The sequence below is a fragment of the Anas acuta genome, chromosome 3 (genome assembly GCF_963932015.1).
Source record: "Anas acuta chromosome 3, bAnaAcu1.1, whole genome shotgun sequence".
NCBI classification, from domain to species: domain Eukaryota; kingdom Metazoa; phylum Chordata; class Aves; order Anseriformes; family Anatidae; genus Anas; species Anas acuta.
In genome coordinates, this window is record NC_088981.1 from 36,118,438 (window position 1) to 36,366,779 (window position 248,342).

The following is a 248,342-nucleotide window of genomic DNA, read 5'->3' on the forward strand; positions in this document are numbered from 1 at the left end:
TTTTTTTTTTTTTTTTTTGGGAAACCAGGAAGAACTGGTGGAGCTTTTCCCAGACTTTAGAGCGTTATTCTCTTGTTTCAAGCACTGGGATTTTGCATGCGTTAATCGACGGTAACCCACGTAAAAATATCATGCTGATAGGATATTTACTTTGCAAACATTCCGCCTGCTGCCCCTCTCTCCTTTCCTCTTTTTCAAGTGGTGACTTACTTGAAGAGCCATGCACACACGAAGAAGCATCACCCCTGCCAGCCTTGGATGCCAGTCCCTTGCCTGCCCCGTGTGTGCCAGCAACCTGACCACACTTTCTGGGCAAAAAGCAGCAATCTCCTCACTTCCTGGAGGTAAAAGAGGACTCAGCCTAGACTGTAAAGTGTGGAAATGGAAAAAATCAGTGAGCTTTTAACATGACAAATTGTTGTTTTTCTAGCTGAAAAGAAAAAAAAAAAAAAAAGCTGCCGCGTTTGATTCTGAGTGACACTGATCGATTTGGCACCAGCAGCTTCTCCGCTGGAGACATGAGTGACTTCTCTTTAAGCAAGCATCAGAGTTATCTAGGCTGGCATTACAGTTCATCACACTTCTTGCTTTCTCTAGGCAAAGTTGAAGGAAAAATTTGCATTTTCATTGCACATGCCATCAAAGATCTCAAGGTACATGACTTATCCTAGCCCACACAAGACACGTGTATGGGAGTTGGGGTCAGAAATCCTGACTCTCTCTCCTTTTCTCTAGCCAGCACGTCTCATCCCCCAAGGTTAGCTCTGACTGCTGCCATCAGGGACGTGCTATGCTGTCACTGTCGTGCCATACATACCAGTTTTAGACTCCCTGTTTTTCACCCATAGCTATGGAAAACTGTCTGCAGAAGAGCCTGTTAGAAAGGAAGTTGGAGATTGCTGGAGTCTATTCTCATCCACAGTGTCTATATTTATGCAGCCCTTGTCACAGCAGAGCAGAGAAAATGTCACTGGAACAGTTTTATTTTTGCCAGCAGGCAAGAGGTTTAAAAAGAGGCAGTATAACCTCTATTTGATGATGTGTTTGTACAAATGTTTAACTTGCTATTTCATTTAAAAATCTTCCTTAATGTTGATTTATATTCCTGGCAGTGAAGTCAGGAGGTTGGCAATCCCAATCCACTTTCAGTCTGCGCCCTGACTGCAATAGCGCAGATCGGAGCGAAGTCTTACAGCGCTCACATTTCAGCATCCTGACTGTTTGCAAGTTCTCAACTCTGATATTCACGGGCAGATTATGTAACTACTAGATTTATATGTTCGAAGGCCAAATGGAAAAGATCGAAGTGTATCATTAAGAGGAAGTATTTGGAAATAATTGAGCTGAAACGAGGAATAGGAAATCAATTGAGTGCTTGATATGAGTGACACCCTTTACCTTGAGGTGCTGTCTCGCTCCCATCTCCTGTAGGGCCTGGCACTTGTTTTCAGTACTTGAAGGGAACTTAAAAAAGGATGGAGTGACTCTTTGATAGATAATGGCATATAATATATAGGATTAGGTGGGCTTTGGGGTCCCTTCCAACTCATATCGTTGTGATCCTGTGATTGTCAAGCCATAGGACATGAAGTGAGCTGCACCCGCTCAGTCCTGCTTTCCACCTGAGCGCGTCAGGCTGCCGTTTTATCGCCCCAATCACTAATAACATTCAGGGACTCATTAACGAGCTGCCTCATTAACGGCTCGCCTAATTGCTGAGGGGCGGAGACGCCACGGCTCTGCCGTGAGCTCCGGAGGCGTGAGGAGCAGAACCCCCCGACCCCCTCAGCGCACCTCAGGCGCCCTCACCGACCCCCCCCCCCTCCAGCGCCGCCTCAGGCGCGCGCCCCGACCGTTAGTGGCCGTTAGTGGCCGTTAGGGGCCGTTACCGCCCCGCCCCTCCCCGCCCCTCAGGAGGCGGTGCCGGCGGCCGGGGCTCGGCGTGGCGGCGGCGCCATGTTCCTCACGGTGGCGGCTCGTGAGTGCGGCGGGGCGGGAGCGGCCGGGAGGGGCCGGGAGGGGCCGGGAGGGGCCGGGCGGGGCGGGGAGCGGCGGCGGGGCCGTGCCGGGCGGGGTCACGTCCCGTGTGTGAGCCGCGGTCGCAGCGTGAGGTGCCCGGCCCGGCCCCGCGGCGGGACTACAACTCGCAGCAGGCACCGCGCGGCTCCCGGCGTGCCGTGGGGCGGGCTGAGGGGCCGGCCTGAGGGGCGGGAGGGCTGCGGGGGGCCGCGGTGGCAGCGCGTCCCTCGTTGTATAAAGCGCCATAAAAATAAATAAAATAATCACTGTTTATTTTTTTTCTTCTCTTCTTCATGCTGAAAACGAGCAGTGGCCAAGAGCAAATCAAAGTAAGTGCTGTGTTCCCGACCCGCCTGGGTTCTGCTGGCGCCCCGTGGCCGGGGGGTGCCCGGTCCCGGCCCCGTGTGGGGACCCGCGGCGGGGCGGAGCTGCAGCCCCCGGGGCTGGCCGCGCCCCTGCTGCTGGCCTCACACGCGCGGCTTTTCACACAGGTGGGTGCGGTGGTGTACAAAAAGCACCTGTGTTATAAAATGGCAGCACAGGTAAGCGTTGTCCTATCTACTGACACTCACTGTGCAGGGGAAGCACGCCCTGGTGCGTTACGCTGTAACGAGAGGCCATAAAGCACCCACTGAGTCTTCCTCTTGTTTACCTTTGGTGCTTTTCCAGCCGGGAAGGGCCAGCTGAGGTACCACGGGGACCTTCATGCTGTTTGCAGGCTGGCCTCAGGGCAGGTGCTCTGAGCCTTTCTCACAGACAGGGCACAGGAGGCTTCCCGATCGGAGCACGTTGCATGATGGAGCAGGAGGGGGGCACTCGGTACTCTGGGCGCCTCGGTTTGCTCTTTAGTTCAGCTCAGGGGAGATGTTAGTATCCTGGCATTCCGTGAAGCTGCATTCTGTGCAACTTGATAATATTTGGTACCACGCAACCTTGGACACTGACTTTTGGTACCTTTCCGGAATTTTTTAAGAATCAGCCCCCAAAATATCCAGTATCATGCACTTGCTGGGTCTGCAGAGATTGTTCTGTTACAGGATTTGCACAATTGTCAGGGTTTGAAACTGAGGGCTCGCTTTCCAAGCACGTGTGTGACAGGGAAGGGAGCAGGTCGACATCTTAGCTTTCTGCTGAAGCAAACACAGCAAAGCAGGACTTTTGCTTGAGGTGAAAAATGGTATTGCTAATATAGTAAGAATATAGAATATAGCTAATATCATTGCTATCCTTTTTCCTTTCCTTTTTTTTCCTGCTTTTCCTTTCTCTGTTCTTTGTGTAGTCTTGTGTATACCTCGGGAATATTTCATCTCCTTGCATTATTTATCCTTATGTGCTTCCCCCCGTTTTTATCGCTGTGTCCTGAGAGCTTTCCACAGCTCTCCCCTGCCTGAGCTCCCGGCTGCAGCTCTCCATCGGGCAGCAGGTTCAGCGAACGAGTTGTGTTGTTCAGAAAGGGCCTGGCCTGGTATGTGGTGTGGAGAATTCCAGTATGCCTGGTCATACTGATACCGCCAATTCCCCCCAAAAGGGGAAACTGCACAGAGGCTTTGGGGAAGTGGCTGAGGTGCAGGGGAAGGAGGCCGTGCGGTGCTGGTGCCACACATCACACCTGCGGTAGTGTGCAGGAGGGCAGTCAGCGGGGTGATCCCTCGACGATGCTCGATCATTTGGCGGAGGGAAGCTGGTCGTTGATTCCCTGTTAATGTGTACATCCCAGTAAATGACACTGCAAAGCTGAAAAGGGAGAGCTCTGGAAAGGACACGGGGCAGAGCTGTGCCAGTGAGGGAGGACGGGGCCTTGCCAAGGGGAGGTGTGACCGAACTGGAAGCAGGCAGATCTGGAAAGGGAGCTGAGTGCCCAGGTGCGGAGATGTAGCCAAACTTTTATCAGTGGGAGAGAAAGACCTCATTTACAGATGGTTAACGGCCTTGACCTTTCCTTTGAAATGCAGAAGGTGCCCTGGGTTTCTGGGAAGTCCTGCAGGCCTTGGAATAGCTGCAGGGTGAGGGGCACGGGGCCACTGCCAGCCTGCTCCATGTGCCCGCTGTCACCCGGTGGGGAGGGGGTTCCCGTCCTGTGCCTGCACAGGGACGGAGGGCACGAGGAGCTCTGCTTCTCCTTTCTGCCTGCCTCCTGTTCCATTCCATTGCTCCGGTTCCTCTCTGCATGTGGAAGTGATAGCCTGAGATATGGCACTGTCTGAGCCTAGCTACCATCATCCTTCCTTTCATTCCATCATCGTTTAAGCTGCAGTGACACAACTGTGTGTTGATTTTTTTTCTTCCTTTTTTTGTCTTCCCCCTTACTCCTCCACTCTGTTTTGTGGAGGAGCTACTTCTCTCTGGGCTTGTGTACTACTTTAGAGTTATTTACTCCAGTTTGATGCTGGAATTTATGGTTGATAGCAGGCTCTTTTTGTGTCTTACATTAATTTTAGCATATTATTTTAAAGGTCCAATCCAGAACATCGGTGAAATTGAAATGAATTACCTGATGTGACAAATTGCTTATGCTTGTCCACTTGGCAGTGCCCCGGCAGACACGTGGGGGCACAGACGTGTTGTGTACTGATGCAGACGCCTCCCTTGTGACTTCAGGTACATTCTGGTGAGGATGAAGAGCGCAGCAGAGACCGGCTACTGCTTCAACATCAGGAGGCTGCGGCTGCAGGACAAACTGGTCCTGCTGAGATACGATCCCATCGGTAAGGGGCTGGGGGAGAAGTCAGCCCGCTCTGTGTAAGCCGCTCTGGTTGTCTGGGGTAAAAGCTTGACAGTAACAGGCTTTTTCCCATCTGAGCAGAATATGGCATAACACATCTGATCCTTCGATGACTGTACAGTTGCTGTTCTTCGTGACATTCCACTGGGAAGTAAACGTTACCCTCATTTTACAGATTGTGGCACTGAAACAAAGTAAGGACTTGCCCAACACATCAGAGTCTTTGATGACAGCCATGCCACATGTCAGTGGCAAAGCGAAGTGACACAGGAGTTCTTTCATTCTGCTTCTTTGTGTGGTTTGCTAGACTGCTACCTCCAACAAGCAGGCATGAAGCGTGCCTCAATAGAAATGTTCTGTTCAGCTGCCACGGGTTCTCCAGACAATAAATTTTGCCCATCGCTTGCAAAATGGACTTTTTCTTTTAAAGAAAGAAGCACTTTCCCTCCTCCCTGAATGATGCCACTCTCTAGATAATGGTTTGTGGGTTCTTTTGTGTTGCTCTGGTCCTTGCAAGTTTTCTCCATTTAAGAATCTGATCTGGTGGTGAGTTACAGCACTTGACAAGATGCCTTTTGCTCACAAAGCTTTTTGAAAGGTGACAGAGGTCATGTTTTTGTGGAAGGAGGCAGTCTGCAGCTAAAATTAAAAGATTATTTTGGGGAAACTCAGTAACTGAACCAGACCAGGCTAGAAATTGGGGGAGCTGATGCAAAAAAAAAAGAATTACTTAAAGCTAGCATGAAAAGATGTATTGAGCAGCTCTGAGTATATGACGTAATACATGACCAGGAGCTATGTGGTGCAGGCTTTTGTTGTTGTTAGTTAATTAACCTTTTCATACTCAGATCTAACAGACCAGGAGCTTTATGTCAAGTGAGAGAAACTACTGGGGAAACTGTGTGCACTCATCAAAGTACTGCTGCTGAGAGAGGCCGTGGCCTTCCTTCTGAACTTCATATACAGGGGAAGCAGAGATCCCCAGGATTGTTCCCTGAATAAGAAAATGTTAAATTAGTGTTGCCTTTACTGCACGAGAACACTGTGCAAAATGTACCTCCAGGAGCTTCGCAACTTGCAGGAAATGTGAAGACTGGAGAGCTCAGGCTACGCGGTGCTTCTGTTGCAGAACATGTAGTAGATTGTTGAAGCAAGAAATTGGAAGTAATTAAGAAAAAAAGCTCTGATCTTTGTAGCCTATACTAGAACACAAGTGAGAAATTGATGTGAGAAAGTGCTGCATGTGTGAAGGGAAGTAAATTTGAGTCTAGATACCACCTCACATCAGGAATATGTTAGGAAGCATTTTCACTTGGCATGCATTTTCACCTTCTGTTTTGTACTTTTCGAAAACCTGGGCCCTCCACAGAATGAGTTTGGTGAAGTAGTGGCAGCAGTGCCCAAGTTTCACTACCTCCTAACTGCAACAGCAGAATGTGTTACTAAGTTGGAGGATTTCTTAAAGCGAAACTTTGATGTGGAAGGAGCGATTTAGTTACTGTGTGGATGGCCCTCGCAGCACTTTCAAAGGAATGAACATTGAAGTTGGATCGGAGCGGCGGTGCTCTCAGGTGGCCCTGCAAAACTCTGGCCGGATTCTTTCAGTAACGCGTCCACTGTGCTTAGCCTGTGGCCGAGCTGACTTTGCTAACATCTGCATCAGGTGTTGGAGGCAGGCCCTGTTGCACTTTCCAGTCGATCTGAGAGACTGCCTAGATCCAGCCTGTCGTCTGTAGTTGTTTGGGCTCTGGAGCTGGAGAGTAGTAGAAAGCCGTAAGAACCTATTTTCATCCCTCCATCAAACAGCTGTGACTCAGAATAGTCACACACAGCAGCTGGGGAATGTTTTCAGCCACTTAAATCCTGACGGTTATTTTCACAGAGGTAAAAGGGACCTCTTAGGAGCTAAAAATTACATGTGGTAAAGTGAAAGCACTGCTCAACTCCTTCAGGAGCTGGTTAGCAGCAGCGCTGCGCCAGCCGTGCTCGCTCCACGGTCATTTCAGCAGCGAAGCCAGCCAGGAGAAAGGGATGTAGGCTTGTTGAATTGGGTCTTAACACTTCAGGGTTCTTAATAGATTTTTTTTTTTTCTTTCTTCTCTATAGCTAAACAACGTGTCCTCTTCACGGAGAAGAGAAAAATCCGCTCTATCTAAACAGTGACTGCGCTTGATTTATGCATGAGGAGAGGATGGTTCGGGGGGAGAACCGGGTGAATGCTGATTCAGAAATCCTGCAGCATGGGCTGAAAAGAGAGGAAATGAACTGGGATCACCGTCTCCTGTGATTTGAAGGCCATTGTGAATAAAACAATGTAGAGAGAGAAAATTCTTCATGTCTGGACATAGATCATCACAGTAACATTTATTTATCTTTTGAGTTATTTTTACAGTGCTCAATTAAAAAAAATTAAATAGCAAATCCCATTGTCTGTGTTTTCCATTGTGAAAGAGGCTGTAATCTTCAAAGGAACCATTGTTTTATAAGGCAATAAAAATTAACATTTTCCACAGCAGGAATTCAATGGCAGGATCGCAAGTTTTTCTAACCTACCGGCCGCAGATTCAACAGTAGTGACCACGACGTGGTGTCATTCCTTGGAGGGGCAGCGCCGCGCCAGCTCCTTCCTGGGCCAGGAAGGAGAGGTGGGAAGCTGGTGGAACAAGATGTGCTGGCGGATAAGCCGGGAGCAGGGCTAATAGGGCTGCTTCAGGCCAGGTAAGCAGGCCAGGTTTTGAACTGGGTTTTTACTGAACATGGAGAAAGTTGGTTGCCAAATCTCTGAGATAACCACCCTGCCCCATATTTACAACCGTAGGGCAGGAGCTAACAGGACTCCTCTAATAAGCAAAGAGACTTCCCTGCTCTTTCCAGTCAGTGGAGGGGAACAGCTGTGCAGTTGGGAGAATAATGCAGTCTGGGCTAAGATAAAATCAGTACATCGAGCTAGACAATATCAATCAGAAAAGGTCCTGAGGCAAGTCCTTCCTGTAAGGATACGAAGATTGTGTCCCCGCTGCCTGGACGCTCACCGAGGCAATGCAGTTACACTTCCTGACCATTTCCTCCATGGGTAGCTTGGGATAGTAAGCCAGGTAGAAGGCGAGTGCTCCCACAAAACTGTCTCCAGCTCCCTAGAATAAAACAACAAACAAGTTAAAGCCTCCTCGCGCGGAGGAGCAATTCAGATGTGTTTACTGGAAAGACAAAAGTTGTAGCGCTGATTGCCAGGAGTCAGGAAATTGTTTGGGAGTAGAGTTCAATTCACTTTTCCATGCCTCGGAAACGCTGCAGTTTTAAACTAGTGCCGTAATACTGTCTTTGTGCCCCACTGTTCAATCAAGGTACCCAAAATACAGCTTAAAAAGAAAGGCAAGTGTGCTACAACTCGGCTAACGTGCTGCTACAAACACTGCTTTTGAAACTTCCTGTTGTTGGAATGTCGATTTTGATTTCTCAACCTGAAGGTTTCATTAAAGCTATTTTTCTCTCATTTAACTTCTGTTTTTCATAAAGGGCAGTGGTAGAAGGGGCAGAGAAAAGGGGAAAAATAAGCCATGTGGCTTGTGGTGTCTGTAAATCCCTAGTCACAGAATGAAACATTTTGATGCCTCCAGACCTTAGCTGTTTCTCATTAAGAAGGTCCTGCTAATGAAGGTCTACGCTGTGTCTGTCAAGTAAGCTACTCGTACTCCTGGGGTGAGCTTTGCCACCTGCGCAGCATTTGACTACAGGGGCTGCAGGACAGTGCTGCTCAGCTTGGGCTCTGGCAGCTCTTGAGCCTCCGGTCCCCAGATCTTGTCTCCAGTGAGAGCTGCCCCGAGCTGTGCTCTGACCAGCAGGGAATGACAACTGTTTGCCTCTCGAATGTTTTTTAACAATACCTCCTGTTTTACGATGCTCAGGGCTCTATTACACACTGAACAACTGGCAAAATGAATCACTTTTAACTTGACTGGCATGTTTCATTCTGCTTAAGTGTCCCTTCCTGCTCCTTCCCTAAAGCTGGCTTGATTTCTGAGGCCAATTCTCGGTGGTATGGTGAAGCTCGTTCTCAGGTCCTTTTTTAAATCATACTTTTCTATCAGGAAAAGTGTTACGCTGTGCACACATCTGAGAAGCTGCATATGGACTAGCTCTGCTAAGGGCTTTGCTTCTGTAGTTGTAATAAACACTTCTGAGGATACAACAGGCCCCAAGAGTCACGGGGCAAGAGCAAAGGGCCTGGAAAAATGCAGTTAAGTGAGCCGAGCAAAACTTCTAACTGGAAATTATGGAGAGGAAGTAATTTTCCAATTTGGAGTTCTAGTGGTTCTCACTGCTACACTCATGCGCACCATGATATCAGCTGTATGTAATATCTTTCCTGACAACACAAAACATAAAACCCACCACCCTTTCCACAGAAATCTGCTATGAGCAGCTGATGGGGCAGAGCATGGCCATGAAGGAGCCCCGATGAAGTGGGTGAGTGTGGCTATGCGTTGCCCCCTTGCTGCTCCAGCCAGGGAACTCCCTGTTTAACTCTCCAGGCCTGAATTTTGGATGCTGTCTGCTCGCCTCGACAAACTAAGTCAGTAAGCGAGGCTCCCGTGGCAGCAGCTGTTCCAACGCCCCGTGCGGCTGGGCAGAGCTGGGGCAGGCTTTTATCGAGGTCTCCTGCGCCTTTGTCTCTCCCCTGCTTCCCAGAGCGCTCCCACAATGGCAGGTGGAGCAGCGACAGGTGCCTGCTGGTTAAGCATTGCCAGCAGCTTTTGTCTGATGCATGACACAAAAATCTTTGGCCCATCTCGGAGTTTACAATCTAATCGGCGCGCGATTAATTATTAAAGTTACTTTGGCACTGCTGTCACAGACACAAGTCGAGTTTCAGCAAGCAGCCCTGTTACACCGCGGGGCTGGCAGGAAGGGCTCGGCGCTTTTACACGAAATGCTCTTCACACAGTTGATTACTGGGCAGCGCAAGCGGCCAAATATGATTTTAATGAGGAATGCTTTGAATGTCTGGTGTCAGATGGCACAACCCACACGTGGCGGCAGCACGGGATGGAATCCTGTCTTTTTGATCACCTTTGTTAACGGAGATAACTGAGCACCACCCCAAGCTCAGCTATGGAGCAACGAAGAACTAACAGCACGTAGGCATGCCTTAGTTTGGGTGACAGCAAGAGGGATCCCAGGTTCCCCTGGCCAAGTCGCAGTGGCCGTGAGGTGGTACTGACTGACTGCAACGATGGGGAAGGGGACGAGCAGCAGGCTGCCCCGCAGAACGGAAAAAGGCGTCCTTGTATTTTACTTTTTTTCCCAAGAGAAAAGATTATGGGATGATTGGAGAGCATACAAAAGGATTTGATAAAAGTAAATTTTGGCTGAAATCCTTACTTTCCATAGGCAGACCGAAGCAGTATCTCTAAAGCTCAGCTACTACAGACCCCAGGGACATCATAAATTCAGCTGTTAGTAAGTCAGCATCTTCGGTGGGGGGTGGTTTCAGCAGAGGAGCTCCTACTCCGAGAACAGCGGCATGTATCAGACCGATTACGTAGGAACCCTGTCCAGCCGTGCCTCTGGTCTGTGCCGACAGGACTGATCAAACACGATGTGGAGAGCTACAGCAGCACTGATTCAGCTGCACTAAGAACTATTTTTGGCCTACAGAAATAGACCGTCCCTCCTGGTAGGGTGGATTAAGCTACGTGGAGTTCGGTGGATTCAGAAAAGGTCAACACAGAGCAGGCGGAACTGGCTTGGAGTAACATCAAGATTAGCTTGCTTAACTCCGGATTAGCAAATACTGGGTTTATACTTAGCTGTTCCAAAACCTGCTGCAAGAAAAAATTACAACGTACTCTGCAAGAATAACGATTTTGAAAGTGAGCAGGAAGACGCATTTATCCTGCCCACTGACAAGCTACAAACACAGGATCCGTAATATTTGACATTCTTCAGCATTTGTCTTCCAGGAATCCTAATACATTGCAGACTTCGAGATAATCCCCATATCCTTGAGTGCCTGGAGACAATTCATTCCGTAATTATAAAAATATAACTTGCTTAACCTTTCTGTAAAGCAAGAGATGCCAGTTCGTGTGAAATAAAGTAAAGAACTAGATCAGAAAAAAGTTGGTCTGATATGGTGTACCCAGTTCTAAAATGCAAATCTTACGGTCTTGACTAAGTTTTATGGTTTTGCAGCAGTTTTTAAAACCTATTTATATGCTGAGCCACTAGTCTGGAAGGTCCTTGTTTTCCTGTGTGTCTGGAAAAGGGCATTTTTGTTTATTACAATCCAGCACTGACTGAGATTCTGTGACTCTAGAGAAGAGAAAACCCACGAAAACACTTCTATTTATACCTTAGCTTTTGTTAGCCTGGATTTGTCAGAAGCTGGTTCACAACTTTAGTATAACTATTTTTATACGATGCTACCCTGAAAAGCTTTTTATGGAAAGTGCTTTGTAAGTGGAAGCTATATTGTTCACCAGTCTTTCCAGCAAGTCAAGTGTTTTTCAGGCAGTCATGCCCAGCATAATAGGATGCATTTCACTTGTACAATACGATGACTTGTTCACCAGAAACATTTGGAGGCCAAGAGGCAAAAGCTCCGGCTCAGTCTTGCTGCAGTTGCGCTGCCTTTTTCCAGGGCAACCTCTTGCTCACCCTTTGCCCTCCCAGCCTGTCCTCCTGGGGAAGAGCAGTGGCAGCGCTGCAGGAATTGGAGCAGGGGCTGGCTCCTGAAGCCTTGACCTTGTTACCGAACCTCAGAAAACTTCCCTCGGGCGATTCTTGCAGGAGTCGCAGTCCGTGTGCTCTGTATGCTAAATGGATTCATTCAATTTAAGACGCCGTGAGCCCGTACCGCCTGTAACTACAAACTCTTCATTTAGTGCGTAAATCAAAACAGCAATCCAAGAGCTGTCAAAAACTGCATTCTAACGCAGGATCAACTTCACTTCTTGCAATGATGTTTACAGTCTCCTAGGAGCTTTCACGGCAGCGCACAAACAAATGCAGCCTGCGGATTACACTGACTTAGTGCAGCCCAAATACACGGCCATACTCTGAAGGCCTTGGAGAATTCCTCTTTTATTTCTGTCAGTCCACAACGCTGCGGCACTGGATGATGCCGAGGGTGACACCCTCTGTGTCACGTCTGCTCAGGCCTCCTTGTTGCCTGCCCTGGTCCCAAACTAGAAGTTACTCCACGTAACAGAGAAATACCCGTCCGCAAAGACATCTCCTCGGGAGCAGGGAAAGCCTCTGTCTCCACACAGGAATCAAGGGGCTGGGCTTGGATGGTTACTTGTAGGAGCAGGGAAGTGCTTCCAGCCTTTGGGATACGTTCAGATGCTCTTGTGCCAAGGGGGTCTATGTGTCAGCAGAGAGAGAATTTCAGATGAAATGCTCAGAGAGCAAAACACCCCTTGGTAATGGTGACTGAATCATTTATACGGCATTTTGGGAGGGTCTCTATGATTTCCTTCTCCCTAAAACACTCTAAGTGTATCCCTTATGTGATGGAGAACTGTCTATTTCCAGAAATAGTACTGGCTGCTTTTTGATTTTTTCATTTATTTGCCTGTGCAATACTATTTTGTTTGACCTGGGGGGAGGAGGCTTAGTATTTTTTCCCCGCTTTTTGCTTATGTTTCACTGGAGTGATATTCTGGCAGCTTGAATTAAGACAGTCTTTATATTAAGCTAACTGCACAGGCTTGAAATTAAAGTCATTTGACTATGGTCAAACAATCTCCCAAGCTTGAGGCCTAATAAGGGTGACTCCTCCTGTGGTGTCTGGGGTGCTGGGACCCACACGGAAGGGTTCCTGTCTTTGTAGGGAGCCCCACAGATGCTGGTGGGGTTCTGTCCAGCCGTGCTCACAGGGCCAGACCCCGAGTCCCGAACTTCTTAAGCCAGAAATTACGGAGAGCTTATCCACTAGCACAGTTATTCCTGCATCTGTGCATGGAGTTTTGAGCTAGAACAAAGAGATAAGAAGTCCTTAGAATGGTGCTACTGCCTTTTGTAATAAAAAGAAAAAAACACAAATGAGCTTGAAACACACCGCAGGGCCCAGCTTGTTAGGTCTAACCTCGGCTTCTGCAGCCTTGTCAGGAAGCCGAGCTCCAAGACGCTGCCTGAAGCCAAAGGAGCACGCAGAGAGCGAATCCCTGGCAGTGGAGCTGGCCTGGTGCTGTCTTCTTGCCCTCTGCCTTTCCTTGCTGGATTCCCACAGCACAGCCAGGCCAGAGCAAAGGAGAAAGAGGTTAGAAACACTCCTGTCAGCAGCAGCGTGCTCTTGGATCAGCTCGAGCCAACTGTGAAACCTCACCCTGGGTCAACACGAAGCAATTCATTAACTCAGCCGCGTATCCAAGGCCCGGTGTAGTGCTCTGGCTCCTCGGCCACGCGGGGAAAGCCGCCTGCTCTGCTCCCCCCCGCGCCCTGGGGCTCAGGCTGGAGGAGTGAGGACTGATCGCATTTCCTTTCTGTACCTCTTCCAGCCTGTTCTGGGAAGCCGTGGGAAGGAGCAGTCCCTGCCTTTTTGCATCAACATTGCCGTGTGCTAGCACGGGCTCTTTGCAGGCCTCGAGAGCGTCGAGGTAACCCAACGGCACCCACTGCAGGCTCTCAGTTGGGACACATCAAAACCGAAGCACACCACACAAAGCCTCGCATCAGCCGTCAGGAATTTTTACCCACTTCCTGACAGATTTCCTGATGGTTCATTAACAGTGATTAATCGGCCTGACCGTTAACCCCCTGCATTCCTGAGAGATTAATCTCCATGCAAGGCCTCCTGCACACATTTTCTTCCCTTTTTGAACCATCCTACTCCATTTAGTTATTTGCTGCTTCTAAAAAGATCAGAGGCAAACATTACAGATGCATGAATTCCCCTGGAAAGTTATCTGGTTTGTGGTGAAGGCTGGAAATAAACCACCCAACATTCACAACTCTGCAATTTTTATATGCCACCTAAAAAGCACAGCTGAAAGGAGAGATCTGGTAGCATCAGACAGTCCCACTCGGCATGTTCAAAGCCCCTGTACGGCAGCTGCTTTGGAGGTAGGTAATGCTACTGTTATTTCACATGATGGGAAACGAACCGAAGTCAAGAACAAGAATTTTAGGGACACCCACTTGGACACATCTGTGGGCTGAACTCGGAGGTCCTCATCAGCATGGACTGTAAGAGGAGCCCCACAATCAACCCATCCTTTGAGAATGAGGCACAGCCTGGGAACCCCAAAAATGAGGCACCCAAAACCAGTAAGTGGACCAAAGTTCTGCTGGGCTCTCAGTCAGGACTGGAGCAGAGCAGCTCCTGCCTTGCTGCTTACAGCAAAAGCACTGCAAGGTGCCTGCGAGGTGCCGGCTTTCTCTTAGTGAACACCGATGAAACCTGGGGGAGAGGACGGGAGAGCTGCCTTGTGCCAGGGAATTGTATTCTGGCATGTCACTCAGCACCGGGGAAGAAAGCTAATCTGTGTCACAAGCCAGCTCCAGGAAGCCAACAGAGTATTCACCCACAGGGAGCACTCTGCTTTCTGAATCATCAAAACAATTCAGTGTGCTGATGCTCATACAAACTCCTTTCAGCTCCAGATAGCATTCATGGGAGGTGACAAAGTTCTTCGTTCCACGAGGCAGTAAGAGCACCGAACCGGGATCCTCAGCTCTGCCCTGACAGCAGTGGCTCCGTGTTGCTGACCCTGTGAGGTTCCCACCAACCCGGCAGTTCACTACCACTCGGACTCCTGCGCACCACAGTGTTTCGGATATTTTGGCAAGGACCCTTTCTAACCAGGATACACTTCTGTGTAGGGTTCCAGTTTAAGCTTCAGTTAGCTCTTGCCATGGTGCCTGCTTCTTTCTTGGTCTCACAGCTGAGCTATGATCTGTGACCTCCTTTCACTTGAACTGGAAGTTTGCACCTAACAGAGAAACTCAAAAACAGCAAAGGAAACCCTCCACGAATGATGTTTTTTTTTTTTTTTCCTTTTTCTCAAGTACATATAGGAAGCTTCTGACATATAAAACACAGCGCTGCGAAACTCTCCTTACACGTCAGCTCAATCCAAGTCTCCCCAGTGGCACTCTCGCAAAGAGCAGCACACACAGCAAGATGTGTCAACAACAGGGACGCACGCAGGCGCTGCTGCTGACGGGAAGGAGACGGGCTTTCGGCTGAACCTGCTGCAGGAGCTGTCGGTACCTTTCCCGAAGTTAGAGCTCAGCACTCAATACAGCAGCTCCTCGGGACGCAGGTCAATTCGTAGCTCTCCAACTGGTTTGTCAAGCCTCGGCAACGCGCGGCTGCTCTCCTGCTCACATCACTGCCTCGAGAAGCGCTTCCCTCCCTTCATTATCCACACCACGCTCATGCCAGCTTGTAATTTCTGCCCAACAAAGCTCACGCTTAGCTGTTAATTCACCAATTCCAGTTAATGAGCACCTGGAACCAGAGCCCAAGCCCTGCCCAGAGCACATCACATCGCTCTGATAGCACGCTGCACAGACTGGCGGTGGGTTTCCCCACCGAGCTCCCCAGCTCGGAGAGAACCGGCCACATTGCCACCAGCTGTGTCACCCGGTGTCACATCAGGGGCTGGCGGGCCCCACAACCTAACAGCCGGGTCAGACGGGGGAAATCTCCTTGCTGGGCATTTCGCTAGCCACATGAGTGTTTTTTTTTCTTTCTCTCCAACTGAGGGAAAATGCCAAAAGTCCTGTAGTGATCCCATGTAATCTGACGAGATGCACTCAGAATGACACAACTGCCATCTCGCCTGGAATTGATCAAAAAAACATTCTTTTTTTGCACGAAAGCTCCATATGCTCGAGTGCCTCTTTCAAAACCACAGTATCTAGCCTTTGTTGGCTGGCCACTGCTCCCGCCTACCTCTGAACTACATATCCTGGAAAAAAAAAAACAAACCCAAAACTTCAGGAGGTTTTTTGTCTGAGCTCACTCTCGCATTGTCCCCTTGCCAGCTCCCCACATTCTTTTTCCTACCGAGTTTGCCTGAGCTTTTTGATGAGCTCTCTAGTTGCATCTCCCCTCTGGAAGTTCAGCAGGATGTGCCCCACAAGCCAGAGCTGCTGCTCTGCTCCCTGCTACCCACTCTGCTGTCCTGCATGTGCGGGGCACGGGGGCAGAAAACGGGGCTCCCTGCTCACTCATGGCCTTCAGCAGTAGGTTCCCTGTAAAGGAACCTCTGCTGGGTCTTTCCTGTAACACGTGGGTCTTTCCAACAAACGTACTGCCCCCTTAATGGGTTCAGCAACAAACTCTTAGATACCAGGAACGAGGCACACACTTCCAGAGACTTTCCTTACCTTTTCCCTGTGTTTCTGTATCTGTTTCTACTTTCAAAATAATAGAAATAACCCGCCTTGGAGCCCTTTTGGCTGGTGACAAATGTTGCTGCCAGAATTTGGGAATCTGCTTTTCTACAGCGGAGTTGTTCTAGAGCAGCTGATTTTGTATCTAGATGTCTATCTACACACAAGAAAACTCAAAACAAAACCCTGAGGGCAGTGACAAAATCATTACGGCCAACTGAAAACTGTCCATTAAACACATTACCGTAGGTTACTGCCATCAGCCACCAAAACTTATGTTTTTAGCTTCCTTTCATTTGCCTAGCTGAAGCTCTACCATGCATTCTGGCCCCGGGACAGGGTACAAAGGATTGATTCCCTTACCCTTGATAAGAAACAAACCCGGCATTTTCTGTGGTTAGAGTTTGCAAAAGCAAGAAGCCCGATTTCCCCATTATTCTCATTTCTCTGTTCTTGTTCTTTTGAAAACCTAATTATGCAATATCACTAATCCAACGCAAACCTTTATGGTTTATGGAGTGACCAAAATTACTTTCAAGAGAAAAAAAAAAACAACTGTTGGGGGAAATCAGGTCTTAGGTCGGTATGAACATTGCTGCAATTGGCATTTCTGGGTAACTAAGTAGGCCGGGGGCTCTGGAGGCAGGTTTGCCTTCCCTCTCATGACAGTCAGAGCCAACGTGGACAAACTGCGAAGATGAGGAGTTGATGTCCTACAACCAGGATAATATCTGGTTGTGCAGCTCTAAAGAAGACAAGGAGGCATGCGACATTTGTAGACTAACCGTAAATGCAAGAGGTAAAAACCGATGAGTCGTTATGCCAAGAATATGCTGCACTATTACACAGTGGTTCACATTTTCAACTTCCTACGGCACAGGCCAGAAAAAGATACTTGGGAAGGTGACGCTCTGGATGTGCCAGAAGCGCCAGCTTCCAGCAGCTATTTTTAACTGCAGGAATTTAATTAGAAAGGATGGCTGCACACGGTTGGTCTTCCTTCCTCTCCATTCTTTGTGCAGATCAGATAGCCCGGTGTGTGCCATTACAATGGACAATGTCTCGTGTGCTGGTGTTGACGGCACAGTGTCTGTGCTGAGCACAGGGTGAACTGCATGGCCAGGACTGAATTTTCCTGAGAACATCCTTTTGGTGGAGACCCAGTCTTGGCTTCACCATGAAGACAAGGAGAGGAGAGCAAATCAAGAAAAGGGATGAAGGGATGTGGCGCGTTCTGCTGCGATGTTTTTGACTTGTCTTACAAGCCATAGCTAGCCCGAGAGAAGCAGCAGCAGATTTCCTAATCAGTTCTCAACCCGTATAAATTATACCACTGCTTCGTTTATGAAAGCAGCCCAGAAGTGAGATGGCACAAAGACAGCTTCAAGACATTTTGGAATTCAGCTCCCTCAGCCCTCATCAGAATGTAATCTCGGGCCCAAAGTTCTGATGCTGTATGCTTCCTGCCTTCCGGCCCCCACAACAAATGTTTGGGTTGGTGCACAACTGCTGCCAGTATCCCTACTTTTTCTTTTCCAGACTCTCCAGTGGGTTAACCTCCATACTGGAGGATTTCTCAATATGACAGCAGTGGAGCCAGAGCACCTGTCCAGAGTATTTTGCCACAACCCCCTTCAGCCTCTTCAAGAAGCATCCGATGCAAAGCAGCTAGCATGCACTTTCTCATTTATGTGCACATCCACGATGACATCCAGTTCTAGTAACGAGACAGATGATATCCTGACAACATTTTTTTTCTCCAGGGCTGATTTCCTTTGAAGAGAAGCACAGACAAGAAGTTACGGTTTTATCAAGGGAAGCAGGGTCGCATGCCACGGCCCGGCCAGTCCCTATGTGCTTTTGTTCCCCATCTACAAAACCGAGGTAAGAATAGTACTTGACCTTGTGCTGCGAGTACAGAAGTAGCAAACAATGTCAGGTGCTTAGCAACTTCATGTAGATGTGCACATGCATACTGAACACATCTGTAGGACCCAGTGGGACAATATGTGATGACCTGCTACTGATGGTGTGTTCCTTGGCAGCAAAACCAAGTAATTTTTGGTATCACTACAGTAACTGAGACAGAAATTCAGTTTTACTATGGGGTTTTTGTTGCCTGGCACCCTGCAATCTTAGAAAACTAAATATTGGTTTTAATCTTCTTTTCTAGTCTACATCTTCATTAAGTATCCCCTTGTAATTTAAAGCAATTTGTGGCAAATGCTAATACTGCTTTGGGCCCACTTCTCCCTGTCAGCTGTATCTCTGTTAAATTATGCATTTCCATCTGGAAGGAAAACCATACAGGACTGTAGGCTCTCCTCCACTTAGAGTCAGGAATGGAGAGGGATTTAATTAGATGCTCCGTGGTTGAGAAGAGGACTAGAGCAAAGCCTGGGTGGTCTGTGGAATCTTCCACTGGAAAACAAGGCTGCAAATTGCTCGGTACAAGCCTGCTTCTGTTTGCTCATTTTGTTTACATTGTTTGTACTTACAGATTAAAATAGACAGTTACTAGGCAGATAAACAGGGTTTCCTCCCATGACAATGCTGTGTAGATGTTTGGTGAGCAGCGTGGGACAATATATGTTGGTGCTTCATTTTGGGCTATGGCATCCCAACTCCTTACGTAACTTGAAGCAGAACGATTTTTAGCCAGTGCTCCAAAGCACCTAATTGCTAATGTTTCCAGTCCCATCCTTCCCATCTGTAAAATGGGGATAATAAAGCCTTCTTCTCTCACTGGGAAAGAGAGAGCATCCAGCTTGCAAAAGGAATAGCTCTCCACCTCTTATTTGGCAGCCAAGGCCGATGGACCCAACACGTGCAGTTCCTCTTGTCACTGGACACCTATACACACTTAGGCCACCGACCAAGTCTTCAAAAGCTGAAGTGTGCTTAGAAGGCCTGAATCAGAAGCAGAAAATTGTGATGAGCCAAGCAACTCTCATCTACACTTAACTGTGAGTCAACTCAAATGTAGTGATTTCAGTCATGTGCCCTTTCACAGTTCAGCTGAACTTCAGAACATAATAGATGCAGCTTTAAATAGATTTACAGTGCAGATTGCTGATTTGAGTGTCTGGCAGATTAATTTATTCCTCATGGTTTTTCTGTTCCAAAATTCAATGGATTCCATATTTGTAAACGAGGGAATGCAGAGGACTAAGTCAGAAAGTGGGCTATGACTGGAACCAGGCTTATTTATTAACCTATTTTGGTTGCACGTTAAAGAAAGGAAGCTATTATGCTGTTGGTTTGTGGGATGCTAATGGGCACTCTGGGCATAATTACCCTGTGTTGGTGCGTGAATAAAACCCCACTGATAGATAAGTTTTTCACCCGAAAGTAACTTTTTCCTTGAAAAGGGAAGATAAAGAAAAAGAAAGAAAGAGAAAGACAAAGGAAAATGAAGAAGGAAAAGATGAAAAAGGAAAAAAGAATGAGAAGAAAAAGAAAAAGAAAAAGAAAAAGAAAAAGAAAAAGAAAAAGAAAAAGAAAAAGAAAAAGAAAAAGAAAAAGAAAAAGAAAAAGAAAAAGAAAAAGAAAAAGAAAAAGAAAAAGAAAAAGAAAAAGAAAAAGAAAAAGAAAAAGAAAAAAGGAAGAAGAAAAAGAAAAAAGGAAGAAGAAAAAGAAAAAAAAGAAGAAAGAAGAAAAAGAAAAGAGAATAAAAAAGAAGAAAGAAAAAAAGACCTTGCCCTTTATGGTCACTTTACTCCTTCATACCACATCTTTGGGTAGGAAGAGGTTAAACACCCAACAACATTTTTCTCTTCTTAGCAAGTTGCAGAACTGTACATCAGACACATTGTCTGCCAAATGCTTCATTTACTACCAGCTGCATTTTTACTTTGTTGAGAGATAGCTGAAATAAAATCACTGTTCTTTGTGCAAACGGCATGCTAAATAATGTATGGCTACAAGATTATTAAATAGCAAAGGCATTTGATAATATTAGAGTCAACCACAAGTCCCACTTCTGCTGATGCACAGAATTTTGAGTAATTAGTCATTGCACGGAGTGTTGTATTTATATCCCCTTGAGCCTCAGACGTTAGGCCACAAAGTCAGGAGACAAAGAATTGCTGTTATTGGGAGGACTGTTTTGGATTTATTTATATTCTAAGGCTTTATTTCAGTGTCCACTTCACTCCTCTGGCTCAGGCTTCCTCCAAACCAGAAGATACAGCTAAGTCAGAGAATTTTAGTGTAAACCATATTTTTACAGACAAGACCTCGCAACTTCAAGCAAAAGAACTTCAATGAGCTTGCAAAGCCTCCAAAGAAGCACAAGTGGCCTGAGGTTAAATGACAAGCCTGGGAAAAAGGCCTCCTAGGTTCTGTCCTGATCTCTAACAGACTCCTCATGGTTTACATGCAATGCATTAATAGCAGCTCCAATTTATGGATAGATAAATTGGGATACAAAGAAGACAAGTAACTCTTCCAAGGATTTACAGCAAGTCTTTGGCAGAGCCCTGCAACTCTTACTCAGTCCTTTGTTCAAATCGCTAAACCACACTGCCTTCTTTAGACCACAATTACTGCACAGGCCTGAATACTGTGACATATCTAAAATTATATAGCTGTACGCTTATATGAGGCTCTTTTAAAATAAAGATTGTATAACATCTTCAGAGTTCAACACAAAGCTGCTCAGTGAGCACTCTGCTGCTCAAAGACAGCCTTTTTAATCCTCTCGCATCATAAAAGAGCCAGATCTAATTCATTGTAATAAGAAATCAGAGGGAAACTTAATAGCATTTGAACATAAAACATCTGATGACAAATTCACGTTGTAGCAATGAGTCCTCCTTTTGGAGAACTGACATGAAAAAATAATCGTAGCATTTACGATTATGACAAACAACGTGTATCATCCAGCTCTGAGAATGCTGTACAGAGAAGGGCTGTACAGGATGAATTATACACCCGTGTCAAATTTCAGGCACAACTGAGTAGATTAAACTGTGAATTTTATCACGTCTCATAAATGTGCTCTCTGTTTATAAGCATGTCACCTCAACCTGGATCTCCTCAGCTTTTTGCAGTAGGTTGTGCACCCTCTGTACCTGAAAGGCATGGCCAGACAGGGAAGATGCTGGTAGTACAAGAAATTTCAAGGTTGTGCTTAGAAACACTGAGAAGTTAAACATCCCAAGTTCTTGACGAGATTTAAGAGACAGCATGGACTTGCTGTGATTGCCAGGGCACCACTGTGAAAAGTGATTCCAAATTTTCATCTAAATATTGTGCGCACAAGCGTCTCCATCTGCCTGTACAGAGAATACATCTGTGCCGAAGCCAGATCCGCAGATTCCTTATCTTTGGATTGTAAGCATGCAAATGCAGGACTTTTGTGCACACACCTGCATGTGCAGACCTAGAGGCTGAGCAGAAGCCGATGAAGAGATCTTAAGCAGAGCAACTGCACTGTGTTTATAAAGACAGGATGGGACGGAAATTACGAAGTCACCCCAACTGATATAAGCCCGTATGGATGTTATTAAGCTTCTTGATCCAAACTGGGATCTGGAGCAAACCAAGGGTTACAAAAAGAAACCCTGGAGTGCTTCCCTCCTCAGAGTGACCTCAGGGCTGCAACCTGGAAATGCGGACTGTCAGCGGGCAGCTCTGCAGTCCAAGAACACCCCATTTCCAGTAATGCCTCGCACAGGAGAGATCCATCCTGTGCCAACCCTGAGGATTGAAGCATGAATCCTAGACGGGAGGCCCACCTTCACCTTCAGGGAGCAATCAGACAGAAAAGCAAAGCCGTGAGCCCCTGGGTGCTGCCCCAGAGAGAGCAGCCTCTGGCCACGGGCTGCCTTACCTCCTGAGGAGGCCCGGCATGGCCGACCCCCTGCAGCCCACAGGCCGAGTGCTTGGGGCTCCAAGACATCCCAACGGCCTTCCCCAGTCCCACCTGCATGTGCCAGGCTCGAGCTGGGCCTCTGCTCCTCCAGGGAGCATGGCAAGCTGGCAGCACCTCGGGGGCTCGGCTCTGTCCCCAGCCACCACCTGAAGAGCCGGGCTCGGCAAGATCCCATCGTGCTGTTTCGCTAAGATGGAAGGGAACTAATCTCAGTGCTGGCCGAATGCCAGCTTGGGGTAATTACATTCTTCTGACAAATTTTTCTTGGCAGTTTCAATGGAATATAATTAGTAAATGTAAATAGATGTAAATAGTGCTGTAAATTACACTTTGCGTGATTGTCAGGAGCAGAGGGGGCTCACAGGGGCGAAGGGGCAGGAGGAGCAGAGCAGCGCTCCCCAGCAGGGCACTGCCGGGACACGCTGCTGAGGGTTACGGGAGCAGCAGATGTCCCGATGCAGGTTCATCGTGTGCTTCATCACACAGATCATCCGCTTCACCTCAAGTACCGCTCCGACCTGGCGGTGTTTGGTCATGTCCCACAGCTGTGCCTGCATGCAGCTGCCACGCTCCACCTCAGCTGTGCTCGTGCTCCGGCAGCAAGCCGCTGGGTGCCCGGTGTTACTGATTTCCATGACATGCTTATCAAATTTGTGAATGGTTTGTAAAACCTGCTGCTACCAACTGAAGAAGAAGCGTCATATAAGTGGAATTACATAATGCTCTTTCACGGCTATTTTAATGCAGCTTCATGTACCTAATTTCACATAAAGTAGAAATAGCTTCTACCAAAAATACATGCATATTTTTAACTTCATGTAGTCAAGTAGATTTTAGAGCAACTATATAAAGTAATGAAAATAGATTCTAATGTATGCTTTCGGTTTCTTATATTATCTATATATTATTACATGTTATGTGTCAAGTCTCTTACATATTTAATCTGTTTCAAATACAAATTGATATTGCTAATGGGCTTAATCAAGTATTTCTTTCATACAGAAAATTTGAGGATAATTTTTCAATAATTCACTTATTTTTATTTTTCTTCAAAATTTGCAAATATAAATAGCTAGCAGAAGCCAGTAAAATGAAGGGAAAGTTTATTTTCCTAACAAAAGCTTGTTGCACTATTGAGCTATAACAGGAGAAACAGATGTTTCAGCTTTACAATACCATGTCTTGCAAAACTTCCTTCTAAACGACTATTCGTGCTCTACATGTTTTGGACTGTGCATGGAGAGCTCTGCTAACAGTCCTGGGAAGCATTGCATACATTAGTAAAGCCCACATTAAGATAATTAGTGCTAAAAAAAATCAACAAGACCTTTTTTTTTTTTTCTTTTATAGTATTGATTTAGTGTGGGTGAGAAATGCCAGATTTTCGATCTCGAAGATTCATGTTCCACCACAGAGCGGGAGATGGAGCCAGCTTTTCCCAGTGTTCTGCCAATAAACTCTTGGATTAACCATCTCACAGGCTAGAAGAAATATTCGAGCTCTACGGTCTATTGATGCTTAGTCTCTTTGACAAACCTATGAACATAGAAATAGGAGGCACACTACCTGCAACAATAAACCCAAATTCTTTATCTTTGGGGCTGTACCTACCTAAATATTTTCTCACAAAAGAAAAAAATTCAAAATTTCTGTTGACAAATTGATCAGGACTGAAAATAAGCTGCAAAGATTACTCTGTCAGTGGCAGTATCTATGGTAAACTTTCTACAGTAGAATAGGCCTTTGTGGTTCATTCTGTATCTTATATATATATATATATATATATATATATATATATCCTCTAAATTGCAAACTCCGCTTTAGTGCATACTGTTTTCATAAGGGCTCTGTAACCTTTTGCAAATCCTATGATGGGTTTTGTACATCATTTAACTCCTCGTCTGACAGTAACTTTACCTTCTGCAAATCCAAGCAATGACAATATGGATACGGACATAGAATCAGATGTGATTCGATTATGGCTGCTTAAAAAATTACTGCCTGATCCCTCAAGATGCTGAAGGCAGAGCTGTTTAAGGTAGCAAATTTTGTTTTGGGCTAAATGGTAGGCTAAGAGCATGTGCATGACCAGCTGACTACTCTTTAGATGGGTATTTATTTGCTACCTTACAGCTCGAGCTTATTCCCCTGGGAAAGGATCCACTGCAGACATGCGTATGAGAAGAGCAATGTGTCCTACTCAAATGTTTAGTATTTATTTCGGTTGTAGAGCTATCCAGGTTAGTGGAGGATGACATTATTTTGTTTGGTATTCAGAAGGGCTGCTTTAAAAGCACTTGCTTTCAGGCGAAGTGATAATCAGTCTAAGCAGTGTAAGACTTTTATAATGGAAGGCCAACACATCTTTTTTCATTCAGTCTGCAAGAGTAAACTGAGCACAGCTGTTTTACTGAAAACAACCCACTGGTATTTAAGTAGATTAGCAAAATTAACTGTGAAAATCTTCTGCTATATGAAAGCCAATAACCTGTTGGCCACAAGGAGGCAGGGCAAGGATTCAGTAAACTCAAAGAAATTGCTTTTACTTTAAAAAAAAGAGACAGAGAGAGAGAAAAAAATAAAAAAATAAAAAAAAAAAAAGAGGAGCATTAAATTAGTTCAGTCATGAAACTCTGAACTGCTAGGCAAGATAAAAAGCACTTTTCAGCCACAGTGTGTGGTTTCAGTATTGCTGTTTTAATCCAACAGCAGCAAATATCTTAAGATATCAAACAATAGTTGATCTGGCAGTAATTTTCTGCTTCTTTTGAAGAATCAGATCACACATGCTTTTTCTTCATCACTTCTGTGTGATGTACACTAAAAAGGGAGACTCATACACTGTGCTCTGACAGGGTGGATTTACCAACTCTGAGCAAGAAGCCATACGGCCAAGTTTGTAAGGTGTTGCTCCCAAGCCAATAAATCCTAAAGCCTTTCACTCTCTTGGCACGTCTATTTCTGGGCCAAAAGCAGACAGAGGCGGGTAGCTGTTTGTAGTCCCCTACAAAGTAAATGCCTTATGCGCCGTACAGTACGGTGATGCCTCCCTTAACCAGAGCTTTAGTTCATTCCAAAATCAGCACTAACTTCTAAAAGACGAAGGGGCAAAGGAGAAGAGTAAAGCCACAGTATGCCTGTTGCAGAGTTAATTTGAAAAGGATTAAATAAATTTAACAGTGAAACAAAGCCTTCCACAGTATCAACACATCACAGTCCAGATCTATCAGTGACTTCCTGTTTCAGAAGAGACTTTACTCCTAGCTCTGCCACTGCGCCACCAAGATAGGTGGTTTCAGTCCCCTGTACCTCTTGCCTCTGTTTCCTCATCTTTTAAGCTGTTGCTTTCCTCCTTTGCAAAGCAGTATGAGGTCCATGGATAAAAAAACATGCTACAAGAACTAGTTATTATTAATGCAATTCAGATATGGAATGCACCAGATGGTAAAATCTCCAGGATTTTAATGAACTATTGTAACAGAACATATGTAATATGACGTTATTGTAACAGGCATTTAAATGTATAGTTAGTACATACAACGTGACCTGCTCTGCTCTCAGTAACTCCACTGGAATTATTTTGGATTTATGTCAGATAATACTAGGAACACAAAATAGCCCCATATGTGCAATGTGGTAAGGTTTTCAGAGCAATACAATCTTAACTATTGCCTGTCCTGTTCTTCCTTTTTGCTGGGGATACCCTAATGGCAAAAATAAAATGTCTCTGAGCAAGTATTCCTCACCTACCACCATAAAACAGTTAAGTCGTGAAGCAGCAAGAACTGTTTGGTTTTATACTATATTCTGTAAAAATCATGTCTTTGAAGCACCTTATGCTAGATTGGTAAGTAATTCATGCTTGTGTCAGAAGAGCCAAACATTCGGTTTCAGGCTGCGAGGGCAGGAATATCTCCTTTCTCCCACAGCACTGGAGTTCTGGACATCATGAATTATATGACTGGGTAAAGGTGAAAAAACAGGACTGCAGTTCAAGCCACTGGCATCACACATTACAGTCAGAGACAGGTACTGACTTCAGTAAAGAGGAACATGGAGATACTATCAGTATGTATAATAATTCTAGCACATCTACAATACAGACTATAAAATTCAAGTGAACTGACATTTAATATATGAGAGGCTGGAAGCAAGATATCAATTTCACATCATAAATTAGCCTTTGTACTAGTGCCCAAAGATTTGGCTGATTACTCATTGCTTTCCCTTAGTGCTTAAGCAGTCTTTTCCAAAGCAAGACAGTTAAACCACAAAAACGTACCGTAGTGTCCACAGCTCTGACCTTCCCAGCAGGAACGTGCTTTGGAATGGGTTCTTCTACTGATATCATCACGCAGCCTTCTGCTCCAAGAGTAACAACTACAAGCTTACACCCTCTTTCTAACAGCATGCGTCCCACCTTTCCAGCATCTTCAAGGTTGCCAACTGGGATGCCCGTTAAAATTTCTGCCTGGAAAATAACCCACGCAAACGAAAATCATAATGTGACAGCATTCATTTTTGGACAACAGTTGCATCTGAAAACAGCATTTAATATCATTTAAAAAATGTGTATTATGGGATGATCATGAAACTACTTCCTACGCTGATATTCAGCTATGTCATGCTCCTGGTTTGAAATCAGCGTGTACTTCAGGCACAGCAGAATAACAGAGAGCAGCCTAGGCAGAGACACAGGAGGCATGGGTTCTGTTCCAGCTTCTACGACTTGCTTGGCATGCTACCTTGAATAAATCACATTTCTCCCACATGCCTCAGTTTCTTCATCTGTGAAATGGACACCATGACATAGCCTTAGCAAAAGCATTTTGCTGTCTAATGTGAAAAATGCTACATGGCAACTCAGTCACTATTCTTGGGGGATATTTGTCACTAAATAAGAAACCTTTTTTTTAAATTCTCAGGGCTCAGCTAGTGAGAAATCACTAGGGAAAGTCTCTTTAAGGAAAAAAACAAAATTGCTCAACTTTGACCACTGTGTTTAGTTTAATATGTATTTTTAGATAAGAATACCTAAAAGTTATCTGAAGTTCTCTTTTGGCAAATGCCCATTCCAAGATTATCATATATTTGTGTTATGGACATGTCCATAGGCCTCTGTCAGGGCTGAGACTCTTTTGTGTTGGCTCTGTACAAACACAGATAAACTCTTTGTCTAACAGATGGTGACCTTAAGTCAACTTCTCCCACTTGGCTCTTAAAATCAATCTCTTCTAGTTCCACCCAACTAAGAGCAAAATTTCCCAAAAATTTGCAGTGAAGTCTCCAGAATAAAACATCCTTTTCTTCACCTCGTACATTTTCTCGATGGCATCCCATTTTCCAATGTCATGCACTACTTCTTTTGGCAGAGGGTGAAGGGAGGAGGACAAGGATGGAACAGGAAGAAAGGAAGAAAAAATACAGCGAGTTTTATCTGAAACAGCCTAGCAGGCAGTACTCCTCCTGCCTACTAGAGTATGCCTTCAATTTTAAGTAAACTGGCACATTATATATTGCTGTCTTTCCTAAATCTTATCCTGCTTGCTTGAGAAGAGGAAAGTCCTACTTTATCTTGCACTACAAGACTGCTGGTTCCTGAGAAAGGGAGTCTGAAGTGTTTTCAGATAATCGCCTATTAACTGGGCAAAACTTCCACAGTCTTGGGCCTTATTTTCAGCGAACAACTTTGGAAACTTTTTACCAGCTCTGTGTCCTGACCTTGCTGCGTGGACAGCTCAGCTTCCCGGGAAGCAGCTGCTGGCATATTTCAAACCACCTTGCTCTGCGTTGCAGAAGCTTGAAATCGGTGCACATATTTCTTGCCCAAACGGACTAGAAACCGTGGAGGTTGAACAACTGCCCCCTGATGTACGGGGCCATGCCTGTCATGTAAGGAGAGGCCGGGCAGACAGCTGGGGACAGGAACTACTACAGCCATCCCAAGCAAGCCGCCCCCAGTTGTGAGTCAGAGGCCTCACAGCTTGCCACTGTCATTTCCTGTGTTTCAGCCTGACCCAGAACAGAGAAGCCACCCTTAGGCTCTGAAGGGCCAGCGTATGCCAGTACGCGGCTTAGGCTTTATATTATCATGAACAGAGTGCTTACTGGTTTTAATTTTCAAACTTAGAGGATCGAGGCCCGCAGTCCCTACTGAGACAAGCACACAGGCCTTTTCGGGAGCTGTCGGTCTGATAGCTCCGAGGCAGAACGCGCTGTGGCGGGACTTGGTGGGTAAACTCATGCTGCAGGGTCAAGGTGTGGTAACACGTAGGCACGATCTAAAACTACTTCTTTTAAACCACACTGAGCCCAGGCAAGAATACAGTAAGCTTTAGATTATGAGTAGGGAACTAAACGTACCCCATTTTCTCCTTGGCATGTCACCACACTGCTCAAATTCTCTTGCAGTAGGAACTGTTTTGGCAAATTAAATTTATTTCAGTTTTTAAAAGGGTATAAAAGTATTTTCACATAAGAGAATTTGTTTCAAATAACATCTCACCCAATTTTTTAAATAAATCTTCCTGCAAGGTTTGCAAGGAAACAGTACACTAATAGTGACTTTGGAAGGACTAGATAATAAATAGTATTAATATATGTATACTCTATTCTGATACCTAAGTGTCTAAAACATCTGTGTCTTTTTTTGAATTTTAAGATCTCTGGAGCAAGAACTGTGTGTTCCTGTATTCATAACACCTAGCACAAGAATAAAAAGGCATTAACAAAGTGCACACACAAATCCTTGAATGAAAATGGCCAAATGAATTTCTAATGTACTTCATGATGGGCAGTAATTCCAAACTTTCTACACAGGGTGCAAAGTCTTCAGGAAAAAAAAAAAGTGAATTTGGTCATGGAAAAGAAATAGTCAATCTCATTTGGGTTTACTTAGCTGGTATTTACACTTCTCTACGCTCGTGAGCAAGATAAATGAAGTACTTGAATATAATATTCTCCCTAATGAAACACACATTCTGTCTGCTTAGTAGCAATGTTGTACCCTCTTTGTGACAGCAGTATCCCAAGCCAACAGGATTTTTTGGCTGTGTAGTGAAAGGGTTGTTTTGGGGCTGACACGTGAAAGGTTTTGCAGAAATCTTTCTGTCTTTATCCTGTTTATACCAATAAACAAATTTATTTTGAACCAGACAGAGTCTGTATAAAAGTAGATCATCAACTGCTTGAAACCATTATCATCTAACTCATCTACGGCAGGATGGTAAAACTCAAAAACACTGGAACAAGCTGGAAGAACCATAAAAGCAGCAGAAGCCAGACAGATTCTGTGCCAATAATTAGAGATTGCGGTAAATGTCAACTGATGTTAAATACTGTGGTGAGCTTTTAAGTTCCTCCCTTCAGTAGAATCTTATTTAAAAAACAAACAAACTGTGGTACAATTGAAGGAAATAACTAATAGTTATGTAAAGAAAAAATTAAATAACAATACTAAAAGCTCAGTGTGGACATTTGCCATAGTACTGTACAAAAGAACAGCAAATTAAGAAATTTATTTTTTCTGTAGCTAGTCTCACAAAACTCCTCAGTTAAATGGCCCTAAAAGCAAGAGGACATTCCACAAACCTGCTGTCAGAAAAAAAAACTTTGACAGTTATTACATAGTTAATCTACAGAGAGTTTTCTTAATTTTGTTTACACAAGTAGAAGAAAAATTTAACCGAAGCCTTTACATTTAACTGTTACAAAGGTTCTTGGCCATGCTCCTCATTATTCTTCGTTAACTCTCCTTGTCTCTTCGGGCTGTGGAGTCTAGTCACAGTAAGCTGACACAAACCAGCCCTGCTACAGAAAAAAATGGTGCTGCTTTCCTTTCCACTCCTGTCCACACGGCTCATTCTCTTCTGCCAGCACAGCTATTTGTGTGGCCAGGAAATAAAGTGGATTGCAAGGCAGGACTGTGTTAAAATTAACCCCGAAGTAAAATAAGATAAAATAAAACAATCGACTCCTTTCAACGGCAGCACTAGTTTACACTGGTTAAAAGTGATAATGAAACTATGATATGAACCTCTGCCAAGTGTTCCTAACAGTGGTGCATTGGGGGCCACCTGTGGCTTACGCAGCCGCTTTCAGGGAGAAGTGCTGGATCTTCCACTTGGCATTCGTGAGACCAAATCTTTAGCACAGCCTAGTTTTGGGATCCCTGGCAGAAGTAAGATACTGACATACTACAGCAAATCCAGTGGGAGGCCAGCAAGCCAGTCGGGGGCCAGCACACAGGACATATGAGAAGAGGGTGGGAGACGTGGGTCTGTTCAGCCTCAAGAACCTCCAGCGAAGGGGAGGGCTAATTGCTGGCTACAACTACTTAATGGGTGGATAGAGAGAAGAGGAAGCCACCCTTCTTGAAGCTGCAAAGGGATAAGACTGCACACAAGTGGCACAAGTGGGAAATTCCAATATTAGGAAAAACTTCTTCACCAGCAGGGTGATGCAGTACTAGAGCAGGTGCCCAGAATGGGTCATAGGTTCCCCATCCTTGGTGATTCAAAACTTGACTGGACAAAGCTCTGCTTCACCAGCGTGCTGAACTAGACATCTCCAGATGTCTGTTCTGACCTCCTGTGATCCTCAACACATATAAAGCGTTGAGATGGCAAGAAATGTTAATCCTCTGGGGTGCAATCCATCTTTTTCTTTAGTGTCCACATGGCACCTAGCACAATACAACTTTGCAAACATTGCCAGGTACTACTGCAACAGAAACAATAAATAAGAATAGGGAAACCGCCACTTTTTAAAGCTTACTCATCTAAAACTACATACAACAATTTAAAATATTTTTAATTTTTAGTATTTAAACACAGTAAGCCAGTTGGCTTCAAGCTTGGCTTGTACCTTAAGAGATTTCTTTGAGAATGCCAGAACAAGAACTTGATCTCATTTATTCTAACACATGAAGAGTCCCAACTAAGTAGTGAGACAGATTTGGTGTGTAAGCAGGATCAGGCCACAAGCCAAGCTAATTCCAGTTGTTTCAAATTATAATTTTTTTACATACATACATGCCAGAAAACTTATGCTAGAATAATTAAAAACTGATTGAAATGAATTGGCTTGAAGCTATTCCCTCCCCTCCCAAAAGTAACATCTTTCATTTTACACTAAATATGGGAGATTTCATAGTTTCCAGAAACTGATAAAATAGGGTTTAGAACAAAGTTGGAATTCAAATTAAAATATACTGTGAATTACTAGCAACTTCTGTGTAATGAAGAAATAATAGCTTTCCTTTACTTAAAACAGAAAAGGCAAACACATGAAATGTTCTGGAATAGTTTAATTTTAAAGGACCTATTCTTGTTTTGACTAGTAGAGGTATCAATGATTATTTTCTTAATAAATATTATCCCTATTATTAACCTCTCTATATTAGTTAGTAGTATTTTAAATGTCCTAAGCTGATACATTTTTATAAGCTTGATATTATCTGGCCCTTGTAGAAGTCAGTGCTGCCTACTGATTTTGGATATACTAACAAGAATTCCCATTATTAGTATTTCTTCCAGAAATTATTTAACCTCAACTAATAGACAATAGCACTTAAAAAGAAACAATAGGATCCTATTATTCTTTTGTATTATTTTTACGTATCTTGCAGCTTCATTTAACAAAATTTGCAATGAATTTATATTTAGATGTACTGCTTTCTACCATCAAAACACCAAAGTATTCTGTTAGCATTTAATTAAATCTTTGCTAGGGCTTTTTTATTTAGATCAGAAGTCAGATACCCATTTTACATTAGGAAGAAAACAGTTCCCAGTGTTGCATTCAAAATAGCTCGGCACACTAAATCATTTGCTGCAACCATTTAGGAGTTTTCCTTCTCCTGAAGGGCTCTTTCGTATTCTTTGAACGGAGAAGCAGCTGTTCTTCAAAACATTTAGGACCAAATTCAAATTGCTGACATGCAATATATTTTGGTTCCTAACCTGCAGGGCTATGTAATTGCACGCACACACTAAAAAAGAAAAACAACACATGAACTGTATTGACATTGTGGTTGTGCCTAGAGCCATACTACAGCAAGGAAGCACACAAATACATGGGAAAAAAAATGGTAAGTACTCTGAAGAGCTCGTCTTGTGCAGGGTTGTCTCTTTTTCAACATTTATAGATGACTGAGAAGAACAACCATTGGTTTTCACTTAGATGACATTGGATACATTTATTTTTCATTAGAAGAATTAAGGGAATGGAGAACTAGCACATTCCTGCACAAACCTCAGGGATTAGGCTGTGCTGCATCTGGGAATTAACAAACTAGTCTCAACAAGCTTGATCTTTCTGGGAAAAGATAAAACTGAACTACAGGCTAAGCAAAGAAAGAACTGATAACCTTGCAAGATTTGTTCTGAGTTTTTGTGTTCATGAACCACATAAAAAGAAAGCAGTGTCAGACATAAAAAAAAATATTATTGCAACAAGCAAGAGTGAAAAGAACAGCTTGTGAAGAGCCTCCTAGACAAACTAATGGTAGATAATTCACTGATAGTATAATTTTGTTTGCTTCTCTCTAGCACATAAATCCATAAGAACAAGCTGTGCTGTTATACCAGATACTGCATGGGATTTCATTAAATCCTAAAGCATTTAATGAAGAACAAAGTGTGATGCATTTGATACTTACATGTTTAGGACCTGAAATCCCATGATTGTCTGAAAGTATAGCTGGCATTTTTAAACTTTTATTCTGTGACAAAAGAATCGCAAATTAAAGCTGCTGACCTATGTGGAAGTAGACAACAGAAATTTCTGACTCAGTAATAATTCAGCTAATCACAAGGACTATCCCCTTTTACTCATCTTCAGCAACACAAACACTCCACACAGTCTATGAAATGTCTGAAGCTGAATGGCTAGCTTTCTGTTCTGCAGCTAACATAATCTTCTGTTACAAACATATCATTCACATGATATCCACAAAGTACAGGGCTTAATCATTTAAAGGTATTTCTTGATGAACAAGAAAGATAGGGGCATTTAGATAAAAATATGTGATAAATACCTGTAAATTTAAGCGCATAAGAAAGCCATACCAAGCAACAATAAGAATCTGTATAAATTTAATCTTCTCTTAGCATGTATGTCTGTGTTATAAAGTAATGTTTTAAAAACAGCTGACCGGAATAGCTCTAAAGAATTCATCTTTAAACCTGAGAAAATTAAGAGCTATTTATAGGGCTTACTAAAGATGAAGTAGAAATAAGCTATTTGTTTTCTGATAGTACCTAAAAATACCAAATTAAAAAAGGGCATCCAAAAGGGGTAAGGCTCAAACATAACTAGGGCTTTGGCTAGAAGGAAGTTACTTGAGACTTAGAGAGGGACAATGGAGCTGGAACCAATGATTGCAGGAGAGCAGCTGTAAGCAGTATATTTGATAAATTTGGCCACAGAGAATTGAAACCAAACGAAACCAAAAACAAATGCCAAATCTACAAAATAAGAAGGGCCACAGTAGGTCAGAGCAAAGGTCTATCTTATCCAATTCCTCTTTTCTGACTGTGACTGCTAGCAGATACTGAAGGAAAGAAGAAAAGAAAGGTATAACGATCTTTTCCCAGTACATGTTCTGGACCATTAAATTATTAGTTACTTCTTGATTTAAGAAGATGAAGGAAATGCAGATGTAATTGGCTGAATGGATAAAATTAATGTATTTTGAAAGAAAAATCAACATTTTTTTAAGATTTGTGGGATTAACTTATTGCTTTTAAATGCCATGTAGAGATGTGACTAGTAACCTTTATTTGGGTATGTAAACATTTATCTCTATATAAAACTTCTCAAGTGCATACATTACAGTGATTTGAAATTAAAGAAAGTCATGAAAGAAAACAGAAAACAGATGGCACATGAATATATAACAATTACTAAAAGAAAAAAATCAATCTTGTGACATAAGAAAAACAAATGCTTCATTTTTCCTCTTTTCTCAGCAAAAAGAAAGGAAAAATGGCAATAGTTCATCCCTGAACATCAATTCAATAATAAATCAGACATGGAGAGGATGAAGTCAAACATAATTGATTATTAAAAGTCATGGTAATGTAATTGATTTCATTGTAAAATCTGAAAAGGTTACTGTTAAAAGTAAAGGTAAATGTGCAATTATGTGCAATTCTGTGTTCTCAGAATATGTTGTAGAAGTCCCACAGCCGGTCTGTGCTCCTGTGATATGGCTGGCAAGAATTTCCATAGGTGTACCATTTCCATAAATTCAGAAGAGATAAGCCTCCTCAAAAGTAGAGAGCATATTTCTGTACCTGCCCGTGCACAAAGTGATCCTAGACATCTTCAAATGGTAATTACTTTTTAAAAGAAAATAGCAGAAAAGAATGCAAACTGTACCCCCAACTCTGCAGGTGGGTACAAAGGTGGATGAGTGAGCAGGGATCTATTATAATTATACACCTGTATTTCTTGTTCTCCAAATAGAAGTAATTTTCTTTTCTCCATGTGGTGGTAATAATACACACTGGCTCCAGCAAGCTAAACTTCTCAAAGAATGTCTCTTTCAAGACTGTCCTCTAGCAATAACAAAGGGAAAACTTTAACATGTGTGTTGCAAAGAGCAATGAGAGAAAAGTCAGGAATAGACGAGTAATGAAAAACAAAGTTTTGTTTCTAACATATGGGGGTAAGTTTTCTCAGGGAAAAAAAAAGAAAAAAAAAGTAACTAGTGACATTATGAAAAAAGCAAACAACGAATGACATTTACTAAATCGGTGGGAGAGTATGGGTGTTCTCAGCCCCACATGTGTGCCATAGCACCATTTAGCCAATGCAGGGGCATAGTCCAGGCATAAGTGTTTTCTGAAAGCTTGAAGAAAACACCATATGGGTGTCCTGAAAAAGAATAAATACTTTGCCTTATCATTCTCACCATCACATATAATTGAATTCCGATGGCTGTTCGCGTCTAAGCCACAACTGCTATTGCTGCCAGTTATACTGGAAACTTTGCTTTCCAGAGACCTGAGACCACAGCATCTCCCACCTTGTAGGAAAACAGCTATTCTGCTAATTCCTGAACGCTCTGGGGTATGTGAAATTGGAGACACGTACTGAACTGTTCCAGAATAAAAATCAGATGTCAATTTGGGTTACTTAAGCGCTTAAATGCTACAAGACTCATGAACTGAGGACTTCTGATATAGTTTGAAATGAGTTCTAATGGAAACTTCAAAAGAGGGTAACTGAGCCTTGACAGACATTGTCATCAGACAAAAAACCTACCAACCAAACAAACAAAAAAACAGAAAAAAAAAAACAGAGAAAACAGGGCCACACTTTTCTCTTAGCTCTGTACCCTCCTCCTCACCCACAGGTATCATGCTCATTGCAGAAATCATGTTTGCTGGAGATAACTTGAAATATGATCAGGGCATGGCTTCTATCTACAATGTTGCTTCTCACACATTCCTGTTTATATAAAGAGAGAGTGAGAGGAAGGAACACAGCATGCATAATGCTAATAAATAGGAAATTCAAACGAAGGCCTTATGAGCAGCGCTTAATTTGTCTCTTGTGACAAAAATAATTTGCTTTGGGAGAAATAACACACTTGAATTAGAGAAGAGAGGGAAAGGAGGGAAAAAAGAGAAGAGAAAACATTCAGTTGAAGGGCCAGAGAAACAGATTCTCTGCAAACAAATCTGACAGAAAGAGGCATACGAAGCTGCTATTTACCATCAAGTGCAGCATGCGTGCATCACCTCCTGGCAAGCGAGTTTCAAACTGTCAGAACACTGTGGCTAGCGCGTTCCTGCTAATCATATCAAGGGACTGCAGAACAAGGACAAGGATCTATTTTAATATTTACCACTCAGTCCTAGCGTTTTAGAAGTGTCCTTTTATGGGTTTGTTTTACTCATCTGCTTGTAAGGAAGGCCAGATACAACTTTCCCGCTGGAAATGATTAATTTAATTTTGAGTGCAATCTAAAGGAATACTCCTCTTTGCTCGCTATGTCAGGGATTAAACTTGTCACCTCTGGAAGGTCTATGGGAGAGGAGCACGGCTTAGTTTTTCTGCTCCCTATGCCTGAGAACAGAATCCCTCTGAAATTTTACTGCTTAAAACTCCTTCTTTAGTGCAACGTATCATCATTACCTCAGTTTCATTGCAGCAGAAGACGTCAGAATGAGTATAGAATTGTGGATCTAGGTCAGCAAGGGCTGGAGCTGGATTAAATAAAGTCTTTACTGAAAAAAAAAAAAGAAAGAAAAGAAAAAGGTCTAAATTTCTAGTATTTTAGATTCATTAGCCATCACCTGGAACATCAATGTGGCTAGTATCTTCCAAGATCGCATTTGCAGCCCCCAGAGTTTAGTATTAAACACAAATGTCTCTCATTTTCTGTCTTCCCTTTATAGACTGCTAAACGTTTTGTTTATTATATTAAAATTCCTATCTAATTAATGTGCAATCACCTGACACGACGTGAACATGACAGAAGAATAACAGGAAAAATAAGCAAGACATTATTAATTAAAAAAATACCAAGGAAAAAAAATCTTAAGTATATACAATTTGTTTAACTAATGATACTTCTTGCAAAATTTTAATAAGTATTACAGGAATGGATTTAGTTCTAGAACTTTTTCTGTGTTGTTATCTGCATTCTGTACATGAAGAAACAGGGGTATAGAGTAATGAAGGACATGTCCAGACAAGGATTTAAACACGCTTTTTAATGTGTTACCTAACTTGTTCAAACTGCCACACTGTAAAACTCTAGTGTAGACACGGTGCTGTATATTTTTAATGTTACCTGGCAGAGCTAAACCTTAACTTAAGACGTAGTAGAATAAGTTAGTTAACTAACTTGAAACTGTAGCCTAAGGCCCTGTGCAACAGGAGGAAAGGTTTGTCATGAGGACAGAGTATAAGTGACTTACTCACTGTTCACACAGGAAGTCTGCAGATTTGGTTTCTCATTTTGCCAATTGTATGATTAATATTTCTGTGTCTTAACCACAAGCCCATCGTTTTCATATAAAGCATACTCTCTTACTTTAGAAATACTCCTTTATAGTAAGTGTTCAAATCTTCCAATTTGGATTCCTAAATTTTCAGCCCTAAATGCCTCTTTAGAACTAAGTTATAGCACCAAGTAGTAGTTATAGTTTCAGACACCCTGAATACTTCCCAATCCCACTTAACTCCCTAAAGAGAAAGATGTTCAGAGGCTTCTGACAGCTCTGTACCAAGAAGTTTAAAGGATAACATTTTTGATTAACACTCTGAAAGTTTTAGCCTGCGACTGTACAACTATATCATGCCTCTCTACCTGTCTTGTTAAAAAGAGTCTTATTAAAGCAACAAATGCATTTATTCAGAAGTCAGAAAATGCCAGAATTAGGATTTCCAGTAAAATCTTAATTTGGCTCTCTTATATTATTACAATACAGTATGTATTATAATAAACTCTTTAATTATATGATCACATACCACTGAAAAACAGCATGTGATCACATAATTAAAGACTGCAACATAATACATATGCAGAAAGGAGACACATTAAGGTTTAACTCTTGCATTTCCTATTTTCTGAATTGCAACCCTAATAAAGTTTGTTGGTTTTTTTTTTGGAACATAAATATTTAAGGTATACTTTCCTGGGTAAACAAACAAACGAAAGAACCAGCGCACACTGAAAAACAAAATCAGTTCTCTGGCATCATACTGACATATACGTGGGTCATGAACAGCACTGGCAATGCTCCAGCTTGGGCTTTAAGTAATGCAGACTCATCATGAACAGGGTGAAATACGTTGCTATTATTTCACTCCCGTATTTAATATCTGCTGAGCAGGAGGGAGATGGAGGAACCCCAAGATTGTCCTTCAATCTGTGAAGAAGAGTAGGGCTTGTGAACAGGGTAATCTGCTTGGTCCCACTTAGGAACACCAAATTATTTTCTGCCCAATTTCTTTTTTGTCATTTGCCAGGATCCATTCTCCTCACCTATTTTCCATTCTTTATGTACCCTTGCATAAGCACTATGCAATAGTAACCTTTTTCACTCAATCTTCATCATCCTGTCTCAATCTCCATATTCCTGTCTCTATTCAGCGAATCCTATTCATTGATCTTCTGTGGTTCCCCTTTCAGTTTCTCTTGTTTCTTCCCCTGCCATCCCAAAACATCAAGCAAATTCCTCTTGTGCTTCCCTTGTCTGAAATTTACTCTTCCTCCACACCATTCCAGCCCAGTTTTGTCTCTTCTGCATTCAAACCAAGCAAGCTTCTGCTCTGCATGTCCTTGGCCTACAAGCAATCTGTACGAGTATAAAAGAAGTCAGTTGCTTGAAACCAGAGTCAGGAACTACACTGAAAGTCATGCTATCCAAGTGGGCAACTCCCTGTGTGGACAGACTCTCAGGGGAAGCTAGCTGGGAAGCTCTAAATATTTTCTCAAATCTTTGTTACGTGAAAAGTAGCAGATAACCCAGGTAGCACATGACCCAGGCAGATTTCCATACTGTTGTGGAGGCTTATCTTTAAAAGAAATCTCCCTTGGTATCAAGTCTCAAGTAAGTTTTAAAGTAGCCAGTATACACATTTTAAAAGTGTGTAGAGTGGGAGGCATTTTTCCATGGCCTGGTTTCTGCAACCACTATGCTTTGGCAGAAATTTTACAAATAATTTAACCACAGAAAAACAGCTGGTATGAAAAACTGCAACCCAACATTAAAAAGTTGAAGCACATGAAAAATAGATCCTTTACTTGCAAGTGACATGCAGCCTTACTAGCTGAGGCTGCTTCCAGCCCTGGTTATGATACATTTCCATTTTTCCCTTCAATATTAACAGGCTGGAGTTATTAGGCATCTTTTCTAGAGTCTGGCTTTACAGAAACTGAAAACTGCTTTGCAGACTTTGATATACAGTAACATTTTGCCCATCTATGAAATGTCCCTCCTCCTGGAAGCAACCACAGCTTCACAGCATGCAGCCCTTTTTTTAAAAAAAAGAATTTTCCAGTCAGATTTCCACTACAGTTTATACCCACTTAATATAATTCACAACCCTTTCTTCCTTCTTTGCTTTTCTTCCCCTCAGGACTGTCACAAGATCTTTATTAATAATCAGCGCCACAATAAGAGGATGTCAGGAGACGAGATGTCTCCATCTCTAGCTTACAGACCCAGGTGATGTTCACTGAATAAAAGCAAAGGGGTTTTGCTTGTGCATCCACATTCTTTCTCCATCTTCTTGTTTATTTCTTTCAGTAAGGACGAAGAAAAACAAGCAAAAAAAAAACTTGAAACAGTGGTTTGAGGCATCTGGGTATGCATCTGTTGAACAAAAATAGTCTAGTGCACATCCTAACATCCAGTACTGCATTATACATGAGCGGATTGTGGGCTAAAAGAAGGGAAATTGCACTAACAATTTACAGTTGGCTAAGGATAGATCTTTACAGTGCTACAAACTCAGCTGTTTACTTAAATCTGACTGCACATGACATGTGAACATGTGTAGCCTGTTGCTTTAAAGCAGAAGCAACTAAAACTCTCCTGACATGAGAGCTGCACAATGATAGCAGGCTGACAGCACAGAACTATAGCTGGCCCATACTTACTACAAAGCCTCCTCAATATGCTGTGCTCTCTGCAGCTGCTAAATGCTTGCATGCCTCTTCTGTGTATCAGGTTTGGATTTCTTGTCACAGGCTGGCATTTTGCCGTAAGAGGATGACAAAAAAGTGAAGCAACTGTACCAAAACTATGCACGGAGTTAGAAGTAGACAAAGTAAGTCATGGGTATTGACTCATGACTCAACTATATTCCATTAGTCACTAGGTAAAGAATGCTTTTATCCCTTTTCATAAAAATGTAATGAAAAAAACATAACGAGCTTCATTTCCCCCTCCACATACATATTTTAAGCATCTCAGGTGCTAGCTACTCAGTTAACTGAAGTTTTTAATTTTTATTTAGATTTGCATGAATCCAGTTTTGACATTTCAAACAGAAGGCAAAATATTTTTCCCTATGTACACAGTTCTGTTTGTAAAGCTTAGGACTATCACCACTTACAGAGCAGCTCGCTCTCAGCCCTGCATCTAACATAACTGCTTAAATCAGCATAAACTACATGAAAACGATGCATAAAGTCCTGCTACACCTCATGTCTTCACTAGTGCATGAACACTAGCGATCACAACAGGTGCACAACAGTGGACCAGCAGAGGACAGTCGAACCAACAAGCCCAAGGTGCTAGGATCTGCTGGAGCAAGCCTGGGCCCAGCTGCAAGGAACCAGTTAGTTCTGACCCCAGCTCCATCCCCGACCTGCTGCACAACTGACCATGCTATGAGCTGTCCCCTCCCAGTCTTATCTTCTGGATAGATGAGAACAATGTATTTTTAAACTCATACGGATGCCTCACTTGCATAATTATTTACTTAGCGTTGTTCAAATACTGTGGTAATTGTGCTCGAGTAACTGAAAGCATTACAGGCACTTAAACAAGTAAAACATCACGTCGGGAGTGAAACCCCATCCTGTTCAAGCAAAATCCAGCTTTCATACAGACATATGCTGCACTGAAGGAACAAGGGCCTACATTTAAAAGTAAGCACACTAACAATTACTGATAATTATTTCAGAGACGATGACCTTGTGTCTACTCAATGGCAGCACGCCTTGTCACACCACAAATTTTGGTTAAAGAGAAAAAGCTTTCTTTTTTTTTTTTTTTTTAACTTTAAGGATGTTAAGTTCTACTTAAGGATGTTAACTTCTACACAGAAAAACACAGTCATAACTACTGCTAAACTGCAAGAACAAGGGTATAAGTCTGTTTTTGAGGTCATTTCATTACTTTATTGTATATGCAACTTAACTGACTTGCATTCATTACGCTTGTTCTGTAATAAGACCAATCAGGCCCATAGTTCCTGACCTAATGAAATCACGGTGTCTTTAGTCACAGCATGAAAAGAAGAGAAAAGGCAGTACCAGACATCTACGGGGAGATTATAAGGGTAGGGGTTAATTTGCCATTTAAGGTAAACATAGCAGAATTTTAAAACTGAATTCAGTTTTCATTAGCATAGCATGAATTTATTGGTTATTGTTTCATTTCTAAATACAACTAGTATGACAGAAACCAGAACAGGCCACGGGATTTTAATTTAGTAAGCATGATAAAGAATATTTTTCATGTAACACAAATGAGGGACACTGAATAGCTTATGTTAAATTACCTCCACTGGCACGTGCCATTTTCAGTGCTTCAAGAGAAACAGCAGGGGATATTTCTAGCTGGCAGACAACCACTTTGGCTTTACAGATGACATCGGAAGCTCTCTTCAGGTCTTCAGAATTTAAAAGCAGATTGGCTCCTGGGACTATGACAATAACATTCTGCCCTAAAAAAAATAAAAATTTGTGTTTTTACATTAAGTTTTTGCGATATATTATGAAAAACAATTCATCGCTTTTCTACAATATGTTGAGATGATGATTTCCATTTGCTTTCCACAGAAATAAAAAATAAAAATCAATACTTCTGGCATTTTCAAATATCCAATGATTTCAGAAGATAATAAAAAAGATCCAAGGATTAACAATCGCAACACTACACAACAAAAGCAGTATATATATTTCCTCAGGAAAAGTCATGTATGGACTTTTCCCCACTCTTAGTTTGAACCCATGAACCCTATGAAAGCACTATGCTAGTTACAGTGGAGATACGGGACACACACTAAGGCTGATAACTTGTATTTTCCAAAAATTTTAGCTTCCCTTCAGCTGGAAACAAAGAATATTTTCACATCAAAATTATGCATGTCCTTAAATTTCAGAGGGGAAAGGCTTGCTTAATTTACCTGCAACACTCCCAGTTAGGGCCCCTAACCATAACCAAACAAAACCAAACCAAACCAAAAACAGGAAAGAAAGAAAGAAACAAACAAACAAAAACTAGAAAGCTAAACCTAATGACTATGAGTAAAGAAAACTTTACCAGAAGTGATAAAAAAGGTTGGTGACAGACTTGTCTGAACTCAAAACTGGACAGCTGAACATTGTGAGCAAAGCTGTATGTGGCCAAGCGTGGCAGTATCTCAAAGCACTTCTAAGATCCCATACAGCCTCGTAGTTTGCTTTACAGTTAGGTGAGGAGGTTCATTTACGTAGGTTCCAAATAGGTTTTTTGTTTTTCTTCAGACATGCAAGTTGTCTTCTTTTATTGCAGTTTCTTTGTTTCTTTTTTTAATCTCTGTTACAACACCTAGAGACCTTCAGGCATGGGTGCCTTCAAATTAAAATTTATTATTAATCACTCAGGTATTAAATTCAATAAGTCAGTTGTTCCTTGATTTACAGGCTCAGCCCGCCCCCGCTGAAGATTCCTTTAAGGACTGCCAATCATTAAAGGCTACCAATTCTGTAATGAACTGAATTACTCTGTAAATAAATATTTATGTTTTTAAATACATTATTTTTCTTGAATAGGACTTCAAAGTCCTTTGAATACGAAACGTGCAAAGCTCGTCTCCCTAAAAGTGTTCTGAAAAGAAAGCAGGACAATGGAAAGAATAATATAATGATCTCAGAGGGAGGGGCCCGAGCTTTCCAAAGCAATTCTGCTGTCAATGGTTTGGTACAGAACAGCTGCATTCGAAAAGCAAAACCTCAGCATTTAAAGCCAACGCCCTGCTTTTCAACAGACAATGATGGGCATCTTGAATTAAAAAAAAAAAAAAAAAGGAAGAAAAAAAATCTTCTGCAACAAGTAAATGCTATCAAAGATATCTGAATCCTGCTGGGGAAACGTTCAAAGGCAAATTGCACCTATTTTGCCAAGCATATATGCTGAAAGCTTCTAGGGTACAGCAGTACAAACAGTAAAACACAGGAAACCAGTGGAACAAAAATATATTTAATTTCTGCCTGGACTCTGTGCTACCTAGAATCTCAGACTTTATCTACATGTCTCTCTGCATTATCTTGCTGAACTATTTAGCTGTACTGACATGTATATTATTATTAGACTTTAGAGCTAATGGCCTCGGGCGATAAGGAAGGCTGTTTGCTTAAACCTATATGTGCAAATTCAAGGTAGTCCATGCTGCTCTGGATCACAGTCAGGAGCTTTTCTTTGTAACAACAAAAGGTCAGAGACTTACAGTCTGCTTCCAAGCACACCCTACCTGCCAGAGAAGTGCGGTACCTACTGCGGTGTAACAGCCCGGACTGGCTCAACTCAAGCTGTAGGGAAAAAGCCCCGTTCTGTTCTTAGCTCAATGCACCACGCTGGCTGCGAATGGCAACAGTCCCCAGAAATTTAGACGAGCGCGCACGAAAGCAGAATCTGGACCCATGCGCTAGCGACTCAACCCAGGAGGCTGTATCAGCAGCACCCATTTTGTCGAAAGCAATTATTTCTTGCCAGGGAAATCAGATGGGAAATCAGCACCAGGGACAACAGAGTTAAAGACAGATGGCAAAGAGGGGAGGGATTCATCTTGTCCAACATTAACTAATTTCTGAAGATTTCCAAAAAATTCTACATTCCAGAAAATTCCAAGAAAGCTAATTTCTAAGGAGTAGAGTTTTCTGGCTGCCTTCAACAAGACGGAAGGACGAGTATTTTCATAGGTATCTTAGATATCTGTTTGAGGAGGACACAAACTGTTGTCTGGAAACACCTGTGTGTGCCTCTGTTAACTGCAGACGAAGGCTTCAGCCATACACCTAACTCTGAAGTGAGGTAAATGTTGCCCACATGGAAAATGAGGAAAATATATTGACCGTGTTACAGTTAATTCTAAAATGCCTTGACTTAGACTAAAGGTTCTCTGTTTTGATGGGAGCATCTATAGAATTGTAAGTTTTGCAGATGTCAGCTAAAATATTAAGGGCCGCGTTCACAGCTGCTGTAAGCCAGAATAGCTACAAAAAGCCAACAAACTTATGCAAGCTTACACCAGATGGGGATTGGGTCCAACCAATGCTTTCAACAGCATGAATGCTGTCTATGTAAATACCATTCTCGGCTGGGCTTCTAAACCTGCTGCTGTCACTTCTTAGAGGGATGGATAACTCAAGCTACATTTTTCTTACAAGGATCATTTTACATATGCCACCAGATGAGAACTGGCAGTGGTAAAATCAAAAGCAAACCAGTAAACCCCACAGTGCGATAATCCTCACTTTATTTTTCAAAGCAGGACGAAGAGCCTGTAAGCCACCAGTAGTGCTTAGAGTTCACCATAGTCTCAAACAATACGAGTACAACAATAGCTATAGAGCTTCTGCATAATAATTCATAGGGGAAAAAAAAGATGATATTGGTGACCAGAAAAGAATGCTACAAGGAAACCATTTGCTGCCAAATCACACAGTTCATGAATACGAGGGCAAGTTTTGGGTGTGTCATAGTACAATAATTTCTATGCAATTACTTGGTAGATGCATTGAATAGTCTTGTACACAACGCATTCACGTTCGTGATGAATGCCCACACATAGAAATTCTATAAAAATTCAGGTGATATTTCTTCATAACCTTGAAGGTTCAAAACAAAGATCACCTCTTTGGAAAGTATAATTCAATCAAGCTGGAATATATATTCTAAGTTTGCCGTGTTTATTTAGCCTTATCTAAACACATATTTTGAATGTTTTTATACTACTAGTGCTTTGGTATTGAAAGTACACTTACAGAAAAATGCCTATTTACTGTTCATGAATGATTAATAACTTTATCGTCAAGTCAGCATAATGCCTATCTCAAGTACGGGTTATCTTGCAGTGTTCTGTGTAGGTGAGCTTTAGTTCTAACTTGCAGTAATCAAGAGCACTTTAATCATGACCTGCCAATCTCTGTTGTCCCTCCGCTGAATTTTTGCAATGAATATGCAAGTTGTCAGACTGGTTCAAACTACTGGCCCAGTCAGGCCAGCTTAATGGCACCGTCAGCAGTCAGTACCAGATATGGACAAAGCTGCAATAAACTTTAGAGGGAATTATGTTAAAAAAAAAAATCCATAAAGAGGTTTTGTTCCTCTCTGTGTGTGTACACAGAAGCACAACGCACATCATCATTTTATAGAGATCTAACCATGCTGTAACACCAGTAGCAGAAGGTGTGGTAAGTGGCCGAGGCAGTGGAAAGAAGGCAGGCTGAAAGAGGAAGCCCAAGCTGGGGTTCAAAGTGGTGTACCAGGTTCCAGAAAAGAAATTCTGCACAAATTTTTGAGACCTGTCCAGGCGGAACCTTTGCAGCATCTCTGGGTTGTACATTTACCAGCACAGCACTGTGGACTTGTTAACTATCTCCCCACCATTCTGCACTAAAGCAGGGATTTAACTTTTTTTTTTTTTTACTGAAACTACACTTTGTCTCAGAATATCATGCAATTTTGAGAATATCAAATGCACCTGATAATTTCAATTTTTTATTACTTTGCCAGTTAAAATAATAGTAGAGTTACACCTGTGTAATTCAGTAACCAGTAAAACTCTTCCCAGAAATTCAGCAGCAGTACCAGCTAGACAGCCACAGATAATAAAAGGGGAACTTCAGAGCCTCTTCTGACTTTGCTCTCCATAGCTTTCTTGTCCTCTGCCTTCCCTCATTCATTGTGGTATGCTCCTTCTACTTGAGGATCTCCCCCATCTCTGCCCATGATATTACTGAGTTGACTGGAGCTGGTATTTTTCCCAAGTATCAGTAAGATGAAGTGCAGGTTAGGTGCATGAAAACAGAGCAATTAAAACTTCACAATGTAAAGAGATACCAATTTTATTTGTTGTTATTTGTGCCTCATTATCTTAACACAAACCAACACGCACACACCCCTTTCAAATGCTTCTCTTTTAGGTATAATTTGAACTAGCAGAAACTGCTTTACACCAGTATCTGCACTGAATGCTGTGGTGTTTCAGCTATGCCAGCACAACTACTGTGGTAAAACATGCATGTGTGGACAAGCCCTTTGAAAAGTGCTGTAAAACCTGTTTAGGTCAAATCAGCCAGGTTTCTACAAGAAAAAAAAAAAAAAGGTGTCTCTTGCAACAGCAAAGCACATAACTACTGCTATTTTATTACAATTTAGTCAATTCAGGCGCCAGATGGTTTTAGATAGAAGTAACAACCAGAACCATTACCAATTCTGTGCATCTGTTTGCTTTACAGCATAGTTCTGACCAGGTTTGCTCTTCTACTAGATTTTAAATTAAATCTGAGGCCAGTGGTAACTTAATTTAGGATTTTTTCAGCTTCTGAAAGAAACAGACTGCATGACATTATGCATTATTTTGTTCACTATGTGAATCACAGGACTATCGGAGGCCACTCACGCTGACACTAACAGGTAAGGTTAACCTAATGGTACCGAAAATTCAGTTTCCCTTTCCTAATGGTTACAAAGGTTTTATATCAACCAGATGGTTTTGTTCCTTATCCTTCAGAAATGCATTTTAGCAGGTCATCCTCTGCTTGTTCAGATTTGAACCACGGTTACCTTATTTGGCCATGCATATGAATTAGGAAGTAATAAGACTGTTTCTTATTCAACTATTCTGGACAGCAAATCTAGTGCCAAACATGTCTACATATACATGTACAAAGCAGTGAGGCCTGGCAACGTGTTCTCCTGGATTCTCACTGTCTTTCCCATTTATGATGGTCACAGTAGTGACCATATGCAGCACAAGAAAGAACATCTTAAGAGCTGGTATGGTAATTTACCTGCTGACCCAAAGGAAGAGAAGGAAGGTATCGAGTTTATTTGGTGTATTACAGCTACTTTATTTTTGAAGTGAAGCTGTCATGCATTTGATTAATCTAATTTAGAGAAAATTAAACTCACATCTCCAACTAATTTGCTTAATTTTCCTGAATGTTCCTGTGTAGACTTGCTTTTAGTCACAGTTCCTTCCCAGGTTTGCTCCTGGAGTGAACAATCATGTTTCCTTTCCCATCTTGAGCTGTAGCCCAATGTACCATCAACTTACATAGGAATTTGTGAAATTGATGTGTCAGCTAAGTTGCGGTAACTATTCAAATGAAGGTTGTTAGCTGCACCAAAAGTGAACTAATTCAATCACACTTCATCTGTTATGTATGCATAAACATTATTGTTCCTAAGCACTAAAATTTTGATCTGGACACAAGTGCTTCTTCTAAGAGCTTGCTTGAAGAAAAGATAAACAGAAAGTTTTCAGAAGATAATTTAGCTATCTTGAAGATGAACATGAAACAAACTAACTCTTGTTTTCTTCTTACCCTGCAACATAGGAGTAAAGGCACAGGCGAAGGAAAAATAACACAGAAAAAAACCAAATATGCCATCTCATTGTGTATTCATCATTGCAGATGCAACCTAGGATCAAGCACTGTTGTAATATTACATAAACAATGTAAATATTTCTACTTAGACTAAGGACAATTACATTTCCTGATTCAAGGCGTAATGACTCACGCAGGAGGCAAACCCATTCCTCACAGTAAAAGTGCAAAGTAAGTTGTGGTGGAAAAGGAGGGCTTTAACCTTCTGATATGCTGTGGGCTGGCCAGTGTGAAACTGGATAGATCAGCTGGCTGGCTGAATCCTGGCTTTACATTGCTAGTCTAAGGGTCTGATTTTGCTGCCTTTAGGCACCTCATTCTACAAAGTTGCCTGCAATAAAACCAAATGCAACAAAATATGAATAAGATCATGAAAAAGACAAAAGATGTAGGAAAGTATTTCTATAGTTAACAGTGACGTGGGAAAGGTTGTTGCTGTTTTGTTGTTTTTATGGCTGTAGAGGCAAAACCAAGCAGACAATTTAGAGTAGAAATAATGTACCTTCGCTGTTGACAATTATTGAAGCAGTTCCAGTAGCAGCTTCTGTAGTCTGACCTACAAATGCTTAGAAAGGGAAAAGTTAGAGCATGCATTAGTTCAATACATTACTTTCAACCAATAGCATGTGATTCAATTTAATTGAATTAAATCTGAAATGAACCCATAACCTCCAGCAATTTAAAAATGCTAATTACTCTTTCATGTGCAACAATGCCAGAGAAGCTAACAACAACAAAAAGTGTTAATTTACACCCACAAAACAGAAATGCGAGTCCAACATTCTTTAATTTGGCTACATCTCTGCTTTAGAGAAAGCATGTTATTTATACAGCTTTCTCAGGCACTCTCTACTCCTACATGGAAGTATTTCTTTTATCCAATAAAACAATAGAGTCAAGGCTGGAGAAACCTAAAATATTAACATAACACAGCATTTAATTCTCTGGAGATTTGCATTTCAGGAGAAGTATTAACATGCATCATGAAGGCAGTGGTGAGGCTATATGTTTCCTCGTGGGATTATTATTCAGACAACTAGAAGTGAGGCTGGCAGCACTGTCTATTTTAAAGATTGTTCAATATTTACTAGTATAAGAACCTGTTTTCAGCTGTCAGATAATTTGTCAAATATTAACCAGTGATCCAAAGCTTTCTACAACAGTGGGTTTATTCAGATATAAAGCAGTAAAAAACTGTCAGAAAAGTTCAGTTTTCTTCTCCCAAGTACTGTATCTGAGAAAAAAAAACTACTATTTTATTTGAGGTGAATACTAGTGACCTTTTGTTTAGAGCATTTTAGAGTGTGGACTTGAGGCTGGCCAAGGGTTGGCTTCTTTCTCAAGATATGCTCTTCGTGGAATATTTAAAAAACAATTCAAATTCGAACAAGGATTAAAAGAAAACAACATCATGCTTATGCAGATTTACTCAAGTATTGCAGTTACTTGCCCTGAAGGTTCCCTTCTCTAGCTCAGGGTTACAAGGATCAGAGCAGAACTTTCCTTGCAATTATAGCTTCTTTTCACTGTGACCTAGGTTTGTACACTGGAATTGAAAGCAGAAAATTTGTGTCTTTTGTGCTGTCAATATTCTTCATGCAGCAAATATGCAGCGTGAGCAGTAAGCTACCCAATTCAAATGTAGGGGAGGAGCTAGAGTTGGAGAGGGAGGGAGTAACATCAGGAAAGGTCTAAACGGTCTGTGTAGCACTGGTGGGAGCTGATAGGTTGTGCAGACAGAAAGACTGGGAAAGGGGACAGTTATGGAACAGACTGGGATTGGAAAGAAAAGGGATCAGGTGGTATGTTAAGAAACAGAAGAGCAACATAAATGAAGAAGCCATACAACAAGGATCCAGGACATGAAGTGGACAAAAGCGGCACTATGGCAAGGATTTTCAGCCAGTACCCAGTATCCTGATGGAAAATAACAGGGAGAGGTTAGACAAGGATTAAACGGGGATGAAAAGTCAGGGACAGACATATGACAGTCCTATGTGAGAACGTCTGTGTGCACTGAATCACCCTTGCCTCCAAATCTTGGAATGCAAGCTGAGATCCCAGACCAGCCTCACCAGCAGAACATCCTTTCATCCTCCAGGGCTGATCACCAATGGAGATGCCAATCCAACAATTCTGAGATATTTCTAACTCAACCAGCAGAAGTCTTTACTTCAGACCAACCCTTCAGTTGATCTATGTAGGTATGAATGAAGTACAATACAAGACATTTCTGAAGATTTTTCCTTCACTTCCCTTTTTCTGCACAAAGACTATTTACAAATTTAGGTTAAGATTGCAAGATCAATCATTTAAACCAGGAAATATGAGATTTAAGGTTGTCTGCGGAATATACATTTTCATTAAGTGCTATGCATCATAATAACTTTACTTAATGATCAAAGACTTTATTCACGAGGTAGGCCCGTTTTAGAGAGATTTAGAGCAGACACTAACAGACACTAGTTTTTACGGTATCCTTGCCTGGTTGCTTGTCTAAGTTAGAAGACAGGTAATGAATAAACCTCTCTATATATTTGTGAAATATTTAGATGCTATACTGACAAGCATAATAAAAAGCCCACAAAATACTAGTGATTCTCTCTTTAAAGCAGGATTTGAATAATGCAGCAAATGAAATTTGTGGCTGCACTTAAAACAGAAAACTTGAACAGAACATTGAATTGCCACTTAGTGATTTTATCTGTCCACTCTGTCCACACTGACAGAAACAAGGGGCTTGCAAGCAAAAGATCACGTAGCTAAGCAGCACACAATAATCCATTTTCACAAGAGAAAGAATTAGGGTTACAAAGGTGCAAATATGATAGAATATTGTGAATGCTTAACTCTTCTTTTTCCTGAAAGCCTTTTAACATTGACTTCTGTGTATATGTGTATAAACAAACATCAGCTGCATTCTGTAGAATGTTTGGACATCATTTTAAAAAACTGAGCAGGGATGAAATGTATGGAGTTGACAAATGCGTTTCCACTTTACCCTTCCTCTCCCAACATGAAATAAAGGATAATCAGACTGGATTATCAGACTGGATTTTATCAGTTTCTCACCAGGCATTATCATCATCAGTGCCAACCTAAACACACACATAACAGCAAGTTATCTTCAAGTGACTTACACTGATGTAATCATCTGAGATTTAGAGGTAATAACATTAGATGTTACTTTTAGTGGTACAGCAATCTTTAGAAGTCCCTGCATTCTAACCCATATTCATTCATTCCTCCCATTTATGTCAAAACAATTATTTGTAGTTTTGATTTTGACTACAGACACATCCAATAAAGCAATAAAATAAGAAGTCCTCCACTACCAATGTTTAAAGCTTAGAAATAATTCAAAAGGCTTATTTAAAGTAAAATTTTACCTGTAGAAACACCATTCTTCTTCAAATTTTCAACGTAATCATTGCCAAAGGAATCATTCCCAACCTACACAAAAGATAAATGGACAGGTTTTATCTACAGAAAGGTGAGATCGTCTTTAGGCAGCAGAATGCTCTAATGCAATTTGAATACAACACTTTCTATTTTGCAGCACTTTGCTTTATTTTTTGGAACACAGTTCTGCAGATCTCCCCACCTCTGTTACGCACTGCCTCCACCCATATCCCTATATTCAAGTTTCATTCGCATGCAACCACTATGTTCCCCTGAAACCGAAGCTTTCTGGGGACTGTAAAATCTGGAAGTATGCGGAATCTTGTACTCCTGGGCCACACTAGTCAATTTTAAACTGAAAGGAACCTAAGTGTTCCTCTTAACTGCAGTTCATGTTTTGAATTTTCTACCTCAAAGTTTTCTTGGTGGAAAAACATCAGTGGCTGTGCTCTAGAAAGTGACTATAAACACAGCATTGCTGATTTCTATAATTTCTCAGTACTAAATGTACTGTTTATGAATTCAACATGTTTTTGTTTGTTTTATCCAGCGACACCAGACCCAGTTGAGTTACAGAGTCAAGTTATGCTCTATTGTTTTTCTAACAGCAAGTTAAAAAGCTTGTAATTTCAGTTCCACTAATCCTTTTAGCTGAACAGAATTCTGCTTGCTGTTTATTCAGGGTAATAAACATTTGGGGTTGTTTCATTACACAAGCTGAAAAAAGAAGGTGAGGTGTATGGAGAGAGAGGAAAAAAAAAAAAAAAAAGGTCTAACTTAACACCCAAATAGCATTTAGTATATAAAGCCAACACAGTTTTTAGTTCACCAGCCTTAGCCTTCAGCATTCACAGTTTGTGCTCCCACTTCCAAGAGCAAGTTGTCCATCTGATCAGTATCAACGACTGACCAATGCTATAGGAAGCATATTTGCAAGAGAAAAAAAGTCATCTTTCAGATAAGAAGCCAGATCAAGATCCTGGTCATGGTCTAGACAGCAAAGGAATTGCATGATAAATAATGACCTGTCTTCTCATAAAACAACACTAATAGCTAACGTTGTATTTGAGTTGCTAGGAAGTACAAAGCAGCTGCCTCTAAAGCCTGCTTAGAAATCTGTCTGTTTATGAGTTCAGTCTTATGGAAAGCTCTGAGAAGACCTGAGTACTAGCTAGTGACCACACAAATCAAACCCTACAAAATTCCACAAACCCTACAAACTTGTAAAACAGAAAGTGTCACAGATAGATGATCCTTCCCCCCCCCCCCCCACTTACTCTATTGCATATCCATGTTTTGAAACATATTTCCATTTCCTACAACCTCTATATGGGATTTTTATAAAGCATTATTAGGGATGGTCCCAGTCTTTTACCAAAGGAGGACAGCAATGTAGGTTAAAACAGTCTATCCAGATGGAACATTCCTCTAATAAATGGAGGGGGAAAAAAACAACATAAACATTTTCTTTGGTCACTGTGCTATTCATTGTTTGCATATTAGAATATGTCTGTATTTCTGACTACTCCCAGTTTGCCAGACAGGGCGGGTTGTCAGAAGCTGCATCTTCGGACTGCTTTTGTCTGGCTGACTGCAGCCATCTGCAATTTAAACCTGAATTGTGCTCACCTTTGCAGCCTGACAGATGTGCTGTTGGAATGCGTTCCACCTGATGGTATCATCTTCTCCCTCCCTATCTGCTACCAAGCTTCTGCACCAAAGCTCAGGATTTGCTCAGTTATTTCAGAAATGAAGTATTTCGTAACTGTTTCCCAGAAGCTCAACTGAAAAGTGCTTCCTTCAGCTCTGGGTCCTATATAATTAACAGACAGACACCCCTTATTGTTCAACTGTTCTAATAACTGAGAACAGACACGGCACTTCTGCTCACAGCAAGGGATCTCAGTGCTGGAGGAAGGCCCTTGGAGGGGTCTCCAGGGAGGCCCTTTTCCTCTGGAAACTTTTCTCCATGTTAGCTCATCAGCACCCGACCCAGTTAATCCTAGTGCCTTTGAAGGGTTTATCTTTCCATTCAGGCTTTACCCTCAAGGAAGGCAGAGTATTGGGCATCAGACTCATTTTAGATTAAAGGCATATTTACTGACCATGTCAAATTACTTAACACTGTTTTAAATATTTTCTGCTTTTGCTCAGACCCTCCTAGATGGACTATTGATGAACAGAAAACTAAACGCCTTAGTCTGCTGACCACAGAACATTACACGTGCTGAAGTAGCATTTCTTTTTTCTTGATTTCTTAGCAGTTTGTATAAGCATGAGGGTCACATGGTTTGCACATTAGAAAAGTCGAATTACATCAATATTTTTCAACCTGGCGTTTCCTTGCTTACCATCATGTTTTCCATATGCAGTTAGGAAAGCTGACTGGTATGGTAACAGCTAAAATTCTAGCAGCTTAAGAGAATCAAACTCATCTGCACCTGAAAATTAATTACAACAAAAACATGTACCTCTTAACAATTTTTTCATCTATTCTATATACATGTTTTCTGAGAGTTTACTCTTTCTCTTGTTTTGAGAATTAAACAGGTACTAAACACAAAAGGAAGACTAATACAAAAGGAAAAATCAATTGGAGATAGCCATTACACTCTGGGCTGTGTCTTAGATACGTCTAAGTTCTTACAATTAAGTGAGGTTTCGGGTTTACAGCACTTTGTCTTAAATTTGGCTTACAGATCATCTAAAGACAGGAGGAGACAACACAGCATCATAGTCCAGCACTTCCTATTTCTGAGTAGGAATCAAATGCAGCCAGGGATTAAGTAGAATTTAGTATATGCATTTATCAGGCTGGTCCAATGTCCAGTGAGAATCATCCCAAATTGTTTGTCAGAAGAAAAACGGGACATTTTTCAGTACATGCAATGTCAACCTTCTTCCACGCTCTTTATCTAGGATACTTAGCAGATTTTTTGGTAATTGCCACTACAATGGGGAGTTTGGACCCCCCTCAAAACCTCTGTGCTTTTTCAGCACTGCAACAGGTTCTTGTCTGAACACGAATGACGCATTTTTTCTCTTAGATCCTTTAGTTCCCTGACTGCAACCTTGCACACTTCTCAGAATCACTGTCTTTCTTGTCTTTTGAAGTGGCATCTATTCCACCAATATGGTGTTTTACTGTACTGAGCAAACTGAGTGAGGGAGTTTAAGACCAATACTGTGATAGATATTGATAACCCAGAGTAACAGCAGTCACTTCATTGGCTTCCAGGCAGGAAATCGAATAGCGTTTGCATTTCCACTAGCCAAACCCAGTATTTGGATTTTAATTAAAATCTACAGCATTCTGTGGCATCTCTGGTTATACCTACAAGTCATCCTAAAACTCCCTTTCTCAAACCATCAACGGATAGTCACTGTCTCTCTTTTATGCTTTAAAGCTCTCAGGTATGAGAAACGTCTTTTCCTTGACCTGAGATGCTTATGTCTCCTCTTGTTGATTAGATCCTCTGTCTAAATTACAGCCCTTGTAGGAGGATGCCACACTCCAGTGGAATGTCCCTCTGGTACTGATACTGATTCCATTCCCACAACTTTAGACTGCAGAAGCAATTGCTTCGTGTTGGGAATTATGACCAAAACATAAACATGTACTGAAAACAGAGTGCATGTGAAAGGCAACCTGGCTTTAAGAACCACCACATACTTAAGATGACTTCTTAAAGTAAAAATTGAATTGTAACATCACATTATTACCTGACTCTTCTCAGTTATATTCAGCAAATGACTTTATACGGTGTCCTATTTTGCTGTGCAGATAAAAGACTGTACCGCTCTGAGATGAGCCTGTTTTGCCAGGCTATTAACTGCATTTTTAATTTAAAAAGTAAATATTAACTTCTAAATAAAAAATAAAAAAGGCTAAAGTTTATATGAGAAATCTGTCCTTCTCTACTAAGTCTTTTCTCCCATAAATGCACAATGAGAAAGAAAGAAAGAAAGAAAGAAAGAAAGAAAGAAAGAAAGAAAGAAAGAAAGAAAGAAAGAAAGAAAGAAAGAAAGAAAGAAAAGAGAGAAGAGAGAAGAAGAGAGAAAGAGAGAAAGAGAGAAGAAAGAGAGAAAGAGAGAAAGAGAGAAAGAGAAGAGAAAGAGGAGAAAGGAGAGAAAGATGAGAAGAGAGAAGAGAGAGAGAGAGAGAGAGAAGAGAGAAAGAGAAAGAAAGAAGAAGAAGAAAGAAAGAAAAGAAAGAAAGAAAGAAAGAAAGAAAGAAGAAAGAAAGAAAGAAAGAAGAAAGAAAGAGACAACTATGTTTTTCTGAAATAGCATAAATACGATTTTGGAAAGTAACTGGAAATTATACTGACTGCTAAATTTTATTAGGAATGCAAATGGTTCCAGAAACATGTATTCACTGAGATAGCTTAGACCATTAAAAAATAAAACAAAATTCACACTTTCAGTAGAAAAAAAAACGTTTAACATTTATCAGGAAATGTTAGCAGAGAATTCATTGCCAATTCATCTTGTATTTGAATCTGATCATTTTTGAATGCAAAGATGATCAAATTTATACTCAGTATTACAGAAGCATAAACATCCCCAGTATACATTTTTTAAAAAGAAAAAACAAAACAAACAAACAAACAAAAAAACAACACTGTAGAACAGCAACTAGTGACAATGACCCACAGAAATGCCTGAAGTTATAATTTAGATAGATAGGTACCATTCTTTAGCTTAAATATTGGAATGGAAACCAGTAAGAAAGGCTTCCTTGATGTCTCCAGTATTCCTCAAAAAAATCCCTGGCAGACAATGATCCAAGAAATTTAGCATCTTCCCCCAGCTATAGCAATAACAAAGTGTGTCCAGTCGATCTAAATTTTCATCTGGTTAGTAGTGGATAGACAGTAACGCTACAGAGAGAGAAAATTTGGTATTAACCTTAGTGATGATCACTCAAAACTGATAGCATTTAGTGGCAAAAATCAAAGAAAAGCCCTGTAAATATATAGCATCTGTCAGGCTGGATCAGCCTGATGGTCTGTAAGCCAGTCTTGAGAACCATTGTACATCAAAAGTTTCAGAGGAGTGAGCAAAAAATTCCCATAGCATGCAAAGGTGGTAGCTTGTATATCAATACCCCATCCTAATCGCAAGTAATTAGACAACGATTTAATTCTTGAAGCACGATATTTTATATTTCTTCCTGAATTTGTTACTAGCTCATCAATATTCGATTTTCATAATCAGCTACAAAGTAAACTGCTGGTTGACTACAGTGCCTAGCACCCGAACGTCATCACTGAAGCCCTGATAGTTGTAATGCTGGGGAGCATAAAGAGGAGGGGCTAGCACTCAAATTTTGAATATCTCAAATTCTCCCCAACTCTCTTTTCCATGGTGTATCTATCAATCTCAGTTTTGCAGTCTTTCTTTCTGTGCAATTTCTGCCAGATCTCTAGCCAACTACTCTTTGGTTCTGGCAGCGCTTTCAGAACAGCCTCCTGGTCACATTTCATGCTGAAATTTACAGCTGAAATAAGGAGAAGAAAGGGGAATTAGAGCAGTATTAAAAAGAAAAGAAAAGAAAACAAAACAAAAAAAAGTAACAAACCAAAACACCATTTCTGTAAGATACCTAAAGGTTGACTGGAGTTTGCACGAACATTTAGTTCAGCTGTAACCCAAGAGCAAGCCAGTGCTTACCTTGCAGATCAGCGAGGTCTTGGCCCCGAGTCGAGCAGACTGGACGCATTGATTGGCTCCTTTCCCACCAAAACCAATGAAAAACTTCTGTCCGAGGACAGTTTCTCCAGTTTTTGGCAATCGCGTGGTAAGGCTGTTCCAATTTAAAGCAATATTTACATGCGTTAACGACCGAAAATAGCAAGCATCTTCAAAGTAAGAGTTACATTCTTACAATCCTAAAGGCTCCGACAGGCCGTCAATAAAAATTAAAAAAGACTAGAAAAAAGACTAGAAAGACCCTTCAGGGTCTCTATTCTACAAACCACCAGTTTAAGTTTATCCCTTGCATGCCACCCCGTCAAGCTTCTCGTTTATTACTCAGGAGAGGGATTGCATTTCTGTTGTCAGTGTTTCATGTTTCTACAGGAAAAGAAGCTCTTGAGCCCTGCCTGGGATTCCCCAGCGCTAACACAATACAGATAAATAATAAATCTATAGGTCTCGCTGTTCACGTTGTTTTTCTGTAACATTCAGCGCAACTTTACATATTGTTCATTTAATTTCATTACAGCTAATTATACCTTCTTGAACCACCCGAAGTAATTTTTCACTTTGTTGGTGTTTACAGCCCTGAAAATCGTAGATCATTATCAAAACCTTCCTCCCCTCTGCTGCCACTCAGGCCACTGTACATATTCAACATTTCTTGTTTTTAGATCGAACTTTGCAACTTCTTACCATTTTGGTGGTTTTTGAACTCGCTCCAATTGCATTTACATTTTTCCGGGGACGGGTGCCCCGAACCAGATGCACTAATACAAGTGGAGACCCACCAGGGGTGTATTCAAGCCAGTCTGGTTTCATTCCCGTTTTGGAAAACAAAACAAAACAGAACAGAACTGTAATTTTGTTAACGCTACCAGATGTTTTGCTATCTCCAGCAGAAGCTGAAAGAAAGACAAGACACCACGAACCTACGGGGAAGAAGTTCTCTGAATGCAAAAGGCAAGCTCACTTTTGCCACTTCTATTAAAAATACGTAACTCAAAGCTGTGTTTGCAACACATGGATTCCCCAAGTTTCTGCCTCTTCAAGCCATACGCTCCAGGGACAAGGTCTAAAACCAGAATTCTTTCTACCTCTTAAGCTACAAATAAATAAGTTCATGGCACATGGAGAGAACTGAACCCATTTGGTGCAATGACGGGGAGCCCAGCAGGGCTCCCAAGTACAGCTAGTGGCACTCATTTCATTTCCAGAGATGCAGAGCCAGGTAACAGTCTGCTAGTAAATATTAAAGCCTTTTTAAATGAAAATGTAACAGCCTTTTAAAAGTAGACGTGTAAGTGCCTTGTATAGGTGGAAAGGGCTGCTAAGTTAAAACATTTTGCCCACAGCAGCATCTGGCAGCTTGTTTACAACAGTCAGCAACTAAGGTGTCAGGGAAGGAGGTGTAATGAGGGCGGCTAAGTAATGTTTACTAATAGCACCATCTATAATTTAGCGCTGTTTTCATCAGCTCGTGTGCCATCGGAAGCCAAAATAGCGGTGGTTGGGGACCAGAGAAGGAAGGAGGGCCACAAAACTCGGAGGGGGAAGCTCCTGTGCAGTCAGTGCCAGGCCATCGCGTGTGTGCTTCCAGAATCGTGTGCCAGTCAGCCAAGGAGAGGTGTTTCCCTCAGCCTTGGTAAGAAACAGTAAGAGCAGCTCTTGTATAATTCGTTTTATCCACAGATCTTGCTACACTTTAAAAAGCAGAACATTGTTATTCCTGTTTTGTGGGTGTGAAATTTAGGCAAGTCATTTTGCCTTTTTTTTTGCCTCGGGTCAGCCAAGAAGCCAGTGGCAAACCCAAAAATAGAGATCAGCTCAATCCACGAGCACACGCTGTCTTCTCATTTAAATTCTACAGTAAGTCGAATGGTATCAAGTCTCAATTCATCTTCCTTCCTTAGGGTGTTTTAGGAGATTACAGCTTATTCTAAATAGAATTTGTTTCCACAAAAAGCCAATATATTTTTAGACGAAGATTAACAATTGTGACATCCCAGCAGGCATCTGCTAATAGTGCTGCTCTGAGTTCATATGCATTTTCCAGAAGCATGTTCAGCCATACATATTCTTGTTTTAACAGTGGCTAGACCACGACTTGATTCTTCTCTCAGTTATGTTGGCATCGACACGCAACTCCAACGAAGGCAACGTAATTACACTGGTGAAAAAACAGGCTTGGTGAGATGAGGATCCGGGCCTCGGTGTTTCAAGTAGGACAGCAAAACAACAGCCTGTGGGAATCCAACAGCTTGCCGAAGACAGGAAGGTCACCTTTTTTATTGTTTTGATGAAAAGGTACAAGGCAAAGGGCAAAGGATCAAGTTGGAACAGCGATTTGTAATTAGCCTGTTTTAAAAATAGGCTAACAGACTAGGCACGAACACGCAGCAAGCTCCTGTAGCTCCCTGTAAACAAAAAACCCCACCTCACTGCATTTCTGGCGTGATCGCCCATCCTTCAGAGCAATTCTCCTCTCCAGAAGCCTGTTTTGTATCTTCCATATTAAACAAATTCAAAGCCCTGATCTCTATATATAGCCTGGAGGTTTCACTTTCACTGACACAGGTATTCAAGTTTCTTTCTTCCTGCGCCCCCCCCAATGTTGTTCTCTTGTCATTTAATTCTGCAACTGCACTAACTTTCGATTCACATCAGACAATTTTAATGAGCATTTCAGGCTTCTGTTATGAGCAGGCAATGATGAGTAATCTGTATGATTAAGGAACCCTATAAATTCTTGGCTTATTGATGGTACCACAAAGAATACTCATAATGGCCTAAAAATGATGAAACAGCTAATGTTACTCCAAAACCAGGCTAAATAAGTTAATTAGAAAAACTGTCACGCTGGTTTTCAGAATTGTTACATAAAATGTTTTGTAAAGCTATTTACAACTTCGACATAATTTGAAAACGCTGACCTGAAAAACTAAATTTAAGTTACTAGCCAACAGCCTGCTCTCAGCTCGTGTGACAAATCCTGCTCAGCTTTGAGAGGCTGAGTGGCACGAAGAATATCGATCTCCTCTCTTAGCAGTAACCAGAAAGTAAACCTGAAATCCCCTGACACGTACTCGATGGGACATGAAATAACTGAATAATGTTTTGGAAGTTGTGCACGGTGCTACTGAATCGTATTTACAGAGGAACTTTAGGCTGGAACATCCTGAAAGGCTTAAGACATTACAAATAAAGGAATATAGTCAACAACATTTCAAGAGCTTTTACAAAATGGTATCTAAATGTAGGAAGCACATGGCAACGCTACCCACAGGTTTTCATGGGAAATGAAGGATCTTACATCCAGTCATGCTTCAGGGGGTTGGGGTAAATAAAAGCACCCAAGTAAGAATTCTGCCACTGCAATAACTTCAACCCTTTGTCCAGTGTGTGCCACGAGTGCTCTTAAAGGCTAGAGCAGGTTAGCACATGTATTTTTAGACAGATGTCCCTTAAGGAGGGCAGCACTAGAAAAAGAACAGAGCCCTTTAGTACCTTGTTGAAGCACTGAATCAGAGGTGAAAGTGCAACTCACTGAGTCATTAACGCCACTTTCCATGGTATTCTGGGTTTTCTTGAACAGTTCCCATCTATGCAGTGACTAGATTGTCATCAGAGAAAGAGTCTGAGGGAAGGAGGAAGGGAAAGGGAAAGATGTACAGGAGCAGCATTTGCATAAACTAATCCTGAAATTAATCGTGGTTTGCTTCCGATTCCTGACACCTCACCGGTGTCTGTTCAGTGTTTTCAACACATGAAAGTACCACAAAGATGCATTTTTACCACCAGCCTAAGCTGCTGCAAAACCAGGCTGCTACAGTAGCATTTTCCCAATGTGTATCTTCCAGTGCCCTTTTTGCTCAGGGAGCTTACTAATGCAAAATCTGTGGTTTTGCCCCCAGGTCATTTTAATTAGGATCAGCAAACTGAATGAATCTGGTGTAGAGCAGGCAGGGTGGGCTGGGACAGAGGAGGAGGTGAGTGAGGTGCTACCTAACGAGCTAGATGCTACCTAACGAGGGTTTGTGTGACGAGTACGGTATGCTCAGCTCAGCAGGTATGTTGGAGAAGAGCAGAAAGCATCAGTGTGTTCCTGAGAAACGACGTGGTTTTGGTGTGCATGAGAACAGAAAATAAGTGAAAAAAAAACAAAAAACACTACATTGGCATTTCTCTTTAGAAAAAATAGGAAAAGGAAAACAATGCTCTCATCAGGCAATTCAGAGGGGAAGAGAATTTGTATGTCAGATGGGCTGTCACGTTATCTAAGATGATTGTCATGTGCATAGCAGCAAAAGAAAAATTCAAACTTTATTTTTCTCCTGAAGAAAGGTGAAGATAATCCAGGGTATCAAAATAGTAGCATAAATGCTGCATGTAAAAGTATCGTAATAAAACAGAACACAGTGCAGAAGGCCTAGAATTTAGCATTGATTCTGTTCTCTTTGAATCCCTGAAAAAAACTGGCTCCTTCTCCCCTCCTGGGAATTCCCTGAAATGGGGAAAATCCCTGTGAGATTAGAGTAGGTGTAACTAGCCTCTGTCTAGTACATACAGTTTGCTGGGCTTTCATGATCCTCTGAGCTGACAAATACAAAGGAAAGAACAGTTCTTGCCTCTAACTAGGAATATTAGTACATCGTTGTGGTGAAAAAGCCTCTGACCTCTTTTGGATCTGGCTTAATATTTTGGTTTAGCCTTGGTCTCTTTTGTCTCGCATAATTTTTAAAGATTTGAACATGTTCTATGGGAAAGTATCCGTAACGCTGAAACAAAAAGACCACAGTTCTTTTCAAAATCTGATGGTCTTGACTTGGTCGTGCTTTTATCCCTTTTAATAATCCACTAAAACTTCTTATTAGAAGGTAGAATCTTTTCAGGATTTATGAAGAGACTACCTCAGGAACTTAGTTAACTACAGCTTGATTCAACTACGGGGCTATCAGGTTCTAGGTTCTTAGCCTCACTTCAAATCTCTAATGATTGAAAAATCATTAGGAGACAATTAGAAATAATAGGAAATATTCTACGTATTCTTCCCACCATTTCCCTGAACGTGACAAGTCAGGACTTGAACGTGACAAGTCAGACAAGAACTTAACAAAAGGAAACTTTTCAGACACTTTGTATTATTGCTTATCATTTCCTGTATGTATGATGGTCTGGTACCTGCTCTAGCACACAATAATGAAGAGTGGAAAAACAGTGGAAAAATACCACCTAAACTGTTACCTGGCAAAATAATTGAGGGTTAAAGAACAATCCCTTCACAGGACAGTGCTGATGGACCGTGGCAGTGTGAGTTGCAAAAACGTTACCCCATCGTCCAGCTGAGGGTTTTTTAAAAACTTCTTTGATTTTTCACAACTCCAGTCTGTCTCTGCAGTGCAAACAAGTGAATGATGAATTGGTGCAGAGCAGCAGGAATCTCTTCAATCATGGAAAAGAGGTATTTTATCAAACACATATTTATATATATTTTAATATATAACCTGCAGAATGAGAACAGATGTCCATGGCTCTTCAATAAGAACTTCGATGAATATTTCTGCTGACCCACTGCACAGAAGGAAATTTTATCCCACTAGATCTTAAAAGATGTAACGAAGAAGGCACCCAGATGAATATCCTGAAGCATTTGCGGTAGCACACGGTGGTGCACGTCACTGAAATGGTATCACCAAGAGATCAAAATTCCTAAATTATGTTAGGAGTATGAAAACTTCAGCACAAAAGAATTATTTATTGGACTAACTGCCAAAAGTAAAAAGTTTTCTCATGGAACAATTAGCTTTTCCTCACATCTCTAGCAGTTAGCTTTTTGGGAAAAGGTGGGCACACTGATGCTTCCGTAATCTGTGGAATGTGTGATTCTGAACTTGAAGCTCTGAAGAGATTCAAAACCCCAAACCAAGCAGGAATGTATCTTCAGATATTTAAGTTCAACAAACATTCCATCATTCATACCAAACATCTGTTTTGTGTTTAGGAAAGATTGTGGAAATTTTCAAAATTACTACTCGCTAACTTTGTTTCCCTCCCACGTTGTTCTTCATTGATGTCTCTCGATTACATTATTTTTGGAACTGCAGTTACATAATTATTTTCAAGGCAATGTGATGGTGATGTTAGAATAGGCTGTCTGAAACATACTGTACTCACCCAGGACTGAAGAAGGCTGCCTACGGTTCCTACGCTGAGCAGAACATCGTATAATGATGAAATACCAGGCTTAAAGCAGAAAAAAAAAAAAAAAAAAACACACAACACAAAACAAAATAACCTTTGCAACCCAAGCAAAGGGCGATCTTTACGTGCCCAAGGATGGGTTTAGATATATGGATACCCCGGATATACGTACAGACAGGGGGACGGCAGGCTGGAGAGCAGCCTGTTTCACTCATGCAGAATAAAGATTGCCTGCTGACCCCCTTACAAATCCAGTCCTCTGTCTTTTCTAGGTAAAAATAAAAACCCTTCCCTGCTCCCCGCTGCCCTCCCCATTATGTATCGGCATTTTGTGCACAAGCATGTTGTGCTTTAGGAGCTACAATATTAAAAGCAACATCATGGATGTGTTTTCACTACACAGTCATCAAGACACAGAACAGCACAGCCCAAATGCTATTCATTTTCTCCAGTAAGAAGTTGCTCTAAAAGCTTGTACCCAAGAGAATAATTTTGACAAATAAGAAGTTTTTCATCAATTTTCTAAGTACAGTGCCTCCCACAGAATCCAGATGGGTCACAAATGAAAAGCATAAACAAAAGAATACTTAGCTTACATGTGCTGACCCAATTTGTCACAGATAAAAAAGGCAATCCATATAGGTAAAAGGAATATGCCAAATTCTCATGCTTTCACTAGACAAGTTTTTACTTTGAAACTAGCTTACCCTTGATTTACCAATAAGCTGTACCTGAAATTCTATCTAACTATAAAGGCATCTCCTACAGCCTTGGATTACAATAACATGAAGGTTGTGGGGTAAATATGAGAATCTGCAGTGTGAAGGGAGTGCTGGGGCTTTGCTGTCAGTGCTTACTTCAGCCAGGGCACGCAGGCACCTCCTCTGCCTAACTGCCTTCACCTTTTGTCCCATTTAAGTTCCCTTGAGAAAGACAGATGTCTAAATATCAGACGGATGCCAATCTGCATACCCCTGGCTTGTTACACCTGCCAGCAGACAACTCTCACGTCTCCAGTAACGCCCAGAATTTCATGAGCAATGGGGAATGAAAACTGAAGGAATATCTGCTCCTTTTCACTGCCTCGATGTGGAGCACTAATGAGCTCCAGCAGCTGCTTTTCCCCAACAGGTCATTTTCTCCTTCTGCCTGGCCAAAAAAAATAATAAAAAAAAAAAAAAAGATTGAATAATACTAGCAGGATATTCCCAATGAATAATACTAACGGGATCAAGCAATCAGAAGGAAGAAGGTACATTCACTCTCCTCACAGATAAGAACTTGGAAAAAGTCTATCTTTCCACCCAAGTACTGAACTTGATCTCTTTTCTTTTCATTTCCATCCTTTGTTTTCAGCCCTGGCCAATGCATCTTTTGCTTTCTTTCTGCTGTGTATACTATAAAGTTTTATGCATTTTATATAAACAGGGACCTGAGAGAGGATAGAAGTACAGAAAGTGATGGATAGAGTAAATTAGCAAAAGGGAGTTATGATTCTTTGGAAGCAATGTTATTTTTGGAAAGATGAGAGGCAGGAAAAGAGCAGTATGAAAAACAAGTGCACGGTAAGAACATGATGCAGAAAGATAAGAACAAGAGGTGGAGGCAAATAAGAGGAAATCATACAGGGTTCAGGGATGACATGCTATTGATCTACTACAGGGGAAAAAAGGGAGAAAAACGGACTAAAGTCAGAAATGGAAAGCAGAAATAATGAAACCCATAAGGGAGCACACAACTGATACATTCGGGAACATTACCACCTTCTTATTTTATAATTAGTTGTCACAAAGATCAACGTGTTCTCTAAAGCTGCACCTACTTAGGCAACACAGTGGTGAAAAATCTTCCTGCTTTTTCTCCAGGCTCCAGGTGGATGTTACTGGGCTGGGAAGGAACCAGGGATGGCAGCATCAGATAACTTACCGGAGCCTGATATAGGGGCTAACAACCGGAGCCTTATAAAAGAAGCAAACAAAACCTTACTAGCAAACTCCTACGGAAAGAACAGCTCAGACAGCTCCTAGAGGCAACAGCATATATATGCCTGCCCAGAGTGGTTTTACACAAATTTGTTACCAACGACTCCGTACGATTTTTCTTGCAGCTTTTGATTTGTGCCAGCAGCTCTTTAGCGTCAGGAGTACTAAAATTTACCCAAAGACATTTATGTCTCAAACTGCATCTAGGAAAACAGCTATTTGCATTAAGAGAACAGCCAGCAAGTAATTCGTTAACAAGACAGAAGAGAAGTATTAATCATATCATTCTGTGGCTCATTAAGGGGGGAGAAAATACAATAGCCTCAGTGCTGGGTGTTAAAATGCAATACATAACAATTGTATTTATTGTGGCAAACATTTTCAAAGGAGTTTCTTTAGAAAATCTCCCCTTTGACTGCAGTAATTCTTGTATGGCAAACAGCTCCAGACTGAAAAGGCAAGAGATGCATTATTTTTAATAGTCAAAAAGACGATTTCCAGTAAGGGCGTGGAAAATCCCCAAAACAATAAAAACCTGTGCAACTTATATGGTAAAAGAGCAGGGCAAGAAATTAGAGATACACTAACAACCTAATAGCCCATCTGTGTCATGAGAGTACAGCAGAAGCCCAAGGAACACCCTCAAGTACTGAGAACACCAACATCCAGTGCATTGCTGGTTTACATTTAATTATTTGCAGCTGCACAGCATCCAGGGACTCTACCAAAAGCAGAAGACCACAGAGCTATGCTGTCTGTGAAGGAGGCTGTTATAATGGGAAGCAACGGCCACGTGCTATTTGCACAGTGCTGAGACAAAATTCCTGTAGCAGAAATTAAAACAGACCCTTCACTCCTGGTGCTGATATTGGACAAGTGGCAAAAAAGCTTTTATCCCAGCAACCTCTTTCCCTGATTGAAAGGTTATTACTTTCTGGCTTTCATTGTCTTCATACAGAGGGATCACTCTGGGTTCTCCAGAGGCAGGTGGAGCCTCAGCACGAATGCAGAAGGATGGGGAAGCTGGATGCTGGGGCTGCTGTACCACCACCTCACTATATGCCCAGTAAATACGTGCCAGGTCCGCTGTGGCACTTCAGGCTCCAAAAAAACTGCATACAATAATTCTCTCTCTCTTTCCTTCTCTCTTTATTCCATTCCAGCCTGGCATCGCCTGGTTCTGTCTCCATGATCTGCAGGGGGAAAGGGAGCTTTTTTGTACCGTAGCATCTAACGTGGTAATAATTTCAGGAAGAACTTTTTCACATCCTGGATGTTCAGAGAAAATGGACACCAGCAAATGTTGGATGCAATTAGGGCAAAGCATTTTGAGATTTTCTCGTAACGCTCTGCCCCAGCTTATTTAAGCAGGTATTTTATGAGAGTTCAATTCTATTATGTGGGAAAGCGGGCAGGACAAAATGCGCTCAGGAGAAGTAGGCTTCTGTAATTAAAGTACACAACCAAAGAAACGGCTACCGATTTTGCCTCACGTTGCAATACCCCGACTGATGACCTCCTTTCTCTGTGAACTCTTATCTAATCTCTTTTCCCTCTCTCTTCGCACTTGTTTAGGAAATTCTACCTCCTTGGCTTCAGAATCCCTAAGTATTTGAAGGGACAAAGCCAGTAGTGCTGTGAACCCACCACTTTCAGCTTGCAGCAGGAGCCACTGCTCCAGCACTGGACTCATTTGAAATGAATGAATTTTATTTTGCCATCGCGGTGGTGCAACCAGCCTCTGCTGTCACCAAACCACGAGCAAGCACGCACACACACTGAGGAAGGCTCAACAAAGAGATTCAGCTACCGATAGCCGGCAAATAGGGCACGCATTAAAGAGATGAGAAGGCCGATAGGCACATTGTTCTACTTTTGTGGGTAGCGTCTAATAGTTTACTGACCTCCAAGGGGGAAAAATGCCAGTCACATGAGACTGGGAATTGGCGGCGCTGTGAGCGAAGCCAAGAAGTGGCTCTGAATAACATAAACCAAGGAGGAGTGCCAGAGTGTTTCAGACAAGTGCTCTTTGCGTGGCGAGAGAACACAAGATGGAGTAGCTGATTTTCTTCTCCCACTTGGAAAATACACCCCCAAAAACTTATCACCTGCTAGGATCAAAATGTTTCTGGATTCATTTACTCCATTACCCAAGTGAACTCTCTAGAGAATTAAGCAATAGTTTCCTTGCCTCATATGGACTAAACCTAAAAGCTTGGTAAACATTAGCTTTATCTCACAAACCATAATTTTTAATTGCTAACACACATAGGAAGGGCATAATCCTCCGCTGATGATATCATAGTCTACTGCCATGGAAATGACTGCAGTACCATAAACACAGGTTTAAGATGACCTCACTTTAGTAGGAAAGAGGGAAATTTCAGAGGAATGTGAATGGCATTGGGAATAAACACCCAGAGATACTGTGCAGTGAAAACACTCTCTTACTAGCTGGGTAAGTACAGAAGAGGAAGATGACAGCGAGGAGGGCAGCGTGGGAGCTCTCCTGTCCAAGCACCATACTGCTGCCTCTGGATTTTTGAGCACAGAGCCCTCTGAACTCGTGTCAGGGTTCCTCTCCATCAACCCACTGCAGACAGGAGTGAAATCCCTGCCCTGACAGGCTTACAGGGTAACCACATGAGTGTGAACAAAGCATGGCTCTGGGAACGCAGGGCAGGATCACAGAACAACACTGGAGCTGGAACGCTTCCTAGAATGAGTAAGTGCCTCAGAAGTGGGAGGAAGAGAACCATACAGTCTCTTGAAGCACACAAAATAACATGAAGTCAGACGCAAATTCAGAAGCACAATCTCAGGGTGGCAAGTGCTAAGCATTTTGGCAGCAGCTCAGGAAAATCCATATATTTAACCTTCAGCTCTGAAGTAACCAGAGAGGCGTCAAACAACTGCTGGATTGGAAGCTGCAACCTGGGGGTGAGCTCCGTGTCGCCGTGAGCTGGGAATGCTGAGGACCCTGCAGGACCCTGAGCTGGGATGAGAAAGGAGCTTGAGCTGGGAACAGGGAGTGGAGAAATGTAGAAGGCGATAATGATCTCACTTAAGGAGAACCTTTCATCTTGAAGGATCTCAAAGCAATTTACAAACTTAACCAGACCAGACACTGCAGCTGGTAGGAGCAGAAGCAGACATCTGGGAACTCATTCATGGGAAGGAGGAGGTAACAGAGGCCTTGCTGGGTGCTGGATCTTCCAAAACGCTGTTGCTGGGAGAAGATAGCAGGGCTAGAGCAGAGCTTTTCCCCACACCTTGCCAAGCAGCCCTGTGAGAAAGCTGCAGAAAGCAAGCAGGCAGCCAGGGCTGGCAGAAAGAGAAGCAGAAAAACAGGGGCCCTCTGGATAGCTGGGGAGCTGTCACCGTTAGCCTTGCAGCTTCCCTGCCTGGTTTCTCAGCCCCAGCTCCACAGCTTCTTCACGCCTCCTGCAGCAAAACCTCATGTCTCGCCTGCCATTTCTGCCCGTTCAAAACCTTTTTCCTACCCCTCTGCAAAGGCAACTCCACCCAATCTTGCTCCCCAAACTCCAAAATGTTTTCCAAATGAGCAGGAGGACAAGTAATGGGAAGAAATGACTTCAGCTACAGCATTTATGTCGTGCAGGCCTGACTGCAGTAGCACAAGGGGTGTTCTTTAGCTCAGAGGCACCAGCAGATACATACTATTAAAACTGAACTAGGTAAGTCTAAAACACGAGAGTCTCATTGGTGGCTGCTGATACAGGGTCGCTTTCGGAGGGAAAGGCAGCACCCACCTGCAGCACGCAGGAGATTGGTGCTCGAAATGCTGAGGCCAAATAAAAGGAGGGAGGTTGCACTTCCATGGAATCCAGAAAGCGACACTTCAGTGCCACTTAAGTTAAAAGACATTGTGTGATCAGCTTAACAGCTCAATTTCCCAAGGCTTTTAAAACTCCACGTTTCCATTTAAGAAGGGAAAAAAAAAAAAAAAAGTTTTCCTGGAAAAGAGCCAAAGACAAGTGTCGAGCAGGTGTTCTAACACGACCGGCCCTCCTCAGCCAGCATCCTCTGCTACACAAACAGCCTTTTCTTTCAGAAAGTGCCAGCTCTGCTCAGTGGTGCTCTGTCTCTTCCTTGTGGTTCATAAACTTGGCTGCCAACGCGGCTCTTCTAACGGGTTAAAAACAGCCCTCGGTGGCCTTAGCCCAGATATCTCGTGTTAATTTGAGTGAAATCCACCCAGACTTTTTCCTCCCCACCCTTCTTCACCTCTTTAATATTTTGTTATTGTTTTGGAAGAAGCACTTTGCTGGAACCTTTCCATGTCTGTGCCGTGTTACCCAATACTTTTAGCAGAGTAAAACATTAAGCTGTGTTGCACCCTAGAATAAACTGATCACTTAGATTTTAGGGGGCAATTTAGTTAATGTCACACTACAATTTACTGAAAAGCCTCTTCTGACACGAATGAGCTTAGGATCGATCGGGCCCTGCATCAGATGAGCAACGTCTGAGCCATTCCTGGTATTCAAACCTGCACATGATTAGAACAGTTTTCTTCCTGAAGTCCATTATTAAGGATTTCATCAACTTGATTTTTACCACATTTTTCTTTTCAGACCCCAAGATACAGCTTTCATTCTGCCAGGGAAGAGAAGGCAAAGGGGAGCTGCCCCAAAGCACACTTTAGCTCCTCTAAAAGCAGGGCAGAACACCAAAGCAGAGAGCCTGAGCATCCTGCATGTGCTGTACAGGCAAACTTTGCTAGGTCAGAGAAGAAGAGGAGGGAATGAAGGCGCTGAAATCAAGCCCAGATTTTTCACTATTACATAAACCAAACAATTCACAGATGACACATTCTCTCATGCCTTGATGCCTTTCTCTGGATCCAAAAGATTAATTTCCTCAACTGGACTAAGCTTGTATTCCTTCACAGTTGTGCTTTCCCATGCTGCTGGCAACGGCAGATTGACTAGAATGAGGAGTGGCTGCTGCAGGGGAAGCATTACAGATAAAAACAAAAACACAAACGAAATGGATTTGAAGGATTCTAGAACACTTTTCTCTGCTGCTAGGAGAAGCAGAAGAGCAGAGAAAAAAATATATATAAAAAAAAAAACAAACATGAAAGCAAGAATAAAAACATTAAAATGTGGTGACTGTGCATGCCTGAGAAATGGTGGAAATGAGAACATGTGTGAAAGACCTGGAAACAAAGCAAAGGAGAAAATGAAGGCACACGTGAGACTTTGCCTGCTACCTCGAAAGAAACATATGAAAATTCCTTTTCGCATTCCCACAGAAGCCTGAAATCATTGTCCCAGATACTGCATTGCAAGGAAGAAAATATGTAAGAACTTAGGATGAGGGATTTCCAAGGAGCCAGTGAGTCCTTTACTTCAGCACTTGGCTGACAGTAGCCACCACTAGAGGCTTAAGATGCAGGATCTCCCCGCGGAGGTACCTTTGCCACTGTGCACAAGCAGAGATCGGGCTCTTAGGGAAGATGACTCGACACAGCCGTTGGCTGCTCCGGGATGTTAATAATTCTGGCTGCATTTGTCACTACTGGCCAGTCTGGCAACAAGCTACTTTGCAGCCTGGTGCTTTCTCTGCCATCTCTTGCTTCTCTCACTGAGCACCTTCAGTCACTCTGTGCTTTTTGTAGAAGTTATTAAGGGCAGTGGTCACAACAGGGGGCTGGAAGCCAAAACTTTTAATTCCCTAGAGGCAAGAAAGCAATCTGAGAGGAGGGAAGAGGTCCACCAAAAACTAAGATTTCAAATCTTGAACATCCTAACAAGCATAGTTTTCCAGTATTCGGGCTGTGGTCTCATTCTCTTGAATTCAAGTGAAAAACTGTTGCTGTTGTGACTGTCCAAGGCCTTTTTTTTCCATCTTACATTTTGTTCTTTGCTTCTGCTGTTTTCAATTGCCATGCCAAAGTTTCTCCTGTTTATTCTAATTGTTTTAGTGTGTCTGACTCTCATTGGTTTATATGTTTAGTCTTGTCCTGATTTAATATGAATTAAAATGCCACTGCCACGACCAGTCTGCAAACATGAGTCAGAAGAGAAACTATTTCAATAATACTATGGCCGGCACCCGCCTGGTTTGATATCTTGATCCTATAGAATAATGCGGGTTTTGTTGTCTACTACTATTGCCTGGTATTGCCAATGAAGTGTTGATTGTGATTGTGACCACAAGTATGTTTTGTTCCTGGTCCTATTAAGCCAAAAGAGTGTGGTTTACTGCATGTATGTACGTGAGGCTGTTTTGATTATACAAAGTTCACTTTAGAAAACCCACACTCTGCCACTGCAGCGCTACAGGACAATGAGAGAAGAATTTCCAATGAGAACAGTATTTTAAAAGCAAACCGCTGGGCCCCTTCCCTGTAAAAGGACGTTAAGGCACACTACCCTTTCTTCTGAATTTGATTATTTCTCAAAATGACAAGCGAATGCTGTCTTCAGCAGAAGGTCCCCTTTCTTTCCCTTCTCGTTCATTATGTAAGGCGTAGCAAATTTCAAATTGCACATTCCCGTGGCACCCAGACATTACGCTTCTTCAAATCATCGGTTTACTGCGCTGAGTAAAAACATTCGACGGTAACTTCTTGTGCTCGGTCAGTCTGGCTGCCACATGGCCGCTGGCAGCTTCGGGCTGATCTTTCGGATTGTCGGTACCTTGCCCCTGAAGACCTGGGGATATTCATCAGTTAACGCCTGCCACCCTTAGGTTCTGGCTCTCCAGAATTAGGGCGAAGTCAGTGTTCTGGAGAGCCAGCGTTGCACCCCAGCAGCTCGAGTTGTAACACAGCATTTAAGCTCTGGCAACGCGCTTATCTTCTAGGAAAAACAGGCTTCAGTGCTGAGCAGTGAATAAGCCCATCAAACGCAACGTGGTCAGAAATGTGCCTGACCTCCTTCACACCACTCTCCCTCCTAATGAGGTTTACTCACTCTCTTCCAGCAGATGACAGACGGGCAGTTAACACACTCGCCTCGCTCTCCACATCTTCTCCTAGCTAAAACCTCGGCATAAATAACAAATTCATGAAAATCTGGTGCTCTTTTGTCCCCCCTGAAACGAACCCTAGCTTTAAACCTAGAATATGCAACCTCCCTACACTGCAGGCATACAAACAGGAAAGAAAAACACTCCTTGTATCAATCCTAATCTGGCAGTTTTTTAAGAAAGCTTGCTTATCATTCCCTGTTTCACTCCTTTGCTCCCATTTAGAGGCATCCCTGCCCACAGCTTAACGCTTTCAGGTCATTTTACCAAGATTTTTGTAACACTGGATACATCCAAACTCTGTCTACATGGGTACCAAATGGAGATTTCAGTCTGACTGAACACTTGCCAGCTAAATTTAAACCCATTCCTTTCCCAAGTTTATGAAGTGCCTGAAATCCTGTGCTCGTAACCGGGAATGAGGCTGGCCGTTCTTTCCCAGTTGAATCAAATTAGCTTATCACTAATAAAAAGCCCTTCGCTGCTCCTTAAGTAGAGGCTAATGCTGGTGAGTCAGATACATTCTTGTGATAGCATTTGTTCAGTTTAAGAAACTCTCAGCTGACTGAAGAGTGAAAGAGCTTTTTTTTTTTTTTTCAAGCACTTAATCTCAGTGTTACAGCATCTATGGCTACAACCCACGGTTTAATCTCTAGTTACAGTACAGCCAGTTAATGAGCCTTCAGATAAGTGCCTGCATTTCCATCACAGCAAACTTGAAGCTAAAAAAAAACCACACGGGAGCTTTCCATTTGTTGGCCTTGTTTGTTTTGTTTTGTTTAACTGTCAAGAAAAAACTCAGGCGCACGGTTGTCAGTAGTGCTTAAAGCTGTAGGCAATTTTTGAAGTCTTTTTCCATATTTTAGAGAGAAAGGAAAAGGAATTTCTTGAGAGTAGAGCACCATGCCTTGTGTTTCAACGTAACGTCACAAGCATCTGATCACTCACACACACGTAACGTCAAGATCAGTTCTCCAATATCTTTCTCTGACTTACAACACAACTATTCCTCTTGGAAAACCGCCAGTGCGTGCTGCAGATTACATAAAGCATTACATCTTTCTGACATAGGTTCTATGATTTTTAAAGTGTTTTTACAGTGCACGTCTATGACTACATTGCACTTACTCCCCAGCATAACCTTCTGATCATGTCTTCTACACTTTCTTGACCCACAGCCTTTGATTGTCTGCTGATTCACATTGAGGAATTGATTTATTTTTTTTTTTTTTACTGCAGAATTCCCAGCAGAGCAAGCTGATGCAGCCCAGACACATACAATTTTAAATCCTATGTTAACCAAGTCTGCGTACGTAGTTTGAAACCAGATGTGTTTAATGTAGTGCAAATAAAGAACTGGTTTGCAAGTTTACTGGGGCTGACAAGGTCAGGCCGTTTAGCATTTGCACCATTGCCAAGTCTCACAGTTCTGTTTGAATTCTTCCGATATTCGGTATTCATTATGAAACCCAGGCTGCTCGAACCAAAACTTTATTTTTTACAAAGTTTCTAAACCTTACCTATGAGCTAAAAAAGAATAAGGAGGAGGCACTTGGGCCTCGTTGTCAGAGCAAAATGCCCAGAGGATGTATCAAAAGGCACGAAGATGTTTCTTGAAATAAATAAATAAATGAATGAATAAATAAATAAATAAATCGGTTCAAAAAGCAGAGGTGCTTGGTTTCCTGAGGGCTCACTTCTGCTTCTTGCTCTGAATGGCTGCGAGCAGCTCGGCGGCCTTTCTTTCTCGCTGTCCCATGAAACGAAGCCTGTAAATAATCAACTTCTGACCTGCTTTTTTTTTTGTTTTGTTTGTTTGTTTGTTTGTTTGTTGTTTTTCACGGGAAGTTTCTTTTCCGACACGAAGCCTCCTTCCTCACTTTCCTGGCGGCCCCAGGCTCTTGGAGCCGAGCTTCGGTTACCTCCACAAACCGCTTCGGCCTGGCGAGCTGGGCTGGGGGCCCGCCTCCCGCCTCCCGCCTCCCTCCCTCCCGCCTCAGAGCCCCCCGGCCGCGCAGCACCGAGGCCGGGCGCCCCCTTCTCCCCCAACCCGATCCCGCGGCGCGTCCCTGCGGCGGGTACTGACCTGACGAGGTCGGTGACGCAGGATCCCACCACCACCACCACGGGGGCAGCCATGGGGCCGGGCCCTGCCCCTTGCCCCTTGCCCCTGTCCCCAAGGCCTCAGCAGGCCGCGCCGCGCTTCCCCCGTCACCATAGCAACGCCGGGGGGGCCTTCCCCCAGCGGGGCTGCCCTGCGCGAACGCCTGCTGGCGGCGGGCAAAACCCAGCCCGGCAGCGCGGCGGCGGCTCGGCGGCGAGGCCCCCTCCGGCCCGGTTGCGGGGGGCGGGTGGCGGTGGCGGCGGCGGGGGCGCGCACGCCGGGCGGCGGGGCGGGCGCGGGGGCGCGCACGCCGGGCGCGGCCGTTGCTAAGGGGCCGTAGGTAATGGCGGGGCCGGGGGGGGGAGCGGGCGGCCCGCAGCGCCTCCAGCAGCCCCCGGGGAAGCGAAGGGGGGTGGACCCGGCACCGGCATCGGGCTCGTGTCCGTGTCGTGCCCCTCCGGGGGGTAAAAGCCCCCAGGGGGCGGTGGGGAGGCTGAGAGGGGCGCCCCCGGCCTGCTGTGAGGCGAGGCAGGGCAGGGCAGGGCAGGCCGCAGGGCTTCACCCGCAGCGGGATGGGGCTGCCCCGTGCCGGGTTGCGGGAGGGGAGCAGCCTGGAGGGATTTAACTTATTTATTTATTTAATGTTTTATTTTTATCTTTCTAGGTTTGTTTGGTGTCTACGCTCGCCCCCATAGCGCTGGGGGGGGGGGGAGGGAATGGTGTGCGTGGGGGCTGAGCCTTGCAGGAGTTTGGAGTGGTGTTGTGGGGTGTAAAGCCCGCTGTTTGCTCAATAAACGCGTGAGGTGAACGCCGAGCGAGCCTGTGAGTGTTGGGTGTTAACGGGCTCCTTACATAGGACATATTACAGATCTGGAGAAACGGTGCAATAAAGCCAGGAGCTGTGACACTGGCAGCTTGTTTTGATGGTATCTGCAAGTTTTGTTAATGGGAAGATAAAGAACCTCATCCCGTAATTCATTCTGGAAGGTGTCTCTTTTCCACACGTTTCTCTTCGTGTCATGGCCTTACCCTCATAACATCCACAGTTCCCTCAAAACGTGTCACATAAGCAGAACCACCTGTGAGACCTTTGTGCATAAAACGCTAGGAAGATAGCTTGTCTTTCAGCACGCTTTTCATGGCCTCCAAAACCTTCAGCAGTCCAGCTGGCCCCTCTGCCTGAAGTTACTCTCCCTACACTAGAGCTGATGGAACAAAACGTGCCCAGTTTTAGCCAGCCTTGCACAAAATCTAGCGTTTTAGTTTAAGCTCATTACCTGTTTGAGCTAAGCTGTTGGACTTTGCATTGAAATAGGTCAAGTCTGGGCTTGTGTTCTCAGCTTCCCTAGGTAAGGATAAAGGTGAGTAGGCAGTCATTTGGGGCAGAGGAATAACAACCATGAAGTAATGTCTTGAATTGCCATAGATGTTTGCCAGGCAAGCTTCAGTTTTTACCCATTGTCAGGGTAAATAATGTATGTGAAGAGAGCTAGTTGTACATTAGTACGTGGATGTTCACTCTTCAGCTTCTTTAGCTGCCATAAAATGTAAAATACAGCGTATTAAAGGCAATTATTATTTTTAGGAAATTCTTGTTATTTTTGTGCTGAAAGAGCCTGGCCTTTGCTTTATTCAGAATTCCTCTTTGTTGAGCGTTCATTCATACTTCAGTGTGAATGGCTTTCATAAGAACAAAACGCGTAACTCAAATGTTTACTGTTGCTGCCAGTTAAAAGGAATGATCAGTTTGCAAAAAAATATCCACTAGTTACCAACTAATGCTTGTAAATGGAGCATTAGAAACAACAGAGAAGTATTGTGAGTACAGCACTCCATATGCAGTGTTATTTATGAATGCAGATGAGTAATTAAGAGGTTGTCAAATCATAGAATAGAATCACGGAATAGTTTGGGGTGGAAGAGACCTTAAAGGTCATCTAGTTCCAACTCCCTGCTATGGGCATGGGTGCCACCCACTAGTGGGTCATGTCTCTAATTTTGTAAAGAAGTAAATACAGTCTGGAGGGCTGTTTTTCAATTGAATGGGTTTAAAAAAAATCCATTAACAGTCAGAGTCTGAGTATCGGGTCTTCTGCTCAACTTCTCACTGTCATTGTGACATTACACTCAGTTGTTTGTGGTTATGGTTGTATTTTTGTAAAACTGCAAAGTTCAGTTAATTTTCAGATGGACCTGTGTGCCCAGGAACTTGATCAAGTGTATTAAATTTGCATTTTGATAGGTTGCTTACCCTTTTCTTCTTCAACTTTGCCTGCCACAGTCTGTTGTAGTCCACAGTGTCTAGCCTTTTTGCATGGGACTGGATTAAATTACCAGTGTGCTCAGTGTCTGCATTTCATCTAAAAAGCAGCAGGTTCTTAAAGTGTGGTTAGTGGCCCAAGTGATTTAGCACAAGGCCATGCACTTGCAAGCGCCTCTGAAAAAGCTGTGCTTAAAATTCGTATATATGGGTCTCTTGATGAGTTTTGTGCCTGAGGATGCCTTCCAGAGCGTGGTGATATCACTGAAAGAAAGGTAGTGCAAGCCTTTGAAGGAAACCTGAAATGCTGTAAGTAGCAACCTAGTGGAGTACTGTAGAATTAATACTGATTATGGTTCTACTCATCGTAGTTGTATTCGATGTTACAAATGAGAATATGGAGAGAGCGTGAAGCCCTTGGTCCCATAGCAATCAGTAACTTTTTTTCTCCCTTATTCCTATACAGCTCAAGACAAGAGGAAAGAGGAACACCCTAAAATGTCACCTGAGGTTGCCTTGAACAGAATTTCTCCGGCTCTTTCACCCTTCATTTCCAGTGTGGTCAGAAATGGGAAAGTGGGCTTGGATGCTACTAATTGTTTACGCATTACAGACTTGAAATCTGGGTAAGTGTTTGAGTTCCCTATCCAAAAAGAACATCCAACCCCTAATAACAGTTCAGATGTCTTTTCAGGACTCATTTTTATTAGGTCAACAAGTATTTAAACACTTCCAATATATCTGGAAGTAACATACTATCTGGATTGTTTTTTTTTTCTCATTACCATTTTATATTTTGTGGAATTTAATTTGTCATATTGTTGGCAATAATAATCTTGTTAAGACACTTCCATCACTGCCACTTGATAGTGCTGGTTTTCAGCAGCAAGATAGTTATAAACACTTTTTCCTTTTGTTTATCACTTGCTTACTCAATCTTTTCTGTAAATTAAAATCTCAAAGATAAATTTTTATGACCTTACCACAGTCATGAATATGGTAAATAAGAAAACAACAACAACAAAAAAACACCTTTATCTGACCTTCATTGAGATCAGTACGTCAAGTGGCTGTAGGGTTTGAAATAGGCCAAGCTACTATTTTTAGCTTTAATTCTAGAAGGATGCATGGTAGGTCTCAGAAGATGATGAAGCTTGGGGCCCACATGTGGGAAGGGACTCTGATGTGTAACCTCTGTGAGTAATACATGGGGAAGTGATATGTTAAACGTAGACTTTACTTTGGATGTTGTGCAGAGAGGGGAGACTCTCGAGGTGGCTGGTAATTGTTCAGATGAGAGGTATCAGAAATTGCTTTATTCTTCCAGAGCTGGGCATCTAACCACATCACTGACTGAGGTACTTCCTTGAGACTGGAGTACAAAGCCTGAACTTATTTCAGCTTTGTAAGGTATCTAAATCACCACTTGGATGCAAGCTAGCCGTTTGTGTATCACTTTGAATGATAGCTTAGTCCAATAGATCTTGAGAACCACCGTAAATCACTATTGTTTAGAATTTAGTTCTAGTGAAACAGCTTAATGCACTTCTGTAGTCTGCCTTGTTAGGGTTCCATGGGCAGTCTGGGAGGTGCTTTTCCAGTAGCTCCAATGCCTTTTCAGGAAGGTCTGAGTTCTATGGTTGGTTTGAAAAGAATCATTCCCTCTTCTTGAGCGTGCTGTGACAGAGTGCAGGTTTGCTTGGAGGTCTAAGAAGCTCTGACTTCTTGTGTTGTCTGGTTTGGCATTTAGGCTCGCAAATTATGCAAGGCAGACTGAGCAGTTTTGCGTCCGCAGCTCTTGCTTCACACTCGGCCTTGCTTTCTCTTGAACTGATCTCAGAAGGCTGAGATGGGAGCTATCTTACATTGCTCCTATTGAATCTGTGAAAAAGGAATACAAAAAAAAAACAAACAAAACTAGAGAGAAAGCACGGCTGTAATCTGGTAATGAAGGCATCAGCTTGTCATGACATAGATAAGGGTTTTGCTCAGCACCCACTGACTGCTTATGTTGCCTTTAAAATAATAGATAAAAATAAAGCAGTGTTTTCTAGCTAACTTTTCAGAGGTTTTTACTAAGTGTCTGAAGTTTTCAGCCAGTGATCTTACTGAGGTGATCTTGAGTTTGCTTTGCTAACTGTTGAACGTTTTCCAAGGGTTTATTCTTTAACTTAAACTAAAAACCTGCCCCCAGCTATGCCTGTCAGCCAAACCCAGTAATTCAAATTCTATAGTAACTGTATTGAAATGGAATGTAGAGCACAAATACAGCCCCTGAGATAGATTTGTCCTACATCTTGTTTAAAGGCATGGGCTCTGCTATATGCAAGTGCTAGAAATATTTTTTTTCTTTTTCTGGAACACAGAAATACACCTCATTTTTACATTGAAGTTTCTGTATAGCTTGATGTTGCTAAGAGCTGAAGTTAGCATAACCAAGATTTTACATTTATGTGAGAATATTTTTAAGGTGTTATTTCTTGTGCAACTAAGTTTATCTAAGCTGCTATTCTGAAGCATGGTTCATTACCAAACAACTCACTGAAATTTCTTTTAAATGTAAAATTCCACGTATGTGCAGTTTTAGGTCAGGTCTTTATTTGTCGCAAAGAAATTATGACTTATTTGTAGTAGAATGTTCTGAATTTATGTATCACTGTGGAAGTTCCGTGTGATTTATTCCTTAATGATGTCACTTAGCATGTGAGCAGTATAAAATTACTTAAAGAATGTAACACGGGTGCATCACAGAATTGGAGAAGTCCCATGCATAACTCAATATCGACTTCAGTGGTCTTTAACCTTTGGTGTAGGAGCCCTGGAAATCCACAGACCTTCTGAGATGCTCAAGATTAATAACAAAACCCACAAACTCACCCAAGTTGAGAGATTTAAATTTGCTTCTAAGGGAGAATTTTGTAGGTCTCTGAGTGTCTGAAGATTGAAAATCATTAGTCTACTCTATTCCCCTATCCTGTCTTAATGCAATTATTCAAACTCCTGTGTACTTCTACTTTAAGCTTATTTGGAAAAAGAAAAATGACAATTTTGAGGAAGTAGGAGGCAGAGATAAAGGTAGGTAATAATGGCATGAAGAAACAGAAGTGTAAGAATGTAGAGGTTGGACAGAGAGAAATGAGGAGAGTGGTTATGTTAGGGTAATGGGGTGAGGTTCAGAATCATAACTGCATTACTCCCTTCAGTTTCAGTGGGGCTGAATCAGGCTTTGCACTTAAAAAGTGGAACTGGATGGTGAGAAGAGGCACTAGATAAAATGTCTGAAATTAAATAAAAAACAATTATTGATTTCAAGTGAATGTGATGGTTTGTAAGTACTGTCTGTGTGTAAACTTTTCCTTGGAATAGTGGCTATGTTTATTGACGTATGAAAGGAACATCTCCCCACAGGCTAGCTTAACCTTATCACAAAATGTGCAGATATTTTATGATTTAACTCTTGGGTTGTGTGGAAGATTAAAAACAATTGACATAACCTTAAGATGATAAAATCTCTGAGGTAGTCATCTTAACAGCTTTTAACATTGAAAACAAAGATTTCTGGAAGCTTCTGGGTGCATTGATACTGATGAGAAAGTTGAGGCAAGGAACTGCTTCACTGCCATGTACCACACTGTTACTCTGATAGCAAAATAGGGGTTAATGTGGTACTCTGCTTCCCTGACCAACCAGGGCTTCACAAAGTGTAGTGAAATATACAGACCCATCCATTCTCATTCTCATACAGATCATTCATTCTCATTCTGAAGTTTTAGAAACTGGCACTGTGCTTCACAAGAATAATGGCAACAATTGCAACTGGCACTCTGGTTCACAACAATGGCAACATATTGAATACAGTAGCATCTCCAGCCCCTTGCCTATTCAGTGCTCTGTTTCCTTCATTCTCAACTCAAAAGTGGAAGGAATTGCCCTTTCCTTGGTGCAAGATTGCATTCCAAGCTCACAGCCTATCACGTCATTTGATTTTTGTAAGTGGCAAAAATTATATATAAAGTCTTTAATTATTTGAAGAGCCAATCTATGTGCCAGATGCTTTTAGTAAGGAACTTTGCGCTTGTTCTAACTTATTGCTAAGACTGACTTGTGTGTTATAAATTGTATTAAAGAGCTGATGTTAGATTAAAAGCATGAATTATGATATGATAATTTGCTTTGCTTGGAGTGTGTGGGACAGAAATAGATCATAGTAAGGAAATCCTATTGTTTTGCAGTCTTTGGGTATGTAAATAATTTATAATAACATGTTACGGTTCCGTAATGTCTGTGTATTTTACAAACTCGTTAGACAGTACTAGTCTCATCAGACACACATATTTACATCTATGAGTAGGGCCTTCAGGATCGAGTTCTGTTCACATGGATTACATGGCCACTGCTGGTGCACGGTGAGTAAAGAAATAAGAGTACACCTTAATTGGGCTCAGCAAAATGGCATGCCAGGAAAGAGACTTTTTATTACTGTTTCCATTGAAAAGTTAGGTGGTGCATAGTTACCTGAAGTAGAATTTTATCAAGTCTGCAGGGTTATTATCTTTTTTCTTGTCAAAAGGGCTCCACGGTGAACAGAAATAGAAGCTTAGTGTTAGATCACATGTGAAATACAGCACCTTTAGCAGCATTGATTCTGATGATAAGAAAACCCTGGCAGGCATCTCTGTTGCGTTAATAAAAGACATTCTTTGAGATGTCAGAATGGATCAAAGCATTTGACTCTTGCATAGGATATTACCTTGTTCTAGACCCAAAGAAAATATTGCTGCCAATTGAGTCAATGCCATAGACTGCATCGTTCAGTTAATCTCCAATGGTGTCTCCTTGAAACCCATCTTAATTAGATATTAAAATCTGCACATAACCAGCTGGATTATGGCTACGGCATTTTTCTTTGCGTTTATACATACATACATTAATCATGGGAAAGAGGTTGAATAGGGAAAAGTGGTTATTAAGTAATTCAGAAATAGAAGACATTTTCCTATCTAAAGGCTGTTTAATTATTGTATAATGTAGAATCCTATTATTTAAGATGCAGCTGCTTTTCCTATGGCTTGTTACAGTGGTGCAAGACATATCTGTGGTGGTTGCCTCTGAGAACTTTTTTTCCATACAGCTGTTTGAGAGCCCGTGATAGAACCTTGAATTACACTGCAAGCCTATTTTTACTCAACAAACTTTATTTTTTTAATTACTTGATGTGTTGTGCCAGGTGGAATTTCAAAATGAATGTAATGATTTACAATTCTAGATGTTAAGATTCTATTTTTGTAGATATCTACTCATAACAAAGTTGTAATTTGTGTACTTGTTTGGTTATACTTAATTCTTCCATATTTGTGATTAAAGTAGTTGTGGAATTTTTATGTAACTGGCTTGTAGTAAGTCATCTTGGTACTTTGTTCCTGACATCGGTCTGACTGTCCATTGATCTCTGCCTCTTTTCCTGATACTGAGCTATGTTTACAAATAGTTACATTCTCGAAAGAAATCTACATGAGGAGGGGTCAAAAACAGTGTTGTACTACCTGGCATAGATTTTAATGTGCACATTCACTGTCAAGCGTAATATAAGGTATTTTTAACTTTATTGCCCCGCTTTCCAGCAATGATTTGCCTTTTTGTGTTATCAAGTAGACTGCAATATGCTTTGGTATTTCCCTTTCTTTTTGGCATTTCCCTTTTCAACGTATTTCATAAAATACTCATGTAAAATGCATATTTAATGCTATTTTTAAGTTGTGAAATACTATTACAGTACTGTAGCAGTTACTTAAAGCTTTCACTTTATCATTTGCCTTTGATTAATTTAAACTGAAAGTTTCTACTTCCATTAATTAAAGAAAATTCTTAGTCAATCATTCCCATGTATATCTAAAGGTAGGTTTTTTCATGTGCATTCTGTTTGCTTACAAAGTTTAACAAGTCTGACTCTTTTGAATGCAATTACCCTGAAAAGTTTTTTAAATAATTATGTTGTGAGTAAAATGTATACTTGAAGGGATTTGGTGACTTGACAGCACAAGTGGTGGGCCCATGCAAACAATGTGCAGTTCAACAAGGCCAAGTGCAAGGTCCTGCACCTGGGTCAGGGCAATCCCAAACCTGAACACAGGCTGGGTAATGAGTGAGTGAGAGCAGCCCTGAGGAGAAAGACCTGGGGATGCTGGTTGATGTTGGTTCCTGGCTCAACACAAGCAATGTGGGCTTGCAGCCCAGAAAGCCAGCCGTGTCCTGGGCTGCATTAGAAGCAGTGTGGCCAGCAGGGTGAGGGAGGGGATTCTCCCCCTCTGCTCTTCTGAGACCCCACCTGGAGCCCTGAGTGCAGCCCTGGGGCCTTGCGTTCAGCACAAGAAAGACATGGACGTTTTGAAGCAAGTCCAGAGGAGGACCATCAGGGTGTTAAACAGCTGGAGCATCTCTCCTATGAAGACAGGAGTCTTCATAGAGTTGGAGTTCTTCAACCTGGAGATGGGAAAGCTCCAGGGACATGTTATAGCAGCCTTCCAGTGCCTAAAGGGGGCCTGCGGAAAAGCTGGGGAGGGACTCCAGGGTGATAGGACAAGGGGTAACAGTTTTCAAGTGGAAGAGGGTATGTTTAGATATTTGGAAGAAATTCTTCACTCAGAGGGTGGTGAGGCACTGACACAGGTTGTCCAGAGAAGCTGTTGATTCCCAGTTCCTGGAGGTGTTCAAGGCCAGGCTGGATGGGGCTTTGGGCAGCCTAGTCTGGTGGGAGGTGTCCCTGCCCATGGCAGGGGGTTGGAATTAGCTGATCTTTGGGGTCCCTTCCAACCCAAACCATTCTGTGATTCTGGGGAATGTATGGTCTTTATGTTCTTTACTGCTATATTGGGTAAATCAAACTTTTTTACAGAGTAGGTTGTTTCATCACAGCTTCTTATAACAAGTGTCTTTATTCACTACAAGGAATCTGATTACTGGTAGTTTGTACTACTATCAGTTTTGGTTTTCAAGTGAAATTGAGCAGGCTGAAGCCTGTTCTATTGTTCTGATGGGACAATACGAGAGGGTTGGGAATTTTTCTGTGCTGGGCCAAAAAGAGGTACTGTTTACAGGACTGCTCTCTTCTGCATTTGTTTCTGGATGTTGAGAGAACAAAAATAAATGTCTTAATTTAATTTTCAGTGTTTCATATACAATTTCTAATGTTTTTGCAAATATTCTCCAAAAATATTAGCATCCTTAATATCAATTTTAAACAAGGTGCTTGGAAGTTGTTCACAGGAAATAAAATAAGTGCTTGTCAGTTTCAGTGTTATGAGTAAGTACATGATTTTAAAAAGTAAAGATAGTATTAGTTAATTGTGCAACTTGGACTTGAGACATATTTTTTTCAGATTTGTTCAGTTCAAATTCTGCACGGTATGTCTTTGCTGGTATTAGGCTGGGACAATGAGTGACTTCCTCTTGTGTGACCTAGCAGAAACTGAATATAGTTTCTACCAGTTTTGTGCTTTGGTAACAAAGAGAAGAAACTCTTTGGTATGGGTGCCAACTGTTTCTTTTATAATTTGTTTAAAGAGAGCTTGATGTGTTTTAATACTAATGTATGTGCCAAATACATTTGGAAAGAAGTACCTTAGCAATTTATTTAAATATGTGTTATGACCATCTGTACCTTGGTAACTCATGGAACACTTTTTGAAAGCCAGGGCTCTTGTTTACATGCTGTAAATCTGTCCAGGTCTTCCTCCTTTAGTTCTTTCAGTTCAAGTAACTGGTCAGCACTGGATTTGCAAGATGGTGTAATATCTTAAGTTCAACTGGAAATAGAATAACCACACCAATGCAGTGTTATGCCTAAGGTATTTTACACTGCTTCTTGAGACATGTAGCTTGGGCACTTACTTGGCATTGCTTTGCACAGTGTAGACATACCTTGAAGCAACTATTACCTAACTGGAAGTAAACATCTGAAAAGAATACTTAGAGTTACTAATATTAAGTGAAAAGAGTTTCTTTTGCTCATGAAATTGATATATTTATTGAAGGTACTGATTTCAGTCTTGAGATAAAGGTCAATTTCCGCAGTAATCCATAGAAAAGAAAAAATGATAACAAGGAATTATATTTTTTTGTCTTTCCTGAGAGAAAGGAATTGATATGAATTCACATGGAAATATACATCACAGTTTTTCATCTTCCTAATATGTGGTACAGAAGTGAAAGAAGAAAACTAGACCACTAGGATTGGGTGTTCTTATTACTGCAAAATAAAAGAATCCCAATGAAATTTAACTAACTAAAGGATATCATAGAATTCTATTATGGAAAAGATGCAAAAAAAAAAAAAAAGTATATTTCCCTAAAAAGAAAAAAATGTGTTCAAGGTACCAAAGTTCCAAGTACAAAGTACTTGTTGCTCTATTGTGGATGGTCACTTCTTTGTTCAATGGAAAATAGGCTTTCAGCTGTCTTCAGTTCTGCAATATTTCATATTAATATTAGGTCCTCTAGATGCATTTTAAAGTTGCCCCATTGAATGTATATGCAGCTGAAAGCTATGGAGTTACAAATTTCAAAATGTGGTGGTCCTTGCTTAGCTTAAGTTTCACATCCAAAGAACTGAATTTTTGGCTGCTGCATTAACGTAATTTCTTCTCAGAGTTTTTATAAAATCAGCAAACGACGTAATTAGAGATCTGTGACTAGGAAGCTGTTACAATATGCAGTTGGATGTGAACTTTGAAAGACAAAGTGAAAAGAAAGGATATAGGATCACTGAACCCCTCCAAGTAATGTCTGGTTAGTTAAAGGGGGAAATAAATATACATGGACTATGCTCTTAGTCCTTGTGCTTAGTATTTTCCAGTATTTTCCAATTCTTTTTTCTTAAGTCATTTATGGCTACTACAGGCAGTATTGGGAGCAATACTAATTGACTTAATAAAACATAGGTTTATAATAGCTTGGCTTTTGAGACATGCTGTATGAATATGCTTTCTGTGAACACTGAAAAGATATGAAACTCCAGGTGGTAGACTGTAATTTCATACTTGGCAAAGAATTGTTTTCTTTGAGTAATATAAAATAAAAACATACCTTGTATGATTTTTTTCTTTCTTCAGAAACCGAATTCACATTACTGCGCAGTAGAACATGAGAGATGATTAAGTTCTAGTTCATTAAAAAGTAACACATAATTAAATGGCACTTGTGGAAATACGAAACAAGAGTTTGAGTTTGACAGGAGGGAAAGAAGATAAAGTAAATCCAAAGGGTGCATCTTCTGTCATGCTCTCCTCTAAAACTTTGCTTATGAATTCCAAGAATTTGGGATACACTGGTCGTAAAGTACAATAACGTAGTGCCTTTTCTTTGCCTGAACTTTTAGCAGAGGGGTAGTTTATGATGCTGTGAATTTGCTAGTTTATTTATCAAAATGAGTCCACTGGAGTATGCATTACAAGTTTATCCCATTGCAATTCGTTAGTTTCTGTTAGTTTTCCAGTTGCTTGTTCATTTCATTTTCCCTTTTCTGGTGTCTACCATTTTTTTGGGTGAGTGTGTGCACCGTGTGTAGTTTTTAAGGGGAGTTGCAATCAATTACAAGAGTAGAAAAGATCCTGCTTACAAAAATAATGAGTTTGATTGTAATAGATGTTTTCTAAAGCACATTTTGTTGGCGGCTTTCCTTTGTCGCTTGTTAATTATTTTTCTCAATTTGTATCAGAATTGGCTCCCAACAATAGAGAGCTCCAACCCTAAACTTTGGGGATTTTATGAATGCAGACTTTTGAGATAGTTTGCTCTTCAGAGCTTTTCTTGCAAGTAGACTTGCAAGTATATTAAATTTGGTGCTGGTTAGCAACTCTGTCTTCGTTATTCTTTTTGGCACTGGCCATTTCCAACCTGTACTGTGAGTGGGGAAAAAAAATGTACTAAAAGCAGCTTTCCTAGGCAAAATGAACAGGAACTTGTGGTACTAACCGAATCACAGTCTTGGGCTTTGTGCATGCTTTCATTTACATAGAAGTTCCCTGAAATTATATCAAAATGTATATAGGTGTGCATGCTCATCTCCCCCCTCTGCAGTTTCCCTGTAGAGGCTAGGCTGAATGTCTTCTGGCAGAGGCAGCAGTACTTTGGGAGATTGTGGGACAGCTACTGCAAGATCGTGGCAGATGTGAAAGGTTTCAAGTTCTAGAAACAGGCCCAAAGCTTTCCCTGCCTGCAACATCTGTTTTGGCAAAGACCCCATTCACATTAAGCAAATCTGCATCTACTGCAAAGATACAGCTGCTATAATTTGTTTTATTAATGACAGTAGTCATTAGATGCCTTTGTCTATTGTTTTTAGTGAAAACAGGTTGCTGGCAGCTGAATTAATTTTAAATAGCTCTTTGAACTTTACTCTTTATAAAAGGTGAATATGCCCATGGGTGCAGTGGGAAGGTGAGGGGTGGTTTTCCTAGGCTATCTGTTCTGCCTCATATCCCACTCCTTTCTGAAAGTCCCAATTAAGGTTCAATGCACACAAGAAAACATTCCTATGTATCTATAGGAAAATCAGCACTTATAGCAGGTGGAGGTCTTGTTGGGAATATGTTTGGTGTATCTGGTGACACGTTGGACTTTCCCAACTATGAATTGAAATGCTATTGCAATTATGGGGCATCACCCATGCTAACGGTACTGAAAATCAACATCATCATCATCTATTTTGCAATACCAAGAGTAGACCTCTTGTATAGCTTAATTTTTATACTACATTTGAGCAAACCAGTTAGGGTACAAATGAGTCTTGTGAAAACAGTGGCTCTAAATCCTAAAAAGTTGTTCGGAATAATTGATTTGGGTTCATGATTTCCATATTTTAAAGAAAATATACATGTAAGTAGCAATCACTGTAAATGTGGCTGGGTCTTTATATTTCTCAGAAGCGGTGTTATACAGTTTTACCATTTAAATGGAAGTTCCTTTCTGACATGTTATGTAGTATGTATGCCTGTATAAAAAAAGGGGAACTGAAGGTGAGCATTAGTTGATTAGAATATCTCCCCCATTTCAAATTTTGCCCAATTGACAGGATTTTTGTTAGATCTGTTCTTCTTCAGCAGCAGCTGCTCAGTGTTACTCTTGTGTATCTGTAGAACTCTTTAAAGGTTTGTACCCTGTGTGTGATAGGGAGTTGGACTGTGATAGGGGTTTTTCCCATTCATGTCAGCTTTCTAAATTGTGATTTCCACCAATTTTCTGTTTTCCGATCCCTTTAAAAAATAAAACTAAAACTGTCACCTGCTGCTGGCCTTCCTTTCACTCTCCTTCCTACTTGTAATTATTCGTAATGGTTCTGTAGATGACTTACCCATCTGTTGTGAGTTCTGCAATTAATTCTTAATTAAATGGGATGAAATATTATGTCTTCAAGGAAGGAACACTGGAGCAGATCCCCATCTACAGAGATGGGAAGAAGGAATCTAAAGGCTTCTACGAAGGCTGTTCCACAGAAGCTTAACATTGATTTATTATTTTTTTTCTTGGCAAATGCTGGAATACAAGCTTTTGGTGGACTTCTGACTTTGCCTATGGAGAGAAAAAAAAAGAAATAAAACAACCAACACTTTCTTCTTTCCCCCTTTACTAGGGGGACACACGTGGTCAAGCTCCAGAGTTCCTTTGCTGCTATTTAAATCATGGCAGTTCACCTGTTACCAGGGGCACTCATGCTTTATTGCTCAGAAATTTCTATCCATGGCAGCTAGCTTGTATGCCAGGGTGCTGGGGTTTCTGCTCAGGCTACTGGCTGGCTACTGAAGGTGGTTGCTTCTTGATAACTGTAGCCAGAAAGAGTCTTGTGAGTAAGTTGACCTCCTTTTTCCCTAACAATGTCTTTCTATGCCATATACAGGAGCTATTTGAAACTTACATTAGGTGTGTTGGAGCTGGGAATGGTTAGGAGTACAGCCAGTGGCCAAAACTGTCTTTGCCTTGTTGCTCCCAATTTGTGTGTTTTAGCAGTGTTTGCCACCTCTACTGCTGTGTGAAGCCTTGGCTTTCAAATCCATAGCCCAGTGAACAACGAATGCTGTCCTTTATCTAAACAAATACTGATCCTCAAGAACAGCAGCTGTAACAACCTGAGCATTGTGACATTAAAGGAGATTTTGCATCTCTGGCTATTCAGGTTAGGCAGCCTCAATATCAAGTTCCTGAAGTCATAGTGGCTCAGATTCTTAGTCTAATTTTCTTTGCTGTTGCACAGTGAAATTCATTGATGATTTATCTTCAGGTGGTAACGACATAAAAGCTTCTGTATGATTGGAAAACAAAGACTTGAATCACTAAACACATCGCATACCTTTCTAATCAAGAAGTTTGATAGTCATCAAATCTGGCATGAATATTGACTCATACACTTCTATCACCAGTTTAAAAAAAAAAGATTTTATTTCTTTGATAGAGCTGTTGTACTTCTGTTGATGATTTTGAACGTTTGCTGTGGATTACATGATTCTAAGCAGCAGGGTTTCAGGATTGATTTTAAAAGCGAGCTTCAGACTGGAATATAATATTTAGGGATAAAAGGAGTGTTTTTTTTTTTATTTTTTTTGATAGAATAACCAGTCATCTCCAGACTTTAAGGATTAAGGTGGTAAGTAGTTGAGCTTTTGTTTCGTTGTGATGTGGTATAGAACTTATTTTTGGGTAAGGTTTTACTAGGGCCCAGGTAAGGTACGATAAAACTGCTCATCTTGGGAACGCTTTCAGGTGATGGTTGTAGGTGACTAGTCGATAGGAGAGTCCCACTGAAATCTGGGGATATAGGAGTCTTCCTTATTGTGGCTTCAATCTTGTAAAACATTAAAGTAGCCCAGAAAGACGGGGAATAACCTTTATTTATATTTAACAAAACAGATTATAAATAGTTAATTACTGATATACTGGTGTAAGAGAATCTTGTTGTTAAGCTCAACCAGAACTGCCTTTCTAGATGCTTTTGAAATACTCTGGGAAGAAGACATTCATATCACTGCTCTGAGCATCAGAACATTAATTACTGCTCTGCTTCAAGGCTTTCCTATGTAAAGCATTAAGTACTTAGATGAAGGTATGCAAATCAGTGTAATGTTTTCCATGAATAGGTAGCACGTCTATTCATCATGAGATGAAGTCAGCTTCTGAAATTCATTTTCAACACCAGATATTGTTGTTCTATCAATTTCCTCTGAAGATGGGACAACAACAAAGACCTTGTCATATCATTCTTCTTCAGCGTCACTTTTGGGGAGGCCATATTAAGTAAAAGGATCATCGAATGTGAAATTTTACATTTTGGAGAGGATAGAGGCTGAGCTTCTGGGTCAGGTAACGTGTGAGGTTCTGCGCATTAAGGAAGTTCAGGCAAGAGGAGATGCCCATATCCATGGCATTATTTCTGACTCTCGGTAAAGATATGGCCACAGACAGGCTGCTAGTTGTACCAAAATTTTGATTTGCCTGAAGAGTTATGTTCTTTTACTGTTTATACTACAAAGTAACTGCCTCTTTCCAAATGGATGTATGTAAGTTTTTATGCTTGGTTGCTCAGACTGTTGCAATTTTTGAAGTCTCTTTCATAGCCTAGTCCAAGAGTGTAATTTGTCTGAAACAAAACAAAACAAAACCACACACACACAAAAAAACAACAAACAACAAAACAAACAAACAAAAAAAACACATCACCAACAACAACAAAAATAAAATAAAACCATCAAACACCTGAATACTGTCATTTTTCATCACTTCTGGACCTGTAAAATTTAAAACATCTCTAGTGTATTATAATCTAGGAAAAATTCTTAGTATTGCTTGTAGGGATGTTTACCATTAAATCAAGCTTATTTTATTTTAATTTTAAAGAACGCTGTACTTAAGTATTTCTAAATGGCCCATTGTGCTGAAAGAAAGGATTGTAGAATATTTGCAGGATCCGATTTTTTTTTCAGCTGAAAAGCTAATAACAATGTTATTTTGGAAAAAATAACTGTGGCCTGTGATACTGTGAAACAAACTGCCATGAAATATTAAGTGATGTTGCAGATATAGTTTGGAACTTGTAAATGATTTATTTTGTATGCTTCCTAGAATTGGCCTTATGTGATGTGAGCCTTAGGAATGACTTGAAAGTAGATAATAACTCTCATACTTAGAGCTGTTAGATTCATCCACAGGCATTAAAACACTCGAACAGTGGGCATTCCTTTATTGCTGTTCTCACCTGCTAATAAAATGCATCTTTGAAAAAATGTGGTTCCCTTACTCCTGTTGTGTTGGGTCTCCGGTCTTGTATGTTCTTAAACAGAAGCTAATTTTACTCCCAGTGAGGGCAATGATACTTTTTGTTCTGGCTAAGCCCTATTTAGACGTAATTCAAAAAGTATTAGTGTAGAGCATGAAATCAAAATATTTTTCAGCTCTGGTCCTGTCATCCGGCGTGCTGCATTCCCTTTCACATTGGCATCATTTGCAGGTTTAAAAAACATCTCTTTTCCATTGTCAGAGCTTTTCAATGACATGCTCAATAGTGTTCTGCAAGAAGAACCCCCCCCACCAGTGCGTTTTGCATGGAGCAAGATGCGAACTAATCTCTCATGAAACTTGCCTTTCAGCCAGATCTGTACACTTCTGATAGTTGTATCTGAATCATGTTTCTGTAGATTGTTTAGCACAGTGCGCTCACAAGATGTTGCAAAAACCTTCCTAGGGTGAAGATAGGACATCTATCTGTTGCTTCTCTTCGCAAGGACAGTTATCTCGTGTCTGTGATGATACTGAAATAGCACAGTGTATTCTTGCCGAACCAATCCAGGCTGCGAGTTACCCGTGTTAGATTCAAGGTGCACACAAGTGAATTGCTGATGTTCTGTCTATTTTTATAGAAATACAAGTGAAATTAATTATCTGTAGTTTTGTGGCTTCCTCTTTGATGAAGCTATGTGTGAGCACAAATTTGATTAAATTGTCAATGTAGCTTACTGAATACAAACAATCCGAAGGCACTGCACGTAGTTTCCCTAGCTTGGAAGCTGAAAGAGAGAAGAGACTGTACCGGCGGTGTCTGCTGGAAATGGCACGTCGAGTGTATTAGTGCAAATGAGCAATACCTTGTTTGTCCTCCTGCTGCTTCTGCACTAAGGCAGGTACAGCTGCAGGAGTTACTGCGTTGTGTCTGCAGTGTAGGATCTGATTTTTTTCTGTGCTTTCTGACATACTCCTTTCTTTTTGCTTTGGCTGTGTGTGTGGCCCAGTAAACACATCGTTTGGTTCACGATGTCAGTGGTTTGTATTACAGCTCTGCCAGTGATCTGATACTTGAGCTTAGGGAAGTTGTTTTACCTTTGTCTAACTTCTTTTCACAGTTTATTTTGTCTAGTAGGCCTCTCTTTCATTGTGAGCTTTATGTGGCTTTTAACAAGTGTCGCTCTTGTGCTGGGGCTACAAACAATTCTCAGTGTTATTAGACCAGCAAGGAGACTGCTGGATAAGCAGGATGTCTGGGTATGGAAAGCAACGGACTGCTAAGGGCTTCCAGCAGTTATGCTACAGGAGCCTGTCCTGTGCCCAGTGGCCTCCAGTGGTGAGAGCTCCAGGGACCATTGCCATTCCTGCCAGTGAAACAATTCATGTCATCGTTTTTCTCAGTAAAGCTGGAATTTTTGATTTTGGTACGTGACTTGTAAGGTATGCAATAGTCATCTCTAGCCTAGACCCTAAACAGAGCAGTCACTCTTCTGCTGGTAAAATGCTCACACATCACCATGGGACCCAACAGTCATTGCAGTATTCAGGTACACAGGAGTTATCAGCTCTGTTATCACCTCTGTGCCTGGTTGTCAGAGCCAACCAGATTCTGCAACATGCTTACCTGGAGGCTTCCTGTGAGACTTTGCAGGATAGAAAAACTAAAGGTTAAAATAGGTAAAGATGACTGAATTGTTGATGTGTTAAAAGTAAGATTTATCCGGGATGGCAGGATAGGGAGCATGCAACCATGTTAACTGTGGTATGTGTAAAGACTTGTCAACTGCAAAACGGTATACAATGTAGAAAATTTGATGGCTTTGATCAGTGGATGTTCTAATAACATTCTGAAAACAGCATTTTTATGTGTGTTTTGTGTTAAAATGGGAAAGAGGACTGGTGGCACAGATCCTAAACTTTCTTATGATGTTATGAGTAATGCTGTTCAGGAGTGAATGGGCCTTCTGCATCCTTCCTACCTTCTATTTCTTCCCAGATTGTAAGGATGTGGATTTTTAGTCTTCACAAAATCGTTACTTCGTCAGTCATTGGTTTGCTGCAGAGTAATGTTAGCATCTGCTGCAATCTGTAACAGCTTAAAACATTCTTTTGTTATCTTCATTTTAGCTGTACATCCTTGACTCCTGGACCTAGCTGTGATCGGTTTAAGCTGCATATCCCTTATGCTGGAGAAACACTCAAATGTAAGTTTAAAACTACTGTTATTGCATCTTGGCCTTTCTTTCAGCAATGTCTTCTCTTTCAAATTTTACCATGTCTGTAACTAATTTTATGAATTTTGAGAAGATTTGTTTTTTTTTAAAGCTTCATCTCTAAGAAAACAAAATGTAACTGTAAGAATATCTTTTTAAGATAAGTTTACAGCCTTCCTTAATATAGTAACGAAGTTGAAAACATGAATCCCAAAAGTCAGAAGCCTCAAGCTCCTCCCAAATTTTTCTAATAAATGTTGTGACTAAGACAATACAGTGGCCATTTATAGTCTCACTCGTGTATGTTTGGTGTTCTTTCTTTCTTTCTTTTATAAGAATTCCCTAGTAAGATACAGCAAAAGACAGTCTGGTGTTTTATTAGGTTATCTCTAAATAGTAACTGCTATGTTTTACCAGATTAGAGAAATGTCACTCACCTTTTTGATTTAGTGTTGTGTTTAAATCTGCCTTACTCTTGGAGGGGCTGCTTGTGCTGGCTTATTTGCTCAATCTTCAATTAGTCTGTGTTTTGGTTCAAAGGATTAGAATAATATTTGCTTTATGTGTTTTGGGGTTTTTGTTGTTTTAGAAGATAGAAAATTATATTCTGAATACCCGAGTTGTTGATAATCTGCATATGGAAAATGGTGAAGTTGTGCTGTTTGTGTCTAAAAACTGGAATAGGAGGGGATGAAGAATTTCAGATAAAGTAAATTGTGAAGCTTGGTATGTTTAGATTTAGGACAGCATTGGTGAAACCATATCTGGAGTACTGGAGTCCAGTTCTGGTCTCCTCAGTACCAGAAAGGCATGGGCATATTGGAGTAAGTCCAGCAAAAGACCATGAAGACAATAGAGGGACTGCTGCATCTGTTCTACCAGGAGAGCTGGAGCTGCTTTGTCTCCAGAAGAGAAGGCTTAGGGCAGATATTATCAATGGGTATAAGTACCTGATTGTGGGGAGTGGAGTGAGGAGGCAGAACCAGACTCTTCTGTGACCATTGAAAGGACCAGAGGAAATGGTCACAAGGTGAAATACAGAAGGTCCCATCCAAATATGAGGAAAAAGTTTACTTGTGAGTGTAGTTCAACAGTAAAAGTGGAGCTGAGAGCTTGTGTAGCTTGTATGTCTCCGTCCTTGGAGGTACTCGCAACCCAACTGGACGTGACCCTTAGCAACCTGCTGTAGTTGACCAATGTCTGAGCAGAGGGGATTGAACTACACAGCCTCCAGAGGCGTCTGCTACCCTCAGGTATCCTGTGAGTCTGTGAAAAGCTGCTCTCTGGAGGAGTAAGTACTTAACGTAAACAGAAATGTTAAACATATAAAACTCTTACTGCTTTGATAAAATCCATTTAGCCTGCATCATACACATGCTATAGCTCCCTAAGACATTTTAAATATTAAGGATGTTGTATTTCTTCTGTGGTAGTTTTTCTTCCCATTACACAGTGCACTAGAAATAAACCCTTCTGCTTTATGAATGGAAATCGATGCAGTTAAACTTCTTATCATTACAACTACGTTAAAGCTTCCAGTTGTCACCCATAAGTAAAGTTGTCCTTCTCGGAAGTTGATCTGGAAATTTGTGCGTATGTTTGTGAGATAGATGATAGATGAGGTAGGTTCCTTTATTGGTCTACTATGAATATGTTTTCTGCTCTAAAAGTACAAAGTTCTGGCTCAAGAGATCTAATTCTTTTCCAAAAGAGAAAAATGGCATATTAAGCCCTAGCTAGCAATTATTACAAAAAAAAAAAAAAAGGGTGGGGTATGAAACATGGGGGATGACACTGTTTTAATAAGTACAGGCCATATTATTTGAAGCTACTACTGTAGTAAGTGGAATTTTTGTCTCTATTTTAAACTTAAAAATAATTTGAATGGCAGACTGAATCTGTTCCATCTTGATGCATACAACGTTTAGTAAATTCTACTTGAGACTTGCTTCATGGCTACAATCAAGATGCAGTGAAGCTTTATTGCATGACGTTGCTATAGAGAATGCTACCGCATTTTCTATGAGACTAGTAACCCTCTAATTTATCATTTTACCTGTTATTATATTCTGAGAGCTTCAAGTCTCTACTTGCTTTTAAGTAGTGGCTAGAATTTGATTTCTAAGAGAAAATGAGCAGATTAAAATGCACATAGGCAAGGACGTGCTGGCGCACTCTTCATTGGGTTAGAAACTGGCTGGATAGCTGGGCCCAAAGAGTCGTGGTGAATGGAGTCAAGTCCAGTTGGAGGCCAGTCACTAGTGGTGTCCCCCAGGGCTCGGTGCTGGGGCCGGTCCTCTTTAATATCTTCATCAATGATCTGGACGAGGGCATTGAGTGCACCCTCAGTAAGTTTGCAGATGACATCAAGTTAGGTGCGTGTGTCGATCTGCTCGAGGGTAGGAAGGCTCTGCAGGAGGATCTGGATAGGCTGCACCGATGGGCTGAGGTCAACTGCATGAAGTTCAACAAGGCCAAGTGCTGGGTCCTGCACCTGGGGCGCAATAACCCCAAGCAGAGCTACAGGCTGGGAGACGAGTGGTTGGAGAGCTGCCTGTCAGAGAAGGACCTGGGAGTGATGGTGGACAGTCGGCTGAATATGAGCCAGCAGTGTGCTCAGGTGGCCAAGAAGGCCAACGGCATCCTGGCTTGTATCAGAAACAGTGTGACCAGCAGGGCTAGGGAGGTGATCGTCCCCCTGTACTCGGCTCTGGTGAGGCCGCACCTCAAGTACTGTGTTCAGTTTTGGGCCCCTCGCTACAAGAAGGACATCAAGGTGCTTCAGCGGGTCCAAAGAAGGGCGACGAAGCTGGTGAGGGGCCTGGAGAGCAAGTCCTACGAGGAGCAGCTGAAGGAGCTGGGCTTGTTCAGCCTGGAGAAGAGGAGGCTCAGGGGCGACCTTATCGCTTTCTACAGATACCTTAAAGGAGGCTGTAGCGAGGTGGGGGATGGCCTGTTCTCCCACGTGCCTGGTGACAGGACGAGGGGCAATGGGCTAAAGTTGCGCCAGGGGAGTTTTAGGTTAGATGTTAGGAAGAACTTCTTTACTGAAAGGGTTGTTAGGCACTGGAGCAGGCTGCCCAGGGAGGTGGTGGAGTCACCATCCCTGGAAGTCTTCAAAAGACGTTTAGATGTAGAACTTAGGGATATGGTTTAGTGGGGACCATATGGAATACGGGGACTGTTAGCGTTAGGTCAGAGGTTGGACTCGATGATTTTGAGGTCTCTTCCAACCTAGAAATTCTGTGATTCTGTGACATGGGCATACAGATGATACCAATATACCTAATGACTATATTGCAGTTACAGTGTTTGGAAATATGATTATGGATTATACATTAAACTTTGGTATTTAGAAATCCTCTTTTCTCACAGTTCTTGTATTTTGAACAACACATAAGCAATTAAATAAAACAACCGTAATGCTAGTGGTCTTCACCTTCCCAAAAAAATAAAAAGCACAATTTTACCATGCTACATATTTCACCATTTTGGCCAGCTGAATGTAGAAAGAGGCATAAACAAGTGTCTCTCTTTCACAGGTACCTAATAATAGCAATGAATTCGATGGATAATGATTCTCCTCATTTCAGCCTTACAGGTTTGAAAATGCTGTGCGTCATTTGGTCTCATAGCACGTGGAGTAAACTGATGCCAGCAGGTTCAAGAAAGCTTTTAAGAATTGTGTGTTCAGATCTCTAGTGATGGCAGGGGAAGACTGCCATGGTGTGTAACCAAAGATTTGTAGATACTTTGTTGTAGGCTGTTGCTAGATACCTTATCTTTTAAGGGCAGAATATTTCTGCAAAGGAAAGTTGCGAAATCTGCTAGAATAAAAAGATTGGCTGAAAATGTTCAGAAGCTTCAGTGTATGGCCTTCATTATGCAGTGCCAAATACAGGCTGAAGTGTGTAGTTCCTTTGTGGTTTGTCTTGCATCCTCTTTGCAACAGATCAGATCTTTGCATATCATCAATCATAACCGCTGCCACTGTACAAGTACCCAAGTATTAATCCCAGCGTGTTGAAAACTGTTGGTACGCTGCTTTAGGGAAGTGTAATTGCACAGTCACAGGCCTGTTTTCCAGAAGGCCAGGCAGTTCACTGTTGGTTTTTTTGTTTGTTTTTTTTTGAAAAAGGGGAAAGTGCACATGCAGGCAATGCAGTGGCTGACTACCTGTAGTATAAAACAATTGTTTTTTTGAGCTTTAGTAACGTCAAATATCCAGTAACTTAAGGTGCCTTGCTGGCAATTAATATAGTTTCTTGAGATCCACAGAATCCTCGAATATCCAGAGTTGGAAGGGACCCATGAGGGTAATTGAGTTGAACTCCTGACTCTACATAGAGCATCAGTTAGCTAAGTAGTCATTTTGTTTTCAGATATCATGTTCACTTCACTTGTGCATTTATTCTGAGTTTCTGGAATGTTATTACCAGTTACTTAGCTCCAGTGAGGAATAAGAGCTTGGGGTTATCCACAGTTTTATTTATGCTTGATAAAATGTTACGTCAGTGTTGGAGATAAATTAGGTTATTAAATTAGTCTTCCATCACACTTCAAAAATTTTCAAATTATGTTTTCAGAGATACCTTACTGAAGAAAATTGTGTTTTTATGGCCAGGATGGTTGAAAAATTGAGCTGTTTCTTGGTAGATTTCAGACAGCAATGTTAGTATTTTAATGAAGCCATCCAGGACTCAGTGCTGCTGCATTAAACTCATTGCTTTCTTTATATTTGATTTTTTTTTTAAAGTTCTTGGTAAGAATTTAAATTCTAAGAAGACTAAGTGTCCATGATACTCTGTAATGAGTGTAAGGCGTAGTAATGTTGGATCTGTGTTCCAGGGACAAAATTTAGAGTAAGTGGTATCCTAGTATGTCCTTTATTGCAAACTGAATATCTGCTGAGTAAAGTTTGGTATTTCTGGAGAAGTACGTGCATATTTTGATGTGAAGTGTTCTGTACTTCTTAGACATAGTGGTCTTCCTTGCTGAAAAATCAAGGCAGATGTCATTGCTTATCCTGAGAAGTTCTGCTGGATTATAAGCTCTCATAGTCTTTAAATAATATTTGTAATTCATCATTAAGAATTAGTTGCTCGGTCACTGCAGTTTTGTTCCAATGAACCCTGGAATCTCTTGCTTTTGGTTTTAATTTTGCACTCAAGATTTTGCTGCTTCTTGCTGCTAAGAGAACCTGACCCTTTCCCCCCCCCCCCTCCTCTTGTGTTCTTCACATCTTCTTTTTCAGGCACTGATGCCTCCCTCTCTCTCTGTCCTTGAGTGCTGTCATCTGGAATTTAACGGTGATTAAACAATGTGTTGCCCTTGTGATGCTACTGTTTTCTGTGGCCTCTTGAACTGTAGTATTTTTGTCTTCTGTCTGATTTTCACTGTTTTTGTGAATAGACTGCAGCTCAGGGTTCTGCTGCTACCACTTTGTTAGGTTTCCTTCATCCTGAAGAATGTTTCTTTTGTCTCATTTGAAGCTTAGCTTTTCTTTTTATGTTCTTGTTTCTTCTTTTTTGCTCCTGATTTCTTTTTCTTAGCTTCTTACGAATTTTAGTAATAATCCTTATAGTGAAAAATCACTGTCTTGCTGCCTCACTAGCTGGTCTAGCATATTCCCCGGAATGCGCTTTGTAGAATGTCAATTGGTTTTCTTCCTTTGATGGCAGTATCTCAGTAAGTTTATCTAGTCTTCCTGTGGCTTTCAGCTTTAAGGAAGTAATAAGAAGAACAGAAAATAAAAAAAATATAGAGGAGTACCCGACCTTGTTGCCCTTCTAAATGCTGCTTTGCTAATTTTATTTGCTAAACACTTGTTTATTGTGCCAGCAAACAGTTGGAAAAATGATTTTGCAAGTAATCTTAAGAGTTAAGATTTGCATAACCAGGTTGCTGCAGTGTGTATGTCAGCCTTCTCTGCAGCACTGGGTCGGTAGCTCAGGTTGTGGTTTAGTTGAGGCTCTTACAGGAAGAACTTTTTTATACTAATAAAATACTTAGGTTGTACTTAGGTGCTATCATTATTTACATGGTGAGTGTCTTTTTGTTGGGTCATCCCAGGTACCAGAGATTCTCCCTGGCAATGTGTTTTCTAAAGAATTGTTGAGTCTTAATTTATGTGGTAAGGGTAATGAATATTCTTTCTTTGGGAACCTGCTAATGAATGTCAAATGAGTGTTACTAGTGGGAAACATCAAGAGATAATCTAGTGTTTTTTTATAGTTATTTCCTCTTAGACTACAAAGCTTTAAATACTTTATACTTTTAAATAATCACTTTCATGTCTAGCACTATTACTCTTATTGACACTTCTTGTGTTTTGGACTTCCCTTGAGAGTGTAATGGGCAGAACTTTATTTGCAGGTAAAAGTCTTAAATAGTATATTTCTTCATCAAAAGAAATGACCTCACGTTATATACCTACAAGTGTGGCATTAGGGAGGCTTATGGCTCAGGCTAGACCCCCATATTTGTGTTGTGGGAGTGCCTTTCTCCTTTGCTGTCTTCTCTTTTCTACTCCTGTTTGGGCTCCAGTTACTGATGATCCTGCAGTCTGTTTGCTTCCAGGTATTTTTGGCCTTCATTTTCCCTTTCCCTTTTTTCAGCTACCTGGTGTCTGTTACAACTCCGGTGTTGCCTGTCTTTAATTTCTACCAACAAGTCCAGTGTTGCCTGTCTTTAATTTCTACCAGTGTCCTATCTCTTCTTGTATTATCTGTTGCTCTCTTTTGTCCTCTTCACTTCTAGTACTAACCTTTTTGGGAAGCCAGTTGCCCAGCTACCTAGCTGCGAGTAGCTCAGATTGTTTGTAGAACGAGCTGCTTTCTTGTTCAGCCTTGGATCCAGCTCATTTACTTCATTTTTGCAGATTTGCCCACCTTCAGCCCTTTATGACATCCCTTTATGTCTCTCTCTGTACACTGGCTTAAACTTTTTTCCCTTCCTTATAGCTGTATTTGTCAGTTGAAATTAAAGAAATAAAAATACCCACAACCCTTTGCCATCCACCACCTCCCTAAGAAACAAACAACCATCCTGCAAGTCCTTCCTGTGTCTTTTTTCTTACAACGCCTCGATTGAAGAAGTGGGACTTGATTCAGTTGCCTAACTAGAGGTGTCTAATGCTCTCCGAAGTACCTGAGAGTATCTTGCCTGGCCTTTTCAGCCGCTGACCCACAGGGCACTGATCTCATTAAAAAAAACCACCTTATATCTGCCATAGATGTCTCAGACACCCTAAGGCATCTCAAATGGCCCTAAGCAACACGGTTAGACAGATGAACCAGGCTGCTTGGCAGCTTTGCACATGGTGGAATAGCAGTACAGAGAAGAAAGGTGTTTTTTTTAATATACAAATATATATTTTTTAAATTGTTTTTGTTTTAAGAAATGCTGTTGAGACTTTAATGCTGATTCCTGTGCCCTTTTTCAGCTGGTGTGTTGATTCACACTAAAAAGTCAGAAATTAAGCTTAAGAGCATCACAATTCCTTGCTATCAGACATCTCTAAATTTCCAGAATAGTTCTGACTTCTTGCTTAAAAAAAGAAAAACTAAGAAATTTAAGGTATGTGTTGTTTACTGTAGTAGGGTTGTATTATATGGCCAGATGATCAGCAGTCCCACAGTATTCCCAGACACCACTTGAGGGTAGCTGCCCTCCCATTTGGGCCGAACTCCTTATTCAACAGATCATTTTCAGAGGAGCTTCTGGGGTATAATCATCTTACTCTACTTGGCAGTGAATGGCTTGGCAGCAGCAACACCACAGCAAAAAAAGAGTTGTTCCTATTTCTTCTTCCAGTAGTAGTTCTGTGTTTACTCGAGTTGAATTGTCATTTCAGGAGCTATTTGTCTTTGTCACAAAATTAATCATTGGTTTTATGGGTAGTGTATTACTATATTTGACTTAAAGCCTGTAGAACAAAAACCTTTAGGGTAAAATCCAGTAACAAGTCAGCAGATCTCTTCATTTAGATCCTTTCATACCGCTGACTATCTTGGTCACAGATCATAGTGAATAACCGATTCCTTTTCTACCTGTAAAAACAGTTGCCAAGGGCTGCTTTAGGTAAGAATTTGTAGAAGCGATGGATCAGTGTTTCTGTGCAGAATCTGTGTGGCCACTGAAGGAGATAGATTAGCATTCTGCATACATGAGTAATGTCGTTCTACTTACAGTCTTCTTAATATTCAACAAGGACAGTTTCTTTATTTTCCCCAAACTGATTCTCCACGTAGGATTGGTCTCTTGCTTCAACGCTGTTCCCTGTGAATGCATTTTGTGATCGAATTACACTTGGATTTTTTTCATTTTTTAAATATCAAAAGGATTGATATCCAACATCCAAATTATATCCAAATTGGTCTTATTCCAGGCTGCAGTGGGGATGCATTCATTCTACATATTTAGAGCTCACTTAGCTTTTTCTGACCCCAAGAATTTCTGAAGAATGTAGGTATCCCTTCAGAAGTAAAGTCTGTGGATTTCTAGGTCAATAGCTGGTATGTTACTTCCTAATTTTTGCCTTCTTTAGGTAAAGAGAGATGTAAAAGCTGTGGTAGTAGCAGTGTGGCATCTTTCTGTACTGCTAAATTTACAGCACAGTTTTAAAAAAAAGAAGCAGAAAAGGTAAAGTTATCAGGAAAGGAAAAACTGCATATAGGATAGGCCAGTGGAAAGCAACTGTAAGCATCTAAGAAACTTCTGAGTTTCTAACCCTTTTGTTAGACTTGTGTGTTTTGGCTGAACAGATGAGAAAAGAACTCCATGCGTGTGTTAAAAGAAAATGATAGATTTAAGTATTAATATTTCTATCTTTTTGTCTGTTGGGAGTACATTAACTTTTCCTTTGAAATCCTGTGAAGTAAAATATTTCAAAATTTAATGCTATTTGCCTGAGGAGAGAATATGAAGAATAGTGGATAGTGAGAAGTGGATTTGGGATAGCGAGAAGCAAAAGGATGTATAAAACACCCTTTTTCTTCTAATTTATCTTAAACTTCATGGCTTTAACTTTACTGAATTAATTTTAAATTCTGTAGTACTATTTAATTGGAAATATAATTCCATTGAAGTAATCATTGGCTAGCGTATCTATAAAACTGAGATAACTGGTCTGAGTGGGAAGGTTTTGCCGCATAGTTCTTAAACTGGAATGGACGTGGTCACTGACGTCCTGAAATGCTACACGTTTGCCTTCTGTCAAGGGAATAACAGCAAATAGAGTTGAAACTTCAGAGGAAATACATTCTCAGGAGCTGGGGGTGCAAGGAGAGGGGTATTTGTTTCATTTAGACAAGATGGGGAGAGAATGCAGGGCTATTTTGATTTTTAGTATTTATGGTTTCAAAAATAAAATGGTAGCCATCCTCAAACTCTGAGCACAAACATGTTGCAAATGGCTCTGTTGGTTGAAAATGTATGTTCTTACCCCAGAGCAATTATATAAGATGGTAAGCCACAGGTAATGTCGTGTAAGTATTAAATAAAGGAGTTGTTTAGAAATGTTTCTACTAGGCCAGGACAAACTGGGAGATGGCGATTCAAAACACTAAACACGTTACATTTTGCAGTCTCACTGTAGAGACTGGTGTGAACGTTTATGTGAAGTAAAACCATATTTGCTGTTGAGTTGGCCATTGTGATTGCTTAAATACCTCTTACTTGACTATAAAGATGCGTGATATTTTTATTTATGTGTGATAGCCTAGCCAAGCAAGCTGATAGCTGCAGAATTCTTTTATTTAACAAGAGCAGAACTCAGATATAGGATTTATACTGAATACACAAAATATATGTATATTTATACTGAATATACAAAATTTTTAAACTAAAATATCTGCACAGGTGGTCACTCATCTGCTGATACAGGGTGATATGCCACTAATTCTCAATGGAAGAGGGGGTGCGACAGAAGAAGGTAGCCAAGAGCAGCTATGAACATACGAGAGAGGTAGTAGACACGTTTGGCCAGTTACAACCATGACGTGCCTGACCTCGGTGCTGGTTCTTGCTGTGGCCATGCATCACACCTCAGGGGGGTCACAGAGGGTGCCCTCCCCAGCTGCTGGACCTGCTCCCACAGCAGGAGTCACTGCACACAGTATGCAGCTGTCCCGAACCACCAATTGTGTAAATCCACCACCACCACATCAAACTGTTAGCGCAAGCTTTCAGCGAGTGTCATACCTGAGCACTGATGTGGCGGAAGCTATTATGAGTTCTCTTCATTGCTGGAGAACTGAAAGCACGGGCGGAAAAAAGAGCTTGTACCTGCTTGAACCTTCACATTACACCACCTGCCATAGCTTCCTTGGGGTTCACCTGTCCTTTGGAGCTTGCAGAGGTGAATGCAGTGTGTGCCTAGTCTCACTACTCTGAGCTGAGTCCCGGAGCCACCTTATGATGTAAGGTTCCTTAATACTTTTTCACTAATCAAATATGGAGGTATTACATAAAAATAGGGAGTTATTTTGGTCCTTTTCTTATTCTAAGCAGCTTTTTGTAATATTTATATACTTGGAGTGCAGCTCCTGGTGAGCTGAGTGGTAGCTATGTGCACTTGGTTCCCTCAACTCTTGTAAAGGAAACATCCAGAGAACAAAAACCATACAACTAGCAACTGAATACCAAAAGTTTCTGTTAAATGAATTACTTAGCATCAGGTTGAAAACATATGTACAATCCTTTCCTTCAGAGTGGCACTGGGCTACCTAAGTCACAGGCCAGGCTTTTTCTTTGTGCCATATTCTGAGTTGCTTGTAACAAAGCTCTTCGTCTGTGAGGGTTAAGGAGAATGTATTGAGGTGCTGTCTCCTTCAACTTACAGCCCCAGGAATTGTCTGCTGTCTATGTGGAAACTGATAGGGTGGCTGTAAGGAGCTCTATATGATTCTTTCAGTTGTAGTAAGTACAAAGAAAAGGACTGAGTTGTGGTGGTGTAGGAAAATTCAGTCTAGTGACCAGTAACTTTACTGAATTCTTCATTGCTGTTTTACAGTTTAGGCAGTGTAGTAATTATTTTCTTTCAATCTAGGTGTGTTTCCTGTTACAAATTTATGTAGCTTCCTCTAGGATTGGTGTCTATTTTGTTCTTATTTTAAATACGAGTGATTTTATGTTGACTGTATGCTTGTGAAAGGCAGGTGGGAGTGCAGACAGGAGAAACCCACGCCATGCTCTGAGTCCCATGATTAGTGAGTTTGTGGTTTCGGAATGATGCAGTGGAGCATACCTAGCCCAGACTGACTATTGGCTTCTTGGTCATGAGCCCTCACCCTCCGCAAATTAATCTTTATAGCATCCTCGCTTCCAGCTAGAGCCAAGATGGATGTTAACAGAATATTGGCAATTAAAGCTGTCACATTGAGGGTCTTGAGATGGTGACATTACTGAGCAGGCAATGTGGCTGTGTCAGACTTGTTAATTCAATGCTTTTCTCCACTTCTGTATTTATATTTGTTAGAAAAAAAAAAAGTGGCTGTAATTACTCTGAACAGAATCTTTATAAGGCTTACCACAATGAGTGATTTTACCTTTCTGTATAGATTTTGAACAAGTTACTACATAGTAGGTATTGACTTCCTCCTTTTAATGCCTGCTCTTTGTGATACATCACCGCTCTGCTTTATGCAAAAGCTCACAGTTTTTCATTCATGTGTTCTTAAAGAGGAAAGAGTGATTCAGAGGTAGAGAAGTGATGCTAGATATAGCTTTTCTTGAATCGTGGGTGGTATCTTTTTTAGCACACATGAAAGTGACCTCTTCTTGACCTATCTAAACTCTGAAGTATGTTTACTAGTGAAATAATTCAACTGAATTTTTTTTTTTTGAACTATCATCGGTAGTTAATTATGTGTCTTGTGACACCAGCATGATGAGAACTCGGTGCTAAGCTGTGATGAAGTTTTTTTTAATTTTTTTGTTAATTTTAGCCTCTCAGGTTAAATGCACAATACTACATTATTCTTGGCCAGAATTTGGGTAATTGGAATGACCTCTGTTGAACTGCTTGTTTTTCTTCCGCAAAGCTGGGGATGGAGACAAAAAGAGGGAGTAAGTGCTACTAAACTGTAAAAGCTCCAGGATTTTCAAAATCCTAATCTCAGTAGTTTACATCTGAGTTTTACTCAATATGCAAAACAGAGCAATCTAAATATGGTACCTTTAAGAAAAGTTTTAACTCAGTGTTTTGATCAATAGTCCTTTGAATTGCCATTTGAAATATGAAGCAATTATGTATTTCGTGTTACAGTGCTCGCAGAGGAGGAAGAAGCAGTGCTTCAGGAATTTGACTTTATCCCCCAAAACATCTGATACTTGTCTTGCATGTAATCTTTTTGTAAAAATTGCAGGGATGTGTACCTGAAATGTCATTATCAAATTTTACATAGAATGTGTGTCCCATATGTGATATTTTATTTATAAGCACGTACATACGGGTGCAAATGGTGTTTTCATTTACTGCTTTTCAGGGGATATAATTTTCAATGCTCACTATCCTGACCTGCCTCCGGATTTTATCTTTGGAGAGGATGCTGAATTTTTGCCAGATCCTTCAGCCTTGCATGTAAGTACTTCACTATTTGAGAACTTTATACCCTGCAACGAGACTTGTAGAATAGCTTCAGCAACAGGAATTTGCTAGTAATGCAGAATAAAGAAAAAAAAAACTTTTATCTCCTTGTCATGTGAATATAAACAAGTTGACTTCTAATGTGATTTAAAGATGAATGCACAAATGTGTTTTTTTTATTTTAAAGTATTTTAATCAAGATGATTACCTTTACAAAAACTTCAGTTTCTTTTAAACAATATCTATTTAATATCTGACCATCTTAAAAGATCTTGTAGCAAAGAAGACTGAACATCAATTGTGTCTTTTAAAAGCATTTAGTTGCAGAAAAAGTAGCATAATGTAGTACAGTAACGTTGATTCTGTTTTTCCATGAGGAATGGTAAAACCAGCATGTATGTTGTTGGAAGCACTGGGGCAGTTATCCATTGAGCTATCTGCTCATATGGATTCAGTAGGGCTACCATAAATACAAAGAAATGCACTTAAAGGTGGGAGGGTCAAAAATTAACTTAATTAGAAAATATTTTTATGCAATCGTACTACTATGGAAGAAAACACATGGCAGCCTGAAGCCAAATACACTGTTCACTATTCATATGTGCTGTTCACTGCCAGTCCAAACTGGTAAACCAGTGTTTAAAGAAGCTAGCATTGGTTATACACCTAAAGTGCTTCTCCCACTCAGAAGTTACTAGTAGTAACTAACGGCTTGTTTTGAGGTATTTTTGACACAGGTGTTTTTTTATTTACTCTCATTTTTATAAGGTGAATGTCTTATTTCCCTTCTCCCCTGATCAATTTCTTGTGACGCTTGAAAAATCCTTTGGGAACGAGCCTGGTGCTGCTGAATAACTGTCTAATTAGGCTCATTTTTAGGACAGGTGTTACTTCATATGACAATTCTAGAACTGTTTTCACAGTCTTGAATTTACCAGTTCTACTCTTTCTCCTTTTTCCAATTTTATTGTTTCACAAAGTTAAAACTTTGGAGAAACTGCTGCTACTATGAATATCCGGTTGTTGTTAAGGAAAGAGGAGCACTTTTTAATGGATAACAAATAGCAGAAGAGATACTAAATGTGTAGAGAGAATTTGGGGCATCTTGCAGAAATACTGTTCAGGTGGAGAAGCTTGCCAGGTGCGATATGGTGCCGTGTTTCTTATGTGAAGAGAAGCCACTAGTACTGGTGATCCATTGGCAGACCCATAAGGATAAAAACATCCTTAGTTTTCTTTCTTTCTTATGTTGTTCATGAAGTCTGTTTTTTGGGAGCTTTGCTTTTCTTCTGCTCAAGTACAGAACAAACTTCTCACCCTTTTTTGTTTGAAAGCAGCTTGAAGACCCATTTACTCTGTGATGCGTAATAAGATATTTACTAGCCTATATTAAAATTAAAAACAAAGCAAAAGAAAAGAAAGGGGCAACCCAACAGCATTTCTTTGGTCATTATGCCTTGCTATAGTATTCACTATGTTAATGTAACCTTTTTTGATAAGGTCCTTGGTCATTCCGCTCCAGTCTGTCCTGATGTTATCAGAACAAGTTATCTCCACTTCGCAGCTATGGTGTATCTTTTGCTTTTGCATTTGCCTTTTTATGTTCATTGTGGTTTGCAGACTTGTTTTCTCCAGAATATTACATTAACAGTAACCCATTTATTGTGCTCAGTATTTTAATGACTTCCCTTTTTCCACATATCTCAGAGCTGTTCAACGAAGATGATTTTAACTGAATTTGAAGATATTAGCAGATTTTTTAATGTGTTAACATACCTTTCTACTAACTATAAGTAAAAATAGATTAGCATGTTGCATGTAATTCTGCACTCCTAATCTTGAGCAATCTACAAGTACTTTTGACGCACCAGTTCCTGGTAATCAAAACAGAATCTACAATCCACAACGCACATAGATGGTGTTAAATGAGGACCAAGTCCAGGGAGTCTCTAAGTGAAAAGTACGTGCAGCGGGGTGTGTGGGAATTCTGACGTGGGGCCTTCCTGCGCTGCTCTCGTCTGCCTGAATGTCTTGTTTGTCAAGCAGAAGTCATCACATGTTGTTCCACGGCTTGAGTCAGGCCTTATGTTCAACTTGAAACGAGAACCAGGTGCTCTAGATTCTTCAAGCTTGTGTGGCTCTCATATATGCTGTCAGGAGACTTCCCCACTGAAACGTGAATGGCTGTACTGCAGATCACATCAGTCCCCCGTGTGGTTTCCATGCCCGTAGGCAGACCTTCAGGTTACATTTTCATCTAAATGCCATAACAGGTGTGTGTTCAGTTAAGCAGCTGTTAGACAGCTACACCAAGATTCCAGAAGTATGGCGTTTTGAAAAGCAGATGCTCTACGTGAGGACTTCGTGTTGTTTTTTTCAAAGAATACCTGAATAGGTGGGCTTGTGTTCTAGTAATGAGGTAATACATTGAGCACTCTTTTCTTTATATGCAGAGCTAATCAACTCTTTTGTTGAAATAGTATTACAGTTACAGAAGTCAAAATGCTTGCTGAAACTCTGCTTTGCTTCTCTGTCTCCAATAAATATTAAAATCACTTCACTGTGAATCTCAGGCTGAGTCTCAGTTCAGCACTGCAAAATCTGTGCTTCATTGTGTGCCTTCCAGAAGTAGTTACTCAGCTGGTCAGAGGGCATGGTTTCTGTGTATTTTGATCTTCTAGAATGATGTAGAGGTCAGTGTTACACTTTAGAAGGGCAACTTCCTTTTATTTTAGTTTGTCATACTGTTTTAATTACAGCAAGAGCTAAATTATTTAGGTTAGTGATGCTACGCACACTTGAGGCATTATTAAAAATAAGCTTTTACTTTTCATTTTTATTAAAAATATCCTCAGCTATAGTATGCACTTGATACTTCTGTGTATAGTATGCATAAATAAAATCAGCTTCTCAGAATGTAAATAGAAAAGTTCTTCCCTGCTCTAGTGTTTATTCATTTTGGATGACAAGTATTAGAAATGTATTTTAAAAACAACCTATGATTCACTCTGTTCTGATTAAAAATTCAGTTGGCACAAAACAAGATTAGTGATTGTGTACGGATGAGATTAATTTGGAGCTCATTACAATGACGCCAGTTTGAGTAACAAGAATTGTTTGTTATGTTAGCCCAGTTGATTGTTAATGTGAGCCAGTTAATAACTGAAGTGCTTATGCAAAATGTTAACCCCATTTTTCCAGTGATTTTGAAGTATATTCTGTTTGGCAAAGAGGAGACAGGGCAGTAGATGCAAGCTAGCAGTTAGTTTAAGGATTTGTTTTTTTAGCATCCTACATCAGGTCTCCAGCTGGTCACCCCAGAAAGGTTCTGCCCACCCATTGCTATTGAAAAGGCTTCATTAGCCTTAGTGGGGATGGAGGCAAGAGGACATTAATGTTTCCTGAAGCCCTGTAAGTGCCAAATGTGTCCTTATGGGCTAGTGTATGTGGGAATACTTATGCTGCGTTCACGTGGGAGGAGGGCGTTGCCATCACAGCACTCCAGAAAATGGGCCACTGCTGCTCTCAGCCCAGTAGCTAGCATTGCAAATAGTTTCCCCTCGTCTAATTGTTAATAGTGGGTACAGATTTCACTCGTTGTACAGTTGATTCAGCTAATTGTGCTACTTGAGTGCATTAGCTGTCATGCTATGTATCTTGTACAGAGCAATGTTTATTTTAAGTTCTTGCGTTTGGATTTATTAGGCTCCGTGGTATTTATCATACGGCCGTATGACGACTGTCAGGAAAGCTGTATTGCTTCTCTGGCTGTGCTCAAAATCGTAATCGTTGTTACTGCCTTCTTGTTGAGCTAACTTTTAATAGGTAGTGAAGTGATTCCTTTAAATATCTCCCCCTTTTGTAGCTGCTCTTCATTCACCATCAGGTGCATAAGACAGATGTTGGACAGCATCAATTGTTCCTATGCTCAGTGGCTAAAAAAAAAAAACACAAAACAACTTGTATTAGCTAATGACTTTTGAACTATTTTGTTCTAAAAGGCCTGGCTGTTTGTGTTGTTAGCAAAGGTGCAGATGCTTGTTACCTTAGTATGAAAGCCCCTACATAAGGGCAAAGGGGTATGATGGTTTTCAGAATATGACTTTAAAGGTGGGGTTGGGAGAGTTCTTTGATTTGTCTGGGAAATGTGTGGGTGAGTTCGAGCTGCTTTAGCATTGCCATCCCTTCTGCTTGTTGTATTGGGGATGTCAGCAGAGGATTCCGTTCTTGGACCACTAACCTACTGCTCTTGCACTGAAAGCCTTAAGTTACTCTGGTTTTAATTGATCACAGGGAGTTTAAGTGAGATGGAATGCAGGACTGGGTTCTGGATTTGCGTTGAAGCTTTCTTCTTATTTAGAAATTCTTTTCTATTCACTTTTTTTGTTTACTTTTCATACTTCATACATCAAGATGTGTTTTGATTATTTATAATCCAGTGCTATTTACTGTTGATTTTCCTACAGCAAATAAGAATTCTAAAACATGTTTATTCCTTCCCTTCTTGTACACATTTTATACCATCAGAAGAGTACTTTTGTTCAGGAACTCTCCCAGCATCACAACCTTTTTGCTGGTGATGGTATTATTGTTGGTATTTATGGCATATATTTTAGCCTTTTTTTTTTTTTTTTTTTTTTCATGGTAAGAAGGAACTATGCCAGTACAGCATTCCTGTATAGGCCAGACCTGGAAGACCCTTATTTTGAATGTATTTCAGTCTAGTTTTGGTGCCTGAGCTCCATGCAGTTCCCCCAGAGAATCTTAATTTGTTTCCTTGACCCAACTAGAGAGGTGTATCATAAACCAGGCATAGGTTTTCTGCCTCTTACTTGCTGTAGTTGTACTGGGTGATTTAAAAATGAGAAATCCTCCAGGAGGATCGTACTGGGAAAGCTGGTGGACTCCTTGGGAAGCTGAGGTGAGGTCAACAAAGAATTCAAGAGAGATGACAGCAAACATGTTTTCCCTGCTGCTTTTCCCACTCCTCTTCCTGCAAGGTCTTTTTATGTTGGTAAATTATTCCTTTTTCTCTCCTTGGTTTAGTCTTTGAATTTATTTGCTAGCCTTTTCCTTTTGTTCCTTCGTTCTGTCCAAAATTGGTAATATTTATGAGTCTAAAAGGACTTAGATACCTTATAATTCTCTGTCCTATTCTACTCATGTAGAATTATTGTGTGCATTCACCTCACTTTCTTTTCCTTGATCATACAGTTCTATAGGCCAGAAGCTTGGACCAGAATAGCAAGATGCTTTAATCTTAAAGGCTGAAACAGATATTGAGGCTTATGTTTCTTTCAATTTGTCTGTTTAGTTTAGACTTGAGCCCAGAGCATTGGACTCTTGAGTTTCTGGATCTCATCTTGAATTTGTTTTAATTTACAGAGGCTCATTTCTTTGGTGGGTGATACAGCTAAATATGGTTATGTACTTATATGTGTGTATATATAATACATCTGCTTTGCAGAAAATAAAGACCTTGCTATTGGTAAGGGTAATACAATAAATCCTAGTTAATCTCAGTGATTTTCAGATTGTTGTTAGTTTAAACCAAAAATACAAGGTTGGATATCCCAAGCTGGTTGTATGAAAACAAAATCTTTTTTTTTTTTTTTTTTTGGAAGTTTGCAAAAAATAATAGTTTTTGTATTGATAATTCTTCTATCAACCATCCAACTGATAAAATCAATAGAGTTACAACTTTTTTTTTGCTTCACTTAATTGAAATGTAATTGTACTTGCCTTGAACAATGTTGTAATAAAATTTGGAAAACAAAGCCAGTATTAGAGAAGTTGGCAAAAATTAAAGGATTCTGGCCCTGGTGTGTAATGTTACTGGCACAGTACACTCCACTTTCTCACAAGAACTCCAGAATATAAGAAATGGCTTGGCTTGAAGGCAACAGCTTGTTAGTTTTCTAGAAACACATCTTCAGGGTTTTATTTTTTTCAAAGGAAGAAGAAAAAAATCATATCTAGGCCAGTCTTCCTGAATTGAGTGTACATTTAAATTCAACGTGATGTGCCTATTGAATTCAAATTGTTGAGCCATGTTTCATTTTTCGGTAGAGACAGTCAGTCATTGCTTATGAATATGCAAGCGGAACAGACTTTCAAATTAACTGATTACAGAAGGTCAGTGCGAAAGAAGTATTCTCTGATAATGCTGGTTTAGATTTGATTAAGTTCTAGGCTGTGAATTTTGTTAAAACTCATTTATTTTTTTTATTTTATTATTTTTTTTACCCATGGGAATAGTTAAGACCCTGCAGGTTCTTTCGTTCACAAGATACCGCTGAGACAAAGAAATGTCTTCGCACACAAGGCTATTTTCAAAGGAGCTATTATTTCCCTATGTGGAGGAAGATTGAAATGATATTTTGCTTACTTTTTGCTGGTCTAAGTTTCAGCTTGTATTTGTTTCAAAACCTCTCTGTTTTACTCATTCTTTACATGCTTGCATGCCTGTGTTTCCTCCCTACCTTCCATCTCAGTTCCTCGCTCTTTTTATCTGCTCTTTTTTTTTTTTTTTTTTAAGATAACTACAGAAATCTATTTGCAATGAAGTTAATGTCATGTTAATTTTTATTTGTGGTGTTAGTGTTGTTATCATTTTACGTGAATTTTGCCATATATACCTGTCTTTCCAGGGATGCAGCTTTACTTGCATGATGGAACCAAATGAGTGGGGTTTTGTGTTATGCTTTTCAGGAAGAGAGCACTCATTTGTGTTAATCTGTCCAATATAATAGAGGAAAAAAAAAATAATTTCCAGTGTCTTATTTACGCAATGGTGTTTTTTTCAGGGACTGTACTTTCAATGCTCTCTAAGCTCTGTTGTAGTACAAATATGGAAGTAAAATGCAAATGCTTCACGTTGTCTTCGCCAGTGAGATCCACAGTATGATATATTGATTTTAATTTATGGGATTTGGGGAGGGGATGGGGGGTGGAATGGTTAGAAGGAACAGCTCTGTATATACCACCCACAAATAAAAGCTCAAGGGGTGTTAGTGGACCATACCAAAAATGTTAGCTGTAAAGTTTCTGCCTACCTGCTGTAGCTAAAATTAGTGGTTTTCACAGGAAAGGAAGAGCCCAAGAACTGATAAGAGTGAAAAACTTGCTATTTTAAAAGGGCCTCTTGAGGTGAAGCTTGAATTTTGTGACAGTGGGCTGCTCTCTGGTGCACTCAGGGTCTGACAGCTTGGGCCCGTTCATGCTACTGTCCATGCATGATGAGTAGATCTTTAGGTAAAAGACGTGCGTGCGTGTGTCTTGTTTTGAAACTATTTTTTTCTTAATGCTTTGTTCTTTTACTTGCTGTGCTGGTTAGACACGTCCACCTCTGGTAACAGACTCCCAAGGGGGACAAAGGCTGTTGCTGACTTGGGTTAACTGATGATGAGCAGACTGGAGTCCCTATCCCAGGATCTGCATTGTTGAGGGAATTAAGAAATTGCTTCTCAGAGCAGGTAAAGGCCCAGTCTGGGAGAGCTCCACCGGGAGATCTGGAAAGGAACAGATTTTGCTGTAATCCCTCCCGTAGCAAAATAGGATGAGAAATGTCTTGCATGCCAAGTCTTCAGAAGATTAATTAGACAGTATTGTACTCTCTCTCCTGTGATGGTAGGCAGTAGTAGCTTCTGAGTGTCTGATTATCTTGTAGGAGTGCTCTGTGGCAGAAGCAGACTTTCAGGAAGAGTACACAACTTCAAAATGCTCTTCTGGGCTCAGTGTCACAGTTCCTACATCTCTAGAGCAGCCTTCCACAGCAAGGCATAGGAGTAATTTGTAGTAACCTTTGGAAGTTGTGTTCTTTCCTATTTCTGGTGAGTGGTACTTGAGAGGAAGCGATGCATTTATTCTCAGTGAATTCTGAAGAGTGTTCTGTTTGTCAAATTTTCCAAGTGTTATTTTAGAATTGCATTGGGTATGTAATCATTAATCAAGAATCACAGTCTGTCCAGCAGAAGATAAGATGGAAAATCATTTGGGTATATCAAAGGTAAGGTACTTCATGAAAAGCAGAATTAAATTCTAAATATTCTATTCATATGTTGTTCACTTGCGGTGTACCTTCATGCTAATTCAAGGCCTTCAGATATTTGAGATTTTGGCGAAGCATCTACAGGCTAGTATAATCTGTGCGTCCAGTTTGTACAGCCTCTCACTAAAAAAAAAGACCATCCAAGTGTTGCTTTATGCAAACTTTTTATCTGTTGCACATAACAGCAAGTTGAGCACACCAGGTCTGTAATTTCTTCAGTGGTATTTACCATGACAGAAGTGCTCCTGAGTTGAACTGTTTTCATGCAATGTTAAGTCTTTGATGTTTGCTTATGCCCAAAAATGATCATTTCAAGTATATCACTCCAGAAAGTTGTACCAGTGGTGCTTTGCGGGAGGGGGATAAGAAGAACCTGTGAAAATAGGATGACAAGTAGATGGCATGTAGGTTTACAGTGATTGATTTGAAACTGCAGCCTGTAGGATGTTTAAGTGCTGGCTGCTAAGAAACTGAAGCCTTTAAAGTTGTTATAACACTCCAGCCCTGCGAATACTGTGAAAAATATCTGTTGATAGAAAGATGTGAGCATATGGCAGATAATTATCCTGTGCCTTTTTCTGTGAGCAATTTCCCCGTGGTGGCCCATGAAGACTGTAGCAGAGCAGGAACTGAAACCAGATAGCCCAGTTTGTAGGCTAATACTGTAACCACTGGACCTATATCTCCTCTGTAATTACGTGGAGTGTAAGCACTGATATCAGCGTGATCTTTCTCATTTCAGGTAAAAACTTACCACGGGTATTGCTTTTAGGCCACCATGGGATACAAGTTGCGTGTGTGTGTGGTGTGCAGAGATATAAACAAAATGCAAATCTGTACTTACATTATTCTTTATGGTAATTCTAGATGGAAGATGCTATAGAAATGCGTTACCGCTGTTATGGGCCTGGGAGGTTTTGTTTACTGACATTTTCTTGTGAAACTTAATTTCTTGCTTAGAAATATAAAAGTACACCAACTTAAAATAAGATCTTGCTGTTGTTTCCTGTAGTATAGCCAGGAAAAACAGTTACAATCTGTCTTCTTTAAAATCACATTCCTGGAAGAAATTCTGGCAACCTGGATATTTAAACACATTTCAAAGAAAAACAACTTCAGATCGATTAGAAATTATCGTATTTTCTGATAGTGTAGAATTATAGTTTGCTGCAGACATTGCCTGAAGTTATGAAATAAGCAATAACTTGTGACAGTGGCTGTGAAATAGCGGCTTACTGAAAGTAGGCGCTTCAGATTTTGAAGAAAAGGGGGAAAGGGTAATCACTGACACTGAGTAGTTTGCATAGGTTCTTGATTAGCTTTTTGAAAGGACACAGGAAGGACTGCAAAGCACAAAACGTTCCAAAACAAAACTTAAATGGGGTTACTTTGCCAGAAGTTGAACATTGTGGCTACCTTGGAAAGCTAAATGTTGCATGGCTTTCCTAGAAGGGCTGAGAAGCTACTCTGTTTGTTTTTTTTTTTTTTTTTTTTTTATTTTATTTTATTTCACTTGTCTTACCTCTAAGAAGATCTCATTAAAAGTGATATTGTCTGGCTGCAAATTTTGTCTCTTTTTGAAATCCAGTTGGTATCCCTGTTATTTATTCAAATGAATTGCTGTTGAAATGGCTTAGATTGCATTCTCTGTGGGTGGCCTTATAATATCTTAACTCTGCCTCTTTATGTACATTTAAAGCAAATTGATTTTTCTCAACACTTTGGTCTTGCCTCGTGGTCCAAAAACCTCTTCCTATCAAACTGCTGGCTTATAATGCAGTCAGCTTCTGTCAGTAGACAGGATTGAGAGCAAGGGAATTTGAAGGTGGACTTTTGGTCCCCCAACAACATCTGTAGGGTTTTCTTCTTAGTGAAATTCATGCTCTTCAGTGAGCTTGTTTAATATTTGGCAATCTTCAGAACAGATCTTCTGCATCACTTTGGACTTTGCTAATGTAGACATAGTTCAATGGTCTGCTGGTCTCTGTATAGTAACGGATGCTGTATTTTCATTTACATTGCCATGCAGCACATGTGAGGTTGAGTAGTGGATGTAGTGTACACGTAGTGGATGTACATGCTATTAGTAATTACTCTGAGGTCTAAATAACTAATTTCTTGAAAGACCTCAGCCTTGCAAGTTGTAGTCTTGCAGGCTGAAAGCCCATTAGAAGGTTGAAGTTGAGATTTAAAGTGTGGTGTTGTTCCTAGCTGTAGTGAAAATTATGGATAGAAGTGTGAGTGGTGCCTAGACAGAAGAGAATTGTTTAATTGCACCTCATCCAGGGGCTCAGAAGAGAGGCAAATACTTGCACGATATGGTTAAAAAAAAAAAAAAAGGTACTAATACTAAAAATGGTTGTAACCACTCTGAGATGTGCATCTATGAGTGGGCATGGGCATGAACACTGAACTAGTGGTGGATGCACTGTGTGAGTTGATTCATGGCTGTATATTGTTTTACTGGCTAACTTTTGAGTAAGTTGGAGTTTTCACTGCAGGGTTCATTTAAAAATATCTCTTGGCAAACAGAACAAGGAACTGGATCCAAGTCTGGATTTCTTTATTTTAAATGCATTACTGATTGTTCTGTAAAATTTGATTAACTCTCTGGAAAGTCTGCAGAAATCTCATTTCAAATTAGAAAAGATTTATTGAGTGAAATATATAATTTAGAATACTGTCAATAATCCAGTCAGCATGCTCAATTCTTTGATAAAAAATTGATTTGTATTGCTATTTTATAGCAACGTCAGTTTAAAAATGTTTCTCTTTCCAGTATATGTGAGATTTTGGTAAAATGATATGAACATACACATTTTGTCAGAGACAAAATTAAAGGTCCTGGTGAGCAAAACAGAAAGTATAGATAAAAACCATAGAAAATAATATGTCTTCTGCTGTGTACATATTTGCTGGTTATTTATTTAATTGGGTTTTTCATACCTGATAGGCTTTAGCAGTCTGGCTGTAGAAAATGAGGTTGTGTGTGTTTCTGTATTTCCAGGATTTTTCTGAAGCAGCAATGACTAAAACTCTCATAATTTTGAATTTGCATTCAGAGCATAGTTCTTATGCAATTCTTTGTGGCAAAACTTGGAGCCGTGGAACACAGAAACACTGGAAGCTCACTTTGTTCTTCTCATGCGTTAAGTATTTTAAAATATTGTTTCTTATGAAAACTGTTTGCCATGGTTGGAAAACAGGCTTAAGGCAAACGATCAGGCAGAATGAAGGAAACGCTGCTTCTTTTTTTCATCTTCTCTGAAGCCTTTAGTTTAAGGTTTTGCTTAAACAACTTCCAAATGCTACTATAAAATACTATATTGCTAAATAAAATGTTATTTAGAACATCCTTTTATCTCTAAAGAAAAGGGCCAGTTTACCATTGCAGGGACACTGCTCTCAATGACTTCAGTGACAAATCTTTGTATGTTCTCATGATAATCCTGATGTTGAAGCTGTAGTGATTAGGATACTCTACAAGGGATCAGCTTGATAAACATCAAATTCTGCTTCAGTTACATTTCTACATCATATGTTATAGGTGGTTGCTTACTTTCTTTGATTTCAAAAACAAAAAGATTAAAGAAGGCACTGTTTGAAGCTGTGAAAGAACAATATAGCATGTGTTTTTGCCATGCTGTTGAAATTGGGTAACAGTGAAATGGTTAAAGTCTTTTCAGATGAAGAAGCAGTGCTTAGGGCAAATAACACTTAAAGATATTTAAAAAGATTTCACATATAAGCATGTCATTGTATGCTGAGGAGTTTTTGTTTAAAAATCATAAATCTAGGTCTTCTGAAAGGAACAGTACTTCTGAAAAGTTAACAAACAGACTAGAAACGTTGTGGCCAATTGCCAGGTAGCAAGTACTACAATGATATAACTATACAGTTAAAAAATAACATATATTTAAAGCAGAATCTTTGTTACAGTAAATTTGTGTAGACACAGTATTTACTCTTGCATCAGTGAGAATGCATTGGAATTGCTGCACGTATGAGGTGAGTAGTTAGGTTTTTCTCCAGGCAACCTGTATTTATATCCAGTTTGTACTTGGACTCTTCAGTTGCTGAATGGAAAGGATTTAGTAAAGATCCTAGAGTCAAATCGTTCATTTTAATTCCTGTAGCTGTAAAGCAGTACAACATAAACACTGTTTTTAATGCGGCGTTCTTGAACTCTTTAAAGAGAGCAATGCTGCAGCTCCACGCTGGACAAATGACAATGGATTTCCTCTTGCTCTTTTTTTGGTCTGTAGTGTAATGTTATTTAAAAAACAAAAGGTACAGTCGCATTTAGGTCAGTTATTAAAATATTGTTGGTCATTTCCTTTGACAGAACATTTCTATTGTGTTATAGCAGTGTCATTAGGAGGAAAGGTTATTCCCACTTGTCTGGCTGATATCAATACATACTGGCATATTACATCCTCTGGCTTTCTGGAAATGCTTTATTTGAGCAGGAGCTTGGGAACAGGAAATTTAAGGTTATACACAGTCTGGTTTCAGACTGCATGATACAAAAATGTGTTTCCTAGAAGACGCTGTCTACCTGACAGATTTTCTCTAGTGTTTTGTAGAATTGGATAAGCTTAAACAGATTCCAGTCAGGAGTAAAGGTTTATCAGCTGCAGATGGAAGATGTGATAGAGCAAGGCTTCTGGTCATTTGTTAGTACGGACATGGGAAGCTTACACAAACCTCGTTACTATCTCACCCATTCACCAGTTACTGTAGAAGATACTACACCTTTTCAGGTCTATGGCAGTATTAATATTCCCATTTTATAGATGCTCTTACCATCTACAAGGAAGAAGACAGTGTGCTTTTACAAATTGGACTTGTGAACATTACAAATTGCATGCTGAAAATGAAACTTACGTTGATAACAACATAGCATATGACATCAGAGGAAAACAAATATTAAGTTGTGGAAAGATAAAGGAAGAGAAAGTATTTTCATCATGCACATATACTGAAGTCTGTACAACACCATTGCAAAGGGTTATGGTATGAATTGTGATAAGAAAAAATGTAAGCTTTTGGAAAGGAAATAACCACATCAGGAGCTATTAGGGTACGGGTATTTTTCATTGTAGACCTGAAGGTGCATGGTGGAAAGTAGGAGAAGATAAAATTTGTGCATAACTCTTCTTTTTCAAGTCAGAACTATGCAGTTATATTTTGATAACATCCTCTGTTTCAGTTGATGAGCTTTTTGTAAACCACTACACAGAATCACAAAATAGCAGAGGCTGGGAGGAACCAACTTGGGCAGGAGCAGATAAAGCAGGTTGTCCAGGAGTGTATCCAGTTGGGTTTTGAGTATATGCAAGGATAGAAACTCAATGACCTCTCTGGGCAGCCTGTGCCATGCAAATTATGAATAGCTTTTAAATTTTAGGGGACACATTTTTATCTGGTCTCTTCCCTTTATTTAACCTAGGTTAGGAAACATGTATATCTTTTTATACAAAGCAGTCTTATGATAAATACTTGAAAATACAGAAATATTTTCTGCCCTTGTGGTAGAAAATGCTACATACCAAAGCATTATTTCTACTGAGGATTTTTTAAAAGGAATGTTTTTTTTTTTTTTTTTTTTTTTTTATCATTGCTGAAGAATGTATATTATGCATATAATTTGTATCTGAAATGTCTCCTATTTTCAAAAGTAACCATGTGTGTGTTTGGATACTGATACATAATGTTACTTGAAAATACTATATTTTATCTGAACACAGTTGTAAAATAGACATCTTTACCATCTCTAAACATCTTCATGTTGGTTGTACAATCCATGCAATTTAAAGTCCCATTGCAACTAGTTTGTTGTCACATGTCTGATCTACTGAAATAAAGAATAATTTTGCTTGTGCTCACAGCTGACAAAAAGCTGCATCACTCTTAACATGTCCTGAGATTACATCAAGACCTGTTGAGAGCCTAGGTATAAAGCACAGGGGCTTTGCTGCAGTCTGGAGTTGTCTTTTGTGTTTGTTTTTTTTTCCATCAGAACTGTCTTATCTTTTATCAGTATGGAGTACAGGATGAGCTCTCATTTGCCATTAACAGAGACCCATTCTAGGTCAATTAGAAGTAGGTGTGCAACACTCATTACATTAGCTATGTCTTGTAACACAAAACCTTCACAACTAAAACTTGTTTTGCATAGAAGACTAGTCAAAGTTGATGTTAGAGTAGTTACACTGAGAGATTGCTACTGAAAAAGTCACTTTCAATTGTATTAACACTTTTTTTTTTTCCTGTTACCTGTGTTTCTTGATATTTGTTTAACTGGCAATAAAAACTTCTGCCAGGCAGATGGAAGAGACTTCTGTATGGATAGTGTTTGTAGGAAGGGAATGAAACAAGGTAGTAAAGACACAGTCAAGGTGAAGTAAACACAAGGTTGAGTTCATTTGCTGTGCCACTGTAAAAATACGGTATCAACTATTTGAATAATTAGTTTCCATAGTTGGCATCAACTTTCAGGAAAGAATGGCATAGTGATTTCAGGCAATTTATGCCTGGTACAAACCCAGTTACCTGTTCTAGGGTAGGTCCCTATATGGATCCTCACTTCGTATTAAGGCTTGCATTTGCTGCTTGACCTGTTTTCCTTCCAAAGCATGTTAAAACAGTAATAAATGCAAAGGTTATAGCTTTGTCACCAAGCTTCCACATGCATACTTGCCTCTGGTATCAGTATGGAAGGGAGAGTGTTGATCTTGTTATTGCTGGAAATGAATACAGTCTCTTTTCTTTTATAATTCAACAGAATTTAGCTTCTTGGAATCCTTCAAATCCTGAATGCCTCCTGCTTGTTGTGAAAGAGCTCGTGCAGCAGTATCACCAATTTCAGTGCAGCCGATTGCGTGAGAGCTCGCGTCTCATGTTTGAATATCAGACTTTACTGGAAGAGCCCCAGTATGGAGAAAACATGGAAATCTATGCTGGCAAAAAGAATAACTGGGTAAGAGTGTTGCTACTAAAATGCTTTTAGTGATCTTGTTTTAATAAATAACAGCCTTATTTATTTTAATAAATAACAGCCTTGGAAAACCAAGTTTGTGTCCATCTCCTTGCTATATGTTTCCAGTGAATAAATCTTGTTTCACTCCAGCTTACTCTCAGTGCTCTGTGTTTTGTCCATTGCTGTCATTCCCCTACCTTGCTTGAACCAGGTTTTCAGGTGAGCAACAGTTTTTCAAGGTGATCTCTTAGTTCATCTGATTTATAGACAAAATGATAAATTCCTGAAAAGCCTGTGCAGCATTTACAGGGTACAATACAATGCTACATGGAAGGCTTACCTCTGTGAAGATTTGAGAGGCAGAGTAGCTGCATGGGTAGGACACCCTGCTTAGAGGTAGGACATATTAGAGCCTGGTTACATGTTAAGGTTGAGCTGATTTAGTAGGTAGCTGCAGTTGTCTGTATTTCTCTGGGACTTGTCTAAGCTGAGATACGTTGTTCCAGGAACCTAAAGAGATGGGAAAAAAAAAAAAAACTGATTTCCTGCAGAAGGACGGGAGGAGGTAATACGGGCAAGAGCAGTGACTTTGTAGTGCCATGTCTTCACATGACAATCAGACATTAAACGAGCTTATCTGCTTCCTGAAACTGCATCCTTTGCCTGGGCGATGTGCCATGCTACGTAGAAATATTCCATGTATACCATCTCAGCCTTCTAAACTGAGGCTATTGGCAGTGTAAGCATGTTGGTTAGTGTGTGATTTGATTTTTTTTTAAACTGATCTCTCTGGCATGGAGCAAACTTTGTAAAAATCAGTTTTTCCCACTGGTAATGTATTTATCATGGAGTTTTTGGAGTAAGGTGTATCAGGAAATATATAACTGTGTTTATGCTGAACATGTACTCTTCTTACTTGCAGCAACACTATAGTCTCAACGTATAATTCAGAAACAATATCTTCCAAAATAGATGTCATCTGAAATTCGAATTCTCAATGCCTTTTTTCAGGGCCTAGAATTCAGCTTTATCACTTTAATTGCTTTTAAGTTACAGGTGGCATGAAGATGTTTACAGCTGACAGTACTTATTTTTTTTTCTTTTGTCTCAAAATAAGCCATCTAAGCTTCTTTTTATTTTAAGCAGAGTAAAATTTTGTTTGAGAGAATTTCATATCTTTATAAATCAGTATATTTGTTCTTAAATGTTTGTGATGCCAGCTATAGAGAATAACAACTCACCACATCTGTAAATATCAAACTGCTTTACTGAAGTGCAGAAGGCTTTCTGTACCTACTCAGATTTTATCTAACTTTTGGCAGCTGCCAAAATTGTGCTTGGAACTGTAGAAAACTACTTTTTTTTTCCTTTTTTTATGGAAAAGTCATATCTACTTAAGCCTTTGGATTTTTTTTATCAGTCCTTGTTGAATGAGTAAAGTTTTTTTTTGGTTTGTTTGAAATGTTATCTTAACAAAAAATACTTCAATCAAATCTTGAAGACATTTTGAGGCAAATCCTGGTAATCATTGCAGAGCTATGTGAGGTTTCTGTAGAGTCTGCTTTGTTTCCAAAGTATATTCTCTATTAAGATGACCTTCTGGGGTCTAATCTGGAGATTCTGTGAACACGGTACTTACATGACAGAGGCTTGTTTACAAATATCTAAAACACAAAACTATGACATTAACCTGTGCTTCTCCTTTCTGTCCTTTACAACTGTCTTCTCTTGTTAAGTCTTGACAATCAGTGCAATAGCAGCGTTTCTCTGAAAATCAAGAGGAACTGCATATTTCCTCCTCTTTCTGGAACTCATTGAACCTCATGTTGCTGTTGTCTCTAAAGAATAGGTAGTGGCTCAACAGACTTGTGAAATAATCACTTGTGAATGAACTTTGCACAGTGTTATGAAAACATATCTTAAGTACATGAGTTAATACATGAATAAAAGACATTGAAGAAAAGGCCTGAGTTCAGTGCTGTGTCCCAAAATGGAACAAATCTGCTTGTGTACCTTTATACTAGTATCTCCAAGAACTATGACAAAGAGAAAGAGTTATTTAGTGAAGTAGCTCCATTTTGACAGAGTACCCGCTGATACAGATGCCCATTAACTACCTGCATCTAATCTCTCAGTTCTGTGGCCAGAAGTTACATCTGATTCTACCTGAAATGTCAGGTCAGCTGCTGGCTGGATTTGGGTAGTTGAGCGACGTGGGCAGGGACTGCACTCTGTGGGTCCTGGACCTCTTTGGCAGTAGTACATTGCAAAATAATCTTAATTGAATGATATAAAAAAATCTAGCCTGCAAGTTCTTACCTTCTTCCACATCTCAGAGCAGCTGATATTTTGATCAGAGGCCATTTATACGTCCGGTGGCCATAAACAGACCATTTGAGCTGCTATTTTACTAGAAATCATTTTCTGGATTTTGTGGCCAGTGATGTATGACGTCTTTTCTTTGAAAGTTAAGCCCAGACAAGAAGCATTATCTGTAATATCTGTTTAAATCTGATTAAAAAGCAAGTGCCCTAGCTGTCATCAAAGCAGTCTGTGTTGCATACACAAAAAGTCAGTGATTGCTTCTTCAGGTTGCTGCTGCCTTTTTTGGAAAGGATACTTCCATTATTTCAAATACGTTGCAGGTTTTTGCCTGCCACAAGGTTGTAGCTATATATACAGTAAAGATGACCCTGTATAAATCTACTGCAGTATTTACATTCACACTTCTAATGAGAATTGCATTATATATTATGTATGTACGCATGTTTAAATTTGTTTACCGCACATTTCTTGTAACAAGATTTTTCTTGTTGATTTCTCTGGCAATGCGAAGTGTTTAAAATACTAAGATGAAATGCACCAACAAATAACTATGTAACTAAGTAGCATGTATATGCCAAAATAGGGCGGCATTAAAGTGAAAAAGCAAACTTGTCTCAAGATTTTGTGCTCAATTGCAAAAAAGTTGTGTTTAATGCTTTTGGTGCTGCTAATTCAGTGTGACAAAAATAGCTGCTTTATGGCTATTTTATTGAATTACAAAATAGGGATGACAAAAAATTAATACGGAGGAAATCAGACAAGCATTTGTTTTTCAAAAAGAGCCAACTTCATTGCTTCATAACCAGGTGGACAAAGTCTGGCTTTAAGGAAGTGTATGAAACAGAAAGGAAATCCTTTCCATTTCCTTTGCATACACTTTATGCGTAAAATTCAGCAGAGTGTAGGGGACGCTTGGCAAATTTTCAATAAACTGTTTTCTAAGTGTTAAGAATTGCATATTTCTGAAAAGAAATCACGGAGAGCATTCTAGCTCAGTTCTTTGTGTCTTCAGAAAAAAAAAAAAACACAGATGCTTTGATACATCTTTACCTTACCCAACTCAAAGTTTATTCTGTTATGTATACCTGCAGTGTTTGGGAAAATGCATGTATTTTGACTGTTCGTACAACTTTGTCAAGTTTTTAACTTCGCTTTCAGATCGTTTGCAGGTCTCACCGATCCTTTGTCCACAAATGAATACAGACAAGATAGAACTGTATTTAGGGCCTAACAAAGTATAGTCTAATTTTTGTCATTCGCATTGTTGCACTCTAGCTACTTGTTGCTGTAGGCTTCATGGCAGTGATGTTTTATGGTTTTAAAGTGTTTCATCATATAATACCTGTGGAATCTGTAAATTATTTCTTTTCATCTTCAGTAATTCCATTGAGAAATGTTCTTTTAATTCAGCCCTTCTGTTTGGTATGAGCCCTAACACATTTTTTGGTTAATATTTCATCCTTAGTGCATTCAATTTATGATTCTGTTTTAGACACTGGCTCTCATTAGCTTTATGCTTTTTCCGCAGACTGGTGAATTCTCAGCTCGCTTCCTCTTGAAGTTGCCTGTAGATTTCAGCAATATTCCTACATACCTTCTCAAGGTAAAATGAATGTCGAAGTTGACAGTGTCTGTTGAGAGAGAATGAATTATTGAAATGTTCTTAGTAACTATTTTTACTTTCCTGCCCTCTTCTCCAAGAGTTTGCCGGTGTACCATGTCTAAACCTGATTAGATGCTGATTTGGAAATGTGGTATTGGATATACTGTTGTTTTAATGCCACTTTACTGGATAGTAAACATACACTTGTCATGCTAAAGGGCCTTGTAGAAGATTGCATGGAATACCTGTGTTCTGCGGCTTTTTTTCAACAAACAGTCAAATTGCACCAGTAGTCTTGACAGCATAAGCAGAAAAACAAACTTAAGTGTACCAGTTCTTAACAGGGAATGAAAGCAAATGCTCCTGACAAAAACTAAAGGTTTTGATGATAACTTCATTATTTTTAAAATAAACACTACATTGACCAGACACTTTACATAATTTTCGCAAGGATGTAGGAGAGTAGAGTATTGGCATAAGTTGGAAAAAAGTATTTCTGTCTTTGCTGGGAATGAAAAAACCTGAGAAACTACCAACATGGAATAATTTGAAATGAGTTGTTTTCACAGCAGGTGGGCAGTCACTCTTTCAGTCAGTTACTGTGGAAGCCCACCGCAAGGCCAATGTTACTATATTGAGAGTACACAGTGAAAGATGTGTCTAACATTAACGTCAGAATAAAGTGCCAGAACTCTTACTGCAGACAAGATTTGAGTCAGCTGATGCTACCAACACCCATCTTCCCTTTCAACTACGTCTGACTGCTTACTCAGCTTTTTACTTCTAAATATTTGTTAAGGAGAGCAGCTACTTAATGTTTAGCAACTAATGTGTTGAGATGAAAATGTCAGTGTAGATCCAATGACCTCCTCCTCATCTTTTTGTTACAAGTCTTTTGTTACTGTTAGGTCACAACTGCAAGTGTGAATCCTGAGTGTTTCTCCAAATAGAGTCTCAAGCTAAGAATCTTGAAAATAAAGGCAGGCACAACTATTCTATAACTGAAATTTTTGATTGCAATCTGAGCTCAGGATCCTGTGATCTAACTTGTATAGACTGCTCACTGTGTGAGTAATGACCTGTTCCTGCCTTTCTCAAAAGCCTCCAGATATTTTCAGTCTGTTGCAGCATCTGTCTTTCATCAGGGACTTCTCTACTCACTTGATGGGGCAAAGTCAGAGGTAAGAGGGTTGGCCATGGGCTTTTCAGGAATGGTGGCACTTAGGAGGAGGATGCAGCAACGGTTCACCTGGACTGCAGCGTTTTTGGGATAGGTTTCTGAAAGACACTGTGGAAAAAAGGAGGCTGTGTAGGGCTATCATGAACTATGCCTGTTCCTTATCATCATGTTCCTTCCTGAGGTCCAGGGTGCTGTATTTTCCAGGAACAGTTTTTAAATTGGTGAAGAATTTTAGGGTGTGCATAGCCAGTATATTCCGTAGCTTCAGTCATAGGGCTGTCTGTCACCTTTGTTCAGCCTCTAAGGAAATTGCAAGACTTGGGATGGAAAGGTGGTGTATGATTTATTTAAGTAACTGTCATCATGTAGAAATCCTGTGATAGAAACAGTTGCTACTTGTGTTTCTTACAGTAACAATTTAATGCATGTCAGTACACTGTTTCTTACTATGATCCCCTATCATGTTCGCTAACCATCTTCCACCTGCTCTAAGCAAGGATGATATCCTGTGGGTAGATAGCAGCGCTCCACCACTGCTTCCTAGAGCATTATTCACCCTGAGTGCTGAATGATTCACTAGTCTGAAGGAGAATGTGTTTATTTGCATGCGTATGTAGATTGTTTGATGTGAGGAGGCATGCACAGAAGGACGCAGAATCAAAGTTTCCCAGTCTGCCTTTATTTTAACATTTCTAAAATCTTAATGTCTTAAGTGTTGCAGTTTTAAAATTAACGTTTGGGTTTCTTTTTATGTAATACCCTAGATTTTTTTAAATGGCAGGTCCTTTTTGATGGACAGTGTACTGGCGAAATCCCTAGATTTCTTACACAGACTTCTGATATGCAAACTAACAGGTTAACTGTCTGTGGTAGGAGGCTGATGTTTAGTCTGGATGAACAGCCACAGGAGAAGAAATACAGTTTTATTCCAGCAGTGTTTGTTGACAACAAAGAATGGTTTGACTCAGGCTCCAGCATGGACTGTGACAGAGTACACTGTAGCAGCCATGGATCTTTTGCCCCTGTTGCCTTTAGCTCCTTATATTCTGACATTATTAGCTGTATCAATGTCATCTCATGTGGCAACAATATAAATGCAGATAGAGATTGTGGTTGAGACAATTATGCTCCAACTATTCCAAATTTACAAAGGCATTTAAAAAAAAATTTTTAAGCTATCTGCATGTATTTTTTTTTGATAATACTTTTGACGTAACTAGATCTGATTTTTTGTAATAAAATAGGAATTTATTTGCAATCATATCTGCCAGTTATGTTGGCTTCAATGCTGCTTGCTGAATTATGGCACATGATGGAGCATCCATTAATGTGGAGGAAGTAATTGTCAATATATTATCCTGAAAGGTGGAAGAGCAGTCAGTAACTGAAGGCTGTTACTGTATTAATGTTAGAAGTGCAGAACTGAATGCTGTGCTTGAATTATGTTCCAGTCTGTAGCCAGTCTCATAATGTGCAGTAGCTTCTCTGTAATGATTTACAAAGTTCAGACCTGTGTTATACTTCCCCTGTCATGCGATTTTTTTTGATGTTTAATTAATACTCCCTGGATTAAAATCTGGTGAAATACTTAAAGACCATCATTCTTGCCTCATTGATCGTTCATAGCACCCCAATGGTTTGTAATATTGATCTGATTTTTTTATTTATTTCATTAGGTAGTCACATTAGAAATAAAACTGTAAGGCTTTGTATAATAAGATAATATTCGAGTTAGCGATTGTAAGCTGTGCGAATGTTCAGTAGTGTTACAGAATCTTTGAACCTGATAATACACTCATTCATTAGATCTTGCTCTGTCCATTTTGTACTGATGTTGTTGAGAATATTTTCCTTATGATGAATAAAAACTGAAGGCGTAACACAAGTTGGGCTGTTACGTACTAGAAAAGCTGATTTACCGGGTTATTTAAAGGCATTTGCTGCATTAAATCTAAAATTCACTTCAAGTGTGCATATGTTTTAAGGAAAGTAGCTGAGTATATGAAAAAGTACAAAAATGATTAAAAGAGCAGTGCAGAGTGCACAGTCTCTAGCTTTGAATTCTTAAATTCTGCTTAGTGTTCTTCAGATTTAATTTATTAGGAAGCAAAACGCTGGTTGTAGTGATGACTGCAGCAGATCAATCTTTTCATAAGTTTCTGTGGTGCATTCCTTCTTATTTGAAAGAAAATGTATCATGCTTTATTTTTCATGCTGCACAACTGATGAGAAAGAAATATTGGTTTACAGTGAAAACATACATCTAGGAAAAGACACCCTTCTGTATCTTTTTCAGTTTACAAAATTATGCTTTCATACAAGGTTTTGAGTTGAACCTTTTGTTTCAACTTTTACTTCTCTTATGCAAATCTGTTTGACATAAGTGAAACTTTTAAGCATTAAACAACTGCAGAATCAAGTTGGTGGCTCCGACTATTGCAAGGTTTGTTACCAGTTAATCTTTCCTTAAGGTTCTCTTACTTGAGAAGAAACTGGCTTTGGTTCAGGAAAATATTTGCATCTGTATCTGTTTACTAGTATACTTTCCCTTTTGTTTTTTTTTTTTTAAGTTGGATTTTTAATCAGCACATTCATTTTGGCTTAAGTTCCTTTCTGTTCTCTGCACAATTTTTCATTTTGAGACAACACTGATAAATGGAAGTCTTTACTGTATGTACAATTTCTGAAAGTCAGTTGGTACTGCACATCTGTCTCTTTACAGGTAACACATATGCCAGAGTAATAATGAAGGTAATAGCTTTAGCATCTAAAATACCTCATCCAACTTTATTTTAATTCTTTGTAGTTTTAATCAGAGGGACTTGTGTTATCATGAGTTATCAACGATAACTCATTAAACATCTCCATCTGAGTAATTTGCAAATTGTGCTGGATTATGTGCCTGTAGCATAATTGCACAGAGTGAATGGACTTTAGAGCACGTTGCCATTTACACTGTTGAAAACAAGACACGTAGATATTTTTTATTCACTTTTTTTTTTAGGTTTTGGTTAAATAGTAAGTAGCCTAATTGCCACCTCCTTCCTATATGAAACTTTTAATGTATTGATTTTCTATCTTTACGTACCTGCTTCTTGTGCCCTGGTGAATAGTTAATATCTGGACCAATTGTGCTTTTCGAGTGTAAAGGAAATACACAAAGCAGACAATTTTTTTTTAGAAGGCTTTTTTTTAATCTTAGACTTTTTTTCTAAAGAGATTTTTGTGATGACCAGTGTATTCGACGCATATCTTTCAGAACTGAAACAAATAATAAACATTGTCTAGACACATTGCCAGGGGCAAAACAGTTGTTTGTTAAGACTGTCAATGGAAAAGGTTTATCCTGAAGTTCAAATTGAAAGATAAGAGCACATATTTGTGTTTTTCCTTATTGTGATTTCATCATTTGGAAGTCTGTTAAAGACTTCAGGACAACTTCTGTTTACGAAGTAGACCAAATTCCAGGTACAGTGAAAAGACCATATTGCTTGTGTATGTTTGAGAAATCAACTGTAGCAAAGGACAAACAGAAGTATAGCATGAAGGGTCAGAGGAGACTTTTTCAGGCCAGTTTCTTTACTGTTGCAAGTTAGTTGAAAGTTAGCAGTTTTGATTCAATTGACATCCTTCAAGGTTTGTGTTAAATTGCTGCAAATACCAAAATACAAATACATTTCTTTTTTAAAAAAAAAAATACCTCTGCTAATTAACTCAAATTTTTTAACTAAATATTCTGGAAAAGTATATTAGCCTGTACTGAAAACTTCCTCCTGATTTTAAACTTAATTTTGTTGCTAGCTGGCTTATTAAAACTTAATGTTTAGCGTCCTAAAGTCACAGAGTCAATGGCAAGAAGAAATTAGAGACCAGAACCTGACCTCACCGTTTTACACTACCCTGTTTTTATACTGTGCTGAGCAGCTGCTTCTCAAAATAGCATTGAATATTATGCAGTAAATAACCATTAATATATCTTCCCATACAGTGCGTATGTCTTTTGTATTGGATAGAGTGATGGACCTGTATGTCTTTTGAAACTTGTCGTGCCTGTGGTGTCAGCTGTCATTTTACCTCTTTTACAAATAAGGAACTGACAGTTGATAAGACTCGTAGGTAATTCTGAAGTAGTACATAGCTACAGTTCACAATACTTTGACCATGCTTTCCATGGGGATCTTCTAAGCTAGTACCTAGATTACTATTAATCTTTTACTACTAAAGACTTTGTGACAGAGGCATGAAGTTAACTTCCTGAATTGCATTCTTAGTCTTAGGACATATGTAAGCACTCTGAGCAAATACTTTAAATTATACAAGTAGATGTCAGTATGATATTCAGTAAATTACTTATTGTACCAGCATTAAATTACTTACAGAATATTGAAACGTCAAAGATTGTTTGGATTTCTTCTGTTAATAGTTTAAAGGCAAACTTTATAGCATGCAATTATAATGAGCCATTGAGATTTTAGATTAGAAATAGGTCTGTGCAAGTTAGTACTGGCAGCATATGAAACAGAACATTTTGTAGTAGCTGAAGCCAGTAAATCGTACAATCTTGAGGCCATGAAAATAAATGTAACCCGTGTGTGGAAGGCATCTATCAAGAAGAGATATCATTGATACTTGTCTCTAAGAATCCTTCATTGTAGCCTGCACCCCAAAATCTGCAGTTTTGCTGTTCATTTTTTTCATCAAGACATGCTTAATGGAATACCATCAACGAAGTGCTTTTCCTCCATATTCTGGCCAGCATCAGAGTTATCGTCCTGTTGCCAGAAGCAAGCAAACTCCAAACAGGGGAGCTTAAATAGTATGTGAAGTCAAATATATATATATATTTAAAGTTATACATGTCTTGGAGTGTTTCTGACTCAAAACAGTCATAAACTGCCAGAAAGAGAATGACTTTTTGGCGATAAAATATTTTTAAGTGTGTTTTTTCATAGTAGCTTAAAAATATCAAATGTGTTAGTTGTAAAGCTTTTGTTTTTCTTCTTATAGTTATTGGGAAGTTTGTGTTCACTGTAGGTAAAACTGTAAGATCTTACCTATTCCACTGTATAGAAGCATTATTTTTCTTTGCTACTCTTATTACTGCAGCCTAATTACTAACCTTGCAGAGTTTTGCAGAATAATTCTGCCCTCTTGGCTTTGCCACGAAATCTACAGATTCTGGACTATTTCTAGCACTGGAAGGTTAAAAGTAAAATGTTACTGCTATAATTCAGTGAAGCTCCAAAATATTTACAGAAACTACAATTTAATTAGTCATCCTTTAATGAATTTATTCTAATATCTTTTGCACACAAATCAAGGGAAGCAAAACCCTATAAAAGTATATTTTATAATCAGAACAGGTTATATTTGATTTTTATAAACTGATCAGTTCCCTTTGTTCTCACTAAATCTTACTACTACTAAGTTTTTCACAACAATGTGATTTGTTTGTAGTAAGCAGTTACTAAAACCACATAAAACGTGTTAGAGTCAGGAGCACCTTAAGCTCCATATGTTGGAAGCCAAAAGCAATTTTTTAAAAATCTTTTTCTGTAATTTATTGGCAGATTTTGCTAATAGGATCTGTCAACTGGAACAGCTCATTCTGCACAGCTGATGATTTTTATAGGTTATGATCTTAATGTGAATCACAATCTCCAATCAACTGTATTTCTGATGACAGTTATATTTAAACATTTTATTTTTATAATGCAGTAGTAAAGGCGAGGGCTACAATATCTATTGTTACATTAAGTCTTATGATGTTCATATACATTTCTGTTTTTTTTCCTACTGTAATAAAACTATTAATTTGTTATTTTGAGATGAGTAGAAACAGTTTTTTGCGTTTTTTTTTTTTTTTTTTTAAGTTTACAAAAAAAAGAGCTTCTGAAGTTGAAAAGCCTTTTTTGCATATGGTGGGAAATTTTGTAGATACGTTATGTTGCGTGACTTGGTTCAGGTTTACTGCCTTGTTAGGGCTTGTAATTTATACTATTGCTTGACATTAGCATTATATGTATTGCATAGGAAGAATGGAATTCAATAGCCATAAAAATAATTGCAGGTTATTACATAATGGTGGTGCTTGTTTCATCTGTCATGGTCCACCCATACTATGTAAAACAAGCCCTATACACTGTTCTGAAACTGGATAGAGGATTTTGAATTAATAATTTTTTCTTCAGTTCCCAGTTGCTGCTGATTCTTTAAAGGAAAAATATTTAATAAGTTGTAGAATATAGGATATGAGCATAGCAATGTTTTTTGAAGACATTAACTGGCAAATCACATTTGCAAATATAGAAGTACATACAGCACGATGGTAGGGTGTTAATGTTATTTCAGTGTTGAGCCCACAGCCTCTTTCTACTAGTAGGTGTCTTCCTTAAGCTTCAGATCAGAGCTTACATCCTACAGAAGCTCATGTTTTGAGTTTTTAAAGTCAATTTTACATACAAATGTTATTTACTGCTATAGTGTTTTTTCTTCTGGCTCAGGTTACTGAAGTATGTCTGTCTTCTTAAGAAAGAATAGTGCTAACATGAATATATGCATGTATGATGATTTCATATGATGCTTAGTCATTCTTGTTTTGGCCTCCGTAATTTGCACTGGTTAACTTCTTTCCAAAAAATACACCCAACTACTGTGATGACTCTCAGTCTACGTTTTTGTTGTTGTTTAATATGTATTAGAAAAATAGCTGTAGCACACTGTATTACACTACTCGCTTTTATTTGGTTTTATAGGTTTAAAGGCTTAAGCCAAAAATATGAAGGCTTGACTGTTGAATCAGTTACTCTCAGCAGTAAACATTCTGAGGTTGGATGATCCATCACATACATTTCTGTTTAATTGATTATAATATCATGAAGCATAAGGTAAAAAAAAATCCATCATGTTGTTCTCCATGTTACCAGAAGAATGTACAGCATATTCTCCACTAATTGCTAATGAATAATGTGCTTTATGTCACTCTCAAGCTTTGCATTTCTGCAGTAACTTCTGTTTAAGAACGTTGTTGCTTCTTTATGTAAGATACACTTTGATATTTTCTGGTTTAGAGGGAGACTTTTGATGGGGAAAGCTAAAGGAAAGACTTCCTTGTCCAGCAGCTTCTCAGTGAGACAGTGAAAGAAAGATAAATAAAGCTCAGACCTGTTGACTCTCTATTTCTTTGTTTCAATAATTTAAGTTTTCATGCTAGAACTTGTATGTCTTTTATGTGCTGGGACCTGTAATCATTGCAAGCAGCCTGTCCATGGGAGAGATGGGGCAGTGGGGAGGAGGATTAATTTGGCATTATTGTAGGCAATTAGGTGCACTGCATAGGTATTAACAGTTACCATGACATCAAAGTTCAGGCAAAAAGATGTACATGAATTAAATGTTGGTTTTCAGTTACATAACGCACTGCATGGAGTGCACATATATTTAAATATACCCACGTAATATAGTTAGGAAGTACTTCTGCTAAAGGAAAATGAATGAAGTTAAACTAACCATAATCCTTCAGCTCACCTTTCTTTTCGATTATTTCTCATGTAAGCTTTGGTAATACACAACTTGTTTATGGATTTGGAGATAGCAGCTATCCAATGTTTTACTGTAACATCTTTTTTGGGTCTAGGAAAACGTTAGACGAATGTGACTGATGTCTTGACTAAAACTGATGACTGACTGATGGTATGTAAATAATCAGCTCCTCATTTGCAAGAACCCTAAGGACAATGTGTTGGTTAACAAAGAATAAACACACTTGTTCCAAATTATTATTTTCATTGTTTAGCATTTATAGTGTGTCCTAGATAAAATCATTAATTCTATCTCATTTCACTTAGACTCATTACTTTTTGAAAGTAATAAATGTTACTTGATTTTCATCTTAATATTGTAAAATGATTAGATGAGCTCTTCAAATGGAGGCCAAATTACAAAGATTACCATTTTGCCACACACATAGAAGTATTGTCTCTTAATCTACATATGCTAGAATAAAATAGCAACTGAACATATAAATGACTATTTTATGTATTGTAACAGTAATGGTGACATATGGGGGGAAAAACACTATTTTTTAGACAGGACTTGAAGCACAGAGGAACAAAACGTACCCAAATTTACCACAGGATCCTGAGCTGTGAATAGAGACCTTGTCCAAGGCCTTAGCTGGAATGGTGTCCTTCTTCTCCCCTCTCTTGTCATAAACCTAGCAATTCATCACAATTCAAACAAGCAGTCATTCAGGTCCTTTGCATTTGTCCACACTTTTCTTGAAGAAAACAAACTAATGCTGTCAGCAAGGAGAATTGTATGACTTGAGAGTTGTCTGCAGTTTTTCCTCATAGGCCATTTTACTACTGATAAGGTTGTTTTTTTTTAAATTCTCTCTCCTTAAAATTCTTTCGGGAGCTTGAGTGTCTTAAGTTCTTGTTGATTTTAGTTATCATGGACACCTGTTGTCATTGGACAATAACTTAAAAGATATGATATTGACTCTTTCACCTTTACCATTGCAAAACTGTACAGTGCGTTTTCTCTTTCTACCAAATTATATAATTGAAGCAACACCAAAAAGTCTTGGCATTAAAAAACTAGGGCTCAACATTCTAGCTATTGGCCTAAGCAATAAAAAGCATTCAGTTTCAATTTCTAAAGGGGATGAGATGCTCGCTCCCTGTGTGCCACTGGCCTGAGTGACACTGAACAATTACATCTTCTTAGGCTCTTGTTAAGGTTGCACTCAATTTCATCAAGCTCCGTGTCTCTTACGACGCTTAGAACTGCCACAATACCTTCCTTCTGAACTTCAGAAAGCACAGCAGTGTTCTGCATTCCAGAAAAAACACAAAAATGTTTTACTGATTAAAAAAATGAAACAAATGACAGAGCGTGTGTTGACAGTATGTGAAATTTGACTTGCTGTCTGATAGTCCTCTCTGAGCCAGAAGTAACTAAGATAAAATTTTAATTTGATCTTCTTTACAGTCTTCATCTTTGCTTACAAATAGAACGCTTGCTTTCTAGGCAGAATATAGCTTCGTGTGTGTCCATTCTGGTTTTATGCATATCATGTATTTTGACAGTGTATGTAAAATGCAATTGAAAAGGTGGTAATGTTTAGACCTCGTTCTGTGTAATTAACCTCAACTTCACAAGAGCTAATGAACAGAATATCTGTTTATCTTGCATTAAATAATTGTTTCTAGAATGTAACTTAAGCTGCTTTTGCAAGTTTTAATTTTTGCATTTAAAATATGAAACCACTGTTGAAACATTTCAAGACTGGGAAATAAGTAGATGGATACTGGGTAATAAAAAGAAGGCTCATTTAGAACAGGCAGTGTGCTTGGAAGAGAGATGAACGACCAGGATTTTTGCAACTTGTTTGGTAGGCTGAAAGAGCTATGGTGCTAATAACGTGAGACTCTAAAACTGCATGTTTTATGGGCTCTCAAAAACAAAAGAAATGTCGGAGCACAATTACCAGAGGGAATCTTCTGGTTGCAATAGCAAATGTTCCATGAGAAGCTGTGCAACTGAACGTGTAATAAACAAGGCTGGCATTTCAGGATCGTGTTCTTGCAGCATTGGTTTTACCGTACGGCAGCAACCTAAGACATTCTTTTTCTTATTTACCACATGTTGCCAGTCCCTTCTTGAAAAGATGTGTGATCAAACTGCAGCCCAGTTTATAGGCCTTGAGGCAATGATAGTATCAGATTTGGGAGACTATACCTGTTAAAGCAATGTGGAGGCATATATTATCATATGACTCATGGAAGGCAGTATTGCAGTCTGCAGAGTTATTTTTCCTTGGCTACTTTATTTATAAAACTTCTGAAAGTAGTTAAATAGCCCTTGCCTAGAAAAATGTTACATGAGCAATACAAAAATGTTGAGTGAGGTAACTGTGTATTAAACAATGTATTAATAAAATCCTTTATTACTGAATAAAAAAAAAAGAGGAATAAAACTACAAGCTAATACAACAGAAAAGAACTGAGAATCATTAGAAGCCTAGTAAGAAAACAGATGCATGTAAGACTGAAAAATGGCAGCCTTGTAGGTTTGAAGAACCCTAATATAATCAGTCTCATAGGTTTGAAGGGTTAGCATAAATAGGATTTTAAAATAACAATTTTGCTTCATAGTTCAGCGAGACAAAAGGTGAGTGTGTGCTTAGTAGGACTACGCTTACAGAGCAGGGTGATGTGTACAGTTTCCTGACAAACACAGATGTATGTTTTAAGTAAAATGTCCTGGTTTGTGAGCAGTAGAAACAGAGAAGCTCCATTTCATACGGGTTTAATCCCTCATCTCCTTTGGTTCTCCCGTGTTCCTCATGTAGCCATCTGACATGTGAGATAAGAGTTTTAGCTGGTTGGCCCCCCAGTTGCCAACATTCACGGCAAGCTGCACTTAGCTGTCTCTGTATTTGTCCAGGTAAGCACTTGTCTGTGTTCTCTACCTGACTGCTGATCTTCTTATAGCCTCTCTGAACTTTATTTAGCTTTGAAAACGGGATGGGGAAAGGTGGTGGAGAAGGTGATTGGAGGTGCATCTGAAAATGTGGTCATATATGCTGGATCTGAAACCAAATGAAATATTTTTTCTTTAAAAAAAAAAAAAAAGAGCAAACAACAAACAAACAACAACAAACTTTCCAGTATGCGTAGATTGGAATAAAAATCTTGCTGACATTGGAAAGTTTTTCATCATCTCAGAAATGTTGCTGGAGTGGGATGATTGCCTAAGCAGAATATTTACTTGATTAGCACTGAGCAAATTGGTTGAATTTGTTTGTAAACCCCTTTGTGCAACCTTCTCTTCTATCAGCTTTGTTTAAATCACTTCAAGAACGCCCATCCAAGGGCACACTTAAAAACATATCTCGAGTCAGGCAATAGGAGCAAGAACAACTGTGGTAGGTCAAGGCATAGTAAGTACCTTTTCTTCTTCCTTCAGAGTTGTTCATCACTGTTATTGCGATGGCAGTGGCTCTCCCTTCACATAAGCAAAGAGAATCCAAAGTGTTTTCAGCATGAAGAGAGCTTAACAGCTCATTTTGGTATGGAAAAGATACCGGGTGGACAGAAAAAGCGAGAGTCTGAATTTGTAAAGCAAGATGAGTAATCTGTGTTATCGTTTTAAGGCATAATTTTGGAAGGTACTATCAATTAAAATATTTACAGCTACACAAAATACATTAGGGTGCTTTCTGAATCACAGAAAGTGGTAACAAATTTTATCTGTTCGTATTCTAATTTTAAAGTCTTTGAAAAATGCAGTGAGATTCTTACTGTGGTTAAAATTGTGGCGGTTTAGTGCATGTAAACTTTAAAAAACACTAGTTTGAAACTTTCACAATATTGTCTATGCATATTTACGTATTTCTCCTGTGCATGTATGCATTCAGATCATTACAAAACTATCACATGGAGAATAATTTATCTGAAAATGCTCATTTTATTATTTCTGAGGTTTTTTTTTTTAAGAATGTTCACTTTTGATGTGACCGTTAGTTGCAAACCAGCTTCTAAGATGCTGAAAGCTCTGTAAATGTAGAGCAAATCATTTATCAGTGCTGACTGAGAAAGGAATGTTTCAAAACCTCAGCAGCATCCTGTTAAGTAACCATCTGCAAATATATTAATTCCATGATTTTAATGGACTCCTTCCCTGATTAATCAATGACCTTATTCTCTTAAGCATGACTGTCAGGACTTGTCTTCCTAACAAATCTCTTAAGCCTGGAGCATGTAAGGCTTCGTCCCCATCTTCAAACTGTGTTAAGTCAAGAAAACGTTGTGGTAATGTGGGCATCACTTGTCCAAGAACATTAAGAACCTTGGTCAGGATCTTTTTAACCATAAAAGGCTGTGTGTTATGCTTTCTTGTTTTGTATAAGTTGGAAGGGAGTGGAAAAAAATACAGAAGGAATTTTTATTACTGGGAACTATTTCCCTCCAAACAGTACACGAAGGAATAGCATGCCTGAAAAAAGATGTTGTTGGCAGGGGGAAGCGGTAGTGTGAACTACATGTTGTTGCTGATGAATGTTAGCCATAGGTGAAGAACATATTTAAAGTTCAAGTTTGGCCAACTGCAGAAACATGATTTTAAAAAAAAAAAAAAAAAGTTAATTTTTAGACAGTTACTTGTTTTTATCTGTTTGTGTTAATCTTTCTGTGACCACCATGATTTTTTTGTTTTGTTTCCCCATACCTGGAGGTTGCTACCAATTGTAAGTGGTTAGCAGCTTATCTGTAAAGTGGAAAGAGTAAAGGTACGTAGCGTTGCACTGGGTGTTTCCTGGAATCTGCAGATGGAGAGAGGAGTTTTTCAGGGTGCTTCCAATGATGGTGGTGGACAGAGGTAATTGTAAATTTTAAGTTGTTTAAAAAAATAATCCTGGATATTGATATTATTTAGGGTGGGAAAATAATACATTTTTGTTTTGAGAAATAATGAAATTGTTTTAAAAAAAAAAGTTTAAAAATGTATAATCACTTCTACAGTCTTTAAATTTTGTTTACTTCATTTACAGTGCCTTTCCTTTCTAATTTTATCAACATTAACAAAATTCTCAAGCTTATCCTTAAGGGATCAAAAGCATTGTGAATACAAAAGAAAGACTGCTCCCTTCTGTTTCCATGGGTGATATGGCTGGTTGGTATGGTATACATATATCACACGTCATTAACCATAAGGACTTAGATGTTCGTGAGACCCTCTGCAGAAGCCCAAAGACTATTAGTATTTTTAAGGCCTCTACTGCAGGGTGAGTGTCAGTGTCTTCTCTTCCCGTATCTCAAGGGGATGAAGCTACTGCAGCTCAATGTGAAGCACTGAGAAGCACAAAATTTATATTCTGCTTTGATTTCCACAGGGAATTAGAAGGGGGTTCAGGATGCTGTACACAGGACAAATAACATAATCTCTGATTTTCATGTACATGCTTCTAGAAAATCAAAAAACTGGCAAAATGTGTGACATACAATTGCATATTAATGTAATGTTTTGTTTCTTTATTGCATTTTTAAAATTTCTTCCCAGAACACGTTATTGGTTGTATAATCATTTCAGTTATTTGGAGGTATTTGCGTGCTTATTTAGACAACTTTCCAGTAAGTGTGTTTGTAATATGTGCTTGTAATTTAAGAGCAGTGAAAGAATTCAGAAGAGTGCTTGTCGTCTTTACAAGAGTAAAGCTTTCTTATTTCAGCTGTATTTTACTACCATTTGTAGAAATGTGCTTTGTAGAAAGTTACTGTGGTCTGAATAGGAGAATTAATATGTAGATTTTGAGCAATAAAATGTCTACAAAGCAATGTGCTTATAAATAAGTACAAAATAAGGCGTGTATATTGCCACGTAACTTTTTGGAATGATGATATGGCTTCATTGGATATACCTCCACAGTTTTTCTTGCACAAATACAGAGAATAGTAGTAATCAGACATTTGCATTATTTATTTTTTTTTCAGTAATGATAATCAGGTCACCTGCATTTGGAAATAAGGAGGGAGGCCCTGCTCATCTGTGATTCAAAAGTTATCTGATTTTTGGCTTTAAAATGACATTTTGTCTGGAGTGTCAAGCAAGTGTCTACATTATGGTTGGTGGGTTTTCCTTCTTGTTTTGCAAAGGAATATTCATTACGCTTCATGCTGTGGGAAAGGACTAGCTAGTAGATTAATTTCCCTGTGTTTGTGTTAGAAAAAAGAAGAGGTTTCTGGTTCTGGAAAGTGATCAAGGCAAGAAGTATTATGACTCCTGTTATGAAACCAGTTGCAAGCAATTTTTTAAAACCAAATATTTCAGATGCCTTTCTAGAAAAACTGTTCTAATGGCCCAGTTTGTGGAGGCTTGGCCAGTCAAGAGATGACTGAGTTCTTTATTCTCTGAGAGCTGTGTTCTGCTCTCATTGAAGTCAATAGGAACATGATCAGAGAACTATATTCATAAACATAGATTTTCAAACCATCTGAAATACGAAGGGTAATTATATGGCATTATATATAAAGGCTTCTTTGTGTTATATGCTTGTTCTGTGTTTCAGAGGGATAAATATATACAAAAATTGAGGGTGTGTCAAAGCAGCAAAACTGGTTCAGACAGGTAAAAGCATTTGAAGTGGTGTCTTTTTCACCATTAATAGTTTTCAGTTTGTCTCAATATTGCTGCATCAATATTATGAATCCTATTTTCAGGGTTATATTACTCCTGTGAAAGTATCAGGCTGAAATATCAGCGAAAGCTGGCTCATACTGGGAATGCCTCTGCAACTTGTAATTTTGTTTGGGGGGAGTGTTTTTGGGAACCAGTTGCTGGTAGTTCAAGGGAATATAGTATTAATGTGCTCTCGCTTTTCGGCAGCGATTCAGAACTTTGCACTTAGGATCAAACAGCTGAAAAATACTGACTTAAGCACGACAACACTGCTGTCACTGATGAGATACATTAATATCCACTTTTTGAAGTAGGAATATTGATTAATGAAATTTTGCTCGAGTGACAGAACAGAAATAGATGTTGGTCGTAGTGACCTTGAACCCATGGAGTATCAGATACAATTATTGCTTTATCTGCTAATTTTTGTTGTGGCTGTCGACCTAAATTTAGTACATTACTTATTAATAGGTGAGTACAGGCTGTTCTGTGTGCTAGTCTTTGTCCATTTGAGTATTTGTTTATCATGGTTGAACTTTCCACAATTTAAAGAGCTGTCATTCAGTAGATGTTTTTAAATCTTTAAGTAACATTCTTTGATGCCGCAGTGTTGGAGGGAGGGAGAAATTGAGCAGTTTTAATCATTTCAGCCAAACTAAAAAGACTCAAAAGAATTGTTTCAAGCATTACGTTTGTTTTTAGCATAGGGATACCTTTAAAATACTGTTTTAACCCATTTTAAGCACCGTTTGAATTGCTACCATTAAATTGTGTATGTGTGAATTTAAACTTATAAGCATTTTGCATGATAAGGACTCTGCAAATGCTTTTATGCTGCTTTACTTAAACAAACAACAACAAAAAAAAACCCACAACATTTAATGTCAGTCTGATATGTCAAAATGAAGCAGAAGATAGGGGAAATTATACCATCATTCCACATGAGCAATGGCATGCATCAAATTCACATAGCACTAAAATTAAGTAGACTTTCAGTGGTCAGATTTGTCTGTCTTTTCTTGGCCTTGTTGGCAAGTAAGCACTCAGGCCTTGAGATGGAAATGGCAGGGTAAGCTGCTGTGGTGTCAGCTTGATAGAATCAAACCCGAATGTAGGAATGGCCCCAGTTTTTTGTCTTCCTCTAGCTGCCCTGTGTATAATCCAGCACTCCTCAAAAGAAATTTTGAAGAAATGTTGTGATGCCAGCTATCCAGTACATGAGCAGTGATATTGTCTGTGTGAGCTGCCAGTTACCATCGTGTAGATTTCTGATAGCTTCAGCATCAGCTCTGGCAAGGCTGCAAAACGTTGTGATTTCTTCTGCATTCACCAAAGTTTTTCAGCACAGAACTCAAAACCTTTGACCACATAATCATTAGGTTTCCAGGTGCTGAAATACGAAAAATACCTAACATTGTGGGTTTTTGTTTGTTTGTTGTTTTTTCTTTGTTTGTTTTAAATGTTAGGGCTTGATATAAAATACATACATATTTCTAGATGGACAGAAGTTTTTGCTGTGCTTCAAAATGTATGAAGTGGCATCATTGATAACACATGAAATTGAAGAGCTGCATTTTATTGTCAATAGTCAATAGCAAGGGATTTTGTCAAGGTTGGGAAGTATTACTGAACTTCTTTGTCAGAGTAATATTCCGTCTCAATTCTACAGGTGAGGATTCTAACATCCTAAGTCTGTTTAGCTAAATCCAACCTCATTAACTGGGAATTAATGTAAAGGTACAATGAGGAACTGCCATAGGCTTCTAAAAAGACATTTGAGTCCAGCCTTGTGAACAGACACCAGGTACCCATATTGCATGAGGTTGCTCTACTTACTGGAGCTAGGTTTGTGCCAGCATGTCTATGAAGCCCAGGTTTTTCATTTTATTGCTTAAGTTCCCTAAAGAATTACAGCCAAGAAAAAGGATCTCCTATTAGACTTTGCATTATTACTACGTAAAATTATTACTGTGTGGGATTATTTTACAGTGTATATAGTAATACAGTAATTATCACTATGTAAGAGTAAAGAACAGTGTTCAGGTGACTGGTAAGGTGTGTATTTCTCAAAGAGTAAACCTTTCTTTATCTGAAAAAAATTGATCATGAGCATCACAGAATGTGCCAAAAATCTTTGTAAGAGCCTCTCTTAGTAGTCAGTGCATTATGTCACTTATCTCCCAAGTCACAAATTTAAGCTGTGGTCCCATTCATTGTCCTGGTAATGCATATTAGAAATAAATTTCTGTAGCATGAAGTCTCAAGAATATATTGCTTTTTATCAGTCTGTCTCAAAATCTAATCTGATACATTATCAGTGATCTTCAAAGGAAACATATTTCTATGTTCCAACCAATTAGTCCACCAGTGTGTTTTCTATGATGAAATTAGCAGGTGAGGATGTATGAACATTTATAGAAAAGTCTTTTCACAGCAACATTGTGAAAGTGAACAGTTTCTCAGAATCAAAGAAAGAATTTTGTTCTTCATGTTAGCAGATGCTGCACTGAAATATTTTTTATTTGAACCAAACAGGTATTTTTTTCTCTGAAAATTATTTAAAGCGGAACATTTTGCTGCAGCCTGGTAGTGTACATTCTAAGGGGGTAGGTGTTCACCAGCATAACTAAGCCATGGAAGATGGTTTTCAGTAGCAGCATCATAGTTTTCTTCAGCAAGCAGTAAGAGAAGACCTCACTTGCTTTGTTCAAGAAATTAAAAACGATTGAACAAATATTATAGCCTCATGAAAATTAGCAATGTCTATGCCCACTCTTATCTTTCTTCTGTATCTCCTTCCCCTAATTGCTCCCGTTTTTGTGTTTTCAAAGGCAATTAAAAATCAAGGAACGATATTATCTGAATTCTGAATTCTATTCCCATCCTCCCCACATGATGACTGCAGTGTTTACAGACTTTGAGCCCTTACAGTTCAGACTTACCTCCTGTTCTGTTTTTAACCTTTCTGTAAATCAAGGCAACATTTTGTCTTAAACTGTTTTCGCTGTATCTCGGAAACTGAACGAATGACTTTTTCTGTGGAGCTATACAAACAACACTCATTTCACCATCTGTCTTAAATCTCCACTTTCTAAGCTTACTGAACCTTAGGAACAACTTACCGTGGACTTGCTGCATGTACCCCTCATAGTCATCTCAGCCATCTATCCGCCTGTACAACGACATGCAGATTTTCATCTTTCCTTCTCAGGAATGGCTTTTCAATTGGAGGCAGCAGCTTCTAGAAGCAGCAGAGGACTGCTAATGGATACTCTGTACGCCTTTCTGCGAAGGAACTCTTCATAAATTATCACATCAAAAGTTTACCTTCAGTGTTTCAGAATTTCAGATAACTTAATTTGTTTATTTAGCTGTAATTTTAGCTCAGTATCCGAAGGAAATGAGACATAAGTGATTTTATTGAGTGTCTGTTATGATCTCCCCTTTTCTCCAATAAGCTTTAATCCACTGGCTGACCAATTCTGGAAGAGATACAGTGTTAAATAATCAAGCTTTTATGGAAAGAGATATGAAAAATAGCACCTCCACTTAACAGCAAACAAAAACCAGTTGTTTCATGTACTTGGTTTGGTTGCATAGCTGCTTTTGCCAGTTGCATGCATCTTCAGCACAGTCAAGAAAAAGTGAAAGTCAGTAATTCTCTCGCCCAATGAAAGTGTGTCATTGAGAGCATTAGAAAGAAGTGGGATTACTCTATAGCTTGGTTAGAGAACAAAGAACACACAAGAAGGAAAACAGACTTTTTGTTCTGCTACTGCGGACCAAATTGTCTGCAAGTCTAAAAAAGAGAACAAAAAAAACTGAAGTCCTTGGGTGTATACGTTGAACACATCATAATGGAATTAAGCAATGCTTCAAAATCTAGGCAGTTTGTGGTTTACAAAAAGATAGTCTTTGAAGCTATTTTACTAGAGAGAATCTTCATTTTTGGATTTCATCAGCAGATACACTGATTTGAAGTTTAATATAATAACTTTCACCCACCAAAAGATAGCTCCATCATGGGGCTTTTTGCAAAGGCTTTTTAAGGAGGGTTTCTCTTCATGTGACACTGTGCTATTGTCCAGCCTTCCACAGAAGATGTAAACCTTGACAGAGAGGCATTATGGTCAGAAATAGGACAGGTCTGTTCATCTTCCATCAGTTGTTGGTGGTTAGAAATCATCTAGACTGGATCTTTTATGTACAGTGATTAAAATCTTAGAGGTAAAGTGGCTGTATGTGTAATTCACAATATATTCAACAGTATGCATCCTATTTTTTTTCTAAAACTGAATCTTGACTGATACAAACTTGTAGTAATAGGTCATGGGTATGGCTCCATCCAGTATGATGTTAGGGAAAAAACCCAAGGTGCGTGTTGTCACAGTAGGTGTTAACAGGGAGGATTTGCTCAAGAGCATCAAATATGTACGCACTGACATTGCGTATATTCATTAGGAGTATATCAGAAAGTATTAGCTACTACAGAAATGTGTATTTCTTACATCGTTAATGAAATGTTTCTTTTGTCTAACTAACGAGATGCTTTGTGAAACACTGTCACCTGGCTAAGAGTTCAGGGAATCAAGGTACACATCCTTCTGCTATCTAGCGGACTGCTGCAGCGTATCTAACATTTGAAGTAAAAATTCACTATTTAGCCAAGGCTTTAAACACTGAATCCTGATTTAAAACCATACCTTGTACTGAAGCTTGTTGGTCCTGGTGCTGTCCATAAGACTTGAGTATGTGGTTAAGTGGTTTCTTGAAGTAATTTTCATGACTTTACTTATATATCTTTGGAACAGTTTTAAAATTCTTCCTTTCTGCCAAGAATGAGAATCTCCCTCGTATTTTTCTTTCAGTTCCTTGTTGATTCATTTCCATGTCCTAGACCTTCTTGGCAGAATGTTCTCAAATCCATCCTCCTTTCATTTTTAGTCCTCCAACTTGCAGATTTATCTTTAAAAGATCTAAAATTCACAACAATACATAACTGCATTGAACTGTTTAAATTCATTACTACTGTCATCCTAGCACCAAATCTTCTACTCTGCTAAATAACCTAAAGCAGTTCTTCATAAATATTGTTATCCCAGAGAAACCCTTTGTGTGTGCGAAACAGTTAGGATTTGGGTGGTACAGTACCACAGATATATTAGTGTGTTCCAGAGTGAAACTGGCTATGGTATAGAATGGTCTTCAAGTAGCTCCTTTTGTTGTTCTAGGACAACTTGTTGTGAGATCTACAGAAATTAGTTAATTACAATCCAAAGCAAATAAACATAAGGGAAAGAAAAAAAAAAAAGGATGTTTAGTTTTGTCTCTGGACTTTCCCCAGGTATCTTTGTACATCTGCCTTCCAGATAGTAAAGACTTCTAAAAGGGACTGCTCCTCTTTTAACAATAGACCATCAAACATGTGGTCACCACAAAACCAGTTATTATAGTGCAACTAATAATTATAGTAATCTTGTGAAGATTAAAGTTTTAATGTAAAGCATCTTGGAAGCCAATTTCATAGATAGGAAAATACCTGCAGAGTGTATTTCTTGATTTGGGAACACTCTATCCTTGATCAATGGAGTGGGGGTTGATCTTCTCTCAGAATGAATTAAATAAAAGTATTGGGGGTAGGAAAATAGATACAAATCTGTAGATGTTGAATAGTCCTACTGGAAAAGGATATGTTTGATATTTATTAAAAACAGACAGACAACCATTTACCATAAGCACATATATTTGGATACAGGGTAGTTTTAAGACAGGCTGGTGTCAAGTGCAGTTCTTCTGAGTTAGAAACCAAGACAGATGTGTTTAAAACATTAGCTTATATATCAGCCTGGAAGAGACTCAAGCAGTGGAAACATCTGATGCCAGAAAGATCAGATATGCCATGACAACTAATAAAGAAATAAAACACATTACAACTTGTTTCAGTTAGCTTGGAATAGTGATGAATTGAGTGTGAAGGAGGAGAGAAGGGAATGATATAATTTCTTCAGAGAAGAGAAGGAAAATATTGAAACCTTCTTTTCATGTCTGTGCCACCGATAAAATTGGGAGAGTGTTGGTGCCCAGCTGAAAAGCCATTTCAGAAGTACATGTACAACTGTTGGAAAACTGGAAGAGCCTAGAAGTTTTGATATTGGTTGTCTTAAGGAGACAACATAGGGGCTAAAAACATGTGCTCTCAAAGAGTCTGGGGACCTATCAAGAGAACTGGAGGTTTGATCTAGATAGAGTTTTGCACAAAGTCTAAGTAGAGCAAAGAGCAGTTTCTGCTGTGGATCAGTCAATCAAACGCTCTGCTCTTTGGAGAGGAAGTTTTGTTATGGGTCTCAAGTTTTGTGGTTAGTAGGAAGTTCTTGTTCATGACATGAATAACTGTCTGGGCTGCAAGGTCAGAGTTGGTGAGATTTTATTGCAGGTCCTAAAGGAAGCAGCAAAAAAAAAAAAAAAAGGAGAGGCTCGCATCTCCAGCTCATGTTGAGCTTCTTGTCATCCAGCACCCCCAGATCCTTCTCGTTGGAGCTGTTCCTAATCCATTCTCTTCCCAGCCTGTATTTGTGCTAGGGATTGCCCTGACCCAAGTGCAGGACCTTGCACTTTGCCTCGTGGAACTATGAGGTTCGCACAGGCCCAGTGTTTGAGTGCAACCATCCAGCCAATTCCTTATCCACTGAAGTGGACCATCTGTCAGATCCACGTCTCTCCAATTTACAGAGAAGTGTGGGATAATTTATTGTTTTCAGTGGTGCTAGGATTAAAATGAAATGCATCTAATCTAGAAGCCTAGGTAAATATTGAGTAACCATAAATTTATAACAGATTTTGAAGTACATTGTGAAAATGATCATTTGTCCTTGATTTTACAGATACCAGTAAAAATGCAGATAGATACATTTTTGAAGAAATCAGATTTATTATAATTGTCATTCAAACATGAGTTGTTACGTTGCTAATGAACTGCACATAACAGAAACATATGTCCATTGCTTTGCTAGCAGAACTGCTGTAGTTTAATCCCATGGCTACATAGTCTGCGGCACCGTGAGGCTAATACAAAGGAAGGTCAGTTGTCTGCACAGCAGTAAAGGAAAAGTAAAGTACTAAATGGTGTTGGTTTTTGGTATCAATGTCTAGCAGTTCCTTTTATTTGGATGACATGAACAATATTCACATACTCCATGGGCAGCTCCTAAAATTTTTGTTGATGTACACAACCTATTTCTGTTAAGTATTTACAGTTTTACTTAGCAAGTTTTCATATTCAATAACATTTTGCAAAAATGGACCTTGCTTTAGGACTGTTCCTCGGATTCTGTATGTGATGTTTCATTGCATGCTTTTTCATCTATGACTTTACAAAGAATGAAATCCTCCTGTTAGAATTTAAACAGTAAAAATGTATTGCTGCTATTAGTCGTATTGTTGAATATTCGTTTTTAATTAGCATGGGCTTTTATACAGCTTTATCTCATGGCCAAAATGTGAACTATGTTTTATGGCTAAAGTGTTTTTTCACAACCTTTTCATTTGCAACTAGATGTGTTGTCTAACTTAAAATATCATCAACCCTGCTCATTCCCTAGTATTTTTCTCGATTTACAGAGAAGCAGAGATTTATGTATTGGAAGGCAGCACAGGTTTGGGAAGTGTGTGTGTGCCCCACGTGGTTTTCCTTTTTGCAACTGCCCTAGAGTTGCAGCATGTAGAATTAAAAGAGCAGGTCAACATTTCAACTGTTCTTAATGTGCAGAGAATAGCAGATAGCATGGGCTTCTAACATACTTGCACTCCAGAAATAAAAGATGATAAATATTTTATTTCTAGATAAACACTATAAAATTAAAAAAAAAAACAAAAAACAAAAAACAATTGTATGCTTGAGATACTAAAACAGTAGAAGCAATTCTAAAAAAGCAGGTTGCTGATGGTAAAAAGATTAATTAGAAGAATTGACCTGAATTTGGCAGTTGTAGAGAAATCCCAGAATGCACGTGACTTAAATCTCCCCTTTCTCTTGATCCTTAAAATGCTGTTGGCTACAGTTTTGTCACTGATAAAAACAACTGTTCTGTCAGTAGCTGCCGAGTAGGAAAGGCTCAATGGTTTCAGACTTGCAGCTTGCTAATGTACATAGAAATTTAAATATTGCTATTTAACATCGTGGTTTTAGAGTTTTGTTTTTTTTGTTTGTTTGTTTGTTTTGTTTTTGTTTTTTTTTACTGTGACATCTTAATTATTGGCTCTTTTTTTTTTTCTGGCATGTCCTTCTGCTAGCAAAGAATTTTTCTTATTCAATTTTATTTTTAAAGTAACAAATCTGCGCTGTTATTAAGCTATTTTTTAAACTCCACTTTTTTTTCCCCCGAGGAAATGTCATAATGTATCCCACTATAGGTATACATCCACCACACAAACTAAGGACTACATTGTTTTGAAACTGATGCCAGGAGGGGAACTGAGGTTTGTGAAGAAGTGAGTAGAGCAGTTACAGTGATTTGTTACTCCACTGTGTTTGTAACAGTGGGGTGGGAAATTACCCAACAAATCTTAGTTTTTTGAGATTGAACAGCAAACGTGCATGAATTTTGGAAACTTCTGTGAAGTGTTCAGGCTTTAATTTCTTAAACTCTCTGCTCAAAACTACAAAAGGAAAACAAAAGTATTGAATCCTCTCTTCTATAGGACAGGGTAAAAAAAAAAACTTCCAGTTCAAACCATTGTCATGATCCAGCTCTTCTTTTTGTATGGCCATGTCATCCTCCTTACTGAAGAACATGAAGCTCAGATTTATGGTCAGAAAGCTGAATATCTGACTGAGAACAGGGGTGTTCTGTTCTGTTGATTTCCACACCTTGGGATGTTGTGCTCTGCATGGTGGTGACATTGGTGGGATCCTGTACTACCTGCTTACAAAGGTAGCAATGTATAAAAGCTGTGAACGTAGAACAGAATGTGACATTATATATATAACAGAATAATTCTGTAATTTTTTCCTCACATTATTTAACAATTTACAAACCATTTTTTACTAAGACAGTTTTTATTGCTCATTCAAGCATCCTGCTTATCACCTATAACAGGATCTACCTTCACACAAATGCAAGGAAAAAAGCTGTGTTTCTCTTCTATACTGAATAAACTTTTTTTTTTTTTTTTTACAGTAACTAGTCCTTACAAGATGCTGTTCATGACATCCGTACACTTACACCCTTGTGTGCATGATTACACCGTACACATTGTTTGCTGGAATGATGAATGCGAATCGGGCTCAAGGGAACAGGATGCTCCAACTTGCACTTTTTTTTTGTACAAAGCAGAATATGCCCCCCAACCAACCTTACCCCACTCTTTTCAGATCCTGTAGGCGTGTGAGTAATATGGGGACAAAGCGATAATAGATTTCTCATGAAAAGAAATACAATATTGTACACTTGAAATAAGAATGCATAATAAATAGCTTGCAAATTAAAAGTGCTATGGACTTTAATATGAAACATTCCTGTTCTTGTCAGGAAACAATAGTCCAAACAACTCCTAGCAGTTAATATTTTTAATATTTGCACCTTTTCTTAAAAGGAAATATTTCATATTTTTAAATCAGGTCAGCATTACTAGGCTGCAGCAGTGAAAGAGTATTGAGCATGTGTAACTTTGCTTGCTTTTACCTTGCACTTTGATTATTCACTTTTTCATCTGTGAAATCTTCTTGGTACTTCCTGGTTCACTGAAGATATGTCTCAGAATATGGCTTTACACTGGCATTTTTGTTGTGACCCATGTAATCTATAGTATTTCTGATTCTACAGAGCAAAAATCACTGAACCAGGAACATATAAGAATATGTGGAGATCAAGAAAAAGCTTTTATTAAAAGGAATTGATTTTAAAAACAAAAAGTCTAAAAGTCTTATTCTGACCTTGAACCGCAACATGGTTCCAGAAATGCCATTCTTCCCCCATGATTAGAGCGTTTGAATCTTCTTTCAATCATGGGCCCTGTGCAGGGCCATTAATGTGTTTGTTTTGTTAATTTACATAGAGAAAACATGAATGTTCATGTCTAGAAAGGCTGTACTGAAAAATTTGAAAGTTGTCTTGACAGGAAGATTATTTCAAAAAATATTAATGATCTGTTTGCACTCTAGTTAAGTACACGGGCATTTATTAGCAGATCTTGTTTTCCACTGGGACCTGAGATGACTGCTTTTTGGCCTCTGCAGGGACATGACTATTTTTAAAGAGGTGGGAAATCAGTAGTATGGGGGACAAGAATGTGAATGTTGCTTGCTGAATAACTTGGAGTCCAGTCGTCTCAAAAACTGAGCCGGAGATTCGAATCCTAGTGAAGGATTTGAATTCCAAGTTGTACGTGTCCCCAGATATTTATCTCTGAAAGCAAACTTAAAAACACAGGGCTTATGGTAAAAAATGGGTCCTTGCTGCATATTGAGGAAACAGCCAGATAGCTTTGGGAGATTTATAAAGAAAAAAAACACATGGCGGTGACCTGCTATAAGTCATCTAAATGAGCAGTGTTTTGTGTATTCTTTTTGTTGCTATTTGCTTGCTTCTTAAGAGCGTTGAAAGTGTATTTTTCACATTTAGAAATCTTGTAAATGTACTTTACTTTTAACTAATGTTGTTCCAAGTATTTCAGCCTAACTCTATGTATGTGTAATACATCTTGTTTCTTCGCCTTTGAACGTGAGGGTAGTTTAAAGGTGTGTGTAGATTTTCATTTTTGGTTCCTAATACAGTTCTTCCATGGTATTCAAAGTGTGAAAAGGGGATTGCAATGCAGAGATAGGTGTGAAATAAATGTTTTGTAGTGTCTGATTTTAGCAAGGAAATGCCTTGACATGTGGCCAGGTAGTACAGAAAGTCCCTGAACCCTGACAGTCCTGGAATTAGTTGTATCACTACATAAATCCGAACTCTTCAATATTGATCATTTCAGATGAACGATTTAATAGATAACATCTAAAACAGTAATGAAAATGAGTCCTCCATACAATGCAAACACATACACAAACATGTATGGCGTATGTAATACATATGACTGAACTTAGCACTTGCACAAAATCAGCATGTCTGTCACTAACATGCAGTGCCCAAAGGAACAAAGTAGAGTTTCTTTTCCTCTTTCTTGCTGTCTTCTTTTCCTGTCTTGCTACCTTGCTATCCTCTAATGATTCCTGATTCAGGATACAGATGTTATTAGTGCAAGTATTAATTTTAATACTACTTGTCCTCTGTTTGATGCTTACCCAGGACTTTCTAACTAAACATGGCTTTTTAAGGCATTCAAGGGCATGTTTACCAGACATAAAACCTTTTGTAAAAAAAATGTCAGTAACTATTTACAACAAGTTTTAAACAGTTATTTTTCTAGGATATGTGCTTATAAGGACACATTTACATTTTCAGTCTTGTGCCTTCAGCCAGATTCTCACACTGTGGCTCAGGTTGTGCTGTTCTTTATTCTGCCAGTAGCACCACTGATGCCAGCAAAGCAGCTTATTGGTATGTTTATTGGTAGAAGAAATAACATCTTCATTTCAGAGAACCATTTTTGTGCTGCTCTTGGTTTTAAAAGGAAAAGTTTTTTGTCAAGATGTGGCAACATTAGCTTGGTCTGAGTGGCTGCCACTGCTGCTCACCAATTAAGAGGAGGCAGGGTGACCTCTATAAAAAGTGAGCTTTGGAATCTCTGAGCACTTTGTGCAGCCCATTATTAGCTGGTGATGGCAGAGATGCATCATTGCTTTGCTTTAGGTCTTAGGAAAGATACGGTTCTGTTTGTATCTGTATCCTGCCTATAAAACTTCATCAGAGTCATAGGGAGATCTTCTGGGATAAGGTACTTTTTTAATGATAATACTCTATTGTTTTATTGGAACTTGGCCAATATGTTTATAAATTCGGTTAGAAGTAAACAAAACAAAAATTAGAAGGTTAGGCGCCCTTCTATAATGATGGATAGATTGAAGTCCTAGCAAACAAAAGCAGTGATTCATGAATGTAGGAAAAGTCACGTCCCAGTAATCTAGATTCCTAGTATTGTTTCTCCCCATTTTGTTACTTTTATTCTAATTCATTCTAATTGCATGGACATTCCTAGCTGTGTAAATGTTGTTGGTTTTAATCTTACTTTAAAATGAATGTGATATCTGATATTAGAGCTGATAGAGCTAATGTGTTTGTAGTTACATTTCAGTGAATGAACTGAAATTTAACTATTACTTTAAACTTTTTAAACTATTACTTTTTACTGAAATTTAACTATAAACTGAAATTTTAACTGGCATCTTGCGTCTCTCCTAAAATGAAAAAGTATCCACTACTCAAGTGTCATTAAAACATAGGTAATAAATGTAATTCAGTCAATATAAAATGATTCTCCCATGTAGTTTGTGTTTCTTGTTTATAAAATGAATATTTAGCAACTTTTTAGCTCTCTTGAAATCAGTGGTATTTACACATCAGAAAGGACACCCCAATATTGTTGTTAGACTGTGCCACAATTTTTATTTATTCTGTTTGAATCTAGCCCTTACCAAAGTATATTTTTGACCTTTAAAGGCATCCATGTTATTTTTGACATTGTTTTTCAGACCTAAGCGAACAGTTACTACTGCAATGGAAGTGTCACCACAACTTCTTGTGCTGTCAAAACAACTTAACTTTAATTCACTTAAACAGCATGAATCTTGAAAGTTGTGAATTTTAATGGTCAAGAATGTTATTCTATTTAACCTTTTGTTTTTTCTTAAGCCTTTCCTAACAGTGTTCTTTACCAAACTCTGACAGTCATTCATATGGCGAGTAGTGGTAAATTTCCATGACCATAATAAAAGAAAATGGTATAGGCAAAACACACCTCAAATTCTTGTCTTAGAGGAGTACAATATACTTTTATATAAAAGTCTGAACACAAACAAAAAACCACCAGCAAAAACAAACAAACAAACAAAACAAAATATTTGGGATGTTACTCACACTTTAAGAAAAATCTTTTTATTTACATGTTGTTATTGATGCCCAGTGGTATACTTAGAGGTATTGCTCAGTGTTCAAAAGATCTTTATTTGATTTCATTTTAATGAAAAAAATCCAGTAAAAAATATCTAATGTGTTAGAAATATCTCTTGAGATTCTGCAGTGTTTTTCATAGACTATGATTTTCATGTAACTTTTAAAACAGGAATTACTCTGGCTTTAAACATGTTCTTTGCCTGAGTTAGGCAAATGTTTTGTTGTATTACCTTGGGAGAGGGACTGTTTTTGGAACATTTCAATACAGTGGACAGTGCATGCAAGGTGACTGCCTTTGTTTTCATTAAAGATCCTATTTAAAGAATCAGCACTCCTTGATCAGACCTGGTGGATTTCCTGGAAGACAGGAGAAAGAATTTCCTGGAATAATTACATATTTTCCCTAGAGTGAAGCAGATTTCTTAAGTCTCATTTGCCACTTCACATTCCTTTGCCTACTTTTCCCCTAGCATGTTTTATTTTTTTAAAAAACAATAAATACATAAAAAGGTTTGGAGAACATGTAACTACTTGTATCAAGGCTGGCTAATGAAGTTACGACGCATTAAGGGTACAAGTTGCTTGTGGTTTGTTTGATAGTTGTTTTTTATCATATCACATGCTGTCATTTGGAGGGAAAAGGCCAAACTTTGCGAAGTAGTGTGATGCAAGTAGCCCGTTGGTACTAATAAAGCAAATAGCATTATGTGTTCTTCTCTGATGCAATTCGTATTTCAATTTCAAAGACAAATTCTGTTGTTCACTTCTCAGTTGTTAGTAATTATGGTTCCAATGTAAGCATGTGCCATGCAAAATCACATGGGTTAAGATAAATTACCTTTGTGATATCTTTCTATTCTCATGTATTTCTCCTCTTGAGACCCCTTCTCCAGAAGGGATCCTAGTATATAAATTGCATGCTCTTTGATGCTGTCTGACGTGGTAGGGTTGAGAGGTGCCACAAAGTTGAGACTTCAGCTTGTCATAAGCTGGCTGCAGATGTTAGGATCAATAGCTCCACACTCCTCCACCTTTTCATTCATAGCCTCCACCTTCCTCCAGCTCCATCACATCACACAAGTTGTAAATTGAGTGCATTCCTTGCTTATATTATTTTAAGAGATCCCATCCTCTCCCCATCGGCTGGAGGTTTCCGTCCCCTCGGTTAGAGTCATACCACAGGGATGATTATTCAGCGTTTGTCAGAGCTGAGAGGTCAGAAACCTCCAGGAAGAGGTTGCAATCGTGAGCTGGGGCTGGGAACCTCCTGAAGCAGATTTGGCCTGACCCATACAGTTTGGATTTTAGCTAGCTTATCTGTTCCTGGAGGCTTCTGCAATATCAGCCATCTGTGTGGCCCCTCTTTACCTCAGGGAACATGCGGTGGGCTGGGCACTTTGTGTGCTTTTCATTACCTTGCTTTTATCCTCAGACCAATTACCATTTGTGCTCAAGGTACAAATTTAGCAGCCCTACCAGAAGCCCTGCTCTCTTCTCTCATTTCTCAACAGCCTTTGGGCCAGAAATGGCTTGTCCTTCCCAAAGCCAGTCAATACTCTCTTCCTGCACATTCTTTCCCATTCTTTCTACCAAATTCTCAGTTTTTTTCTTTTCCTCATTCGTACTTCAGAGTTGATCTGGTCACACCATGCTCCTAGTTGCTCCTAATCCTAGGTTTATACACCAGCCCACTGCATACTCTTGTCCCCCAGGGTCATGCCCCATAGCTCTCGAGTCTTCCACTTGCATTGAAAAATAAGTCCCAAGGCTGTGAATTGTCCTTGTCCATCAAGAGCAAGTTGTCCTTCCCCTGGGAGAGCTGCTGCAGATGCAGCCTCCAACCGCTTCGCGTTGCAGTTTGGTGCAGGCAAGCACACTTCCGTGCCACAAATAAAAATACCTCTGCTTGAAAGAATGCCCTAATAAAAGGTTGCAAGGTGATTTTTTCTGCTGATAACTAAAAAAAGGTAATAACTGATTTTCCAGAATCTGCATCTTTAAGGAAAAGGAACTCTAATGTACAAGTTGGTTAGACTCCAGGCACAAGAGGAAATGGGTTATAGCAGTTGTGACTGTGCGGAGCAGATGTTTTGGTTGGACTGGCTATCAAGCATCTGACTCATAATAAATTGTCAGTTCCAGTAAATTCCCAGTTTTCAATTACAGTAGGTAGGATATGAGAAAACAATGCCATTTAGATGTTGTACTTGGTGTTTTTGATAATAATTTTCATACACGACTCATATGAACTTTATGAAAAGATGAAGGATTTTGCAGAGGGAGCAGCTGTAAACAAAGAAGCCTGCTTTTGAATGTGAACTCATTTTGATATGAATGAAAGTGGTTCTTTAGACCGTGCTGGCACAATTAGAAGTAGGATTTAAAAGTTTTATTTTCAAGTCTTTTGATACCTGAAGTCTTTTCCTCAAGTTTCTGGAAGAAAAAAAAACTAAAGTTCTTATAACTTCTGTTTTCATTTGCCCTGTATCTGTATTTTCACGTGGCCTTTTGTCCTGCAGTGCCAACATATATGTTTAATGAACATTTCACCTGCACTGGCTGAGTAGAGAAAGGGTAAATTAGAATGAAATACCATGATTTTTCTCTTTACATTTGTCTTTGTTAAAAGTGCTATTTATTGTTGTAAGTTGTTGCTAACAGTTCTCTGCAATAGCCAAAAAAAAAATATATATATATATATATTTTAAATTTTTTTAAAAATACGAGTTGAAAGTCTTTTTTTATTGTTATTATTTGATCCCTTACCCACAGTGCTTTACTACTATTTTGCAGTTACTTTTGCAGGAACTTTTAGGCAAAAAGATCAACCCACACCATGCAAATATTGTGTAAACATAGGAAAACGCAGTTCTTGGGGTAGAAGAGTATTTATTTTTGGTGTCAAACGGTGCATCAGGTTTTTTTCCTCTTTGATTTGAATAGGTCTCTTCTGAAATAAGGAAAAGATTATTTTGGAATACCTAGTAAAACGGGATAACAAGATGGCAGAAAGACACCATGAAAATCGCTGTTGAATCTTTCATATTGTAGTGGGCTAGATTTTTTTTTACTGGTAATCATGGGACTGTTGTGGAAAATCTAATAGGTGTGCAATTATCACATGCTTAGCTAATGATCTCAGATATATTTTTTAACAACATTCAATTTTTAAACCTCAAAATTCCTGTGGCCCAGGATGTATGCTGCATTCTGTGAAAGTTCGATTTAATAATACCTTCTGTAAAGTCTTGTGTGGAAAAAGATGTATGAGTAGGAACTGGTACTGTAACATGGCAGTTCTTGTGTTGACTACTAGTTTTTATATGACATTGCCATTCTTCATTTTTACAAAATCATTTTTTCTTTAAAAATGTAAAATTTAGTTGTTTTGATAAAAAAATCTTTTAACAGTAACTGTTGTGGGTTAAATGCAACTTATGAGAATGAATAGAGCTACTTTAATATTAAAAACACATTGTGACGTGAGTTCAACAGCCCCTTTTTTTGTAAAAGGGATTAGTCTTGAAGAAGCAACTGAATGTCACTATTTCTTTTGAAGCTAACTGAAAAATAAAACGGGCAATCTTGCTTTGCTGCTTTATTGAAACGTTGCCTGTTTCTTGAGAGAAATCAGCATGCAGAGATGGGAAAGGGGAGACTCTGCCTGGCTGGAATTTGATGATGTGTGAAAACAGCCTTTGCCTTTGGACTCTTTGGTGTGAGGGAAGGATATCAGCCCCTGTTCTGGGGCAATGTCATTGCCTACTGATACAAAGATGCATCATCTCGCCTAGCATTAGCAGGTTTGTAGAGATGACCAGAAGAGATATCGCTGAAGGAGTTAAGCTGTGACTGGCACAGACAACATCAAAAAGGCCTATTAATTTAAAAGGCTTTCCATAGTTTATCTGTGGGACATGTGTTTTCAATTTACTTCTGTAAATGGCAGTTGTAACAGACGTACTAAGGTTGAATGCAGTTCTACCGAGCAGATCCTTGCATAAATAAAAGGAACAAAGTCTTAAAGTGATAATCTCTATAGTAGCAAATACAAAGGGATTTCATCGTAAATCTGTGGCCATCTCAGAAACCAGGTTGAGCAACTTCATGGTGTTACTGCATTGCATCCTTTTAAAACCTATAGAAACACTTACTGGTTTTGTGTCACCTTTTTTTTTAAGCTACAATTTTAACTTTTCAGGTTTGTGGTCCAAAAATATACATTGACTTGAAAAGTGGCACTTATAGAAGAATGCTAATTTCTTTATTTAGATGGGACAGTAGCTATATGAATGTAGTGCAGTGCTGTGCTGGCAACAGTAGTTTTATTTTGTGTATTGCTTTTGTAAATGAAAAATAGTACACCTCAATTTATTGCTCATAATGCACACATTAGCTTGTTGCAGCTTAACACGCAAAAATGTCATGTTTATTTATGTATCTTTTATTTTTCTGGAATGAGTCTCCATATTAGAGTAGCCATTAGTGAGTGCAGGAATACAGTGTAATAATGGTGTATAGGGTAATGGATGCTGTAGTGGTGTTCACCTGATCTTTTTTGTTTCCTCATTTTGATTCTCTTTGATCAGGAGGCACCTGAGTGGTATTCTAGAAACTGGTCGTATGCATGATAGTAAAGTGGGTATGCACATCAACTTAAGCGTTAACACTAAATGCAAGATTAAGTACGTTTGGGTTTGTCCATATAGTTTGGCAGAAGCATGTAGGTTCTCTTCTGTAAAAACATAAAAACAAGGTATTTGAAAAAACAAACAAACAAACACATAGAAACAAAGGAATGTGGTCTTGACAGAGCTGTATGCATACACAGGTGAATGTAGTATGCATATTTGTCATCCCTTGAAGAATGCCCCTTATAGTAAAATATTTTTAATCATTAGCATTGCTGTTTAATATGTCTTAATAGTTCTTTTCATTTGATTGACAATTAGCAAATTAATCAGAAAAAGGCCAATTAATGCCATAGCCAGCTTCAGGAGTGAAAGCTGTTCCTTATTGAAAAAAATTCCTTAACGATGAAAATGCATGAAACACCAGGGAAATGACTAGGGAGGAGTTGCACTGTTTGGGTGGTGGTGGTTTCACTTTCTGAAAAAACCCTTCTCATCTGCCGGGGTTCTTCTGCTGTAGGCTGCTGGAAGCACAACGCTGAAAGGAGCAATGTAGGCCGCGAGGTCCCGTCCATTGCTTGTGCAGGCATCGCATCGCGTAGTCCCATCCATAACCTGATCATGCCTCAAGAGGAATGCAGTTAATTCTTGTCCTCACTACTCATGTGGAGCGTTACCCTGCAACTCCAGTTTAAAAGCATGTTTTCCTTCCCAGCCTAAGTGCGCCTGTGACCATTTTATAGGAATACACTCTTCCTTCAGCTGTCAGAAGTGAGCAGCACACCAAGGCAGAATTTAAGAAAACACTGTCAGCTCTGTCTCATTTTTCATGCAAGACAATTAGGCTTTTTTAAGACCCATTCTTCCCTGCAGCTTATCACTAAGTTTCTTGGCATGTTGTGTTCTGCACGTAACAGCTAAGACGCAGCTAGTCTCTCTGGACGTTAACAGTTTCGGTCCTGCCAAAGCTTCAAATGGCACGAGATCATCTTCCTGAAACCACTCAGCAGCTGCTTTTTTCCCCCAGATAGGGCAGGGTCTCCGAACAATGTTTAAGTGGTTTGCATGTTCCTTCCTCCCAGCTGTGTGTGTGACAGACCAGACCAGGGCACTCTGCACCACCGTGATCCTGCTCCGAGTGCAGATCTGTTGAGTTATCTGTTTCCTCTCATAGTTTTCCAGAACGGATAAAAACAAATGCATCTTGGCAAGTCTCTGTGTGCATATGCACAAACGTGTTAAAGGACTTTTGTTTCTGAGCGGCAAGTGGCACAGTATTTACTACCTGTTGTAAGTGAAGGCAATGGTACTGCCAACTCATGGCCCTAACCAGAGGTCAGGAGCTCAAATGCAGTTGTGTTGAGCAGAAATTCACTTGTTTGTACTGTCTGTGACTCATGAATCAGAGAAATGTCAGGTCTTAACAAGACTTCTTTTTACGGTAGTTTTTACGGTGTGCGTAGCCTTCTGAAAGTAATGCAGGGATCTAATTTGTGGGAAACTCAGGGACGATGACTTTTAGATATAAATTTCAAAAAACTTCTTTGTCTACAACAGAAATAGGAGTTGAGTACAGCAGAAATTTTGTACCATATACTTTGAAAAATAACAAATACAAAATCTGTGGTTGTAATTCAATGCTACTATAATGTAAAAAAATAAATCCTTGGCATTTATGTCTGTTGTTAGCATTTAACTGAGAATTGTTAAAAATGAAGTCTGCATCTTTACTGAAATATGTATTTCAGCCAAAGAGGAGCTACATTAGTATACACTTGCTAACACACTAATTGTATTTTGATGCCTGAAATTAAGCACTACAGAATGTCTTCAAAGTACTAATACATGAAGAATATTAATTTTCACCCTATTTTTTGGTGGTCACTGTTTAGATTCCCCACTTAAGCATCTCTTAAATTGGTATTTGACATTTTTAGTTTTTGTCTGCAAGTTTGTAAGTACTTAGTTTTTAATGTGTCGCTTTATTATTTTTAATGTACAGGATGTGAATGAAGATCCTGGAGAAGATGTTGCACTTCTCTCTGTTAGCTTTGAGGATGCAGAAGCTACTCAGGTTTTTCCTAAACTGTATCTCTCCCCACGTATTGAACAGTAAGTGAAACAGTTTGTTCTGGAGTGTTCTTTCAACTTCATCTTTGAACCCTTCATGTTTTTCTTCATTTATGTAAAAAATGTTGGCTAGGTGATAAGGTCATATTGCTTTAAATTGCTTAAAGTCATAATGATTACTGCAAGCGTGTGTGTGGTGGAGGAATGACAGATCTTCTCTCTGTTAGTTCTGTATCTGTGGCTGGATCACGTATGGATGAAGAAACGTCATCATTGGCCACATGTAGTACCATATTAATCCATGAAAAGTATGTTGTGTTTTCCTGCAGCAGTGTATTTTTAAGTGTGTCCTACATTACAGCACACAGATACCTTTTTTTTTTTTTTATTGTGGGGCAATATTTACTTATTTTTTCTTTTGGCGATGGTGTGTACATACGCGTATAGGTAAGTTCTCTGTATATACATAGCACTTCTAAATACAGAGTTGTAGAAGCTAAAGAGCTTTATTAACTGTGTTTTAGGAATTTGCAGCTTTACTAACTTTATTTTTTCCAGAGAAATATCTAAATACCTTAATTTTAAGGTTGTTGGACAATGCAGTTGGCAAACATGATTGCTGAGGAGCTCCTGAAAAGGAAGGGCGAGGATCAGAAATCAGTCTGTTTTCATTAAACTGCTTTTCTCTTGTTTTTGGAAGTAAGAATGTCTTAATGCTCGTCCTTCTCTTTAGTATTTCAGTTTCATAGTGTCTGCTTCAAAAAAAGTAACAATATTAGGCTTTTCAACTATTCAGTAGTCAAGCTAATCTAGCACTGTTTCAGTGATGCTTTGTTTTTCTGGTCGGTACCACAATGACTTTCTTTTGAACTGGTCATAACACTTCTGGGTAGGGAGCAGATAGGAAATGCTGTCTGCCACAGTTTAGTACAAGTTAGTGATAAACTTGGTGTGTGTGAAGGGACATGGTATCTTGACATTTTACTCAACAGAGTATTGGTCTGGATAAGCTGGTGGATGCAGTTTAAAAAACAAAGATCAAGATTTGATTAAGATAAAAACAGAAGACTTCCCTGATTTTTTATTTAAGAAAATGCAGGTTGCACACACACATGCAAACGTACACACACATGAATAATGTATTTAGCAGCTTTTAGTTTTTCATAGTTTATCAGTTCACTTTTATCAACATTAGTCGAAGGCATAATTCTAGTCAAACGTGTAATTATCCGTCCGTGTTCCCAAGGAATCTTCTGCTCAGCTACTGTTAAAAGCAAATGGGCTGTCATTAGTTTCCATTGTATTTTTAGCTGTAGTCACATGTTGACTCTTAAGTGTATTGCAGGCCACCCAGGTATATGTAGATGACCCATGTGCTAATGAATGCATTGCTGATTCTCTCATTTTTCAAGTGTCTTTAGAAAGATGTTAACCTCTTGAGTAGCAAAGCAGAGTAGCAATACAAAAGGCACACTTTGCTTTCCTAAAAATATTGCATTTTCTTTCAGTGCCATAAAAAATACTTGATTTTAAACATGTGATGTACAGCAATAAAACATAAGGGTATTTGGATGGTGTTAGTGCATACCTGACATGTCTGATGACATAGTATCTGCTTTGTCTTTTATAGCTTATGTAGTCATTTTAAAATCATACCAATAAAACCTAAGTTCCATGACATACCTCTTCACGTTATCTCTTTATCAACCTTGAGATACTTCACTTAGAAAGCATAGCTCTACCTACCTCAGTCTGTCCTTGTGGATTTGTAAAGTATTCATCGTGGTATCTAGATACCCATAGTACCCAAGAATTGAGAGGGAGAGAGATGGATTGCTTATGGTTCGGGTTCACTGTGTTACTTTTTGGAGTAACCTAACACAGAGTTAACTTAGGTTTTTGTTGTTTAATGGCATAATGTCTCTTGTTTTCAATGCAAGTTGGTTTACTCGGTTGTGAGCTGCTGCACCTTCCTTTACTCTTCTGGCTACGTTTTGTGCCATGAGAAAATGTATAGGTATGTTTTCAGTGTTTGCTTGATTGAGCTATAATAACAAAGATGTATTTGTCTTTTGTTCTTTCCCAAAACCAATCTCTGTTCTGTTTAGCAGAGGCTGACAGTCTAGATATTTAACTTTCCAGTGTTTGGGAACTAAAGCAACAATGCGTACTTCTTTATACTTTTTGCCAAAAGTACAAAAAGCCTCAACAAGCCCTGAGGATTAGTTTTAATGACTTGAGGCCATGACATGTTACATTTGAATTGTGTTCTGCTTATAAAAGTTCTTTCCTGCTGCTAACAATAATTGCATCTACAAGCGCCATGTAAGCAAGTTACTGGTGTATTTTTTTTATGCAGCAGATTTTGAGGTGGAGTAAGTAGTAGTTGACAGTTGTCTACATAACATTCCCAAGCGTTCAATAAGGCAGGAAAAAAATAAAATTCCCACAATTATTTTGTTAATAATGACTGTCTTCACCTTATGAAGAACAAGCAATCAGGAATGGCTTTGTCATGATGTATGAAAAAGGCATTTTCAGATATAAACGCTTTGTCTTTGGAAAGAAATAAGAGTAAAGGGTCTGTTTGTGTAATGTGAGTTATCTCCAGCTTTCCCAAGAGCTTTCGTTGCTTTTGTGTTCTGCCATATAAACATGTGTTCCCACATAGCATTTTTTAAAAATGATACTTACCCACAGATCTTGTCAGCGAATTTGAGTCCTAGCAATGTGAATATAGTATTTTTGCTTTGAAGTGCTATTGTGAAGTACATTTGATCTATTTTTAGGTGGATGGTAAATATAATACTGGTAAGACTGACTGTTCTTTGTCATAGACTCTCAAAGAGATCTGCTAAATCAGGGAAATTCAGGGAAATGCCCATTTTTTTATGGTTTGGGGCTAAGATGCTAGGCTTAGAAAAGGTCATCTATTAGTAAGAGGTAGCAATGCAGTGAAAAAGTATTGTTGCATTTTTGGGTCCTTATCAGTGTTCAGTTGACTTCTGTGATGCAGTGTGTGTCTGTAAGAGAATAAAGTCCGGATCTTACAGTTAAAAACAAACAAAAGAACCACCTCAAAACCAGCTCTGAGGGATGGGAAGCATGTTGGCTTATAAAAATCTCAACGATAGCTGATCATAACTGTGCACAGTTTAATTCTTTCATTAAAACTTTTAAATTCAAAACCATTCTTTTAGTTACCAGTTGTTTAAAACACATTGACAGCAATTTCTTGTTAATGATTCCAAATTAAGGGAAGATTTACAGAATCTTTCATTTTATAATTTTCTTTAAGAATTCTTACTCTTTATTTGCACTGTATCAGCAAACAGGTACAGTGCCAGTAACAGTTGCTTTTAATTTCATAAATCAGATTAAGTTAAAATGGAACGAGGGGTATTTATGATACATTTTGTTAAATCCTCCCAGCACAACTGTACCATCATAAAAACAAGTTTCTGCACACTTCTGGAGGAAATGGTGAGCTGGGAAACCCCACAGACGGGCCACCCAACTTGAGAGGATGGTGCTTGTCAGCATCCCCGAGTGTGTGTCCCCAGCCAGTCCTCCTCCTCCTCCCTCCTCAGGGAGCAGAAGTGCTCGCAGGATGCTGTTCATCCCCAGCTCTCGGCTGCTGTGCTTTGGGAAGAAGGTTGGAGCTGAGCGGTGTCAATACCAGAGGCCCCTCACATGCCTCCTCTTGACCACTCTTCCTCCTGCTAGGTAGGCACAGGAGTATGCCGAGGCTTCCTCTGCACCATGAGAAACTGCTGGGCTATTTGCACGTTTTGCCTCTGCCATACTTCTATACATTTGTCATAAAGTCTCTAAACCTCTCAGTAGAAAGCATCTGGCTTGTTCAAAATCATTTTTCTCTCTGAAAGCATACTAGAGACTCATATGGGAAGGAAATTTATGATTAAAAATAAAAAATCTGTCATATCTTTGTTTTCCATTTGCTAAAAGTCACCAGACTCTAAATCAAAGGAATCATTGAGAGATCAAACAGCTAATTTCTATATTAATGCTTAAAATGTTTGTCAGTGTACTGCACATTAAAGGGGATTGCAGGGGTTCTTATTTGATAAAAATCAAATTTATTGATTTTTATGTCTTTTTTTCTTTGTGTTATGTCTTTTTTCTTCATGATTAGTCCGTATTTAAAAAACTAAAATAAAAATGGGTTTGTCTGGGTTCACATTTTAAGAAAAAAAGAAAGCAGAGTAGAAGCAGTGTTGCTCAGTGAATTCTGTGTTCCCTGGATTCACAGAAATAATCCCGTAATAAACACTGTTGTCCTGGAGGGCTTTTCTCTGATAAATACATGGACGTGAATATGCTAAGAAAACCAGCTGTCAGGAGAACTTGTTTTGCTTTAATGGATCAGGCTCCATGCTTTAGGGGCTGAAATGGTCATTTTTTACTAGTCTGGGAGCCGTGCCAGAGGCTTCTTCGTGACTGAGGCTGGAATTCAAAGTTCGGTGACTGCGCTTAACCTTCTCATACGGACAGGGAAAAATAACAAGAACCTAGTCTGAACTCTTCGACTTTGAACATTTCTGCCTGTTTTTCCCTGATGAAAAAAAAAAAAATGAAGAGAAAATTAAGCATGTGCATTTGCTTTAAAGTGTTTCCCAGCTCTTAGCTCTCCTTTCTACTGTGGATGCTGGGGGATGGAGGAGGAAGGGCATGCGGTGGGCTCCACTTACGGTGCTGCCCAAGGCTGCCCCTCGCTGCGTTGGAGATGCAGGGCTACTGCAAAGGGCTTCTCCTCTAACGCCAGCGTGCCTTGCCTTACTATGGGTGAGTGCACGTCGCTGGCTGAAGCCTACTGTTTTAAAACATGTAGGAACTCACAGTCTCTAAATGATTGGTTTTGTCATTTTTATCTGTCTGTAGAAGACAGAAGCGAGATCTTCTGTTTGGCATGTTAAAATGTTTGCTCATCCAAGTTCATGATTTCTATAGAATTGGTAGCAGACAGCCAAGGCAGTCAGCTCATGACTTCTTCAAATCCCAGAGTATCTTTGCAAATAGAGGAGGCCAGAACGACTGTTGCCTTTGCAGGGCTTCATCTTACATTAAGCCTAGCTTTGTTGTGCCTCTCCATGTAACAGCTGACCAGCGAGACAGTAAGATCTCCTGCCGGCTACTGTGCCATCATCCAAATCTTCTTTAACTGTAGCCAGTACAGCAACTTGATTTCCAGCCTAGCTCTGCTTTGCACCTCCTCCTGTGTCCTAAAAATCCTTCTGTTTTGCTGCAGCCTCCCCTTGATGGCCCGTTGACATTTCAGAAGAGATCAGGGTAGACTGGGATTGACAGTCAAAACAGATTGAGTTGTACTTCTGTCCCAGGTGTTCAGCTGTACCAGCTGACAAAGAACAATTAGTGAAAATAACTGTAGAAGAATTAAGATTTTGTTTCCATCATCTAAATGGCACTTTAATACTGGATATGTTAATGCTGTTCTTAAATGTTTCAGATAGTGAGATTTTTGAGATGGTTTTCTTTCAGTTAGAGACTGAGCAATTAGACCTAATCATTGAAGTATGAAATACTTGAGGCAGTTCTGTGGATTGATTTTGTTGCTAGGTAATGAAGTACCCAGTTTCTTTGAATAAGAGATACTGGGCGGTTTGGGGTCTGTTGTATGCTGTACGACAAGCCAGTGCTCAGTATTGTCAGAGCAAGGCTTTGGAGATGGATGTTAGGAAGAGGATTCAGTTCTGTGCTGTGAGGAAGATTCAAAGAAATATTTCATTGATGTGTTTGAAGTTATAGGTTGACTTTTTTTATTTTTTTTTCAGCAGTATGAAACAGGGCTCCTGTATTAATATACTAATATATGATGTAGTATTGTACTAATACTACACTACTAGTTTGTTTGTATGATAACTGCAAAATTGCAGGTCCCCTGATGTGGCTCAGATTATGCAGACTTTCACAGGTTTTTCTCATTCTAGGGGTTTGGTTAGGTTTCTCTCAGAATGTCAACCTTTATGCATAAGGCTCTGTAACCTGACAGGTGTGTATCTGTGCGTTTTTCCATGATATATTAATTATCTTAAAGAAATAAATTGTAAAGCAGAAAAATATGTATAAAAAATTAAGAATTTTTAAAAGAAAACAGAACTATGTTTTTAAGACATCTCCCATCTCCCTTTTTCTACGTTCTTCTGTCTAGAGTGGAACGTTCTACAGAAATTTCAATGAACACACTTGTTTTCTTTGGATACAAAACCTTTCCACTAAGGTGTTGCCTTTTTTTTTCTTTTTTTTTTTTTTTTTTCACCAGTATACATGTAGTTTCTTTCAGGATACTCTAATTAAACCTACAGTTCTATTTCATGTTACATTGTCATATGCTATAACATATTTCATTGGAATAATCCCTGTTAAGACAGGCATTTCTAAGTACTGTTATAAAACTCTATTCTTCTAAAATATCCTCCTCAGCATTTTTACTGTGGGATCGCTGCAGCTAGGTGTTTTTATCTCCTACTAAGAGTGATAATGAAGGGGAGAAAAAAGAACAAAGTAATTTTTCTTTTGGGCATCACACAGTATTATTCATAAAGGTGTTCCTGGTTCTTTACTGTTGCCCATATCTTTAGACTTGTATCTTTGTACAGTGAGATTGTCAGAAGCACTTCTAATTAGTCAAGACTAATTTCAGTGATGACACTGAAAATTACTGCTGTCTCAGTTACTAGCTAGGCCAGTATTTTGGAGGTTTGAAATCTTAACCTGTATTTAAAATTGAAATAATTTTGTAAATTATTTTCTAGGTGTTGTTTAGATTGTGTGGTCTTTACTTTGATACTGAAATTCATTTTAGTTTTACAAAGGCACTTATTTTTCTCTTGAAACATCAAATGCTTTTGGCTGTGATTCTGTGGCTTTTCTATTGCCTACATTGGTCTTCTGTTTTGGGGGGTATTTCATTGCCATTCTCACATCCTTGGTGCCTTTTCTTAAGTGTCTTTCTTAGATATTTCCCCAGCCCATTAGAGCATGCATAGCAGAATTCATCGTTTCCTGAAATGTTTTTATAGGAGAAAGGAAGCCTGCTGAGCAGAATGTATCCATGGTAGTACTAAAATGTCTGAAACAGGTGGCAGGATTTTTTTTTCTTACCTACACATTAATAGGAACATTTTGTTTGTTATTTTATGTATGGCCTTTTGTTCTAAAGAACTGTGCAGGCCAATTCTGGGGGCAGCATGAATGCCCTGAAATCATTTTTGTAAAATTAGTTAGGCTGACCAGAGAACTTTGAAAGAAGTGTCATTTCTTTTTACCCTATGGCTTGTGAATATGGCAGTAGCAGAGCAAACAGGAGGGTCTTTTAACTGGAGTTAAATGTTACACTAGATAGTACTTTACTAGGTGTTTCTTTATAAAGTGATGAAAAAAACAGCTCCTACAAGATTTGTGAAATTTGTATGTAGGGAAACTTAACTTTGAGTTTGTTTATTTAGGACTAAGTTATAGCGTATGATTGTAAAATACGTCCTTTAAAAAAAAAAAAAAAGAAAAAGAAAAAAAAATGAAATAAGGAATTGCAGGGAAATAATGAAGCAGTGAAGTTTCTCTGTTAAGTGTGCTTAATTCCACAAACTGTCTCTTTGGAATTAAATAACTCTCCTTTTAGAAGTTGAAGCTACTGACTGCATCAGATTTAAAAATTATCTGACACGTCAGAGACTCTTGCCAATTTATCCTTAAATGTCATCACATGAGCAGGTCATGGAGGATCTTTCTTGAAGATCAAAGTTGAGCTTTTGTTTTTCAACTGTATCAGTTCAAGCTGCATATTAATGACCAAACCTGAGAAACGGGCTACAATAAGTTAATTACAATTTTTCTTGGCAGCAAATACTATTGAGTACAGAAAGGTACATTTACTCTACAGTTTCCTGGACTCAAGTTTCCTCAAGTATTTTTTAAACCTGCTATTGTTGCCATGTGTGTATTTCTCCCAGTTCTTGATGTAAATCAAAACCCACTGCTACAGAATGTGACATTATCTCCTAACAGAATACTCTTTATTGAAGCGGGATTTTTGCATATTGGGGATATGTGGCTTGCTTTCTGAATATGGTGACTAAGTCATTTGTGTTCAGAGAACTTCACTGTAATTGCAATCTGCACATTTATAGTGTTCTATCTTCAGACTCTTCCTATTCTATTATTTGAAACAGTTAACAAAAAGTTAGCTACTTTTAGTGCTTCCTTCCAGATGCTAATGTTCAGTAAGGACAAACTTACGAACACTTGGAACTGAAGAGTTAAGGGTTTTCAGACATAAACTTCTAAAACACGTGAAGCATAGAATTAAGATATGTAAAGCACATCAGTTTTGATTGCCACTGTTGTCTTTTTCTTTCCCCAAATTGTGGAGAGCTGGCAGGAGCCACTGGAGATCGCATTCCAGCTGCTGCCATTTCAGTGGGTAACTTGGTGGCACGGGAAGTGTGGATCAAGGAGCACAGAGAGGAAGGAAACTGGGAAAGGAGGAACACCAGTGGTGAAGGGATCTCAGCCTCAGGTCCTCCTTGTCCTGTGATCAAAAAAAAAAAAAAAAAAAGGAAATACATCCTTCAAGATTACCTCAAGGCCTCGTTTCAGTGCCAAGTGGTTTTGGGCCATGGCAGTTGGCAGTATGGGAGTGCGATGTGAGACTTTACCTGGCAATTAAATAGCTAATGTGTCTCCAGTTAGCTAGAGTGTCTAGTTAATAATGCATATAATGTATACTATACGTTACAACGGAGGTCATTACCGTTGTACTTTTAAGAGCAAAAGTGAGATAGGTAATGTAAATTGCTGTCACCCAGAAAATCAATAGAGGAGGCAGTAACAGAATCCATGTCTCTTGTTTCATAGTCCACAGCTTCCTGTACTGGACCCTGGTTGGTCTATCTAATCCTATCCGATAAGCTTGGCTTGGTTGAAAATGCATATTCCAGTATGTGTGGCTAGGAAGGAGAGCATTTATGAACCTCTGAGAAGCCATTTTCACAATCTTCATCTTCCCTGTTCTTTTCTCTTCCCTCAGACACCATTTTTCCATGCAATTAGCATCTCATGTGTCATGCTTCCTCCTTTCCCTGCGCATTCTCTTAGGTTCTGCTCCAGCCTAATGCCAGAATCCAACCATCCCCATCCAGCTTTTTGTCTGTAAACTTCTCCACCCCCCAGCAGCACTAAGTACCACCTCTGTTTTCATTGCTTTCCACGTCTCTATCTTGTGCCAATAATCAATGGCATTTTGAGCTTAAGGTCTGCTTTAAATGAGTTTTAATATCTTCTTAATTATCTGTTGTAGGAAGATGCCATTTCCACAAAATAAATTGTGGTTGATTTTTACAACGTGACTGCTGGGTTCCTGGGGGTTTCCTTTTCCCAGGTTGTTGTCAAGAATGTGATTCATTCTATTGCTGATTACATTTAAGGCATGTTAGACATGCTATATCCTTCTCTCTCTCTCTCTTTATAGATATATAGGATATATATATACACATGTATATCCTACTGCTCCTCCTTGTAACTACAGGAGTTACTCCACTCATGTGAGTGTTAGCAGAAGCTCTCTGATTGCTTTCTGCACTTGTACATTGGACCTGCATGGAAAGTATGTATAAAAAGCATGTTCCTGCCTGTGAAACTTTGTGTTGAATAATCTTTTCCTATATATAACAGATCCTCCTTCAGAAATATTGAGAACCTTTTTCCTAAGAGCTTTCCTTTGGGGAATCCCCCTATCAAGTAACAAGACTTCATTGAGTGAGAAACCCAACACCAGCATCCTAAACTTCAGCTTTCTTTAAATAAGAGTTCAGATTTCAGGCAACTCAGAATAGTTGTCCTTTAAATGGAGTAGAGTTTCTGTATTTAGTAGGTTCACTTTCTAAAAAAACATGTAAGCTGATTTTTATAGAAGGCAGAGATGGCAAAAAAGAAATAACTGGTGCAGAGCAGGGCTTCATGCGATGAGTCCTGTATGTTTTATCTTTCCTTTCTCTACAGCCAGCACTTCTTGGGCACCAGCTGGACCTAATTCATCTGCAATGTGGAAGAAACACAGAGAGGTAGTTAGAGGTGGCCTGTGGGCCACCTTACATCCAAGGAGTTGTATACTCCTTGTATGTGTAGAGAAGTGTTCTTTAGCAATTGAGGAGAAAAATACTACGTTCTTGTACACGTAGTCCTCTTCTGTACCAAAAAATAGTATAGCCACTCTCTGCTTGTTTTCACTGTATATCAGAAACTTCTCTGGCTATCTCTGAGTTGTCACAGGCTACAGCTAAACTGTGGGGCCCACCCTGGTCAAATAAAAGCTGGTGTCAGGGCAAGACCTGGATGTTCGACATGCCACATCCCACCCTGATTTCCACTGCAAGAAGCCCGGAGCCTTTGGAGGGGGAGAAACTTGGGTACTCCACCAGGCCTTTGATCTGGATGGTGAGAGTCAAACCTCTGGTGTAGGCTGCAAGGCACACCTTCCTTGCGTGTTTGTTTGTGTATGTGGTGGTGGTGTTGTTGGGAGGTTGGTGCAGTCATTGAAATGTCTGCCTAATTCTGGAAAATACCCGTAAATGCTTCTTTAAAGGCAATCATCAACCATGTTGTGGAGTAACAGTGTTTTGAAACCCTTCCATTTCAGTGGGTTTTTTAAACCACTTCAGCCTTTCATTACTTTGGCAATTTGTGTAGCCAGTGTGTTAATGGAAAAAGTCTGGAATATTTTATGTATAGCTTGGAGAACATACATGTGTGTCAACAAAGAATATCGGAGGATTTGTGTCGCAGATCTCATGTGTGGTATTTGATATGTGTATGCAGTATGTGTCAAACTTCCTACAGAGAAAGCCAAATTAAATTTTGGCAGGAATTGAAACTTGAGTATATGAAAATGTAGTTTCTCTTTTTTGTTGGATATTAAAGCTAAGTTCTTGGAGCTGGTTTCTGGTCAGGGGCCACTGATAGTACATGAGGGGGAAACTTCAGCCGTTTAACAGTTTAAGTGAACAAGACTCTGTTAGTACCAAAGTTGGATACACCATACGACTGTGGAAAAACCTGTACAAATAGAGCGAAACAATTCTGCTTGCAGATATTTGCTGTTGAAGCCAATAAAAGGGCTGTGCTCTTCTGTGTGGTTTAGTGATGTCAAGCTCTGCTTGCTGGAGGCAGCTGTGCTACTGCAATGCTTTTCTGACCTTAAATAGCCTATATGCTGGGTAATGCAAGCATACAAATATAAATACGGGGCACATAAGGACATAAGGAGGCCAGAAAAGCCATCTAGGCCCCTTCCCTTCTCTGAATTAGTCAGTGTCTTCCTCGGTATTATTCTCTTCTGGGATTTGTCCAAGATATTTACAAAACCGTTTATACTAATTGTTCCCTTGTGTTGCCTCAGTACTGTTTATTCCATATGTTAAGTACTGCGTGCAAAGCAATTCGGCTTTTTAGTGGGGCTGCTGTTCTCTTTCCTTTCCTTGCTTTGTTTTTGCATTTGATAATAACCCAAACAGCTGCGCAACATTTGTCTGTCTTGGAAGGTTGCTTACCTCAGTAGCAACCCACTGCTCTTCAGCCTTTCTAGAGAAAGTAGCGCTTGCTGTGATATTTTGTGGAGGTAATTCCTTTAGGCCGTGTTTTTGGTTGGCTTCCCAGATATTTTTTGTTTTTCTTGTGCTCCATAGTGGTTAGATGGCATGTACATGTAATTACATAGCGATCCTGTTAATTTGTTCCACTGCTCAAAGATCGTCTGTACTCCTCTTGGAGTTGTAATGAAGATTTTAACTTGATTCCCGACCACCTCCAATCCTTTTGTTTTCAGTTCACGCTCTGTTTTCATTCACATACCTACTATTGAAGTTTCTCTTGCTGCTGTTTTTTTTTGTTATTATTATTTTTTTTTAATTCTTTAAGTTCTGTCTCCATATTCTGGTTTCTGTTCTGGCCGTTTGTTTTTAACTCTACCCAGATCTCTGAAAATGTTTTTTATTATTATTTTTTTTAAGAAGTAAACCTCTGTAGTTTTGCACGTCGGGTAGCAGTTTTTCCTGCTGTTGACAGAGAAACTGCGAGGAGAGTTGAGTGATGAAGGTACCTCAGGACAAAGGAAGCCTTATCTAAAGTTTAGGCACTCTTTGATCAATGAGAACCTAACAGCCCTTTTAATGGTCTGATACGTAGAATCAGAGCACGGTCACAACAGTAACGTTGCGTTGTCTCAGACTGCAGTGCCTTTGTTCTCTGTTTGTTTGAAAGCAGTAACATTATTTTATAACACTTTAAAATGTTTATTTTCCTCTTTTTTTTTTTTTTTGAACGTTATTTCTCTTTAAAATGAACTCTGAATCATTGAGCCCAGCTTCCTGCTTGGCATGGGACTCTTGCCAGCACTAGGTCAGGTTTTGAATAGCCGGGCCTTTGTCTAGCCGAGTCCCGAGCGCTTCCCACAGAGGAGATCCCACAGCCTCGCTGAGGAGCCTTCTCTGCTGTGCCTGCCCTCCACAGGGGAGATGTTCCTCCAGAAACCCAGTCTCAGCATCCCAAGGCTTCAGCTGGCCCAGTCCTTAACACCGTACAGGTCCCTCTGGTTTGGAGCTGGCCGGGTCTGTGGTCACAGTGCCATGTGGTATCATAACACGGCCATTTACTGCGATGTTGTCATGCGACGACCTTTCTTCCCTTCACCCATGAGCTACCGTTCATCCATTCTGACTCAGATCAGCAGCTGAAGCTCTTTTAACATCACTTCCTTTTCCCATAAATTCTAGCTTCTCGAGTTAGTCACGTCTTGCTTCTCCAGCCACATGGAAGGGTCACATTTAAGGACATCTTGCTGACTGGGGGTTGTGGTGAGCTGGTATAAAGTTAAATTAAGTTCCCATCTCACTGCTGACACAATGAAGAGTGTTGGCATGAGGAACTGGCTGAACTCTGGCAAGTGTCACCAATGCATGGTCCTTTGAGACCAGCTGCTGCTTGACATAATTCAGAGTGATATAGGGCACTATGGGGCCAAAAATTAAATAATTTGGGTCAATATTGTGGGTATTGTTATGTCTTGCCATAGCAAGGCATGCAATACAGGAAAATCTGTTTTACTTCATCTTTTTTTTTTTTTTAACACTGTATACTAAAGGCTTATAATATCTTCTCAGTACACAACTACTGATTTGTATTTTCGTTTCTAAAATTTCATGTACTATAGTAAAAATAAAAGTAAAAAAAAATACGACCACTAGTAACGAACAGTGAAGGACTGTGGCAATGTAACTTGCATTGCTGAGTATTTTCTATGTAGGACAGAACAAACTTAAAATGGTAGAAAAAAGGGTAGAATTACCTTGGGTTTGTTCATTATACTAGTGCTTTGAAAGTCTATCGTTCTATTTTTGTTCATCTCCCAACCTGTTCAGCATATTTCATTTAATAGTTTAATGGTAGCGTCTAGATGCAACCACCCATGTTACATCAGACTGCGTGCAACTGGAATGTTGTTTACTTTTCACCAAGGCAACGCCCTGTTTTTTGTTAATTAATATCTAACAAGGTCCTCCAGCTGACTCCCTTTAAAGTCAAGAATGTAGGGGTGTTCAGAATTTATAGGCACACTGTGCTAAGGCCTTGTAGGAACAGTGCGTTTTGTGCAAGTGGCCCATTAAAGGAGATGCTTTGGGGGTTGGTTGTTTTGTGTTGTGTTTTTTTTTTTTTTCTTTTTGGTATGTATGTGTTTTCTTATATTCTTCTTCAGCTACCTTGGACAAGTTACGTTTGTACTGAATGTGCATGGTCATTTAATACTGGGAGCCGTGAAATGATTTTCTTGATCAACAGAATGAACTTGAGAAGACTTGTGGGAAAGTCTCCTACAACAGTAACCTGTTGCTGTTCTTTCGGGAGTAAAGGAGAACTTGCATGTTTAAAGCGGTCAAATCCTTAGCTGTGGCTAGTGAGTGTTGAAACTGTAAATATTTTTTCATTTTTTTTGACGAGACATCCCTCAAATGTCTCAATTACAACTATACCGCCAGGGATTTTTTGTTAGATCTTTACATGTTTTGTCCAAGCTTGACTTGAAATGATTCAAGTAATACAATATACACCATTGTCTTAGTGCTGTTCCACTCATAAAAATGGTTTGCAGCCCTTTATTGTCTTTTGATCTGAGTATCTATATAATCTTTCTCATAAATTGTAATGAATTTTTGTTTTGGTACCTCTCTGAGACTACTTATTACCACATACTGTCATATGAATGTATTCATATGAATATACTAATGTGTGAATATATTCATGTATTTCAGAAAGATTGCATTACTGGGAAACTAGAACCAAATAGAGAGTCCCTTTGATAATCTTAGTCTGTGACAGATAAATGTGGCTAGGCTGAGAAGTGTGGTCTTTCTTTCATGATCAAATTTTATACCTAAGATGTCTTCCTGCTTATTGATCCTCATTAATCAGTGCCCTGCATTAGCTATGTAGGCTGTCTTGAGGCTATGCTCATTTATGTGCAGTGACATGTGATACAGGTTCCTCTAGCATCTCCACTGTTGTCATTCAAGCAGTGTGCTCTAAAGAGAATGAAATAAAATATTCAATACAAGCAGAAGTACATTTCTTTCCACCATGAAAAATATATTCATAATAGTTGGGTATATCTTGAGGCCTTGACCCCTGCCAGAATATCTCAGTAACATAAAGATAAATAGATACTGCAATTGGCAAACTGATTATAATTGTATGTTAAGGCAAGCAGAATAGTCTTTTAATTTAATTCAATCTTTAAAAACCTGTAAAAATACTTGATTCTATTTTAAGAACCAATCATAGGTAAATAGTGTTCCATCCAAACCATGTCAATTACTGGTGATTATGTTTGTTTTTTTGTAGATTTTTTAAAGTTCCTTTGTTGTAGGAGGACATCTTGGCAAAGCTTCACATGTGGTTAACTGATTGCTGAGCCACAAGTAAATAATACTGTACGGTTAAGCATTTCTTCCTGCATCACCAATTTCTGTTCTCTTGGGCAACAGGAGTTCAAATCTGGGCAAAGATGACAGGCATAAACCTGTCTGATTGGATTAATAACATAGAAACTGTTGCTAGCCTCCGAAGGAATATTTTAAAGTTGGTCTTGTGGTAAGTTTCTCAACACAGATTTGGATTTTATTAGACCAGCAGATAGATAGGTGAATAACATTTGAATCCTAAAGGACAAAAGGAGAATCTGTTTCCCGTTTTCAGGCTTAGCAGAAAGGAAATCTGCTAAAGGAGGTGAGAATGGGTATCTGGAAACCTGATAGGCAGTAGTGATTCAGAGGTGGCTTCCACTATGCTGAGTTTGGGGGAATTCTTTTTAAACACTGTCATTTTTGCTTGTGTGGCATTTCCAGTCTCCCTAAATGTCTTTTTTTTTTTTTTTTTTTTTTTTGAAATAAGAATTAATTAGTTTGAGGAAGCATACATTTTCCAATTACTGTGCTCTCACCTGTGAGAGCATAGAACTGATAAGTTGATAAAGGTTTTTTGATACATTTCTTTAATCTTAAAATTGATGTTCATACGGAAAGTTATAAGTTTGTTGTGTGTTGCTAGGAGAAACGACCTCAAATTGTCCCCTTGTCATAACTTTGCAAAAAGCTTAAGTAGCATCTTTATGGTAGTAGCATCTGTATTTTGGGTTGTACCATTAAATTGAACACATGGGAAAATCTGTAACCTAAATTTACTTTTCTGTGCCTTTGTAGTTGTGTTGAAATGATAATAATAGCTAATATTTGAGAGGGCAAAGTTACATTCCAGGAGCTCATAGAGAGCAAATACCGAGCATTTGGGAAAGGCAGTTTGGGAAAGAAAAAAAAAAAATGTTCAAAGCTTTTGTTTATTTGTTCTTCTTATATCTACAAAAATGGCATGAATTTGTCTTCAGTTCTCTTCTGAGTGCTGAAGTAGACCTTTGTAGGTTCAACTGATAAATTTTCTTATGCAACTTGAGACCTAAATTCTCAGGAAAGAAAAAAGGCAAACATCTTTCGGAAATGAATTTGATCCTTTGGAATTACTCCAGTGTGTGGAAAGCTTGATGTTGGACCTGCTAATGAGACTTTGACCTCTATTAGGATACCAGTACCCCAGACTGATTCTTGAAATGTCACAACTTGTAGCTATTTCAAATGCTGGTTTATGTTGAAGGTATAAAGGTATCAAAAAGAGTTGTTAAAATATAGTACATACGTGAATTACCTGTTGGAGGAGAAACATCTGTTGAATTATGTAGATCTTGATAACTTTTGAAAGAAAAAAAAAAGCAATACAAAGTTATTTGTCTGTTTACAAAATTAAAAGGGAAATTGAAAATTAAGAAAAATACCATGATTTATATTTTATGAGCATATTTTTAGTATTCATGTCCTCTCGTAATTTCTCCAGTGTATCCAGCAACCTTTTCTTTCCCTCCTTGCCCCTCCTCTGTCTTCCACCCTTTCACACTCCAAATTCTCATAGCTGTTGTTCTGAAGATGCTTTTGTGATTGTCTTCTCTGTCACTTTGTTCAAGCAGCATACTTCCCTCTTTTTGACAGACCTTGTCCAGAATTCTCTTCCTAATTCTTTTAATTAGTAGACTTTTTTTTTTAATACAGAGCTCTTTTTTTTTTTTTTTTTTTTTTTCCAGCTAGAACCTTTGCTCTTTTATTCCCCCTCTCCTCCTTCCTTTGGCGTTGTCTGTCTTTCATCACCCTCTTTAACAGAGATTTACATGGAAGGAAAGACGAATATGCCTGATACTGAAGATGAGTCAATAAAATCGATTAATTCTGAGGATTCCCTGACGGACAGATGACACGGTACTAGATTTTGAAGGCAAAGTATGGAATTTTAAACAAAATATTTTATTTTTTAAGTTTGGGATCTTGAAATGTCTACCCTGACTTTTGTTCTTGATAAATAATAGTTTGCTGTCAGCCATTCTCCAGACTTGGCTTGCTTTCACATTTTCTGCATTTTATTTCTTCTTGCAAAGTTAGAAAAATCATACCATGTATTGGACATAAATTCTAACCTTACCCAGCATTTGGCTAGATGAGCTGCAATTAGTTATTTTTAGTCCTGACCAAGTTCGTCTGCATAAATGTTCTTCAGGTTGACACTAATTAGACACTGAATAAGTACATGGTTCCTTGAAGGGAAGACAGCTTTTCCAAGTATTGACCACTGCCTTAGATAGGTCTCCTTCCAAAGTAGATCTCCAAAGAATAGGAAATTTGGAACAGGTGTTGCATAAACCAAAAGAGAACAAGTTTGACATGTAAAGACCTGGGCGACGTTTTTTTTCCCCCACAACTAATACATTGAATTTGAAGTAGGTACTAAATTTGTGCATTTCACTCCTTCTTATGTATTATCAAGTTGAAAGATGAGAATTAGATGTTCCCTCCAAACAATTTTATCTTTAATGCTCTGAAAATATTGAAAATATTAATGATTCTTGAATCTTATGGATACTCTAAATCAGTTAACAGTTCCATGTCACAGGTTTGGCAGATTTTAATATAATGTTATGAGTTAGTTACAAGGAATATTCTAGATATTAGTATGCAGTACTTGAAAAGTTTGATGTGCATAACCATGACCTTCAGTCTTTTCAGTAATAACTATTGCAATCATTGATTGCTACCAAAAGCTACTCTGTCAGGTCAGTCAGAATGGCGATGCAAATCATTCATCACTTCCTTTATGTTTGAGAAGTGTGTCTTTGCTTGTGTGTCTCAGGTGCCTCAAACAGGCTAAACAATTTTTTTGGAAGCCTGCTTCTCAGAAAAGAATGAAATAGTCCGATTCTTCTTAGCTACTTTCTGCTTGTGTTCCTTGAACCTTTCAGAATTGGATTTCATGGTAATTGCAAATGTAAGGTGTCATGGGTGGTGAATCCTCTTGCTTCTCACTTAAGCAACTCTAGAATATCATCAACCTTCAGGTGTTGTCTTTATTGTAAATTTATAATGCCTTTTTTTTTTTTTTACATTTTTTTTTGTATGAGGTTGTTTGTACTTAAATATGCAGCCTATATTCTTCCACGGTAGGAAATTTCTGGTGACTTGCTGTTGGAGCTTTTGCTCTCTCTTACAAGACAGTATCAGTTGGCTAACTTTTTACAGTGCTCAGGTTGGTAGCAAATTAGTAAGATAGAGAAGGCTGGGAAACTGATAGATTGTTTTTTATCCAATTTTAATGTAGCAAATAATTTGAATGGAAAATGGGAAGTGAGGTCATAGTCTTTAATTTCTAGTGTCCAGTTCTTCTGTCTGTTAGTCTTTTCCATGCTGTAATTCTGACAAGTCTTCTTTGAATGTCCAGTGAAATAGCCAAGGAGTGACTTTGACTCTAGCTACTGAATTTATCTCCCATGCTTGGAGAGGATTCCTTGAGTTTTTATCCTGAGTTTGGATGGCTCATATTGGACGTGTTACTGTTACTGCTTGCCTTATCAAAAATTGTCCCATAGACTGTGGGTTTCAATATTGAAGGGTGCTAACTTAAAATGCCTTGAGTACCAACTCAGGTTTGCGTTATAACTCTCCCAAAGAACGAACAGAAGAGAAGAATGTTACCTCAAGTGAAAGGTTTGTATTTGTTTCCCTCCCTCTCCCCACACCTTCCAAAAATGTTAAGCAGAGCTAGCTGTATCTCTGATCACCCACAGCTCTGCTACATACTGCGGTGGTTTGAAAGCAAACTGTGTAACTAGAGTCAAGCAGCAGCACTGGCTAATTACAAAACATATTCACATAAGAGGCTTCAACAGCAGTGTTTGTAATTGGTCTTCTCATCACAACTCTGGCATTACCTGTAGGTTGGCATTCGCTACAGTACGACTGTATCCCTAAATAACCACTGTCTTTCGGGGGTATAATCAGCTTGCCCTCCCCTCCCCTGCTCTGAGAGCCAGCTGTACCTGTGCAGAGCGATACCGTTATGCAGTGAGCAAGTGGCCTTGCCAGACTGGGGAGCAGCTTCAAACAGCCTGTAGGGTTGCACGGGATCTGGCTGTTGCAGTCTTTGGGCCAAGCGCGTCCTTATTTGACTCCACCTACTCTGAGAAGCTTTGACGTACTCTGTTTCCCAAAGTAAATAGTGTTTTGGGTTTGGTTGTTTTGTTTGTACTGTTTCATCCCTACAAAGGAATGAATAGAGCCATTTTGTAACCTTGATTCTCAGCTTACTTCCTTCACTCTCCTTAAACACCTCTCTCCCTCATCACGGTAACTTTTAGTGTTTCAAATTCTCTTTCAAACATGCACATGCCACCCAAATCACGGTGGTATGTGAAATGTAATGTTAGGCAACTGTTGATATTGTTAGAGGGATTGTATTTTAAGCTGGGGTGGGGATGCTAGCACAGTACATTTTGCAGAGCTGTGCATTTTTTTAAAACATCATCATGATCCCTGGCATATCACTTGTACTTGCAGAAGAGGGCAGGGTCCTGCACCTTCAGATCGGGTGCTTTTTCAGGTGTTCCACCCAGCCTGAGTTCATGTCAGACAAGTCAGGTCATTATTTCACTGCTATTGAGGTATTCAAGGGAGGAGTTTTATTTATTTCACTATTTCATTCTTTTTACCAAATCTAAGGCAATAACATCTTTGAAGATATAATACCTTTCAATTTGCTGTTCACAAAATTAGTTAATTTACAACTTTCTGTGGGGGAACAGAAGAGAACTGCTTTTGCCCTTTTTTCGACGATTAATTCAGGTTACGCTTCCATTGCATTTTTAAGGAAACCTCAGTTAAATTATTAGTATCTGTTTTAATCATATAATAATCATACTGTGACAATCATTTTATCTTTTTGTTTATATAGATATATGTTTATGATTAAAATTTATCAGCGTAAATTACTTTGCAGTAGCATCCTAATATCGATATGGTACCCAAATAGAAGAACACATGCACGTGCTGAACTCTCAACCCAGTGAGTTGCAAGTGAAGATAATAGCAAACTTTATAAAAACAGGGCTATTATGTACAATATTTTGTCATAATCATTTTCCAGCCCTCAGCCATTTGTGGCTCCGGGACTTTGATATGTATTCAGTAATCCTGAATGAATTTTTCTTCCATGGTCTCATCCACTCCACCCTTTGAACATACTGCAGCAGGGAATTCCACAGCCCCACTGCCTCTTGTGTGAAGATCTTAGAATCGTAGAGTCATCTAATCTGGAAAAGACCTTTAAGATCAAGCCCAACCATTAACCTGGCACTGCTAAATCTACCACTAAACCATGTACCTAAGCACCACATCTGTATCAGCCACTTCCCTGGGCAGCCTGTTCCAGTGCTTCACAACCCTTTTAGTGAATAATTTTTTTTCATATCCCACCTAAACCTCCCCTGGCACATCTTAAGACCATGTCCTCTTGTCCTTGTTTGTTGCTTGCGAGTAGAGACTAACCCCTACCCTGCTACAGCCTCTTCTGAGGTGTTTTTAGCGAGTGATAAGCTCTCCCCTGAGCCTCCCTTTCTCTAGGCTAAGCAACTCCAGCTATCTCAGCTGCTCCTCTTAAGACTTGTTCTCTAGACCCTTCACCAGCTTCGTTGCTCTTCTTTGGACGCACTCCAGCACCTCGATGTCTTTGAAGGGAGGGTCTGAAAAGTGAACACTGTATTCTTCCTCCTTTTGGTTTTGAACCTAGCTCCTATTAGCATGATTTAGTGCTGAGCCTTTCCACTTGTGCTGCAAGAGATGCAACTAGCCAATGTTTACATTCTCCCCATCACTCATAACCTTATAGTTCTCGTCCTGCTCCTGTGTTTGTTTTCTGTTTTCCGGACTGAGGAGTCCTACTCTAAGCTACTCTTTACCTGAAAGCCATTCCATATCTTTGTTAATTGTTTTCTTCTCTGAAACTTTTCGGGTGGCTATATATATTTTTTTTGTAGAGGGGAGTCTGAAACTCATAGCACTGTGTAGGTGTGGACAAAACACAGCTTAATGAAGGCCATAATCTGGCTCTTCCTTTTGTTTTCTGTTTCCCCATAATTCCCAACTTTTTTTTTTTTCTTTTGTCTTTTTATGTGGTGCTGAGGTGACATTTTAATTGAATTGTCAGTCCCAAGATCAACTGAATGTTCAGCTTGGAGTCCATCATTTTATGTTTCCAGTTAGGATTGTTCTGTGCATCACTTCATGTTCTTCTGTGTTAAATCTCATATTTCTTGCTATCACCTGATCATTCTGCTTCAAAGTCTTTTTATTACTCTTCATGGTTGGAACTTGTTTTCAGTACCCTAAATAGCATATCACCTGATAGCTCACCTGTTTACCAGGTCATTTATGAATGTTTTTGAACAACAGAAGTCACTGCTGAGTTCTCCAGCTGGCTTAACACCACCATCCGAGCATGTTATTCTCTCAGACTTCAGAGTGACTCTTTCAAAGAGCTGCAGTATATTTCTGAGACAGGTTACCCCTTCCTGAGAAAATAAATACAGCTTTTATATACTGTATGTGTCCATATACACTGGGTGGAGGGTTTTGAAATGGGGATGTTAGTCATTTGCCCAAAATTTAGGGAGGCCCTCACAGGAGTAAAGCACTTCTGAGGACTTTGCTGGGAGGATACGGTGTGTGTGGTGGCAGATCATGCAGCCAGTCCTTGATAGGCTTCTCAGACACCAGAAAAATACAGTACGATCCCTGTCCTGTTTTGTGTAAGCCTTCCCACCCTGGCACTCCAGTATCACCAGTAGGTAAAGTAAGTACCAAGACCTGGGTCCAAAAGGAGACATTTTGATGGAAGTGAATGTTAGAGAACTGTTCCTGTTTTTCCACTTGTCAGGGCTATGGTTTATGGGTCAGGCTGTGTGAGCACTGAGATCTTACCAGAGTCTTGTGATTTCTGTTCTTACTAAGGAGCTATTTGTCAGCCTCTGTTTTCTTCATGCATTGGCTTGTAGTGGCATGTTTTGGTCTCGTCTTCCATCATATATTTGGCATTTTTGTGGCCAACTCCTTTAACATGGTTTCTCTGAGTGGAAGACCTTACCTCTGCTGTGCTTGAAAACTGTAGTGGAAATCCCCACGCAGGTGGCTCTCAGGATAATGTTTGTTAATGTCAAATTTCCAGTGATTTTTCCTTGTGGTACCCATCATCATTGCAACAGGGAACACAGTGCTGGAGATGACCAGCACTGGACCGACCAGGCTTTTGAGCCTCCCTGTGAAAAATTCAAATAAGATTTTTTATTATTATTATTTTTTTTAAGGCAAAAAAAACACAAACCAAGCAAAAAAAAAAAAAGTTGTAGAACTACTCTCAGGACTATTCAGTAGACTCATCAAAGTGGAAGCAGTTTAAACCTAAGTAAGTGTGAACAACAGCATTTGTGTTTTGTAGGAGAGTTTTTGTCCTGTAACAGATAACTATCCTTGCGTAACAGGCAATTGTTTTACAGTAGATAGGTAGCAAATTGAATAATGAGTAGCTTTTACTAGAAAATCTTGCTGGACAGAAATTTCCTAGAGCAGATCCTTTTTTCCTTTTTTTTTTTCCTTCCCTCTTCAGTGTAGAACTACAGAAAAATCTGCTCAGAGTTTTCTGAAGAGTCATGTGCAAGAAGCAAGAACAGCGAGGACATGTGCCAATCTTTATTTCTTTGTATGATGTTTTTTATATTGCATTGGGTTTGCGTTTTTCATAAGGAGAGCTGGTTGTTTGGCAAAACAGGACCCTTCCGCGAGACACACATTTTGTATTTGTTTTTCTAAGTTCAAACTGGATGAGATGGGCAAAGTACAAAAACCTGTTCTAATTTAAGAAACGGTGTTAAAACTTCCGTATTTTCCGCTGTACACAACGGACATGGGCAAGTTCCACACCACCTTCTGGTATTTGGGCCATTCTTGTCCCTGTGTTGAATCATTTGCTTTCTTTTCCCACCCGCTGAGCAAGATTAATAAACTTACTGTGAAACTACACATAATTCCTGAAGCTTTTTCTCCATTGCAAGCTCCCAGCTCAAAAAAAAAAAAAAAAAAAAAAAAAGAAAAAAAAAGGAGCAGAGGTGGCTGATGGACACTTATAAATTTTACAATGTGAGTCCTGCCCAAGAAGTGATGAATAAATACACAATGTGTCCCAAACTGTACTAAAAGACTAATAGATTCCTGCTTTGAATCTTTGGAAAAAAAAGGTCATATCTCTAAACTTAGACTAAAAAGAGTTTGTGAAATATTTTCAGCGCTATTAAGCAACTCCTGCTTTCCAGTAAAGCTGGAAGCTGGGACAACTCAGAACCTTTGAAATTTGCTGCAGTTGGAAATTGCCTCATCTTTTCCATTATAAATATTTTTCTTTTGTTTCTTTTATTTAGAAATTTTTTTGAGGTTTTCCATATGTGATAACTGCTTAAAACGAGTACTGGTTTTGACATATTTGTCTCACTGGTGGAAATTTCCCTTCATCAGAGGTATCAATGTGTTTTTTCTGTGCCTGTGCTCTGGCATCCCAGGTTTAATGAACATGTTGCGAAACGTTTCTTTGAGTATGCACCTGTGTACTCTCATGGTAAAGAAAGTAGATTATTAGTATTATATTAGTAGTCCTGAGGCTGTGGTTAAGAAGGCATTTGTTGAAGCTCTCGCAACAGTGGCTTTGACAAATGATTTACCTAATGGGATGAAGTTATTTATGGTGTTTTGTTTTTTTTATTCAGGAAGCATCTGATGAAAAACTGTTTGTCTATCTGAATTGCTTGTGCAATGTGAGTTTAACCAGTTGTTGGGTTTTGTTTGTTTGTTTTTTAAGTTTTCAGGTTACTTAGTGTTGAGGGTTGGGGTTTTTAGGGGGAAACGCTGTAGTTTTCTGCCCAGACTGAGGGTGAAAGCTTGGCTCCAGTCCAATTGGCAAGGAATGCCAAGGGCTTCCATGGAACTGTAATTCCTCCCTAGATACTTGATGTGGTGGGAAGCTGTGGTAGTTTTTTAATCTGACTTCCTAGGAAAATTAGTTCTCTTTCCTGTAAATTAGTATGATCCATGTTGTCTGTGCACACGGGTAGGTTTCTGTTATTTCTGCCCTACAGTCTGCTCTTGAGCCTGTTGGCTAATTTCAGAAGAATGTAGTAGGAGGATAGAAGGCTTGAAAATACAAAGTTCCTGTAATTTCTTAAATATAACCAGTTAGAAGAGGCAGATTCTGTTACTGCCACCTAAAGGAAAGGCTGAAGCTCCTGTATAACTATTTTATGAATAGAGAATCAACATAGTTGAAATAAATCATGAATATTCTAATCCCAGGAAGTGCTTCAGTCGGAATTCATGCCTTGTTAAACATCAGAAAAAACCTCTCTTCAGACAAGATTTGTGTCCTTAATGTTTTCTCTGATGTCTTACAAGGCATGAACACCATTTGAAGCTTTTCCTTTGGCAAAGACATTTAGAACATCTTTCCTGTGTGGTTTTTCTGATGTTTAATAAAGAGTGAACTCATACTGTGTGTTAACACAGCTCAGTTAAAAAATCAATCTTATGCAGTACAGTAGTCCATTGGAAACCAAACTTGGTTAGTTGTGTTGTCCATTACTTTGTTTTTTATGCTGCTTATGTTATTATTTAGGTAAATATTGACAAGTAGGTATTCAGGAATAAATGAAATATAGGGACTACATCCTTGGAATATTACAGATATTATTTAGACACATAAAACTCGTGCATTTTAAGGCAGTAATTCATCAACCTTTCAAAAGTTATTTCCATATGTTGTTATGACATTAATATTCATAACACTGTTATACCACATGTGCAGAAGAGGATGAATTTATTACTGATGTGGGAGATAAAGCTTTGAATTTCCTAATTCTTCTGACTTTTTGGAAACAACATATTTGATTTACTGTTACGTACTTTGTATATGAATGCGTGTATGAGGTTCATATGGTTGCAGATGATTATATTGGTGAAGGTGATATCCCTTACTTTCATTGAATTCAAATAGACGTTCAGATAAGGACTTTTGCATTCAAGGTTATAATAACTGGAAGTCTGTATGTAGTGCAAGCTGTCAAATACACACATGCCAAGTGGCCAAGTTTGAACTGCCATATTTAAAGAAAAAGAACAAAATAAGAGCAATTCCTGGATTTACTGTCCTTCCTGAGGACAGATTTTTTTTTTTCCATGCAAGGAAATAATATAACACATACAGTGGTTCCCAATCTTGTTGTTCTAAGCAAATTTTTATTTTAAGTCTAGGTGGATAAGAATCTGCCTGAGTAGGAGAAGATCAAACTGATCTTTTTTTGTTTGTTCAATCCTATGGCTGATTCTTAATCTGAAGTGAAATTGGTCACGTATAATTTACTGGGACTGTATCTTCACTGTGAGCTCAGTGAGAGATGGGAACTGTGAAAGTGGGAGATCGTTAAAATCATGCTCTGGTACAAATGTAACCTCTGCAGTTTTTAAGGAAATTGAAAATCCACCAGCAGCCAAAGGAACACTAACTATAGTAGTAGTCATGAAAGGCAAGACCTACAGGCATTTGGAAGAAGAAGCCAAATGAACAGAGGCTATTTACAGGAAGGTTTAGATTTAATTTCGGAACTGTATTTTGTTGTTCTTGTAGAGTCGGTTTATGTTCCTTTTTACTCTAGCTTTGCAGCAGACCTAAAATCTTCATGAGCTAACGCATTCATTATAATTCACTTAAAAACATCCAATGATGGCCTGTATGTTGAAGACAGGAAGCAGGAGAATAAGCAAAGAGCCTATGGTTTCTGAGAACTTCAGTCTTCACAACAAAATAGTAACCTCAGCATGTAGAAGCCCCAAATCAGCTATTCCTGCCCCAGACCTAGAAGACAAACTAGAATTTTAAAATACTATTTATAGGTTTAAATAGTACTGAAGGTTTCATTTTTGACATTCTTTAGTCAATTCAAAAATAACTTGAGTGACAAATCTTCATAGTAAAAAAAAATAATCCTTGCAAAATTGTCTACGTTCAAAATCACAAGCCTCTGTAATTACAGATAAATGGTGTACACAGTGTGCAGTGGCTTCTTTACATTTTTTAAAGTGAGAAAACAGGTAACCTACCATGGCAACTCGAATCTAAGGGATTTTGTTGACAATGTGTTAGGAGGAAAAATTCTGGGTGAGCTGAAATGACTCACTAGTAAAGCTTACCTTCAAAGATGCTGAGGACCTGCTTGTGATATTCTGGTCATACTCAACTTCTAAAGTAGGTGTGAGTTCTACTTTTATTAACATAAAGTATTAATTCCCTGACATGGGGACTCTGCAAGTCCAAGACCTCTATGTATATATCTTACTCTGCAAAGACTGATAAACAGTGGTTGAGGCTGTTCTCTTCATTTACTCTAGAAACCATTGACAGAATTGGAATAAAACAGAATTTGTAGTTTCCATTGCAGTGTATTTAGTGACTTGATATTAAAGTGGAAGACCATAAACTTCAAGCATGCACATGTGAAAAAGAGATGTAGAAAAGAAGAGGTACTAATTTTAATTAGTACATGATAAATTGCAATAAATATGTTATCATAATTTTTTTGTGGTGATTTATCAAATGGCATTAATACAACTTTGAAAGAGTTCTTCCTGAAAGCTGAGGTTGCCAGTTATGCCATTCAGTGACAGGTAAGGAGATGGTGAGCAAAATCAAGCTGTTTGGTGGCATATCTTCTTTCTTACATTAAAGACTTTAAAGAAATAAAACTTTAAAAAAACTTTGGAGAAATAAAAATACAGGATATAGAAACACATGCATGTATAACACAGAAGACTCCAATGCTGGAGTATATTTATTACTGGATATGTATTTACTGGATATTTATTACTGGTAAAAACTGCCAAATGCAGTTAAGAATATAAGTACTCTCAGCCAAAACTTGGAATATTTTCACTTTGGGCATAAATTTTCTTTTGTAAGATGCTGATAGGTAAAATTAGATTAAGTAATAAGGTAAACATTCTGTTGTTTAGCCATGCAAGATAATTATAACAGCTTCCTAATCTTGGGCACTTACAGAACAGTGTTCACAGCCACTCTGCTTATGACTGAATAAATAATGTTTAGTTGCATATATTGCGTAATGGGGGAAAAGTCGCTAAATTGTTGAAGTCATTTAAATGAAGGGAGAATTATGTTAAGGTTCACTTAACTCTAGTCAATTAAAAGCTAATATTTAGGAGATCGTTGCATACAATAAAGTTTTTAAAATGTATATGTATTCCTTTATAAAATAATTTGTTTATAGAAAAAAGACAGCACATACAAATACTGGCAAGACATCATAGTCCCCATCAGATTGAGTGAGTTTTTATCAGGCTATGATCTAGAAGTCTCAGTACAATAATATTAACATTACATTGTTAGGTGTCAAAATGTTGGTGTAAATAAAATGTGAGGATAATGGAATATGTTATATAATTCATTTTGATAAATAAATCTTTAGTAGCAAGTGGTAGATCTTTGACTTGGAAATAAGCCACCATTGACAGAATAGATTCTTTGAAGTAGTTCTCGTCTATTGTGAGTTTTTATTTTAGTTCATAGAATGTGCCTCATTCAGTTACTTAGTTTACATTCTTCATTTATTTTAGAGAGTATTCGCAACAGATTTGGTTTTACAATGTCACCATTGATGCATCTAGTACAGGTATGAATAGTACTTGGTGCTTTTGATTTTTGAAATGAAAGGAGGAAGGAAGAACTGGCAAAGAAAGAAAACAGAGAAAATGTGTTCCAGGATGAAGTACAAGGAGAACAATGTTTGTGCTGTTTTCATATTTTAATCTATTTCTTTGTTATTCTTATTGAAAACTTCTCTGACTGGTGGTTGAGGAAATATAACAATATGTTTGATCTGAACTATTCTTTTTCAGTATCTATAGGACTCCAAAGCCTTAATATATTTTCCCCCCCAAAAAAAACTATTTGGAATAGCTTTATATTAGGAAGCTATTCTAGATGTAGAATAGCTGGATCTTCATTCTTATTGAAAGACAGAATGATAATGATTTAAAAGCTGAGAAGCTTTCTGAATATGTCATTCTTCAATTAAAAGGGCTAATTTTTTCAAATTCTATATTTATTTGTAAATATATCTACTTCAAGACACAGGTTAGGCCACTGCATTATCTCAGTACTTAACTTGGAAAGACACTTGAGCCCTGAAACATTTAAGTAACATTAACCGAGCCCTTAAAAGATGTTAAGGTGTACTAATGTAGAGTTGGAATTTGTGTCTTTCAGTGACCGTATAAATATTTCCAGTTTCTACGGAAAGAGAGTATGCATTGAAGGAAGTTTATGGGGTGCAAGTGTTTACATTTGCCTAAGGCCTGATTTATGCACTATATGCATTCATAATGTATTCTAGTAACAAGGGAAGATTCGTGAAAAAGATTTTCATTCCAGTCTTTGTCTTGCAATATGTACATTAATAAAGCTGCTTCATGAACAGAAGAGGCATCAATGAAAACAAAAACCTTGATATTCCCCTTTTGACAAGCGAAGTGCAACTCTAAGCTACAAAGATAGTTTCCAGTTTCTTGTGTGTAAATGAGGACCTTGTCTTCATTTTAACACAATGAACATCTAGGTTTCTATTTTCTGCCTTTTCTTTTCTTGTTTTTAAAGTAGATCCATGACGGTCTTGTTGCAGAAGGAGCCCTTGTTACATCTGATGTAAAGCAGGGTTTGAAACTGCAAATATTTTCATCTGAGCATTATTCCCACTCTTCCCATCTACCAAAGGCTGCCTTTGTGTTATGCGCTGCATAGTCCTGCTTCCCTCTGTTTAGAAAGAGGGTACGTTAAGATGAATATTGAATTATTTATGTTCATAGGAACAAAACACACTTACACAAATGCCTGTGGTAAAGATTCTGAAAGGGGTTGTAAAAACCATCCAAGCAGATTCATATCATCTTGTTAAATGAATAGGGTTTAACATGGTTCTTATTAGTTTGTCAAACCACAGTGGCTGTGTTTACATGAAAAACTTATGTTCTCTTGCCTTGCGTCCACATGTGAACATATTTGGCTTACATAAAACCTGAATTCACTAGACGTCTTGGAGAATGTAGCTGGAGCACCAGACCAGACTTGTAGCATTCCACATCATTTGTGAACATAAGATAAAGCCAATTTCAAGATCTGAGCAAGAATGCCCCTTAATCATGCTGCATACACATGGAAATCAGCGTCAGAAGCCAGATGTATGAAAGAAAAACATTTTTTCCCTCTTTCTGCCTCCCTCAGGCATTCTTATAGATGACCCAAATGCTCAACTTCATATCCAGAAGTTTTCCAGCATGTTGCTTTCATTTCATTTCTGAGAATTTTCTGCAAGATTTTCTATCCTTTCAGTGCTTTGTATTTCTTGTTCTTCATCAAAGCTAATCAAATCTGATGCTGATGATGCAGGAGACGTTATGTTGCTTACACTAAAAGTTTCTCCAGAAGAGATCCACAAGCTTTGTTAATATGTTTAAGTTTACAGAGAGTACTATTTTAGTAGAGAGGCAGAAAAATAGCATGCTTACAAAATGACTGTGTCCCTGAAAGCGTTAGGCATTAAGCAATATCTGGAAAAGATTAACAATAAGGGATAATTACTGTAATCTGACTAATAGATTAGGGAACATAAAATAAGGAACCATATAAGCAAGTGCAGTCATAAAACATAAAAAGGCTGCAAATTATAGGAAATGAATGTTGTTCTTCAGGAAAAGGTGAGTGAAGCTGGTAAGAAAGGCAATGGAATTGTACGCTGCTTTGAGACTTATTTTTCTGCTTCATGATAGAGACATTGCTGGTTAGATGAGCTTAGTAAAAGCACTAGAGAAACACCTGCCATATGAACAATCATAATACGTAGTACATGCGCTCAGTGATACTGAGTGCAGGGCCAAAGATTGATAAACAGTAGGTATATAGGGCAACATGTCTGTAAAATAAAAAATAACTGATACCCATCTTAGATCGGTTATTCATTTATATCATCCATTTTATGGATAGATGGAAGATGCACACACATTTGTGATAAATATTCTGTTCAATGGGATTGTTTGGGAGATCTCCATCGCTAAAGCAGAGTGGATTATAAAACAGCAGATCAGTATCTTAAACAATGACAAGCATTGTGTAACATACCACCCATGTTTCAGTGCAGAGGAATTTCCAGTGATCCTCACCATAAATAAATCCTCAATCCTTTCATTAATTTATTAAGTTCTACTGTTCCAGAGGAGAATACTGCTCACAGTATACTAGTGCTCTGGTCTTTTTTTCCTTGTTTATGCAAAAGTTTACAATTCCAGCTTCTATCTTCATGCTACATGTAAGCCATTTTTAGTTCTTTTGAGTTAGGAGTTAGAAACATTTTTCCCTTAAGGCAAAGAGTCAATGCCCAGTATTTTTTTTTCCTGCTATTTAGAAGACTCTCAGTATATTCACAGTTAAGGTGGTGTATATATGTCTGCAAAACAGGTAATACCTTTAAAAGTATACTTCTGGAGAGTAGGGAATTCAAAAGTAAATTTTCAGATTACAGATGAGACGTTTCCCTCTTCTCCATGTAAAGGAGAAACGGATGGGGATAGTGTGGCATTATAAACCACTTGTGTTGGCATTTCAAATCGATGCAGGATGAGCAAGTCTTGTACCTGGGCTAACATCCATCCACCTTGTCTTTCAGTCTAACTCTTGTACTGCCCTAGTGTGACAAGACTCCAGCCTCTTGTACACTTACTCTTCTTCCTGAGGTCCGTACCAAACATGATCACAGGAGGTTAGGTTAGAGGGTCTTTCTGCCAGTGTCTTCAATCATTTCTCTAAGCTTAACTTTCTGCTCTTTTTTTTGTTTGTTTGTTTTTCATAAGATTGCATAGTGTTCTCTTTCTTTTCTTATCTGCCCATGTTTTTTATCGTATCTGTATGCTTTTGTTAGGTCAGTTATTTTTGCTGCTGCTTCATTTGTCTGCCCTCTTCCTACAACTTTTTGTGTGTGTGTGTGTTTTTGTTTGTTGTTTTTATTTATTTATTTGTTTGTTTGCTTTTTTGTTTGTTTTTTTTTTTTGTTGTTGTTTTGGCTGTTATTTCCTCTTTGCATTTAATTCTCTGTGGTGAAACTCTTAATTTTCCTTCACTTCTCACTGAAACTTCTATTAATTTTCTGCCAAGATTCCTTTAAGAAATAAGCAAAACACTTTGGAAATACATCTTCCTCCATTGTAAATATTTAAGTCTCCGTATTGCAGCCCATGCTGTTCCTTCCCCACCATTGAGTCCCTGTTGCTTAGTTCCTTATTGCATTGCATGGTGCGAAATGCCGGGCTGTGCAAGTTCCCTGGGACAGGAACCAGGCCTTCCTGGTTAAACCCTCTTATAGCGATTTGGCTTGAATAATGCTGTGCTGATGAAGAATTAATATTAGTAACTAATGCTTTCAGGAAAAAAAAAAAAAAAGAAAAAGAAAAAAAAACTCTGCTTGAGACCATAAGAAATGCCGTTAAATTCAGTCCTTATATTATTTGTTATGAATATCTCCTTATTTGTAACCTTTCCAAAAGCAACCTGCTGTGAAATTGGTAAGTATGTTAAATTTGTAATATACCTTGCTTTTCTGCGTGTGTGTGTGGAAAAACTGAGGGGGGCTTAAGTGTAGTAAGTTTCAAAACAAAAGTGACTTTTGTCAGAATTTTTGGGCCCTGTAAGAGCCAAGCACACTTTTTATAGCCTCTGAAGCTTCTCGTATTCTCTTTTTTCACCTGTTTATTCTGAAAAATAATTCCACATATTAAGCATGAGGGATTTCATAATATTTTAACTCAGTCTTAAATATATTGCTTTTTTATTTGTGCCTTTGTATTTATATTATCAGAATGAATGGCGACCAAAATCTTTGCACTGAGCATTGCTTTACAGATTGCTATTGTTAACAGCTGTTAAATAAGCCTGTATTTTAAACCACTGCACACATTGGAGCCTTCCTGATCGTTTCTGTTGCATTCAGGTGGACTTCTCCTGTCCAGCTGTCCAAAAGTTTGTGTTTCGAGGCACGGTGCAGTTCCCAGAGGGCTGTCAGATCTGCTGGACTCTCGGCCTAGACAGGGCTCCTGTAGGTTTGACATTACTCTATAAAAGTGGGTCCTGTTACACTGAGAAGAAAATGGGATTATGAATGTTGTAGGCTTTGTATACAGCATGTGTACACAACTACAGCTGTGTGACATGAGGGGCTGATCAGCTGGGCAATAAATGTTATCCTAGCATGGGTTTGTGTCTTCAGAGAAGGTGATGGCTGAGGCCTGCGGAGAGCTCCATCGCCTTCAGCCCAGGCTTGCTGTTGCTTAACAGACCAGCAGAAACCTTTTGGTCCTATTTACGCAGAACCTTTGGGTTGATTTCCGTGTATAAAAACCCATTAAGTAAAGGAAATCGCTCCAGTCCCAGTTTAGCTGATGCAGAGGAAATACTGGTGGTTTTAGGCTTTCATACTATCAACAGTAGGGAAAGCTTTATGCTGCAAAGCTTTATACTGTTCTTTCCCCTCCCGGCTCTGAATCTGAATAAAGGAAGGGAAGAAACATATTCTAATTTAATTATAGGGTTAACTATCTATTCATCTCATGCTTTGTGTTTCTTTTTTTCCTCAGGAGTAGTAAAATCCTGGGGACAGAGTTCCTATCCCCTTAAGTCTTTCAATTCTGCATCACCTGAGCTATGGTTTGTGTGTAAACCTGTTAAAGTTTACTAGAACCCAAACTCTATACAGTTAATCTAATTCTTTTGTTGGTATACCCACTTTGTATAAAATGGAATATATAGTACTGAAAACTGTTCTTTAACAATTTTTACCTATATCAGAATACCAAAGTTGGAATAACCCAAGCAAAGCAGTATTCATTAGCCCTTACAGATGACTTCATCCCACAGCTTTATACTATTCAATGAAGATTATGAAACTCCAGTCTACTTCAGCGTAAGCATCCGACCATTGTAGGTGGGCAAGTGAAGTGGTTTGCAATGACGTGCTAGAACATACAAAGTCAGCAGAAGAGGTGCAAACAGAGCTCAAAAAGCCTGAGTTGCAGTTTTCTGCACAGTCTGTGAAGCTAAAATACATTTTGTTCTTAGTATCCACTTTTTTTACAGTGATTGTTTTGTATTTTTTTCCAGTCACCAGTCAGGAGGAACTCAGAAGTATTTACTCTGAACCTTTAGTAGGTCAAGGAAAGAAAGCTGTTATTTATCCTTTTGGCTCTACTTGGCCAGACTTTTAGTGTTTGACCAGGATTCTCTGTCCAAATAAATAGTTTTTGTGTAGTTTTTCCTCTAGGACTTACTTGTGATTGTGTTTTTTCTTTACCCTCAATAACATCATTACATCATATTATATCAGTTAGCTGGAAACATACATTTTCATTTTACCTGAGTTGAAGTAGAAATAGTTAATAGTTAATTTAAAAGTCTCCTGTATTCCTGTAAAAATAGAAGCATGTTGTGTCTCTAAGTCGTTCCTGTAAAATTAAGGGAGGAATTTCTGGGAGAATACACTTTACCTTGTAGTAGATATGACTGGACAAACAATATGTTAATTATATTTGCTTTAAATTGAGTATTACTAGAAAGGGGAGAAAGCATTGTCACAAGTCTAGACTGACTGATTTCTCAGTAGTAAGAGTAATGTTCTGTTATTTTATTGTTAATCTCTGTATTGCTGATTGAAGCACTATTCCAGATCTCCTGCAAAGCACCACGTTGTTAATGTGATAGGGAGGATTTGATGGTCGAGCAAGTCTGAAAAATGGTAAACTGACAACGAATCTGGGATCATGGTTCTTAAGGCTTTTGTGGTCACGTGCTTTTATTTGATGTGGTTCTTTGTGTCTCCTGTGCCAAATGGTGTAATGTACTAAAATGATGAAACTGCAAAAGAAAAAAAAAAAAGTGAACTATTTACTTTAGCAACAAAGGAGAAAGAGAACAGGGAAGGAGATCAAAGCCCATAATATGAGTGTCTCAAATCAGGAAAAAAGAGCAAAAAGAAGGGAATTTCTTTCCACCTGCTTCAGGCTATTCTTGCTTATACCCATCATGAGTAATAAACCCTTAAATGCTTGTGTAGGTCTGAAACGTACTTCAGTTTCAAAATAAAGCAGGTGAAAACTTACAGAGAGTTAAGAAGGGTGTATCCTTGTAAAAGAAAGGGCTATAGTCTATAGAGTCTAAAGTCTACCTTCCATCACTAGTAAGTAGATATGACATGTTTTAACATTGGCCACACTGAGAGAAAAGCTCTTAGTTATTTTGAACCCATATAAAAAGTCTTTCCATGCAGAGGCAAGTTTTTTGTGTATTTATATTTTCAAAGCTAGGCAAATGTTCAACTTCATATCCATTGAAGTTGTCATTTTCTTATTTTATCTGTCGAAAGAATACATTGGATTATAAGCATCATTGAGTGCAATCAGTATTATGTACCACTTTGTTCTGAAATAAATCTATTTAATATGTTAACACTGTATGCAGGAATATACTTCTTACGATTCTGGACCACCTTCACAAATGCATGGTTTTTAGTCCCCTCTTGGAGCAAAAATATATACCATTGTGCCCGATATCTTCTTTTCAGAGCCTGAAAAATCTCCTTAGATGTTCTGTTGTTTGTGATAAGTCTTTCAAAGAAAAGCTTATGGAATTTTAGGCATAGAGAATGGTAACAGATAAAAGCCATTAGAGCAAAACATATGGAGAGTACGAAATGCGCATGGGTGCTTATCTGCAGCACCATAACCTGTGTCAGCACATAACTTTATAAGCTGGTATTCTTGCAGGACGCTGCAAGATGTAAGGAATAGTCTGAAATAATCCTTATGTTCAGACTCAGCTCATAATGTCCCGGTGATGTAGAAAAATACTTGCATACATTTTTCTGCTCCAAGAAAAGGGGCAGCAAAATGGATTGCAGGGAAGAGGTGAGATAAGGAAAGGAGTATAGGGGAGCTCAGCAGGCCCAAGAGAGAATGGGGCAGAACTTGCAGGGAAAGGGGTAGGCTAGGGATGGGAATAGGAGCATCTTCCATCATGCCTTTAAGTCTGCCTTGCCTAATCATTAACTTTCCTGAGCTTGGGACTTAGAAGCGATTTTTGTCTTCCCATGTAGGTGGCCTTTTTAAGGAAGGGGAACTAAATGGTTCTTTACAGCTAAATACTCAGGAACGAGAACAGGCACTTCTATAAACCTGTGAAATAATGCTATGTCTTTTTATCTTTTTTTTTTTTTCAAGGATCATTTCTTGAGAAAGACAGCTTAATGTAATTATAAGCTATCAACAAATGGGAAAGAATTTTGCATTTTAAATGCGGGCTTGAATAAATAGATCCATTGAGAGACAGACAGAGCAATTCACTTGGAATGCACAAGTCAACAGCAGAAATGTAAACATACTCCAGCTACGCTATCTGTTCTTGCATTTCAGTGTGTCTCAGAACAAAACTGCTATTAATGTAGGCTGACTGCTGCTCTTGTTGAATTCAGTATGGAGTCCATCACAAAATCCTGTTTAATTCACTGAAGGTGGATCAGAATCACATTGCATCTGATGCTGGAAACCCAAGAAAGCAGGAACTTGCTGCAATGGAGTCTCTGGTCTGTCAGATGTATGAGGATGTACAAAGATGTACAGATCAGATGTACAGAGTTGGTTTGCAGAGCTCAGTAGGTTTAGCGTAGCAGCAAGTTAATAAAATGACAAGGCCAACAGATCTTTGTCTCTGCCTTCCAATATGTTTATGCATCTTTATCTCATAGATAGGTAGATCTACCATATATTTATCTTCATCCGGTACCAATCCTAATGAAATAGCATCCACTAAGACAGTTGCTTCAAAATGATAGTAAATTATAGAAAGTCAGAATCAGAATTCTGGCCTTTAAAAAGTACCAGGTTACTGGAAAAAAAAGAAAAATGTAAATAACAAACAATTCTGTTTGGTTGTTCTGAAACTGGACTTACTCTGGCAGCTGTAGAGGAGCAATATTAATTACTTGTGTTAAAAAACAAAATCATTTGTTCTTCATAACTCTTGATGTTTTTTCAGTCATCTTGATAAAATGAATGTTATGAAACCTGATACTGAAGTTGTTTTTATTCTTGGGTATAAAAATGTGTTTTATTTGTGGGAAGTGTGTATGACAGTGATACGAAGAAGGAAAGCTTAATCACAGACTACGTAAGATTTATCCTCTAAGAGGCTCTGCTGTCTGAAAAGTAGGTCTGAAGTGCAGGAATCTTTAGCGTACACTGGTGGAATCTTTTGGCAAACAATGCCCCTGACTCTAAAAGGCTTCTAACAACATTTTTTCTTATATTCTTTCTTCTGACTAGGCTTGAGGAGCGTTAAATACTGAGCTACACTTGCCTGGTTTTCTCTGTTTTACATATTTCCTTGCACATTTTACAGCTGCTTCTTATTTGACATTAAATCACTTCTTTCTTCAGATGCAGGTTTTTTATAAGGTCATGAGAAGGATACCCTCTTGCTGTGCCTCACACTTGAGGTACTGAAGGTGTGTCCCTTTGACATGGCACAGACATGGTCAAATCCAATACCGAGCAGTAGCTTCCTTACATGTTCAAAAATAAAAGATAAACATCAACTTCATAAGGCAGTTGAAGCTTAATTATTATGTGTTTATAGAAAGTTTTGAGTTTGTCAGAGGCAAGGTCCTGTGCAAATGCAGTATTTTATTAAAGTATTTAATAAGCAAATTCTCTGACCCAATAGAGGGAACAAAGATGCCTGTCCACTCTTAATTTTCCCTACCCATAATTATTTCTACAGAACACAAATTACATTTTGTACGGCTTTATTCTGTTTTCACAGGATAATTATACTAGAAATTCCAGCCTTCTCTCTGTGTAGGGCTCTCTCTCTCAGAAGCCACACCTAGTACCAGTCCATTTTTTCATTTAGGAAGGGTTGAATCCCTGTTTATGTCAACATGTTTTTGTAAATTGACTATTTTTAGAATACGGGTGCAGGTAAAATGGGAAGCCCATAGTCACAAATTGATAATTCAGTCTGGAAGATGTATTGGAACCTGGTGATAGAGGGTTTGGATTTTATTTGCATGTGAAATCTGGTAGAAATTTCTTCTAATTTCATGCCTGCTATTGTAATTAAGAGAGGAGCCTGTAATTTCTTCTGTAGTCATCTGAGCATCTCCAATGGAGTCTCAGCTCAGAGGGGGAGCTTGGACATAGTTGCGAATGAAACAAGGCAGGATGCAAAATGGACAGTACCATTTGCTCTGAGTATGAAATTGGAGTCTTTCACGGACATACCTGATAAACTCAAAGCCAGAATCTTAAAGTAAGGTTCACTCCCTGGTAATACATCAGGAGGGACAAGTCTTCCATTCTCCAACATAAAAGACTGATGGACCCATTATGCTTCCAGTTTCCTAAGAGCAGACAACCCTTTCAGATGTGTTCTAATTTCTTAATAATCTAGTAGTCATGCTTTGCTGTTTTTGACATCTGCAAGCAGCAAAATTACATTCCCACGTGAGTACTTTTCATAAGGGAATAGCAGCAAGGAAACTGAATTTAAAAAAAAAAATCCCATTCAAGTCTGACTTCTGCTAGAAAAGTGTTTGTTTTTTTTTCGTGTAGCTGTGGTGTACTCAAGGCTTTTTTCTTTCATCATTGCATATGCAAAATCCAGACCTGCAGAACTGTTCCATGTGGTGAACAGTCTGCTGAACCCAGACTGTTTTGCCTGAGTAGCAGATTTCCATATACCTCATTACAAGTTTTATTTATTTAGGCTCTGTTCCTTCAAAGGGATGTATGATTGCAGACCTTTATACCTACCAAAGTGATACGTTATCAAGTACTGAGGAAAATAGAAGGGCAGGTCCCACTGGAGAACAAGAGCCTTGTTTTGCAGAGAAGATCCTTGTTTCCAGCCAGTTTAATCTTTCATGGAAGCAGCATGTAAACAGAAGGCCACAAAGTAATTTAGCGTTTGAAGCTTTTTAATTGTACCCAACAAGGTTCTGGATGTTTAGTGCATGATGTAAGCCACAGTGCGTAATGGAAATTCATATCCCTTTTGATTGGTAAAAGACTATAAGAAAGATTTCGGTCAATGCTGCCAAAAGAAAGTACCATGGACTTCAGCTGGTTGTTGCCTTATGCAATCCAAGTTAAATAAAAAGTGCTAGATCTTTCCACGCTGAAGGAGCTTAGATCCTCAGCAGTAGCAGGCGTGCTTCAGTTTTCCATCCTATGACAAAGGCAATGAATTGAGCAGCGTAAATACATCTCTGAAATAATCTTATTTCCGTAGATCTCCATAATTCAGATTTCCAGCTGGTATATTGTGCATGAATAAAGAATATCTTTGTTCCCATTGCTTCTCTTGGGGGATGAACAAAACCATAGAATCATATAATATAGCCATAAAACAATTTAGGTCGGAGAGAACTTACAGAGGTTAGTTGGGCCAACTCCTTCCTCAGAGCAGGACCAGTTTAGATAGGTTGCTCATGGCAGTCATTCAGCCGAGCTTTGGAGCACCTTGAAGATGGAGATTCCTGAGGCCCTCAGGGCCCCTCTTCCACTCTTTGGTTATTTCCTAATAGCTAACCAGACCTTCCTTTGTTGCTACATGTCTGCGTTGCCTTTCATCCTATCACTGTGCACTTCTGAGAAGATTTTCTGTCTTCTCTTTATTTTCCATTACATACTTGAAGGCATCGGTATGCCTTCAATTAGCTTAACATCTGTCTTGTATTGGAGGGGCCAAAAACTGGAATAAATGGCATGACTGACGTTGTGTCTGGACATCTATTACTCGTCAGTCCAAATTACTGCGTTTGTTCTTAGCTGTTCTGACTGAAGGTGGCTTTTTCAGTAATTCAAGACCCAAAATGGTCTCATCCATCTATGGCAAGATATCTTAACTGCAATGTGGTGCATCTGACTGAAGAGGGTTAAGAAATGTAACTGTTTATAATGAAAAAAAACCTATTTCCTTATACAGTGCTTTGTGTTAGTGATATTCTTGATTAAAGGTGTTGAATTACAATGGCTAGTGGTATAACCTGGTTTTATAGATGGTATCGCTTAATGCTTTTTATATCGCCACAGTATAAAATGCATTTCCTCATTATAGCCCTCTGTCTTTAAATTTAGGGCAAGAGGCCAGTGTAAAAATCACTTTCAAATCCCAGGAACTGCACGTATGATGTACTTCTAAATTAACTTCTCTTTCTAGTGCACTTGGAGGATCATCTGCCCTTCACATCCCAGCCTTTCCTGGTGGAGGTTGTCTTATTGACTACGTACCCCAAGTATGCCAGCTACTAACAAACAAGGTAAATTACTGAAGAGAACTCAAGTTCCCTTTCCCTCATGTGTTGTACTGTTTACAGTAACACACTGTAGTGTTTCTGTAGATGTCATTTTTCTTCTGCCAGGTAGTTCAAACAGAACATATTTGACGTGAACTATACAATGGATAACTTCTTGATAAAAGTTGAGCAGCTAAGCAACGTGTTGAAGATAATGAATCTGTTAAATAAATGAGTGCGTTTGGGATCAGATCTTGGGGTGGGATTTCTTGTGATACGCTGCAGTTTAGGATAAAATGCTGTTGTATTATATATTGCAGTGTAACATACAATTTAGCTATTAACTACGAGCGTGTAGTTTGCATATTATTTTTCTAGTCAGAAGAATCAAAGTTCTCATACCATAGTCATCGCTGTAGATTTTGAATGCCTTAGAGAGGATTCAGTGATTTTTCTTCTCATCCAAATGAACAGAATTAGCTGTCTACTTGGATATTCATGCACTAATAGCTACTTAAGATTGCATGTACTGAAAAGGTTGTGTTCTGGCTAGCTTAGTGTTTAAACAAAAAAGACTGGGTACAATATTTTGAAAGCTTCTCATTTTTTTTGTGTAATTTTCAGTAAACATGTAGGAATCTGCTCATTGCAGACTTCCTATCTATATTTCCACATGATTTTTACCTTTGTCCAAAGGAGGAAGATAATTTTATCTTTTAGAAGTTCTTCAAAATATTTTTCCTTAACTTATCGTAATCTATCTTTGGAATTGTTTTTGTTGTGTTTTTGTTTGTTAAAATTACTTCTGTTTTTAAAATCTGCAAGTACCCAGGACTGTTTTTATTCTTTTTTAAACAAACTCCATTAAGCAAACTTACTGTATGTTTTCCTTTTCCCAAAATAACATTTCAGATCGCACACAAAGCCTTCAAAATAATCATATTTTTTATAAAATGAAATAAGTCTCAATATAAACAAAATAGTTTAAGGGGTACAAGATAGCTCACAGCAATGATTGTATCAGGGTCTCTTAAAAAAATTTAGGAGAACGTTTACCAGCCAAGGCATTCTAATATTGCCATAGTCAAGAGAAGTATTCTTCCTATTCTTTGCCTGTTTGGTAAGGAAAAAAAGACTTATAAAGCGTTAGTTTTCATTCTGGAAGTCAAAGGGATTTGCATAAGGAATCGCATATGGAACTATAGTGTAGCTACTCAAGCAACCAGTTGTAAACCAGGTGCTCTTTCAGCCTGGCAACATAGCGTTGTTTCTGTCATGGGTCAAACTCTGTTCACATTGTTCTGCTAAGTAATCCCATTCAAATCAATAAGAAAACATACATGATACAAGAGAATTTTGCCTATGGTCTTCCTAGTTTAGCATTGTTTGATTTTGTCTGTGCCAGGATGGAAGCCTTTCAAAACCTAGAATGCCTCAGAAATTGATACTTGCAATTGAGTAGGTGGTTCCCTGAGTCAGCATGAAACCACTGAGAGAGTTTAGTGTTAAGATTTTCTTTGAGGCGCAGTCTTCAGAAAACACCCAAGATCCAATGTGAAATTATTTGTATTTTTTTATAACCTGAATTTGATTTTGACACTTAGCCAACCGTCACATCAGGTAATTATGTTTTGCCTAACGCAGCTTCGTGCTTAAACTTCAGCAAGGCAAGGTCGTGCATTTTTCTTCACTCTTTACCTTGCGTACTTGAACAGTGCTTCAGGATATTGTGAAATACTAAGTTTTACTTGGAAGTGAGTAAAGAAGTTTCATTACAAGATTTTCTGTGTGCCAGAATCCACTCTTTTAAAGGCATTTCAGGTTTCTTCAGGAAAATCATGCAAATTAAACGTAAGGATTCAGATTCAGAACCATGTAAATCTTTGTTAACAAGGAATAAATGACAAATAAGCAATATTAATTTTTTTTAATGTTTTTTAGCTATTGATTTCTTCCCTTTTTTTTTTTTTTGAGGTACAATACGTTATTCAGGGATACCATAAGAGAAGAGAGTACATCGCAGCCTTCCTGAGTCACTTCGGAACGTAAGTTTTCTGTTGATGTGTTGTTTTATGGAGCATCATGAAAGTGTTGTTCTCTGCACATGGTCTTTGGTTTTGTAACTGATACCCAGATGAAGTCTGGTCATTTCTGCAGAGTGATGTATATAAATTTGCCCTCCAGGGAAATACTGGAATGAAGTTCAGTGCTCAGTGCATGTTGCCAATCTGATTTTACTCAGCAAACAACTGATTATGGGAAAAGGACAGTAGGGATTTTCTCCCTGTGCAAAAGAAATGTTCTTGTTGCTGAATATAGGGCTCAGGGGGTCATACAGTAATAGGCAGTGACATAAATAGGAGGGAGGGGAAAGTGGGGTACGGTTCCAAGCCATGCAGTTGCCAGAAACCACTGCATGACATAAAGGCAAGATTGGGAAACCATCTGCTCCCACCATGGAGCTGTAGCGTGTCTCATGAGAGAAGGGGCTTTCAGTCGTCTTGAATTCCTGCAGTTCAGAGGTTCGTGGACTGATGGGATGAGACATGCGATTCATAAATCAATGAATCTGGGGTTTTTCAGCACTGTGAAAGGTAGGCACTTCGGTCTTCCACCTAAATTCTGGCTTGAACAGAAGTCCAGGAGCTGATGTGACAGCAAGTGCCTGATCAGCAGTGCTTTGCCTCATTGTGAGGAGGGGAGTTTTGCTTCTGTGTGGTGATTCCAAATGACATGGATATTTAGGAGCCTTTCAAATCTCTGGTCTCTTAAGTGAGGGTAGGAAGATAGGTGGCTTTTAGTATGTACCCAAATTTTATACAACTGTAGATAGATAACAGCGACTTGATTTGGACATGTGAACAGACAGAGATGATGTAGGCTTAATCCATATGAAAGCGTGTTATTTTTTCTTCTGAGAATTATTTGATCCAAACTACAGTACAGAAATGGACCAGTTATGCTTGTGATTTTATTTCACTTGTGACATGGTTCATGAGTCTTGATACTGCTTCAGACTTAGCAAATGTCTTCTTTTGGTGGTTGAGACTTTTAATGTCTATACAACAAGCATTACATATATATATATATATATATATTTTATATACTGTCATGCTGTGATTCTTTATATGTACTCTTTTTAATTTCCAAATTTAGACTTTTCTTGGCCTGTACAGTTTCAACTTTACCATGTCCATTAATAGTGTATTAATAAATTCTCTTAAACTGAATAACATGCAGGGATTTTGTGTGCGTACAGTTATTGTCAATTTAGACGCGTTACCGGTTCTTATTTTATTTTAAAATGTATTTATGAATATGGCCTTTATTTGGGTAAGAATCTCCAGTACCACAGCATAAATTTATCTAGAAATTTGTAATTGTTAAGAAATAAAACAAGTATTGGAACCTTCTGAACAAATGAAAAAACACCAAACCCTGTAATTCCAGATTTATATTTCTTATTCAGTATTAGAATGAATGCTAGATAAAAATTGTGTTCTTTTTTGTATTTCTTGTTGATAGTGGCGTGGTGGAATATGATGCAGAAGGCTTCACAAAGCTTACTCTGTTGCTGATGTGGAAAGATTTTTGCTTCCTTGTTCACAGTGAGTAACTTTTTGCCTCAGGCACAAATGTCTATCCTCTTGAAGATACAAGTTCAAAAGGGAAAAAGTACAATTACAGGAAACAATCTAAAAGTTTTAGCTATTTTTACCCAGTGCTTAATGTATTTTTGATGTGACCATGGCGCTTTGAAAACACAAAGTCCTGATCGTACTTGGAGAAAGAGGGAGGATCCACTTTCATGAGGTGTACTGCTGGCCTTACAGAGCACCAAAAGCGTTCAGGGAAGAAGTGCTGGTAACTTGACTCAAGATTAAGCTCACAGATGTAACTCCTCCTGACTAAAATGTCAATAACATGTCAGTAATGAGGACCAATACAATACTAAACCTGGAAATACCTAAAATCTTGTGTAACTTGTCAGGAATTACAGAAATTATGATGATAGTAATGGCACTTTAGGGATATTACATTATAATAAAAGAAAAATAACAAGATACCATGGTTAAGAGCTAAAACTTACTCCTAGAATGAAACTCTTCTAGATAGAAATGCCCAATAGTTTGATGCAGTAGAGAGTGGTTGTGGGGTTTAGCTGCCCAGCATGGTAAAACCACCACAGTGGCTAGATTGATTATTATTTGAAATGTTTTGATAAAGATTGTATCACTTTCAAAAATATGTTAATAATTAAATATATAGGAATTACTTTATGGAGAAAATAGTGAGTGTGGCTCTTGCTGCATTATACATGGTAACCAGAAATTACTATTTTTCCTTATAAAGTGGGGTTCATTGGTATGAAAGATTTTTTTGTGGGGGAAAATTCAGTCATCTTATACTTTGGTTTTTATTAATATGCTTCTTGTCTTTTTTGTTTTGTTTTGTTTTTTAATTGCCACATACTCTGAGCAGCTGCAATGTTGGTGTTTGTTAACACTTTAGCTTTGAGGTATTTCAGTTTACATTGGTTGTGATTGTGGGGTAGCTTTTCATGTGGAAAACTAATGATGTCTGAAAGACATCTGAATTTATCCAGGTCTTTTAAAGGAAGAAGTGGGGATTGACATTGTTTAGAGAAATCCTTCACTTTGTGTTGTATTGGAGATCATTGCAATTGGCCTCATTTAGGCCTTTTTCTTTATCACATAAAATTTCTAGGCATCAAAGAATTCTGATTGTAAGTGGTCTAGAAACAGCAAACCTGAAATTAAAAGAACTCCATTATATTAATATGATTAACATGGGGGGAAACACAAAATAAAATGATGTAGTTGGAAAAATTGTCCTTATAAGATCTTAACTTACTCTTCAACCACACACTATGCTGTGGATCTGATTTTTGCCTTGGGATAATATAACTTAAATGTTGAATCAGTTAGATTTCAGAGTAATCAAAATTCAAATTTCTGTTAAATAACAGAGTAAGTTTTAACTGTGAAGTAATATTCAGAGTGCTCAATTTAACTGGCATGAAAGCTACAATTATAACTGAATAGTTTATCACTATGCATTAACCCTGTGGCCTTAGAAATCATACAGTGGCTTAGCTGTGTAAGTCATTGCATCACTTGCCTGCTGAACAATCCACTGCAAAAACATTTATGTTCCATGCACTAAAGGATATTGCAATGAAAGGACTGAAACCTGCACTTCATTTCCTGAGTGAAGTAATGTAGGCTTTCATCTCTTAACCACTGACATAACTATGTATATTATGGTTGAATATTTAGCAAGCGTCTAATAAAATGTCTGGGAGAGATAGCCATAAGATGAAAACTGTTCTACCTTTTATATTTACTCTATAGTATGTAGCGGAAGTGTTCAGAGAGAAATAAATAGGTCAGTATACGGCAAGTACTGTGGCAAATCAAATGAAAGGAACCATAGTAAATTTTACTGGCATCTTATTTTTTGTTAAAGTTTTAGGTTTAATTGTGGTTGTAAGATGTATAAACCCTACAGTGAGTTGCATTTCCTTTAGAAGATGCAACCAGATCTTTCAAAAATAACTTTGTTTGGTGACTTTTGCCAATATGGTCATTCAGAGTTACAAATGTACTTGGAAACTAGGAAGTAAAACACACTAGAAATGAAATCATTCGGAGTAGTTCTACTGAGTAAACCTAGTTTAAGAAAAGGAGGAGATAAACTGGAAAATCATTCTGGAGTACAAAAAGACCAATAACTTTAAAACAGTTTGACTTGCTAAAAATACAGATTTGTGCAGTAATTATGGAATGAACAGTGAAGTCTGGCCACTATACATTAAAACACACAACTGTCTAACGGCTAACTTAATCACTAGATTAATGTAGCTACTAAAGTCGGTATATTAGATCAAAGAGTGGTGAAATGAACTGTTGTTTTAGTGGTTTACTTGTAAGAACTAAGTGCTTTCAAATATATGACAGGAGAAATTAATGTTCAGAGAAGTTCATGCCTCCATATGGAAGAGGAAATCATTAATCAGGGTTAATGCTTTTGATATTGATATCTGTTTTGAGTAAGCCTCAGAATGAAGCTTTGTAAGTAAATGTCAACGTACTGCTGATTTCTTTCTCTAGTTATTTATAAGTCAGCTATGATTAGTTTCTGGAGGTAGAAATTTCTTCATACGTATACCTGCATCCATTCTGTGTATTTATACTGTATCTAAATACAAGTCACATCTGTGCATAATTAAGCAGTCTTATTGGTATGGACACAAGAGTAAGACTCCAAACCAATATGTATGTAGGCTTTTCAAAGATTTATTTTTATCTTAGGAGATTTTTAGGTTATCGGCACAAAAAAACACTGACAGAAGTTGGAACAACTGCAATAGCAAATGAATCTTCTTGTCTTAGCGGTTATTTGTTTAAGATGTCTTGAAAAGGACAGATATTAAACTAGTTTTTGTTTCTTTGAGCAGTATGTTGGGGGATGGAGAATGTTGGAAACTGCCAGTGAATGTGACCTCAGACCTAGCTGAAGTTGGTGGGAACACTTGCTGCCACTGATCTTGGCTAACTTTAAAGGATTGCAGCTTCCATGCTGGGTAATACCAGTGACCTGTTAGGTTTACAAAGCTGGTCAAATGCAAGGTGGAAATCTAATTAAGCAGCTTTCTTGCCATGAGAGTGCCAACTGAAGTAGTGTTTTGTCTTAGCTGTCTCTGCACTTCTGAAGTGACCTCTGTCAGAGAATACAACAGGCACAGGGAGCATCTCAGCTGGAATGAGGATTTTCTGTAGGGAGGGAGAAGCTATCTTAAGGCCTAGAGCATTAATTGGGGTATGGAAAGTTGTACTGGGAGTATCAGGCTGTGGACAGACACCACGTTCTGCATTCACTGTTTTGGGAGAAGTCGTCGGTGCCAGCTTCTGATGCGTTCCTGGTTGGTTATTGCTATCAGCAGACATGTGTCAGCAGAGCAGCTTGTGCCAGTGCAGCTGAGACAAAATGGGCTCAGCTTATGTGGTGGGCCGAGCTAAATAACTGGGGTTTCCTCACATAAGCTTTCTTTGGATTTGGATTAGCACATCTGTCCACAGCCTAAGAAAGTAAACAGGAGGCAGATTGAAGAGTGAAGGCAAAGAATTTTTGGTAGCCGTCATTGTCAAATGGAGCTTGGGAGAGGAAAAAAACATAGGGAAAAAGTGCTAGTAGTTGCAAGACAGGTTTACAGTACACTGCAAAGAAAGTGCAATTTATTCCAGCAGTGTTCAGAGAAGGAGGAATGTATGCCCACTCCCTGTAAATACACAAAATTGCATTGAAGAAGTAAGTAATTTATTCTATCAATTCCCTCTCAAAGCAGAAATAACTCAGTAGGCTTCAGATACCGTTTTAATCACTCAGTAGAGCAGCAATAGTCCTTAGAATTTAGATAAGTGTTAATTTTTCAGGCAGCTGGTGTAGTTTAAGATGATACTGCCCTTTAAACAAGATGGTCCCTCTCCTGGATAGTCAACAGAACAGGGCTAATGAGCATTCATCAGCCCCTTCATCTATTCCCCCAGCAGCTGTTTAAATAAACAAGTTAGATTCCGTGGTAGTAAATGGCTAGTAAGGAGGTTTGATAAAGTCTTAAATGAAAGATGTTTCCAAAATGAGCGTGTTTCTGATCACTTGCTGTTGGCTATGAGGGTTTAGAAGAGCTTACGTGACAAGGCAAAAGTATTTTCTTTCATCTAAGATCTTAGTCCTCTTTTTGAAATCGCTTCTGCAGATTCTTATTTGAAAAATCACATGCCTGATACAGTAACTCCACAGTCACTGAGATAATAAAAATGTTCAAGAAATACTTGTTTATCTGAGTAATTTGGAACCCAGAACCGAAGACTGTTCCCTGTAAACATTCCTCTAAATCTGCTTGTAGTTTTGGCCGTAGAGCTCTCTCGTTGTGTAGGACTTACAGGTCTTGGTAAATGTAAATGTAAATATCACTGCAATAATACAAATGTTAAATGTAAAAGTAGCTAGTGTATGTTGTTTTGATATAGAGTTCAATGCAGTTGGAACATGCTCAATGACTCCTGTGTGCTGCTAGAGTATGAATAATCATTTGAGTGGGTTTGGTAGTTCCTGAGAATTATTATTTTTTTCTTTTTTCTGTCATGTAAGACTTGCTCACATAGCTTTTGGAAGCTGAAAGGAATATAGTCTGTAAGAGTTGCTCCTCTTCATCAATATCAGTGCATGGCAGTGATCACAATTAACACTTAAAATTCAGGAAAAATAAGCCGTGGAGGGAATAAAGATTGCATTGGCTCTGCTTCTTCAGGGAAGCTAGTCTGATTGTGAAAGAGAAGCCTCTTCAAGAAAAGGTATGGGAAAATAAACTGTTGTTTGCCCCAGCTGTTTTCTGAGGAAGGGGCAAGTGTTGAGTGGAATATTTCATTAAATAGCTTCTACATGTTTTGATGGCTTTGTGAGCTTTTATGTAATTGAAGTGCTTTGGCTTACGATACAGTGCTTTTATTATATTCTTCTCATTGTTCCACAGGTGAAAAAATGACACTGTGAAAACTTAGGGAGAAGGATAAAAGAGAGAACATGACAAATAAGATACAGGGAAATGGGGTAACATCTGGTAGTTTCAGGAAAGCAAGATGGCTCAACAGAGATGTCAAGCATAACAAAATAAACGTTTCAGGAGTCAGTAAGAGAAATTCAATACTGATCAAAAAAAAAAAAAATCAAAAGTCTGCAAAGATAATAGGGATGTCATTTCTTTCTTAAATGAAACGAAACTGGAGAAACTGAAGATTAACGAAGTCCCAGTGATGCAAACCTGGCTGCTTAGAAGTCAAGAGCCGTTCTAATGTTATGCTTGAGAGTAATTTTTTGTCTGTTTGCTACGTGTCTCTCATGAGACAATTTTTTCCTGTGACTCTCAGTACTTCTAGTCAATAACAGTAGTTCTTTGAATCTGGTCTTGAAAGTTCCTGAGTGCATCATTCTGACTACAGCAAAATATTCCCTGAGCAGAGAGAGGGTCTCTTCAAAACTTTGTACATTGTTCGAATGCCAACAAAATAAAGCATTCTGTGACATCCTCTGTGTAGTGAGGTGTGTATCACCTAACTGAATTCAAAGAAAGTTGCAGATCCCCTGCAGAGCTGTGGATTGGGCAGAGTGATGGAAAAGTATCGCGAGTCATGAGCACACAGTTCTACGCCTAACTAGGCATAGTCAGGGGCTAATCCCAGAGCTGCATTGCAGCATTTGGTAAATTAATTAACCTTTTGCTGATCTTTTTTTTTTTTTTTTTTTTTTCCCCTACAGGGCACTGCCAACTAGTTTTAGTTTGAAATTTGTATTGAAAGCTGATAATTTAATGTTTGTCATTAAGAGTACTCTAAACATCATGTTCCTGTGATTCCATCTGGGGTATTTACTTTTGCATGAGCTGAACGAGCATTTTTGTATTTGGGTATTCATAATCAAAGCAAGTTAACCTGAAAACAGAGGTCTTATTTTCTTCTTCTTTTCCTGTTTTTCTGTATTTGTTTTGTAATCAGTGTAAGTTAGTTTTAGGTTCATATTTTAAAATCTGCTAAAAAAAAAAAAAAAAAAAAGGAAAAGTGGTCACAAGGATGATTCGTAAATTAGTATGACAGAAGCAAACAGGAAACAACTGAATTGGGGTGTACAGGTATTTTATGGTGGCCTGTTACGTGGGTGGAGTGCAAAAGTATTTTTAAATGTCACTTTGCTGTGGATAGTATCTTTTTAATTTCTGAGAAACACATATATCTGACATACCTTTCAAACAGTGCTGTATTGCTGTAGGCACTAATTGATGTTTTCACAGGAACTACAAGTACTTTAACAAATGGACTGAAAGGTTTTGTAATAAATTCTTTCAAATCGCACTGTTCTAAAAAGTGAAATATTGCTTTTTCTTATCTAGTAGATCTATGTAGAGTACTACTGCGTATCTAAGTATGTGGCAGACAACTAATAAAGTCTTACAAGAGATACCTGAGATAGCAAAGTGATATAATCCTCTTTTATATACTCAATTTTGGGCAAAAAAATAATTAGGTCACAAAAAGTCATTGACAGAGTTGGGACTTGACTACAGATCTTGGTACTTTTTCTTCTTTCTCCATGCCTATGTGTTGTTTCTACACATTCCGGTATCTCACATGGCATCCGTACAGGAAATTTTTCTCTAAGGTGAGAATTACATTAAAGGGGTGAGATCTAGCAAACTGAAAATTGTTCATAGTAGCAAGTAGAAAACAAATAGGAGAGGATCAGCATGGGTTTCACAGGGATCTTCCATGGGTTTAGTAGTAGGCAATGCTGTCAGAGAAAAAATCAAGGTGCTAGAGAACACCATGGAATTTTTAGAGGTGTAAAATTTCTAGAAATAAAACACAATTCTTATTTTGTAGCCTTTAGAAAACCAAACTGGGTTTTACATTGGCAATGGAATTATGTATTCAAATGTTTTGTTGTAGAGCTAGGCCTTGTGTAATGCATTTGCTGTCTTCCACAGAACAAGTTCTGAAGTTCCACAGTTCAGTGTGTTCCACAGTTCTGAAGATAAAATTGATGATTGGCTATGCAGGCTTGAGTTGACGGAAGTTTTTGGACTGTAATAGGAAGGCACTTAAGCTGGGCAGGTTAAACAGATCTGATTTGAAAAAGAAGAGGACAGAGAGGGTGTCAGCAAAGGTTACTCTTGGCCTGCAGGATAGCACCATGCTGATCACGAATGAGAATGAAATGAATCAGTTTCCTTTCAAATCCCAGGTAGCATTGAAAACAGGTAAAAGAACTTATTTGCAAACCTTGTAAGCTTCATAAAGTATTAGTGAGGGAAGCCAATGTTTTTGTACAGGTGCTTTTCTGGTAAAAAAAAAAATAGTCATAAAGTCTTTATGCCCTGTTGGAAAGTAATGTAGAACTTCTCAGCGTTTAGCATCATGTCTTTACTGTGAAAAAAAGAAGAAAAGTTTTCACCTTTTCTCCCAACATTAACACGCGATGGCCACCAGCCTGGAATAGGAAGAAAAGGGCCAAGAGAAGGCCACAGATTGCTTTTTACACTGAGAGCAACTGCAACTGTATTTAAAGTATAATCTTCATGCAATTCACATAGAGGAGAGGCAGCTTTTAGTAGCATCAATCTCATCACCACTTGGAGAAGTTACTATAGAAACTGTTACAGCAGAAACAATAAAAGGAAATAAAAACGGAAGGGGAGGGAAAGAAGATCTTTGAGAATTTGAAGTAAAAATAAAGCAAAATAGATGTCACTGGCTGAAGCTAATGAGGTAAAAATAAAAAGCCTTTGTCTTAATTAAAGTAATCATGGTTACTTGAATTAGAGAAGGAAAGACCTGTGAGGTCACTGTGCCATTTATTTGGGCTCAGAATAGGATTATGAGATATGCCATGGGATATTTTTAGCAGGTAGTCCAGTCTTGCTGTTAAAGTCCAAGAGTATTTAGTTGAGGTGAGAGATGACACTCCAAAGAGAGAGGACATTAAAAAGCAGTTTTCAGGTTGCTACATCACTTTTTCATGGTCTAAAAATGTAACTGAGAACTGTTTGAAGAATCTATTGCTTTGATCTGTTACTTAGTTCCTCTGTAAGACTAAACAAAGAATTTGATAGTCTTGTTTGTAGGACACTGAAACTTAAGGTATTTAAACAACTCAAGGTCACATTTTTTTTTTAAATGCTATTTTTGAATGAAGGATGGAGTGCTTTAAAAAGGAGACACTGGTTATGAAGAAGACGTGACATATTCGTACAACCATATCATCTGTCTATATCAAAAGAAAATAGAAACAATAGTAATCATAAAATGAAATCTGGTTGCCATTGGTGCCTCGTCTATATTGCAGTTCCCATTATCAATGCAATGAGAACCACAAGATAGATACAGCAATGTTAGGCAGTCCTCTTTAAATAAGAAAGGGTTTTGTACTTCATTAAAAAAAAATATCTAAATGGTACATTTATTTCAGATTCATAGAAATTCACAAAGTAAACAAATCTACTTTCTGTAATGTGTCAGAACTGTTTAATCCATCACAAGTCATTGTCTCCATTATTCAGAAAGATTGAAGAGCTATCTAAGAGCAGTGGAGTTAGAAATAATGACTTCTGTGTTTTCGACTCTGAAGATAGCTATTTCTGTAAAAGATGTTATGTTATTATAAAATACATTAGGGGATAGGACGTACTGATGGTGCAAAAATTTTGAAAAAAGCACCAATTCTTATTTCGAACCTCACCCAGACTGATAATAGCTGAAAGTCATTCCCATCCAACTAGAAAAAAAATAGGAAAAAAAGAAGATTATATTCCTTTAAGCATTCCTTGATGTCACAATGAACATCACCAAAGTAACTGCAAACTGGGTATTTGCCAGCACTTCCAGTAACAGCCTTGCGTTCTGGAGGTAACACATTAAAGCAGTTCTCAAGAAAAGGTTCCTCAGTGCTTTTCCTCCTTCCTTATCCCAGCTGAATTCTTCCAAGTGACTAGCTAATAATGTTAACTTATAAACATCTCACTGGGGTCCTGACTTCCTTCCCATTCCTAAATATTGTGCTGATTTGTCAGGGTCAGGAAATTTTGTGGAGTTACAAGGATCAATCATTATACAAATGCTGTTACACAACTGGCTCCTTAGTGAGCTGTTCTGTTGCCAGATCCATTTCCTAGTACAAAAGAAGGAGCTGTCAATTGCGTGTACTCACCGAAATTGTTATAATTCCAGATACTGCCCTTGCTCTGTAACCACAAAGAACCCGTCACATTCCAATGTTTATCTTTTTTTTTTTTTTTTTTTTTTTTTTTTTACTGAAGTGCATTCAGTTAATATATAACCGATGCTGCTAAGGAAAAAATGTTGTCACTTTTTTTTCCATAGTATTTACATATTTGGAAGCATTTTGTGTGTAAGTCATCTTATTTACTCTCTAAGCGTTCACTTTGCTGATGGTGAGGATATTTCACATAGTGATGGCAGACTTAATTATTTTGAAAACAGCTGTGATTATCAACACACCCAAAGTGCCCTAAGTGTCTCAGCTAAAATTCCACAAACAGCTTTTCATTTTACACTTGAAATTTTGAAATGTTGCTTTCAAAATAGCATTTTCCTGCAAAGAACCTGTTTTTCTCCGGGAAGGATGTTTGCTCTCATCTATTAACAGAATCAAACTTGTATGACTGTGCTCTGTTAACCTAAAGTTCCACGCTAATAGCATTGTTATGTTATTTGTCATCCTTACTCTCATTCTTGTAAGGCTACATCATTACGCACCAAAGCAGGATAGCTGTGGTATTTTGTAATTGTGTGTATTTCGAGCCAAATTGACCCTTTCATTTTTTATTTTTTATTTTTTTTTTCTAGTAGAATGTAGGCTAAAGGCCTTCAGCATAAAAGAGTCGAGGAAAGATTCATTAAGCAAAGTAGCCTGAAATCTGCTGCTGCAAAGATCTGTGCTAAGCCATTATGGTCCCCAGAAAGCTCGTGGCTGAACCTGTTCCGGTTAGTCCACAGGTACAGTGACCAGTATGATTCCGATAAGGCTTCCTATACTGGAATTTCTGTGTTGAAAAAATGGAGGTAGCTGTTCTCCCTTGAAGCTAGATGGAAGATTTTTCACCCAGCGTACAGGCTGCCTGGACCAGCTTTCCCGTAGGAGAAGCCATGTCAGAAAATCCACCAGCCAAAATCTTTTTGACACAGAGTTTGATAGATGTATCAAGAACATTATTATATAGCGTGGTATCTGTGTTACCAACAAGTTGCATTGTAAATTTATGTGGGTCTCATCCACATTAACACCTCATAAAAACTGCAGAGGTGTGAGTTCAGGGAACTTCTCAGGCTGAGGCCCTTCCTTCAAATCCACAAGTGCTTCTTCCCAGCATCAAGAGCTGGGCAAGCAGAGGTCTGGGCTAGCAGAGAGGATGTTGAAATTCAGTGAACTGAAAAAAGAAGCAAAACGATGATGAATATGTACTATCCAGAGATAATTCCGGAGCCTGGAATATGTATTTCCTGTTTTCATGACTGACTTCATCAGAAATACTTGAATGCAGAGGCAGTTTCTGGCCGAAGTTGGATGATAAGCAAGGAGTGAGTCAGGGGATTTCAGGAAGAGTTGTGACTGTTCAGGGTTCTCTGGAGATTTAGTTTTAGCCCATCTTTCCTGTACCCTTCTTGTTTTTCTGGTGAAATCATTTAAAACTTTTCACATGTCCACTAATGGTTTATTCTGATGTACCTGCTATGGCAGTCAGGAAGGGTTGTGCTTGGCTGTGTGAAGTATGAGCTGTTAGGAAGTCTCAGACGTTTGGGTGCCACATGTTGGCACTCAGCAGTCAGTGGGCACACTGGCCATCCTTTCTTAGTTCCTTCATTCCCCATCTGGAATTGTTAAATAGCCTCTCAGCTCACAAAGATGCTGTGAAACAATTTATTTTTTTTTACTGTTTTACATAGCTGTCATCTTATGGGGATTAGAGTCATCACATGAAAAAACTAATGAAGAGCTGAATATACATTCATTAAGAGCAAGGCTTCAATATTGTGTACGGGGGTAAAACCTGTCCAGTGAGATGGAAAACTGAATTAAGTTTGGTGCATTCTGGCCAGCCTAGGAACTGAATTGGAAGGAATACTTTGTTGTCCAGTATTTGAAGGCTGTCTCCTCAAGCAAGTCTAGATTGAATTAAGGTTGTGCAGGCAATGAGAGCCTGTGGAAGTAGAAAGCTCGGCAGTAAAATATCCAGATCAGCCGTTGTTTATGGGTGTGAAACAAATTACAGGTGCAATAAACTGCAGCAGATTCAAGCAGCCAGAAGGTTAATAAGATAACCACTGTAAGATCATCCAGGCATTAAACAGTATGTAACATCCAGAGTAAATGTTGACTTCTGTGAAAACAAATGTCTGGATTTTACCCATTGTCTCACAAAGGGTGGGCAAACAGCGTCTGTAGAACAGGGGAACTGTATACGGGAAATTGTCTGTAAATGTTGCCATCTGAATACTTCGAAATATTTGTATGGTCAGCATGCATTTCAAACATGAATTTGTTTTTCCTTCTATTCTCTGCAGTACTTGAAGGGAGGGAAGGGAACACGGATAAATCTGCCTTTTTTTTTTTTTCTGAGCATTTTTCCTTCAGAAACCCTACAGCAGCACTGGAGTATTTTTTTTGCCGAGCCATCCCTTCCACATTTCCTGTGCTGTTTAAAAAGCTATAAAATAAGATGCTAAAAACATTACTTCAGAGTTAATAAGTCTGTCTCAATCAACCCTGTCGTTGTTGACAAAAGCTTGACAAACTGGGTAACCTGTTCCAGATCCCCGTATGATTGGTCTGTAAGAAAATGAACAGTTAAACCTTCCTGATTCCTTGCACAGGTTTCTAGCTATTAATGAATCAGGATTTTGACTTTAAGATAACTCTGTTTTGAATATACGTATGCACTGAATTCTAAGACGAGCAAATTTGTCTTCGTTCTCTCGATAGTTTCTTCTGTTTCAAAAAGAGAGCAACTTCAACTATTTATAAACTGTAATTAAGTTTCTTTACAACATGACTCATTCTCAACAAGCAAATCCTTGTTCTTTTGCTTTCTTATGAACTGTGTGGGAAAATTAGGGTTCAATCACTGAAGAATTTACTCAATGCTTAATTACCCAAAACAGCCCTCATGTAGAGCTTTCATAAAGATGTGATTTTCCCAACACTATGGATCTCTAAAACTTGACTCTTAAAACATGGTCTGTAAATTGTAACAAAGGAGAAAGTAAGTGTTTTGCTATAGTATTGGCTTCTTTCCTCAGCCTGCTTCTTTGAGCTCCTCTTATATTAATAACGTGATGCTTAGGAAAGCCAAAGTAAGAAATCATAATGATTAAATTACTTTGAGCATGAAACTGAATTAGAAAGCTTTACTTTCCTGAATGAGATAATTGTTTACATTTTCCAAAGGAAATGTTTCTATTTCTGTGAGAGAAGGGGTAAATGGGACTTCCTCTGACATAATTTTCATTTTAAAACTGAGTTTGACAGCAAGATTTTTACCTTCATAACCAAATATTACTGCTTAACTGCATGACTTGTGTAAGCTTGCTAGCTGAAGTGACTCACTTACGTAGATGAAGTTATTTTTAGAGAGATAATTTGCACTGTTTAGAAGAGAGGAAAAAAAGAGAGAGTCCTACTAAGAGCTAGATCCCTCATTACAGTTTACAAAGCTCGTGAACCCAGCATCCAAGCAAAAGATGACTAAGCAAAGGGACTATTGGTACTTTCAGGAATTTACAGACATGAGTCATCTGCTTATTTTCTGCAGACATATCACCAGGGTACTTTGTGAGTCAGCTGTTATTTGGAAATAGTACTTGTATTCATGTTGAATACGTTTTTGTAGTTCTTAAGGTCTTAAGTAACTACCATGCCAAACCAAAGCGTGCTTTTATAGTTTTCGTAGCTCAGGTGTGGATGTACAGAAGTGGTGTGTCGTTTTCAACTGTGCTGTGTTTTTCATGATAAAGTCTGAATGTTGCCTGGGATGTAATTATGGTAATGCTTACCTGTGCCACCGTACGTATCCCATGAAGACAGATCTTAGTTTGTATTAATGCACAGATGTGGAGTCTGATTGCATATGCAGCCAGATAAAAAGAAACTTTATCAGTCTGTGCCACCTCATAAAAATGTAATTGTGACTATGTGTAGAATTTGACCTCTCATCTTCAATGCACCTTGCTAATGTTGATTATTAATGTTATTTGCTAATTTTTCATATATAAGTAAACCAACACCAAATCCAAGCATTTTGTACTCTTGCAATGTCAAATGCACTTCCATCCACTGTGCTAGAAGTAAGTTCTTGCCTTTATTTCCTACTTCTGAAATAATAGCTGGCTACCTTGAGATACGTATAATGCTTTACAGCTCAAGGCTATTTCCTGTTTACTCGTCTTTTAGGTGTGGTTGTGTTCCAAAATTAGGGACAGGTTTTTTTGCTTGGTCTGAACCCAGCTCACACCTTGTATTAAAGAAACACTTGAGTTAGAAAAACAGGAGTTTGGCAATTTTAGGTGAGCTGCAGTTGTAGAAATCAAAGGCAGATCAAATTATTCAAAACTCTCCTTGCAGTTCAGAATAATACTGCTGTTGGCCAGATGTGGGATGCACAGTTTTAATTCTAATGTGATTATATGATTTAACAGCTTATAATGTAGTTGAGTTCTGAAAATTCCTATACAGCTTTTGGTTGATAAAAGAATAAAATGTTTTCTTCTGCGTTTTGGTGATACTGTTGTTGGAAAACTATTTGTAAAAATGAAAGGCTTGTCATAACAAATGGAAGCAAAGAAACTAATGGTATCAGTGTCTTGATTATCCATTTAAACAGTGTTTCTAATGCTAGATGCTTTCTCTTAAGTGCAAACCTTACATTTTAATTAACAGGGACAAAAATGCTGCTACTTGTCCCCCTTCATGTAGACAGAGACTTTCAGAGGAAAGACAATGAATTCAGAAATTCTCAAAAAAAAAAAAAAAAAGGCTTAAATTATTACTCGAGTGTGTTACTAAATATTGTTAATCCTTTATTCCTTTTACACAGGAATAAACCACCAATATACAGAGTAGTTTGCCTTTAAGGAGCTGGTGCTTAAGAAAGAGAAGAGGCACTGGAGGTACAGAGTTTAAGCACTCCGAGCTAAAGCAGCATATTTATCATGTGGAAACAGAGAGCCTTGCTTCATATTTATTTCTTTCTGCAGTGAAGTCCTTGAGACTCTGAGGCATGCACATCCCATCTGTGAGGGGAGGAGACAGCTTGCCTTCTGGTAGATGGCCTCGATATGCCAATGTTTTTCAGTGATACAACTTAATAATCATGTTATAAAGAGGAATTTGACAAAGCAATCGTGGAGTCTAACCTTTGTTACATCAGTGATCTGCCCTCAAATTAGCAGAGCTCTGCCCATGTCATTACCATTTAAATGTCTGCTGGAAGCTGCTGTGTGAGCTGAATCACCAGGACTTGGGGAGTTATCACGTGTAGCTCAGACACCAGGTCACGAACTGAGCAAATGCTGCGATCTTAAGTGATTTGTTTTATTTTGAGACTACAGCTGGGATATCACATTCACTTTCGTGTACTTCATTACTACGAACGTATTTACTTGTCGAGCTTGGACGGAAATCTAGAGGAAAGGGAGTTCTGGTTTTGCTGATGCACATCCAAATATGCAGACATGATTAGAAAAATAATAGAAAAATAAAGAACCTAGTAAGATGATAGCATGGAATTAAAAAAAAAAAAAAATCTTTCTTGCACTGATATCTCAATCCATGAGCAGCAATTTCAAAAGAAGTGTTGGGGTCTCTGTTCCATGACGTATTTAGGAGGAGAAAATGTAATGAATTACCAAATGCATTGGAGAGGAGATCTTGTTGTGGATGTGGATGGGTTCAGTCCTGTAATGTTCCTTTCTCTTTCTTAAAATCTGTTGTTTATAGTGATTTTTGACACCCTTTTTTGTTCCTACTTGGGTTGTTACAACCTACTTATTAACTCAGGGTTCTTCCCTTCTCTTTAAGCAGGACTGTGAAGTGGCAAATAGAGAAAACTGAGTAACCAGGCTTATTTGCATGAATTATAACATTATGAATTTATTTAACTCATCTCTATGCCAAATAGGAAAAACAACTGAAGATTTACAGGGAATTACTGTTCCATTGGAATATTCTTTCATCCTGTTGACTTCAAGTATTGCAGTGGGGAGGATAAGAGTACAGTCAGAGGTGCTTTGCAAAGCAAGTCTATGTACCTTTAAAAATGCACATTCTTCTCTTAATTTTGGTGTTAAATTAGACCTCTAATATAAATTATTTCAGTCTCTTGATAACTCACTTTAATTACAGGTTTCTGAAACCTCCTGAAATTAAAAGTAGACCAAGAAAATCTTAAGTACATATCTAGCAATGCAGAAGTTAAGCTAAAGAAACATTTCTGACCATATTATTAACTGTTGCAGACTATTTTATTGTTCTGCCAGAGCTAGCTGATCATGAGACAGTGAAGCAAAGGGAACTAAGAGGTTCTGATTTTTATTTTTAGTGAGGTATTTTTGGTATTAATGACTTTGCAGTGTGTTCTTGGTTTTGTGGGGGTTTTTTGTCCAACAGATGACTGCTAATTGAGATTTATTCTAACTCATGTGACTGAACCTTCTTACATCCTTTATCAAATCACTTAACCACTTTAAAAATGAGAATTACGATGCTTTTGATGTCCATGAGGGCACTAAAATGAATTGGCTACAGCTGAGCTGATAAAGAGAAATTTGTTTATTGAATGGAAAGCATAATCAGAATTTATTTTCTGTATCTTTGAAAGGGAAAATTTCACTATAAAGTACTGCTTTTTTTTTTTTTCTGGAACAATATCATGGTGTAAGTGTTATGATTAACATAGAAATACAGTAGCTAAGCAATTTTTTAACAATATTTTACAAAATTGTATAGATTAAGCAATATGATGGATTCATTATTGTTAAGAAATGTAGAAGTATATGTTAGAAGTAATCATCAATTGCTCCTTTCCTATCGCCTTTGAATCAACAGAAAAGAATGATTTATTACCTGAAAAAAAGGGGGAAAAAATGGTATATTTTACTACTTTTTTTTTTCTTTATTTATTTCAGTTGACCTTCCCCTGTACTTTCCTCGAGACCAGCCAACCCTAACATTTCAGTCAGTCTACCACTTCACTAACAGTGGACAGCTGTACTCCCAGGCCCAGAAGAATTACCCTTACAGCCCACGCTGGGATGGCAATGAAATGGCCAAGAGAGCAAAGTAAGTCAGCCTGCTATTTGTTACACAGTATTCCGGTGCTAGAAGCTTCACAGATGTAACTGTACCTTTCCGATGTTCTGCAAGTTAAAACTGTTTGTGTTCTCATAGAGTCTTAGTATTCCCCTATATGCGTACAGACATACCGTATTAATCATGCCTGTAACACTAGAGCCAGAGGAGTGATCAAAACAAGAGCATTTCTGCAAGGCATGATACAGAGTAGTGACAGTCTCTGCTGCAAGGAGCTTCCAAACCAAATAGACGAGATAGCCCCCAGCAGGAGTAATCTGCATAATAGCAGTCAGTCAAAGTAATTCCTTGGTTTTGTGTGGGTGTATGGGGGACCCTGAAGGGAAACATGTGAGTTGGAGAAAACTAGGAAGAAAAACCTGAAAGATATGGAATAATGCTGTAATAAAAAGGCACAACAGTACAGAAGGAGGTAGAGCAAACCCCTAATCCAGCAGAGTAGGTAGTCCTACCAGAGCTTGAGAAAGTTATATGAAAGTCTGAAGAGCTCTCTCTTTTTTTTTTTTTTTTTTTTCCTTTCTTTCTTTCTAACTGCTCTCTATGTTGGCTAGAAACAGAGAATCTCTGACTGTTTCCTCTGCAGTTTTTCTGCAAGCCTTGATTTCAGCATGGGTAAATACCACTTCAGTCCTAGTATCCCCTTTAATTTAAGGTGACAGGACAGCCTTCCCAGAGTGATTGTGTTGCAAGGGTAAGCTAGCATGGGCAGTGGTGCTCCTTTTGTATAGTGTGCTATCCCTGTCTTCTAATGAAGCAGAACAGATTTCACCTGGAAGGAGCAGTAAGGGTAGTGGCCTTGCTTCTGTATTTAGCTTTTGCAAAATAAAAAATGTAAGAACAGCAACAAATCTAAGCGCACTGATTATCAGTCGTTCATCACATAAGGCCTCAAAGTGCATAAATAATAAGGCATATTGGAATTAACATTTTGAATGACAATCAGAACATTAAATCAAATTAGCAAAGATGCATAAATAAGAGTCAAATGAAAATAGTTGAAGCTGAGTAAATCAAATGAATGGCAAGGTCAGAGACTGATTCTAATTTGGAAGTGATGGAAGCAGACAGTAAATGATTGAAGCATTTGCAGATTTTATAATAAATAGTATGGAGAACATCAAGTGACATTTGATTTTGGATTTTGATGCATTGTAGTAGCTTTTTTTTTTTTCTGCTAGCATTTGGTTTTAATACTGTAGTGTTCAGGGGAGATATTTCCTGATCAAGTATGATTTGGTTTTGTGGACTTGTTTCTTTTTTTTTGTAGCAGAGCAGTATATGTATTTTGGTTTGTTGTTGTTGTTGATGAGTTTTTTTTGTCTTTAAATGAAACAATAACTAAAAGCATCACTGTGTGTTGTTTTTTTTATAACTGTATTGCAAAAAAATATTTGTGTAGTCAAAAAAATGCACTTATTTTGCAGCTGGAAGCTTACGAGTACCTATGTTCTGTCTGCTAAGTGCATTCATTTATGAGTGGGTGTATACAAATGGACTTCTGTGCCCTGCACTTGAAATTTAGAAGTATTATAACAGTACTTTTAAAAGCAGTAAATGTGTACACTTACTATCACATCTACGTTTTTTGAGGTTATTCACTCTATGTTTGAGCCTTTGCATCTAAGTTTTACACTGGATACGTAATATGAGAAAGATGATGAGAAGCGGGGGAAGAAAGCATGCTGCAGTGTCTGAAATAACTATCATTGAGCTGCAAAGAGACAGAGAGGCTGCTCTAGTTAAAAGCGCTTTGCTTGCAGGAACAGCTAGTGAATCCTGAGCAGGTACCAGAAATAAATCTACAGCAAGAAAACTATGATGTTATGATGCATGTTAGCATATTTTAAGGAGCATTTTTAACACAATTGAGTACTTATGTAAATATTGTTTAAAATATTTTCTAGGGCTTCTTAGAATAGGCTAGCATGTTTCAACACAACCAAATAATTTTTCATTCCATTTTATTTTTACCATAGCCACATTACAGACCAAGTATATGGGAATATATGTAGGCGTGTATAGGAAAGTGTTCTAATTAAACACGAGTTCCAACACCAACTCAATTCATCCCCAGTAAAAAAGAAAAGAAGGATATGTGACGCAGCCTCTAGAATCAATGTAATGTAACTCTGCTCAACTGAAGTAAATTTAGCCTTGGATACATCAGGGACGTCTTTCTCGTGTTTATAAACGCTGTCCATTACGTTCTGCATACATGTAGTCTTTTTCCCTCTTAGCCAAACGGTTTCCCAAGTGCTTGGCATCATTTGAGACTGAAAAAGATCTCTGTTTATTTTTCTGGCCCTACTGTTCTAGGTCCACAGGATATACCACTTGATGTTCTGGTATCTGACCAAATTCTCCACCCTTATTCTCAGACACTTGAGGGATCGGTTTACCCTGTATTCCTCACCACAGCCTAAGACACTGTCAAGGATTAATTTTAGGTGCTCTTGTCTCGAGTTCATTAGCTGTCCAGTCATGTACCGAAGCATGCGTACCACACCACTTTGCAGGATGCAGGAGCACCACCAATCTCTCAGAGATTTCCTCATCCTCAGTTGGCAGCCCCTGCCTCTTTTCAGCAACTGCATGCAGCCTGCTTGTCCATGGGCAGAGCTGTCATAAGTTCGTGCCAAAGGGACTTTGATTCTGTGGCCAGCCTTCTCACAGTTTTTTTCAAACAGGTGAGCCCATGCAATTCCTTCAACTCGAGGGCTGAACTCGAAATTCTTGGTATCCTTGCTTATCTCTCTGGCCCCTGAGCAGATGTAGGCATCTCTTTTGAAGTTAGGACTTAACCCTTTGTTGTAGCCTTGAGACAATCAGTAGTAATTACAAGTAGGAGTAAAATTACTCCCCTAAAATATATACATATAGATGTAGATTGTATGCATTCACACTTAGACACACATCACCTAAATCTGAAAGGCAAATGCTCAGAGTATCAGTTTAGCAGAATCTTTTTCATTCACACAGAAAAACTGCTTGTTTTCTTTTCTGAAATAATTGGACCAATTTGTGCTTGTCTGATAAACTTCATGTATTCGGGTTTCTCTTTCTCTGTCTCCTAGTAAGCAGTTTTCAACATCACCTGTCTCCTTTGATGCCCACTGGCTTGGATTCCTCACTGAGAGATAGCATCTGGTGACTGAATTTTGCTATTGTCTTAGCCAAAGGATTGCCCTCTGGCTTGATTTAATCCTAAGGGACGAATCAAGAACTGTTTAAATAATGTGGTTCCAGATGCCTCCAGATTTCTCATTTCTCAAGACAAAAATTTAACCTGTTCCTCCAGCTAGAAACAGCAATACCAAAAATATTAAAATTCTCCTACAAGCTGACAAGAGACAGTTTCCTCTCAGTTCCCATCCCAGGCTCTGCCTCTCGTAGGTCATTTATTTATCTGGCTGTGGCCTCCTTTGGAAGCAGTTTCTCCCAAAGATTTTGTCCTGAAGTACAATGGCAAGCCTAAGAAAATACAGTGAATTATAGAAAGTTAGCAGCCTTGTTTGTGGTGTACGTGTGAAGTAAACCATCTCTGTGCGGTTTCCATGGGAAAGCTCTCTTGTTTTTTGCTTAAATAGGCATTCAGGCGTACATAAATGGAGTCTTTAAAGAGCATGCAGACTCTAAGCCTGGGATTTTATGAAGGGATACTGTAAATAAAGCTCGTTTGTTTATACAAATTAAGTTCAGTCCGTAGATGCACTCTGGCCCAATTCCTGTCCGATCCAGTGCTGCTCTGGAGACTTAGGTTACACTTCTGGGAGAGCAAGTTAGGACTCAGTTTACTGTTTTATCCTACATAAATCTACCTACTCATCATTAAACATAGCAGGAGGCAGAAAGCTGGTATCACAATAAAAAGTCATCCCAAGGGTTCGTATTCTTTTTTCCAGCTTGGCCGCTAAAACTACTTGCTGAATGACTGTTGTCACTGGCCATTCACTGATGTTTGCTGATTGTGGTGTTAATTTTACATCTCACTCAGTGCTCTGGCAGGGTAAAAGCTTAAAAGGGCTCAAGTGCTCTCAACTGTATATTGGCTTTTGCTGTGCCATAAGGTCAAGTGCAGCTTAAGATTATATGCAGGAGCATCTTGTGCAAGCTTCGTATGCATCCCCAGCACTGCTGGAGCTATGGTTTGTGCTCAGCACAACCGTGCTATGATCTGAACGTGTCAGGCTGGTGCACTGGGCCGTAGCATTTTCAGCCTCACCAGTACGCTTTCCTTGAATATCGTGAAGTGAGAACATGTGCATCACGTGAAGGTGCTAGTGGTTGTTGGGCTGAAATGGTTGCTTTAAGCGTTAAACTTGCCTTGTATGGAGGCAGAAATATATCTCGTGGTCAAACAAAAGGATATTTAAAAAAAAAAAAAGGGGGGACAGTTTGGGGGCCTTGGGACCCATCGTCATATGGCTGTTTAGACAATCTCAGATTGTAATATTTCAAGGGCTTGCTGTTGCATTCATTATATTTCGAGTGCCCTAATGATTTTTTTTGTATTGACAGTAACCCAGTTTTCAATTCATCCATTTTCTATTAGCTGAAAGTTCTTACGCATTTTAGGTAGAATATCTTTTGATACATTTTGCATTCTGTTAAAGTAACAGGTTTCTCTCTTTCCTTGAAATTTTTGTTTTCCACCTATGATGCCTTGGATCTCACTCTAAAGTTTACGTGTAAACACTGCAGCGTTTTTGTAATCTCTGCTTGATAGGTGTAATTAAGGTAATAAATCATTTGTTGTTATTTGTTTGGCATTTCAGTATATTCCCTCATTATTTGTAAAAGTAACACATTTTATTTGCATGTATTACATGATTGTTTCATACACAGTAGGGATCTTGAAAGAGTAGATTTCTAAAAATTGACTTGTTTGCATTCATGTATATGCTCCTCAGAAAGCTTTTTCCTTAGCTCTGTTCTGCTTTACCTTCAACTTAGAAAAAAAAAAAAAAAAAAAACAGGAAAAAAAAATAAGGAAGTAGGGGAAAGAAGCACAAAACATTGGGACCTATCCTTTGCTCTGTGTGTGTGTGTGTGTTTAGTGTCTGAATGTTTGAAAGGTTCAGAGGGTTCTTTACAGAGAAGACCAGTGGGGTACAAATGAATGGAGCAGGTACTGAGCTGGGTCACTTGTTTAACTCTTTGGTTTTCGATAGAGTCTTGCGTCGGAAACAGTACAAAAGTGATTTCCTCGCCTGAAATCTAATAGGGCAGAGATTTTGTTGCCTCAGGTGGACTCTTTCTCAGAATGCAAAAGGGCCAATATGCTATGACAGCCACAGCGAGAAGAGATGTGGTGACCCAGCCATGTGAAGTTTACAAAGAAGTTAATTTGATTTTATAGACCATTAAATCAAAACTCTTATTTTCTGTGGCAGTGTCAGCTCATCAGAATTATAAATGAAAAGCATAAAGGCAAATGCAGAAAACTGTTGTGTTAAAATATTTAATGGTTGCAGTTGTCCTTGTGACATGTTCCCAGTTGATTTACCAGCAAACCTCGATAATAACATGATTTTGATTGCAAGATATAAAGGCAAAATTAGTAGAGTTTTTAATTAGATTTTCTTCCAGGATATTGTTTTATTTTTACATTGTTCTTCTGCATACACTACACTGTATAGTGCATGTACATGATAGTCACACTTATTGAGTCATATTTTTCATGTACTTTTCTTTAAATGTCTCCTTGGATAATTAAGTCTGACTCTTAAGATATGGTATGTTAGTTTCTGACAGGTGCCTGCCAGGGATCTTCAGTGCTGTCATGCATTATGTGGATTTCCGCCAAGACAGAAGGGCCTGGGTATTTGTTTCTGGTCACTTCTCATTAAAGCCTTGGCTGTGGGAGAAGACAAATAACTATTTGAAGTTGAAAAGTATAAGTACTACAGGGAATGCATAGAAAGTAAATCTGTTAGGCAACTCATTTTTCTGTTTTCATATAGACATTATGTATATGTGCACGTGAACTGTACGTATGTGTGTTTTGATACAAACTAAGTAAGAAAAAAATAATCCTCTCCTATATTGACAAGAGAAGTGCACAGAATAGATCGGAGGAGTTTGCTTGACAGAAGTAGAAAATAACAGCATCTTGTTGGAAGACAACTGCTCTATAGGAATTAAAGGCCAGAATTTAATGTAGGTGGTTCTTAGATAACCAGGGTTGGGAGTTGTTCTACAACTATGATCAACTAACTGCTTTGGCTTCTTTAGAGAGCTCCTTTATACATTTAGAAAAGCTGCTAAATCTGTATCAGATCCTGGAATTATAGCTAGGACCTGATACAAAAAAAAAAAAAAAGTCCTCCCTTGCTTTAGAGAAATGGGTAGAAAGAAATACGTGTTTTTGAAAAGGAGCAGAGGTTTTATAGCCCAGATAAATACTGTTATTTGATCAATTACAAAGTAAACAACTAAGCAGAAATAGCAGGTGAGCCTTATTGTCTTGTCTTTTGAGTAATATTTGTAATTGCTCTGTTAAACACAAAGAACAGTCATACTGAGTCAAACTCAATATTTATTTAACCTAGTACCATGTTTCTATCAGCAGTCAGTGGAAGATGCCCGTGAAAGTGTGTGGAAAAGCATGTAGTGATATTTTTATTGCATATTCTACCATACTCTAGGATTTCTACATCCAGAGTTGTTTTTTTGTTTGTTTGTTTGTTTGTTTTAACAGCCCTGCCTAGTTTGTCTTCTGTTTGTCCAACAGCGTTTTGAGCCCAAGTGAGTTTTTATCGTCATAAAACTCTGTTGGAACAGGCAAGCAAGGTATTGTGTGAAGGACTAGCTTTGTCAGCTTCTTATGTTCCTGCCTCCTGGTAGGCCCAGTTGTTAACCCTTAGCTCTTATACCAAAAGAGGCAGCAAAAAATTAATCTCCACTGATCCCCTTCATACCGTTTATGTTTTATGAGCCTTTTCACATCTTTTGTGTCGTCATTTCTCCTACTCTGCTCACTTTTCCCCATATTTCTGATTGCCCTTGTTCTACATCCTTATAACTTTACTCTTTCTTGTATTCTTTCTGAGATAGAGGACTGCATGTGACTCATGGTACGTTCACCATACATTTATATGGTGATGTAGTGGTATTGGCTGGTTTACTATTTATCCCAGTTCTAATGTTTGCCTTGCTTTTCTGTGCACAGAGCATTACGCTAACATTTTAACACCAAGATCTCCTTATTATCTGTATTTGAGAGACTCTGGTTTTTGTGTATGTAAAACTAATGTTTTTTCCTCACATATCTGCCTGTAATGTTTGTAAGTATTCACTTTTTGCCTGGTATTTTATCGCCCAGTCTCCCATTATTGTGTGAACCATCTGCAGCTCCTCATAATTAGCTCTCATTTTTCCTTCCCTGATGGAATTGTTACCATTAGCAAACTTTGCCATCTTCGTTTGCTCAATTTTGCAGGTCATGCTAGGAATATGTTGAACAACACAGGTGAAAACACCCCTTTCTGGTGCAGTTCTCAGGTGACTTTACCCTGAGAGAACTCATCATTCATTCCTATCTTTTTTTTCCTTATCTTGGCCTGCTGTTTATCCATTCATGGATCTTTTCTCCTGCTGCGGTAATTCATTTTTTTAAAAAACATTGAAAAGCCTTCCCACATGCCTGTTGGAAAGCCAAGCAGTGTATATCACTTGTCCACGTGTTTTTCATACCTTAAGAAGATCAGAGATTTGTGAAGTATGAATTTGACTCCTATCCAATGTATCATATTAATTTAAGTCCACTAATTCTTGGCTTCTTATAATTTTATAGTTTCTTTAAAATATTTTCTACCAATTCATAAGGCAACTCCTTATCTCAGACCTTATTTTTAATTGACATCACACTTCTCTGGTACCAAGCTGTTTTAAGCAGGAGGTTTTAAGCTATTTGAGAGTTTAACTTTCTCACACTTGAATTTCTTTAGAACTGTTGGGTGTGAATATCATCTGAGTCTGCTGATTTCCGTGTGTATTTTGTTGATTTGTTCTTTACCTTTTTGGCTGACATTTCTGCATGAGTCAAATCTTTCAGTATGTCCCTTGTAAAGAAGGGTTCTGGTGTGGCAAACTCTTTAAGCACCTCTGTGGTGAACTTAGATGCAAAAATAGTTTCATTTATTCTTTGTGACTTCATTTCTTCTGAGCATTTTTTTTTCTTTTTTCTTTTTTCTTTTTTCTTTTTTTTTCCTGAATGGCTTTTGTAGTATTTGACTATTTTTTATTTGGAGGGGGCTCAGCTAATTTGTCCTTCAACTTCATTTTTGGTCAGCATTATTCTACTTTTATATACAAGTGTTAAGAGTTTTTTCCTGCCCGTTTTCCCAATTCGGAGAGATCTCTGAACTTTTGATAGTTTTCTCTGACTTCTAATAGTCAAGCATGTGTCTTATAAGCGAAGAACAGAAATAGCTTTTATTTTAAATATATTTTTTATAATCACAGCTGTTCAGCATCTCCCTTTCCTTCTGACTGGTTTGTCCTAATGAATATCCAGGGAGGATTCTTTTATGTTTTGGTATGTTGCCTTCGGCCCCTTTTGATAAGCGATCTGGCAAAGCAAAGTGCATAGCATGATGAAATCGCAACTTTCACCTGCAAGCAAACTTTGTTTTCAGGGATGCTAGTTGTCAGACTCCTTACAGATACATCTGTGGTGTAACCCTTCATTTCTGCTGCTGAATTAAAAGTGAGGGATCCTCTTACGGATCATTCAAGTTCTCTTGTTATTTCTGTGACCTCCTCGCTTCTTGAATCTTTCTATTTGTTGTCTTGCCTTCCAAGCCTCACTCCTGAGTGGGGGTTTTGCCCAGTCTTTTCTGCTCTCTGCTGCTACTAACACTTTCCCTGCTTTTCACCCTCCTTTTTCCATCTCGTTCTTCACCCTGCCTTTTATATTTAGAAGAGGTTCTTAGTTGCACAGTCTGGCATCAACACTAAATAATCTACTAAATAATTGTTCTGCAGCAGTGTTGCTCCGTGTGCATTTATGTAACCTATATAGGAGGAAATAGGAGGTGTCTTAAACAGTGTTTCAGTAAGAAGTTAACCTTTACCTGGAACGGAACAATAAGCCTATGGCTCTTCAGCAAATAGGAAAAATAGAGCAGGCTTATCACATAGTAGCTCATAGGACTGGAAATTTCACGTGAATTTGCACTGTGTTTAGAAAGACTCTACAAAGATTGAATTTTTCCATGATGTCCTTGGAATATTGTTCTCATGATCCACGAGCAAGGAAACGGGGTGACTGGGCTGTCTGTGACAGAAAGATTCCAGCGTCTCCCGTCTCCGCAGACACTTGGTACCCCAAGCACTGAGTAATCCCCGCAGGGAAAATGGAAGTTGAGAAAGCAGAAGCAAAGTTGCTATGATCTAAGACCACAAGCCTTCATCTGACTGAAGCAGGGCTATTTATATACATTGTGGAGAAGGTGAAGGAAGTGAAATGTTTATCTCTTGAACTGGCAAGCAGAAGGCATTGATAAAACTGGTTTAAAGCAGGGGTTCGTTTTGCTGTGTGTGGCTCGGGACTCTGTCTGTAGGATGATTCTGTGCAATACGTTTCTGTAAATTCCCAAATATATAGCTGTCAGAAACCAGTAAGAGAATAAACCCCAAAATCTTCATTTCCAGATGATTCAGAAAATTGCTAGTTTTGTTAATGAATTCAGTTGATTATGTCCAGTAGCCTTAATTTTCATCTGTAATTGCCAGTAGGGTTTCATGCCTTCAGGAACATGTACATTCTTGGAACTAAAGTTATCTTTTGCTAAATGGCAGCCCTACTTATGCTGTTTCTTTAAGCTAAACATTAATTGCCAGCCTACATAATGGTCTACAGTCCTGGCTCCACAGCAGTTCCCTAGAACTCCCTTCCTTTATATTTTGCCTTTAGTCAGGTTGTTATATTTATGGTGGTTTTGTTATTCGAACAGATTGTCAAGATTCATTTTGTTTTATGCTAAGTTAGGCAGCAGAGTCATCTTAATTTTTATAGCAGAGCTATGCTGAATTCTTGACTTTATTTACGAAGTCAATATAGTTTTTTGGAACAGAGACACAAATGGAATGTACAACCAAATTAATGTTTAATTTTTATTTCTGTTTGCTTCATATGGAGTAAACCCACCTGTTATTTCTGTAATCAGCAAACCATTGAAAAATATGTCTAAATATAACTATTTCCTGCACCTTTCTGTGCTACTTGAATTAAAAATGGCAGTAACCCCAAGAAATTCTAGCGGCGATAGGCATTGTTAGTAAAACACAGAAAAACAGCTTTCTGGAGTGAAGTTTAATGCTTGAACTTCAGATACGCATTTAGTTTCACTAGTTCTACTACTTCGATTTCCTGTTATGGTTTGGTCACACATTTTGTTTTGTTTGCCATTTTGCAGACAAATTTCTGTCATATAGTACTACGAACCAAGCTGTAGGCAACAGTATTTCTTTAAAAATCAGTGTTTTGACAGCTGCCCACTGCAGACCTCTAGCTCTGTTGGCTCTTAATTACTGCCCAGTCCTTCAAGCTACATGCACGGTCAGTGCCTTTGTGTAGACTGCCAGGTAGAAGTGGCCATAGATGTTTACTAAAGTCTATGTAGGTAAATCACAGGAAAAGGAAGTAGACTGGGAAAAAAAAAAAAAAAAAAAAAAAAGGCAGAAATATGGAAATATTGGAAGAGGAAGAGAGATTATTTGATGATTTTTTTGGCACCCAGGAAAGAATTGCTAGCAGCGTAATGGCACTGTGCTGAATCCTTTGTGCGTTTGTGAGTTTAGCCAGTCCCAGTAGCAGTAATTTGAGCTATTGTTTTGCTGTTGTATAAACACTTCAGATGTTTGCTTGGCATCGCCAGTTTTGGAGATGTATAAAATGGAGAACTGTAAACATTGTTTCACATAAAAGCAAAATATTTGCTATAGATAAAGCTGCCTAGTAAGGAAATTATAAACCACAACCCAAAGAGCACGGCATCGAGAAGCTTTGTTCAGAAATGTGAACCCAGGCCAAGTATCGTTATGTACATTTGGAGTGATAAAGAAATCCTGGAAGGTATCTTTATTGTTCTGCGGCTCTGCTTGGATAAATTTTTGTGATGTTCATATTCAAATGATGATTTAGGATTTCGGTTGCCTTTTGGATGTCTACTGCATGCCACAATAGGCCTGGCTTTGATTAGTTCCTGAGCCTTTGCCACTTGGAGAGTATCCATTGTGTGGGTCTGGCTGTTACAGCGTGATTCAAACTACGCAACCAAAAGGTATTGTGCTGGGAAGTATCTGCCGCTTAAATTGTTTTAGTATCTTAGATCTGCAGAGTCAGATCATTTGTTTGAACAACCATTTTCTTGTAATGATTGTGTCATAAAGTGTCTAGCATAGAATTAATCATCTGTTATCCCACTGTCATAAGAGAGCAAGGAGACTTGCGTTGTGCTGATCTGTTGTGAGTGCTGATGTATCTTTAGCCTTGTGAGGAATGCTGTGGAAGAACCCATGAATAAATAGACAACATAACATGCTTCACCCAATAAAAATGTGTTTTTAATGCATTACATAAAGTAAAAACAGCAGAGATGCTTAAACATCTCGGATCTGAGTTTTATAGGAGACAAAACTACGCCATGATATTGGTACGAGGCCTTTTAAAAGAATGGTCTTGCAGAAGATTTCAACACTGGTTTCCAGTCAGTGTTAAACGCAAGGCACAGAGATGCAGGAGGAGGAATATAACCACCTGTTGAGGATCTAATAAGCACTCAAATGAAATATGACCTAAATACAAACCCACTGGTGGAATTAAGGTAGCAATTTATTAATTTAAGTTCCTTTTGTTAATTAGTACTAAAGGTGTTGAATTAGGTAGCTCCTGACAAATGGAATTTTAAAGGAGAGCATTCTAAATAGATGAAAAAAAAATGTTAGCAACTCTGACTTTGTTCTATTATAAACAAACAGCAAATCCTAGTACTTGGTGAGCTGTAGTAAATGTCTTCTACACGGGAGATTAATTATTAGAGGTTCCATGAAACAAACCAGCTGGCTGTGCCTGTGTAGTCACGGGAGAAGAAATCCTGTTGTCTGGCACCCAGAAGGGATTGTTGTAGGTGTTCAGTATTTTCAAAACAAGTTTTCATTGTGTCAAAACAAGTTGCAACAGGAACATAAAAATACAAAGGCACGCTACATATGCATGTGTACTCTGTGCAAACACTTTGTACTTCAAAAAGTGAATAATCAGGTGACGACGATAAAGCCTGGAGAAGCTCTTTTATAATTCTAATATGGCTGTGCTGTAGAAATAATTTATATAACAAGATTTTATTGCAAAGTGTCAGCATAATAATACTAGTCTGGGAGGAATAGGTCAAAGACATTGGTGTGCCTCAGGCTGTCCCTTACTCTGACCTACGCCCTTCTTAGTTCCTGTTTTCACCCAATTCAGTTGGAAGAGGGTAGAACGATGCTGTTCTAACTAATTTATGGAGATCAGTTGTCTTTGGACTGGATTGTTCTTCTGTCAGGGTTCTGTGGCTTTGAAGAAACTTGCAGATGTCTTGCAGCAGTTCCTTTACGGTGCAGAAGGAAAGAAATACGAGATGCAAAATGATGCAAATCATGGAGTTGCAACTCCTCCAAAAGAAATGGGCAATAGCTGAGGTAAATGCCTGGGAGTCTCAACTGTATCTAATACAGCTGAGAGGGTTACAATTTAGTCCTCGCCTCAGTCCCAGGGCAAATAATTGCTTTTGCAGAATATTCTAACATAAATTCACTGTTAACCTTACCAAACAACTCAGACAGCAGAGGATTGCTGAGGAGAAGGGTGTCCTCACTACAGACCTGAAGAAGACCCGAAAGGGTTATGTACAACTACTCCAAGATCCGCCTGACTATGGAGTACCTGCCCCAATCAAATACAGAATCTTGAAGAGGTTAAGGAGAAGAATCCCACTTTTTTCCTGTATTTCTTGCTTAGACTAGGAGAAAGGTGATGTATTTATTAAATGTAATGGCTACTCTGATTTTTAAGTATACTAAGGTTGTACTGTAAGCAGAGCCTAATGCTTTCAGAATTAAACCATAGTCACAGGAGACACTAAAACATTGCACAAGAATGAATTAAAATATTGAAATAATGGATAGTATTTAAGAATAAAGTTTATTCTCAAAAATAATAATTGGACAACTCCCAAGTATAACAACTTGAGGCTCTCTTCTGATGAGAAGGAATGCAATGCATACACTTGATATGGTGAGAGAAAGTAATAGCAGCCCATGTGTCTTTGTGAAAAGACCAAGATTTTGGCTCAAGGGTTTTCACTTGCCAGTGAAGAATGTGCAAGGACGGAATACGCTGTGCTGGTAGTAGATGTTGCTTTACAACTGAGTCTGTACTTGATATGGACCATCAGGATTACTTCACCCTCCTCCTTTTCCTCAAATCATCCCTTGGTGGAAAAGGCACTTGAAACTCCCACATCCTGAGCCGAAATATATAAGACATATGAGAGCCAGTAGTGCTAGCATGGATGAATTTGAGACCAGCTTGCTTGGAAAATTTGGCACACTTAAAACGGGGAGTTTAAGGGGAGTCTATTTTGTGAATGACTTAGGAAGATGATTCATCGCCCCATGATGAACATCCTTCCTAGACCAAAAAAAAAAAAAAAAAGGCAGAAATCTCATTGGTATGGCATTTTGTGTGCTATTTTTCCCTCGCTGAGTTTGAATCTGTGTTTGAATCTACTCAGAATTTCCCACCTGAAGGTTTTAAGAGAAATAGAAACACACAGACAACTCTTCTATTGTTATATAACACCAGTCAAACAAAAACAGTAGCAGAAGGAAAGCAGTGCATTACCGTGGTACAACGCTTTCACAATAAAGGGATGTGAAGTGCTGTTTGATAGAAGATCACAACTGCATAACTTAAAAATCTTAGGGGAAGATTTTCTTCAGGAATCTGAAGGCAAAAAGTATTATCAAATGGTCAATGAACTAAAAAACTACCAACTAAATTTTAAAAATCCAGCACTAAGTTATGCTGGAAAAACATTACAATTAGAGGGAAATTTCACAAAAGCAATGTGAATTCTGAGTCAAGTATGTCTTAAGCGCTGCAAGCCCTTACCCTTAGATTTAGACACACACATGGGCTTCTGGAGACCTTGCACCACAGTCAGTGTTTTATATCACTAGAAACAAGTAAACAACAAGTGATCCAATTCTCCCCTCTTTTAGATACTTACCATTTACAATAGCAAGACTTTCTTTCTACTGGATAATAAGGTGAAGAAAAGATAAGTGCTTTACTCTCAGCAGATGTCCTTGAGCATAGCACCTGAAATTCAATGTACCGTATCAAGTGTATATAGTGGTTAACTACAGCAAAACGTGTTGTTTTCTGGAGTGCCAAAGAGAAATTTCCATAGAAACCCCATAACTTACTACCTTGAACTTGGAAAATGACCATTTGAGGGAACAGAAACAAATAGACAAAAAACAATGGCTTCTTACAGTAAGATATTCAACAAAGAGTTAGACGTGTGCCTGTATGCGTATGAAGATTGGCACCCACTTTAAGCTGAAAAGAAAACAACCCTTTAAACACTGTTTAAGCTAAGATCTAAACCATTATGAGAGGGATACAGAACCATTGTACTCAACACTTGTGTATAAAATATCTGTGGGTTTAGTGCAAACCAGTTTCTCTGTACTTGAAGGAGCATTTTATGCAGTTGTTCTTAGCTTGGTGTAAGGTCATTGCGATGCAGAGCCACTGAGAATATGGTAGAGTAAAGCAGGAGAAACAAGGAACTCAGTGTTTCCTGAAAAGGAGAAAAAGCATTGATCAAAAGCTGTTTTCTGCCATATGAGACAGCCCAGAGGAACCATAGATCAAGAAGCAAAGCTTGCTTTCTCCATCTCCAGTGTGATTCAACAGGTACACAAATTACTGAATTATTTTTAATAGCTCTTGTCTAGAAATGGCAAACTGTACTAGTGGATGTAAAAATAATAATTTTGAAACACTTCTGAAGTACTTGAAAGTATCTTGTAGCAATGTGTCTGAAACAAAAAAAAAAAAAAGAGAGATTTGTATATAAATTCCTGTGATGTGGCACAGATGAAAGTTACTGAGGGTATAAATTTGTGTGAATAGGATATGAGAAATGAATCTTTTTCCAAAGTTTGCGTTTACGTTCCCAGTTTCTCTTTGCCTATATCCACAGGATGCTAGAGTATAAATGTTCTTACCATTTTAAAGCATAAACCTTTATAAAAGGAGCAGTAGTCCATGTGAGAGAGGCCCTTGTCATATAGTCTGTTAGTGTATTGTCCTTTTGAAAATGTTTTTTAAAATATTATTTCGTAATCAACTGTGAAATAATATGTCCGTGGCTATGCGAAATAATAAGTTCATGTTTGTGTGGAAATGTGTACGCTTTGACCTCAGAACCAGCTGATTGGCAAATGAAACTTGGCCATTGTCAGGTAGTAAGAGGTGTTTGTTCTGGTCCTATTTACTAGGAATTTCTGCAGTCAGCGTTTCCATTTCACTGGAAATTATGTTTTAGTATATATTTCTGCCAAACTTAAGATGAAAGGAAAAAGTTCTTAAAAAAAAAAAAGTAATTGCCTGGAACATGTAAAGAAAATGCAGTTGTGACACTACTTCATCTCCTAGCAGTAGCACAATGCCTCCTGGACGCAGAAATACTGATGATTTATCCCATCATTCTTGCCATGGACTGGGTCCTTTGAAGAGATTACTTCTGCTAGTATCTTCATACTTCTGTCTCTTCTGATGCACTGGGGCCTTCTCTGTGTGACTAGGTGCATCATCTGTGAGATGCTGAATTGCAGATAAGCAGGGTAACATCACACTGATTCAATGTTTAGGCTTAGTTCTACAAACCAGGATATTTCTTGTCAGGTCAACCCAAAACAAAGTACCTCATTCTTTTCTTTCCTCTCCTGATGAAATGTCAGTAGCATTTCCACAAAAATGCTCTCAACTGGGCAAAAATGCAATTTTCAATTGAAAAAGCCATGTGATTTAAAGAAAATCCCAGTGAACTCTAATAGTAAGTAATGTCCCTTTTGCCTGTTCCACTCCATCATATGTACTCAAAATAAGTCTTGTTACTTTTATACACTGCAACATTTGCCATTCCTTCCCTGTATGCAGCCATCGTTAATACCAAATACCAAAGCAGTTTAACCTCCTTTCTCTTACTTCCCCTTCTTTCCCCTTCAGCTGATTAAATATGCCATAGCTAATACAATTCTATCAAGTATTTTGTACTTTTGGTTCTCTTTACAGGTTCTTTTTATTTTTTCTTTGTGTGCATGATGAACTATAATTATCCGAACGTTTTTTTTCCAAAACTTCTTTAATCTCAGATACCTGGGCAGCATGGGAGAGGGGCAGAAGTGGAGGAACATATCCCAGCTAAGCATTTGATACTACACTTGTTTTAGTCTGGAAAAGACCACAAATGATAAAAGAAACTCAAACATATACTTTAAAGTATGGAAAGAAAAAAATAGATGTTTACAAATTATGAAGTACTAAAGTAATTTTTGCAGTATATATAACATCTCCAAGAGGTTCATACAAACTACCAGTGAAATAACACCCTCCTTGAAATAGTACATTTGATCAGAATGTAAGGAGGTGTTTGATTTAGTATTGCAGCAAAAGATACAAGCTCTACTGCAGGAACCAGTGAACAGAGAGGATATTGGTATAGATAATGATGGTGTGGGAGTGTGTATGATGTGGTATTCATTTTTGGAATTTATCTAAGAGAAAGGTGATTGAAATATAACACAGTAAATTAATGCAAAGCACCAAAATGCTATAAATGATGTGTTTCAGAAAAGAAAGAAAAGGTAGGCAAATATTCCTGCTAATATCCCATTTAACGATTAAGAATTTTTAGTTTAGGAAAATGTAAGAGGGAAGATTTAAGTAACATTTACTGAGGCAGTGAGAAGAGCATGTGCATGGAAGAAGAGTCTGCAAAGAAGCTCTCAAAGGGGAAGGAAGAAGCTACTTAAAATAAGCAAGCAGAGGAAATGTAATTAAATGCTAGGACAGATAATGCAAGGAGAAATAAAAGGATGATAGATCCTGTGGTTGACGTTGCGCAAGCGATGCTCCTTGAGCTGGCAAAATGATGTAGAGCTGACCGGGCCATACAAAGGCTACAGTTTCAAACGTATGCTGTAAGAACACAAATACAGATTTTGCATTCAATTGTTAAGCTCAGATTACCATCTTAACTGGTTTATGTATGCGTGTGCCTGTATGAACAATCACTTCTGTGGGCATAATTTACGAGGGCTGCTTTCTGAACTTTGATTCCATAAATCAAAGTGTGTTCTATAAATACACATAACAATCTGGGTATGCTATAAAATTTGCGTACTGGTTGTCCCTCTTTCCTTTTCCATTTCCAGTCTCAACTCCTCAGTCCAGAATTGCTTTTACTTTATATCGCTCTTTAACCTTTGGACGGCATCTCTTGTGTGTTTACAGCTTTTGTACAAAAGCTGACTGTAGCTATTTTTTTTAATTAATTTGCGAGGCACAACATCACAAAGAGAGGGAAGCGTTCTCTTTTGTGCTCTTGCAACATTTTGAGATGTGAGGAGGTGTGACTGGTGTTCAGTGATTGCCAAAACTTCTACCCAGATTATGAAATACAGATTGTGATTGATAGTGAAGATGATCAGCGTATGTTTGCTTCAGGAGGTATGCAAGCAGAAAAATCAGTAACATAATGAACATGCAGCTGAATGACTGCAGCTATCCTCGCTTCAGGTGTTTCTTTTTTGGTGGGGTGAATGGGAGGAGGTTCTTCTTGTGCAGAAATTTATAAAGATCAGTGATATGAACAGAAAACCAAATGAGAAAAAAATAGAGAAAGTGAAAGTTCAGTGCAGAAGCAGTAGGCTAAAAGCAAAGGCAGCAAGGTGAAGCAGCTTCTAATACAACGTGCAAGTAAAGGGCATTGTGGAGACATACAAATATGTTCAGTACACAGCTGAGTACTTCAGTGCAATAAACTCAAAGGTACAATTCAAACTCAATTTTGGATACTTCAGATCAGCTCATTTTATGGATTTATGAGTCACTCAATTATTTGTAAAGAAGATAGACCGAGATCCCAAGCATACAAAGCACATCCTAATTTATAGAGTAATGTTCTGAATTTCAGTGTCTACTGAAAGGAATTAGAGTTCCTCCAAAGTGTTAGTATTTATTCTCTACATCTTATATAAACTACTGGCATCAGCAATGACTCTGTATTGCGTCGAGGTTGCTGTACGGAGACAGAGGAAGGCTAATCTTCTGTATGTATTCTGACTTTTCCTCATGTTTCTGCTGCTCCTCTGACTTGGCTGTCTTTGGGCCTTTATTGCCATATGTGAAGCTTTCTTTAACACAGAAAATGACATTACTATCCTAGAAGCATGGTAAACGTCAACTGTATCAAAAAATCTGATATAAAATGCTGCAGGCATAACCACACTTAGGACTCCTCCAAGAATTTCTCACTTCTACAGCCTTTCAAAGGTATATTTCCCAGTGCATAGCAGAGTTTATTTCTGGAACTTTGCACTGGATGAAATATGGGCGCTGGATCAGGCTGTCCTGGCAGCCTAAAGTTGCGATGGCGACCACACTAAGAGGTGTGGCGTGTTGTTTGTGGTGAGGCCACTGAAGAACGAAGTACTGCTGGATGGAGAAAGCTGCAGTATATGGGTCTGCTCTGAGCTGAACACTTGTGAGAAAAGTGCTACCCATTTATGAGTTCTAATAATGGGCCGAACACTGCAACTTCATGCTTCTCTTTGTTAAAACTTTGGCTACCTACATACACCATACACTCCCTCCTAACCATGGATTTTCTCTCTTTTTTTTTTTTTTTTCCTCACTAGGGCCTACTTCAAGACATTTGTCCCTCAGTTCCAGGAGGCAGCGTTCGCTAATGGAAAGCTTTAGGTAGCCTCGGGCATTGAGACGATACTGGACAGAGCTCTTCAGTCTACGCGTATCAGCACACAAGAAGAATTCCTGGAAACGGGCTGGACTGGCTTGCTTTGCTACTTTCTAGCCTCTGAAATGGATTTGGTAGCTTCAGTTTTTGTCAGATTTACGAATTGATGACCTCAGCTAGCACGCTCAAAACTGAGTGTTTGATATTCATCCCATCCCTTTGCCTCTGCCACTGCCATTCCTTCATGTATCTACTGGATTAAATTTAAAAGCACATGTTTTGATGTGATAACATTTGCTGGTGCCAACAGTGTCCTATATGTCATGCCTTGTTTGCTTGTCTTCAGAGGGTGTTAATTGGATTATTATTTTTTTTCACAGAAATTTGTGAAATTTGTATATTTAGTTAACATTTCCAGCTTATCCTGAGAAAATCTAAAACTGCCGTATGTACCAGAAATGCCTAATGGACTGTACAGTGCCGTATTCTGCCTCGGATGTTGGCATCTCACTGTGGTTGTTACTCTCACAGGTATGAATATGAGTTGCACAGTTCAATTCTCAGTGCCTTTCAAGTTGGTCCGATATTAATATGGCACGGGTTTGGAGCTGGGTTTTTTTTATTATTATTATTATTTCAGTTGAAAGCTCATCTTATATTAAATGCTGTGCTTTTATGCTTTGTTTTTATTTCCAGTTGCACACTTTCAGTGTTTTACTAATGAATTCCCATTGCTTTTATGAAAAAGTTTTAGTGCTCTAGTACAAATGCTCATAGAGCTGGTTATATAAATTGGTATAACAAAATAATGCTCTTTCATAGACCTATAATTTTTCCAAGTAAGAAAAATACTGCTAAGAAGAAAACTTTCAACGAATGAGTGAATGATGTCTTGGAAAATAACTAATGAAATAGTGTAGGGTTACAGATATTTAGCTTAATGCTTAAGTTCAGCATGTCTTCTCAGAAATAACTTTAAGTGTATATAACTGGAAACATTACCTTCCCTATTTCTGCAATGCCAAATGCAAAATTCCACCTATTCATCCTTTCTTTCATGCTTGTGTCAGGCGCACCAGTTAGGGCTAACGGTCACGGTGTCACTTCCCGAATTAATTTGTAAATAGACCAGGGGACTTTCCAGTAAGGAATGAAGTTAACGGTCTGCATTGCTTATAAATGGCACATGGAAAAATGTGCCCCACTTCTGCTAAATATAAGGAACTACATGAATAGGATGCAGATGATACAGTGGCACTGAAAAACATTTAATTTGAAATTATTCACCATATCACTGCTATCTGCTCGTGTAATGAAATCTCATCAAATTAATTGATTGGCAGTGTTCTACCCTTTCTAAAACTCGTTATTTTACATCAGAATTAGTGTTTTCCAGTGGAATGTCCACCTAGGGGATATGGATGGGTCTTGAGCAGTGAAGCTTAATAATTAAAAATTATGCAAATTAGTTGCCTCTAGAAACTACAGGTATTTTTAGCTAGTTTATAGGCAAAATTGTAGTATATGTTTAATACTGAAGTTCTTGGCTGGAAATTAAGCTGCAAACAAAATCAGAGTTGTTTCTGCAAATCTACTGAGAAAGGGGACATGTTCTGTCCTGTGACCCATCTCCATGTGACTGCTGCTGCATTATCTGAGGGCTGTAAACAGCTCCAAAGGTCTGAGGCTGAATTCTCCCCATGGAGGCATCGCATTAGGCTTTTGCATGCAAACCAAGTCTTACAGCAGATGCGGAGGGTAATGACTTCGTGTGTCGAGCAAAGACATAGCTGAACAACCTCAAATGACTGAAAACTGGCATTGTTTAGTGTATTGGGACAATCTCAAATCTGCATTTCTTCAGGTAAAAATCAAAGCCTCACACTCAAGAATAAGCTAACTCTAGTGATTTGGGAGGGAAAAGGAGGACAGCTAAGGAAAAGCATTCACAGTCTTATAGTAACAATCTCTAGTAGCTTCAAAAGGAAAAAAAACAAACAAACTTAAGTTGCATCAGTAGATCCCTGGAACCTTACGTTTTACTGCACTTTCTTGGATTCAGACTGCCCCATGAACATCGTGTGTCCTCTATATCTTTCAAAGGCTAGCAGTTCCAAAATGACCCAAAAGGAGTTGCACTCTTCAGAGTGAATGCACATTTTCAACCAAAAATGCATCCTTCACCTCAATCCTCAGAATTCCAGACTACTTTAGTACTGAGGTCTGCATGTTCCAAAAGCCATGTAAGAGATGACTTTGAGGATATAAAAAGCCTAAATCAATGATTCCTCATGTTATTCAATAGCGTGATACCAACTTTTCACTAGCATGTATGGAAATGAGCCAATGGTTTCGGTTTTAATTTTGCCTCTTGCAACTGGTACTATTTGGCCAAAAAAAAAAGAGAAGGGTTGAGAAACTGGTCTGTTTGTGTTTGAGATAAAGTCTGCAAGCCTAATAATTTTCAGGTTAGAAAAAAAGGCATTTTGCTTGCTCTGAATGAACATTTTCTTTATTTCAAAACCACCCTGCACTCTTTGACACATCCAGTAGTAGTTTATGGAGCCCTTCCTGATCGTTCTCAGGTTGGTTTGTGGGTGTTAGACCAAGACACGTGGGGCGTTAGGAGGAAGGACATGGAAATGAGTGAGCTCTTCTCTTCAGAAGGAAGATTATGTAGAAATGCTAAATCAGAAAGGAGAGTTAGTCTGAATAATTTCATATCAAATCAAATATGGGTTGAAGCAATTTAAGTTAGCCACAGGAGCTGTAATCTGATAAGGTGGAGTTAACTCTGTTACATTCTGTTTTCTGATAATAGCCATTATGGCCACTCTAATGGAGATGAAACTTTCAGCTCTTTCTCTCCTATAATGTGATATATGCAATTAAAAGGAGCAGTTGGACCTGAACTGATTCCTGTGGTTTCTTAGGACAACAAAACAGGAGAAAAATAGCAATGTTACGAACATATGGAAAAGCCTCAGTTCTACTCTGCCATGGTTTTAATTGATAAAATGCAGTAAGCCTGTATTTACTCTTCCCCATCAGTGTACAACTTTCTGACAGTCCTTCAAAGTGCAGATGTAAGGGTCGAGCCTTTATTCCTCTGTATGCATTGCATCCACTGTGCTAGAGGTAATACCAAAACTTCTGGATTCCAAGTTATTTTTTGAACTTGCTGAAAAGACTGGACAAGCAGCTGGAAGAATAAATAAAAGTTAACAATATAGTGTGTGGTTTGGCCTTCATTGATCTTTCTGTTGCGCTGGTCATTGCTTTGTTGATCAGCATGCTTTGTTCGCTGATTCAGCAACATTTCCAGCATCATCTGCATCCTTGAACATCCTCCCATTCATATATGGAGTAAACTTGACTCAGTTTTTCAGAAAAAAAAAAATCATTGCTAGAATTAGCAGAGATCTCCTACGCATTGTTAAAGCCTTACTAAGCATGTTTTTTTTCTGTGTATTTTCTTGCTCTCATCCTGTCTGGCACTTACGGCAATCAGCATCCCTGGTGAATCAGTCAGGAGACTGAAGTCTGCGCAGAAGCGCGGTGCCGTGAGTCCTTCTTCAGGTGATTTCACACGAGGAGACTTCTCACGCAGGAAGGGATGGAATGGGGCTGGTCAGTCTCCCTCCAGCAGTGCTCCCTGCTACAGGACCAGGCTTTTAACAGAGGTCAAAAACCTGCTCAGGTAGTAAGTAGGGGCTGCTGCTTAGCTGGCTCTGTCTGCATCAGCAGCCTTAGCGAGGGGAGGTGTTAGGAACCTGCAGGAGCACGCGAAGGCCGCTCCTGCTGGTCCAAAATCCATTTCTAATACCGAGTCTGAGTGGCAGCCGTACGTGAAGATGAAAGGGCAGCGCTGCGTGGAGCCCTCTATCTAATTTCTCGCCCTTCCAGCTCTGTCAGACGGGTGTGCTGCAGGAAGGTACCAAGCTTCGGACACAGCTCCTGGCCACGGCTTAATTACAGGCTGCCGTCCTTGCCCTGTGAAGCAAATGAAATCAGTGACAGAACAGACGGCCGGTGAATGCTCTTCCCTTAAATTACTTACCTCTCTGCAGCGGGTGTAGTGTAATGCTCGTTAAACCCGAACGTAACACTGTTTTGAATGTCTTAAATGGTGCTGAAAATCCCTTAAGTCATCTCCTTTGCAGTTTCCATCTCCTGGTGTCTGATGTTCCGGGACAGTCTTGTTTTCTTCTTACTAGTTGCTGCTATTTTTAGCAAGCGCAGGGTTTTTCTTTTTAACAAAGCACGCTGGTGTTTGCCAGTGTCTTCTGGGCCTACACGGAATGCGGGATGATTTGCTGTAAAAAACATCAGCCTGACTGTAGGGAGTGTTTTTATTTATTAAGCTTAGCATTGTATTCTCCACAACAGAATCATCGTGAGGAAACACTCCAGTGCTTGCCAGAAAGGAGCCGACACTCACGCTGATGGCATCGCATGCATTTTTTGCACTGAATCTTAGTTTAATGCACATCTTAGCGGCAGCACAGGGAAAGGGTATTCCGAAGGAAGCCTGCACCGCTGTAAACCATTGATCGGGTTGTATCTTTTCCTGTTTGCACTTTGAAACAATAGATTTTGTCCCGTTGGTGGGCAAAGCCAGTAGCAGTCTGAACAATGCACATCATCAGTACAGGGGGGTTCTCATTTTTTTCCACTGACTTGTATAGATTCAGAGCACAACTTCAAACTTTGTACTGGGGGAAAGCAATGCAAATATCAGGAACGTGCAAGCAATTTTAACTTCGTATGAAATAAATGAAATAAAAGGCTAGCAGTCTGATATACCGCAGGATTGTTGAGTTCTTGCAGAATCATATTTTGAAGCACATGGCCTGAAAAAAATCATGGCGTGTGGGTGATTTTAGTCCTGCTTTTCCTATTCTGTTTCCCGTCTTACATTGAAAAGCACGGTTCTTGGTTCCAAGGCACTGCACAAACACCATTTTGTTAAAGTGGTAGTTACCAAGCGAAAAAAGGCAGGGGGGAGACTGGGATCGGCTGCTGAAAATAGGTCTTAAATCATCAAGAAATCAACAAAGGAAGCGAGGTTTGGCGGCTGCCCTGCCACTTGCTGAGTCTACAATATGGGCCTTCAAATGTGTCCCCAGTGCAAATTAGAAAAAAAAATGTTTTTTTTTTTTCTTGCAGTGATAAAGAATAAATACAATATTAAACAACAGGAAGTAAAGCGAGCATTTAATTGCGGGCATGAAAAGCAAAATTCACACTAGAAGCCTAATGTTATTTGTTCCTACAGCTCCCTGGATTTCTCTTGTCACCAGAGAGGGTGAAGGATTAATGCTTCTTGCTACAGCTGCCTGTGGTGAAAATTGATCCTTGGGGTGCTACATGTTTTCATCAAACTCTATTTAAACGCTAATGATGCTTTTTCTGTCCCCAAGGATGGCAACACCGTACCAGTGAAAAGCAAATCTTAGGCTATCAGGGGTTTCTATTCCACCGCTACCCCATTTCAAGCCCTTGATTTGGGTGGAGCGAGCACTTTGTAAGCCATCTAGCCTGCCAGCAAGCAGGGTACATTTTATTTCCTCGGTGTTTATTCAAAATGCTTCAAGCTGATTATAATTTGACATCTTGTTTCCTTTGCCCCACTGTCCCCCCTCACAGCAAAGGATATTTTGTTTTTGGTATTTCTTTAGAAATCAGAGCCGTCGAGGTTATTTGTGCCTTTCAAAGGGAATTTAGCGCTGGTGCTGGAGCAGCAGCTCGAGGTTGGAGCCTTCAGTTCGTTCTCTGAACTGCGCAGTCAGCAGCAGCACAAGCGTCGTGCACCCCTCCCAGCAAACCTCACATGAGCTTCTTCTGACAGGAGGACAGCCAGGAGTGACAAAAACCCCAACTTTTCTTTTGCTGCTCCTCAGATTGCTCACGAAATGCCCTGTGCTCATCTGGTTGCTGTACGTAGCTTTGGCTGCTGCTAGGGACAGGACCCCTGTTGGAGAGATGCTGACTGCAAGGCGCCGTGCTTGGGTTACTGCTTGGGTTACTGGCTGGGGCTGGAGCCCTTTCTGCACCCGACAGGAAAGCTGTGCCAGAGGGGAATTGTGCCCCGCTGCCATTGCCGAAGCAGGGCATTGCCTCTTGAGCCTTGATAGGAAAAGGCAGCTGCAAAATCCAGCTGCAGCTCACGAACAGCCCTTCCAGCTAATGGTCATTTCTTGTGCGTTTTGGCCTACTGAGCCTGCTCTGCCTTCTGCTGCCTTAATGCCTCCAGAGGGCAGATGCGGCAGAAGACTTTCTCCTTGCATCTCCAGCCCTAGAGGAACATAAAGGCTTGGAGCCGTTCGCAATCAGCTTCCCGGCTGAACTCTTCTATCCTCACTGTGAGAAGGGGAAGCAAAATGTTGAAATGAAAACCTGTGTTGCAGAAAGAGTTTGTTTCGGGCATTTCTTAGCCCCTTGGTTTGCTTCCATGGTTGTTTTGGTATTGCTTTCTAGTGAAAAGGACACCGTAGTACACGGCATTTGCTGCGCACATCTCTCCGTCCCCTGTGTGCAGCAGGTGCTGCATCCCAGCACCTCCACCTCCCTCAGGGCTGTGGACATGAGCTGAGGTGGCCCAGGGCTGAAGCAGGGAACAGGATGGCGTTTTCTGCTTTCAGCAAGAAAGCGGGGAGCTTGGGCGAACGAGTCTGTGCTGTGAGAGCTGGACGCATCTTCTGAGCACCAGCAGCACTTGTAGCCAAGAAGAAATAACAGCTCCTGTCTAATGGGGTCAGATAGCTTAATGGAGCAGTATCCGCACGGTGCTGGCTGTATAATTATACGCTGGGCCGTGGCGTGTCGGCTTCTAATAGCGCCCTGGACTCTTGTACAGGAGTGACTCAGCCGCTGTTTGAGGCTAATTATGGGCAAGTTGCGTGAAACCCCCCCAGCCTGACCCTGCCGGCCTCACTTCCCCTGGCTGGGGACTCGGCATTGGTATTGCTCACTGAAAGCTGGGCAAATAAATGCCTGCTCGTGGGGAAGGGGCTTGCAAAGACAGGCTCCAAACCCCATGGTTCAATGAAGGGGCTTTGTCTGTCGGGACGTGGCTCATGCGAGCCTCATTCCCTGCCTCTGGTATCAGCTGGAGCTGCGGGCTTCAATAATCCATTGGACTGGTTTCATGGAGTGCTTCTTCTGCGTTTGTAATGGCCATTTTGTTGCATTTAGCATGGTTTTTATTGTGATGCTTTAGAAATGGATCACGTATTTGGCCCTTTATAATATTAAGCAGTGTACTCATCCCTGTGGCATACTCTGGCAGCAAGGTCCGCACACTCCCTCCATTGTATGAAGTGTTATTTATTCTCTCTGCTCCAGAGGTGCTGTGAAGGAGACTCGAGAAGCAGCCCATATACTTGAAGGCAGCACAGAAGAAAAAATGTGAGAACACTCTGGAGATCACCAGCATCACCTCAAGCATTATTTGTACAGACCTGATCTTTGCTAACAACAACAACTACCGATTTTAAAGCGTTTGCAGGAAAGAAGTAACAAGGGTATACACACGTCTAGTGCTGTATTCACAGGCTATGAGGAGCTGCAAGAAGCTGCTAAAATGAATTCACAGGGAGTTTCATGGCTCCTTATATCAGGCTCTGTCAGGTTATGTTTATAGGGAAGTCTTGTCAAAAATGCTTCTTCCAAAAGCAACATCATCATAGGCGAAAATCTCCAGGATATCCAGCCTGGGGGAAGACAGCATTTCCCCCAAGAGCTTGGGGAATCTTCTTGGGGAATTTTGAGATATAAGCAGGCAAAGCCGTGGAAGTCCTGGTGCTGGGGGTAGCCCTGCTTCAAGGGAAAGGCTGGACTAAATGACCTGCAGACGTGTCTCAGGCAACTTTCATGTGATCTTTTTTAAAACCTCAGATAGAGATCTAAGCACAACCTGATATTATCTAACTTAAAAGCTAGTTCAGAGTCAATGGCAAATGGAAAAGGAAACAAGAAAAAAAATAGTGAGATTACAGAAGTTCACTGTTTCTTACCATTTTCATTCAGATCTTAGAACTGCAAAGACATAAATTCAGTACTTTTTCAGTCGCTTGTTTGGTGTCAGTAGGGACCACTGCAAAAACGTAGCTGGTGTCTATAATGCGGTGCTCTAAATAACTGCCTGAGCTGGTTCTGAGCAGAGTAGCTTGAGTACTTAAGTGCTATGGTCATATTGCATCATCCCTTCTTTTTTAACTTTATGAAAGGTACCTTGATGTTGCCTTGAAAAAAAGCTGCGCTTGGATCTGAAAGTCAGCTGGGCATTTGGAGCCAATGCGCTGGGTACAAACAAACAAGCCACTTCTTCAGCAAGGGTCTCAGGCTGGAAACTGGTCCAATATGCATTGAATTCTTATTGTTTGGGGTCTTTTGTTCTATTGAAAGAGCATTTCACAAGCAGGAACGAGTTAAAACTGAGTGCAATGAGCTGCTTGGTGGGCCGCAGGATCAGGCGCTGACTGGAAGCCAGCAGGAGTCTGTACACGCGCACACCTGAGGGGCCTGTTTGCAGGGAAGTTTGCATTTTACGTCTGACATCTTGCTATAGAAAAATAAGGATTGTTTTGAGGTTTGTCTTTGCGCCTGGTCCTGCCACTCAAGATTAAATCTCGCAGACAAAACAAGCTGTTTGGGAGGCGGACCAAGAATGCCTTTACAGTGAAGAAAAATATAAACACTCAGCCAACTGTGATTAACTATTGAATGCAAAACACTCCCTGGGTTTTGTTTATTTGTAGACTGTAGAGAAATCTCCCAAACGCTGCCATGCTTTCAGTGTGAAAACACTCCAGCCTGTACAACCCACTAGTGCTGGGGGAAGGAAAGGATTTTGTCCATTTTGCTGCGAGCTGTTTCTCGAGCGCCTTTTTTTTTTTTTTTTTTCCTCCAAATGTGTTGTTTATTTGGTTTTGCAAAGGCACTGTACCCAGTTTCCTTTCATTGTGCACAGTCCTGCCTTCAGCTGCTTGCACCTGAGCACGACTGCAGCTCTCCCCCTTCCAGCTCACCCGGAGAGGCTGAGGGTGCCTGGTGCCACACACACAGGCTCCTGATGCCCTCTGAACATCATCCAGGTGAGCACGGGGAGAAGCTGTCAGTAAGAAAGACCCAAAACGTGCTTACAAGCAATTGGTTGTTGCCAGCAGGCAACTCGGGGCATCCCCAAACTTGGAGGCAGCTGCAGGAATGATGACAGCATGCAAAGAGCCCGACGAGCACTCTGTAGAGTGCTTTATGTGTGCATCTGCTTATTCCTGCTATCAAGGTGATCATGTCCAAGTTCATGGCCAAATCTAGATTTGAAGGAAGAGAAAGCAGGCAAGCCATGGCAGCTGGAAGGAGAAGGGGGGGCGGCTGTGCTGCTGTCGGCCGGGGAGCGATACTGCTGAGTGTGGTGAAACTCTCCCATCCTGGGAGGCTGACTGCAAAATACGGCTTGTAAATGTGGAGCAAATGTTTATACGAAGCCTTTTCTAGTTTTATAATCCAACGCAAACCAAGTGTGAGACAGCTGGAGCAGCGTGCCTCCTGAGTGCTGTGTTTGCACTTGAGAGACTGAAGGTGGAAGCGAGGTGGGGCTGCAGGGGCAAGGAAACGCAGAGAGCAAACGGTGTTAACTGGGAGAGAAAAGCAGAGTTATGGAACCTCCTTTGGCTCCAGTTTCCTAAATTACAGGAGTAATTTGTGTTTTGCAATTAACTTACTAGTGTCTCTGTAGACACAGCGCTGGGCAGGCCTGCTGGGGAGATTTAACACCTGAAGGCAGGGGGCCAAACTGTGCCTGCCTCACTCCGCCATGCACATCGCTGTGCCCACGGTGTGAGTGGCCGTGAAGCACATTTTCATCCTGTATTTCGGCATCAGTCGTCGGATGGCTGTAGGCTGGAGCATGGGCTCGGTGTCATGCCCACTGGTGTGACACCACCGTGCTCCTCAGCCCAGCTGCCAGGTGGGCTTTGCTGCTTCATCAAGGAAAGGCTTAGTGGCGGGTGAGACAACAGCAGTTAACGAGACCCGGCCCAAACAGGCTCTAATTTGGGAGTCAGCTGGTGTCTATGAAACGTAAGCCATGCTCAGTTATTTAAGCACAGGCTGTTGTAATGCTTTTTCCTCAGGCCCGGGCAGGAAAGCCTTTCCGTGCAGTTACTGCAGGTGTAGTCAGGACACACTGGTATGCCCGAATAGATTAGCTTGTTGTTTGGGTTTGTTTCTTTAGTTTTTTCTTGTTGCTGCTGAAGGACTGTTTTGTTTATTACACGCTTCACTGACAGTAAATATAAGGTCACTTCTGTCCGCTCCCTGAAGTTAGAAGGAACAGCCCCCCAAATTAACTGTTCTGTCATTTCACCCGGGTACTCTAAAAACAAAACACGACCACAGCCGACTGCAGCAGCTTCTCTAAGTGTAAACAGCCAGACCGATAACATCTAATCGGCGTCTTTGCCAAGTCAAGGTAGCAAGAAGTTCTGGCTTTATAACATTAAAAAGGCTTTGTAGTTGGCGTAGCACTTTTCATCCGAGGACATCAAAGTGCGCTGCAGGCGCTAGCTCATCAGGTTTCCCCGCGCCCTTCTGAGGTAGCCCCGGCCGCGGCCATGCAAGCTGGACCAGGCCTCGTCCGGCCAGGCCTCGTGCAGGTGAGGCCAGGCTGGAGGCCATGCCCCTCCCCGGGCCTCAGCCACCAAGGCTCAAGACCTGAGGCCTCCATTGCTCACGGGGAAGTGCCTGAGCTTCCCCGGGGCCTGCGGGGCTGCTCGCAGGCACGCCCG

General features: G+C 39.3%; 3 protein-coding genes and 1 long non-coding RNA gene across 10 annotated transcripts; 3 read left to right on the forward strand and 1 right to left on the reverse strand.

Annotated features, from left to right (window-relative positions):
• The first annotated feature begins 1,673 nt into the window (after nucleotides 1-1,673).
• Nucleotides 1,674-7,162, forward strand: MRPL33 (mitochondrial ribosomal protein L33). Of its 3 annotated transcripts, none has more exons than XM_068676630.1 (5): nucleotides 1,674-1,978; nucleotides 2,330-2,348; nucleotides 2,511-2,561; nucleotides 4,618-4,724; nucleotides 4,823-5,152. In XM_068676630.1, exons 1-5 carry the CDS (start codon nucleotides 1,957-1,959, stop codon nucleotides 4,852-4,854), a joined length of 231 nt encoding a protein of 76 aa, XP_068532731.1. In that variant the 5' UTR covers nucleotides 1,674-1,956; the 3' UTR covers nucleotides 4,855-5,152. The 3 variants fall into 3 exon arrangements, with proteins under 3 accessions (XP_068532731.1, XP_068532732.1, XP_068532730.1); XM_068676629.1 differs by lacking the exon at nucleotides 4,823-5,152 and adding an exon at nucleotides 6,848-7,162 and having other exon boundaries at nucleotides 1,894-1,978; XM_068676631.1 differs by lacking the exons at nucleotides 2,511-2,561; nucleotides 4,823-5,152 and adding an exon at nucleotides 6,848-7,162 and having other exon boundaries at nucleotides 1,842-1,978.
• On the reverse strand, nucleotides 7,070-73,950 carry RBKS (ribokinase). Of its 3 annotated transcripts, XM_068676620.1 has the most exons (10): nucleotides 73,696-73,815; nucleotides 59,972-60,061; nucleotides 56,401-56,533; nucleotides 50,712-50,775; nucleotides 47,825-47,887; nucleotides 41,226-41,390; nucleotides 36,117-36,208; nucleotides 26,251-26,439; nucleotides 21,927-22,155; nucleotides 7,070-7,875 (listed from the first exon to the last, which is right to left on the reverse strand). In XM_068676620.1, exons 2-10 carry the CDS (start codon nucleotides 59,977-59,979, stop codon nucleotides 7,787-7,789), a joined length of 1,032 nt encoding a protein of 343 aa, XP_068532721.1. In that variant the 5' UTR covers nucleotides 59,980-60,061; nucleotides 73,696-73,815; the 3' UTR covers nucleotides 7,070-7,786. The 3 variants fall into 3 exon arrangements, with proteins under 3 accessions (XP_068532721.1, XP_068532720.1, XP_068532722.1); XM_068676619.1 differs by lacking the exon at nucleotides 59,972-60,061 and having other exon boundaries at nucleotides 73,696-73,950; XM_068676621.1 differs by lacking the exons at nucleotides 21,927-22,155; nucleotides 59,972-60,061 and having other exon boundaries at nucleotides 73,696-73,950.
• Nucleotides 22,067-22,833, forward strand: LOC137853831 (uncharacterized). Its single transcript, XR_011094747.1, has 2 exons — nucleotides 22,067-22,204; nucleotides 22,455-22,833. It is a non-coding gene; the product is annotated as an uncharacterized lncRNA (long non-coding RNA).
• On the forward strand, nucleotides 73,922-240,779 carry BABAM2 (BRISC and BRCA1 A complex member 2). Of its 3 annotated transcripts, none has more exons than XM_068676618.1 (13): nucleotides 73,922-74,053; nucleotides 74,378-75,074; nucleotides 76,440-76,599; nucleotides 92,363-92,439; nucleotides 104,937-105,031; nucleotides 119,875-120,069; nucleotides 123,923-123,997; nucleotides 159,041-159,150; nucleotides 198,475-198,574; nucleotides 200,525-200,595; nucleotides 202,076-202,158; nucleotides 218,323-218,476; nucleotides 237,491-240,779. In XM_068676618.1, exons 3-13 carry the CDS (start codon nucleotides 76,472-76,474, stop codon nucleotides 237,552-237,554), a joined length of 1,152 nt encoding a protein of 383 aa, XP_068532719.1. In that variant the 5' UTR covers nucleotides 73,922-74,053; nucleotides 74,378-75,074; nucleotides 76,440-76,471; the 3' UTR covers nucleotides 237,555-240,779. The 3 variants fall into 3 exon arrangements, with proteins under 3 accessions (XP_068532719.1, XP_068532717.1, XP_068532718.1); XM_068676616.1 differs by having other exon boundaries at nucleotides 74,378-74,535; XM_068676617.1 differs by lacking the exon at nucleotides 74,378-75,074 and having other exon boundaries at nucleotides 73,923-74,053.
• The last annotated feature ends 7,563 nt before the right edge of the window (nucleotides 240,780-248,342 follow it).

Bases quoted from the DNA above. Each gene is read 5' to 3' on its own strand.
- MRPL33 (XM_068676629.1), top strand. From the start codon at position 1,957: ATGTTCCTCACGGTGGCGGCTC. The intron at 2,562-4,617 runs GTAAGCGTTGTC...TTGTGACTTCAG, and splicing joins GTTATAAAATGGCAGCACAG to GTACATTCTGGTGAGGATGA. The intron at 4,725-6,847 runs GTAAGGGGCTGG...TCTTCTCTATAG, and splicing joins GCTGAGATACGATCCCATCG to CTAAACAACGTGTCCTCTTC.
- RBKS (XM_068676619.1), bottom strand. From the start codon at position 73,748: ATGGCTGCCCCCGTGGTGGTGGTGGTGGGATCCTGCGTCACCGACCTC. The intron at 50,776-56,400 runs GTAAGCACTGGC...TCTTTTGTGTAG, and splicing joins AGACCTCGCTGATCTGCAAG to GTTGGGAATGATTCCTTTGG. The intron at 36,209-41,225 runs GTAATTTAACAT...TTTTTTTTTCAG, and splicing joins AATGGCACGTGCCAGTGGAG to TAAAGACTTTATTTAATCCA.
- BABAM2 (XM_068676618.1), top strand. From the start codon at position 76,472: ATGTCACCTGAGGTTGCCTTGAACAGAATTTCTCCGGCTCTTTCACCC. The intron at 92,440-104,936 runs GTAAGTTTAAAA...ACTGCTTTTCAG, and splicing joins TGCTGGAGAAACACTCAAAT to GGGATATAATTTTCAATGCT. The intron at 159,151-198,474 runs GTAAGTGAAACA...TTCTCTTTCTAG, and splicing joins CTCTCCCCACGTATTGAACA to TGCACTTGGAGGATCATCTG.